General features: G+C 44.8%; 1 protein-coding gene and 1 long non-coding RNA gene across 4 annotated transcripts; both read left to right on the forward strand.

Moving 5' to 3' along the window:
• The first annotated feature begins 19022 nt into the window (after window positions 1-19022).
• Window positions 19023-210088, forward strand: PTPRJ (protein tyrosine phosphatase receptor type J). 3 transcript variants are annotated; one of them, XM_024347129.3, is made up of 25 exons: window positions 19056-19473; window positions 149406-149424; window positions 152088-152324; window positions 160309-160572; window positions 162924-163181; window positions 164278-164496; window positions 167079-167342; window positions 169758-170015; window positions 175324-175581; window positions 176287-176565; window positions 178771-179061; window positions 182204-182335; window positions 183954-184164; window positions 184279-184403; window positions 186159-186246; window positions 188738-188779; window positions 189273-189281; window positions 189378-189465; window positions 193078-193168; window positions 195083-195156; window positions 195267-195401; window positions 199195-199314; window positions 202727-202887; window positions 203646-203781; window positions 206482-210088. In XM_024347129.3, the coding sequence occupies exons 1-25, from the start codon at window positions 19213-19215 to the stop codon at window positions 206638-206640; spliced, it is 4179 nt and encodes a 1392-aa protein (XP_024202897.3). In that variant the 5' UTR covers window positions 19056-19212; the 3' UTR covers window positions 206641-210088. The 3 variants fall into 3 exon arrangements, with proteins under 3 accessions (XP_508422.6, XP_054518249.2, XP_024202897.3); XM_054662274.2 differs by lacking the exons at window positions 188738-188779; window positions 189273-189281; window positions 189378-189465; ... (4 more) ...; window positions 203646-203781; window positions 206482-210088 and having other exon boundaries at window positions 19047-19473; window positions 193078-193157; XM_508422.9 differs by lacking the exons at window positions 175324-175581; window positions 176287-176565; window positions 178771-179061; ... (12 more) ...; window positions 203646-203781; window positions 206482-210088 and adding an exon at window positions 170798-170919 and having other exon boundaries at window positions 19023-19473.
• LOC129136422 (uncharacterized) lies at window positions 122293-147558 on the forward strand. Its single transcript, XR_008538030.2, has 2 exons — window positions 122293-127094; window positions 131343-147558. It is a non-coding gene; the product is annotated as an uncharacterized LOC129136422 (long non-coding RNA).
• Window positions 210089-255353: the final 45265 nt, after the last annotated feature.

Genomic DNA, 255353 nt, shown 5'->3' on the forward strand with positions numbered 1-255353 from the left:
ATTTCATCAATACTCTCAGGAACCAATCAGGGAATCTTCCTTGATCTGCATAGGAGGAATAGCCACGGCTGAAATTTAATCTTAACCCTTGGCCCAGGTCCTTCTAGGGCTGCAGGAATATCCCTTGCATCTAAGGATTAATGTGGAGTGAGCAGGAATGCATTTGGATGGTGGGAACAGGGGGATCAGTGGTCCTATGGAAAGAGCATTCTGTTCTGAGAGTCTGGACACTGGGTTGGAGCCCTGATTCTGCATGCCCTGTGTGACCATAGTAGATAAACTTTGGGGCATCTGCTCAGCTCAATGCTACCTCCAACTGTGCATCTGCTTTCCAGTGGGGTGCTCTTTGGTAGCCTTTTTTTTGTTTTTGAGATGGAATCTTGCTCTGTCACCCAGGCTGTAGTGCAGTGGCGTGATCCCGGCTCACTGCAACCTCTGCCTCCTGGGTTCAAGCCATTCTCCTGCCTCAGCTTCCTGAGTAGCTGGGAATTACAGGTGCATGCCACCATGCCTGGCTAATTTTTGCATTTTTAGTAGAGATGGGATTTCAGCATGTTGGTCAGGTTGGTCTCGAACTCCTGACCTCGTGATCCACCTGCCTCGGCCTCCCAAAGTGCTGGGATTACAGGCGTGAGCTATCGCGCCTGACCTTGGTAGCCTTTTAACATTTTTATTTCATTTTTTTCCTGTAGCTCCAGCTTAAAGGAAGTAGGCACCTCCCCCCGCCCCACAACCTTTTTTTTTAAGAGACAGGGTCTTACTATGTTGCCTGGTCCGGTATCGAATTCCTGGCCTCAAGCAGTCCTCCCACCTCAGCCTTCTGAGTAGCAGGGACTGCAGGTGTGCATCACTACACCAGGTGACAGCCATTTTTACACCATATGACCCTGTCCCTTTAGCCACATTGATGGGACCAGGGGTGGACATGGGATCCAAGCTGGGCCAATCAGATTCCCTTTGAGAATTGGGATTTGGTTTTTGTTTTTGTTTTGTTTTGTTTTGTTTTTTTGAGACAGAGTGTTGCTCTGTTGCCCAGGCTGGAGTGCAGCGGCATGATCTCAGCTCACTGCAACCTCTACCTCCCAGGTTCAAGTGATTCTCCTGCCTCAGCCTCCTAAGTAGCTGGGATTACAGGCAGCCGCCACCACACCCAGCTAATTTTGTTGTGTTTTTAGTAGAGACCAGGTTTCACCATGTTGGCAAGGCTGGTCTTGAACTCCTGACCTCAAGTGATCCACCCGCCTCGGCCTCCCAAAGTGCTGGGATTACAGGTGTGAGCCACCACGCCCGGCTTGGGAATTGGGATTTGAAATGGACTAGGAGTCACTATAAGAACATGAAAGAGAGGTAAGGGAAACTGATGAGAAGGTCACGGAGATGCAGAGAAGGGTGGCCTGCTAGAGAGAACCAAGAAGCAGATGTGCAGACAGAAAGAGAAACAGCTGGTCTGGGCTCTTGGTGGTTTTCCAGTTCTTGGTACCAGGCCTTGGGGAGTCCCTGCTGTGTCCCTGCCCTGGGTACGGGAAGTCTATGAGACACTCCAGTGCCCTCATAATAAAGCCCTTCTTTGCTTAAGCTACTTCTGTAACCTGCACACAAGCAACACGAATCTTGTTTAAGGTGGTGAATAGGGCTAAATATTAATCTTTTTTTTTTTTTTGAGACGAGTCTCATTCTGTCTCCCAGGCTGGAGTACAAAGGCATGATCTTGGCTCACTGCAGCCTCCGCTTCCTGGGTTCAAGCAATTCTTGTGCCTCAGCCTCCCGAGTAGCTGGGATTACAGGCATGCACCACCACACCCGGATAATTTTTGTATTTTTTGGTAGAGGCAGGGTTTTACCATGTTGGCCAAGCTGGTCTTGAACTCCTGACCTCAGGTGATCTGCCCGTCTCGGCCTCCCAAAGTGCTGGGATTACAGGCATGAGCCACTGCTCCCAGCCTAAATATTAATCTTTCTGAGCCTCCACTTCTGTGTCTGTTAAGATGTTGTGTTAGGTCATTCTTGCACTGCTATAAAGGATTACCTGAGATGGGGTCATTTATAAAAAATGATATTTAATTGGCTGAGGGCTCTGCTGTCTATTCAGGAAGCATAGTGCCCAGCATCTGCTTGGCTTCTGGGGAGGCCTTGGGCTGCTTACAGTCATGATGGAAAGCAAATGGGGAGCCAGCATCTCATATGACGAGAGTGGGAGCAAGAGACAGGGAGAGGGCACTACACACCTTTTTTTTTTTTTTTTTTTTTTTTGAGACAGTCTCGCTCTGTTGCCCAGGCTGGAGTGCAGTGGTGTGATCTGGGCTCACTGCAACCTCCGCCTCCCGGGTTCAAGCGATTATCCTGCCTCAGCCTCCCAAGTAGCTGGGACTACAGACTCACGCCACCACACCCGGCTAATTTTTTTTTTTTTTTTTGAGACAGAGTCTCACTCCGTCACCCAGACTGGAGTGCAGTGGCACGATCTCAGCTCACTGCAACCTCCGTCTCCCGGGTTCAAGCAATTCTCCTGCCTCAGCCTCCCAAGTAGCTGGGATTATAGGCACCCACTACCATGCCCAGCTAATTTTTGTATTTTTAGTAGAGATGGGGTTTCACCATGTTGGCCAGGCTGGTCTCAAACTCCTGACCTCAAATGATCTGCCCACCTTGGCCTCCCAAAGTGCTTGGATTACAGGCGTGAGCCACCGTGCCTAGCACTACACACTTTTAAACAACCAGATCTCCCGAGAAATTATTCACTATCGTGAGGAAAGCCCTCAAAGATGGTGCTAAACCATTCATGAGAAATCCACCCTCATGATCCAACCAGCTGCTACCAGGCTCACCTCCAACACTGGGGATTACATTTCGAACATGAGATTTGGCAGGGACAAATATTCAAACAGTATCAGGTGGGAATAGAAACAATGCCCATTTGTCAGGGTTGGCGAAATGCCAAATGTATTAATATCTGTAGGGCTGCGAGCTGATGCTCATCCTGATTCATCAGAACCTGTGCCCGACTGGCTAAAATAGTTTGAGTATTACTCCTGATCATATGTGAAAGAACTTTGTAAACTTTAACATGGTATAAAATTGTGTGTGTTTGTGTGTGTGCATACATGTCTATACCTACATAGACAGCAGCCCCTGCTTATCCATGGGGGACATGTTCAAAGACCCCCAATGGATACCCGAAGCAGTGGATAGTACCAAACCCCATATACACTATGGTTTTTTTTTTTTGTTTGTTTTGAGACAGGGTCTTGCTCTGTCACCCAGGTTGGAGTGCAGTGTCTCGATCACTGCTCGTCCCACTGCAGCCTCAACCTCCTGGGTTCAGGTGATCCTCCCACCTCAGCCTCCCAAGTAGCTGGGACTACAGGTGTGTGCCACCACACCCAGCTAATTTTTTGTAGAAACAGGGTTTTGCCATGTTGCCCAGGCTGGTTTCAAACTCCCGGGCTCAAGCAATCCTCCCACCTTAGCCTCCCAAGGTGATGGGATTATAGGCATGAGCCACTGCGCCCAGCCTACACTCTATTTTTTCAATACATCCATACTTATGATAAAGTTTTAGTTATAAATTAGGCACAGTAAGAGATTAACAGCATTAACTAATAAAATAGTGCAATTATAACAATAAACTGTAATAAAAGTTACGTGAGTGTGGTCTATCTCTCTCAAAATAATCTTTTTTTTCTTTGAGACGGAGTCTTCCTTTTGTCACCCAGGCTGGAGTGCAATGGCGTGACCTCAGCTCACTGCAACCTCTGCCTCCCTGGTTCCAGCAATTCTCCTGCCATCCTCCCAAGTAGCTGGGATTACAGGCGCATACCACCACACCTGGTAAATTTTTGTAGTTTTAGTAGAGACGGGGTTTTGCCATGTTGGCCAGTCTGGTCTCGAACTCCTGACCTCAAGTGATGCGCCTGCCTTGGCCTTCCAAAGTGCTGGGATTACAGGCGTGAGCCACTGTGCCTGGCCCTCAAAATCTCTTATTGTACTGTACTCACCCTCCTTGTGATGAAGGGAGATGATGAGCTGCCTGTGTGATGAGATGAAGCGAAGAAAATGAGGCAGGCATTGTGTTGCAGCGTTCGGCTACTCTTGACCCTCTGAGAGCCAGAAGGAGGATCATTTGCTTCGGGTGATCCTGGAGCACTGAGCCATGACAATGTCCATGGTTGGATGTCAGGAACACAGGATGTGGATGACTGACGTTAGGTAGCGGTAGCGTATACAGCGTGTATATGCTCAACTCAGGCAGGACAGAGCGGTATGGCGAGAGATTTCTTCACACTGCTCAAAACAGTGCACAATTTAAAGCTCAGGAATAGTTTATTCCTAAATTATTCCTAAATTTATTCCTACATCATTCCTGTTTGAGGGTGACTGTGGGTAACTGAAACCATGAAAAGTGAAACCATGGATGAGGGGGGACTACTATATTCCACATCCCATCCCTGTCCTCATTCTGACTTTTCCTGTAAATATTCCCATGGCCTTACCCAAGTTGTTATCCTTCTCTGGGCCTTTATTTTATTTTTAATTTTATTTATTTATTTTGAGACGGAGTCTCACTCTGTCCCCCAGGCTGGAGTGCAGTGGTGCGATCTCGGCTCACTACAACCTCCGCCTCCCAGGTTCAAGTCATTCTCCTGCCTCAGGCTCCTGAGTCACTGGGATTACAGACACGTGCCACCACGCCTGGCTAATTTTTATATTTTTAGTAGAGATGGAGTTTCACCATGTTGGTCAGGCTAGTCTTGAACTCCTGACCTAATGATCTGACTACCTCGGCCTTCCAAAGTGCTGGAATTACAGGCGTGATCCACTAGGCCTGGCCTATCTGGGCCTTTTTTAATCATCAGTAAATCAGGGGTTGAATGCATGACTTCTAAACTCTCTTCCAGCTGACAGCCAAAAGTTGAGTTGGTTGGCTAACACCTGGATATGGCCCAGGCGTGCAGGAAGCATATCTACCTCTGGCTGGTGCTAAAGGCCCTAAGGCCGGGAAGCAGGGAGCCAGGGATCCTCCCAGATAACAAACTCCAGGGTGAGTTGGGGAGTAAGGCAGGATCCCTTCACTGCTCTCCTTTGTTTAGGTTTATAATTCTGCAATGTAGATGTTTTACCCCAGGCATAATGATCCTCCAGGTTGGGCAGGGCGTGGTGGCTTATGCCTGTAATCCCAGAACTTGTGAGGCCAAGATGGGTGGATTGCTTGAGCTCAGGAGTTCGAGACCAGCATGGGCAATATGGTGAGACCTCCATCTCTGCTAAAAATACAAACATTAGTCAGGCATGGTGGCACACACCTGTAGTCCCAGCTACTTGGGAGGCTGAGGTTAGAGAATTGCTTGAACCAGGAGATGGAGGTTGCAGTGAGCCAAAATAGTGCCATTGCACTCCAGAGCAAGACTCTGTCTCAAACCCCACTGCCCCGTAAAAAAAAAAAAAAAAAAAAAAAAAAAAAATTAAAATGATCCTCCAGGCTAGGCGCAGTGGCTCACGCCTGTACTCCCAGCACTTTGGGAGGCCGAGGCAGGTGGATCACCTGAGGTCAGGAGTTCAAGACCAGCCTGGCCAACATGATGAAACCCCGTCTCTACTAAAAATACAAAAAATTCGCCAGACATGGTGACAGGTGCCTGTAATTCCAGCTACTCAGGAGGCTAAGGCGGGAGAATTGCTTGAACCCGGGAGGTGGAGGTTACAGTAAACAGAGATCGCGCCACTGTACTCCAGCCTGGGCAACAAGAGCAAAACTCCATCTCAAAATAAAAAAAGTGATCCTCCAGGTTGTCATTGTGTCAGTGGGGACCAGATTAAGGCAAGTCTAACATTGCCAGGAAAGCCAGGACACCTGGGACGCCTGCTGTAGCCTCATCTACACCAGGATAGGCCCAGGATGAGCTAAGCCCAGCCTGATTCCCCAGGGTCCAAAAGCCCAAGGCAAAAAATGCTTAACATTCTCTACATCTTTGGTGACTACAAACTTCAAGACTTGGCTAAATCAAGCATTCAAGCTTATTGACATTTCTTTGTTTCTTCTTTTTCTTTTTTCTTTTTCTTTTTGAGACAAGGTCTGGCTTTGTCACCGAGGCTGGAGTGCAGTCGTGTGATCTCTGCTCACTGCAACTTCTACCTCCTGGCTTCAAGCCATCCTCCCATCTCAGTCTCCTAGGTAGGTGGGACTACAGGCACATGCCACCATGCCCGGCTAATTTTTGTATTTTTTGTAGACATGGGCGTTTTGCCTTGTTGCCCAGGCTAGTCTTGAACTCCTGAGCTCATGCAATCCACCCACCCACCCACCTCAGCCTCCCAAAGCGCTGGGACTACAGGCATGAGCCACAGAGCCTGGCCAACATTTCTTAACAGCCCAGAAATTAATGGAGGTCAATTCAGAAGGCTGGGGGCCCAGAATGAGGAAGATCTCATTTTCTTCCCTGACAGTCACACAAAGGAGAACGAGCCATGTCAAGGAAGATGACAGGACAGAAGCCTCATGGCTAAAGTGCTGCTGATTTCTAGATCAGCTGTTACCATTTGCAAGTTACTTAACCTCTCTGAGCCTCAATTTGTTCATCTGTAGAATGAGCAGGTTGGACTGGATTTCTCCAAGGTTCTTTGTCATGTGTTACATGTTACAACTCCCTGAACCTCGGAGCAATAAACTTCAAGAGCAGCGGCAGCAGCTTTTAGTAGAGTGGATGCAAGGCTAAGAAAAAAATGCCTGATGAAAATGTTAGCGGGGCGTGGTGGCTCACACCTGTAATCCCAGCACTTTGGGAGGCCAAGGGGGGCAGATAGCCTGAGGTCAGGAGTTTGAGCCTCACCAACATGGTGAAACCTCGTCTCTACTAAAAATATAAAAATTAACTGGGTGTGGTGGAGGGTGCCTGTAGTCCCAGCTACTTGGGAGGCTGAGGCAGGAGAATCACTTGAACCCAGGAGGTGGAGGGTGCAGTGAGCCGAGATCGTGTCAGCATGAGACTCCATCTCAAAAAATAAAAAATAAAAAAAGAGGTGGGGCATGGTGACTCACGCCTGTAATCCCAGCACTTCGGGAGGCCGAGGCGGGTGGATCACGACGTCAGGAGATTGAGACCATCCTGGCTAACACGATGAAACCCCGTCTCTACTAAAAATACAAAAAATTAGCTGGGTGTGGTGGCGGGCGCCTGTAGTCCCAGCTGCTCAGGAGGCTGAGGCAGGAGAATGGCGTGAACCCGGAAGGCGGAGCTTGCAGTGAGCAGAGATTGTGCCACTGCACTCTAGCCTGGGCAACAGAGCAAGATTCTGTCTCAAAAAAATAAATAAATGAATAAAAAATAAAAAAAGAAAATGTCAATGACAGAGGAAAATGAAGGCAGCTGATGAATAAGAATCAAGGGAGATGCCAGGCGCGGTGGCTCACGCCTGTAATCGCAGCACTTTGGGAGGCTGAGGCGGGCGGATCACGAGGTCAGGAGATCGAGACCATCCTGGCTAAAACGGTGAAACCCCGTCTCTACTAAAAATAGTAAAAAATTAGCCGGGCGTGGTGGCGGACGCCTGTAGTCCCAGCTACTCGGGAGGCTGAGGCAGGAGAATGATGTGAACCCGGGAGGCGGAGCTTGCAGTGATCCGAGATCACGCCACTGCACTCCAGCCTGGGCGACAGAGTGAGACTCCGTCTCAAAAACAAAAACAAAAACAAAACAAAACAAAACAAAAAAAGAATCAAGGGAGATGAAGAATTTCTATGTCTATGTTCTTGTCTTGAAATGGTTCATTTATGATGTGCATTCAGTGAAGTCAGGGGTATCTGTAACATGCTGCCCTTTCCAAGAAGCTGGAAGTTAAAGGACCATGTAGGAGACTGCCCAGGGCAGAGGAATTCTTCAGAACGCCCTCCTTAGGCTAGGGATATCTGTCCTGAAAAGCAGATCATGTAGCGGTTAACACAAGCTTGGGCTTGGCCTCCTGTGTGTCGTTGAGCAAGTTTCTTAAACTGCGCATGGTTTCCGTAGCCATAAAATGGAGATCATGCTAGTGCCTGTGGTACAGAGTGGTGGTAAGGATTAAATGAGATAAAGTGTATGTGATAGCTTGCCCAGACCCGGGTACATAGTTAGCTGCCCGTAATGGTTTTTGCCCTCTCCTTATCTTGGGTTATGGTTTCCAAGCAAGTAAAGGGAAACTCTCTACGCTCTTCTGCTTAGATGTGGTAGTCTAGGCCTTTTAACATTCTTTTTGCATCACAGAAAAATAAAAATCCAGATGGGGCATGGTGGCTCATGCCTATAATCCTAGCACTTTGAGTGGCCAAGGCTGGAGGATCACTTGAGCCCAGGGATTTGAGACTAGCCTGGGCAACAAAGCGAGACCGAGTCTCTACAAAAAATTAAGAAATAAACTTAGCCAGGTGTGGTGGCATGTACCTGTAGTCCCAGCTACTTGGGAGGCTGAGGCAGGAGGATCACTTAAGCCCAGGATTTCCAGGCCAGCCTGGGCAACATAGTGAGACCCTGTCTCTACAAAAAATTAAGAAATAGACTTAGCGAGGCGTGGTGGTGAACACTATAGTTCCAGCTACTTGGGAGGCTGAAGTGAGAAGATTGCTTGGGCCTGGGAGGTTGAGGCTGTGGTGAACTATGATTGCACCAGTGCACTCCAGCCTGGGTGACAGAGTGAGACCCTGTCTCTAATAAATAAATTAATTAGTTAAAATTAAAATAAATAAAAAGGAACAAAAAAAATTCAGAAAAAATTGAGGCTATTTTCTCAAGGTGGGGTTGGAGGAAGCTAACTGCATGTGAATTACCTGTGTGCCTCTTACTACAGATTCCTGAGCTCTCCCTCCAGACTCAGTTCACTGAGTCCCCTGAGGGTGGCCCAGGCATAAGCATGTTTCACCAATCAAGGCCGAGCTCCAAGCTCGTAGGCAGCATACTGCCCTGCCACCCAACAGACTAGGCTAGTGCTTCTCAAACCTTAATGTTCCTAGGAATCTAGATCGTTAAAATGTAGATTCTGGCCAGGTGCAGTGGCTCACGCCTGTAATCCCGGCACTTTGGGAGGCCAAGGCAGGTGGATCACAAGGTCAGGAGTTCAAGACCAGCCTGCCCAAGATGGTGAAACCCCGTCTCTACTAAAAATCCAAAAATTAGCCAGGCGCGGTGGCAAGCACCTGTAATCTCAGCTACTCAGGAGGCTGAGGCAGGAGAATCTCTTGAACCCGGGAGGCGGAGGTTGCAGTGAGCCGAGATCATGCCACTGCATTCCACCCTGGGCAACAGAGTGAGACTGTCTCAAAAAAAAAATGTAGATTCTGATCCAGCAGGTTTGGTATAGGGCCAGAAATTCTGCATTTTCAACCAGCTCCCAGGTGGTGGCCATGCTGCTGTCTGTGGACTCCATTTTTGTTATTATTTTTGTTGTTGTTGTTGTTTTTATTTTGAGATGGAGTCTCACTCTGTTGCCCAGACTAGAGAGCAGTGGCGCGATCTCGGCTCACTGCAACCTCTGCCTCCTGGGTTCAAGCCATTCTTGTGCCTTAGCCTCTTGAGAAGCTGGGATTACGGGCATGCACTGCCATGCATGGGGGTGGAGACAGGGTTTCACCATGTTGGCCAGGCTGGTCTTGAACTCCTGAGCTCAAGTGATCTACCCACCTCAGCCTCCCAAAGTGTTGGGATTACAGGCATGAGCCACTGTGCCTGGCCTGTAGATTACATTCTTTTTTTTTTTTTCTGAGACTGAGTCTTGCTCTGTTGCCCAAGCTGGAGTGCAGTGGCGCGATCTCGGCAACCTCCACCTCCCTGGTTCAAGCGATTCTCCTGTCTCACCCTCCTGAGTAGCTGGGACTACAGGCTCGTGCCACCACGCCCGGCTAATTTTTTTTTTATTTTTAGTAGAGACAGGGTTTCACTGTGTTAGCCAGGATGGTCTCAATCTCCTGACCTCGTGATCGGCCCGCCTCAGCCTCCCAAAGTGCTGGGATTACAGGCTTGAGCCACCCGCGCCTGGTGATTACATTCTTAATAGCAACATTTTAGAGACTCTCTGATTGTGGTGGTTATTAATGCTGTTCAGCAGCCATTTCTCACCCTGCTTTCTGACATATGATAGGATTATACTTCCCAGCTTGTGTGTTAGGTGGGGCCAAGTGACTTGTTCTGGCTAATGAGCTGTGAACAAGAGATGCGTGTCACTCCCAGGACTGGACAGTTAATTGCTGGTTCCAGACCCTTTCAAGGTCTCTTTCCCTTTGCCATGGCAACTGGCAGTGTTTCGGTGTCTGCTCTAGCAGACAGGCCCTGAAGTGAGGATGGCATGGAGCACAGCCCTGTGCTGACCTGTGATGGACATGCAGCGAGAAAAAGACATACAGTTTTGTTGTCTTAAGTCATGAGATTTGGAAGGGTTGTTTGTGACTCTAGCATAACCTAGCCCATTCTGACTGATACGCCAATCTAACCCACATTTTATAAAAGAAGAAACTAAGCCCAGGAGGAGTAACTTGTCTGTGCTCTGATACCTGCTTAATGAAGTCTCAGGGCTCTGACTTCCAATCTCCTTTCCATCAGTTGCTGTCTTTACCACTCGGGTCTCCTGGAAAATGTGCCAAGAACTTCGTATGTGTCATTTCCTTTTCTTTTTACAGCTCTTTGAGGTCAAAAATCATGGGCCAGGTGCGGTGGCTTATGCCTGTAATCCCAGCACTTTGGGAGGCCGAGGTAGGCAGATCACCTGAAGTCGGGAGTTCGAGACCAGCCTGACCAACATGGAGAAACCCTGCCTCTATTAAAAGTACAAAATTAGCCGGGCGTGGTGGCACATGCCTGTAATCCCAGCTACTTGGGAGGCTGAGGCAGGAGAATCCTTGAACCCGGGAGGTGGAGGTTGCGGTAAGCTGAGATCATGCCATTGCACTCCAGCCTGGGTGACAGAGCGAGACTCCGTCCCAAAAAAAAAAAAGAATGAGTTTATTTTTAATTTTTTTTTTTTTTTTTTTGAGATGGAGTCTCGCTCTGTCGCCCAGGCTGGAGTGCAGTGACGCGATCTTGGCTCACTGCAAGCTCCGCCTCCCGGGTTCACACCATTCTCCTGCCTCAGCCTCCGGAGTAGCTGGGACTACAGGCGCCTGCCACCATGCCTGGCTAATTTTTTTGTATTTTTAGTAGAGACGGGGTTTCACCATGTTAGCCAGGCTGGTCTTGAACTCCTGACCTCGTGATCCAACTGCCTCGGCCTCCCAAAGTGCTGGGATTACAGGCGTGAGCCACTGCACCCGGCTATTTTTAATTTTTATTTATTTATTTATTTTCAAATTTTTCTGAGAAGGAATCTCGCTCTGTCGCCTGGGCTGGAGTGCAATGGCGCGATGTCGGCTCACCGCACCCTCTGCCTCCTGGGGTTCAAGCGATTCTCCTGTCCCAGCCTCCTAAGTAGCTGAGATTACAGGCATGCACCACCACGCCTGGCTAATTTTTTTTTTTTTTGTATTTTTAGTAGAGATGGGTTTTTACCATGTTGGCAAGGCTGGTCTTGAACTCCTGACCTCAAGTGATCTGCCTGCCTCGATCTCCCAAAGTGCTGTGATTACAGGTGTGAGCCACCGTGCCTGGCTACCATATATAATTTTCATTTGCTTATTTAGATTGCAGGGTACTTTTCCACATGACACAAATGGTCCAAGTTAATTTAGAGACCGAGGTGTTCTATGCAGCCAGCACAATGTGATTAAGAATTTTTTTCAGCCTGAAAAAAAAAAGAACATTCTTTTCAAGTCTGGAAAAAAATAATTTATTTCTAACAAGCCTGGAGGACCCAGATGCAGAGAAGCCGTGGGCCTCTGGCCTTGCGCCCTTCTTGTCTTTGTACCTCTCAGTCCTTTCTTTGTTTGAGGTGATGGTTCTGCTGCAGGCTTGACTGCCTCCTGCCCACTGCTTGCCACTTCTGGGCTTTGATTTTTTTTGAAATGGAGTTTCACTCTTGTAGTCCAGGCTGGAGTGCAATGGTGTAATCTCAACTCACTGCAACCTCCGCCTCCTGGATTCAAGTGTTTTTCCAGCCTTGCCTCCTGAGTAGCTAGGATTACAGGGATGCACCACCATGCCTGGCTAATTTAGTATTTTTACTAGAGACGAGGGTCTCACCATGTTGGCCAGGCTAGTCTCGAACTCCTGACCTCAGGTGACCCATCTGCCTCAGACTCCCAAAGTGTTGGGATTACAGGCGTGAGCCACCATGCCCAGCTCACTTCTGGGCTTTGTATAGAAGTTGTTCTCAAGCCCTGGACAAAAGCTCCTTGCCCTCTAGGCCTCGACTCTCCTTGTCATACACTCCCTGTGTTTTCAGATATCCTGAAACCCTGTGTCCTGGGTCTGTCCTGCCAGACATGCAGGTACTGGGCTCACTGGGGGTTTGACTCAGATCCTAACAGCTCAGGAGGTGGGCTGGGGCACAGAGGCCAGTGGGTTTCTGACATGGGGACAGGGTGGGGACCCTTGACAGCAATAGCCCTGTTTCTGCTCTCCCAGACGTTACAGGCTTTTATTCCCCTGCATTGAAAATCTGGGGAAATTTATGGTTAAAATATGATTGTTGGGTTCTGACTGGGTTGCATTCTAGTCTCTTGCTTTTGGGGTTTGGCATGCAACTATCTCTTTGGAAGTCAAACTTTGTTTCTTATCTCAACACACACACACACACACACACACACACACGCACGCACACACTAGAAAAGAATTGGGAAAATGCTTAATGTTGCAAATGCTTGAAATGAGAAACAAGAACAGGACTGCCAAGGCACTCCCGAGCTCTGTGCATGGGCAGGTGACTAAGACAGTGTTTAGAGAGGAACTGAGGTCTGGTGGACAAACATGGAGTTCTAGCCACAGCCCAGTTATTAGTCCACAGGAAACATCCTGTTACTATTATAAAGATGAAGTGCTACTTTTTTTTTTTTTAAAGAATTTTCTAAAAGTCTTCCTTTCCATTCTGATTCAATTCAGTCTGTGAGGCAAGAAGGTCTCAGGGCAGCCATGCCTGCAACATTAGCTAATCAGACTCCCAAGAAACATTCCATTCCGCTTAGGAGGGCTTTGGAGAATGGTTTGCTCATGGTGGCTTTTAAAATACACTGAGGGTTGCCAGGCTGAATGGGATCCCTGCGGGGCTGGTGACCTGGTTCTAGGCTGGTGCTCAGCAGAGCTGCCTCCTGGTGGGTTAGTGGACTTGTTGTTAAACATAGTTGCCTCACCTATTCCCTGTTCTTGGGGGATGAAGAAGAAAGTCTTGTACTCTATCCCTTCCCATTCTAAAATTGGGGCAACGGAGGCCCAAGAGAGTAATAATATAAGAAATAAGAGCCAACACAGATCACTTTATGTTAACTTGTCTACAAATGTCAAGGGGAGGAACATCATGGCATAGTGGCAAGAAAGATATAGTTTTAGATCCTGGTTTTTGCCAGTCTGAAACTGTGTGACCTTGTGTAAGTAAGTAAGCCTGAGACTCAGTTTCCTTATTTGTAAAATACTGATGATGATGCCTATTATACAGCATTGTTGTAAGGAGTAGAAATAATGGATGTAAAGTACCTGGATGAGTGCTGGCATCCAGTGGGTACCTGATAAGTGGTCTGTATTTATTTATTTATTTATTTATTTTTGAGATGGAGTCTCACTCTGTAGCCAAGGCTGGAGTGCAATGGCACGATCTTGGCTCACTGCAACTTCTGCCTCCTGGGTTCAAGTGATTCTCCTGCCTTAGCCTCCTGAGTAGCTGGGATTACTGGCATGCACCACTACGCCCAGTGTGTTTTTGTATTTTCGGTAGAGACAGGGTTTTGCCATGTTGGCCAGGCTGGTCTCGAACTCCTCACCTCAGGTGATCTGCACCTGCCTTGGCCTCCCAAAGCGCTGGGATTACAGGCATGAGCCACCGTGCCCTGCCTTCTTTCCTTTTTTTGAGATAGGGTCTCACTCTGTCACCCAGGCTGGACTGCAGTGGTGCAATCTCGGCTCATTGCAACCTCTGCCTCCCGGGCTCAAGTGATCCTCCCACCTTAGCCCCCCAAGTAGCTGAGACCACAGGGATCCATCATTATGCCTGGCTAATTTTTGTATTGTTTTGTAGATGGGGTTTAGCCATATTGCCCAGGCTGGTCTCAAACTCCTGAGCTCAAGTGATCCGCCTGCCTCGGCCTCCTAAAGTGCTGGGATTACAGGCATGAGCCACCATGCCCAGCTGTAAAATTTTTCCTTTTAGAGAACAGGGTCTTGCTGCGTTTGCCAGACTGGAGTGCAGTGGCTATTCATAGGCAATGATCGTGGCATACTATAGCCTGGAACTCCTGGGCTAAGGTGATCCTCCTGCTTCAGCCTCCTGAGTTGCTGGGACTACAGGCACCCAGCAGATAAACAATGTTTTGTAATCATGCCTGACAGTAAGAATTTTCCAACGGCTAGTTAAAAATACAGATTCCCTGGCCAGGTGTGGTGGCTCACGCCTGTTATCCCAGCAGTTTGGGAGGCCGAGGCGGGCACAGATCACTTGAGGTCAGGAGTTCAATACCAGCCTGGACAACATGGAGAAACCCCATCTCTACTAAAAATACAAAAATTAGCCAGGCATGGTGGCGGGCACCTGTAATCCTGGCTACTAAGGCAGCAGAATCACTTGAACCTGGGAGGTAGAGGTTGCAGTGAGCCGAGATCGCGCCACTGTACTCCAGCCTGGGTGACAGAACAAGACTTTGTCTAAAAAAAAAAAAAAAAAATACAGATTCCCAGGCTTCACCCTCTACAGTCTATGGAAAGGCATGGGAATCTATATTATAACAAGCCATTGAGTTTCTTTTTCTTTTTTTGAGACAGAGTCTTGCTCTGTCACCTAGGCTGGAGTGCAATGGCGTGATCTCAGTTCACTGCAACCTCCGCCTCCTGGGTTCAAGTTATTCTTCTGCCTCAGCCTCCTGAGTAGCTGGGATTATAGGCATGTGCCACCACCCCCAGCTAATTTTTGTATTTTTTAGTAGAGACAGGGTTTCGCCATGTTGGTCAGGCTGGTCTCAGACTCCTGACCTCATGATCTGCCCACCCTGGCCTCCCAAAGTGCTGGGATTATAGGTGTGAGCTGCCACTGGGTGGCTTCTATGAGGAAGTTTTGGAATGCATCCAGGAGCCCTCCACTCCAGGTTCTTGGTTTATTAGCCTTTTGGTCCTCTATTTATCTGGCCCTCTGTTCAGTAAAGCTTTAGGTTTGTTTGAAGGAGACATGATTAGAAGGTCAAATATTGTATATTCTCAAGGCGAATGTGTCCTGAACTTTGCATAGTAGAATTTATTCCTGAAAAGTTGTTTGCAGATGGAATTTGTTTTGTGCCTGAGAGAACAGGCATATACATAATACCTTAGTTTGCTATTTAATTTAAATCAATATTATCTGAGTGACTGTCATTTGCTGAGGATACAATGATAAACAAGATGCAGACCCCATCTTCAAGGGTCTTAGAGTCCAGCGAGGAAGGTGGTCAAATAAACAGGCAATTACAAAATTGTGGTTAGATAAGGTTAAGCACAGGGAGCTATGGTGGATGGAGGAGGAAGTGCACCCAACTCAGTGTTGGGGCATCTTGGAATTTCTAGGTGAAGTGACATGTGATGGAGAAACCTATAGACTGGAATATAGTCTTAAATCCATTGCAAAGGGAATGATCCTTCCCTAACTTATCTTCGTGGAAAAATAAACTTTCTTTCTTTCTTTTTTTTTTATTGAGATGGAGTCTTGCTCTGTCGCCCAGGCTGGAGTGCAGTGGTGCGATCTCGGCTTACTGCAACCTCCGCCTCCCAGGTTCATGCCATTCTCCTGCCTCAGCCTCCCGAGTAGCTGGGACTAGAGGCACCTGCCACTGTGCCTGGCTAATTTTTTCTATTTTTAGTAGACGGGATTTCACTGTGTTAGCTAGGATGGTCTCCATCTCCTGACCTTGTGATCTGCCCACCTCGGCCTCCCAAAGTGCTGGGATTACAGGCGTGAGCCACCGCGCCCAGCTGAAAAACAAACTTTCACATCATGTTACCCCTGGATACATTTTTGTGGCCATGCATCTGCACAAATATTCAGTTCCTGCTACAGGCAAGACACTGAGTGGGACGTTGCAGGGCTACCAAGGTGAGGAGGGCCCAACCCCTGTCCTCAAGGAGTTGATGTAACACCTACCCAGGATTAATTTCATTTCTCTCAGAGGTCATTAATCCAGTGTGATCTGTTTATGGCTGAAGAGGTAGTTTATTATTCAGGTCTTCACTCCCTTTCCTGAAAAGGCTGTTTATTTTGTTTCATCACTGTGCAGTGGCGAAATCCAGTTCCAACCAATACTTAAGCTGGGCATACATTTTACCCAGGAGAAAACTGAAGGGCGTGCAGGAGTTCACAGAGCTGTTTGCTGACCCAAGCCATGAATCCGTGGAGACCTGGGTCGGTCTTCAGGGTTAGTAGGGTCTGTAGGGTCTGTGAGGATCCGAGGCAGCCTGCAGACCTACTAGCATCTTCTTTTTCTTTTTTATAATTGGCAATCATCCTTGGCTACCCAGTAGCATCTTTTTTTTTTTTTTTGAGATGGAGTTTCACTCTTGTTGCCCAGGCTGGAGTGCCATGGCGCGATCTCTGCTCACTGCAACCTCTGCCTCCTGGGTTCAAACGATTCTCCTGCCTCAGCCTCCCGAGTAGCTGGGATTACAGGCATGCGCCACTATACCCAGCTCATTTTGTATTTTTAGTAGAGACAGGGTTTTTCCATGTTGGTCAGGTGGTCTTGAACTCCCGACCTCAGGTGATCCGCCCACCTTAGCCTCCCAAAGTGCTGGGATTATAGGCGTGAGCCACTGTGCCCAGCCCCCTGGTAGCATCTTAAATCAAGCTTTCCTTCCCTCTGGGTATCATGGACATGAACACCTTTTATGTCTCTGCCTCAAGAGGGGAGGAGGCACAGAGGAACAAAAATCCTTGTGAATTATGATAATTACATAGTGTTTAAATGAAGGGTGGCAAGGTGTGTAAGTCCATAGGTAAGGTTTCTTTTTTCTTTTTCTTTTCTTTTTTTTGAGATGGAGTCTCACTCTGTCACCCAGGCTGGAGTGCAGTGGTGCAATCTTGGCTCACTGCAACCTCCGTCTCCCGGGTTCAAGCGATTCTCCTGCCCTCAGCCTCCGGAGTAGCTGAGATTACAGGCACGCCATCACGCCCAGCTAATTTTTGTATTTTTAGTAGAGATGGGTTTTCACCATGTTGGCCAAGCTGGTCTCGAACTCCTGACCTCAAGTGATCTGCCTGCCCCGGCCTCCTGAAGTGCTGGGGTTACAGGTGTGGTGTGAGCCACCACGCCCAGCCTCTTCTTTTTATTTTTTTTTTTTTGAGACAGGTTTTCATGTTATTCCCCAGGTTGGAGTGCAGTGTTGCCATCTTGGTTTACTGCAGCCTAGGTTCAAGCCATCCTTGTATCGGCCTCCCAGGTAGCTTAGTCTACAGCCGTGTGCCACCACACCCAGCTAATTTTTGTAGAAACTGGGTTTCACCCTGTTGCCCAGGCTGGTTTCGAACTCTTGAGCTTAAGTGATCTAGTCACCTTGGCCTCTGGAAGTGCTGGGATTACAGGCGTGAGCCATCGTGCGGCCCGGCAAAGTTTCTTTATCCTCAGTGCTTGTCTGGGTGTGTTGTCTGGTGGGAACCACTTAGACCCTGTAAGTGAATGTGTATTCCCATCTTGTAGATGGTAACCTGAGGCCCAAGGGGTGTCTGGAGGTAGTGTTGGACACCTCGTGGTCTGCATCTTGCTGCACATAGAATCCAGCCTGGACTCATTATCCTGGCCTTTGAAGTCTCCCCCAGTATGAATCCCCCAGCCTCCCATTCCTGTTTCTCCGAAGGCCAAGCTCGAAGCATCTGCTGCCTCGTTTCTGCCAAGTTGGCCCCACCTCCTGAGATACTTCTCCCCTCTACTGGCCTGGTGAAACTCAACCCATCCTTCAAAGCCCAGCTCAGGTGTCACCTCTCTCCTGGTTGGAATTAACCTCTTCCTCCTTAGCACTCTCTGGTTTGGCCCTTTCTCTTGCCGCTTCTCCTGGGCAAGTGGCATAGCCTCCCTGATCCTAGTGTCTTCCTCTGTGCATGGGCACAGGAGTAATATCTGCTGTGATCTTTAACTCCTGTCAGTTCATGGACCTCTTTAACAACGTGATGAAAGCTTCCAGAAGAGCTAATGTATGTGGAGTCCCACGATGTGTCAGGCTAGGTGTTTAGGACTTTACTAACTACTGTCTCGTTTAATCGCGAATGCAGTGGACCTCTCTCTCCACACGTCCTAGTACGATCTTTATTTCACACGGGAGGAGAGGAAGGTGGGTGGGGGGCGGCCAGAGAGGAGAAATGCGTCTCCAGAGTTCACAGGGCTGGTACTACCAGCAGAGCCCCGTCCACCATATGCCACCGCTGGGGTTCTAATCCCTGGACTGGCTTCTACTGGGCTCTCTGCCTCCCTGGCCGGCGCTCGGGGGCTGGGGGACAGAACACAATGTACAGCGTGCCTTCTACAATTTCGGGGTTCACGCACCCCCAAGCCCACCCAGGGCCAGGTCAAACGCGCCTTCGCCGGGTTGCTGTCTACAATCAGGCTTGGCTGCGCTCTCAGTAGGGGTCTCGGTCAACCTCTGCCCACCCGAACCCGGCGCCGTGGACCTGGTGTGAGGCTGGGGAGCCCGTCCTGAGGGGTGCCGGCTCGAGGCGCTAGAGCCACGGAGCCTGGTCCCGGGCTCCAAGTCCCAGGAATGTGGGAGGGCTGGGCGGAGGGGCGGGCGAGGCGGGAGCGCTTCCTCTGCCCGCGGGAGGGGAGCCGCGGCCGGCTCGGAGGGGGCGGGGGCAGCGGCGGGCGGCGGCGAGGGGCTGCGGAGCTCCGCAGCCGCCGGGCCGGCCGGGGCGGGAGGAAGCGATGAATATTCAGAGGGGGAGGGGAAGGGAGGGGGCCGAGCGCTCGCCGCGGCTCCCTGCAGCCCCAGCCGCATGACGCGCGGAGGAGGCAGCGGGAGCAGCCGCGGGAGCCGGGACAGGGGAGCCGCGCGCTGGGGGTGGGCGCCGCTCGCTCCGCCCCGCGAAGCCCCTGCGCGCTCAGGGACGCGGCCCCCCCGCGGCAGCCGCGCTAGGCTCCGGCGTGTGGCCGCGGCCGCCGCCGCCGCTGCCATGTCCCCGGGGAAGCCCGGGGCGGGCGGAGCGGGGACGAGGCGGACCGGCTGGCGGAGGAGGAGGCGAAGGAGACGGCAGGAGGCGGCGACGACGGTGCCCGGGCTCGGGCGCACGGCGGGGCCCGATTCGCGCGTCCGGGGCACGTTCCAGGGCGCGCGGGGCATGAAGCCGGCGGCGCGGGAGGCGCGGCTGCCTCCGCGCTCGCCCGGGCTGCGCTGGGCGCTGCCGCTGCTGCTGCTGCTGCTGCGCCTGGGCCAGGTAAGCGCCGGGTGGGCTCGGGCGGGGGGCAGGAGGCTGGGGCGGGACTGGCATTGACTGCACCTGCCCGAGCGTACCCCCCCGGGGGGTTCCGGGGAAGGGGGCGGGGGTCCCGATCCTCGGATCCCCGGATCCCCGGAAGGCGACTTGCGGGGACCCCGGCCGGCCTCGCACGCCGGCGATCGATCCCTTTTCCGGCTGCCCAGGATCGGGGGAGAGAGGCGGGATCCGGGTTCCGCGGTGCCCGAGCCTCCCGGGGAAAGCCTCCGCGCGGGCTCCAGGCCGTCCCTGGCCCGGCTCTTCCCGGCGCTGGGCACATCTGGCGGGCACGGGCCCGGCTTGCTAGCCGGAGGCGGCCGGAGGGGGCGTGTTTGCGGAGGTCTGGGGACGCAGAGCCGGGCGGCCTGGCTGAGCCTATGCCGACAGACCTCCGACCCGGCCTGCAGGGGCCCGAGGGGCGGCGGGGGCGACAGGGCAGGGCTAGGCGCTGGGCAGTGGGGCCCTGGGCGAGGCGCGGGACTCCGGGCCGAGGGCGCTGTTCCTGGGGAAAGTTCCCAGGCCGGGGAAAAGGTGGCCGCACTCTGGCTTTTCTCAAGGCAGCCGGCCCTCTTGGCGTCGTGCTTGATTTCATGGGTGTTTAATTCGTGCTTTGTGGGCGCTGGCTCCCCCTCCCCACCCCACCCTCACCCTCTTTTGTTGCTTCACTTTTCAGATAATGCTGTCCCTGGCGTTTTGGTGACCGACCTTTCCCCTTCCTGGCATTTCCATAGGGGCTGAGGCAGGGCAGCTGAAGGGGCATTCCCATTTCACAGATGGGGAACTGAGGGAGAGAAGTGAAAGAGCGGAGCACCCAGCCCGTGCCATGGGAGCTGAGCCAGCGGGCACGTCCTCTTAGCCTCTGGAGCCTGTTGGGGTTTGAACCCGCAGGGGAAGCGGTCTAGGGCTGCCTTGCTGTGCGTTTCTGCAAATGACCATCTTGCTTGTTTTATACAGACACCATCTCTGAGGAAATGAGTTATTGGCTGGGGATGGAACCTGGTTTCAGGGAAAACTTCTCCAGCGCGAATACAGGAGAGAGCAGAAGCATCACCCTGGGGCAGCAATGCCGCCCAGCAGGCTGTAGGAGAAGGGGGCTGGGGCCTGGGGGCTGCGTGACCCTCGGCACCCAAGGGTCTCTCCTCGCAGTTTCCCCAGCAGGTTCTGCACAGGCTCTCCTGGGGGCCAGAAGGCAATGTGACCTCCTGCAGAGAACCTTGGAGTAGATGTCAGGAGACTGGCTCCAGGGCCGGGCCACAGGGCTGGACTTGCTCTTCAGGCTCCTCTACCCTCAGTTAACCGCATCTGTAGAATGGGTATAGCACCCCCTGCCCAATGGAATTGTTTGAGGGGCTTCCACTGGCCAATGTCTAAAAGAACTTTGTAAATATTAAGGGTTTCCAGATGGGATTCTCATTATTAAGGTACAGTGCCTGTGGGGGCTGTCTTCTCCCTGTCCATGTAAGGAAATTCAGGGAAGCAGTGTCTGAAGTTAAAAAAGCCTTGTATTTGAAGATTTCTTGTATCAAAAGTTTATGCTAAAACAAAAACCACAAAAAACAGAAAACCCCCAAACTTAAAGCTTCATTTATTTTTAAATGTATAATATATGTAATTTATTTTTTTGCTTCAGCAAAAAAATTTTAAATTATATATATATAAAATTTATTTATTTTTGCTCCAGCCATAGTGGTTGCTAGCTGTGTTCTCAATCAGCAAAAGTTTCTTGGGTAAATTTATTGCTTGCTCAATCCTTCCTTGTATTTCATTAGCATATTGCCACTCTACACTTGTCCTGTATTTAGATATTTCCTTCCTCTATGGTTTGTTCTGTAGAACCTCAAAAGGACTCTCTTATTTCTTTTTTTTTTGGACACATTATGAAATAGGAAGTCTAAAAGGCTCTCAGAAGAAGCATCTTCAAAATCCACATTCAGCAGTTCATTTTGATAATGGATATTTCAGGGAATCAGTGCATTTTTGAGCTGGACCAGACTTTCAAGACAGCTGAAACCCCTCAGAGCTCTTAGATGAGGATATTGAGGTCCAGAGAAGACAGGGAGCAGGCTGAGGTCACCCAGCAAGGTATTAGAGAAGACAAGATGGGAACCTGGGTCACCTGCCTGGGCCTCATATTTTCAAAGTGCTATTTTTTTTTTCCCGTGTTTTCACTTTGATCTTACTTTTAATGATAGGGACGTATCACTGTGTCTTCTCAAAATGGTGGGTGTGAATGGAATTTTTCAAAGTCGAATCAATTTGAGATATTTCTGAAGTTTGTTTAGGAAACAAGTATGTGACTACCTTCCTAAGAGCTGACTGGTTTTTTGAGGCCTGGATTGTGTGTGTATGTGCTTACGTGTGTGTTATAAAATGGAATCAACTATACCAGGTTAAACAAATGGACAAGTAATGGAAAAGACACAGCTCTGTTTGGACATTAATAAGGGCGGGTGTGGAAGCTGGAAAGCTGAGATGCCGGAAGGCTCAGTGCTTAGTAGGCCCGGAAAAGCAATTTTTGAACTGGCATCTCATTCCCCTTTTCTAAGACAGGAAGGACGGTCGGAGATGATTCCAACATGAGGACTTTGCTAGTTGCAGTGTCTGACTCCTCCCATTCTCATAGCAGTTTTGCACAGTAGTTTTGGTTTGTGTGTATGTTTTAGGCAATGTGACAAAGCAGTTTTCCTCCTGCCTCCTTGAGAAATTTAATCCTGACAGGTTCTTTAAGAAATCAGCTTGATGTGGGCTGATTTTAAAAGAATAAATGAAAAAAAAAAGCTGGTGACTGATAGCTGTTTTATTGGTCTTGTAGTGTTTTGGTTTTGTTTTAGCTTCACTTTCTTGTTTCCTGGTGAATAATAACTGGGTTTATTATCTCTCATGGCTAATCCTTAAGCCTGATTCCTTACCTGTTCCATCCAGAGTACAAAGTATATTTTGACTCCTCTTTAAACTGCTTGTTAGATTCTCATATGAGTGACTTTAAATATTTTTGTTTTGCTTCAGGACAACGGGAAAACCAAATGATTATGTTTTGTTTGCAGACAGTTTACGAAAACAGCAAATTGGTTTATGGTTAGACCGTGACTTTGAGCTGACTTCAAGTTGGGCCCCACGATAAAGATAACCATGGAATGCCCAAGCTTTCCTAAGCAGAGAGGATCCTGGCTTCCAAATGAGCAATTTTGGTCAGCAAAGGGGTTATTTAGCTCCTAAAAGTAATTTTTGCTTGAGGTTGGGGCTGAGGCAGAGTGGCTGAACGACCGTAGGCCTGGGTGTAGCCAGAGGATCATCAGTAATTACTTCTCAGTTCATTCACTTCTTGGGCTAGGGAATTATTTTGAGTGCAGGATAAGAGGCAATTTTCTGTGTGTTTCCCTTCTAATGTAATGCCACTGATGATATTATAATTAATAGGTAACATTATGCATGACAGGCACTGTGTGCTAAGGGTTTTAATGCATTATCTCATTTGGCCATTTCAGAAATACCAAGAGGTAGGTGCTGTTCTTGTTTATTTGTTTGTTTTTTTTTTTGATAGGGAGTCCCACTCTGTCACCCAGGCTGGAGTGCAATGGCGCAATCTTGGCTCACCGCAACCTCCACCTCCTGGGTTCAAGTGATTCTCTTACCTCAGCCTCCCAAGTAGCTGGGATTACAGGCGTATGCCGCCATACCTGGCTACTTTTTGTATTTTTAGTAGAGATGGGGTTTCACCATGTTGGCCAGGCTGGTCTTGAACTCCTGACCGTAGGTGATCTGCCTGCCTTGGCCTCACAAAGTGCAGGGATTATAGGCGTGAGCCACTGTGCCCGGCCTTTTTTTTTTTTTTTTTTTTTTTGAGATGAAGTCTAGCTCTGTTGCCAGGCTGGAGTACGGTGGTGTGATCTTGGTTCACTGCAACCTCCGCCTCCTGGATTCCAGGGATTCTTCTGCCTCAGCCTCCCAAGTACCTGGGATTACAGGCACGTGCCGCCATGCCCAGTTAATTTTTGGATTTTTATTAGAGACAGGATTTCAGCATGTTGGCCAGGATGGTCTTGATCTCCTGACCTCATGATCTGCCCACCTCGGCCTCCCAAAGTGTTGGGATTACAGGCGTGAGCCACCGTGCCCGGCCTGTTTTTGTTTTTAAGAGACAGGGTCTTGCTTTGTCACCCAGGCTGGAGTGCAGTGGTACAAACGTAATTCACTGCAGTCTCAACCTCCTGGGCTCAAGGGCTCCTCTCGTTTTAGCCTCTCAAGTATCTGGGACTAAAGGTGTGTGCTACCATTCCTGGCTAATTTTTTTTTTTAATAGAGATGGTGTCTCGCTATGTTGCCCAGTCTGGTCTTGAACTCCTGGGCTCAAGTGATCTGCCCACCTTGGCTTCCCAAAGTGTTGGGATTACAGGCATGAGCCACTGCACCCAGCCATGTTTTTATTTTATCTGAGAGAAAACTGAGGTTCAGAACTTAACTGTATACTTCTGGAATCTTCACAGAGAAATTAAAAAAAAGAAAAATAATTTACTATAGATTCATTAACTACTACGTGGCGGAGCCAGGGCTGATGTCTCCACTGCCCCAATTTACCATCCTGTGCTGTAAAAAGTCATGGAGAAGGTTTTCTGTGTGCAGCTAAGAGAGGAGGTGGCAGACATTTATTTATTTATTTATTTATTTATTTATTTATTTATTGAGACGAAGTCTCACTCTGTTGCCTGGGCTGGAGTGCTGTGGCACGATCTCGGCTCACTGCAACCTCCACCTCCTGGGTTCAAGCGATTCTCCTGCCTCAGCCTGCTGAGTAGCTGGGATTACAGACGTGCGCTACCATGCGCAGCTAATTTTTGTATTTTTAGTAGAGATGAGGTTTCGCCATGTTGACCAGGCTGGTCTTGAACTCCCAACCTCAGGTGATCCGCCCACCTCGGCCTCCCAAAGTGCTGGGATTACAGGCCTGAGCCACCGCACCTGGCCCAGACATTTTTTAGACAGTCTTGCTGTGTTGCCCAGGCTGGACTCGAACTCCTGGGTCCAGTTGACATCCCTCTTCATCCTTCCAAGTAGCCAGGACTGCAGGGACATGCTACCTTTATTTTGGGTTCTTTGTGTCCTAAACCCTGTATGATCTGCTCCATTTGTAACACAGAGAACCCAGGTGCCCTCTTTCCTGCTTATATTTCTTTGGGGCCTCAGTTTACAAGGCAAGTCTGCCTTTGTGGAGATAGATTGGGGTCTGGGATGGAAAGACCTGGGTTTGGGTCTTTGCTCTGCCACTTAGCTGCATAAACTCAGCAAGTCACTTAACCTCTGTGACTTCTCATTTCCTTATCTGGAAAATGGGACTAACACTTCCTGCTTCACTGGGTGGTTGAGAGGATCAAATAAGATAGAAAAGGAATTGCTACGTAACATCTAAAGCAAGGCCCAACTGCTAGTTGTGGCTGCTGCTGTTACTTGGAGAGAAGAAATGAGGCCCCAGATCATTAGTTCATATGACAATTTTTTCTTTTTTTAAGACGGAGTCTCACTCTGTTGCTTAGGCTGGAGTGCAGTGGCGCGATCTCCGCTTACTGCAACCTCCGCCTCCTGGGTTCAAGCAATTCTACTGCCTTAGTCTCCTGAGTAGCTGGGACTACAGGCACGCTCCGTCATGTCTGGCTAGTTTTTGTATTTTAGTTGAGACGGGGTTTCACCACATTGGCCAGGCTGGTCTTTAACTCCTGACCTCAGGTGATCCACCCGCCTTGGCCTCCCAAAGTGCTGGGATTACAGTCTGAGCCACCACGCCTGGCCCATATGACAAATATTTATGAAGTGTTTTCCACAGAGTGGTATGGAATAACTCTGGGTGTGTGCAAGATGAACTGAGCTCAGTCACAATACTTTTTTTCCCCCTAATGTTAAGAATTATTGGCTGGGCAGGGTGACTCATTCCTTTAATCTCAGCACTTTGGAAGGCAGAGGTGGGAGGATCAGGTGAGCCCAGGAGTTTGAGACCAGCCTGGATGACAAAGTGAGACCTTGTCTATACAAAAAATTAGCTGGGCATGGTGGTGTGGACCTGTGGTCCCACCTACTTGAGAGGCTGAGTTGGGAGGATGGCTTGAGCCCTGGGAGGTTGAAGCTGCAGTGAACCTTGATAGCGCCACTGCACTCCAACCCAGGCAATAGAGTGAGACCCTGTCTCAAAAAGAAAAAAAATAAAAAATAATTTATTTTAGGGGGTCTTAGTAAAGAAAGACCCCCTAAAAGTCCATGATTTTATAGGTCGAATGAGGTGAAATGTGGTATCATGATAAATAAATTTGTTTAAATATCATAAAAAGTTGGTCTAAAGAAAAACATTGGGTAAATAATTATGTGAGTATGACGTGGTTATGACCAGATTGTAAAGATGATCAGTTTCTTAAGTCTGGGGGACAGGCACTGAGCAGAGGCCGTGGTGGGGAACAGGAGCCTGTCTTCATGGCTCTTACTGGCCACTGGGCAAGACTCAGATAGCACCAACCAACCAGTCACAGTTGTGATGTAGGATGTGACTGTGAATGACATCCCTGCTGCCCGCTTCAGAGAAGGGGCTGCCACTTGCCAGAGAAGGAATGGTGATAATGAGGGACAGCCAGTCCCTAAGTGGAGATCCCTGAAAGTGGTGAATATCTTAGACCAGAGAAGCCCAGAGCAGTTTTTTTACCACCTTGTATGGCTGGTTTTCCAGTGGCTTTACTGGTGCCCCCTCGGAGGACAGGGGCTGTAGGAAGTTTGTTATTACTTCCTTATTAGTGACAGCTGCAGTCATCCTATTGTCTCAGAATTTCCCTGGCATGTAAATGCTAGGATAAGGGGTGGTGGTAAGCAGATGGGGGGCATTTTGAAAACGAGGCAGTGTCAGCTCCCACAGAAGGTCTAATTTTAAACATGCAAATAATTTTCAGTTCCACTTTTCCTTCTTCCTGTTAGAGGGAAGCTGTCCCCTGTTGCCATTTCTGAAACTTGGGCGGACAATGTCGTTATTGTGTTACAAACGATTTGCGTCTCCAGGGCAGGAGTTGGGTGATATTTTTCTGGGAGCCTGTGCCAGGGCGTAGCCCAGTGTTATCTCATGGTTTCTGAGTGAATGAGTGAGTGAGTATTAAAACTTCATATCAACATGGAGCCTATAACACAGTGGTTCTGAATCTTTCTTGGGGGGGAAAAGAAGAGATACAAGACCCCTAGAGAGTATAGAGAGTATGTAAAAGGGAAGAATCCTTCCCCAAAAGGGAATGCACATATTTACAATATTGTATCCAATTTCAGAAGGTTTTTAAAAAATTTTTAATTTTATTGTTTTTTTTTTTTTGAGACACGGTCTCAGTTTGTACCCCAGCGTGGAGTGCAGTGGCATGATCTTGGATCTCGGCTCACTGCAGCCTCTGCCTCCTGGGCTCAAGTGATCCTCCCACCTCAGCCTTCCAAGTAGCTGGGACTACAGGCGTGAGCCACCATGCCCGGCTAATTTTTGTATTTTTTGTAGAGATGGGGTTTCACCATGTTGCGCAGGCTGGTCTCCAACTCCTGAGGTCAAGCAATCCATTCACCTTGGCCTCCTAATGTACTAGGATTACAGGTGTGAACCACTGTGCCCCACCTCATAGACTCTTTAAAACAGTCCATGAAGCCCAGGTTAAAAAAACCTCCGATCTAAAATTGTATAAGGTTAGAAAATTACCAGTCCTCTTCAAAGAACCACTGTGGTGTATCCTTGGTTTCTTTCCAGGAAAAAAAAAAAAGAAAATTTTTAGGTGATTAACACAAGTATCTATATTCACCTTTTTTTGTTACTTTAAAGGTAACATTATATATACATTGTTCTCTACGTGGTCTTTTAATTTACTCAGATATCTTGGAGAGTATTTCCCGCCTGCACCTATAGCTATAACTTATTCTTATAAATGACTGGCTAGTTTTTTTCTTTTTTTTGAGATGGAGTCTCACTCTGTCTCCCAGGCTGGAGTGCAGTGGCACGATCTTGGCTCACTGCAACCTCTGTCTCTCGGGTTCAAGGAATTCTCCTGCCTCAGCCTCCTGAGTAGCTGGGATTACAGGTACGTGTCACCACACCTGGCTAATTTTTGTATTTTTGGTGGAGACGGGCTTTCACCATGTTGGCCAGGTTGGTCTCAAACTCCTGACCTCAGGTGATCCACCCACCTCGGCCTCCCACAGTGCTGGGATTACAGGTGTGAGCCACCATGCCTGACCATAACTAGTGTTTTGATGTGTGGATTTACTACAATTTATTTGACCATTCTCCTATCAATGGACACTTTAGTTGTTTTAGTACACCTCCCTGTCCTGTCACAAATCATACTTTGTAATGTCTCTGGTGGATATTTCTTGTAACCTTCACAAGTTTATCTGTAGAGTAAATTTCTAGTTTCAGGATTACTGGATTGGAAGATGCATGCATTTAAAAGTGTGATTGCTGTTGTCAGGTTGTCCTCCAAAAGTGTCCCCTCAGTTTGTACCTGTATCCATAGGTTTGGAGAGTGTCTGTTTCTCCATACCATCTCATCTGAAATGAAAAATTTTACATGTTTGCTAGTCTGAAAGGTGAAAAATTGTATCTTGTTTTTTTTTTTTTTTTTTTTTGAGACGGAGTCTTGCTCTGTTGCCCAGGCTGGAGTGCAGTGGCGCTGGGCTCACTGCAAGCTCCGCCTCCCAGGTTCACGCCATTCTCCTGCCTCAGCCTTCTGAGTAGCTGGGACTACAGGCGCCCGCCACCAAGCCCAGCTAATTTTTTGTATTTTTAGTAGAGACGAGGTTTCACCGTGTTAGCCAGGATGGTCTCGATCTCCTGACCTTGTGATCCGCCTGCCTCGGCCTCCCAAAGTGCTGGGATTACAGGTGTGAGCCACCGCGCCTGGCCGTATCTTGTTATTTTTATTTATATCTTTAATTTTGAGTTAGTTGAGTTTTTTGGTCATTTGCCTCTGCTGCTTCTTCTTTTTTTGTTTTCTTTTTTTTTTTGAGACAGAGTTTTGCTCTTGTTGTTCAGGCTGGAGTGCAATGGCGTGATCTTGGCTCACTGCAACCTCCACCTCCCAGGTTCAAGTGATTCTCCTGCCTCAGCTTTCTGAGTAGCTGGGATTACAGGCGTGTGCCACCACGCCCAGCTAATTTTTTGTATTTTTAGTAGAGATGGGACTTGTTCCTTAGGAACCATGTTGGCCAGGCTGGTCTTGAACTCCTGATCTCAGGTGACCCACCTGCCTCGGCCTCCCAAAGTGCTGGGATTACAGGTGTGAGCCACCGCGCCTGGCCGTATCTTGTTATTTTTATTTATATCTTTAATTTTGAGTTAGTTGAGTTTTTTGGTCATTTGCCTCTGCTGCTGCTTCTTTTTTTGTTTTCTTTTTTTTTTGAGACAGAGTTTTGCTCTTGTTGTTCAGGCTGGAGTGCAATGGCGTGATCTTGGCTCACTGCAACCTCCACCTCCCAGGTTCAAGTGATTCTCCTGCCTCAGCTTTCTGAGTAGCTGGGATTACAGGCGTGTGCCACCACGCCCAGCTAATTTTTTGTATTTTTAGTAGAGATGGGACTTGTTCCTTAGGAACCATGTTGGCCAGGCTGGTCTTGAACTCCTGATCTCAGGTGACCCACCTGCCTCGGCCTCCCAAAGTGCTGAGATTACAGGCGTGAGCCACTGTGCCAGGCCCCATTTTTTGTTTTTTGGTTAACTCCCTGTTCATTTAAAAAAAAAAATCTGTATCTATAGATAGATAGATATAGATATAATCTTTGTTATCAATTTGTATAAGCTCTTTGGAAATTAGTCCTTTGATTGTCATTTGTATTGCAAACACATTCCCCCTCCCCCATGCCAATTATTTTAGATGTAGCACTTGTTCCTTAGGAACTCAGAGATAAATAAGACCCTAGGGTGGTGAAGAGAGCATAGAATTTGGAACAAGACTCCTTGGTTGGAGTCTTGGCTATACCACCTCATTAGCTGTGTGATCTTGGTCAGGTATCTTGACCTTTCTGATCCTTGCTCTTCATATTCCAAAAATGCTAATAATAGGAGTACCTCTGACACAGGGTAGTTGGAGAAGCTAAGTGTGATCATATTATGCTAAAATTCCTTGTAAATGGCTATGGAAACATAAACACAGCATTTTATAAAATACCACGAGGTATTCCATTTACTGAAGAGTTACATCAGAAGAGTATTTCTGATTGTGCCACTGCACTCCAGCCTGGGCGACAGACTGAGATTCCATCTCAAAAAACAAACAAACAAACAAACAAACAAAAAACTAGCCAGTCATTTATAAGAATGAGTTACAGCTATAGGTGCAGGCGGTAAATACTCTCCAAGATATCTAAATAAATTAAAAGGCTATGTAGAGAACAATGTATATATAATGTTACCTTTAAAGTGACAAAAAAAGGTGAATATAGATACTTGTGTATCAAAAGAGAGAGGTATTCCATTTACTGAAGAGTTAGGGCAAAGACCATAATATTGTAATTATCAATAATTATGAATTGTCAAAATTATGTCATGAAACCTCTTTTTTTCTTTTTTTTGAGAGGGAGTCTTGCTCTGTTGCCCAGGCTGGATTGCAGTGGTGTGATCTTGGTTCACTGCAACCTTTGCCTCTGAGGTTCAAGCGATTCTTCTGCCTCAGCCTGGGATTACAAGCATGCGCCACCATGCCTGGCTAATTTTTGTAGTTTTAGTAGTGACAGGGTTTCATCATGTTGGCCAGGCTGGTCTGGAACTGCTGACCTCAATGATCTGCCTGCCTTGGCCTCCCAAAGTGTTGGGATTTTTTTTTTTTTTTTTTGGAGACGGAGTCTCACCCAGTCACCCAGGCTGGAGTTCAGTGGCGCAATCTTGGCTCACTGCAAGCTCCACCTCCCGGGTTCACGCCATTCTCCTGCCTCAGCCTGGCTGGGACTATAGGCGCCCGCCACTGTGCCTGGCTAATTTTTTTGTATTTTTAGTAGAGACAGGGTTTCAGTGTGTTAGCCAGGATGGTCTCAATCTCCTGACCTCATGATCCGCCCGCCTCAGCCTCCCAAAGTGCTGGGATTACAGGCATGAGCCACCGTGACCGGCCAAAAGTGTTGGGATTACAGGTGTGAACCACCGCGCCCGGCCCCATGAAACCTCTTATATTGGGTTTGAGATTAAATCCACAATGGATTGTGTGTATTATATATACACACACAGACACACGCAAATGTATTAAAATGTATAATATGAAGCAGTGGAACTTCCCTGATAGCACAATTTAAATATTTCCTTTTTGACAAACGTGCATAGTTAAATAAATTAAGTGACCACCAGGTGTGACTGAAGAGTGGCCAGTGTCTATTCCTAGCCCCAAAGGAGCACAGGGATATTGACTGTGTCCCTTAAAAAAAACAAAACAAAACATAGGGCTTTCTTTGTATTGGTTTGAACATTTCTCTTTATCTTGTGACCTGGCCAACTCTGGCTATGGCTGCCTCCTGTCTCTCGGTACATTTTCTGTGGGGGTCAAGAGGAGTTATTTTAAGCCACCAATGGGAAAGTTTAAAGACATAATCCTTGGCTGTAATTGCGGGAGACGGGAGGCTGAGAGTCTGTGCTGACTTGCCACCTGTTTCCACGGCAGCAAGGTGATTGTGCATTTCCTGCTGCTGGCTGAGGGGCCAGCGCATTTTCATGTCATTGTGTCATGGGGAAGTTTTCCTGTCTCAATGAGAGCACACCGTGCTTGTGGTCTTGTTCCTGTGACCAGGACATGGAGAACTATGGGGAGATTGTTCTGGGTGTGAAGGGAAATTGCTGGCCAGTGCTTAGTGCATGGGCTTTGGAGTCAGACCCAACTTCTCCACCTCCTACCTGTGTGACCTTGGGCCTATCCTTCTAATGCTTGGAGTCTCTTCTGTTCTCATCTGTATAATGGGGATAACAAGAATACCTACTTTATAGGATTGCTGTGGAGGATGAAATGGATCTGCATGACAAATGCTTAGCATGAAAAAAACCCTCAACAGATATTGGCTGCTGTTTTATTATCTTATTTTGCTGAGACACTGGCATAATTTACAATTCAAAAATTAAATTTTTTAAATCTTATACCGTAGTTTACAAGGCCCTTTCACATATATGAGCTTGTTCAATCCTCACAGCGTCCTTGAGTTTGTCATTGTTATTGCCATTTAAAAAGGTATGACTCAGAGTGGCTGTAATTGACTTGTCCAATTCAGGTGTCATCTGTCTTTTGCACAATAATAATAGTGTACGTTCATAGTATAGGCCACCTCTTTTTTTTTTTTGTTTTTTAAGACATAGTCTCACCCTGTCACCCAGGCTGGAGTGCAGTGGTGCGATCTCAGCTCACTGCAACCTCCGCCTTCTGGGTTCAAGCGATTCTTGTGCCTCAGCCTCCTGAGTAGCTGGCATTACAGGAGCCCGCCCACCATGCCTGGCTAATTTTTGTATTTTTAGTAGAGACAGGGTTTCACCATGTTGGCCAGGCTGGTCTGGAACTCCTGCCCTTGTGATCTGCCTGCCTTGGGCTCCCAAAGTGCTGGAATTACAGGTGTGAGTCACCGTGCCCAAGTATAGGCCACTTTTAAGAATTACTCAGAGTTAGCTTATAAGAGGCGAATCAGTGGAGTCCTCCAGTTTGGTTCACACATAATTATTAGGTTGAACCATATAAAGTTACTGTTTTTGGTCCTGTGAATATTAGTATTTGTATATGGTTCCAATCTGATATGTTCCAGAAAATACACACTTAAGTAAAGTTTGGAAAACCAAATCATAGACTTACATACTGTAAGGCGGTGTATTTGAAACTGGGATGTAAAATCAATTTAGTGAGTTATGACCTGCATTAAAAAAATGGTAGAATATCAGAGTTTGCTGGTAAGTATTGTAAAAATACCAGAGTTTGCTGGTGAGTATTGTCCATTTCAGTTATATATGTGCGCACGTGTGTGTGGTGTGTATGTGTGTATACTAAATTGCATATAAAATGAATTTCTTATCATGGGTTCACCTGTTGCCAGAAAACACTGGAAGTCACTGTTCCAGGGAATGGAATGGTGGAAGATGCCTGGTGGGGGATGGAGGTGGATTCTGTTTCCAGACACAGTAAAAAAACCAGTATAAAGTCCACAATTATGCATTGTCAGTGTCTCTATGTGTAGCTGGAAACCATTCCTGCAGCAGGTAAGCAGGAAGAACCAAATTCTCGAGAGGCACTTCAGGAAGGGAAGTGGGCCGACTGAAAGCTTTGGAGGCCTGCCTTTAAGTAGCTGCTTTTCTGGAAACTTCAGGGTGACCAGCCTAGTGAACAAGCTGTGGGTCAGAGTTGTGTGTTCCTTTGGTAAATGGGTTTGGTAGAGAGCTAACACTACTGCATTTGTAGTTTATTTGTTTGTTTGTTTTCTTTTTGAGACGAGTCTCACTGTGTCACCCAGGCTGGAGTGCAGTGTTGCGATCTCGGCTCCCTGCAGCCTCCACCTCCTGGGTTCAAGTGATCCTCCTGCCTCGGCCTCCTGAGAAGCTGGGATTACAGATGTGCACCACCACACCCAGCTAGTTTTTGTATTTTTAGTAGAGACGGGGTTTCCTCATGTTGGCCAGGCTGGTGTTGAACTCCCGACCTCAAGTGATCCTCCCATCTTGGCCTCCCAAAGTGCTGGGGCTATAGGGGTGAGTCACTGTACCCAGCCTGCGTCTGTAGTTTAAATGATAACTTAATGACCACCATCCAGTAGCTGAGGCTCTAAGAGGGAGGTCTGAATAGTGGGTGACTCAGCTCATCCCTGCCTGACTTCTAGCTCTAGGCTGTGCTGTGTCTCTAGGCTCCGGCACTGATTTGCATGGGCCTGAATGAACCTTCTGGAGATTGTTAGCCCAACTGGCTGAAGGATCCTGATCCCCAGGTTAATTTGATTCCCATGAAACAGTTCATTTTTTTTTTTTTTTTTGAGAGGGAGTCTCGCTCTGTTGCCCAGGCTGGAGTGCAGTGGTGGGATCTTGGCCCACTGCAAGCTCTGCCTCCCGGGTTCAAGCAGTTCTCCTGCCTCTGCCTCCTGGGTTCAAGCAGTTCTCCTGCCTCAGCCTCCTGAGTAGCTGGGACTATAGGTGCAGGCCGCCACACCTGGCTAGTTTTTTGTATTTTAGTAGAGACAGGGTTTCACCATGTTTTCCAGGCTGGTCGTGAACTCCTGAATTCCGGCAATCCGCCCGCTGCAGTCTCCCAAAGTGCTGGGATTACAGTTGTGAGCCACTGTGCCTGGCCTTTTTTTTTTTTAAATATAAAAAAATTGAAAATACAGATAAAAGAAAGCAAAATTACCTGTAATCTCCACTCATCCAGGTTAACTCCTGGTACCTTTTTGATGTGATTTCTTTGTCTTTTTAAATGCATGTTCTGTCTATTTATACTACAATAGGATAACCTCCTACATGTGCTTTGTAACTTACATCTTTTATTTTTTAACAGTTGAGGTGGGCCGGGCACCGTGGCTCATACCTGTAATCTCAGCACCTTGGGAGGCCAAGGCAGGCGGATCGCCTGAGCTCAGGAGTTAGAGACCACCCTGAGCAACATGGTGAAACCCTGTCTCTACTAAAATACAAAAAATTAGTGGTGGTGCACGCTTGTAGTCCCAGCTGTTTGGGAGGCTGAGGCATGAGAATCACTTGAGCCCTGGAGGTGGAGGTTGCTTGAGTCCTGGAGGCGGAGTGAGCCAAGATTGCGCCACTGCACTTCAGCTTGGGCTGCAGGGTGAGATTCTGTCTCAAAAAAAAAAATAAATAAATAAAATAAAAAAACAATTGAGGTGGATGTCTCCCTTAGGGGTACCCCAGGAAGCCACAGGATAAAAAGCAGGCATCTTGCTGGAGGGTCACTGTTGCTCAGTAGAAATTATTTTGTAATGTTTTTTGAAAACCACAAACATGGACATATTATGGACTAGATACCATATTTGCATCAGGATTTTTTTTTCAACCAGTACAGTACATAACAAAGAAATCTCTACCCTGCAGACCCTCTGGGGGTGTGAGAGCGCTCCTTGCTATTCTCAGGGTCAATGTATGGCAATCTGTGAAGGACTGACAGTATATTGCAAACATTTCCCCCTGCCAGTAAATATTCTTCTTTTGTATAACTGTTAGCTCTTGCATCCATTCCATTATGTGGAGGTACCTTAATTTATCTAATAAGTCCTGTGATTAGTCTTATAGTTTGTTTTCAAAATTTTTTTTGTCACGATAGGCCCTATTCAGTTGACTTTGTGATTAGCTCTGAACATATAATCTGGTGGTTGCCTTAAGATAAATTGAATAATAAAAGTAACAATAGTAGCTACCATCGGTTGAATATTTATCATCAACTGTTGTCAGCACATTGTACATATTAACTCATTTAATCCTATGATGTAGGTATAGGGAAGGAAACCGAGGCTCAGAACCTCTGCCAGCTAGTTGTGGGCTTCCTTTGAGGCACAGGGGAGCTGGATGGGAGGGTCTACATAGGACAGGGCGTGTCTGAGTCCAGGAAGGACAGCTGGACTTGGGCCAGTCTCACAGGTGGGAAGGCTGTCTTTCTGTGAGGATGGGTGACTTGTTGACCTTTGATCCTCAGAGCCCTGATGCAGCAGGAGTGAAATGATTCCCAAAGCCACAGAAAACAAGAGTATCTTTGTCTTGGATTTTAGATCCTGGAGCTATCAGGTGGTAAGAAGGCTGTCTGACCCAGATTAAGTGATGTCATGGTATCATGTTGGGGTGTGGGCCTTCCTGTTGTAAATTATTTGGGATTTCATAGAGATCGAAGTCATGTGTGGATGACATGACTTCAGGATGTCCCATTAGAAGAGGAACATGGGGGTCAGGCGTGGTGGCTCACGCCAGTAGTCCCAGCACTTTGGGAGGCTGAGGCGGGCGGATCACGAGGTCAGGAGTTCAGGACCAGCCTGACCAACGTGGTGAAACCCCGTCTCTACTAAAAATACAAAAATTAACAGGATGTGGTGGCACACGCCTGTAATCCCAGCTACTCAGGAGGCTGAGGCAGGAGAAGTGCTTGAGCCCGGGAGGCACAGGTTGTGGTGACCTGAGATTGTGCCATTGCACTTCAGCCTGGGCAACAAGAATGAAACTCCATCTCCAAAAAAAAAAAAGGCTGGGCACGGTGGCTTACGCCTGTAATCCCAGCACTATGGGAGGCCAAGGCGGGTGGATCACAAGGTCAGGAGATCGAGACCATCCTGGCTAACACGGTGAAACCCCATCTCTACTAAAAATACAAAAAAAATTAGCTGGGCATGGTGGTGGGCGCCTGTAGTCCCAGCTACTCGGGAGGCTGAGGCAGGAGAATGGCGTGAACCCGGGAGGTGGAGCTTGCAGTGAGCCAAGATCGCACCACTGCACTCCAGCCTGGGGGACAGAGCGAGACTCTGTCTCAAAAAAAAAAAAAAAAAAAAAAAGAGGAACATGGGAAAGAGCATGGGCTTTGGTGTCAGCAGAAGCATGTGTCCAGTTCCATGCTCTTCCCTTATAGCTGTGTGACCCTGCTATCTGCACAGGGACTTGAGCCTCTCAGAATCTGTTACTGCATCTGGAAAATGGAAATCTGGAAATGTCACTGCATCTGTAGCAACAACCAGGCCATTTTGTTACTAGGTTTAAGTGAGGGAAGGCATGTAAGGCACTCAGTCCAGATCATGGCACTTAGTAGGCCTGAGCACATTTGCTCCCACCTCAGTGACCTCCTCGTTAACACGACATCTTCTGACTTTGGGGCTGCAGAGTGATGCAGAGCACTGGCCAGTGTTGCCATGCACCCAGGGTGCAGGGAGACCTGTCTTGCAGGTGTTCAAACAACTTTTGTCAGCCGCAGTGTCAGGGACTTCTGTTGCGTAGAGCAGTCACCGAATCCTATGGTGAGAAGAGAAGTCGTTGGAGATGGGGGTGCAGGAGTGGAAGCTCTTATTTCAGAAGACCTGTTGTGAGGTAAGACTCAGACCCTCAGCTTCTATCCAGCCACAGAGTTTGGGACCAGCCTTTCTATGTCTTTTGGAAGATGCACATGGAATGCTTAGCCTTTGCTCTTCCCTGGAACCTGGCTTAGGCTTTGCACCTATCCCACCATGTGGTTGGGGTGAGTGAGGACAACTTCTTTTCCTCCAGAACATGGTTTCTCCATCTCAGCCCTATTGACATTTTGGGCTGGATAACTCGCTGTTTTGGGAGGCTGTCCTGTGTGCCCCGTAGGATGTCCTGCAGCCTCCCTGGCCTCTGCCTGCTAGGAGCCAGTAGCTCCCCCTCCCCCACAGACAAAAATGTCTCCAGATATTGGCAGATGTCCCCTAAAGGGCAAACTACCCTTGGTGTAGGTAATACTTGCTTTGAAGTACTGGTGTGGATGACCTATGCCCTGGCAGTCTTACTAGGTGGGACTGGCTGTCCTCTCATTCTCATGGGATTGGCCTCATGCTGGTAGCTGACTTCCTCCCCGTGAGACCGTAGGTCTAAACTAACAAGGTTTACACATGTGAAAAACATCCAGGTTGCCAGGGCTCAAAAGAGGGTTCACATCGACTCCCTTCTCATTCACTGAGTCCTTTTTCGGGAGCTTTGGCCGAGTTTGTGCTGCGTCTGGGCATCTAGGTGTCGAGTTCCTCCCTAGTGTTTTCAGCCTCAGCTTCCTCCTCTGTAAAATGGGAGTAACTGATACTTTTCCTGTCTGGGTGGGAAAGGAACCCCGTGTTAATGTGATTGATGGTGTGGTGCTAAGCTCTGCTGCAAGGGATGTGAAGTTGAGGGAAAGGTTTACCATTTATTAGGAGCTTTGAGACCAAGTTCCTTCCACACAAGAGATATGCCCTGTCAAAGGGAGATCCCATTGCAAAGAGATTCACTGCCAAGTTCCCCCTCCCACTAGCTCCCTGGAGCAATTTTCAGCTTTTAGAGTGTTTAGAGGCCTCAGGGCGTAAAGCGAGAGAGAATGCCTTCCAGCCAGCGAGAGAGAATGCCTTCCAGCCGGTGACATTGAGAATAGCAGGAAAGAGGCAGAAGAAGAAACTGACTTGAAGGGTGATGCCAGCCAGGGGTGAGTGGAGTGAGGTAGGATTTGCTTCCTGAAAACTGGGATGTGCACACAACTTATCAAGAATACTTCACTTTGTGAGGCCCAAAAAGAGCTCCTAGCACAGTGTAGAGCAGACTTGGTCAGAACTTCAATCCTTGTTTTTTTTTTTTTTTAAACCCGAATTTCATGAGGTTTTTCTGAGACATCCACTGGACTGTCATATACCGTGTGCTGGGCTCTCATTTTATCCTTACAATTATTATGTTCATTTTAAAGACCTCATGTTAGCTAGATCAGTAGGGTGACTACAGTTTACAGTAATCTACTGTATATTTCAAAATAGCTAGAAGAGAACAATTTGGTTCTAGCATAAAGAAAAGACAAATATTTAAGGTGATACATATCCCAAGTACATTGATTTGATCTTTACAAATTGTGTGAATGTATTAAGTTACCACATGTGCTCCAAAACTGTGTTCTTGAAAAAATTATCACGCCCATTTTAGAGAGGAGGCACAGAGAGGTGGAGGGACTTGTCCAGATCCAGGTATGTGGCTCTCCTGTAATCTCACTTCTATTGCTTTGTGATCAGCAGCAACTTAGTAGCTTTCAAAGCTTCAATTTTCTTGTGTGCCAAATGGGGCTAATAAATACCTTAGAGGATTGTGATCAAGATTCCGTGAAAAAATGTATGCAGCGCCCCCGGCAAGGTGCCTGGCATACAGAAAGTGCTCTGTACGTACCAGCTGCTGTCATTATTATTGTTTCAACTACCAGTGATCATAAAGGATGCCTGCTTTGATGAGCTTTTCCAGGAATATGGACTGGTCTGCCCTGATCTACTTGAATAATCTGTCTCAGGCCCTATTCGGTAAATACATGTAGGAGGTGCAGCTGCCAGGGAAGGGAGGGATGTTACCTGGAGAGGACAGAGTCTGAAGTTCAGGAAATACAGCAAGAGCCTTCCTCAGGGATGAAACATGTGATCTTATGGTCTGACTAGCCTCAAGCCAGCTGAGCTCATTGCCATGCAACTTGGTAGTTAATGATTGCTAGTAAGAAGTTTAAAAGGATCATCCCCTCAAAGAATGTCAGAGTTGGAAAAGACCTTAGGGACATTAGGCTAGGAAAGACAAATGGGTTCCAGTTTGTGTCCATCTTCAGATGATTGATAGTGAGTGACTGCTTGGGCCCTGTATAGAAGGGATTCTCAGATCACTTGGGATGTCCTGGCTCAGCAGGAGGCTATGGTGGGATCAATTAGTGATGTCTGCCATGGCCACAAGAGAGGCAAGGAGTGGCACATATGCTGTTTATTTGCTGTCTTTGGCTACAGCTGAGGACACTGAGGCCCAAGACTTGCTTGCTTACTGGACGATCACCCAAGTTATTAAACCACAAAAATCTCTTTTGGAAGGAATCTGTTAAGAATGTCTGATTATAAGAGTTGCACCTTTGAGCAAGTAGTTTTTGCTTGATAGTCTTCAGTGAGGAGGAATTGTCTTCAAAGAGCACATTCTGTCTTTTGGCAATTTCCCAATTAGAACTTAGACCACTGAGGTAGAAAGGCCTTAGAAGCCCCTTTAAGTGGGCTCTTCTCAACTGGGGCTGCACCTGAGAAGCTTTTGGAAAATACCAGTTGGAGGCTCCCTCCCCAGACCAGTGGATTCTGGATATCTGGGTGTATGGACACCTCTTGCCCCCATTGGTGTTTTATTTTCCAAGCTCCTCATGTGTTGTTAATATGTAGCCAGGGTTGAGAACCACTGAGACCAAAACTCTTTGGAAACAGAGACCCAGAAAGGGAGAACATGATTGTCTATGGGTATGTAGGGCTAGTGGCACAAGGAGAAGGAAAACTAGGGGGGAAAAGGCCTTTATCAAATGCCACCCATATGCTAGTCTCTTTTACTTTCATGCCAAGATTCTTCTTTTTTTTTTTTTGAGTCGGAGTCTTGCTCTGTCACCCAGGCTGGAGTGCAGTGGTGCGATCTCGGCTCACTGCAACCTCCGCCTTCTGGGCTCAAGTGATTCTCTTGCCTCAGCCTCCTGAGTATCTGGGAGTACAGGCTTGTGCCACCACAGCTGGCTAAATTTTTTGTATTTTTAGTAGAGATGGGGTTTCACCATGTTGGCCAGGCTGGTCTTGCCCTCCTCACCTCAGGTGATCTGCCTGCCTTGGCCTCCCAAAGTGCTGGTATGCCTGGCCCTTTTTTTTTTTTTTTTTTTTTTGAGATAGGGTCTTGTTCTGTTGCCCAGGCTGGAGTGCAGTGGTGTGATCACAGCTCATTGCAGCCTCAACTTCCTGGGCTCAAGCGATCCTCCTACCTTACCTGCCTGAGTAGCTGGGACTACAGATGTGTGCCACCTCTCCTGGGTAATTTTTAAATTTTTTTTTTTGTAGAGATGGGGGTCTCACTATGTTGCCACAGCTGGCCTCCAAGTCCTGGGCTCAAGCGATCCTCCCGTCTTGGCCTCCCAAAGTGCTAAGATTATAGGTGCAAGCCACCTCTCCTGGCTTGCTTCTTTCCCGTAAATTGAGGTGTGTTATTCCACTGCTTAAAAGCCTACATGGCTTCATATCGCTCTTAGTATAAACCCAAACAGTGGTCTGCAAGACTCTGAACCTTAGATCAGGATGATCAGACCCCTCCCTCCCCTCCACCCTCCAACCTCATCCTGGCTACCCACTCCCTGTTCACAGACTGCAGTCACCTGGCTCTAGTACAACAAGACACTTGAACCTACCCCGCCCCTCTCCCTCAGGGCCTGGTACTATCCTCCTCGCTCCTTCTTATCACTCAGGCCCCTCTATCCCATCATCCTCCTTCATTTCCTCCCATCCTTATCACCTACTCATTTCTGTCTGTCTCCCCACCTCTTGGATTATGAGTTCAGGGGAGTGGGACCCCGTATGTCTGATTTCCTCATGTGTAGGACAGAGCGTGCCTCAAAAGCATGCTTGCTTGGTGAATGAATTGAAAGAACCACCCTGACATGGAGCTGGTATTATCCACAGGTTACAATGGACTGGACCTCCTCTTCCAGTCCCATATAACTTTTTTTTTTTTTAAGTTTTGAGACAGAGTCTCAGTCTGTCGCCCAGGCTCGAGTACAGTGGTGATCTTGGTTTACTGCAACCTCTGCCTCCCAGGTTCAAGCAATTCTCGGTCCTCAGCCTCCCCAGTAGTTGGGACTACAGGCATGTGCCATTACACCTAGCTAGTTTTTGTGTTTTTGTAGAAACAAGGTTTCACCATGTTTGCCAGGCTGGTCTTGAACTCCTGGACTTAAGTGATCTGCCTGCCTTGGCATCCCAAAGTGGTGAGATTACAGGCATGAGCCATTGTACCTGGCCCCATATCACTTCTTATTATCTCATAATATTCTTACCTTTTGCAGTGACAGCCCCAAAGTGTGTGTGTGTGTGTGTGTGTGTGTGTGTGTGTGTGTGTTTGGGGTGGGGATCATAATAATCCTGCAGGTGGGGTTTAGCTCGCTCTGGTGAAAAGAGCACAGATCCTTTGATTTGGGTTTGAATCCCAGCACTTCCTCTTACTAAGCTGTGTGATCTTGGGACATTACTAACCTCTGTGAGGTTCAGTTTTTCTTGGCTGCAAAATGTAAGCACAATACTAATAAGTAACTGACAGATGCTGTGCTTCGGCCAGACACTGTACCCAGTGCTTTGTGTGTATTGGCTGAGTGAATCCTCATGACACCCTAATGAGGTAGGTCTCTTCTCTTCTTGCTTTCATTTTACAGGAGAGGAAAATGAGATGCAGAGAAGCTAAGCAACCAGCCTGAGGCCACACAGCCAATCAGTTGAGAGTCAGAGTTCAAGCCTAGGCTGCTTGCTGCCAGAGTCAGAGTGTTAGGTAGGACTTTATGAAATCATGCCCACAGGCCCCGGAACAGGTAGTGGTGCAGACACTTGGTAAACCGTAGTTACCCCTCCCACTTTGACATTTACTCTCCTGGTGACATTTAAGTTTTCTGACTGTTTTGTTGTCAAGTTGGTGACAAAAGTACCAATTTCCTGCCTGCTCACTTCCAAACACAGCTTCTGTTGATGAGAACTAAGGGAGTACAACTTTTCAGGCCAGGGGTGTGCATGGTGTTTTGGGCCTTGGTGCTCAGGAAGTGTGGGCACTCCCTTAAATTTTTTAAATGGGCAAATGAGTGCATTTTCCTATTTAAATTTTTTTTTTTTTTTTTTTTTTTGAGACAGAGTCTCGCTCTGTCACCCAGGCTGGAGTGCGGTGGCGCCATCTCAGCTCACTGCACCCTCTGCTTCCCGGGTTCAAGTGATTCTTGTGCCTCAGCCTCCCGAGTAGCTGGGATTACAGGAGGCTGCCGCCACACCTGGCTAGTTTTTGTGTTTTTAGTAGAGACGGGGTTTCACCATGTTGGCCAGGATGGTCTGGAACTCCTGACCTCAACTGATCTGCCCACCTCGGCCTCCCAAAATGCTGAGATTACAGGCATGAGCCACCATGCCTAGCCTCACTCCCTTAAATTTTTAAAATGGGTAAATGAGTGCATTTTCCCATTTGAAACATTTTCTGCTTCAAATCCTTATTGAGCACTTACTTTGTGCTAGGCATTGTGACTATGATCAGTATAAAAACCCCAAGAAAACAAAAAAACAAAAACAGTAATTCACTGTCCTGTCACCCCCAACTCATCAATCCTTTGCTTTTCCATAACTGGTTACCTGGGTGCTTTTCTTCATTGTGATTATTTTTTATTGGAAATGCAGATTTGTGACTGTGATGGGCCTGAGGTCAGGTCACCTTGCTGAGGCGAGTTTCCTGGGCAGCTTTGCCCTGTTTTGATAAACAGAAGAATGAGCAGCTGGAGCTGCATTTCAAGTGGCTGCTTTAGTTGAGGCAGGCAGGCCTCAGTGTTTATGTGACACCGAGCAGCTTCAAAATGAGCTTGGTCATTTAAAAAAATTTATTTTTTCCTAGTTAGGTAACAGTGGTATAACAACATTAAAAGAAATGTAGAAACTAGAGAAAGGGAAAAAAAAAAGCCCTTTATCCCCCCCGTCACAAAACTATTATAATTTCAAAATAGTTACAAGTACAATGTATTCCAAGTGGCTTCTTATTTAAGATAATTATATTCACAGAGCAGGGACCGTTTCAGGTCCTTTAATGCTGAAAGGCTAAATAAAGAGAACTTTTAATTTTTTCCGTGTTAATACATGGATGATATTAACCATGATGTTTAATAGCTACAGAATACTGCATGAAATGGATGTACTATAATTCATTTAGCCTTTTTCGTATCTAGAGATTTAAGCAGTAGCCAATTTTTCACCATTACAAGTGGTGCAAGGACCAATATCTTCATGAATACAGCATTTTCTGTAAAGCAGAAATTCTTTCTTCAGGATTAATTTCCAGATATCTTTCTGGTATTAGACACATACCACTTGCCTAATAACGTTCCAAAAGGAATTCATTGTTTACATTGCTATTAGAACATATGAGATTGCCTGTTTCATTATGTCCGTCCCAGCACTGGGTATTATCATTAAAAAAAAAAAGATTTTAAATTTATTTATTGAGTTATTTACTTGAGACAGAGTTTTGCTTGTCTCCCAGGCTGGAGTGCTGTGGCATGATCTTGGTTCACTGCAACGTCCGCCTCCCAGGTTCAAACGATTCTCCTGCCTCAGCCTTCCAAATAGCTGGGATTATAGGCGCCCGCCACCATGCCCAGCTAATTTTTGTATTTGTAGTAAAGATGGGGTTTCATCATGATGGCCAGGCTGGTCTCGAACTCCTGACCACAGATGATCCGCCCACCTTGGCTCCTCAAAGTGTTGGGATTACAGGCGTGAGCCACCGTGCCCAGCCAATATTTTAAATTTAATGTTTGCATTTGCACACATGCCAACTGGGCTGCATAGTGGCTGCCTCACACCACTTTTTGTCCGTGTGTGAGACTCACATAGAGGCTGTTTTCTGTGATCCTTTTTTAAAAAATAATTACATTTTTTAAATGCTCAGGGAAAATGTCAAATAATTGTTTATCTTTTGTACTGAAATCTGCACTGGTCTGGTGGTACCCAGAAAAACTCTTAACTGTAGCCAGAAACCAGCTGAGCCTAGTTGTATACAACCTGACTGCAAAGGTCATCAGGTGCTCTCATTTTATTTTTAGAGCTATATTTTAGCTCTAACGTGATTGTTGGGTGAACACTTGCAGAATGAAATATGACTGACACCTACCAGCTGTCTACACATTCCTGGTTATATCTTAGGAAGGCAGTGTGTGCTAGCACCTTGGGAAGAGAATGTTGAGTTCAAATCCTAGTTTTGCCCCTTGCACCAATACCTTGATCAAATTCCTCCCCTGCTTCCTCCCTACCCTTTCTTCAACTTCACACCTTAGTTTCTTTACTTGTAAATTGGGTTGATAGTGGGCTGCTGTCAGAATTAAGGACATTGTTTTGTCAAGGATTTTGCATACAGGAAGTCATGGTGACAGCTGTTGTTACTGTTGTCCTGAGGAGTGGGGACAGGAGAGGAGGAAAACAGGCTGGTCCAGGTGTCTTTCCTTAAAGGAGGCTCCAGCTTAGTTGGGGAGATAGATGGGCTGGTCAGAGTTTCAAGTCATAGGCAGTGCAGGCCTCAAAGGAACAGCCAGGACTTGAGACAAGAATCAGGCCAAGTGAGTAACTGTTGCTGCTGTGGCGGTGAATGTTAGCAGCCCAGGCCTGCAGTGGGGAAGACTCATTTGGGGTACAGTGAGAGGTCTTGCTGGGCAAATGCAGGGTGTTTGCGGCAAGGTAGGCTGGGGCTGGACTTGGAGGATGCCTGCGTGATTTAGATTCTATCTTGTAGAGAATGAGGTATCATGGAAGGATTTTCTTTTCATGTTGTAAATATTAATCATTTTATTGTTTTGTATTTTTGATGGCAATATAAAAATACCAGCTTTGTTGAGATATAATTTACATACAGTAAAATTCATCCATTTAGAAAGTATACAGTTCAAAGCTGGGCGCAGTGGCTCATGCCTGTAATCTCAGCACTTTGGGAGGCTGAGGTGGGTGGATCACTTGAGGTCAGGAGTTCAAGATCAGCATGGCCAACATGATGAAACCCCGTCTCTACTAAAAATACAAAAATTAGCCAGGCATGGTGTTGGGTGCCTCTAATCCCACTTGCTTGCGAGGCTGAGGCTGGAGAATCACTTGAACCCGGGAGGTGGAGGTTGCAGTGAGCAGAGATCACGCCACTGCACTCCAGCCTGGACGACAGAGTGAGACTCTATCTTAAAAAAAAAAAAGCATACAGTTCAGTTGTTTTTAGTATATTCAGAATTGCGCAACCATCACTGCTGTCTAGTTCCAGAATATTTTCGTTACTCACAAAAGAAACCCCATGCCCACGAGTGCTCACTCCTGATTTCTCCCTCCCCCACCTCCTGGCAACCACTAATTTGCTTTCTGTTTCTGTGAATTTACCTGTTCTATGTATTTCATGTGAGTAGAATCATACACTGTGTGTCCTTTTGATTCTGGCTATTTCGTCTAGCATAGTGTTTTCAAGGTCCATCCATGTTGGAGCAGGTATCACTGCTTTGTTCTTTTTTTATGGCTGAATGATATTTCTTCACAGAGAGATACCATGTTTTGTTTATCCTTTTATGAGCTGATGGTCGTTTGGGTCATTTCTACTTTTTGGCTATTGTGAGTGACACTGCTATGAACGTTTGTCTACCAGTGTTTGTGTGGCCACGGGTTTTCAATGTGGGAGGATTTTGAACTGGGGAGTGGTGTTTGGAGCCTTTGGGTGGGGTGGGCTGTGAGGAGCCTGTGTGTGTGTCTGCCCTTACTGGGCTGGGTTTAGGGCAAGCTTCATGTGCTTCCTTTCTTTTAAGGGAATCTCTGAGACAGGGTTATTATCCCCTTTTTGCAGATGAGGACACTCAGGCTCAGTGAGGTTAAATAAGCTGCATGGCTAAACAATGGCAGATCGCAGCCCTGTCCGGCTCTTAGCCAGCTTGCAGCCACCTGCCCCTGCTGGGCCAGGCGATTGCAGTGGTCTTGGCTGGGAGGGGCCCAGAGGCTGTGTGGTGCTGGAGAGAGGCAGCAGGCTGGACCTGGTTGGGCAAGGCTGAGTGGTTGTGGGATAAGAGGAGATGTTTCAGAGGCAGCACCCACAGAACCGCTGTGATGGGAGAAACAAGACTTCGAGTTAGGAGAGTGGGTTGGACTCTTGGTGCAGCCTATGTGACCTTGGGCTGATCTTGTCTCTTTTGAGCATCACTTTCCTCATCTGGAACCTGGGGCTCTTGTGGCTTCCTGCCTCTCTCAAGGGTGATTCGGGAGGAAGAGTGGGAGAGAGAGAGAGAGGGAGAGGATGGAGGCGAGAGAGGTGGAGTGGGAAAGGAGGGCAGAATCTGCTAGAACCTGCAGAGCTCATAATCTAGGGGCGGGGAGGGACATGCAGCAGGTGCAGGCAGGTGTGGGAGGAAGTAGCCTGGTCATCTGGATGGACATCCCTGCCCATTCAGAGAAGCTCTGAACCCTGCAAAAGCTCCCACGTGGAGGCCAGTGAGCTGGTTATAATCCAGAGACTGTCAGTTTTTCCTAGTACATATTTGAACTTGAGCCTTTGTTTCTGCAAAGAGTCTGGTACTGACTCACACAGTGTCAGCAGCCCCCTTCCATCCCCTGGCACACCCCTCCCTCATTCCTACTGAGCATTACCTTAAAACCAGTGAGGTCTTTCTGGGTCTTAAAGGTCACCCAGTGTCCTTGCCTATCTGGGCCTGTCTCTGTTCAAGTGGCAAGGCGGACCATCCCCTTTATCACTGACTTGCAGCTTGCCTGGGTTTTGTAAAAAGCTTGTCATTGCCAGTTAGAAAATAAAGACAGAAACCTCCCCTTTGGCATTGGTATCGTGATGACTTGCTCTTGTTCTGACTCTATTTTGCTGGCTTGTTATGAGTCAGTCATTTTTTTTTAATGAAATGAATACCTTTGTCTTAATATGAAGCTAGGCATATATGATAAAGGTTAGATGATTTTTCAAATATGAAATCAGAATTCTACCCATACTCCCAAATTAGAGAGCAGTCTGATGTGTTCCCCTTTACTGTGACCAGTGGCTTCATAGGGGACCTAGGTATGAGTCCTGTTTCTTTCTTTTTCTTTTTTTATTTTGAGACTGAGTCTTGCTTTGTCTCCCAGGCTGGAGTGCAGTGGTGCAATCTCGGCACACTGCAAGCTCCGCCTCCCGGGTTCACGCCATTCTCCTGCCTCAGCCTCCCGAGTAGCTGGGACTACAGGTGCCTGCCACCACGCCCGGCTAATTTTTTGTATTTTTTTTTTTTTAGTAGAGATGGGTTTTCACCATGTTAGCCAGGTTGGTCTCGATCTCCTGACGTCGTGATCCGCCCACCTCGGCCTCCCAAAGTGCTGGGATTACAGGCATGAGCCACCACACGGGGCCAGGCCTTTTTCTTTTCTTTTTTTTTCCTCACTCTGTCACCCAGACTGTAGTGCAGTGGCGCAATCTTGGTGCAACCTCCGTCTCCCAGGTTCAAGCGATTCTTGTGCCTCAGCCTCCTGAGTAGCTGGGATTACAAGCATGTGCCACCACACCTGGCTAATTTTTCTATTTTTAGCAGAGATGGGGTTTTGCCATGTTGGCCAGGGTGATCTTGAACTCCAGACCTCAAGTGATCTGCCCGCCTCCCAGAATGCTGGGATTACAGGCATGAGCCACTGCACCCGGCTAAGGCCTTTTTCTTCTGTGCGTTCCTGCTGTCTTCCCTCCAGGCAGCAGCAAGCTGGTAGGAGCTGTACTTGTGAGTTGACATCATGATGTACAGTCACTGGTCACTTATAAAACTGGGCAGGCCCAGAGCAGGAAGGGTCATTGAGGGTCATCTAATGCAAACCGTTTACTTTAGAGATGTTGAAACCAAGGCGCAGAGAGGGGAAGTGACTTGCCCAAGACCACACAGCTAGTATCACTGTGAGCCCAGGTTCCTGGCTCCAGTTCCTGGTTCTTTCTGCCCCCTTCTTCCCGACACTAAAGATACAGTGGTGAGCACACAGGGTATTCAGTAACGTATCTATTTTTGACCTGTTTTTAATGGAGGCTGAATTGGGCTTTTAGGGTTGAGTTCTGACACGTGCCAGGTGATCTGCTGGAGGGAAATCTGTTACTTCTGGGGAAGAGTTGAAGGTGTCTTCTGAACTCTGGAATCTGTTTTGAGGGGAGGCTGAGCCCATGCGTGGACCCTTAGGCTGAGCCCATGCCTGCTTCAGATGTTCCACACCTTTCACCACAATTTATTTATTTATTTATTTTTTGAGACGGAGTCTCGCTCTGTGGCCCAGGCTGGAGTGCAGTGGCGTGATCTTGGCTCACTGCAACCTCCGCCTCCTGGGTTTAAGCAATTCTCTGCCTCATCCTCCCGAGTAGCAGGGATTACAGGCATGTGCCACCACGCCCAGCTAATTTTTGTATTTTTAGTAGAGACGGGGTTTCACCATCTTGGCCAGGCTGGTCTTGAACTCCTGACCTCGTGATCCAACTGCCTCGGCCTCCCAAAGTGCTGGGATTACAGGCGTGAGCCACCACGCCCGGCCTATTTATTTATTTTTTATTTTTTTGAGTTGAAGTTTTGCTCTTGTTGCCCAGGCTGGAGTGCAATGGTGTGGTCTTGGCTCACTGCAACCTCCGCCTCCCAGGTTCAAGCGATTCTTCTGCCTCAGTCTCCCAAGTAGCTGAGATTACAGGCATGCGCCACCACGCCCGGCTAATTTTTGTATTTTTCATAGAGGTGGGGTTTCACCATGTTGGCCAGGCTGATCTAGAACTCCTGATCTCAGGTGATCCACCCACCTCGGCTTCCCAAAGTGCTAGGATTACAGTCGTGAGCCACCACGCCTGGCCACACCCCAGTTTATTGCATTTGCGTCTAATAGAGAAATCAACCCAGTAACCAAATGAATTATTGTTAGCAAAACTGGGGGGTGGGTTGGGAAAGGAAAGTAGTTCCTTCTATAATAAAACTTGCTGATATTTCGTTGAAAGTCATTGTCTTACTCATCCTTGTATAAGATAAGTCACACAATGAGTGGTATCAGGGTTGCAGGGTTTCCCCCTGTGAGGACACAATGGGATGAACCGTGTGTGGGATGGTCTGTTAAAGAACAACAAGAAGCCATGTGTTGGAAACAACCTAAGTATTGAGCGGTGGAGGATTGCTGAAATTGTGGACTACTATGCAGTCATTACCAACGCACTGAAAAAATGTCCCATGATATGGCAGGATGTTTATGCTATAAGAAATTTAAAGACGCGAGCTTCAAAGTAAAGTATAAACCTAATTTGGTCAAACAGGCTGGGCGCAGTGGCTCACGCCTGTAATCCTAGCACTTTGGGAGGCCGAGGCAGGTGGGTCATTGGAGGTCAGGAGTTCGAGACCATCCTGGCCAGTATGGCGAGACCCCATCTCTACTAAAAATACAAAAACTAGCTGGGTATGGTGGCTCATGTCTGTAATCCCAGCTACTCAGGGGTCTGAGGCAGGAGGATCACTTGAACCTGGGAGGCGGAGGGTGTAGCGAGCCGAGATCGTGCCACTGCACTCCAGCCTGGGCAATAGAGCGAGACTCTGTCTCAAAAAAAAAAAATATTGGTTAAAGAAACAAACGTTAGACTTGAAGCTGTGCTTTATATGGATATGTGGTGCACTATAATGTGGTGCTTAAAAAGCAACTTAGGCAGACCTGGGCCAAGTCTGGGCTCTGCCACGTAACTGCTGTGTGCCCCTGGGCAAGTCACTGGATCTTTCCCAGTTCAGGCTTCTCAGCTGTTAAGTGGGACTAGTACCTTATCTCTTTGGGTTGTTGTGAGAATTAAATGAGCTATCTGGGCTTTCAGAGAAAGGGCTTCATGTGCCGTGGCTCTGATCAGACCAAACAAGTTATCTACTGCTCTAAGCCATCAAGGCCCCCCATGCCTGTTGGATACTGTTGAGTTATTTGGGTTGGCATGTAGTGCAGCGTTTCTGGACATACATACTCTGGGGACTCCCCATCCCAAATTTCTTACAGTCTCTCCAGTGTGCCACACGCTTTCTTGCCACTAGGTCCTTGCATGTGATGGAGTAACTCTTGTACCTCTGTCTCCCTAAATAGACGGGGTTCTCCAAGGACATCGTGCCACAGGGCCTGGCAACCCAGTAGGTGCTCAGTAATTTCTATTTTTTTTTTTTTTGAGACAGAGTCTAGCTCTGTCGCCCAGGCTGGAGTGCAGTGGCGTTATCGCGGCTCACTGCAACCTCCCACTCCCAGCTTCAAGCAGTCCTCCTGCCTCAGCCTCCTGAGTAGCTGGGATTACAGGCGGGCGCCACCACGCCTGGCTTATTTTTTATATTTTTAGTAGAGATAGGGTTTCGCCATGTTGGCCAGGCAGGTCTCAAACTCCTGACCTCAAGTGATCCGCCCGTCTCAGCCTCCCAAAGTGCTGGGATTACAGGGTGAACCACTGCGCGGCCCATTAGGTGCTCAGTAATTTGTTGAATGAATTGAAGACATGGGACTTGAGTTAGGCTTTTATTATTATTATTATTTTTTGAGACGGAGTCTCACTCTGTCACCCAGTCTGGGAGTGCAGTGGCGTGATCTTGGCTCACTGCAACCTCCGCCTCCTGGGTTCAAGTGATTCTCCTGTCTTAGCTTCTTGAGTAGCTGGGATTACAGGCATGCCACCACGCCCGGGTAATTTTTGTATTTTTAGTAGAGATGAGGTTTCATCATGTTGGCCAGGCTGGTCTCGAACTCCTGACCCCAGGTGATCCACCTGCCTTGGCCTCCTAAAGTGCTGGAAATATAGGTGTGAGCCACCATGCCTGGCCTATTATTATTATTATTATTATTATTTTGGAGATAGGGTTTTTCTGTGTGGCTCAGGCTGGACTTGAATTCCTGAGCCCAAGTCATCCTTCCGCTTCAGCCAATTGAGTAGCTGGGATTACAGGTGCACTGTCCCTCCCAGCAAGTTGGGTCTTTAAATAAAGAGTGGGGTTTGGTGAGCAGGGTGGGTGCACTGTTCTAGGAGGTGGGCAGGACAGAGGTCAGTGGTGGTCCCTACTGCCTATTCAGGGACCAGGGCCCCTGGGCAAAGGCAGAGATAACATTGGCACAATCTGCCTTTCAGCTTTCATTGTCATGCGGGAGTCACCATGCTTTGTAAGACATTTAATCTATAAGACTTGATTAGTTTTGCTACCTTTCATAGCTTGGGGCTGTGTATGCCTGTTTGTAAGAGAGATCCATCCAGATCAAGCCTGTGCAGCAATAATGTATGTGCACAAGGCCTCTTGTGTTGTGCTGATGGTAAGATAGGAGCTGGACTTGGAGGCAGGAGGTGGCCTGGGTTCTGTTTCTGGACTTACCACTTACTAGACGGGTACTCTTGAGTGGAGTCACTTAAGAAAGTAATGCCGATCAGGGGCTCAGAGTGTCCCAAGTGTTTTCTCTTGCCTTATTCTCATTAAACAGAGGTACAGCTCAGAATATGATGGGCCAGTCTTATGTGATTGGTGTTAATAAGGCAGTAGAGAGTTGGGGGTACTCTGGCAGACCATGAGAACCTGCCCTGTTTGAAGGAGAATGCTGCCTCCTCTTCCTCCTTTTAAAATTCACACATATGATGCTCACTAAGTGTCTGGCACCCTTTTTTCTTTTTCTTTTTGGGGCAGCGTCTTGCTCTGTTGCCCAGGCTGGAGTGCAGTAGCACAAACACACCTCACTCACTGCAGCCTCAAACTCCCTGGCTTTAAGTGATCCTCCCACCTCAGCCTTCCAAGTATCTGGGACCACAGGCACATGTCACCACACCTGGCTAATTAAAAACATTTTTTTGTAGAAATGAGGTCTTACCAGGTTGCCCAGGCTGATTGTGAACTCCTGGGCTCAGGTGATCCTCCTGTCTTGGCCTCCCAAAGTGCTGACATTATAGGTGTGAGCCACTGTGCCCCGCCTCAGTTTTTAAAAATACTTGCTTAAGGAGAGAGCACTGAAGGAAGATTTAGATCTGCTCTGTTGAAGTGACAGAGTACGGTGGTTTCCATTTATGCGTATTTTGTAGTTCGGATGGCTTCTTGTGGGGAGTCCTGTGAGTTCACACTTGGGGGCATGGTGTGGGGGACCTGTGAAGTGGGTGTTCTGGGGTGAGTGCGATGCTAGTCACTGTCCCAGTTTTCTTCTCATTTCTTTTTTTGTGAGTGCTTGGCTAGTGGCAGCCTTGCAGTTCAGCTAGTTTTGACCCACATCCTCCCTCTAAGTGGTGCTCATTGAATTGAGCCACAGCCCCAAGGTCATGTTTTCAAGGTTGGCATTTGGGAGGCCTTGTCAGAAGGTCTTATACCATATTCCAGTCACCCAAAGTGCTGCCCGCCATGCCTGTTCGTTCAGCAGGATTTCCCTGAGCACCTGCTCTGTGCCAAGCCCTATGCTAAGCACCAAGGGAGTAAATATGGAGGGCAGTGTCCCCAGAGTCCAGGAACTCGTGATCTAGTCGGGGAGGAGAGGGGTACCTACTCTGTCTTTTACACAGCAAGTGTAACCTTTGAAGAATGATGTTCCAGGAGGCAAGAGCAACCCTGGCGGACTGGTGGAGCTGGGAAGGGAAAGATGCTTCTGGAGGGGCCTTGGGAGAAGAGTCCTCCAGGGTGAGCCCCTTGAGAGAGGTTTCAGAGCTCTCATCCATCTTCATATCCTGGCACTTAGCCCAGGCACTAAAATTTGCTTATTTTTGATGGCAATTAAAAAAATACTAGCTTTACTGAGATATAATTCACATACAGTAAAATTCACCCATTTAAAAAGTATACAGTTCAAGGTTAGGCACGGTGGCTCATGCCTGTAATCCCAGCACTTTGGGAGGCTGAGGCAGGTGGATCACCTGAGGTCAGGAGCTTGAGACCAACCTGGCCAACATCGTGAAACCCCATCTCTACTAAAAATACAAAAATTAGCCGGGTGTGGTGGTGTGTGCCTGTAATTCTAGCTACTTGGGAGGTGGAGACAGTAGAATTTCTTGAACCGGGTGGGGGAAGTTGCAGTGGGCTGAGATTGTGCCACTGCACTCCAGCCTGGGCAACAGAGTGAGACTCTGTGTCAAAAAAAAAAAAAAAAAAAGATTCCATTCAAGATGTCAAGCCCCACGGGACTGAGGGTAACATGAGGGTAACAGACAGGTGATGTTAAATTCCATTTGGGCTCATGTTCACCCCCAGGCCCCTTATTTTCTTTCAAACACATGGAATGGGCATTTAGAACTAGGAAGATCATGAATCTGGTGGCTGTGTAGATGCCATACCAGGTATGGACCACAGGCTTGGAGCGCAGCAGCATACAGGGGTCAGAGGTCAAGGCCAGTGGTCTATCAGAACCCAGTTCCTGCAGGAGCCAGTGCCGGTACTAGGTAGACTCAGATGACTGAATGGTCCTCGGGATCTGAGGGCCAGTGGGGGAGATGAGGCCTGGCCTCCCGGAAGTGCTCAGTAAACATTGTTAATCATTTCCTGCCTAGGGAAGCTCTGTGGTATGCTCAGGAGAATCTTGCTTCTCATGGGGGAATGGGTGGTTGTCATTTGGGTGGCCTGACTGCCTGCCTGCTTGCTGGCTCTCTGGGAGTTGGGGTGGTGGCATCAACCTGCAGAGGCGGGGCAGTGGGGCAGCTCACGGCTGTGTGGGTAAATAAGCAGTGAGCACAGCGAGGGAGCTGTTGCCAGGAGCCTCTTGGCTTAGTGAGCCAAGCAGAACCATGTGATGCACCCTGTGGGTGGCCACCTGGGGACTCGGGACATGCACCCAGATCCCTCCTCCCCTACCCACTTCAAAGAAAGTGCTGCCCTCCCAGTGGTGATGAAGACCTTCCGCTGGCCCCAGCCTCTGGGATCTGGCCTTTACTTGGGTATTCATGTGGCCCTGGGAGTTGGCTTTGCTGAAGTTGGGCAGAGCAGGTGGGTTCTGGAATGTGCAGGGGCAACCAGAGTGTCCATCTGTTTGGGTGAAGCCAGCTGTTTAGGTCTGAAGGATCTGTTTGATTTTTAGAAACATGATGTGTTCCAGAGTTAGTAGGTGGTGGTGATGGAGGGTATTGGCGTGAAGAGTGTGGATGCTCTTCGTTCCTTTGCTGTTTTGGGACTATCTCTCTATGGGGTAGTGGCCCCTTTCCTTGTTAGGATCATTTAGAACCCCCTGGGATCATGAGAATGAATGTGGGTCTATCCTTCCTTCTGTGTGAGAAAAAGGGGAGGTATTGTGGTTAAGCAAGTTTGGAGAACTCTGGCCTGAACAAAATCAAACAGATGTCTTTCTTGCAGGACTTAGAAGAAACTTAAATCTGTTGGTAACTCTTTAAGAGGGAAGGGGATATAAAACCCTTGTTTTCCCTAGATTTTTGTTTTACTCTATAGCTGTCTCTTTTTAGAAGCATCTCATGAGACTAATGTTTTTAGGAACCTGCTGTAGGAAATTCATTTATTCAAAAAATATTTGTTGAGCATCTGTTATGTGCTAGTGACTGCTCCAGGTGCTTGGGATACAGCAGTGACCACCTCCAACCAAGATCCCGCTTTCAAGAACTTCCATTCTAGCAGAAGTGATGAACTCATTTTTATGGAGCACCTACTGTGTATTAGGCATGTGAGTTATCACACATTATCTGCTTTACCCCTCACAACAGCCTGGTGAGGTAGATGGACTATTTTATTTTATTTTATTTTATTTTATTTTATTTTATTTTATTTTATGACAGTGTTTCACTCTTGTTACCCAGGCTGGAGTACAGTGGCGCAATCTCGGCTCACTGCAACCTCCAGCCTCCACCAGGTTCAAGCGATTCTCCTGCCTCAGCCTCTCGAGTAGCTGGGATTACAGGCATGCGCCACCATGCCCGGCTAATTTTTTTGTAGTTTTTAGTACAAATGGGGTTTCACCATGTTGGCTAGGCTGGTCTCGAGCTCCTGACCTCAGGTGATCTGCCTGCCTTGGCCTCCCAAAGTGGTGGGATTACAGGTGTGAGCCACTGTCCCAGGCCAGATGGACCATTTTAAAGATTAGGTAACTGAGCTCTAGGGGTCAAGAGACTTGGCCACTTTGGCAGCTGCATTGTCATTTTTGGATTATGTCATCAAATTGCAAGGGGAGGTGGTGAAATAAGGAATTTCTGCAAGAGAAATTGGAGTCTGCGGTGGGGATGCTGCAGGCCTTAGCTGCTGTATCACTGTGTCCGTTTATGAAGGCCCGATGGAGAAGAGGCTCTGAATCAGGCCGGGAAAGAGGTATTTCTCTGGAACAACTGGTTTGTTTCTGTGTTATGGGCACTGAGAAGCGTGTGGCTCATCATGTTTTCCTTTGGCTTTGGTTACTAAGCACCTGAGAGCTAGATTTGTGGCCCATCTTGACAGTTCCGCAGGATGGGACCATATGGCACGCATTTCTATGTGCTGATCTTACCCCAACCTCCCGCCCTCCATCCCTCTTTATTATTTTCTCTATACTCATTTTTGCCTTGCCTGGTTCTCTTGTTTGTTTTATTCTTTTGTGTTATTTGTATTATTCTAAACCACCACATATACTTGGTGGGATGGAGCTGGGTATAGTTAAATTTTAAAAATAATGGTGAGGGCCAGGTGTGGTGGTTTATGCCTGTAATCCCAGCACTTTGGGAGGCTGAGGCAGGTGGATCACTTGAGGTCAGGAGTTCAAGACCAGTGTGGCCAGCATGGTGAAATTAGCCGAGTATGGTAGCGTGCACCTGTAATCCCAGCTACTCGGGAGGCTGAGGCAGGAGAATCCCTTGAACCTGGTGGAGGTCGGAGGTTGCAGTGAGCCAAGATCATGCCACTGCACTCCAGCCTGGGCAACAGAGTGAGACTCTGTCTCAAAAAAAAAAAAAAAAAAAGAAATAATACTAATGATGAGATGACTTGCATAAGATCCCCCAGCTACTCTGTGGGAAAGTCGGGCTCCAAGCCAGCTCTCCTGGCCCCACACTCTTTCCAACATACTCAGTGCCTTTCTGGATTAGGATCCACTGCAAGGTTCCTTTGCAGTAGGAGCCAGGTCTGTTTGGCTTTTGCAGCCATTGTGTTATGGGTTCCAGTGGAAGCTGGGCTGGCTGGATTGGAGGTGTTGAGGGGCTTGGATTGACCTAAGTGTCACCTGTGGCTCAAGCAAGGCTCTGGACTGTGGATTCCTTCTTGGTGAGGGCTGCTCAGCCTCACCCAGGAGAGAACCCATACCTCTGCTTCTTGCTTGTGAGGCATCAGGTTTCAAGCAGGGGTCAGACCAGATGAGCACTGTTATGTTCTTCACAGCTGCTTCCCACTCGTTATCCTCATAGTAGCCCAGGGTAGAAAAGGAGAGGATGAGTGGGTGGTATTGATGAAGAAACGGAGACCTACAGAGGTGAAATGACTTCACCCACCAGGTGATGGCTGAGTCTGCAACCCAACAAAAAACTCTGGCTTGCTGGCATTTCTCAGGCCAGACAGTTCCAATGTGAACCCACGGTACCTTCTGCAGGAGAGAAGGTGGCATGGGAAGCAGGAAGAGCCTAGGATTTGGGAGTTGGATGCCATGGACTTGAGTCCTGGCCACTACTATGTGCATATGGGGAAGTCACTTTTCTGAGCCTCAGCCACCTCATCTTTAAAATGTGGGCCCTAATTTCTGCCCTGCCAGCCTCACAGGATGGTCATGAGAAACTGAATGAGAAGATGAACATGGAAGCCTTTTGTCTGGCATTAACCACATGTGCCTGTGTGCTGGGTTCTGTCTGCATTGTGCTAATGATGGTGGTGATGGTATTAATAGTAATAATAGTGGTGAACATTTAAGGAACACTGCCTCCTATAATAGTCACCATGGTAAACTTTACATACATTATCTTAATGAATGCAGAAAACAAGCAGATGAGCAGGGACCGTCTATTATTTTCCCATTTATTTTTGTTTATTTTTAATTTTTTTTTTGTAGAGACAGGGTCTCATGTTGTGGCCCAGGTCTTGAGCTCCTGGGCTCAAGCAATCCTCCCACCTCGGTTCCCCAAAGTGCCAGGATCACAGGTGTAAGTCACCTCACCTGGCTGTATTTTCCCATTTTTACAAGTGGAAACAGGGGGTTCAAAAAAGTTTATGTAATTTGCTTAAGGTCGTAGAGATGTTACATAGTGGAGTCCAGATTTGATCCCAAGCAGGTGACCCTACTGTGGTATCACTGCTATCAGATTGGAAACAGCAGAAGTCTAGGACCTTTTTGGTTTGGTTGATGACATCTGTGCACATCATTCTGGTAGGTAGGGGCCATCTGGGGGCAGGAAGTTGGGTGTGGGTAGGGGTTGGCCCTGGAGAGGCAATAGAAGCTGGGGCTTGGCTGGATAACAAGCCTGGCACACTGAGTTTGTCTCTGAGGTTTAGTTTCTCGCCTGTAAGATGATGATATAATAATGTGCCTCATGGGATTAAAGAACATAAGAGATGCCTAGATACTTATACATTGCTATAAAAATGTCTGTGTTATAAGAGTGACATGGCATTCCACAAAATGCAGTGTAGATGTAAATTAGTTGGAATGGTGACCTCACCCCTGCTAGGTAGCACTGGCTTATGTCCCACCTGAGAGTAGTAGCATCTGAGGGCTAGCCACACTGAACAAGCCACACACCTGACCTCAGCATCCTCTTCTGTGAGGGGAATGCTCTCTGCTCTTCTACCTGCATGCACCGTGTTTGTGGAAGTGCTCTGTGTAGGACAGGGAAAGCACCTTGCAGAGAACAAGGGCCCACTGGCTGCAGAGAGCCTGGTGGGTGATGGACCAGAGATAAGGGTGAGGGACAGTTTAGAGTGTCGCAGTTTCTCATATAGCTTTGGGCAGTGACACCAGTATTAGTCTCAGGACCATCATTGACTCCTGGTTAGTTTTTCTGTTTTCAAAACACTTTATCAGCTGTAAAGCACTTAAAAATGTAAATTAGTTCCTGCAAAAACAAAATGCACAAAAAATGATGGCTCTGCCAGGCTGGGTTGGGAGATGAATGTGTATGCATGTGTGAATGGATTCATTTCTGATGATAAAAATACTTTATGCTTATTTATGTGAAACTTGGAAAATAGAGGAAAAGTATAAAATTGAAACTAAAAGTCATCCATAATCCTTCTAAGTAGCTTTATCATTTAATGTTTTAGTATATTTCCTTCCTGGTTTTTTTTTTTTTTTTCTTAATTCTGGGTGTATGCAAAGGATTTTGTAACCCTTTACATTCTGGAAACTGTTCAACATGACTTCTTTTTTTTTTCTTTCAACCAATTTGTGGAGAGTCCATTTTGCAAAGCCTTAGCACGGTGCCAAGCACAAGCTACACACCCGGGATGCTGCTGAATGCAGATGAGAGCATGCCAGCTCTGCTGAAGTTGGGGGCTGGGGGCAGTGGATGGCTGTGAGTGGTGTGAAGCTCCGGGCCACAGTGAAGACCCTGGAATGGCTGAGAGACTGGGATTCCAGGAGACCGAGGTTTGAGGGGAGGCTTTTCATTGTTTGATTAGCTCTTTTTTTCTTACCACATGTAAGTCATCATAATACTTAAAAAATTGCTGTAAAAAGCAGCTAATTAAAAATATAAATACAGTCTTTTTGGAGACTAGAAACAGTCACAAGAGAAGCAGGTTCAGTGAGAACCAGATCCTTTGTCAGTGTCAGCGAGGGGGAGGGGCGTCGGGGCCCAGCCAGCAAATCCCTCCCTCCGAACTGGGGGTGCGGAATGTGGCACTCCCTTTAGTTAGACTTGATGAGCTTTGGATTTGAGTAAGTGACAGCCCCTTTTATTTCCTGCTTTGTTCTCTCCCAGGTACCAGTTGACCACAGTTTTCATTCATGCAAATGGAAGCTGACGGCTGCCCAGGGAGGGTTAGATACCTGGGAGGATAGAGCAGAGGCCCTCCTTCTCCCCGACCCCTCGCCTCTGCAGGCTGGTGGGGAGGGGGGCAGGGGAGTTGAGTTACCCTCTCTCCACGCTTTCTTCTTGTGTATGTGTGTGTGTACACGCGCGTGCGCGCGCGTGTGTGTTGTGTGTGTGTGTCTTGGGGGATGGAGAACCCCTCTCAGGAGGGCCTGTGGAAAGGCTGGGGTAAGTGGAGTGAGCCCGTGGGTCCTGCCCTTCCAGGCTGCCAAGAGTTTAAGTTGCTGCCTCCCGGTCTCTGTGCCCTTTTCCTGCCTGTGGAAGGCCCTCTCTCTGTTTAGGAACGTGGATGTGGCAGGTGCTGGGCGGGCACTTGGCCTTTATAACAACAGAAGAGGATTTTCAGTGACGAGGAAGCATCCCGCCCTTCTGGTTCCCTGTCTTCCACCTGGCCCCACTGCGACAGCCTCTCCAGGCCTCTGACTTCACTAGAATCTGCCCCTCCACCCCACCTTCCCCCAAACCCCACCTCCTTTCTCTGAGCCTGAGAGGAGTTAATTGTGTTAGAGTGCACTGAGAAACCTCCAGGAAGGGGCCCTAGTCCCTGTGTTGCCTGTTCAGCAATCACATTTTCTCACGTCTAGAAAGTACAATATAATGACTCAGGTTAAGGGGTGAAAAAATGTGGTGGACATTTTGCCAGGGTACTGTGTTAACTGTTCCAAGGTATCACCCTGTGTGAGACTCAGGAACATTCAGTGTTTTGGTTTCCCCCCTATTGTACTGAATGCCGGCAGCTTTCCCCTTCTAATTATTTATCTTAATAATTTGAGGAAAGTTGATTTGCTTTTTAAAAACTGGCATCCAAGCGTACCCTATCGCACTGCACACAGCTGAGAGATTAAGGCAGTTCTTTAGAATTCCTAGTCCGTGTTGTGTACATAGCGATAGGCTGGGGTAGTGGTTCTGGGTGCAACTGGGGACAGGCGAGGAACCATAAATTTGGCAGGAAAGATTTGTGTTGGTACCCTGTTATATTTGCTTTGCATCACATATTGTTTAAAAAGAGCGATATTTTCGTTAAAGGAAAAGGAACTGTGTATTTGAGATAAGAAGTAGAATAAAATGAAATGAATAGTTGGGTTTCGTCCTGTGGCCTTCAAAATGGTGTTATTTCTGAGATCCCTGTTTCTATGCTGTTCCAGTATTTATACGGAACTTATAAAATACAAAGTATAGGCATGTCCCGAGATCCTGGCGAGGCTGTAATTTATAGTGTTGTTCTTTTTCTTTTGTTTTACAGAGCTGAGTTTGGTGAAACTTCAGGAGGTTTTAGCTAGTGGCGATCCAAAGACATTAAATATTGCTTTGTGGGTACGTCTCCACCTTGCGTCTTACTTGGTGACTGTTCAGTGGTAGGCAAATGTCAGAACCCAGTATGCAAATGTGGAAGTGGACAGATTTGAGTCAGTTATCTCAGCTGGTGTTATGAAATACAGAAATTTTTGGTGGTGGTGGTGGAGGGCGTTGGCATAGGAGGTGTGAATGCTCTTTGTTTCTTGCTGTTATGGGAGTATCTCTTGATTGCCCCATCATCTTGTTTGGTGTGGCCCCGTTTCCTTCTAGAAGTTGAGTTCCCTGGGCTTGTGAGAACCCTTGCACATCTGCCTCCATTAAACTCACATTTGGAGATCTCATAAATGAACGCAGTGCAGTCCGGGGGCAGAGTGAAGGCTCAGACTGCAGCCGGACATGGCTCAGTTACCCTAGGTGGGTTAGCAGCTGAGCAGGTACTGGTCTCAAAACCCTCTGAAGCGAAGCTGCCTGTCGATTCCACAGTTGCCAGCTTCCAGCATGGAGCTTCTGGAAGTATCACGGACTGAGTTGGGTCCCAATGCTTTATGTCCCTACTCTTCCTCCTGCCCCTCCCACGTTTGGATGGGCAAATGCACTAAGAACAGCCCGTGGGCAAGTGAATGAAACCAAAAAGCAGCAAGGGATTTGGACAGTCCACCTCAGAGTATCTGACTTTATTTTGAGGGGCATGTTTCAGAGTTGGGTGAAGAAAGAGATTCTCAGATGGAGATAGAGAAAGATCCCCAAAAGGGCAGGCTGGCTACCAGTGATTTATTTTTATTTTTCTTACTTTTTTAAGAGAATGCAGGGCATTTTACTCTTCTGTGGTAGGAGAGTAGACTGGCCACAGCCCAGCCCAGAACCCTTAACAAAAGGTTAAGCTGCTGGGCATGGTGGCTCACGCCTGTAATCTCAGCACTTTGGGAGGCAGAGATGGGTGGATCACCTGAGGTCAGGAGTTTGAGACCAGCCTGTCCAATATGGTGAAACCCTGTCTCTACTAAAAATACAAAAATTAGCCGGGCGTGTTGGCATGTGCCTGTAATCCCAGCTACTGGGGAGGCTGAGGCAGGAGAATCGCTTGAACCCAGGAGGCGGAGGTTGCAGTGAGCCGAGATCACGCCATTGCACTCCAGCCTGGGCGGCAAGAGCAAGACTCTGTCCCTAAAATAAATAAATAAATAAATAAAATAAAATAAATAAAGAGGTTAAGGTTTATACGCAGGCCATTTCTAATAGATGTTATGGAAGCCCCAGGGTTTGGGGCATCAGGGTTGGAAAGGAAGCCAGAAATGGGTGTGTCCAAAGGACAGATGCATTGAGAATGGGTTGTAAAATTTCAGCCATTGTGTAGATTAACCAGCACAGCACCCTGCCCCTCAGCCATTGTGTAGATTAACGAGCACTGCACCCTGCCCCTCCTCCCCCAAGCATGCAGCACCTGAGAAAGAAAGCTGACAAAGATGCTTTAATATGAGTCTAGCGCGTTGAGCCTTTCATTGTCATCTCCAGTGCAATTGTCTGTGGGTTTTGTTTTGTTTTGTTTTGTTTTTTCATTTTTATTGGAATTTGCTTTGCCTTTTAAGGGAAACTCTGGATGATATACTTCATTATTTCACTTGTCAGATGGTTAGTAATATGGTATTGCCATTCCTGACCTAAGGCAGCAAGTGATTCCTTCTGGCAAACTCTTTAAGAAACATGGGCATGGAGCCTGGCTGCCTGAGTTCAAACCCCTGCTCTGCTGCTTACCAGTTGGGTGACGTTGGTCAAGTTACTTAATCTCCGTGCCTCAATTTCCTACTCTGTAAAATGGAGAGAATAATAGAACCTGTGTCATTACATTATTGTGGGAATTAAATGTGTTAGTCTACGAAGAGGGGTGCCTCAGGCCCATGGTAAATTTTATGTAAGTGTTGGTTGTATATAAGATGATGAAGGCCGGGCGCGGTGGCTCATGCCTGTAATATTAGCACTTTGGGAGGCCGAGGCAGGCAGATCACCTGAGGTCAGGAGTTCGAGACCAGCCTGGCCAACATGGAGAAACCCCGTCTCTACTAAAAATACAAAATTAGCCAGGCTTGGTGGTGCATGCCTGTAATCCCAGTTACTCAGGAGGCTGAGGCAGGAGAATCGCTTGAACCTGGGAGGCAGAGGTTGCAGCGAGCCGAGATCGTGCCATTGCATTCCAGCCTGAGTAACACGAGCAAAACTCCATCTCAAGAAAAAAAAAAAAAAATTAAGATGATGAAGATGCAGCGTGGGGCCATGAGAAGAGTCCTGGTCTGGTGAGTTTGGAAACCTGGCTTCTGGCCTGTTTCTAACACTGTATGTCCTTGGGCCAGGCCCTTTCCCCTGGGGTGCTGATTTCACACCTGTAAAATGAAGAAGTTTGACTTGCACAGTGCTTTTCTTAGACTGTGGTAAGGGGTGGATGTGGGGGTAGTGCCAAGACCAAGTGAAAGAGGCTTCTGGACCTCCATCCTTGCTTCAGCCAGAGCAGCGTGGGTTCGTTTCATTTTTGGATTTTGGTTTGTGGGAAGAAAGGGTTCTCTTGCCGGTGTGTGTGTTTCTGATAAATAAAGAAGTGTGGAAGTGGCTGAATGAGATGACCCAAGGACTCTTTCTGGGAAGATGCAGGAGGAAGTAGGTGAGCTGAGGGGAAGCTGGTGGGGATAGGCCTGGTGGGGCCTGGGGAGAAGGATTTGAAGACTCAAGTCACACGGTGCAGGATGGGACTCAATATAGGGTGGGATAGGGCGGTGGGTAAAAGCCGTTACAATTTTGTCCAAATGGTATGGGCTGATTTACTTATTAGGGAGGTACAAATGGCTTCGTGTTATAAAGTGTCAAGATCCTTATTTGGATAAGCCAACCAGAGTGTAGACGAGAGAGTAAGAGTAAGAAAACAAGGAGAAAAATGAGTGTCTTAAGGATGTAGAAATTTAGTTTGCTGGAAGTCTCTGCAGTCTGAACAAAACAGCTGTTAGGTTTGCCAGAACTTAAACCAGAGGGTGCCTGCCAGTGGTTCATATTCTTGCTACCTCTTCCTCCTCTTGTCTTGTTTTTCCTTTCCATTCTAATAATCATGATGAGTTTCCCTGACATGCACGCCCCTTCATTCATTTGTATGATCACTTAGAGATGAGGAGCTGCCTTGCCAGGTAGAAAAACCATTCTCAGGATGAATCTTTGGCTTTCTGAGTCAGAGTTTTCTTTGGGTTTTAGAACTTCATTCTTATTAAAGTGGGAATTTACCGGCCGGGTGCGGTGGCTCACGCCTGTAATCCCAGCACTTTGGGAGGCCGAGGCAGGCCAATCATGAGGTCAGGGGTTCGAGACCACCCTGGCCAATATGGTGAAACACCGTCTCTACTAAAAATACAAAAATTAGCTGGGTGTGGTGGTGCGCGCCTGTAGTCCCAGCTACTTGTGAGGCTGAGGTAGGAGAATCACTTGAACCTGGAAGGCAAAGATTGCAGTGAGCCGAGATCACACCATTGCACTCCAGCCTAGGCGACAGAGTGAGACTCGGACTCAAAAATAAATAAATAAATAAATAAATAAATTGGAATTTAATATCTCTTATCATTTCTTCAATTCCAGTTTTTATTAGATCCACAACTTTTTTGGTCAAAACCAGAATTTTGATTGTGTGTGCCATCCTAGGCTACCTCACCATCCAAAAATCCTCTTGGAAAACCCCACGCTTATCTGGAAAAGGAGATGGAAGTGAAAAAATAAAAATATATATAAAAAAAGGAAAACCTAGTGTTAGCACCCCTTATCCAGCAGGCCCCCCACCCGGACCCCTACCTGTATTCACATTCCTCCCACACTTACAGTTAGTGGCTTCATTAATCTCTAAGGTTCCATGTTCTGCTCCCCAAATAGACTGTTTGCTCATTGAAGACAGGCACCACACTTACATTTTTTTTCTTTCTTTCTTTTTGTTTTGAGATGGAGTCTCACTCTGACGACCAGGCTGGAGTGTAATGGCGTGATCTTTGCTTATTTCAACCTCCGCCTCCTGTGTTCAAGGAATTCTCCTGTCTCAGCCTCCCGAGTAGCTGGGACTACAGACGCATGCCACCACAGCCGGCTAATTTTTGTATTTTTACTACAGGCAGGGTTTTACCATATTGGTCGGGCTGGTCTCGAACTCCTGACCTCAAGTGATCCACCTGCCTTGCCCTTCCAAAGTGCTGGGATTACAGGCGTGAGCCACTGTGCCTGGTCTTATATTTCTTTTCTATTTTTCTACCCTGATCAACCTTTTCTTTTCTATCTCTCTCACTGTTTCTACGATCAAAGTAGTGGAGTCAGTTTCCTTGCATCTGTCCCAAGCAGCCGTTGCTAATGGGAATGAGTGTCAGGCACTGTACATCAGCCCTGTTTTGAAACTCTGTGCCTGCTGCCTCATTGACTAGCTGGAGAGTGTTGAACATTTGGTTGTAGAATGTATGTGGATTGCTGAGTTTCACGCATGAGCTGTGTTGTCATTTCATTCATTCTGAGTGGCATCTGCGCCAGGGCTACCTGGAGTTTTTCCAGCTCCCCAGGCCTGGCAAAGGCAGGGATCCTGTCTCATTCAGCTGCATTTCTTGAGCTCTGCTTAGAAGGCCTGCCACACAGTAGGGAATCAGGAACAGTCGCGTTTACAGAGCTCTCGGGTGATAGAAGGGAAAGTAAAGGTATATTAAATTTCTTCTAGGCTTGCTGCCTAATCCCCTAAGGGGCCTTCTCATTTCTTTCAGCAGTGCCATCTGGCAGGCCTGAGAGTATATGGGAATAAGTGGGGTGCTGGATCTTGTGGGCAGGCTATGGGATCTGGGAAAGGGGTTAGCACCTGGGCCTGGAGGGACCTGGAATCTAGGGGGGCCATACATCTAAGCTAAATGTGGCTGTGGCTTGCAAACTCAGAGGCCTTTCGGGCAGCCTGGTGAAATGATAAATGGGCAGTTGCTGTTTATTCTCAGTCCTAGAGATTAAAAAGAGGTGCCCCCATTGGAAACTGGAGGTTACATGTTCTACCCGAAGGGAGCAGCTGCCAGTCGGCTTCTTGCGATGTGAAAGTACAGCCCCAGAAAACCCAGGTTAAGTGATGTCCCCTAATTTTTAAAAGTTGGCAACCAATTCAACTATAAAATCATGCCTGCTGGCCTCTGAGCAGTAGGCAGGGCTGGTGTATGCCGGAGGCCACCAGGGGACATAACACCTGCCATAGGGTCAGAATAGGTGGGTGTTAGTCACCATCCAGATGGTCAGATACCGGAATTGCCACAGAAATGAACATGACATGCAGGGCAGGCAGAGCAGGTGCCAAAAGTTGGTATCAAGGAGGCGAAGGTCAAGTTCTTTGCCCACCAGAAAGCCTTCTGTTCCTTGTCTCCTTCCCTTCCTGCACCTCCAAGGACTCTCCACTGCTCCCTACAGCTTAAGTCCAAATTTCCCTGTCTGGCATTCAAGGTCTTCCATACCTTCCTTACAAGTGCCCTTTAGGCGCTCTAAATGGCGCGTCAGCTCCTATGTGTGGCCTCTGCTTAGCAGTCCAGTGTTCCCTCCCCCTGAATCCCTCCAGACTGCCCAGGCTGCATCTGCCTCAGACAGCCGGGTGTTCCCAAGACATGCTGCACTTTCTTCCCTCTCTGATTTGCTCATGCTGCTCCTCTTCCTGGAATGCTCATCCCCCCAATTATGGAAATCCCACTCCCCACTCATCCTTCAAAAGGCTCTGGACAAAAGGCACATTCTCCCTGAAGTCGGCTACCCTCCCGACTCTGTAAATTTGGAATAAATCACATCTTTCTTTCAGCTTCTATAGCACTCACCCTGCATCTCCACCACAGCCCTTATGACATAGCTGTTGAGAAAGGTCTGTCTTCCTTGGTAGATGATGTGGTCATTGTGGAAGGTTCGAGTCTTACTTACTGTGTCCACAGCATTTGGCTCAGGGCAACAGTCAACAGAGGCTTAGTGACTGAGACACTTGATGGTAGAGTATGGAAAACTGATTCTCATGAGGAAGGTGCTTAAGGTCTTTGGTAAGCCTGGGAAAGGGGCAGTTGGCTGGAACAGAGGGTGTGAGAGGAGCAGGTAAAGCTGGATCCAGCTCTCTTTCAGCCCAAGGCAATACCTAAAACCCTATCTCTGACTTGGAAAGGCAGTATCCTGCTGTCTTCCTGCTGTGGCCATGAGCCTCACTGGGGCTTGACTTGAATGTTAGGACTTTTTTTTTTTTTTGAGACGGAGTTTCGCTCTTATTGCCCAGGCTGGAGTGCAATAGTGCGATCTTGGCTCACCGCAACCTCTGCCTCCCAAGTAGCTGGGATTACAGGCGCCCGCCACCATGCCCAGCTAATTTTTGTATTTTTAGTAGACATAGGGTTTCACTGTGTTAGCCAGGATGGTCTCCATCTCCTGACCTCGTGATCCGCCTGCCTTAGCCTCCCAAAGTGCTGGGATTACAGGTGTGAGCCACCGTGCCTGGCCATGAGTAGGTTCTTTAGTGGTGATTTGTGAGATTTTGGTGCACCCATCACCTGAGCAGTATACACTGAACCCAATTTGTGGCCTTTTATCCCTCACCTGCTTCCTACCCTTTCCCTCTGAGTCCCCGAAGTCCACTGTATCATTCTTAATGCCTTTGCATGAGAGGGAAGGCTTTTTAAAGGGCCCTTTTCAAGGTTTGAAATAAGGCTCCATGACAATGGCCTGATTTGGATGGGTCTTGGAATGCCCTTTTTTTTTTTTTTTTTTTTTGAGACGGAGTCTCGCTTTGTTGCCCAGGCTGGATTGCAGTGGCGCGATCTCAGCTCACTGCAAGCTCTGCCTCCCAGGTTCACGCCATTCTCCTGCCTCAGCCTCCAGGGTAGCTGGGACTGCAAGCACCTGCCACCGCGCCCAGCTAATTTTTTTTTGTATTTTTAATAGAGATGGGGTTTCACCGTGTTAGCCAGGATGGTCTTGATCTCCTGACCTTGTCATCCGCCTGCCTCGGCCTCCCAAAGTGCTGGGATTACAGGCGTGAGCCACCGCACCCGGCCCGGAATACCCTTAAAATATAGCCAGAAAGGGCTGAGGATGGGTAAGAACCCAGGATATAGAGTCTTCCCATAAAAGGGAGGGCCATCATGCAAGATGAACAACTTGGTCCTGATATGGATGGGGCTAGAATCTCCGTATTGTTGCTAATAAGGTGGAACTGAATCCCCTCCCTGTTCCCCAACACAATAAAACTTCAGTGTCGTCTGGGTGCGGTGGCTCATGCCTGTAATCCCAGCATTTTGGGAGGCTGAGGCAGGTGGATCACCTGAGGTCAGGAGTTCGAGACCAGCCTGGCCAGTATGATGAAACCCTGTCTCTACTAAAAATACAAAAAATTAGCTGGGCATGGTGGCACATGCCTGTAGTCCCAGCTGCTCAGGACGCTGAGGCGGGAGAATTGTTTGAACCTGGCAGGTGGAGGTGCAGTGAGCAGAGATCATGCCACTGCACTCTGGCCTGGGCAACAGAGCGAGACTCTGTCTCCAAAAAAAAAAAAAAAAAAAAAAAATCTTCAGCGCAGGGCCTGTCTGCTCTCCAGGGAAGGCTGCAGTATTGTCAGGTTTGTTTCTTTTTCCCCACAAAACTGCTTCGGAGAGCTCTTAGGTCCCAAGTTTGCCTGCATCCAGGGTCCAGATGCTTCCAGGGTCCAGGCAGTGAGTGGAAGTGAAGGAGGCTCCTCTAGTGAAAGAAAAAGGCATCCAGTGTTAATAGTATTTCTTCCCAGTTGCATGGGGCTTGCATATTAGATATAAAGGAAACATCTTTGCTACTACTGAGCCATAAGTGGTCTCACCTTTCTTGAAACATAAGGCCGTCTTGGTTTGTTGTTCTGTTTTGTGCTTTTCACAGAGGCATGGACACCGAAAGACGTTTCTCTGACAGTGGAGATATAGGACTGAAGAGTGACATGGCTTGCAGAGCACTACCTGTCCCCCTAATCCACACTGTCCTCTCTCCTCATGGGCAGCCTGAGAATGTGGACCCAATGTAGCCCATCATGCAGTTCTTCATGAAATCTGGAAATCTTGGCATTTCATGGGAAATCTCATCACTGCTAAAGTAGGCTTAGATTTGTTTTAAAACCTTGTGTGGGCTGGGTGCAGGGCATTTTACTCTTCTGTGGTAGGAGAGTAGATTGGCCACAGCCCAGCCCAGAATCTTTAACAAAAGGTTAAGCTGCTGGGCGTGGTGGCTCACACCTGTAATCCCAGCACTTTGGGAGGCTGAGGTGGGTGGCTCACCTGAGGTCAGGAGTTTGAGACCAGCCTGGCCAACGTGGTGAAACCCTGTCTCTACTAAAAATACAAAAATTAGCCAGGTGTGGTGGTGGGCACCCATAATCCCAGCTACTTAGGAGGCTGAGGCAGGAGAATTGCTTGAACCCAGGAGGCAGAGGTTGCAGTAAACAGAGATTGTGCCACTGCACTCCAGCCTGGGCAACAAGAGTGAAACTCCGTCTCAAAAGCAAACAAACAAACAAACAAACAAAAAACCTTGTGTGGGTGAATCAAACACATCTGCAAGCCTGATTCAGCCTGTAGCCCACCAGTTTGCAGCCTTTGTTTAGATCCGTAGTGGAGAAAGAGGTTAAAGCTACAAGTTAGGACCCCTGAAAATGAAAGATGGTTTGGAAGTGAATCTGAAGTAAATTGTCACTGTATGGTTTCAGACCGTTTTCTGGTAGTATGTGCTGTGTGACACAGGTTGTCCCTGTGTTGTGCAGTGGTTTTGAGCACAACATTGGCCCTAGGCCTGCAGTGTGGGGTGCAGGCCCTCTGCTGAGGGCTGCAGATGCTGCCGGGAGTGCAGTGGATGAGGTCCTGCCCGCACAGCCTCATTCGGCGTTGATACCCATGCCTGGAGGATGTGGGCTCATCTTCTTGGGTCAGGTGAGCCTCTTACACCTGTGTTCATTGCTTAGCTCTTTTGATGTCATTGCATATTGGTTCAATTACTTTTCCCTTTTCAGAGCCATGAATAATAACTATGATTTTGCTAGAGGGAAAAAATGAAATGATCAAGGTAATGCATGTACATGTTACACAAAATTCATATCATACAGAAAGGCAGAAGGAAAACAGGGAGAATTACTTGTTCCCTTTTCTCTCTTCCCCTCCCAATTCCTTTAACAGGAAGAATGTCTCACTAGTCATGTGATCTACAGCAAATCCTTTAACCTCTTCAAACCCACGTCTCTTATATGTTACAGGACAGTAATAAAACTTAACTCATATTATTGTTATTTTTTATTTAATGTGGATTAAGTTAGTTGGTATGAAATTCTCCAAATCCTATGCATATATAAAGGGTGCTCATAGAGCTTTTTTCTTCTTTTTTGTATATCCAGGATTTCTTTAGCGGTCTTTTGTAATTATAGTAAAAGCACTGAGGTTAGATTTATGGGTTTTTTTGAGGAGGATAGACTGAATCCCTTTCCCGCCTCAAGGCTATAGTGGGTCGGCACAGTTTGTGTTTGCTAAACATATCTTTAGCTGCGTAAGAGAAAGAAGGAAAATAGTAAAGATGAACAGTACTGTTTTCTACTTGAAGTTCTAGTTGGCCCCCCCTCCCTTCCATGTAGGAACCTTAGCTTGCTTTCCACACCCTCCCACCACTGGACTCACAAAGGCCCCTGATGAGTGCCTCCGGTAAGACAGGGGGAAATTTTTATCTTAATTAGAAAAAGGCATAGTATCTTGATTGTATGTTCTCTGGAGCCAGTGATAGAGATAGTATAAGAAATTCTGGACATTCAAATGTAAAACAGATTAATTTGTAGGAATGTTGGATTTTTATCTGGACAGATGTTTTGTCTTTTATGGAGTTGGTTGGGATTAAGAAGTGGGGGCAGGGTCATGTTGGTATTTTATTTTTGCTTTGGGCTTATGTTACTTAGGATTAACTTTAGCTGTGTATAACAACAGCAACAAATCAGATTTATAGTCAGTTAACGGAGGCTTAAGTGATGTAAAGTTTTATTTCTCTCTCACATAGAAATTAGTTAGAGGTAGTAGTTTAGGGCTCTTAGAGGCCCCAGGCTGTCATATTCTACCCGCTTACACATGGCTTTCAGGATCTAGGTCACCTCACAGTCCATGATGGCTGCTGGGGCTCCATCCCCCTTGTCTGAGTCATATGTTGGCAGAAGGAGGAAAGGCACAGATCAAGAGGAGGCCTTTCAGCTGGGTGCGGTGGGTCACCTGAGGTCAGGAGTTCGAGACCAGCCTGGCCAGCATGGTGAAACACCATCTCTACTAGAAATACGAAATTTAGCCGGGCGTGGTGGTGTGTGCCTGTAATCCCAGCTACTAGGGGAGCTGAGGCAGGAGGATCGCTTGAACCTGGGAGGTGGAGGTTGCAGTGAGCCGAGATTGTGCCACTGCACTGCAGCCTGGGCAACAGAGCGAGACTCTGTCTCAAAAATAAATAAATAAATAAATAAATAAAATAATAAAGAGGAGGTCTTTCCTGCTGCATCAGCTCTCTCTGAGCAGCGTTCCTGGGAAGTTCCATGGAACACTTCTGCTTATCTCATTGGTCATAACTTAGTCAGATGCACACACTGAGCTGCAAGGGAGGCTGAGAAGTATAGTCTCTTAGTCCCAGATACAATATGTATAAAATTCAGAACAAGGGTCCTTTTACTAAGGAGGAGGAAGAGACTGGATGTTATGGATATGGGCAGCAAGCAGTGTTTTCAAAGTACTGAAACAGATTGTAGAACTTTGTAAACTGGCTGCCTTTCTACTCCTCTGCTCACCTCTAACCAAAGAGCCACCTAATTGTTCTGCATGGTGACCATTGCCTGTTAGATTCTTGGTGAATAGATTCCTAGCCTCATCTTTTTTTATTTTTATTTTTTAAATAAATGGTAGAATGAGGATGCAGGAAACTTGGAAAAGCAGAGTCAAAGTTCAACTAGCACAGAGGTAAATTCTGTTGGCTTATAGAATGAGCCCAGACCCTGGTGTCAGAAGACCTGGGTCAATTCTGGTCTGTCCTCTCCTGGGACTCAGTAAAGTCTCTTGGCTCTCTGAGCTTTCCACATCAGTAAGATGGGGAATGACAACCCTTGTGGGACTGCAGTGAGGCTTAGCCAAGTTGGTGCTATGGAAGGCCCTACTGGATTCCAAAGCATGATACAGATGATGAATACTTTATGTGGCTGAGGTGCTTCCAGCAGGCACATGGGAAGCATCCATGTAAGATTGGGGTCATGCAAAATGGGGTGGGATCACATCGCGGGATGAAGCACTTGGATGCAAAGGCCTGTGTGGTCCAGCCTGAGTCTGGGGTCGGATCCTGGCTGCGCTCCTTACTGCTGTATGTACAGATTTGGCTCAGAGGGAATGCAGGATTGGCAACATGCATCTAGTCTTTCTTGTGGTCTCCTGGTGCCTCTCATGGTGTGCTTATTCTTATTCTGCTATGGAGAGTGTGACTTAAGCATGTAATTTCCATATAGCGTGGCTCCTGAATGCAAGCCACTAACCCATTATTTTACTTAGTAAGTTCCAGTGTTGGGGCTTGGGGGATGGTGTGTCCTTTGCCAATGAATGCTTATGTTGGTACATTTCAAGGGTTATTTTGCTTATGCACCCTCCCCACCCCCGTCAACGTTAGAGCTTAGCACCATATGAAAGGCAGATCCCTGTGACTGTATCATAGGGTTGATGAGGATGAAATGAAGTAACTGCAGGCAGTGTCCAGCCCAGTGCCCAGTGCTCTGTCCAGGCTCAGTGAGTGACCTTTGCTGCTGCTGCTGCTACTGCGTCCAGCTGGCTACATGGGGCTGGTGGCAGAGGGTGACTCAGTTCTCAGTGTGTCTTTTCCTGCCCTCTGCCAGGTTGCTTCCCCTAGCCTAGTTCCCTTTTTTTGTGAAATGCTCATCCCTCAGCTCTGGACTTCAATGTACTGTTGTTTCAAAACCTTATGAAACACAACATCAATGGGGGAAGGGAGAAGAGAGAAGCTGAGAAGCCTAACCCAACTCTGACAGCTGAGCGGCTACAGAGGACTTCTCAGTTGGGCTTCAATACTTCTTAAGAACTTTCAAGTTAGGCCTCAGATGTGATTTTGTTTGCTGACTTTCTCTTTGCTACCTTGGCTTCTATTTAGTTAACAAATCTAGGCCGGGTGCGGTGGCTCACGCCTATAATCCCAGCACTTTGGGAGGCGGAGGCAGAGGTGGGTGGATCGCCTGAGGTCAGGAGTTCAAGACCAGCCTGACCAACAAGGAGAAACCCCATCTCTACTAAAAATACAGAATTAGTCGGGCGTGGTGGCACATGCCTGTAATCCCAGCTACTCGGGAGGCTGAGGCAGGAGAATTGCTTGAATCTGGGAGGCGGAGGTTGCAGTGAGCCAAGATCATGCCATTGCACTCCATCCTGGGCAACAAGAGCAAAACTCCATCTCAAAAAACAAAACAAAAAACAACAAAAAACCCCAAATCTAATTCATTCATTCAGCGTGCACAATTTATTCAACACAGTTTGTTCCAAACACTGGGGATATGCCCCAAACAGACCAAGTTCCCTGTTTCATGGAGCTTACGTTTGGTGGAAGAGAGACAAATATAGAAACAAAAGTGTAGGCTGGGTGCAGTGGCTCACGCCTGTAATCTTAGCACTTTGGGAAGCCGAGGTGGGGAGATCACTTGAGCCCAGAAGTTCAAGATGGGCTTGGGCAACATAGTGAGACTCCATCTCTATTAAAAAAAAAAAAAACAAGTCTAACATCAGGTAGACTTCAGGGCTGTGAAAGAAGTGACATAGGGTAAGGGAATACAGCGTGTTGAGGGGATGGGTGCTATTTTCCAAGGAAAGCCCCTCCTGGTGGGGGGCCATAGGAAACAGCTGGTGCAAAGGCCTGGAAGACTCACTGGCATCTTTCTGGAATAACAAGGATCAGCTTGGTGGGAAGTGGAATGAGCTGGGGGTGGAGTGGGGTGGGGTGGATTTTGGAGTCTGAGCTTGAGATACCTGCTTGGAGATGCTGAGCAGTCTGCAGGAACCAGGAGCCCGGAGCTGAGGGAGGACATGAAGGCTGGAATTGTAAGTTTGAGAGAAATCAGCTTTTTGAAGCTGTGGGACGGGGTAAGATCACCGTCATGTGAGATGATGGGACTGGCCAGGTGGTGCATGTGTCCAGGCTCAGCGGATGTTCCTGGGATACAAGTACCTGTTCGTCTTGTTGACATCTAATCTGTATCTGTGCATAGTGACCAAGGATAAGCCACTGAGCTGCTCCAAACCTGTGCTATGGGATGGATTAACTGTGTGGGTGTGGAAATCCCTCAGAATGATGAGACAGGGAGCAGTGGAGAGGAAGACAGTCGATCACTGATCGGTGAGCCTGTACTTGAGATCTGGCCTAGATAGTTGTGATGGTAGGTGGTACCCACAATGATGGCCCTTCAGGGGATTTGAAGATTGTGAAGGAGGACCAAGAGGAGCTGTTTGGACCACCTGTGGTCCAAGGCGGGAACTAGGAAGACACCTACCGGAAGTCTTTATGGATCTTTTGGGATTGGATTGGATTAGCAGATACAGAGCGTTTGACCTGTAGTAACCAGCTGACTGTTCAGCAAACGCTTCACTTCCTAAAAGGCTTCTTCTTTCCAAGGCAAACTGGGGCATGTGAGGAAAAGGAACTTACAAGAGCTTCTAGTCTGAACTCCAGGTGCTGACACTGTTAACAGTTGCTGAGTGGAGTCCTTCTCACTTGGGTGGAAAGTAACCTGTAAACTTGGCCCAAGTCTCCCTTTTCCTGTCCTTTGGCCCATGCTGTTCTGGTGCTAGATGTTGGCTCTGGCCTTTGCACTGACCATCTTCTCGAGATGGCACGTGGGGAGGATGTGCTGTGTTGAGAAGAACTTGGCTAGATAGGCAAAGACTTGAGCTAGAAAAAGAACAAGTGGTTATTCATTTGGTGCTTCCCTTTAACTAGGGCCTTTTTTTTTTCTTTTATTTTAAAGGAAACCTTTAAGAAAGGAGGGCTCTCAGGCCTTTCTTAGAATTTAGGTCTCAGTTTTACATCATGGGATTCTGTTTTTCTTGGGTTTCCATTAGAAGATTAAATAACATAGTGGCTATGAAAGCATACTATAGATACTAGGAACTGTTGCTTTGATTGTGTTAAAGGATACCTCTATTCCCCAGGTCCTTCATTGATTCATCTTATTTTTATTTGTATAATAAATCATTAGAATAGTGCCTGGTGCTCTATTGCACTCACGTGCATATACTGTATAAAGCTTTGTACATATTACTTGTTTAGTCCTCACAGCAGCCCTAGGAGGTAGGTACTGTTATTTTGCTCATTTTGCAGGCAAGAAAACAGGCACAGACAGTTAAATAAGGTCACCCAACTAACAAGCAGTAGAGCTAGGATTTGAACTGGGGGAGCCTGGCTCCATGTTCTAGGTTCTTCACCATTATACTCCAAGGCCTGTCGGTTTTCCCATCAATCTCTACTGAAGAACAATGGCGATGGCCATAGTGGTAATTGTTGTGCTTTATATGCTGTGCACTGTGTTGTGTATTTCAGATGCACGAATGAGAATCTTCATCCCCGCAAGATATTAAGAGCCCATTTTACAGAGGAGGAAATGAAGGCTCAGAGAATTGAGTAACTTGCTTGAAGTCCAAAGCTGAGGAGTGGAGCCAGAATTCAAACTCGAGTTTGTCTGGCTTCCGAATCCTGCTATTTCCTCAGCACAGTGGCCGTCCTCCAAGGCTGTCACATGTTCCTTCCCTGGTGACTCACGGCACCTGGCTACCTCCTTTTAGACTCACTTTGTGGCCCATGGCACCCAGTTGTGTCATGACAGGACAGTGGCTCCCATTTCTCCGGGCCTGACTGTGAGGCCACATGAGCCACCCCAGGGAGGCCAGCAGAGTCAGAGCTTGGCTTTGAAAGCTGTTAATCGACCTGAGCCCCTCCATGTCCCTTGCTCCATTTTAAGCCTAGGGCTTTCCTAAAGCACCTCAGATCTCCTTTTCTTGTGAGAAGAGATTAGGCAGATGTATGCACACACGGTAATGTGCAAGTGTCTAATTTCTTGTCAGCATCGGGATGAGCTGTTTGTAGTGAAGAGCCTGGGCCTGGTGAGCCCCCGGAATGGGTGGGGACCATCTGTGCTCTCCTGGAAAGGAAATTGTGGTTTCTTTCTTTTCTTTTTTCTTTCTTCTTCTTCTTTTTTTTTTTTTTTTTTTTTTTTAGTTTATGGGAAAGGGAGACTTGCGTCTCAATTGAGTCTTTGTGGCGTTGTATTACAGAGAGTCACAGAAAATGTTCTATGTAAATGACTATGTGCTCTGATTAGAGCCTCAATAGGCACCATTGTGTCATATTGCTATTATTGGCGATTGCAGGATACTAAATGATATTCTCATCAGGCTGAAAAACTTCAGTGTTAGCAGTGAAACTCGGGGTTAATTATACTGCTCTGAATTAGAGCATGGAATTAAGTTGTAGGGAGAGTAAGCCTATTGCTTTCTTCCCCCTCTGTCTTCCTCTTCAGGATTCTTGCTGGGGGTTTGATCAGAATAGTTTTTAACCCATGTTCTATATCTGTACTACTGGCATTTTGTTCTCCATGAGTTACTACCCCATTTGGGGTTGGGAAACACAGGACCAATTTATAGGACAGTGGGAGAAGGGGAGACATGGTCTACTTAATAGTGCATTCTTCTCAGTCAATAGCTGGGTAAAAAATAGCATGAAGATTGAAGTCTTAGGGGAATGCTGGACTCTCTAGAGGGGCCTCTTTAATTTAGCTCTTGTCTCTTCTGCCTTTGAATTCTCATCTCTTCTGATCCTGACTCACCTCTTTGAAGAAATGACACACTGACCTACATCTTGGCTGAAACAGATAGAAGAGTCTATCTCTGTTCTGCCCCTTCTTGGCATTCCCAGCACAGCCTCCAAGGGAGTCTGTCCCAGAGCTGAGGCAGGCCCTCTTGGGTTGCATGCCATTGACTTCTCAGCTTTGTTTTAATTGCAGAGTTTCCAGTGCTCTGCTCTTCTTGAGTTGCTCCTGATTGTCACCTTCTTGCATTCCTTTCTCTCATTTCTTTTTCTGTAAATTTCATGTCACTGGTATCAGGTTTAAAGTCGTATTTTTTAAATCCCTTTCAATGTTACGTGGGTTGTAAATGTAATTGTTAATATTATTTAAAAATTTTTGAAAAGTGATTTTTAGTGGTGGCCTTATCATATCTACATATTATTACTTCATTTTGGGATGTTTAGGTCGAATCCTGGTTTTTTCTTCTTTTGCTGTTGTAAGTCATGTATATTGGCAATTAGCCTAGGAGAGATTCCTAGAAATGAGTTCACTGAGAATATGAGCTTAAGAGAAAGTGAGGATTTAAAGCCAGATCTGTCTGCTTTCAAATCCAGCGCTCTTTCTACTGATGTGAGTTCTCCTGTCTTTTTTACCTATCAGAATTCTAGAACTCTCCCAGAGAAACCAGGCAGATACTGCTCCACACCGGTGAGCTGCTTCTCACCTGGGTAGTCTAGGGTGGTTTGCTCCAGAATTGTATTTCTGCTTTTTCTTTTTTTAACTTGGCAGTGGTTAACCATTCCCTGGAGCAGCACCAGGTAAGTCAGCTTGTATCAGAGTCATCTGCTTTACCTGACATGAGCACACGTTGTCATATATTTGCACATGCAGATATCATATGTTAAACAATATCACATTGTTGAAGAAAATTACACTGGAAAGCGTAAAATATAGTTTGGATGCCATATTGAGTGTAACTTAATCCACCCGATTCAGAACTTTTGTAGAGTGCCTCAGAGTTCCTATTTGGAAATATCAGTTAGCAGTTTTAGTCAGTAGAGTAACATATTTTCTATATTTAGGATATATCAAAGAGACTTTCTGAAGCAGAACCCTGATTGACTCAAGAGTCTTTTCCAAATTCTGTATTCTCTCAGAACCAGGATTTAATAGGAGGTGGGTGGGGGGTGGTCCTTGGTCAAACTGGGGAAAAGCCTCATAATGAGATTGCCAAAGCGCTTACAGCATTTGAAGGCTCAGAGAGATGCCGTGGTCAGGAAGCTTGTTTGAGTCTGTCTGGAAGCCAGTAAGTCCCACAGAATACCTACTGATAATCCTGTGGAATAAGCAGCATATGGAATGTTGCTGAGCTAGAATTAAAGTCCACACACGGCCAGGCGCTGTGGCTCACGCTTGTAATCCCAGCATTTTGGGAGGCCGAGGTGGGCGGATCGCTTGAGGCCAGGAGTTCGAGACCAGCCTGGCCAACATGGTGAAACCTCATCTCTAATAAAAATACATAAAATTAGGTGGGCGTGGTGATGGGCATCTGTAATCCCAGCTACTCAGGAGGCTGAGGCAGGAGAATCGCTTGAACCCAGGAGGCAGAGGTTGCAGTGAGCCAAGATCGTGCCATTGCACTCCAGCCTGGGCAACAAGAGCAAAACTCTGCCTCAAAAAAAAGAAAAAAATATATTCCACACACCTAGTTTTTCAGCCCTATACAGGCTGACTCCATACCTGCCATCTCCTTTTCACTTCCTGTTCTTTCTGGCCTCCGTGAGTCCACGTGTGCCCTTGTCTCTGCTTGCTGTGCCTTTCTCTTTCCTCCACGTTGCTAAATTCCGTCCATTTTTCAAGGCTCAGTTCAGATCATCCTTCTTTGCTTTATCATTTTACATACTGTGTATGGTTTGGCCTCTTGGTCTGCTGCTCTCTGTGTCTGTTGTATGGAGTGCTTTTCTATCTGGTATTACGGTTATTTGTGTGCATGTCTTTTGATTCATCTACTTGAAGACAAGAGCTGGTCTTGGGCTGCCATTCCTGCAGTGTAGGCTCTCACATTGCCTTGCACGTAGTAAGTGCTCAGTAAATGCTTGGTGAACAAGTGTTCATGGCGTAACTTATTACTTCCAGTGGTGAGAGTTCCTGTCAAGAGTGTTGGCAGTGAAGTTGTTCCCCTTGGCAATTTCTATGCTGATCTCGGGTTACTGCATGAGACACAGAATCTGCGTTTCCCTCCATTCAGCATCACTGGGGAGGACAGCCTTACTTTGGAGTTTTTTTTCTGATCAGTTACATGATGGTTTCATCTTTAAGACTACTGATAACAGGCAGCTCTGCCTATGGAGTAGCCATTCTTTTTTTTTTTGAGATGGAGTCTCGCTCTGTCACCCAGGCTGGAGTGCAGTGGCATGATCTCAGCTCACTGCAACCTCCGCCTCCCGGATTCAAGTGAATCTTCTGCCTCAGCTTCCTGAGTAGCTGGGTCTACAGGCACACGCCACCATGCCTGGCTAATTTTTGTATTTTTAGTAGAGACGAGGTTTCACCATATTAGCCAGGCTGTTCTTGAACTCCTGACCTCGTGATCCACCCACCTTGGCCTCCCAAAGTGCTGGGATTACAGACATAAGCCATGGTGCCCGGTGGAGTAGCCATTCTTTATCCCTTTACTTTCCTAATAAACTTGCTATCACTTTACTCTAAAAAAAAAAAAAAAAAAGACTGACCAGGTGTGGTGACTCATGCCTGTAATCCCAGCACTTTGGGAGGCTGAGGCAAGTGGATCACTTGAGGTCAGGAGTTCGAGACCAGCCTGGCCAACATAGTGAAACCCCCGTCTCTACTAAAAATACAAAAATTAGCTGGATGTGGTGGCGGGTGCCTGTAGTCCCAGCTACTTGGGAGGCTGAGGCAGGAGAATCACCTGAACCTGGGAGGCAGAGGTTGTAGTGAGCTGAGATCATACCACTGCACTCCAGCCTGGGTGACAGAGCGAGAGTCTGTCTCAAAAAAAAAAAAAAGAAAAAGACTATTGATAACAGCCCTCATTTTTTTGAGCACTTGCTATGCTGCTAACTGCTTTATGCACACTATTTCTTTAATCCTTACATCTACCCATGAGATAGGGTTTTGTTATTCAGGCAGTGGCAAAACCTGCGGCTTAGAGAGGTTTAAAAAAAAAAAAAAAAACTGCCTCAAACAAAGTCATATAGTAAATGGCAGTGCTGGAGATTAAATTTAGGTCTGTCTTGTTCTGCAGTCCATATACCATATAACTTTGCCAAATACAACACTATGGTGTGTGTGTGTGTGTGTGTGTGTGTGTGTGTATGCACATGTGTGGCCTTTATTGAACACTGTGGTGTGTGTGTATGCACGTGTGTGGCCTTTATTGACTTATTGAATTGATCCTGAATCTTCCCTACTCCTTTCCTGTCTCTTTTCTCTTTCTGAATAACATCATTTCTTTTTCTCTACTGGACATGGTCTCTGTGGGTTTCACCCCTCACCCCTCTTATTTTTGAAGTTTTATTGAGGCACTGGTTGAGGCTTTAGGGCTCCCACTGTTAAGTTTGACAGTAATAGGTAAGTGTCCCCCCAGTCTCCCTTTTGCCCTTTCTTTTTTTTTTTTTGAGACAGAGTTTTGCTATTGTCATCCAGGCTGGGGTGCAGTAGTGTGATCTTGGCTCACTGCAGCCTCCGCTTCCCGGGTTCAAGCGATTCTTCTGCCTCAGCCTCCCCATTAGCTGGGAATACAGGCTCACACCACCATGCCCAGCTAATTTTTGCATTTTTATTAGAGACGTGGTTTCACCATGTTGGGCAGGCTTGTCTCGAACTCCTGACCTCAAGTGATCTGCCCGCTGCAGCTTCCCAGAGTGCTGGGATAACAGGCGTGAGCCACACCGCCTGGCCGCTTTTGCCTTTTCTTGACATCGCCAATGCATCCTGTCCCCGAGCGTCTCTGAGTTCTAAGTCTCAGATTTGTTTTCTTTGGAGACAAACTGCAGGTAGGTGTTACTTCTCACCGAAGTTCCCAGATAGCACAGGCTTTGCTAAACAACACAGCACCAGGAACTCCATCATAGAGACCGCAGGATGCTGTGTGCGCGCACATGCGTGTGCACCTAGTGAGATGTAAACATTTACCGGGAGTAAAAGAAATTCTTTCCCCAGAGCCCAAATTTGGCTAGTCTCCTTATGTACACAGCTTTGACAGGGATTCCATATGTTTTGCTCATCTTTGCTTTTCTGCAGCCTCCACAAATTTATTTTCCGTACCACTGCCACTAAACAGAGTTGTTTCTAAAGTGCAGATCTGGTTATGCCATTCCACCGTCAAAAATTATTTTTTGGCTCCTTGTTGCCTTCAGGGTGATAGGACAGGTGGCTGCTCACCTCTCCAGCTTCTCTTACTTTCTTTCTTCTTCTTTTTTTTTTTTTTTTTTTTTTGAGACGGAGTCTTTCCAGGCTGGAGTGCGAAGGTGCAGTCTCGGCTTACTGCAACCTCCGCCTCCTGGGTTCAAGCAATTCTGCTGCCTCAGCCTCCTAAGTAGCTGGGATTACAGGCACCTGTCACCATGCCCGGCTAATTTTTGTAATTTTAGTAGAGATGGAATTTCACCATATTGGCCAGGCTGGTCTCAAACTCTTGACCTCAAGTGATCCGCCCGCCTCAGCCTCCCAAAATGTTGAGATTACAGGCGTGAGCCACCATGCCCTCTTACGTTCTTTTCTTCTGTTCACTACAGCCGTGGAGAGCTCCGGGTTGTCCTGCACATGTGCACTGCCCTCTCTTTTATGGACCTTTTAGGCTGGCTGCACCCTCTGTCTGTGTCACCCTCCTGCTCCTCCTCCACCTGGCTAGTTCCTGTTGGCCACTTTTGGAAATTCATGCCAGTCCAGTCCACCCCGAGTACATCCTCTTTCTGTGTCACTGAGCTCACTATGCTGGGTTTTATCTATGTCTCCCTCGCAACTAGATCATTCACGTCTTGAAGTTAGGCATCATGTGTTCTTCATTTCTGTACCTCCCAACTCAGTGCTTAGCACCCAGCAGGGGCTCAAGACTGTGTGTGGAATGAAGGATTCGTGTGAAAATGCAGGGAGATGGAAGGCTGAGCGTTTCTGTTCCTTGACCATTCCCGGGTTTGACTAATAACTCTCATACACACTGCTACTCATTGAAGGCCTACTGTGTGCATGCATTCCATGTGTGCTATACAGTTTATTTATTGTTAACCCACGTAGAATTCCCAGACACATAGTGTTATTACAAACTTCATCACAAAAATAAAGAAACCAGGGCCCTGTTTCTCTTTGTTTCTCAGATGAGAAGTCTCACCAGAGTTGACTGTGGCTTCTGAGCATTATGAGGCACATGTAGGATTTAAAGCTGAAAGGCTTTATCCCTGAGACTCAGGGAAATATGACAATCTTTTATTTTGTTTTAATTAATATTTTTTGAGTCAGGGTCTTGCTTTGTCACCTAGGCTGGAGTGCAGTGGTGCAATCATGGCTCGCTGCAGCCTCAACCTCCTGGGTTCTAGCGATCCTCCCACCTTAGCCTCCTGAGTAGATGGGACCACAGGCACGTGCCACCATGCCTGGCTAATTTTTGTATTTTTTGTAGAGATGGGGTTTTGCTGTGGTCTCAAATTCCTGAGCTCAAGCAATTGGCCTGACTCAGCCTCCCAAAGTGTTGGGATTACAGGTATGAGCTACCGCACCCAGCCTGACAATTTTTTAAACAGAATTTTAGGTGCTTGGGCCCTGGAAGGTTCCCAGTTGTCCAACTCTTGAGGTGGGGGGTGGGTGGGGGGTGGAGAGAGAGAGAGAGAGAGAGAGGAAGGCTTTTCCTTCTCAAATAGTTTGCATTTACACGAAGGCCACGGTGTACTTGTTTATTGAATCAATAAAGATATAATCTCTTTGAATAGTTCAGAATCTGATATCCCTGTTAGACTGAGTTCACCTTTTGTGAAGGACACAGGACTGCTGGATAGGGTGTTGCAGCAATGAGGAGTTATGTTATAAGGGGTCTCTTCAGTGTCTTTTTGGTCATATGAATTTTATTTGCCCAGTAGAACATGACTGAGGCTCTGAATAGTCAAAGAAAACATCTCTCTTATGTTCTGCTCATGAATAGAACACTCTGTGTCCTGAATTGTTGCTCCACTGGGGCCAGCACGTGGTGTATTTTTCTAATGTTTGAACCAATGGGCTTTTTCATTTTGGGGCAATCCAGGTAAAGATTTTCTGGTGCTCCTGTGTGACAGGGAAAGCATGTCTTGTATTTTCTCTCTCTTTCCCTTCTGTCTTTTGAGTTTGGAAAATTATATTTTGAGTTACATGACTAATTACATGACTAATTTTAGCAAATTTACTAGAAATTGATGTTCTGTCAATGATTGGAAATCCCTTCCTCCCCTCCACTCTTCTAAACCAAAACAGTGCTGTGTCCTGAAGCTAGAGGGGTGGGTATTCAGTATTGGAGTACAGCGGTTTAGAACATTGGAGACATTTACAAGGATAAATCTATGGCCCTGGGTTCTGACTTTCTTTTGCCTGTGTGTGTGTGTAGGGGTGTGTGTGTGTGTGTTTGAGAGAGAGAGAGAGAGAGAGAGAAAGAGAGTAAGAGAGAGCGAGCTGGGTTTGGGGCTGGGAAGGAAGAATGATTGATTAGGAAGCTGTTGTGCAGAGTAGAACAGGACTTCCTGAAATGTAAGACCCAAAGAAACATAGATAGCCATATTTTCCAGTCCTGGAATCAGGCTCAAGTCTGATAAAAGGTTTTCTTTTGATTTGTGATTCTGATAATATGAAAAGTCTTACAAAAGTATAGAATTGTAGCTGGTAGGCTGCTTTATGAGAAAGAAAATAAACTCCCACAGAGTGGGCATTGACCTGGGAGATCTGGAGCCTGGTGCAAGTGCAGACCATGGTTTTCACAATCTTTGATCACTTTCCTTTTGTGTTGAACTTTCTCTTTTAGCTCCATATTTATAAATGGGGTCATATTTAGCCAGATATTTTATTTTTATTTTTATTTTTATTTTTAAAGAGAGGCAGGATCTTGCTGTGTTGCCCAGGCTGGAGTGCAGTGCCATGATCATAGCTCACTGCAGCTTCGAACAGGGCACAAGCCATCCTCCCATTTCAGCTTCCTGAGTAGCTGGGATTACAGGCAGGAGCCACCTTTCCTGGCTCCTAGTTGGGTCTTTTTTGTTTCTGGAAGAACAGAACCATACTCCTCAGGCCAGGAAGACCTAGGTAGAGCAAGACCAGCAACCTCTTGGCTAGAGGGCTGTGGGAGCTAAGCATCAGTGAGTGAGGGGAAAGCAGTGGTTTTTTGTCTTGAGAAGAAGTTCAGCGCTCAGTTAACCAGAACAAGTGCCACCTGTATAAGACAGCAGACGGTCAAAGCAGAAGAGGGAAGGAAATGGTTGAATAATTCTTTTTTTCCTTTTGTTCCTTCTCTGCCCTGAGTCTCCCCCACCCCCAAAGAGATATCTCAAAATGTCAAGGTCCAGTGAAATGGACGGTGGGATCCTTGAGGAGGGGTCTGTGGGGTGGGGGTCTCTGAAGGGGCTAAGCCATGGTGGGCTAATGGCTCTGTTTACCAAGTGCATGCCCTATGCCTGGCATTGTGCTTCTTTCTCGAAACCATCTTACAGGTGGAGGAAGCGGGGGTTTAAAGGGAGCCAGCAGCCAGCGACTCTCTATCTTACAGCTTCTAATTGGCTTTGAAACCACACAGGCTGCTGCTGGAGGAACCTTTGACATCCTCAGTGTGCAGCCCTCTCCCCTCCCTCTGAAGGGAGGCATACTCCTTCACTGTTGCTTTGACACTCTAGGATGTTCCAAAACTAGGTGGTCAGCTTACTCAGAAGGCTCTGGGCATTTTTCCTCCTGCAGGAGGGACTGCGCACATGCGAAAGACATGACGAACCTCTGATGCTCAGGGCTGTGGGGGCTTTGGCCTTGGCCCGCACAGCCTTCTCTGGGATAGTGAGGTCTCCTTTTGGGTTTTTCACTTGTGTTTGTTTTGAGGCGTATGTGCTTCATATGGTTGAACTCATTCCTCGCCCAGCTGGACATAGAGTTGACTGCCTCAGTGGGTCCCACCTCGGGGGTGGGAAATGTAACCTCATGAGGGCCACTGTATGGTTGGGCAGATTCACAGCTGCTCTGAGGTCAGGCCTGGCAGGTGGCGAGGGCCTAAGAGGAATTGGATCACCCTGGAACCTAGCTGGGGCTAGGATGGTTGTTGCATGTGATTTTCAGCAGGACTCTAAGGGATCTCCAAAGCTGGTTGGCTGGCTAGCGAGGTTGGGCAAGGGAATAACTCATTTGCTTAACTTTTCATATGTAACAACTGGGTTTTGGGTTTCACAAGAGACAAGGTAGGCAGGCAGGCTCAGGTGGTTCTGTATACCCCATTTCATACATGAGAAAATGGAGACTTGTTTCAGATCGTAAGGTAGTTGGACCGCAGCTACTCTTCCAAGACTGGTATTCGTTCCTCTACTCTGTTAAAGCCAGAGAGAGGATGCAGGCCAAGTCAAGTGACCAAAGCTAAAGGGGAAGGAAGGGCTGGCTGGACTTAGCAGTGACCACAGACAGAGTCGAAGCCTTCACGGTTGGCGTTGGTCTTGTTCACTGCTGTGTGCCAAGCTGCTGACAGCATCTGGCTATCGCAGGTTCTTAATAAGCGTTTGCTGAGTGAATGAAAGAATATTGGTGTTGGGGATGATCTCTTTTTCACTTGCTCAGCACCTTCCAGAATTTTGTTCTTCTCTTTGCCACTCCCTTTTTTCTCCTCCCTGGGTAATACCTCTTATTGCAGGAGTAGGATCAGGTTTTGAGTAGCACCTTTGGGGTACCCATTCAGTTCCTCTTTTCCCCCGTAATTATGGGATTTGGGACTGCCCTTTGGGAGAATTAGGTAACTTTAGGTTCTGTATGTTAATTTGAGGCCTGGATTTTGAACTTCCTTCTGATGCAGATAGACCTTGGAAGGGAGTCCTTACTTAGAACCTCTTTATTTTATCTCCTCACTGGGAGAGTAGATCCCAGACAGGTTTTGGGAACCACCTGGTGCCCCCAGGCGAGCAGAGGCAGAGTTGGGCTTGAATCTCCTCCATTGCAGTGCTTTCTCTGCCCTGATCCCATTGGGTGACCCTGGACTATGAATATGGATTATGAGTGGGCCCTGAGAGTGATCAGAGACATCCTTCAGGATTGAAGCTGCTTTGGTTCCTGCCACTTGGAACTGAGTGGGAGAACGTCTCAATTCAGGATGGTGGGAGTGTCTCTTTGTCCAAGTAATAAATGGAAACCGTTTGCTCCCGACTTTTGCAGATATCAAGGGCTTGTCTTTCCAGAGTTTGGTTTTCTTCCCTTCTTTCCGCCTCCCTTTTCTCTGCCTGCCTGTGGTTTTGAGCCCCTCATGGCTATCTGGGCAGTGATGGGTGGAAGGGAGCTGGTGCAGTATTCGAGTAGAGAAGTTCTGCTGCAGTGAGTGTGGGGCAAGCTTCCCAGACCCTTGTTGGGTCAGGGCAGGTGGTTGTGGCCCAGTTGTTTGGCCTTCTGCAGGCTGCAGCCCTGCCCTGCTGCCTGCCAGTGGGGTGAGGGCCTGGCCACCTGGTACTTAACAAGTTTGGTTCTACATGTGTTCCCGTGAGTGGAGGACAAAATGAAAATACCTCCTGATCGTGTTCAACCATTAATTGAACAACCATTTGAAATGGTTATTGCAACCATTTCAGAGTTTTCTTCCGTTTGTGATGTCATCTGTGCCTTATAAGGGGTGACTTGCTACCTTATGGAGCACCTAGGTTGAGGCCCGGGTTGAGCACAGTTCCATACGTTAGCTCATTTATTTATTTTGAGACAGGATCTCACTCCCGTGGCCCAGGGTGGAGTGCAGTGGTGCAATCACAGATCACTGTAGCCTTGACTTCCCAGGCTCAGGTGATTCTCCCACCTGAGCCTCCTGAGTAGCTGGGACTACAGCTGTGTACCACTATGTCTGGCTAATTTTTTGTATTTTTAGTAGAGATGGGGTTTTGCCATGTTGCCCATGCTGGTCTTGAACTCCCGGCCTCAAGAGATCCTCTTGTCTCCAAATCGCTTCGCAGAAGTGCTGGGATTACAGGTATGAGCCACCATGCCCAGCCAAGTTAGTTCATTTAATCTTCACAGTGGTACAATGGGGTAATATCTCTGTCTTATAGGTAAGGAAATGGAGACTAGGAGCTCTTTGCCAAGGGTTGCTGTCATCCATTTATTCATCAACAGATAGTTATTAGGTATCTACTCTGTGCTGGGCCCTGGCCTGAACTTGGCTTTGGTGGATGAGACTGACAAATTCCCTGTTCTCATAGAGCTGAGAGTCTGGGGATAAAGATCCCTTATTATGGTTTCTTTTGTGGTGTTGTGGGGAGAGGGTGATGATTAGGGTTTGGGTACTGGAGAGAGAATTAGGATTTTAGCTCATTTTACTCAAATGCTTTATATTGCACCATGTTACTACATTTTCCCCTGTGCTTCCCCCCTACCCTATGTGGATTATTACAGTTTACTTATGTGTAAACTTAGGTTCAGAGAGGCTGGGTAACTTATCCCAGCTTGCACAAAAGAGGACCTGAATTTGAGCAGACCGTAGGTTGAGTTCTGTCCTTCTATGCTGCCTTTCTATGAATAATATGTTTACATATATATATATATATATATATATATTTTTTTTTTTTTTTTTTTTTTTTTTTTTTTTTGAGATAGAGTCTTGTTCTGTCACCCAGGCTGGAGCGCAATGGCGTGATCTCAGCTCACTGCAACCTCTGCCTCCTGGGTTTAAGTGATTCTCTTGCCTCAGCCTCCTGCGTAGCTGGGATTACAGGTATGCACCACCACGCCTGGCTAATTTTTGTATTTTTACTAGAGATGGGGTTTCACCATGTTGGCCAGGCTGGTCTTGAACTCCTGACCTCAGGTGATCCACCTGCCTCGGCCTCCCAAAGCACTGGGATTACAGGCGTGAGCCACAGTGCCAGGCCTTACATAAAAATTGTTTAAAAAGCAGTTTGCAGAAGAATTATCAATCCTTTTGTTAACATTTTGGTGAACTCTTGAACACATTTTTTAAAAAGTTGAGAGTTGCTAACAAGTAAAGTGAAGTCCTGTGTCTGTTGTAATTTGGAGTGAGTGTGAGTTGTCTTGGTCTAAAGGTCAGAGTGAGGGTCTCTGCCTGCTGCAGGGGTCTCCCGGTTAGGGTTAGGGTGAAAAGCTTTTTAAAATAAACCTCTCAAATTTGTTGTCAACATTAACCTATGGTAGTTTTTTTCTTTTCTTTTTTTCTTTTTTTTGAGACAGGGTCTTACTCTGTTGCCCAGGCTGGAGTGCAGTGGTGGGATCTCAGCTCACTGCAACCTCTGCCTCCCGGTTCAAGCGATCTTCCTGCCTCAGCCCCCCAAGTAGCTGGGACGACAGGCGCGTGCCACCATGCCTGGCTAATTTTTGCACTTTTTTGGTAGAGACAGGGTTTTGCCATGTCACCCAGGCTAATCTCTGGTAATTTTTAAACTCTGCTCAAAGTTTTAGAAAACATAAGTCTGGAAATTCCAAGTTGAGCCACTGGTGACTTGTGAGCATGAGTATGGCATGGGATTGGGAGTGGGGTGGGGCTGACGTGGCCTAGGGCAGATGCCGGGTGGTTCTGTTTGGAAACAGAAGTTCCACTGCACATGCAGCCTTCACATCTTGTGGGGGCTTTTGTGGGGGCTGTGTACTTCCCAGTTTGGTTATTAGTAACTTTATTGGGTTCTGGTCATTAACAGCTTTTGGGGGCGTTTTGGGGGCCTGTTTGAGGCCCCTGAACATGCATTTTTCAGTTGTCGTTGTCCATGTTATTAAAAGGATATGTTGGAGGGGGTTGCAGTTTAGTCTGCTGCTGTTTCGAATCCTTTTCTTTGATAGTGTTTGCCTTCCTCCCCCTAAATGCTGCACTGAGAGTCTCTGGTACCTGGGTCCCTCCTTCCCTTGCCTTTGCTTGGGAGGTCAGTGCCTTCATCCAGGACATCTTTGGGCATACAGGTAATCCCAAGCAGCTCTGCTCAGTTGTTGATACCCCTTCTCACAGAACCTGATCTGCCTCAGCTCTCCTTGCCTCCTAAGTGGCAGTGCCCCGCTGCTGGGAAGACCCCTCTCTCTGCTGGATGCTTCTTCAGGCCTGCTGCTGCACAGCTTACGGCCATGACGACTGCTGCAGTGCAGAAGGCATTTCAGTTGGCTGTTTGTTTTTCATGCATTTTGTGTTTGCAGTATGCTGGCCACTGGAGCACTCTAAACACGTTATGGGCCGGGCGCAGTGGCTCCGGCCTGTAATCTCAGCACTTTGGGAGCCTGAGGCGGGCAGATCACTTGAGCCCAGGAGTTCGACACCAGCCTGGCCAACACGGCGAAACCGTGTCTCTACTAAAAATACAAAAATTAACCGGGTGTGATGGCGCGTGCCTGTATTCCCAGCTACTAGGGAGGCTGAGGCAGGAGAATCTCCTGAACCTGGGAGGCAGGGACTGCAGTGAGCCAAGATTGTGCCACTGCACTCCAGCCTGGGTGACAGAGCGAGACTCCATCTCAAGAATAAAAATAAAAACAAAAATAAACATAAAAATAAACACTTTATGTACACAATCTCACATCACTTTCACAGTCTTGGAAGGCAGATATTTCTGTTATCCTCATTTTACAGCTGATGCCTATCTAAGGCTTGTATAAAAGTCAGTCACTGTCCAGGCTCACACAGCCAATGCTGGAGGGCTGTGTGGCACCCAGAGAGCACAGTTGCTGCTTGGAATAAACCTTCACTTATAGTCCTGAGCAGGGTGGTTCTAAAGCTCCCTTAGCTTTCCCACTAGTAAGCTTCCAGGTTCTGGTACAGTTTCTCAGCCTTGGCACTACTGATGTTTGGAGTCTGATGAGTCTTTGTTGTGAGCGCTGTCCTGTGCATTGCAGGATGTTAGGAGCATACTTGGCCTCTATCCACTAGATGCCAGTAGCACCCCCCTCCCAACTCTGCCCAGTTGTGACAGCCAAAATGTCTGCAGACATTGCCAGATGTCCCCTGGGGGACAAAATCTTGCCTAATTGAGAACCACCGAGTCATGGCAACCATTTCAAACCCTAAGCCAGGATGTACGTGGAGACGGAGAAAGGTACAACATTTAGAATTGGTACTGTTGGCTGGGCACGGTGGCTCACACCTGTAATCCCAGCACTTTGGGAGGCCAAGATGGGCAGATCACCTGAGGTCAGGAGTTCGAGACCAGCCTGGCCAATGTGGTGAAACCCCGTCTCTACTAAAACAAAACAAAACAAAACAAAACAAAACAAAACAAAACAAACAGTCGGGTGTGGTGGCGCACTTTTGTAATTCCATGTACTCGGGAGGCTGAGGCAGGAGAATCGCTTGAACCTGGGAGGTGGAGATTGCAGCGAGCCGAGATCGCGCCATTGCACTCCAGCCTGGGCGACAATAGTGAAACTCTGTCTCAAAAAAAAAAAAAAAAAAAAAAAAGAATTGGTACTATCTTAGAAAACCTGGAGCACCCTGCTGCTTTAACTGCAGCCCTCTGTGTGGGCAGACAGATTGACAGTGGGCTTAATGTGGGGTAACCTTTCATCATGAAAATTAAATTACACTGCAGGCCTTTTGTAGCCCTCCTATATGAAACCCTCTTAAAATATTTTCTTTTGCAATGGAAGCTTGGGGGAAAAATCATAGTCTTAGATTTATTGAAGTTTTGTGGATAAAAGCATTTTTATTAAAAAGAACCAGGTGAAAACTAGAAGGGCCTCTTTTGAGTCTGCTGACAGACACGTGGAGAATATATAGTCAGCGGAACATTCCTGTGCTTTCCATAAAGCTGTGGATGAACCTGCCTTTCAGGTTTCATAGCCTCTTCAGTCAGATGGTTTGAGAATGCGTGTTTTGTGGTGTATGCACACAGACTGTATGAATTTGTTTTTATACACATGACTAGTAAACCTGTCACATTTTGTCAAATGTGATTTTTTTCTTTCTTTATTAAAATAGATTTTATTTTTAGAGTAGTTCTAGGTTCACAGCAAAATTGAGCAGAAGGTGCAGAGATATCCCATATACCCCTGGCCCCCACATATGCACGGCCTCCCCCGTTAGCAACACCCCCACCAGAGTGGGACAATCAATGAACGTACATTGACATATCACTATCACACAAAGTCCATAGTTTCTGTTAGAATTCATGCATAGCATTCTACATTCTGTGGGTTTGGACAAGGTATGATGACATGTAACTGTGATTTCCTCAATTCAATATGTATAGTTCCTGTTCACACATTTCTTCACACATTTGTTCCTCAGTGCTCAAATGCCTGCTGTATTCCAGGCTGTATTTGAAGCCCCTGAGCCTTTATTTGGAGAGTTCATTGAACATTAGAGCATGCAGTTTGCTGAGATGTCTTGTACTTAGAAAATCCAATTTATAAAAAACCTCAAATAGAACAGTAAATTTAGGGAATTTTTTTTTCTGATGATAAAATTAGATAACTCCATTGCATGGATTCTGTAAAACACAGCTCCCTCCTGTTACGCCATGAATTGGGTTCAATTTACAACACCCCTTTAGGCATACTTTTTCAGCAACACATGTCTGAGCCGAGGTGCACTGTGCCTCTTTCTGTAGCAGGCAGCTTTTAGGGGGTGTCTTAGTGGTCTTATGTTTTATACATCTCATGGGAGTGGCTTGTTTCTAGGAAATAGCTCACTTGCCAGTTTTGGTAACCCTAACAGAGCTGTTTTGCCAAGGCGTCTGGTGAATATTTCTGTCTTCTAGTCAGGACTAATATAGTACTTTTCAGAGGTGATAGCCAGTTAACTGATGACTTTTTTTTTTTTTTTTGAGATGGAGTCTCGCTCTGCCACCCAGGCTGGAGTGCAATGATGCGATCTTGGCTTACTGCAACCTCTGCCTCCCGGATTCAAGCGATTCTCCTGCCTTGCCTCCTGAGTAGCTGGGATTATAGGTGCGCGCCACCACGCCTGGCTAATTTTTGTATTTTTGGTAAAGTCAGGGTTTTGCCATGCTGCTCAGGCTGGTGTCGTACTCCTGGGCCCAAGTGATCTGCCCACCTCGGCCTGCCGAAGTGCTGGCATTACAGGCGTGAGCCATTGCACCTGGCCGTGTTTTCTGTTTTTTATTTAGAGGAAGTCACTTGATCATGCTTTCCCCCCCACCCATGGCATAGGAAAATGATTCTTTTGCTGATTATGCTGATTGTGCTGATTAAATGTGATGTGGAAAAACCTACTCCTGGTGTTCAGAGAGGTTTTCCAGGTCACAGTGGGGTGGGTCTCATCTGGACATCAGAATCATTATGTTAATGATAACTAAGAGCAGTTGACTGCTTACTGTAAGCCAGCCACTGACCTCAGGGCATTGCATAACTGGCTTCCTTTACTCTTCACATCAGCCCTGTGGGCTTGGGAGTGAGACCTCTACCTAGTTTTTAAACAAATTACATAAACTTTTTGGGGCTCAGCTCCCTCATCTGAAAATCAGAAAATGATACTTCTCTGGCATTTTGAGCATGAGTTCAGGAGTCAGACTTCCTGGGTTTGAATTCTAGCTTCTTCTATGACTTTGAGCAAATTACTTTAACTTTACTAAGCCTCAGCTTTCTCGTGTTGCATAGGCAGATGATAGTCATATCTGAATGTAACGAGAATCAAATGCAACCTGGGACACAGTGAACACTTGGTGAACGTTAGTGCCTTGGTAACAGTGATGATAGTGACAATAAAGATCGATGACGATGATGATGGCGATGGTGCTTAACCCAGTATGAAGGTGAAGTGTCTAAGCTTCTTGAGGGCAGAGTTTTGTCTTCTTCTGCGCTTTCTTTCTAGTGTCTAGAATTGCCTGTAGGTTTACCCCTGGATCCCGTCAGGATGGGGCTAAATTTAGAATTTTTGGAAAGATGTGAGCTAGCCCGTCTACAGTGACATCCAGCTCAGTGTGTATGTTTGGTCTGTGAACATAGTAGAGGCATGATTCAACTGTGAGTTTGTGCTGGGAGCATAGATGGATGCTTTTCAGGCTCTTGAAATGTGCAAGTGTGGTTCCCTTGCAGCAGGCATTGCCTCTCTCTCGTTAATCAAGATCTTTTCCTTGCCAGGACTTCAGGAGATCCTGGACATCCTCTGGACCCCAGGGGTGGCCTCACCCGCTCCTTGCTTTAGCCTGGAATGCAGGCCCTCAACATTCCAGCCTTGGGTTAGTGCCAGAGCTGTGAAAGCAGGGCAGGCATTTCCACCTTGCTTGACAAAGGCTTTTGCTCTCTGGGTGGTTGGGGGTGCCTCTGAAGCCAGGCGAGGCCAGAGATCTCATGGGTTTGTGTTTCTTCATTGATACTTTTAAGGGGAGCAACTTAATCAGTGGGAAACTAGATCTCAAAGGATGGGACAGATAAACCCAGGGTACAGAGAAGAGCTTGGGGGAGTGTCAAGCTTATTTGCCCAAAAGGGCTGACCCTACCTTACCGCCATTAATACATGTCCTTCATGCATCCCTGGGTAACAGGGAAGTAGTACCAAAAATCTTACAGTGCAATAAACACTTGGCAGAAATGGAGAAACTAGTAATGGCTGAGCAGCTGTGCCCTCTCCACCACCTCACTATGCAGTATGTGGGCCACCAGCCGCTAGGGGCCTGGCAGCCACAGAGATGAGGGAAGCATGCTGAGGACCCTGGTGTGGAGTTGGAGGGGTCATGTCCTCTGAAAGGTGGCCACCACTCATCGCCAGCCCTTACTGTCATGTGAGAATGTGGCTCTGTGTTTCCAGATATTGTTTTTTTTTTCCCCTCCAACAGAAGCAGGAAATATAAATATATATATAATATATATAAGTATATATAAAATATATTATATAATATATATATTATATAATATATTTATATATAATATAATATATATATTATATAATATATTTATATATAAATATATATTATATATAAATATAAAAATATATAAAATATATAAAAATAAATATATGTTATATATAAAAATATAAAAAATATAAAATATATAAATATATATAAATATATTATATATAAAAATATATAAATATATATAAATATATTATATATAAAAATATATAAATATATTATATATAAATATATATAAATATATAATATATATTATATTATATATTATATATAAATATATAATATATATTATATTATATATTATATATAAATATATAATATATATAAATATATATAAATATATAAAAATATATAAAATATATAAAAATATATAATATATATTATATATAAAATATATATGTATAAAATATGTATATTATATGTTATATACTATATACTATATATAATATATAAAAAATATAGAAAATATATATATAACTTCACAGAAACTATGAAGGAGAGGTCAAATATAATATTACATATTTTATATATATAATTTATATATATGTAAAACTATATATATATATTTTTGAGAGACAGTCTTGCTGTGTTGCCCAGGCTGGAGTGCAGTGGTGCAATCTTGGCTCATTGCAACCTCTGCCTCCCAGGTTCAAGCGCTTCTCCTGCCTCAGCCTCCCAAGCAGCTGGGATTACAGGTGTGTGCCACCATGCCTGGATAATTTTTGTACTTTTAGTAGAGGCAGGGTTTCACCATGTTGGCCAGGCTGGTGTCGAACTCCTGACCTCATGATCCGCCCACCTTGACCTCCCAAAGGGCTGGGATTACAGGCATGAGCCACCGTGCCTGGCCAGGAAATTATATTTTTATGGGAAATATTCTGTTGTTTAAATTCTGGCACCTTGTTCATTTTTTTTTTTTTTTTGAGACGAAGTTTCACTCTTGTCGCCCAGTCTGGAGTGCGGTGGCATGATCTCAGCTCACTGCAGCCTCTGCCTCCTGGGTTCAAGTAGTTCTCCTGGCTCAGCCTCCCGAGTAGCTGGGATTACAGGTGCCTGCCACCACGCCTGGCTAATTTTTGTATTTTTAGTTGAGATGGGGGTTTCACCATGTTGGCCAGGCTGGTCTTGAACACCTGACCTCAGGTGATTTGCCCGCCTTGGCCTCCCAAAGTGCTGGGATTACAGGCGTGAGCCATGGCGCCCGGCCCTACTTCACAAAATATATATGGCCAAACAAAACATGTCCGGGGCTAGACTTGGACAGGGGGCCCCATTGTGCAACCTCTTATATAGCAAATTAGAGTTTACCAGGAAGTTTCTGCTCTTCAGGCCCTCTGCTCTCACAGAAACTCTATGAAGGAGAGGTCATCTTGTCTATGTTTGTAAGAAGTCACATTGAGAGAAATGACATCTTAGCTTCTCTTATGTGCCAAATAGTTTGTCTGCTTTATCTTCTTTTAGATTGGCTCCATCTCTCAGGTGAGGAAACAGACTTGGAAAGGTTAAGTGACTTGCCCACCTAGTTAGAAGCACGTCATCTTCTGATTCCTGTCTCATTTCATTTCACCGCTTGTTTGCCCTCTCTGTGGTCTTGCCCACGGACTCGTAGTCCCTGATGTACGCCAGGCCTCTCACAGCGTGGCCCCCGGGATTCCCTTTTATGAAAAAAAGTTGAGCATGAGCTGTAAGTTAGAGTAGGTTTTAATTCTGTCCTACCACGGAGTCTGTTTTATATGAGAACAAGTTATTTAACTCCTCTGAGTGTTAATTTCCTCATTTTTTTCCTTTCTTTTTTTCTTTTTTTTTTTCTTTTTAAAGGGCCAGTCCCCATTCTCACAGGGTGTTTGGAAGGAGTAACTGAAGGGGGGTATATAAAGCTGCTGGCAGCCAGGCATGGTGGCTCACGCCTGTAATCCCAGCACTTTGGGAGCCTGAGGCAGGCAGATTGCTTGAGTCTAGGAGTTCAAGACCAGCCTGGGCAACATGGTGAAACCCTGTCTCTATAAAACATGCAAAAATTAGCCAGGCATAGTGGTGCATGCTTGTAATCCCAGCTACTTGGGTGGCTAAGGTGAGAGGATTGCTTGAGCCAGGGAGGTTGAGACTGCAATGAGCCGTGATTGCGCTACTGCACTCCAGTTTGGGTGATGCAGTGAGATCCCATCTCTAAAAAAAAAAAAAAAAAAAAAAAAAAATAAAGCCCCTAGCATGGTACCTGGCACATGGTAGGCCCTCAAAAGATGACCCTCCAAAGTGGCCAGGACTCACCATGCATTCAGGGAATATGGATTCTTTTGGTGGCAGCAGGCTGCATTTTTGCCTGGCTGAATGCTTGCAAGCATGGGAACTTTTGATGCAACAGTAATCCTTGGGGTCTGAAAGGCCCCAAATCTCCCGCCAGATCTCTGAGGTTAACATCCAGTCAACCTTCTGCTTTTCATTCTTGGCCTCTTTCCTCCTCACCCCCACCAGTGTGACAGTCACATCCTCTCTACGTTTCTGGTAAGTTCTGGCCTTGAGGGCTGGTCTTATGACTGACAAGTGAAGAGCAGTGCCACCCCCTACTCCACATTCTCAGAAGCGTCTCTAGGTTCCATACTTCAAGGCAGGCTAGCTTCCAAGGCATGCTGACAGACATCCCTGTGCAGTCCTGGGGGCACGAGGGTCCCATTCCACCCTGGGGCTTCAGGGTCAGGTGAGGAAGGTAGATCCCTGAAGTTGGGTCCAGAAAAGGCCACTGGGCTAGCCTGTCTCTCGTTCTGGTCACTGACCTCAGGATCCAGCAGGACGCTGCTAGCTTGCTTGGCTCAGCTCTGCGAGTGCTGGGAGCAATAAGCAGTGCTGAAAACGCGATGCATTTCAACCCAAAGCACTCTGATCCCTTTCCAGGCTTTGGGAGAATGTTTTTTCCAGCTCGGTTACTTGCTGGCATGCATAGGTCAATATACAAGGTGTTCTCAGAGAAGCCGGAGCTGAATGTTGACTTTTGTGCTCCCTGGGATGTGTTCTGGGGAGGAAGTGGGTTTTCAGGTTGTGGTGCGTATAGGATGTGGTCTGGGATGATTAGTATCACACACTGCGGATAAAGTTAACACGAATTGTGGAGCTTTTTTCTTCTTTTGTACTTTTGGGCGAAGGTGCCTCAAAAGCAGCTTTGTTTATCAAGGAGGTGCCCTTGATTCTGTATGCATTTTTAACATCTGAATAGAAGTTAGATGCACACATAATTGCTTTACTTGATGCAGTAAATACGTTTCAGCCAGATAATCCATAGGACCCTAGTTCAGATCCTGACTTTGATCCCTCTTAGTTGTGTGAGCTCTCACCAGTTTACTTGACCTCACTCTCTGAGCGTCAGATTCCTGAGTGTAAAATAGGTACAAAAACTCATATTGTTGTAAGGTTTCAGTGAGTTGTTGCGTGTAAAGCATTTAGTATACAGTTCTTGTCACAGTGTTTAGTAATGGCAGCTATTATCTTAACTATTAGAGCGGCAGTTTGGCATGGCACTAATAATGATGATGGTGACAGTTTCACTGAGTGCTTACTACCTCAGCTATTCTTCCAAGTACTTTGCATCACTTAGCTTATTTAACCCTCACAATAAAGCGATAAGGTAGGTGCTGTTCTAATCTCTGTTTTACAGATGATAAAACTCGGCAGCCAGGTGTGGTGGCTCATGCCCGTAATCCCAGCACTTTGGGAGGCCGAGGTAGGCGGATCATCTGAGGTCAGGAGTTCGAGACTAGCCTGGCCAAAATGGTGAAACCCCGTCTCTACTAAAATACAAAAGAATTAGCTGGGTGTAGTGGTGCATGCCTATAATCCCAGCTACTCAGGAGACGGAGGCAGGAGAATCGCTTGAATCCGGGAGGAGGAGGTTGCAGTGAGCCGAGATTGTGCTATAGCACTCCATTCTGGGCGACAAGAGCGAAACTCTGTCTCAAAACAAAACAAAACAAAACTCAGGCACAGAGAGGTTAAGTAACTTGCCCAAGGTAACCCAGCTCATAAACATGAAAAGAGCAGGGACTTTAGAGTCAGAAGACCTGGGTGGCACGCTTGCATGCCGTGTCCTGGTGGTGTGGCCTACCGCAGAGTGACTGACTCTGATTGCCTTCCCAACTGTAAAATGGTGCTAATGATACAGACCGCCCCCCATTGCCTGGTGTGGTGCACGGCTGTGAGTGCTTAATAATAGGTGCTTAGGCATCATTTGCTAATTAACTGACTGTGTTAGGTTATTAGGAAGTTCCAGTGAGCTAATAAAAGCTCTGGGTAAACGTTAGTTGTTCTTTTAAATGTCCTGAGGTGCTTATGATTGGAGTTTAAACAGCACACCTGTTTTTCAGATTTCGGAACCACTTAAGAGAGGCACAGTGTAAAGAAGGTGGAGATGAGAATATCACCTTTATTCCTGATACAGTCTTGGAGAATGCAGCTTAGTTGCGGGGCAGCATTAGCTTTCTGATATGAAGCTGAGATTAGGTGGATGTACCAGGCCAGTCACGGGCAGCCTTGGGTACCCAGAGGCCTTCTCACGTGGGTCGAGGCAGGTGGTGGAGGTGGTGGCAGCGGTAGCCCCCATAATACTTCTGGGTGGAAGAACAGACCACCTGAGTGAAAGAAATCACTCCTGAGCCCTGGGGGAGAACTGTGTGGAGGGGCAGATGGGAGCCTGGAGTTTTGAGGGAAAAAAAACTTTCCTTTTGGAAGCCAGACGTAGGGAAGAAGCATATTGATCACAATGACTATTAAAGAAAGCTCCCCAACACCCCAGCAAAACACCCACAAAACAAGAAACTACTTCTGCCAATGGTTCTAGCCAGTTTTCTTCACCACAGTTCATGACTGCTTCATCCTTTTAGGTGATCACACCCAAAACTTTTGGGTCTTCCTGCCTTTTTTTTTTCTTTTGAGACCAAGTCTTGCTCTGTCACCCAGGCTGGAGTGCAATGGCGCGATCTTGGCTCGCTGCAGCCTCCGCCTCCCGGGTTCAAGTGATTCTCCTGCCTCAGCCTCCCGAGTAGCTGGGATTACAGCCATGTGCCACCATGCCTGGCTAATTTTTGTATTTTTAGTAGAGATAGGCTTTCACCATGTTGACCAGGCTGGTCTTCAACTACTGGCCTCAAGTGATCCACCTGCCTCTGACTCCCAAAGTGCTAGGATTACAGGCATGAGCTACCACACCCAGCCTTTTTTAAAAACAAAACCAAAACCAAAAGAGACAGGGTCTCTGGTGTGCAGTGGTGTGATCATAGCTCACTGCACCTTGACCTCTTGGGCTCAAGCAATCCTCCTGCCTCCACCTCCTGAATAGCTGGGACTACAGATGTGTACCATCACACTCATCTAATTAAAACAATTTTTTTTTTGGTAGAGATGGGATCTCGCTATGTTGCCCAGGTTGGTCTTGAGAACTCCTGGCCTCAAGCGATCCTCCTGCCTTGGCCTGCTAAAGTGCTAGGATTACGGGTGTGAGCCACTTTACCCAGCCTTGGGTCTTCCTTTACTCCTGACTCTCAAACCTCATATTCAGTCCATCTGCCAGTCTGTGGGTTCAATCTTCAAAGCCAACCCAGAACCTTACTACTTCTCACCTCTCCCCAGCCACCGCTCTGGTCCAAGCCACCATCATCTCTCACCTGGATTAGTGCGGGGCTCTCTTCCTGGTCTCCCCACTTCTGCCCTTGTCCCTCTTCAGTCTATTTCTATGAGGCCACCAGAATTATCTTTTTTAAAAACTGAAGTCAGATCATGTTGCTCCTCTGCTCAAAGCCCCGCAGTGATTCCCTGGCACGCCGAGGGGAAAAGGCAAGATCCTCCCAAAGGCCTGTACGATCTGCCCCCGGCAGCTCCCTGGCCTCTTCATTTTGTGCCCCCTCTGCCCCCTCTGCAGAGCCACACTGGCCCTGGTAGTTTCTAGAACACGTCACGTTCATGCCTGCCTCTGGGCTTTGCATGGGCCTTCTTCCCAGGCACAACGTGGGGCTCTCCCCACTTCTTCCACCCTACAGAGAGGCCGGCCCTGATCAGCCGTTTTATAATAGCTCCTCCCGATCAGTACTCCTGATCGCTCCCTACTCTGCTGTGCTTTTTTTTTTTTTTTTTTTTTTTGAGGCAGAGTCTCACTCTGTCCATTGCCCAGGCTGTAGAGCAATGGTGTGATCTCAGCTCACTGCAACCTCCGCCTCCCAGGTTCAAGCAATTCTCCTGCCTCAGCCTCCCGAGTAGCTAGAACACAGGTGCCCGCCACCACATCCGGCTAATTTTTTGTATTTTTAGTAGAGGTGGGGTTTCATCATGTTGGCCAGGCTGGTCTGGAACTCCTGACCTCAGGTGATCCACCTGCCTTGGCCTCTCAAAGTGCTGGGATTACAGGCGTGAGCCACCGCGCCTGGCTGCTCTGCTTTTTACCCATAGCTCTGGCTCTAATATATGACACTGCCCCTCCCTGAATTAGAATGGAGGCTACAGGGGGATGCTGGTCTGTTAGTTGACTGATGCATCTTCAGCACTTAAGACAGTGTCTGGCACAGAGTAGGAACAGAATATGGTCCTGTAACAAATACTGAAGGTTGTGCTCTGTGCACCTGGGATAGAGCAGGAGCAAGACACATCATTCCTGCCCTCACAGGGTTATGGTCTCCTAGGTGACAAGGTAGTGCACACTTCCATAGCTCTTACTCTGGGACAAGTACTGTGCCAAATGCTTCCTCCCAGCCGCCTGATGAGGTAGCTACTGTTAGTTATCAAGTCTGATTTACAGGTGAGGCAAAGAAAGGATAAGTAATTGACCCAAGGTCACACCTAGCATGTGGTGAAGCTGAGCCATGGGTCTTGGCTTCAAGAATCTGTGCTCTTACCCACCATACCTGCTGCCGCCGGATTCAAACCCGAATTGCATTAAGGAATCATCATACCCTGTTTGATTGAAGCTATAAGGGAACTTTGAGCATGGTGAATGGGGCGCTCTATGGAAAAGGGGTTCTGGGAAGCCTCTGTGGAAGGGAGGTTTTGTTAAGTGAACTCCCCTGGTAAACGGAGTGATTGGCCCCCAATTAGCTTGCTGTTCAGATTAACTGTAATACATCACACTTTCGAAAGTGAAGATATGCCTATTTTTTCCCCTCTAGGTCTATAAAGTAGATTTTTGCCATTAGTAAAATTTAAAGTGATTGGGGGCTATGGTTACTGAGAATTCAAGAGGTAGATTAACGAAATAACATTTGAATGCAATTTTATTTTTTGAAAAATGTTTTCGAGATGTCCTGTTTTTAGCCGGGAAGCAAACTCCAGGAAAACTCTCTTTTCCATTAAAGTGTGGATGGTGTACTGTAAACGAAGACTTAGCTCTCTTGAGCTGCCACGTTTCTATAACTTATAGAAACAGAAGCTGTTTTTTTTTTCTAAAGATCCAAACTCATGTTGCCACACAAACAACAAAATAAACCAGTGTGTTCCAAAAACAAGCATTTGCTCTACCCACACGCACAGTTGGAAAGATGCAGGTTTGATTGAAGAAGTCGGAAGCCAGTGAGGTAATGGCAGATTCTTTTAGGGGCTCCTGTTAATTTTAGTAAGCTTGGAAGAAGCTTCTAGGTTGTTTAGTGTTTCTATTAGAACCATCACCTCAACGAATTTGTTATTGTAGAGATTGATTAGGGGATCTGCTTCCTTTGAGCAGCCAGGATCCCCCAGCTCCAGCTTCTAGCCTGCTTTTCTTCCTCATCTCTACTCTTTCAGAATAATGCATGGCTTTCAAGTCCTGTGTGATAGGTGGCTTCTTAGCGGGCCTCTGAAGGGGCTGAGATTTGTTCCTGGGGCTGAGACTTTGTTCCTCTGAGGGGGCAGAGGCTGCTACCTGCTCAGGCTGCCCCCAAATTGCTCTTGTGTGCAGTGTGCTGCTTGGGGACCAGTCCTGGCTCTGCCACCATGGCGGACGCTACTGGCTTCCTCTTAATCTCAATTTCTTCTTCCCCTTTCTTTCTTTTTTTTGGAGACGGAGTTTTGCTCTTGTTGCCCAGGCTGGAGTGCAATGGCGCTATCAATCGTTCAAGCGATTCTTCTGCCTCAGCCTCCCAAGTAGCTGGGATTACAGGCATGTACCACCACACCTGGCTAATTTTGTATTTTTAGTAGAGACAGGATTTCACTATGTTGGCCAGTCTGATCTCGAACTCCTGACCTCAGGTGATCCGCCTACCTCGGCCTCCCAAAATGCTGGGATTACAGGCATGAGCCACTGTGCCTGGCCCTCTTCTCCTAACACAAGCCTGCTTCTCAGTTTCACGCACACATAGGAGTGGCCACCTGACCCTGTGTTGGCAAATGATTGCAGGCTGTTGTCACCGGTGGGGCTCCTGGAAAAGCCCTCTATGGGGGATTGACTCTGGCATGACTGGGGTGTGGATGCCGTGCTCAGAGGTGCTGCAGTAATGGTTCTGCTGCTGCTGATAGTAACACAGGCAGTGCTGTGTCATGCACAGTAATCCTGTAAGGGAGATACTATCATGATCTCTGTTCGGTGGATGAGGAAACAGTCTGAGGAAAGGCACCTGACCCGTTCAGGCCACACACTAAGTACAGAGCTGGGATCCTGGCACCAGCATTTGCTCTCACCACCTCTCTGTTATGTACCTCTCACACAGGTGCGAGTCCCACCCCAGAGGGGCCTTGAGAGGCTGCAAGTGTCCTGGGTGGGCTGCCTGCTTCGGGAGGACTTATTATTGGGGAAAAATACCCCCCTTACTTATTACTAAGGGCCGAATGCTTTATGTTCACACAACAACTCCATGTTGTGTGACTTTGGACATGTTCCTTAACTTTCTTTATCTTGGTCTTCTCATCTCTGTAAAATTGGGATCATAATGGCACCGACTGATAGTTTTTTTTTTTTTTTTTTTTTTTTTTTATTTCTTTTGAGACAGGATCTCACCCTGTTGCCCAGACTGGAGTGCAGTGGTGTGATCTTGGCTCAGCCCTTGGGCTCAAACGATCCCCCCACCTCAGCCTCCTGAGTAGCTAGGACTACAGACATACACCACCATGCCTGGCTAATTTTTTTTTTTTTTTGGTGGGTTTTGCTATGTTTCCCAGGCTGGTTTCTAACTCCTGGACTCAAGTGATCTGCCTGCCTCGGCCTCACAAAGTGCTGGGACTACAGGCATGAACTACCATGCCCGGCCAAACTTCTAGGTTTCTTAAAAAAGTGCCTGGCAGGCCAGGCACGGTGGCTCATGCCTGTAATCCCAGCACTTTGGGAGGCCGAGGCGGGCGGATCATGAGGTCAGGAGATCGAGACCATCCTGGCTAACACGGTGAAACCCCGTCTCTACTAAAAATACAAATAATTAGCTGGGCGTAGTGGCGGGCGCCTGTAGTACCAGCTACTTGGGAGGCTGAGGCAGGAGAATGGCGTGAACCCAGGAGGCGGAGCTTGCAGTGAGCCGAGATCATGCCACTGCACTCCAGCCTGGGCAACAGAGCGAGACTCCATCTCAAAAAAAAAAAAAAAAAAACAGTGCTTGTTGTTCTTTTGTTGTTATTGTTAAAGGATCATTATCTCATTATCAACAACATTGGCAGGTAATTGAGCAACTGTTTGTCTCCTTGTCAATGTGGAGATAGAAAATTGCCTACGAGGTTGGACAAGGTGCTGGAGCAGCGTCAAGGAAGAGAGATCGAACAAGAAGACTGCTTTGCCCTTGGACAGCTTTGTTTCTGAAGCACTTTCTCATATATTCTCCCATTGAATCATCCCTTCCCTGCCAACTTTTCCAACAGGTGCATACTTAGGTAGAGCTATTCTTTATCAGCCTGGGGCTAAGATTTGTTCCTGGGCAGGTTATCTTTGTCTCTGCCTGGATAGAGGCAGGGGCAGTGGAGTTGTCATGCATTCCAGGCTACTAGCTATGCAGAAGCAGGAGCAAGGTAAGAGCAGATTTGTATGAATGAGGGTGTCAGGGAATGTCTTAGATGTCCATTTAGTTGTTAAAAAAGAGAACTGATGCCTATATTTCAAAACCCAACTTTGATCTGGATGCAGTGGCTCATGCCTGTAATCCCAGCACTTTGGGAGGCCGAGGTGGGTGGATCACCTGAGGTCGGGAGTTTGAGACCAGCCTGGCCAATGTGGTGAAACCTTGTCTCTATTAAAAATATAAAAATTAGCTGGGCGTGGTGGCACACGTCTGTAATCCCAGCTACTTGGGAGGCTGAGGCAGGAGAATCGCTTGAATTTGGGAGGCGGAAGTTGCAGTGAGCTGAGATTGCGCCAATGCACTCCAGGCTGGGCAACAGAGCAAGACTCCATCTCAAAAACAACAACAACAAGAACAACCAGAACAAAAGAAAAAACCCCTAACTTTGGAGAGGTTATCTCCTGAAAAGGAGGGTTTTGGTCTGTTTCTCGCACTGCTCTAAAATAGTGACTGGCACATAGTAGGTAGTCAGTAAATATTTGTTGAATGAATGAATGAATGAAAGGTAATTGGCCTTCCCTGCTCAGTTCTCATTAAAAATTCTGGTTTTCACATATATGGGGAGTGTCCCAACAGGCTGCTGGGGGGTGGCCGTTTGTGATGGCCTCACCAGTCTTTCCCAGAGAGGGAAGTGCACATTTTAAAGCTACTTTTGCTCTGACTGATACACTTGGCTGCCTAACAAAAAGCCAGAGAAGAACTAAGATTTTTAGCATCATTCAAAATGCTTGCCATTCCTTTTGCTTTGTGAAATCATGAGCTAGTTATTTTGAGTTCACATAAAGGTCAGAACTTGATCTGGGGAAGGAGGTTCCCCTTGGTTTATGTGAGGGGAACTTTTTCGCCCTTCTGTTTATTTTATCCAAAGGCTTCTGTTTTTCTCCCAAGCTAAAATCTGGCATTTGTTGTAGAAAGTTCTCAGCTTATGTGTGTGTGTGTGTTTTTTTTTTTAAAAAGAGCTCATATTTTGGCTTTAGTTTTGATTCTCAGTGATTTTTTTTTTTTTTCTGCCTGAGAGTTGATTTTCTGCTTCTTCAAAGTCCAGCTCTCAAGTGGGTGCCTAAAGTTGTTTCGTTTTAGAGGTGACTTAATCATTTTTTAGGCCTTTAAGTGCTGCTCCCAGCTTGTGTTTCCTTCTATTTTTAGTTTTTATGTGGGACAGGGCCTCCAAAGTACACGGGCTCTTTTCCCCACCCCTCTACCCTCATTTTAACTGTGCATCAAATGGGTCCTGTTTCTTCTTCATGTATAATTTTGTGAGTCAGGGAAGGTGGTGAAGGCCCTTGAACCCTGGCTTTGTCATGGCCCTTCCTTAAGGACCTGAAGGTCTCTTCTCCTAAGGGCTAGGTTGATTCAGAAAGTGAGAAGGGCTGGACCTTTTGTGGGGAGAGGATACAGCAGGGTCCGAACAGCTGGGCTGACACCGGGCAGCAGCCCAGCAGCAGTCGGAGCTGCAGGGTCAGCTCACCATGGGCTGAACTTGGGCATTGCCTGTTTAGGCAGAGTCTGCCCGAGCCTTTCCTGCTCCCTGAGGATCCTCAGCATGTTTTCCTGCTGAGCAAGGAGTGAGGAATGAAGCCCACTACGAAGCCCGAGCTGCAAATTTATTTATTTATTTATTTAGAGACAGAGTCTTACTCTGTCGCCCAGGCTAGAGTGCAGTGGTGAGATCTCAGTTCACTGCAACCACTGCCTCCTGGGTTCAAGCAATTCTCCTGCCTCAGCCTCCTGAGTAGCTGGGATTACAGGCGCCCACCACGGGCCCGAGAACTGAGTCTCGCCCATCTAATTTTTGTATTTTTAGTAGAGACAGGGTTTTGCCATGTTGGTCAGGATGGTCTCGAACTCCTGACCTCAGGTGATTCACCCACCTTGACCTTCCAAAGTGCTAGGATTACAGGCGTGAGCCACTGCGCCCGGCTCTGAGCTGCAAATTTAATAGGGAAACTGAAGGAAGAGGTTCTCCACAGCACCAGTGGGGCTGAGACCTGTTTTCCTCAACTACCTTTTTTTTTTTTTTTTTTTTTTTGAGACGGAGCTTCACTCTTGTTGCCCAGGCTGGAGTGCAATGGTGCGATCTCATCTTACCACAACCTCTTCTTCCCAGGTTCAAACGATTCTCCTGCCTCAGCCTCCCGAGTAGCTGGGACTACAGGCATGCACCACCATGCCTGGCTAATTTTGTATTTTTAGTGGAAAAGCGGTTTCTCCATGTTGGTCAGGCTGGTCTCGAACTCCCGACCTCAGGTGATCTGCCTGCCTCTGCCTCCCAAAGTGATGGGATTACAGACGTGAGTCACCGCGCCTGGCCAACTGCTTTGGTTTCTGAGTCCTCCCTCCTCCTCTAAGCCCGCTCAGTGTGTGTCATTCCTGGGAGGCGGTGGCTCTCCCAGGACCCCATGCCGAAATCTGCATTCTTCTTGTCTTCACTCCCCCACCTGGGGTACCCCTCAGTGTTTCCCCATTACACAGATTCACGTTTACATGTTCTAGAAACATCTGTAAGTCTTTTTCCTGTTTGTAAATTGTATATCCTCTGTTAGATTAAAAAACTTTTAAAAGTAAGTGTCTTTCTCTGTGGTGACCTATTTGTGTGGCATAGTATAGGTTACAAAGCCCTTTTCATGCATTGTTTTACTTATAAGTAATGTTTATAGATGATACCGAGGTAGACCCTATGGGGTGCTTACTATGCCAGGTCTGTTCTAAGAATGTTACACACATTACCTTACTAACCCACCCCAACCATCCATTGTGTTATTGTCACCCCTGTTACAGGGTGGAGAGAAGAAGGCAGAGAGAAGTGGAATGACACTCCTGAGGCTAGGCATTTGCCAAGTGAAGTCTGGGATTTGAACCCAGGCAGCTGAACTTCAGAATCCTGGTGTTTAACCACTATACCATGCTGGCCTTCATGTTATTGAGCAGGATAAGGAATTGTCACTCTTGACTTATTTTTGAAACATGAAAACCCTTCTCTTAAATTCAAAAGTAATACATAGCTGGGCACGGTGGTGTGCACCTGTAGTCCCAGCTACTTAGGAGGCTGGGGCAAGAGGATAGTTTGAGTCCAGAAATTTGAGACTGCAGTGAGCTCTATAGTCATGCCACTGCACTCTAGCCTGGGTGGCAGAGTGAGACCCTGTCAAAACAAAGCAATAACAAAAAAAACCAAAGTAATGCGTATTGCAGCAAGTACTTAAATAATGTAGATGCATAAAAGCAAAAAGTGAGAATCCCCACTCCTCCTCCAGTGCTCTGAGATAGACTGAAGAGTTAACAAGGGATGTCCTCGAAGACTTTCCACTTGGAAAGCTTGTGTATTTTATACATTAAGTATCATAAATATGTAGTTACCCTAATGGGTCCCCGCCATTGCTCTGCAGGCAGTGGGCTGAGGTTCAGGAGTTAAGTCAGCTCCAGGGCACAGGGTGGTGCAACAGAAGAGCCTGAGTCGAATCCAGATCTCCCCTCTCCACTGTGACTGTTTCCTGGGAAACTAGTCAGGGGCTGGTTTTATAGGAATTATCCAGTCGTATTATTATTATTATTATTGAGACTGAGTCTCGCTGTGTCGCCCAGGCTGGAGTGCGGTGGTGCCATCTTGGCTCACTGCAACCTCCGCCTCCCGGGTTCAAGCAATTCTCCTGCCTCAGCCTCCCAAGTAGCTAGGGTTACAGGCTTGAGCCACTATGTCCAACTAATTTTTTTATTTGTAGTAGAGATGGTGTTTCACCATGTTGGCCAGGCTCATCTGGAACTCCTGACCTCAGGTGATCCGCCTGCCTCGGCCTCCCAAAGTGCTGGGATTACAGGCGTGAGCCACCGCCCCCAGCCTTCCAGTCGTATTCTTGACAAATGGTTTTCCATGAAGTTGTGGACACCTTCCAGGGTCACAATTAAATGGTTAAATGAGTCACGATTAAATAATGATTGTGGGTACCTCCCAGAGTTTCAATGAAAAAGGGAATTAACTTTGGACAAAGACAGAATAATGCAAATCTTCAGTTTTGGTTTAGAAAATCTGAAACCTGCAGTGGGGAATACAGAAAAGAAGGAAGTAGAAGGAGTCTGTCCCCGACCCCGCCCCTTCCTTTTTTCTCTCCTCTGGAGAGAGAAGGGATTAGGAGGCCTCCTGGAAAGGAGTCCCTTTCCTGTGATCAAACTCGCCCCTTCCCTCCCCCAGAGCAATTACAGAGCCTCCGGCCTGGAACCTTCCTCACCGGCCTGGAGGAGACACCATTCTGCGGACAATGGGGGGAAGGAAAGGAAAGCAATGCCGCTGCCAATGGTGCGGATGACTTCCTCAATGCCAGACTTGCTTGCACTTTCAAAGTCCCTCCTCGGAGGTCCCCTGGTAGGACCTGGAGATAGGATGTGCTTTCACTCTTTACAGACTATTGTCCAGGAAAGAAAGTTTCAGACTTTCTTAGGCAGGGAAGGGCCCTCTGACTGTGAATTTATTTGGAAATTTGAAAGAGAAGAGAGTCTTATCCTAGGAAGTGTTCTTTTTCTTTCCCCCTGGATTTGACAGGCCAGGCAACAGCAATTATCCAAACCACTGCTCTGCACCAAGAGGCAAACCACAGGAAAAAGAAACCCGAACAAGCAAGGAGAATAGAAGTTCCCCAAAGCATGCCTTCTTGTTTTTCTCAGAGGACAGTCTTTTCATTCATGTTTTACAGATTGGTCCAACAAGTGCAGTTCTTCTAGTTTCCTATCTAGATAAGCAGGATATTAGAAGGAATAGGAGAGGCCTGCAAAAAGCTATGATAGGGTGGAAATAGGATAGGAGAAACTGAAAAAAGGGGAGGCATGCGCTCCAACACCTCCATAGCCCTTGGGGACGGGCTTAGTTTCTAATGAGAATACAGAAGGCCCATGTCTCAATAGGCCCGAAAAATATTAATCCAGCCCAATATGAACAGTCTGCTAATTATATGACTGGGCCTGCTTAGGAGATCAGGGCAATATTACATTCAGAGTACTCAGTTTAGGAAGATTACACAGTGTAATACATACAGATTTCCATCATTTCTTTTATTCCTCATTTGGAGAGGCAAGAGGGCTGAGATAGACATGTTAGCGATGGCTAGATTGATTGATTTATTGACTGAATGAATGGCCTGCTTTAGGCAGCGGGAACACTGAATGAACATTTTAAAATCAGCTGGTATAGGTCAGGAACTGCGCAGGTTGCTGGGAATGGGTAGATGAAAAGACATTGCTATGGTTTGGCTGTGTCCCCACCTAAATTTCACCTTGAATTGTAATAATCCCCATGTGTCAAGGGTGGGACCAGGTGGAGATAATTGAATGGGGGGGTGGTTTCTCCCATACTATTCTGGTGGTAGTGAATAAGTCTCATGAGAGCTAATGGTTTTATAAATGGGAGTTCCCCTGCACAAGCCCTCTTGGCTGCCACCGTGTAAGATGTGACTTTGCTCCTCCTTCCCCTTCCACCGTGATTGTGAGGCCTCGCCAGCCATGTGGAACTGTGAGTCAATTAAGCCTCTTTCCTTTATAAATTACCCAGTCTCAGGTATGTCTTCATTTGCAGCATGAGAACAGACTAATACAGACATGGACCTTGCCTGTAGGGAGTTTGCACTGTAGTGACAGCAAGAGCTCACGTGATCCACTTTAAGATAGAAGAGCGAGCTCAGGCAGAGGAACACAGAGCCAGGATGATCCATGCACGGAATCTGGCCCTGCCCTTACTTTCTCCAGGAGCATGGGCTGGGTCCCTCTCCTCCCTAATCCTCACTTTGCTCATGTGTGAAATGTAGATCAAGTAAGTTCTACACTCAGAGGTCTCTTGTGAAGATTAAATGAGAAAAGGCATGGAAACTGCCTTTGCACACAGCCTGGTATATCCTGATGTCTGCTGATACTCTTATTTTTATGTTCCTTGACATTCCAAATCTGCCCCAGGGAGAATTCCAGGACAGCTTTGGAGAGGAAGTAATCTTTGAATCCAACCTTGAAATCACCCTAGGAGGTGCAAAGAAGGTGACACCAGTTAAGAATAAGATGTGTACCCATTTTCAAATGTTCTTTTTTTTTTTTTCCAGATGGAGTCTCGCTCTGATGCCTAGGCTGGAGTGCAGTGGGGTGATCTCGGCTAATTGCAACCTCCGCCTCTCGGGATAAAGCGATTCTCCTGCCTCAGCCTCCCGAGTAGCTGGGATTACAGGCGCCTGCCACCATGCCCAGCTAATTTTTGTGTTTTTAGTAGAGATGGGATTTCACCATGTTGGCCAGACTGGTCTTGAACTCCTGACCTCAAGAATCCACCTGCCTTGGCCTCCCAAAGTGCTGAGATTACAGACATGAGGCACTGCACCTGGCCCAAATCTTCTCAGTTCTAAATGGCTGTGATAAAAACTACATTGACAATTTTTTTTTTTTTTTTTTTTTTTGGAGATGGAGTCTCGCTCTGGCGCCCAGGCTGAAGTGCAATGGCGCAATCTTGGCTCACTGAAAGCTCCGCCTCCTGGGTTCACGCCATTCTCCTGCCTCAGCCTCCCGAGTAGATGGGGCTACAGGCGCCTGCCACCACCCCCGGCTAATTTTTTTTGTATTTTTAGTAGAGATGGGGTTTCACCATGTTAGCCAGGATGGTCTTGATCTCCTGACCTCGTGATCCGCCCACCTCAGCCTCCCAAAGTGCTGGGATTACAGGCCTCTGCGCCTGGCCTTGCATTGACAATTAATTTGTTTATGGAAAGCCGGTTATCCAATGATGGTGAACAAATGCAACTTGACTGTATAATACTTATTTTGGTTTTGGACCAAAGTCACCATTAAATATGCCAAGTTCTTGTTCAAGGAAACAGCTAATGTCGTGGACTTGCATCTCATTTGTAGTTGGTTCTCCCTGAAAAGTCAGTGGTGTGGGAGAAATGATACTTAGTCAAAATCATCAGTGAAAATCATTGCTTGGATCATCCCAAAATATAATGAACAAAAGTGATATTTATCTGCCACATTGAGAAACATTCACCATATCTCAATAAGCTCTCCTCAGCCAGTTGGTCCTTTTGTGGTTGAAAAAAGTGCCATATCTTTGGTTGGGCATCCAATAAAATGTGGTATTTAGGGGCTACCTGTATGGAAAATCCATATCCTTAAAGGTTAGCTCACCAGGAGGATGTTGAGAAATGGCACAAGGGGCTGGGCGCGGTAGCTCACGCCTGTAATCCCAGCATTTTGGGGAGGCTGAGGTGGGTGGATCACTTGAGGTCACGAGTTCGAGACCAGCCTGGCCAACATGGTGAAAGCCCATGTCTACTAAAAATATAAAAATTAGCCAGGTGTGGTGGTGGGCGCCTGTAATCCCAGCTACTAGGGAGGCTGGGCAGGAGAACTGCTGGAACCCAGGAGGTGGAGGTTGCAGTGAGCTGAGATTGCACCACTGCATTCCAGCCTGGGTGACAGGCAAGACTCTGTCTCCAAAAAAAAAAAAAAAAAAAAAAGGCACACAGGAATTGGGTTGGGACTCAGTAGATTTAGATCTCCCAGCTTAGTCTCATCTCCATAGTGTGGGTGGAGTAGTACTCACACTATTTAAATTATTTTTATTTCACTACCTGAATCCCCTCAGCAAGTATAGTTTAATTCACCTGAGTAATACGCTTATGCGAGGGGATTTCTCCATGGGCCTTTTGTTTTTGCTCCTGCTGGTGATCTGATTTTAAATGTGAACGTGCCATTGCTAAGAGTTTTTGTTCTATGTATTATTCTGTGTGGAAAATTTCTTAAATGGGATTATTGAAGTATACTTCATTATTTATCTTCTGGCAATTTATCAACACAGCAAATATATTCATTATCGTTTGGAGGACAGAACTATTTTTATATTCTTTAATTAAAAATGGCTTTGACATTTTCAAATTCAGAGGGAAGTTGATAATTTAGTGCTGTATGATAGGACCTTTAGTTGGTCTGAATGTCACATAATTGTAGAAATTGCTGTTAAAGTATATTATTACTTATTTTCTGAGAGGTAGAGGGACTTGGTTTTCCTGGGATTGCATAATTATTGGTTCACTAGAACTACAGATGAGTGAAAAGAAGGGTTAGATACTCTCTAGTTCACTTTTCTTCCAGTGCAGGGAACATTCTATGGGGTTCCGAACAGATATAATAAGCTCATAATAACAGTGGCCATTGATTGAACTCTTTCTATCAAACAATGTGAAAAACATTAGTAGAGGTGATATCTTAGTCTGCTTTTGCTGCTGTAACAGAATACCTGAGACTGAGTAATTTTTTTTTTTGAGATGGAGTCTCACTCTTCTGCCCAGGCTGGAGTGCAGTGGCGCGATCTTGGCTCACTGCACCCTCCGCCTCCCGGGTTCACGCCATTCTCCTGTGTCAGCCTCCCGAGTAGCTGGGACTACAGGCTCCCGCCACCACGCCCGGCTAATTTTTTGTATTTTTAGTAGAGATGGGGTTTCACCGTGTTAGCCAGGATGGTCTCGACCTCGTGATCCTCCCGCCTCGGCCTCCCAAAGTGCTGGGATTACTGGTGTGAGCCACCGCACCCAGCCTTTTTTTTTTTTTTTTGAGATGGAGTCTCGCTCTGTTGTGCAGGCTGGAGTGCAGTGGCGCCATCTTGGCTCACTGCAACCTCCACCTCCCGGGTTCAAGCAATTCTCCTGCCTCAGCCTCTCCAGTAGCTGGGACTACAGATGCATCACGCCCAGCTAATTTTTGTATTTTCAGTAGAGACGGGGTTTCACCATGTTGTCCAGGATGGTCTCGATCTCTTGACCTCATGATCTACCTGCCTCAGCCTCCCAAAGTGCTGGGATTACAGGTGTGAGATACCACGCCTGGCCATTTTTTTTTTTTTTTTTTTTTTTTTGAGACAGAGTCTCACTCTGTCACCCAGGCTGGAGTGCAGTGGCATGATCTTGGCTCACTGCAACCTCCGTCTCCCGGGTTCAAGTGGTTCTTCTGCTTCAGCCTTTTGAGTACTTGGGATTACAGGCACCTGCCATCATGCCTGGCTAATTTTTGTATTTTTGTACAGACGGGGTTTCACCATGTAGGCCAGGCTGGTCTTGAGCTCCTGACCTCAGGTGATCCGCTCACCTCATCCTCCCAAACTGCTGGGATTACAGGTGTAAGCCACTGTGCCCAGCCCCAAGACTGAGTAAGGGGTGAGCAGAAATTCACTGGTTCACAGTTCTGGAGGCTGGGAAGTCTCGTATCAAGGTGCCAGCATCTGGCCAGGGCCTTCTTGCTGTGCTATCCCATGGCAGAAGTACGGAAGGGCAAAGAAAGAGGGCTGAACTTGCCCTTTTATAATGGCACCAACCCCACCCATGAAGGTGGTGTCCTAATGGCCTAATCAGCTCTCTGAGATCCCATCTGTTAATACTGTTACAATGGCAATTAAATTTCAACATGAGTTTTGGAGGGGACAGACATTCAAACCATGGCAGGTGGCAAGAAGTATCAAACTACTAGATCCTTGGGATTGTGCTTTGTACTGGGGTGTATTTTTTCCAACAATCCTAAAAATCATTTGAATAGAGACAGCAATATATATCTTACCCATTTGGAAATGCACAGAGATTCAGGAGTGTTCACATAGAAACAGAAGATCATTGGCTTTTGTCCATTCCCAACGCCAGTGATCTGTTTTTCTTGACTCTTTTTGATCTGTGTTTCTGAATGTGTTGATATACTGCGCTACTGGTGTGCAGGATGATTTTAAATGTTGCACAGATGAACATTAATAGTCATCTATTTTAATATGTATTAGGAAAAAGCCCATAAAACAATGAAGCCCATTAAAACCCCATGGTTTCTTGGATAGTATTACATAGGGTGGAGCTAATTTTATTTCAGTAAAAAATATGCAGGTCAATTTAAATAAGAATATTAAATAGATAATAGTATAAATGGCTTGTGGCTACAGTAAAAATGATGATGGTACTTGAATGTCCAAATTAATTTAAGTGATATATGTGTTCATAGATACCTTTTCATTTTAACGTGGTTCTGCTGGTCAGAACAATCTTACGATGGGGGTGGTCTCCAGGCTTCACCTTGTGCCCACTGGCTCTGTTTGGTTCCTCTGGGCTCACACACAGGGAGCTACGTATGTCTCTCTCATTTCCTTTGGTATGTTCTCTGGGTTAAATGTCCCCAGCTGTCTGATCTGTTCCCTGCGGGCCTTGGCCATTCCTGTCCTGGCCTTTCTTCACTGGCAGTCTCTATTCTAAAATGTGGGCATCCCACATGAGGTCCAGCTTCTCCTGAGATCCCCGGAGGTGCAGCTGCTGTGATGGTGACCTTGTTTAGCAGATGCTCCCTGCAGTCCAAACTCCCACCCATCGTCCTGCCCTTTGATCCATTTCCCATGAACTGCTTACCTCAGTTTTCTCATCTGTAAGATGGAGAGATAACTGTAAGTGCTTAGCACAGTGTTTACTAGCACAGACTACTGCTATTACTGTCAAGTCACTTTTCCTTTGCTGCCAATAGGTCATTTTCTGTTTATGGCTTCTTCAATATGAACTGATCAACTGTAACTTGAAAATTTCCAGACTTAGGACTTTTGGACTCATAGTGAAAGGATCCTTTCCCAATTCCCTTGATCGGTTTTTTCTTTAAAAAAAAAAAAAAGATATCTGACATCTTTTCACTTTCAAGTTCAGTTTCTCTTCTCCTTTTTTTCTGGGTGATGGTTTATTATTTAAAAAATTTCTATGTATATGTGATTTAAAAGTAAACCCACGTAGCTGAAAATGTCTCATAGGTTTTTCTTGCATTTTCAGTTGACCCATTCACTTTGCAAATCTTTAGAGTATTATATTTAAGACAGCTTGCAGCTGTTTTCTTATATATATTTTACATGACAAAATTATATTTAAAACATATTAAACTTTAAAAAACCATAGTTTATAATTTATAAGCCATGTAGCATATTTCTATTTTTGAGACAGGATCTTACTCTGTCACCCAGGCTGGAGTGCAGTGGCTCGATCATGGCTCACTGCAGCCTTGACCTCCTGGGCTCAAATAATCCTCCTGCCTCAGCCTCCCAAGTAGTTGGGACTACAGGCACATGCCACCATGCCCAGCTAATTTTTGTATTTTTTGTAGAGATGGGGTTTCACCACGTTGCTCAGGCTGTAATTTTTAAAAACTAAAAAAAGAAAAAAAAGTGTTTACAGGACTTTAAATTGAGAAACTTAAATATCTTTACATATTCTGTGTTCCTAATTTATTTTTGCAGCAGTAATTATTTCAGCTGTCTTTAGTATTGACATGTTGGAACCTTGGATTAATTTGTGCATGGATATATTTAGAGCCTTTTACTTGACAAGAATCATGTATATCATGACTGAATTTGTAATTTCCCAGCATGAGACCCAAATTAATAGACAGTATTTAGATTCTAGGCAACGATGCATTATATAAACCAGCATCATTTAGGGAGTGGCAAAGACTCTCTCCCCACCAGTTCTGTGAACTTGGGCAAGGTGTGTAATCTTTCTGAGCCTTAATCTAATTAGACCCTTTCTCCTGTAACCCAGAGGGGGTGTTAGTAAAGTTGGTGTGAAAAAAGTCAATTATTGTACTGATGCAATTTGGGTGAAACTGTGAAGTTCAGTGTTCACATGATGGTTGTGGAGACACTGAACCTTAATCCTTAGGCCAGGGATTCAGAGTTTTTTTTGACTCTCACGTTGAACGTTGTCTAAAGTGCAGTGTGCCCTAGTTTTTAGGTAATTCTGAGAATTCTAAGGCCGTTGCTGGAATAATTAATGAGAATATGAGATTTCAGCAAATTAGGGCCAGGAGTCAGTGCTCTCAGCATGGAAGAATCTCACCTCCAAAAATTTTATGTGGGTTTTACACATTAAGCAAGCATAGGTGAGGTGCAGTGAAGGGGAAGTGATGGCTGTCAGTCGTTTGGCCAGGTTCCTTTGCATACAGGGGAGCTAGTGGGTGTATACCAGCTGAGACAGCTGAAGGAGGAGAGCATGAAGAATAGTTGGAAACTATTGAACCTCCAAGATTTTTCTTTGTTAACAACTAGCAGTTACATGCTAGCATTATTTATTTATTTATTTAGTTAGTTAGTTCTTGAGATGGAGTCTCACTCTGTCACCCACGCTGGAGTGCAGTGGCACGATCTCAGCTCACTGCAACCTCTGCCTCCTGGGTTCAGGTGATTTTCCTGCCTCAGCCTCCTGAGTAGCTGGGATTACAGGGGCCCGCTACCACGCCCAGCTAATTTTTGTATTTTGAGCATGTTGGGCAGGCTGGTCTTGAACTCCTGACCTTGTGATCCCCCTGCCTCGGCCTCCCAAAGTGCTGGGATTACAGGTGTGAGCCACTGTGCCTGGCCTTATTTATTTATTTTTGAGACAGGGTCTCACTCTATCACCCAGGCTGGAGTGCAGTGGTGCAGTCATAGCTCACTGCAGCTTGGAACTCTTGGGCTGAAGTGATTCTTCTTCCTTAGCCTCCCCAGTATCTAGGACTATAGTGCCACCATGCCTGGCTAATTTAAAATTTTTTTTTGTGTGTGTGTGTCGTGGAGATGGGTTCTCACTGTGTTGCTCAGGCTGGTCTTGAACTCTTGGGCTCAAGCGATCTTCCCATCTTGGCCTCCCAGAGTGCTGCGATTACAGGCGTGGGCCACCACACCTGTCCTGTGCTAGGCTCTTAACGTCCTTCCCAGATGTTATGTCCCTTCCCTTGGTGGCTGCTGCTTTCTGCCACATTTTACCTTGCCGTTCCGCACCTTCTATCATGTCTCCTTTTCCAGCCTCATTCCCTGAGATGTAGCCGGAGTTCCAGTTCAGCCAACCTGCCCGTTGTTTTCTCTCCTGGAACTGGGTGTTTGAGTCTCCTGCATGGAGTGTTCTTCCTTCCCAGCTAAAGTCCTGGTCATCCCATTTCCATCTGAAAGGCCCCCTTGTTCATGAAGCCTCTCATGGTCCTTCCCCCTACCCCAACCAGGTATACTTTCTCTCCTCTTGGAATTACCCTATAGGAAGAACATGGTGGCTTGACCTGGGTTCCAGTCTCACCCATCTGTTTACCTGGGGAGTGATCTTGAGTGGGTCAATTTATGTTCTCAGTGCCTTACAAAATGGGGCAGAGGATACCTAACCCCCAGGAGCTGGTGCGGCTGGGGTACCTTACACAGGGCCTGACTGTAGTAGCTTCTCTCCAAGCATTGGTGTCTTACCTCTTCTGTTTCTCTAATGGTGTTTTGCACATTCATTGTTGTATTAGAGTTTGTTTTTTTGTCTTACCTTGTTTTAATAAATTATAATCTTATGGGAGATGACACTGTCGTTTCTTTGTTTCATATATAAAAAGTGTTTTGCTGATATACGTAGAATCAAGTCGGTCTGGAGTTACTCTGGATAAGGGATGAAATCAGGGAGCTCTTGTGTTCAAAGGGGCCTTCTTCCCTTTTTTGGTTCTTTCTCCTCATTTTTTAGCTTCCATTTTTACTTCCTTTAGTATTGAGAAAGTACCAGGCTCACTTCAAAGAGTTGACTTCAAAGCTCCCACCAGCTCAGAAATACTTGCCACTGAAGCCTGTAGGAATTGGCATCAATGGAAGACCCTGTGGCGGTTGCATTTAAGATTTTTTTGGGGACTTCTATTTTTATAATTCTTTTAAATGGTAAAGGGGGAGGGTTACAAAATATCTGCGCCTTTAAGATATCAAACATAAGCCAGTGAAGTTCCAAAAAAAAAAAAAAAAAGATGTCTTAGAGAAATGAAAAGGATTTTACAATTGGTAGAAAAGAACAACTCTTTTTTCTTTTTCTTTTTCTTTTTTTGTTTTTGAGATGGAGTTTCGCTCTTGTTGTACAGGCTGGAGTGCAATGGCGCCATCTCAGCTCACCGCAACCTCCACCTCCCCAGTTCAAGTGATTCTCCTGCCTCAGCCTCCCGAGTAGCTGGGATTACAGGCACGGGCCACTATGCCCGGCTAATTTTGTATTTTAGTAGAGACGGGGTTTCTCCATGTTGGTCAGGCTGGTCTTGAACTCCCGACCTCAGGTGATCCACCTGGCTTGGCCTCCCAAAGTGGTAGGATTATAGGCATGAACCACTGTGCCTGGCCAAGTCTTTTTTCTTAAAAAAAAAAAAAAAAAAAAGTTACTTTTACTGTTTTGTCCTAGTTACAAGATCTTAGGACAGAAATAAAGCCTTAACTTGTATGTAACATTTTCCAAGATGGCTAAGTGGGGTTGCAGGTTACATAGCAGAAAACAGAGGCTTGGGCCTGTTGAGACCTCACACCCAGTTCTTCTTGGAGCTGTGGGTGTGGGCTGAAAGAGAAGACAGGGAGATTAAAGACCAGTGATTTCCCTCCATGGACCCTTTGATGCTCTTGTTTGTTGATTTTTTGAGGCTTGGAGTGACCGACTCTTCCAGGAATGAGAAATGGAATCCCTCTCAGTTTTGATGGTAGTCCCAAAATATATTTCCTGAAGGCCTACTCTGTGTCTCAGCACCATGCCAGGACTCCCCCCGACAGCCTTACGGAGCGTGCTACAGTCTTCCTCATCCAATATCCTGCCACCTGCCCACTCATTCACCCTCGGCCCTACCCCATGCCTTTGCACGAATCTTTCCAGCCTGAGCAGCCTGAGATGGGTCTTTTTCCCTGCTCCGAAATCCTGACCTCATAATGGCTCATGAATCCCTATTCAACCTTCAAGACCTGGTTCAAGGGTTAAATCCTTTAAGAAGACTTCTTCTGATTTTTCCCCAGCTGGTTGCTTTGTTCTCCAGCGATTTGTAACCTTGTGAACAAATATTCTACTCATTTTATTCTACTGAAATGATCTGTTTACACTTATCTCCCTGCAAATTGTATCCTGCCCTTCAATGGCTAAGTGAATGGCATAAACAGATGCTATAGGAATTGAGACTAAGTTGGAGCTGGGTGATCAGGGAAGGTTTTAAGGAAGAGATCTGGGACAAATAGCTAAAGATGGATTCAGTGTTTTTTTTTTTTTCTTTTTCTTTGTTTTTTTTTGAGGTGGAGTCTTGCTCTGTTGCCCAGTCTGGAGTGCAATGGTGCGATCTTGGCTCACTGCAACCTCTGCCGCCCAGATTCAAGCAATTTTCCTGCCTCAGCCTCCCAAGTAGCTGGGATGACAGGAGCCCACCACCACGCTTGGCTAATTTTGTGTTTTTAGTAGAGACAGGTTTTCACCATGTTGGCCAGGCTGGTCTTGAACTCCTGACCTCAGGTGATCCACCCACCATGGCCTCCCAAAGGGCTGAGATTACAGGCATGAGCCACCGTGCCCGGCCTGATGGATTCAGTTTATGTGCAAAATTTAAGAGGATGGGTTTCGGCAGTTCAGGTTGTTAGGAGACAAGGGTGGAAAGGTGTCCTGGAGCCCTACAGAGATGGGCTTCAAGTGCCAGCCAAGGTGTTTGACCATTTTTAGAAGAGGAATGAGATGATTAAAGTGGAACTTTTAGGAAGAGTAGGAGTGAGCGGGATGGATTTAAAAGGCGGAGTGAGAGGCATCAGGAAGGCTGGGTAGGAGAGCATTGCTACAGTCTAGGAAGGAGGTGGCAGGGGTGTAGACCAGGGATCACAAAGCAATGGCTTGCCATCTGTTTCTGTATACCCAGAGAGCTAAGAATGGTTTGTACCTTATTAAATGGTTGAAAAAAATCAAAAGAATATATGCTGTGATATGTGGAAATTCTGTGAAATTCAAATGTCAGTGTCTGTAAATAGTTTTTTTTTTTTTTTTTTTTTTTTTTTTGTGGAACACAGCCATACTTTTCATTTATGCATTGTTTGTGGTTGCTTTCACACAATCATGCCAGCCCTGAGTAGTTGCTGCAGAGACCATATGGCCTGCAAAGACTAAAATATGTACTTATGTACTATCTGGCTCTTTCCAGAAAAAATTAGCAGACCCCAGGTGTAGACCAACCAGGGTGAATGAGTGTATGACTGGAAATGCAAAGACGGGCAGGATCAAGGGACAGTTTAGAGCAGGGGTGTCCAATCTTTTGGTTTCCCTGGGCCACACTGGAAGAAGAATTGTCTTGGGCCCCACATAAAATACACCAACACTAACAATAGCTGATGAGCTAAAAAAAAAAAAAAAAATCACAAAAAAATCTCAAAATGTTTTAAGAAAGTTTATGAATTTGTGTTGGTCTGCATTCAAAGCCATGGTGGGCTGCATGCGGGCCATGGGTTGGCCAAGCTTGGTTTAGAGGAGGACGCAGTACGGGAGAGTTTTCCCTTCTCTTCTGATGTAACTCCATGTCTTGGTGGCGGTGTTCTAGATGTAGGCATCTTTAGGCAGGGGAGTGTGCGTGGAAGGGTGAAAGGGTTGTGCCTTCATGACGCTCGTGTGTGTGTGTGTGTTTGTGTGTGTGAGTGATGCTGAGCTAGTCTTAAGAGTAAACGCAGACACTGGATGGTAGCGAGTTTAGTGCAGTTTTTATGGAGGGACAGCTTGCTGCCTGCTGATGAAGCCGGACAAGACTGGGTAGTGAAGTCAAAGGCCCACACCTAACTCTGAGGCTCTTGGGGGCAACTGTGTTGTGCAGAGAAGGTAGGAGGGCAGAGGAAGAGGAGGAGCGGCCCCTGGGAGAATGCCTTCTACCCAGCTGCAGCTTCTCAAGGGTGTGTTTGCGTCTGACCTAAGGTGTTGGAGCTCTTTGTTTCTGGCTGTGTTCAGGCTTTCCCCCGCTTGCCTTTAGGGGAAGCTGATGACTGCTTTAGAGTAAAGAGAGGGCCAGGAGGTCAACTTCCCTACAGTCCCGTGCCTGCTTCTGGGTTGGGGCTGGGGAGAGTGCTGCCCACTGAACTCTCTAAATGTTAAAAGATACAAAGAGGAAGCACAGAGTGAAAAGGGAGACCCCAGAGGACAGCAGAACATCCCGAAGCATATCCCCCATCAGAGAAGAGGCATGATTTTCACCTGGCTTGCAGGTGCAGGATGGGCATCTCAGATGCTGTGAGTCTGAGGGCAGATGCCCATCAGTCCAGGACAGTTCCTGGGGACAAAAGCCTCTTCCCACCTTTAGAGAAATTGAGTCTTATTGCTAGAAAATATTTTAGAGAGGTTCTGGTCTAAGCCTCTCATTTTGCAGATGAGAAGCCACCCAAGGCCCAAGATGGATGGATTTATCAAAGCCGGTTGGTGCTGGAACTTGGATTTAATTTCAGGTCTTTTATTATTACTATGGAACAAATCTTAACTTTTTCAAGTGCATACCATGTGCCCGGCTATGTGCTGGATGTAGATGCTTTATCTGCAGGTTTAATCTTCACTACAACTATGGGAAGTAGCTATTGTCTCTCTTTTGCAAGTGTGAAGAGTGAGGCTTAGAAAGGCCAACTTGCCTGTGATCGGGTAACTCAAGAGGGAAATTGGATCAGAGTCCATCTGAGACTGACTCCAGAGCCAATGTTCTTAGCCAATAGGGGCACATAAAACTGTTCTGAGTGGCTTCCTAGCTCCTGTTTCCAGTGTCCAATCCATTCTCGGTTTCTGTTCATTCATCAGATGTGCACTGAGTACCTGCAAGAAGTCAGAAGGGTGTTGGGTTGGTGAGGACAGATTGTATACCATCTTGGCTTTGGCCGAGCCAAACAAAAGCCAAAGATCGGCAAAGATAGGGAATGATTGTTCTTGGCCTCAGCTCCACGCTTCCCTCCTCTGTAAAACTGCCCCTGACACCCCGGCAGGATTGAATTCCTCCACCTTTAAGCTCCCAGAGTAACTCAGCTGTGTCTTTAGCACTTCACACTGTGTCATGCCTCCCCTTGGGCCCTAAGGCCAAGAGCATGTGCCATTTATTTTTGTATTCCTACTTCTATAGCCCAGTGCCTATTAGCCCAGTGCATATTGGGGGCACTCAGGAATTGTTGAGTGAATAAAAGAATGAATGAATACAGACCCAGATTGTCAACGATTCTCAAACCTTATTTTACAAAAGAATCACTTGAAAAGCTGGTTAAAGATCAAACTCCTGAGCCCTACTCCTGGTGATTGACTCCTAGGTTTGGGGTGGGACCCCAGAATCTGAATTTCCCGGAAGCGCCCAGGTGTTTCTGATGCGGGTGGTCTGCAAACCACACTTGCAGCAACCCTGGCACAGGTGCCCAGCCTTCTGGAATAAAGACAGGAACTAAGCATTAAAAATAGCACGCCATTCATTTGCTTGTGCCGAGCCGCCAAGTGCCCCCTCCTGCCGGCGACAGGTCCGGATGTGGGCCAGTTCTCAGCCCAGGGAAAATGAACAGTGTCTTCTCCGTGGTGCCCAGAACAGTCTGAGTCAGTGGAATGTGCTGGCCAGTCAGGCAGAAGGGAACTTCCACTTCTTTTTTAAAACCTTGGTGGGAACTGTGCTGGCAAGGCAAACAGGGAGGAGAGGAAGCTCCATGTGGGGCTTGGGCTTGGCGGACGACTTGGGGCTGGCCGGACTTTGGGTGGCCGCCGAGGACCATTGCTAAATATGCCCCTTTCGTCCTGAAATAGTCACTTCCCCGGCTGGCTTTTGTGTTGGTCGGTCGCCACAAATGCGTGGCTGTTGTTCAAGGAGGCCTCCTGGGATATAAAAAGAGAGAATGGGGCCAGGCTGCAGCCAGGGCTGTGCAGGAAGACAGGAGAGCTGCCTTTTCTCCTGTGCCACCACGGACTCATTGTAAGAGTGGCTTCTGGGCCCTGGGCTTACTTTTCCATCTGTAAAATGGGTGGGGGGAAGGGGCAGCATCATAAAGCTTCTTTCTTCTCCTGAAAGGGATGTTTTAAGGCCCATGTCAAGATTGAACACAGGTCTCTGTTGTTGGGCTGATGCTACTGATGAAGTCTCAGGAAGCTCGAATTTTGTAGTTAACTCTTTCAGGGTAGATGTGGTGAATAGTCTCTTGGTATTGTGTTGATGGTGGCCCACTAGAACAGAAGGTCCCAGAGGGCAGGGGCTTGGTCTTTCTTCTTCCTCTCTGTATCCCCACTGTTTAGAACTGGGCTGGGTTCAGAGTAGTCTCCATAAATGTTTATGGGGCCAATATCTCCAAATATTGGCACCTACTAAGCGTCAGTCCCATCTCTCTTTTGTCTTCTTCACAGGTTTAACTTGCTGTTTGAGAAGAGGCGATATGAGGAGCAGGGCATTTTTGGAGGAAGAAACTTTACCTCTGTTTTCAACGTTTCATCCAGTTTCTCTTCTTTTTATTTATTTTTTGAGACATGGACTTACTTTGTTGTCCAGGCTGGAGGCTGAAGTGCAGTGGCACAATTATAGCTCACTGCAGCCTCAAAACATCTGGCCTCAAGTGATCCTCCTGCTTTAGCCTCCTGAGTAGCTGGGACCACAGGCTTACACCACCATACCTGGCAAATTTTTTTTTGGAGAGGCAGAGTCTTGCTCTGTTGTCCAGGCTGGAGTGCAGTGGTGTAGTCATGGCTCGCTGCAGCCTCTATCTCCTGGGCTTAAGCCATTCTCCTGCCTCACCCTTTGAGCCTCCTTAATTTTTTTTTTTTTTTTTTTTTTTTTTTTTGTAGAGACAGGGTCTCATTGTGTTGTCCAGCCTGATAGGCTATTTTTTTTTTTTTTTTTAATGGCGATGTAGTAATCTTGCTTTGTTGCCCAGGCTGTTCTGGAACTCCTGGCTTCAGGTGTGTGCCACTGTGCCTGGCCCAGTTGCTCTTTACATGGCGGAATATCAGAGGTTAAAGACTTGGTAAAAATTCATGCGGTGCAATAAACCATGTATTACATAATAGGGGTGACACTTGTTAACTTCTCCCAGGCTCAGTTTCCTCATGTGTAAAATAGGTGAATAGTATCTACCCTCCAGGAGTTGTACAAGGCTCATGTATACATAGTGTATGTGAATGTGCTGTATGGGTGCAAGGGGTTGCAGAAGTGATAATGTGTGTAAACAGATGGTGTGGTTGGCTCATTGGAGGGGTGGAGGCCCTAAGTGAGATGACCTCTGAGGTTTACTCTTCCTAGAGTAGTTGGAAAGCAATTCAGCCTCAGTGGTAAGCTCTCAGCTCTTCTAGGGCAGGTCCCTCTTCCACCACCCTGTGTCTGCAAGCATTTTGGTATTAAGTTGTTTTTCTAAGGCTGGGTGCGGTGGCTCACGCCTGTAATCCCAGCACTTTTGGAGGCCGAGGTGGGTGGATCACCTGAGATCAGGAGTTCGAGACCAGCCTGACCAACATGGTGAAACCATATCTCTACTAAAAATAAAAAATTAGCTGAGTGTGGTGGTGTGCGCCTGTAATCCCAGCCAGCTACTTGGCAGGCTGAGGCTGGAGAATCGCTTGAACCCGGGAGGCGAAGGTTGCAGTGAGCTGACATCATGTCATTGCACTCCAGCCTGGGCAACAAGAGTGAAACTCTGTCTCAAATAAAAAATATTATTTTTCTAAAAAGCTCTTATTTTATTGTGAAACACTTAAATTAGCAAATCTCAGGCTTGCTGAATAAGGCTTCCCAGGCAAACCACATCCCGCATGTGCAAATGTCTGGTGACACAGTGCTTCATTTTTTTCCACTAGTACTTACTACTACCTGACATTATAGTGTAAGTTTACTTGTCTATTTGTGTATGGTCTGCCTCTCCTATGAGAATGTGAGCTGCATGAGGTCAGGACATTGTTTTGTTCACTCATGAATTCCCAGCACCCAGGACAGTGTCTGGCATGTAGTGAGTACCCAGTAAATATTTGTGGAATGAATGAATGAATACTTAAGTGGGTGGGAAGTTCTTGGACCTTAGTCTAGACCCATGGTTCTCAAAGAGTGGTCCTGGGACTCTTGGGGATTCCTGAGATCCTTTTAGGGATCTGTGAGGTCAAAGTATTTTTATAATAATAGTAAACTATTTGTCCTTTCACTCTCATTCCCTCATGTATGCAAATCTGAGTGAACTGATATTTTCCAAATAACGAATGCATAAGGCCACAAAGCCATGCAGGGTAAAAAGAGCTACGAACAAAAGTTTTCTAGAGAAGAATTTGGAGGAAAGAGAGTTTATTCTAGTGAACAGATCGCAAACTGGGAGATGCTGCGTTGGTGTAAAATGAAGGTGCATTCCAGAGAGCAAAGAGAGAATCTAGTTTTTTTTGTTGTTGTTGTTTTGTTTTTTAAATTTTGAGACGGAGTCTTGCTCTGTTTCCCAGGCTGGAGTGCAGTGGAGCGGCGTGATCTTGGCTTATTGCAACCTCTGCCTCCGGGTTCAAGCGATTCTCCTGCTTCAGCATCCCGAGTAGCTGGGACTACAGGCACTTGCCACCACGCCCACACACCCTACTAATTTTTGTATTTTTAGTAGAGACGGGGTTTTACCATGCTGGCCAGGCTTGTCTTGAACTCCTGACCTCAAGTGATCTACCCGCCTCAGCCTCCCAAAGTGCTGGGATTACAGGCATGGCGGAATCTAGGTTGTTATAGCAAAATTTTTGGCCCATGTCCCCAATCAGGTTTGATTATGCAAATGAAGGGGGGGGGGGTCAAACTTGCTTAGTTCTGATTGGCTGACACAGCTGAGTTCTGATTGGTGATACAGCTGAGCCCTGATTGGTTGATACAGCTGAGCTCTGATTGGCTGAAGCAGACGGGCTCTGACTGCTTGTTTCATGTGAGCTCTGAAAGTCCCAAAGTCAGAAGGGTGTGGGGTTTTGGGAAACTCGGAGTATGTAGTGTGACCTCTAGTCAGCAAATGGCCACTTGGCTGTATTTTAAATTTAGGTACACTTTGCCGCTTGGGGTCCATCTTGAGGGGATTGCCTTTTTCAGGTTCATGTTTGTTCACAGAGCCATTCAAAGTGCAGTGGATACATTATAAATTGTACAATTATTTGTAATTAAAAAAAGAACAACAGCAAAAAAACCAAAGTGCAATGGATGCAAAGACCAATGGATTTTCATGTAACAGAATATGAAAAGTTCACCGACACAGTTTCACATTCCACGATGCAGAGAAGTTTTTAATAACTGCCATCCACATGTTGAGTTTTGGTGTAACAGCAAAGAAAAATATCCACAACTACTGAAAAGGCTGAGAAAATACTCCCTTTCTCAACTGCATGTTTTTGTGTGAGTCCAGAATTTCTTTATATTATTGTAACAGAGTGAACGCAGAAGCAAATATGAGAATCCAGCTGTTTCTTACTAAGCAGACATTAAAGAGATTTGCAAATATCTAAAATAATGCTATCTCTCTCACTTTTTTTTTTTTTGTATTGGAAACATCATTTTCCATACAATGTCATTTATGTTAACAGGTGACAGATTTATTTATTTTTATTTTTTATTTTTTTGAAACGGAGTTTCACTGTGTCACCCAGCCACCCAGGCTGGAGTGCAATGGTACAATCTTGGCTCACTGCAACCTCCGCCTCCCGGGTTCAAAGGATTCTCCTGCCTCAGCCTCCTGAGTAGCTGGGATTACAGGCGCCCGCCACCACACTTGGCTAATTTTTGTATTTTTAGTAGAGACGGGGTTTCACCATGTTGGCCAGGCTGGTCTCGAACTCCTGACCTCAGGTGATCCACCCGTCTCAGCCTCCCAAAGTGCTGGGATTGCGGGCATGAGCCACCATGCCCAACAACAGATTTATTATAAGCAAAAGCTCTTTGGGGTCCTCAATAATTTTAAGAGCATAAAGGAGACCAAAAAGTTTAAGATGTGCTGGTCAAGACAGAGCCCTGTGGACTATGGAAGGGATTGAAGCCATTCTGTGGATCCTATAGGCTTCTTTTCTAAGCGAATGATTAGTGTTTATTCAGTAGCCCTGTGTCAGGTGGTTTCTGTATGAATGAGAGGTTTGCCTTTCCAGCTGCGGCGGGGCTTTGGGCAAGTTGCTGTCTCTGTGCTCCTTCGTTTGCTCATGTGTTAAAAACTGGCCCAGGGGTCGGGGGGTGGGGTGGTAAGAAAATGGGTTGAGTCTCCTTCATCTCTAACATTTTCATATTTAATTCTTGGAACCTCCACGTGTTAGCTCTGTTCACTCCTCTGAAAGAGATTGGTGAGAATTGAAACAGTGAAAGAAGATTTTAGAGAAAAGGTGACATGTAAAGCTGAACAAGGGTTGCCTGTGAGGCAGGCAAAAAGGACATTTATTATATTTAAAAAAAAATTTTTTTTTGAGACGGAGTCTCTGTCGCCCAGGCTGGAGTGCAGTGGCATGATCTCGGCTCATTGCAACCTCTGCCTCCTGGTTTAGCGATTCTCCTGCCTCAGCTTCCCGAGTAGCTGGGATTATAGGCACACACCACCATGCCTGGTTAATTTTTGTAGTTTTAGTAGAGACGGGGTTTCACCATGTTGACCAGGCTGGTCTGGAACTCCTGGCCTCAGGTGATCCACTCGCTTCGGCCTCCCAAAGTGTTGGGATTACAGGCGTGAGCCACCGTGCCCAGCCCAGAAAGGACACTTATATGTGGGGACCACTGCATCTTGCAGATGGGTAAACTGAGGTAGCGACAGGTGAAGGCTCAGTTACATTCATCCTGGGTCCCAGACTGTCTCCAACCTGTAGCCTGAAGCTTTGTTTCCTTCCTCCCTAGCCCAGGATGACAGCAGTGACCTTCCATGGGATCTTTTCCTGGGATTTATTGAGCCACTGAGGTCATTGGCCTCAGGCCACCTGCGTCTCTCGACTGACCAGTTATTCTTCAAGGAAGACACTGTGTGTGTGTGTGTTTTAGTTGCTCTTCTATAACTTCCGGGTGCTCTTCTCAGAGCAGCAGTGCTTTAAAAAATGTCTGTGTGTGTGTTTCCCCACTTTGAGCCATGAAATATGTTCAGTCTGTTTTTTTTCTAGTCCAAAGTATTTCCATATCATTGTGCACCTGGGGAAATGCATACTTTGATAGAAAATGGACAAAAAAGTTGTATTGGTAGAATTAAATGAACTAATGCATGTCAAGCACTGAGCACTTTGACTCAATAGTAATAATAATAATAATAATAACACAATGTATCATTATGATAGTGTTATATCTCTTTAGCAATCTTGATAGTTGACTTGTATAATTCACAGTACAGAAGCTTATTCTAAAACTAAAATGCTTTGGTTCTCCTGTGTGCCAGGAACAGCAGTAAACTTTATGTCCTAAGATTAGTATGGTTGGAAATGCATGTGGCAGTGGTTCCCAAACACTGGTGTGCAGATGGAACACAGCCCGTGAAGTTTTCAGCGGTCCTTGTTAAAAAGAGATAAAGGAAAGAGATAAAGGATAAAGTGCTGAGATTCTCGTGAAGCTAAATGAAGCTAAATAAACATCCTTCAATGAGAATATGTCCTTCCTATAGTTTTTGGAGGAAAATATTTCCTTTTGTGAGACAAAAGTGTTAGTAGGTGGTAAGTACTTTTTATTTGGCAAAGTAAAAAGTTGTGGCCCTCTGTCAACCCTTCACATTTTGGTGTGTGTAATGTTTGAAACTGCATTGGTCTGTAAAATCCCAAACCCAGGTAGATAAAACCAAGAAGTGACAGGGCTGGAAGGGATCTTAGGAATTAGTTCATAAAGAACTTCAGGCTCAGAGAAGGCATGTGAGTTGCCTAAGGTCACACAGCAAATCTGAAGCAAATCAGGGCTAGAAACCCATAGACGATGGTCATGAGCACTGGTTTTGAGTCATCCATTTGAACACACCTGTGTTCAGATTCTACCTCTGTTACTTATGAGCTGATTTCTTACCTGTGAAAGTGGGATACCTACCCAAGGGGTTCACGGGAGGATTTAATAAGATGATTTGGATTAGGAAAAACTGACAAATTTCCCCTTCCTTCTTCTCCCTGCCTTCCCCTCACCTGTTAATAAATAGATCCTTGTGAAAGGTCAGTGAGCAGCATCAGCCAGAAGGGCTTTGTTTTCAGCAAGGTCCCTGCATGTATGATTACAATCCTAAGTAATATCAGCATTGCTTGCGTTGGTTTCTCAGCTCTCTCTTGGTGATCTCTCTCTTTAGCTGTTGAATGAGTTCAAAGATCTAGGAAGAGCTTTGAAACCCCTCTAGCAGCATTTCTGTCTCCAGTCCCAGCATAGGTCTTTGGAGGATGAGATAAAAAGGGTTTTGCCCAGGGTCAAATGCTGTGTACACGCTTGGTCACTCTTCCCTTTCTTGAGATGACATGTCCCCTTCTTGGAGACCCAAGATGATTGACAACAATAACATTCCTTTACAACGTTTTCTTCTCATCTAGAGCACTGGGAGGCTGCCTTTTAACAGAGATATCACAGAGTAGCAAGCATGCAGACATTCTCATGACATCCTGGCAGATATCAAGACCAAAGAACATCCCATGTTCCCTCTTGAAGGCTTGTAATAACTGCCATAAATTATCTTGTGGGAATGGAGTGGCCCTGGCCTAAGCTGTGCTGTACCAGGCTCTCCTGGTGACAGTTTTAGTGGCTGCATATGTTTGCAGAAGAAGGAAGCGTGGTAACTTGGCAAACAGCTCCAAACGCTCCTGGCTTGCTGCCACAGGATTGTCCTTGAGACTTGGGCACAGTGATGTGTGAAAAATGCCCACCTTTGCTCTTGGTGTCCAGTGGGCCTTCTATGGGCCCTCTATAGAGATCATCACCTGGGGATTCCTGACTCTGGCCAGGTCCTGAGGTCTTTCCATGTTACTCTCCATGTTACTTGAGTAACATAAGAGCTTCTTATGGCTCTTATGTTCTGCAGGACGGATGAACTAGGTACCCAGGACAGGTCTGTTTGTGCACAAGGCTGTCTCCTTCTCCCCCTCCTTGGTTTCTCTACTGAGGCTTTGTTGTGCTTGGCTCAGGGTGATGTTAGCAAATGCACTCTCCACCCTGCTGTGCCACATTAAGGAAACGCATGTTGTATTGGCTTCTGCCAAGTCAGCTCACATGCTTTGTTTTAGTGACTCTGTGAAGAGTTCATCATCTATTATTTATTCAGGTAACACACTTCTATCTCCTAATTTCGGTGCTACTCCCATTTTTCATCCCTGGTTAGCGTGCTGTGCGGCCAGGAGGGCTGCCTATTGTCTTTAAGAACCACTTTGAGCATTTTTGCTTTGGTTATTTATTCATACCAACATGTTGTTGTTAAATGACGTGAAATAAAACCCCATTTTAAAAAGAAATTGTAAAAGGAAGCTATGTCCTGTGTGGAAATCATGACAAGCCCAGAAACATGTTACAGAAACATTAGCCAGGAGCGGTGGCTCACGCCTATAATCCCAGAACTTTGGGAGGCCAAGGTGGGCAGATCACTTGAGACCAAGAGTTTGAGACCAGCCCGGGGAACATGGTGAAGCCCATCTCAACTAAAAATACGAAAACTATCCAGGCATAATGGTGCAGGCCTGTGATTCCAGCTACTCAGGAGGCTGAGGCAGGAAAATTGCTTGAACCCGGGAGGCAGAGGTTACAGTGAGCCGATATTGTGCCACTGTACTCTAGCCTGGGCAACGGAGCGAGACTCCATCTCAAAAAAAAAAAAAAAAAAAACCCACACACAACAAAAAATAAATATTGCCTGTACCTATCACCTGAGGAGCCCATTGTTAATGGTTGTGTGTCTTTTTAGTCTTTTAAAAAATGTGTTAAAAAATGCAGTTGTCATAATGTCCGTATATAAATTTTTAAGTGGAGTTGATAGATTTCATTTGAAGGGCTGCTGTGTCATAAATGTAAAATGCTTAGCAAGGTGCTTGGCACCTGGAGCTGTTCACAGTAAATGGAAGGAATTTTTATGGAAGTTGTAAGGTAGAGTGGGCTCCTGAGCCAGACTGCCTTGTTCCAGGCCTGGCTCTGCTATATCTGGCTGCTAGAGCCTCGAGCCAGCCATTGAAGTGCAGTGCCTTCATTTCCCCACCTGTAAAATGGGGGTAATTATCATATACCCCAAAGTGCTGTCATAAGGATTTAATGAAATATCCCATGTAAGATTCTTAGAGCACTGCTGCCGGATGGTCATCTCATAGTAGGTATTGGTTGTTATTATTCAGGAAAATGTTGGAAAACACATTTTTAAACAAAGCTGGTGTTCAGTCCCCTCCCTCCCCCCAACCAAGGAAACTCTCTTTAATTCCCAGTCTGCTGTGTGATTCAGTGCTGGCCTGGGAGCAGCCCTCGAGGGCAGACACAGCACTTGTCCCCTACCCAGCACAGCACCTGCCTGTGCATCCTTAGCTGATGAATGAGGCTCACAGCCCCAGGCGCCCTGCATCCTTCCCTTCTTTCTGGTACCCTCTTTTGTCTCCTCCAAACACTTGCTACTCAGGCTTCAGGGAGGAAGTAGGAAGTAGGAGGTGGTTTCTCCCTCCCAGACCCCCAGCTCACACTGGTCCTGAAGGGCCTGGCATCTGACAGAGCCCGGTGGCTGGTTTTCACGTGTCTCCTGAAGCCACCCCTAAGGAGAAGTCTTCGATGTCATCTTCTGGTCAGAGCCGAGCACAGTGGCCCTCTTCAGAGACAGATCCGTGCAGCAGGATGGCACCTCTGTTGTCCTCCCAGACTAGCAGTAGGTACACGTGGGCTTCGCAGGCTGTTTTCTGCCCTGGAATGCTGCTGTTTTTTAGACCCAGCATACGTCAGTGTCAGAGAAGGCTGGTTTGTTTGAAACGGTCAGAATGTCATAAATACCTTATGATGAACATTTTCCCAATTCGCTTAAATTCGAGAGGCCAGGAGTGTACCTTTCCCTTTCCTGAGAAGAGCATGGGCCACTGGCTTTTCCATCTTTGGTTCTCTTGGGTGCCTGTGCCCTGGAGCTGTCCGTCCCCTGGTCCTGCCCGCCTGGTCCTGTGGCCAGCACTCTCCACTGTGAGTCATTCAGGCCCAGTCCTTGTCCTGGTGGTGCATCTGCCTCATGATGTCAAGCATTGTGGGAAAGGCACCCAGCCTGCCCCACTCCAAAGGATGAGTATGGGGAGGTGGTGGTGCTTCTCAAACCCAAGGCTGTTTGTCATACCACATTCCGAAGACTTCAGATGAGGGCATTTACCTGTTTGCCTAGGAGGGGTTCTTCAATCTGCAATCCAGCAAACCCCTCCTTGATGAAAGGTGGAGGGTGTGTGGGCTTTTAGGGAACAGTTGTGCCCTGAGGAGGAAGGCGGGGCAATGTTAGGAGCCTCTGTGCCTTGGAGCTGCAGGCGAGTTGTCTGGTCTTGGGTGATTCCCTTCCTATGTTTGCATCTCAATTTTCCCTCTTGTAAAATGGAGCTGAGAGCATCCCTTATATCACAGGAATGTCATTAGGATTACTTAAGGTGTTGGAATGTTTCCTGGCCTAGGGGAAGAGCTCAGTAGAAGCTTGCTATTGCCCTAATATCATTACTATCCCAGATATGCATTTTCTTGTTATTTCCCTGTTAGGCGTTAAGTGTGTGAAAGTGTGTGTGTATATTTAAAAGATCAAAGTAAAATTCTTTAGAACCTTAGGGCAGGATAGCTCTTGTTTAGTTAGGGGTGTTTGGTGACTGCTGGAGAAGTCACCTACCCAGCTGATCTTACAATTACTGTTTGCTTAAAGGCAGCTCTTGACTTGGCCTTCTCTAGGGGAAAAACATGTAGTTTACGCAACTTTTCTTTTCCCTTTCTGCTCTGGATTTGACCTTTTGTTCCTTCAGGTGATTGAAAAAATTCGGAAAGTCACCTGTTTCCTCAGAATTGCTTTACGACAAGACTAAGTGAACCAACAAGAATGAAGTCAGCTTTTTGGAAATACCTCCCAAGAGGCCTTGCTCTTTATGCAGGACTGTTATTTCAAAGGATGGTGTCCCCTCCCCAACCATAAGAACAATCCAAACCTGTTTTCTGGGGCCCAGAGTTTGCTGAGGATAGGACTGGGCTGAAGCTTTCATTGCTGGTCTGTGGGGTAGAGGTAAGCCTCCCTGTGAAGCTGGTAGGTTACATGCTTTGGCAGCATGAATTGTTATTTCTGGAGTCCCCTGGGTGCTGTTTAGAAATGCAGGTAGGTGGCTGGGTGCGGTGGCTCATGCCTGTAATCCCAGCATTTTGGGAGGCCAAGGCAGGCAGATTACTTGAGCTCAGGAGTTCGAGACCAGCCTGGGCAATATAGTGAAACCCCAACTCTACAAAAATACAAAAATTAGCCAGGCATAGTGGTGCATGCCTGTAATCCCAGCTACTCAGTAGGCTGAGGCAAAAGAATTGCTTGAACCTGGGAGGCGGGGGTTGCAGTGAGCCGACATCGCACCACTGCACTCCAGCCTGGGCCACAGAGCAAGATTTCATCTCAAAAAAAAAAAAAAAAAAAAAGAAAAAGAAAAAAAGAAATGTAGGTAGGTGCTTCTAGCTACTGCTGTGGGATAGCAAGGTAGTTACCAAACTGATAAGGGTAGCATCTTACTTACTGCTGAAAAATTCAGTGTCTTTTTTCTTTTTTTTTGAGACAGAGTCTTGCTCTGTTGCCCAGGCTGGATTGCAGTGGCGAGATCTTGGCTCACTGCAACTTCTGCCTCTTGGGCTCAAGATATTCTCTTGCCTCAGCCTCCCAAGGAGCTGGGATTATAGGCACTTGCTACCACACCCGGCTAATTTTTGTATTTTTAGTAGAGACAGGGTTTCACCATGTTGGCTAGGCTGGTCTCAAACTCCTGACCTCAGGTGATCCACCCACCTCAGCCTCCCAAAGTGCTGGGATTACAGGCGTGAACTACTGCGCCGGGCTTGAGTTTGACTTTTTGAAAATATTCCACCTATAAGTGAAGTTGTGCAGTGTTTGTCTTTATGTGTTTAGCATATTTCACTCAGCATAATGTCCTCCAGGCTCTGATGGGCACTTGGCTTGTTTCCATGTCTTGGCTATTGTGAATAGTGCCTCAATGAACATGGGCAAATTGCCGTGTTGAGTTAAGGAAGCTCTTTTCCAGTCTGAGTTTGCAAATAGCTTTTCATATATGAGCGTTGAATATTATCAAATGCTTTTCTGCATTCACTGAGATGACTTTATGTATTTAAAAAAATCTGATGGCCTATATTTTCTATTTTTAAACTACTCGTGTATTCCTGGTATAAATCAACTCACTGTGTTACTCTCGTTTTTATACATAGCTGGATTCGTTTTCACTAATATTTTGTTTGAGATTTTTGCCTCAGTGATCATGTATGTGATTGCTCTGTAACTTTTCATTCACATTTTGTCCTTGTCTGTCCTGGTATCAAAGTTATATTGGCTTCATAGAATGAGGGAAATGTTTATCCTTCTAAAAATATTTAGTAGAGTGGTCTAAGATGAGAGTGTAAGTGAGTAAACTTTCTCAATCAAATATTTTGTGATATGTTTCAGGAATTTCATTAGATGTTTGGTTCAATTTTTAAAACATTTCTTTTTATTATTTAAAACTTTTAGCATTGGTGACCATCCATGTGCTGCTTTTATTGCCAGCTTAACTTGTTTTTATGACATCTTCAGGAAGAAAACCTCTGCTGTCTATTTAATGGAGATGAATTGTTAAACTTTTACCATTTGCAACTATACGTCTCTATGAGTCAGACTTTTATTGATCGTGTACAACTAAATGAAACCCGGAAATGAAGGAAATGTAACAAGCGATTTTATGTATTTTTTGTTTGCTCAAATTGCCTTTATAAAATAGATTGATACTCTATAATAAGTAAATGTTGTGAATTTGGAATTTTCAAATTGAGGCTTACTAATAATGTTATCTATTTTATCCGAGTTTATTTCATTTCTTATAAAATGTAATTTCTCAAGAAGATTTTGCTGCCCTAAAAAAAAAAAAAAGAAAAAGAAAAAGACAAAAAGGGAAGCCACTGGTTGCTAATGGCTCCTGCGGCTCTGACGATCCTCGATGAAGTGTTCTTTGATTAAGTGTCAAGATGAGTGGTGCAGACCTTTGACAGACACATGATTGTGGTTGGAGAAAGCCCAGCATTAACTGCTGACCTTGCCATCTGTGAGCAGGTGTTGAATGAGCTCAGTTCCCTCCCAGCCCTTCTTTTTCCCTGGTGGGTCATTGGCTCCTGAGTAAGATAGATGCATGCAATAGAAGAGCTGTTAATAGCATTTACTCTTTCTTAATCCTTATTAATCCCATTCATATTTCAGTGTCTGAAGCTTGGCAGGATGTCAAGAAGCCACAGTGCAAGTAGGGAAATTGAACAGCAAGGACCAAGTACAATGTTCCCCTGATATTTAATTTGCTAAAACATGTAAGAAGAAGAAAGTTCTTACATTGTTAGGTCCCAAAGAGAGTGCCACCAAGCAACCTTGCCAAAACCACCTTGCTGGAGCTTCTTATTATCTTTTTTTAGCGAATGGCAATAAAGTCATTTTGTCAAGCTAACCAAGTACCATAATGAGATCTTTGTGGCATAAATTAACCGAGTGGGGAAATAACTTTGACAGGGGTTGATGTCCGAAATGAAGTGTTGTTTGTCTGATGTCAAGCCTGTGGGGAATTTGAACCTTGCACTCTTTCCTGATAAGACATTAACCTCTGCATGGGCTTGCTGGCCCAACCTTTTGATTAACTGGACCTATTTTCTTGTAGATCTAATACAAGGATTTGGAGAACCCCAGTAAAATGCTGGAGGGACTTAGACTCTGATCTCTATTGGGATGTGTCAAATTGGAGATTTGGTGGGCTTTTCTGCCGTGTTTACTGCGATGGGTGTGTGTATTTGAAGTCTGTATGTGGCCTTTAAGGATGTGTTTGGGGCGCAGAAGTTCTGGGTAACGTTTGAGAGAGGCTCTCAAACGTTAGATTTTGGATTAGACTTTGGGTCAACTTCAGGGTAGCAAGAGGATGGATACCCGAGAACATGTTTTCTCCGACTTCCTGGCCCCTGTCTTCTAAGTTCTGGGTAGTGATGGGTCTTTGGAGGGGCAGCCCTTTCTGCCATGTGAATCTTTGCCCAGCCCTGAGGGGGTGAGGGCTGGCCAAGGGAGCCGGGCCATGGTCGGAGAGAAGGCTGAGCCTCCTTGAGAAGCATTTGGAGTTTGAGTCAGTTGTGTCTTTTAAAAAAATTACCCATTTTGGACTTGTCTGTGGAAGCAATTAGAGAGATCACAGGACCGTTTCTGATTCCCAATTCTGTCCAGTGTCTATTCAGAAAAATAGAAAACAGTCAACTGGAACAGGGGATTATTTGAGCACACACAGAGTCCTGTTGTCTCAGCAGCGTGCCCTCAGACAATTTGCCTTTTAGTGAAGTTTAAGCCCATGAAAGGAAATAAAAAGTGTTTTATTAGATGGCAAAGAAAGATGGACTGGACTTATGAGACTTTGAGAATTTTTGCTTTTTCTTTGTTAATGCAAACTTTGGAAGAGAGCAACTCTTTCTGTAATGCAATTTATTTGTACAATGTGGTAGTTATTGTTAATAGCTAATAATGATCTTCAACTGGGTAAAATACCATTGTGTGTTTGAGAGGGAGAGAGAGAGAGAAGGGTAGGAGGAGAGGGAGAATATCTTCTGTTCAAAGCCAAATGTTGCTACTACTGAAGACGAGTGCACCTTATGGGTATAACCAGCTATAATGTTTATCAAACATATACTTTTTTTTTTTTTTTTTTGAGATGGAGTTTTTGCTCTGTCACCCAGGCTGGAGTGCAGTGGCATGATCTCAGCTCACTGCAACCTCCACCTCCCAGGTTCAAGTGATTTCTCCTGCCTCAGCCTCCCTCGTAGCTGGGATTGCAGGTGCACGCCACCACACCCAGCTAATTTTTGTATTTTTAGTAGAGACAGGGTTTTGCCATGTTGGCCAGGCTGGTCTTGAACTCCTGACCTCAGGTGATCCACCCACCTCAGCCTCTGAAAGTGCTGGGATTATAGGCATGAGCCACCATGCCCTGCCTCAAGCATCTATTTTGTGCAGAAGTTCTTTCCTGCCACAGCCGTGGTTGGCCACATTGCTCCCCCATGAATATGTGGAAACTGACACTTCAGGAGAATTGGTGGCTCACCCATGGCATTCAGCTAGTGGGTTATGGGGCAGAGACTCAAACTCAGCCCTGACTCCCACAGCATTGTTCTTTTTCTGTAAATTGCTGACTTACTCAGTTGATCACAGTTCATTGCCGTTTACAGAATTTGTCTGCACCCATTGTGCCTTTTAAGTGTCGATATTCTTTCCTGAAAGCACACAAAGCAAAGCACGGCTCTGCAGTGTGACCCACCGTGTGCTGTGTGGACAGATGATGCTGGTCAGCAGGCAGGAAAACGATCTGCCAGGCGCTGGGGGTGGGGCAGAGGATTGTTCTTCCTGACCTTGGTATGAAAACCGTGTGGAGTTCTTAGTGAGGAAAATCACTCTTAGCCCAAATTCCTGCGAAGGCCGATGGGATTGTTTTTAAGATTTGTTGGATTGCTGGATTTGTTGAAGGGAGAACTGGAAGAAGCTATCAGAAGTTTACAGGGCATCGGAGGGAGACACTCCCTTTGGCCACTTTCTCCACCAAAACTATCCTGGTTTTAGCCCAACAGTTTCCCACCCCCGCCCCCACCCCCACAACCTTGTTTGTTTAAAGACCATTAAAGAACGTCTTCAATTTATTCTGGATTGAGTTTTCCTCAAACCAAACCACCCCTCAGTTCACCCCCCAGAGCTGTTCAGGCCCTTCCTGGGGGCTTGTGGCTGTGGCTGCCTCAGATCAGAGCAGACCCTGGGCTGCATCATCCTTCCACATTGTCTCTCTAAAGTACCTGAAGCCAGTAGTTCTCAAACTTTGGAGAGGGTTTTGAGTCACCTCGAGAGCTGATAAAGAACAGAGGCCCAGACTGAAGTTGAATAGTGCTGGGCCTTTGTTTTTACCAAGTTCCCTGGATGGTTCTGCTACCTCCTAGCCTGTGAGAACTACTCCTTTGTGATTTCTTGCCATTGAAATTTTTTCTCACCTTCTTCTTGGCTTGATTGCTCTTCTGTGTTCCTTCCGGCTGTCCAAATCAAATTTAATTTTCACACCCAGACCTTGTCCCTGCTCTCATCCTTCAGCCCACCCTCCTGTTCCCCATCCAGCCAGACCCCCTGCCAGTCAGTTCAAGTGCTAGGCATGGGGTATCGAGTCTCAGGCCAGTCCACAGACATTCCAGCACCTGGTGGTAAGAGGTGAGTGCTGCGTGGACCCACTGAGGAAGGCTCTGGCTGTGCTGGGGGAGGGGAGTTTATGCTCGTTCTCATAGAAGGATGAGCAGGAATTAAGTGGGCAAAGGAGGGAGTGAGGAAGCTCTCACTTTCTAGGTAGTAGGACCAGCATGAACCAAGGTAGGGGATGACAGCATGGCTCATTCAGGGAATTTGAGGTATGTTGATACATGGAAAAATGTACCTGAAATGTGAGTCCTGCTTTTGTGACTCACCCTTTCCTTTACATAAGCATTGATTTACATCTGTTGTTTTTTATAATAGTGTGTAAGTTGAAAAGTTCAGAACAAGATCAAGTGGAGACATAAAATGGTAAGATGTGAAAAGTTGTTCTTGCCAGATTAAATGGTTCCACCTGAAGAAATTTTTTTTTTTTTTTTTTGAGATGGAGTCTCACTTTGTTGCATGGGCTGGAGTGTAGTGGCGTGATCTCAGCTCACTGCAACCTCCGCCTCCCGGGTTCAAGCAATTCTCCTGCCTCAGCCTCCCGAGTAGCTGGGACTACAGGTATACACTGCCATGCCCGGCTAAGTTTTTGTATTTTAGTAGAGACGGGGTTTCACCGTGTTGCCCCAGGCTAGTCTCAAACTCCTGAGCTCAGGCAATCCCCAGCCTCAGCCCCCCAAAGTGCTAGGATTACAGGCATGAGCCACCGCACCCGGCCTGAATTTTTTTTTGTTTTGTTTATTTATTTCTTGGTTTTGCTAGCCTTTAAGCAACCCAAGACTAGGGGGCTTTCACTCCGTCCCTAGAGAGCTCAAAGGGCCTGACTTAGGGGACACAGTCAGTGAAGGGGATGAATGAATGAGTTTCAGACCCAGGTGTTCTGGATAAGTCACTTTACCTTTCTGGGCCTTTTTCCTCAACTCCAAACAGAGGATGTCGGTATAGACAATCCCTAGGATCTTGTGCCCTTTATGACTGATCACACAGTTCCACTGCTTGCCCTTGAGGCTTTGGTGTCCACGCATGCCTATTCAGCCTGACCCACAAGAGGCCAGGCCAGCTCTGTTCCAGGCCCTGAAAATCCCATTAAAACTCCACTCACTAGCCAGTTCCCCGGGGGTGCTGAATCAGCATTTAATGGGGAAGGCCACGAGCTAGGCTCTGGTGGGTAGGAAGTGTGTGACTTCTCTTACCTCAACAGTTTCTACTGTAACTAGCGGGATAAGGTAAATCTATGGAAATGCAAGGCTTATGCTGAGGCTCACAGAGTGGGCCAGGCTGCATATGTCCTGGACACCACGGGGCCTGCTTTGAGAAGGCAGCTGTGGTCCCACAGCCTTGACCACCAGGCACCATCCTCTGTTGCCAGTGGACCCACATTTCAAATCATTTTATCTCTTAAATAACCTGTATTCATTTGTTCCTTCCCATGTCTTATCCACCAAAAATCTCCAATTGGAAATTCAGACAAGGATTGAGACCCTGTGTTCTTAAATTGGGTTGATTGAAATCTAGAAACAATGATAGTAATAACAGAGTTATCTTCTCTCGAACATCTGCCTCATGCCTGATGTTATTTCGCTTAATTCTCTCAAGGGCTCGAGGAGAGTCCTGCCATAATCCTTCCTTTCAGAGAGGAAGATCGAAATTTAGCTCAGATCTCAAGCTAGTAATCATCAGAACCAGGATATAGAATCAGGACTAGACCACATGGTCCCTGCTCTGAGCTGCTGCGGGTCCATCCCTGTGGCTCTGTCCAGGGTAAATGGATGATTCAGGGGAAGGGTCAGCAAACTATAGCCCATGGGCCAAATGCAGCCACTGCTTGTTTTTGGGTGGCCCAAGAGCCAAGAATAGTTTCCACATTTTTAAATGGGTGGAGAAAACAAAATCTACAAAGAATAATGTTTCATGACACATGAAAATTATGTAAAATATACATTTAATGCTTGTAAGTAAAGTTCTGTTGGAACTCAGCTACAGTCGTTAGTTTACATCATCGATGGCTGGTTTCACAGTACAAGGGCACAGTTTAAAGCCTGCCAGGCCTAAAATGTTTACTGTCTGGCCTATTACAGAAGATGTTTGCTGACCCCTGATTTAGGGCATTCATGAGGCTTGATGAGATGTTGAAAATCAGCTGTCTCCTCCCGTCACTCTCTTCTGATTGTGGGTAGGCTCTGGTGCACCAGCTCTCCAGTGATCTCCTATCTGACGCTCAGAGTTCTTTTTCCATTGCATGGATGTCAAATAAAAGTGTCTGCTTTGTGGCATTTCTGGCTTGAGAGTACCTGCCCAATGTGATTGGCCAAGGTGCCATTTTATCAAAAGTCTTAGGATGACTGGATGGGTTTGCCTTGAATTTGTTTTGCCTTTGCTGATGGTTGTATTTAGGTTATCATTGAAAGAGGATTGCAGAACAGCGGCAGTTTCCTGTGCTGTCTGGATTGAAGTTGAATAATGCCCTAACTTTTAATTGAAAGGGACTGTTGTAGGCAGGAGACTGTCTAGGAGCTGACCTATCACCACCACCTGAGATGTCTGAGCCCACCCTTGGACTTTCTTGGCACGTGGGGAAGAGGGGGCCTGGGTCCTGGGGTCCCAGCTAAACTCAGCAGACCCCACTGGCAGGTGTATGTTGTGGGGGTGATGGAGGCTTTTTGGAGGGCATTGAGCTCCTTGGGTGGAGGTGGGGTGGCTGCCTTGGGGGCTCAGTGCAGCTCTGGCCATGATGGACAGAAGGAGACAAGAATGTAGCTTCTTGTTCTGAGAACTTCAGCCCAAGTTCCTCCTTTCTTGCAGCAGAATCCAAGACACTGACTTGCCCCTCTCTGCTGTTGAGGCTTCTGTGTTGCAGAGATACCTTCTGGCCCTGCTTTATCCTAGTGAGGCAGCTCACCTCTCCCGTGTTTCACTGCTCGAACTCTCCTTCCCAAGGCTGTGCTAGTGGTAGTGATGACAATAATAGCTACTATTTATTGTGTGCCCCTCGTATGCTAAGTGCTTCACGTAGATTATATAATTTAATACTTGTCACAACAGTCTTATGAGGTAAATACTGTATATATATTTAAAAAGACTATTTTTAGAGCAGTTTTAGGTTCACAGCAAAATGTAGAGGAAGTTTCACAGAGATATCCCAAGCACCCCTTGCCATTTTCTCTTAGTTATGAAAATGATCAAATGGGCTGAGTGTGGTCCCAGCACTTTGGGAGGCCAAGGCGGGTGGATCACCAGAGGTCAGGAGTTTGAGACCAGCCTAGCCAAGATGGTGAAACCCTGTCTCTACTAAATACAAAAAATTAGCTGGGTGTAGTGGCACATGCCTATAATCCCAGCTATTTGGGAGGCTGAGGCAGGAGAATTGTTTGAACCTGGGAGGTGGAGGTTGCAGTGAGCCGAGATTGCGCCATTGCACTATAGCCTAGGCAACAAGAGCAAAACTCTGTCTCAAAAAGAAAAAAAAAAAAAAAGATCAAATAGACTTCCAAGTGCCCATGTCTCAGGTTCAGTACTGATCAGCATTTTACCCACCTTTGCTTCAGCTCCCTCCTGTCATTGCTCATTGCTGAGAGTGGGTAAGGTGCTTTCTCAGGTTCCTGTAGCTGGTAGGATCCCGCTGTCCTCAAAGTTCCTGCACTCAGTGACTGACGGTGCCAGGTGACTCCCCCTTTTGGGGTCCATGACATTTGCTGCTGTTTCTAAAGCCCCTACTGTGTGCTGCTAATCCCCTCACCAAGCTTGCAGAGCGGATGGTAACTGACAGGTGAAAAAATGCAAGAAGTGAGGTCACGGGTCCGGGGACATCCTGCTAATAGGTGGTGGTGCCAGGCTTCAAACTCAGGCCTGACTTCAAGTCCCGCAGCTTCTCTGCCCCACCCTGTCTCTGTCCTCCTCACCTCTGTAGTGTGGTGGGACTCGGTGGGGTGGTCGTTTGACTGTGGGAACTTCTGTTTGCAAAGCCTTGGAAGGACCCAGGTGACTGCAGATAGTTCCGTGAGAAGCATCTGGGACTGTTGACCTCACTGCTGATCTTCCTTGTGGGCCTGTGATAGGGCTAACCCTTGGCTTTCTGGCCAGAGTGTAGACAGAGACCCGATTAGCATTTTGTGGTCAGTCAGAGGCAGTTTGTGAACCTGGAACTTGGAAGCTGGTGTCCTCCTCTGGGAGGGATGTGGAGCCTGGGGAGCCAGGAAGGCATGGACTGAATATACACCCAGCTGGGCAGTGGGGAAGGGAGGATTCCGTGGGGAGCTAGCCCTGAACACAGCAAGCATTTGGTAAATGGTGCCTGTTAGCTGTTTTTATCCGTATTCTAAGGTGGACGAGCGGCGCAGGAGAGAACTGGTAGGATTAATGGAGTGGTTTCATTATTCAGATTTAAGTGCATGCAGCCAGAAGTCTTCAACTGAAGAATTGAAACTCTCTGCTCTTTTTTGGGGGTCATGGTGGTGGCAGTGTGAGGGGCTGGTTCATGAGTGAGGAGAAAAGGTAGTGGCAGGCAGAATGGTACATTTTATATTCATATTGTGCACATTATTCACACCTGACATGGGCCAGAAATCCTCTCCTAAGAGAGACACTTAGAAAGTAAACAGTTTGTTAATCATTTCAACCCGTGGACTTTGGTTGCAAGGTGCATTTTGATCAAGGGTTACAAACACCAATGTCTTCAGGGACATTTGGGGACATAAATAAATGGAATGGACAAAAAGATGGAAAAGCATACTGCCTCTCAGTCTTTCGCATGCTCATGTTTGATAGAGAAAATCAACATCGTGGGGGCAGTGTTGCTTGGCAACTGCCATTTGTCCTCAGCGTTGGGGTGACATTACTAGGGAATGGCTGTGAACTCCAAGCACTTCCCCCCGGGAAGCGAGGCTGACACTCAGATCCAATTCATGTCTTTAATGTGGCCAAATGAGAAAGCCAGATGTATTTCTGAGAAGCCAAAAAACAAGATTTAAAAAATGCTATCTCCCTAATTTTTTTTTTTGAGACAGAGTTTTGCTCTTGTTGCCCAGGCTGGAGGACAGTGGTGCGATCTTGGCTCACTGCAACCTCTGCCTCCCAGGTTCAAGCGATTCTCCTGTGTCAGCCTCCCGAGTAGCTAGGATTACAGGCCACCGTGCCCAGCTAATTTTTGTATATATATATTTTTCAGTAGAGACGGGGTTTCACCATGTTACAGGCCAGGCTGGTCTTGAACTCCCTTGAACTCAGGTGATCCACCTGCCTCAGCCTCTAAAAGTGCTGGGATTACAAGTGTGAGCCACTGCACCTGGCTTCTATCTCCCTAATTTTTAAATACTTAAGATTTTAAGAAACATCACAGGTCAAGCAATGCATGGCAGTGGGCTAGATTCAGACAGGGGAGCCTCAATTTAGGACCCCCAGATTTATCATACAAGGTGGAGGAAGGGTTCAGATAGGGACTTGGGGATTGCCAACTCTGACCCTCTCTTCAGATGAAGAGATTAGCCCTGTGGAGGAGTCCAGGATTTGTATTTTAGTCTTGGTACTAGGTGTTCTGGGTTGAGTCGCTAGACCATTCTGGGACAAGTTGCTAGACCATTCTGGGACTTACTTTCTTCCTCCATAAAGTCAAAGGGTAGGTAGATCACACATTTTTCAAGTGTGCTCCTTGAGGTGTGTCAGGGGTTCCATAAGCATTTGCTTTCAGTTTTATTAAAAGCAACCTGTACTCTCAAATTTGAGTATATTTGAAATTGTAATGAGAGCAGTTGCTCAGGATGGAGTGTGGTGGCTCATGCCTGCCCCGCACTTTGGAAACCTGAGGTGGAGGAAACCTTCAGGCCAGGAGTTTGAGACCAGCCTGGGAAGTATAGGGAGACCCCATTTCTACAAAAAACAAAAATATTAGCTGGGTATAGTGGGACACGTGTAGTTTGAACTACTCGGAAGGCTGAGGCTGGGGGATCGCTTGAGCCCAGGAGTTTAAGGCTGCAGTGAGCTATGATTGTGCCATTGTACCCTGGCCTGGACCACAGAGTGAGATCCTGTCTCAAAAAAACAAAAAACAAAACAAAAACAAATTAAAAAACAAAACAAACCAAAAAAACCAACCAACACATTTGCCCAAATAGTGAATCACATCAAATTTTAAAATTCGCTGGAAACTATCTGCTTCTTAATTTGATTATACATCAATTATGTTCAAAGTAAAAAACAAGATAATTTGAAACAGCTGCTTTTATCCAGGTGTATACACGGTGTATACATACACAGATATGTATGAAATGTGGAACTCTATACCCGTATGTATGGAGTTCCTCATAAGAGTCTTTTTGAGAAAATAGTTCCATTGCTAAAAATACCCAATGGAAACTTCTGGCCTGGGATTTCCAAGTTCACCCTCGGCTGTGCGTCTCAAAGTCCACACAGCCTCACCAAAATAGCCCTTCTGGGTACTTTTTTCTGTGTGCTCTTGGAAGAGGCCATCGTGCCTCCAGCTCCCTAAGGCGGAAGATGAGCCAGGGGGATCTTGGCAGGGTGGTTGGTTCTCGTTCCTTCCACCGAAGCCTTCCATGGCAGTTTTGGGACCTGGAATTGTGAATTATTCTGCCTCTTCCCCACAGTCCCTGATGACAGCACGAAGTTCAGAGAGTTTATTTGCAGATGAGGCAGGGAAGCCGGCCTGTTCTCATCTTGCTGTGCCTGATGCCTTGTGCTTGGGGCACTGTTCACTGTGCTGCCTGCTGGCCTGCTTGTCTCTGCCTTTTGGACGGGAGATAGGCCACCCCACAGTGCCACACCTGCCTTCAGGGAAGCTTTTGGGTGTTCCTTGTCTGGCTTCTGGGTTCAGTGGGAGGGCCCACCCAGCCTGTCATTTTAATGATTTACCTTAGAGGAACCAGTTTTATAGGGAGTTGTTGGATAATCTTCACAAGGCAGATAAATGGGAGAGCAGGAAGAATGATGGCCTTTCAGAGTTGAAATCTGTGCTGCTCCAAATCCCATAAACTGCTATTTGATTTTAAACATTGCTTGAAGCAGTTCACATTTTGGTTAATTACGTCAGTGGGTAAAAATAACTATTGTCATATGGTGTGTGGGCTTGGCTTTAGAAGGATAAAGAGTCTATTGTTACCCATTGTGCTATTCAGTCACTTATTACCCATCCTTAAAAGCCCAACGTGGATAACAGAAAACCTGGAGAGCTTTGTCACTTGCTGAAATCCAGGCTGCCCTGTGAATTTACCTCCAAACACTGCTCCTTTTGAGAAACTTGTACAAGCTGCCTTAATTCAGTCAATTCAAATGGGTTGATGGGGGCTGTTCCCAAGGCCCAGGACAGGCAGGGGTTTGTGACCTGCAGCCCTGGAACTGCCTTTGGGTTTCATGGTCTCAGTTGAGACCTGCCCAGGGTTGAACCAGCTTAGTGCTCCCTGGGGGTGGTTAAGGTCAAGGACTTCAGGGTCCGATTGACCTGGGGCTGAATCTTGACCTGGGGCTGTAAGATGCTCGGTCAGGACCTTAACTTTTCCAAGGCTCGGTGTCTACATCTGGAAAATGGGGATAAACACAGTTCCTCCCTGCTGGGATTATTGTAAGGCTTGAATGAGATGATAAATACAACATCTGACTTGCGACTGGACAGTAGTAAAGGGTTTAGTTAATATTATAATAAGTAGAATGGAACAGCATTAGATTCTCACACAGGGTCACTATGTTGTTTTCTCCCATTCTACCCCTGCATATTACCCTGAAGCACCCCCAAGCCTCTCCCTCCCCATCCCTCAAGCCCCTCCCTCCCCATCCCCCAAGCTCACCAGGTCCTGGCGCACCCAGATCTTTCACTGCTTTTCTTGCCTGTGAGCTCTTGGGGAGTCAGGACCACCTTAAGCACCCTCTGCATCTTTGGCACCTAACCTGGGGCCTGGGGCCCTGCAGGGCCACAATTAGCAGCATGGACAACAGCATGGACGGAGAGGGTCTCAGAGCCTGGAGAGCTCCTAGGGGCTGGAGCAGTCACAGGAAGTCACCAAGTGAATTGAAGGATGGTGGCTTTGGAGGTTCAGTGAGGCAAGAAGAAGGCTGTTAGGCTGGGAATTAAGGAACCTTGTGTTGTTCGAGTCTCAGGACAACTCAGATATGGGGTCTGTATTGCAAATGCCCCTGCGTCATTTTACAACTGATGAAAACAATGGCTCCACGAGACCCTCAAGTGCCAGAGCTCATGAGTGACAGTGGAAGTTGAGCTAACCTTTTAACCACCCTAGTCCACACCTGTCAGGCTGACGGGCTTTCAGTGGTGATGTGTTGGGAGCTCTGTGCCGCAGATCTCTGTGTGCTCCTGAGACTCTGCCCGCCTGTCTCCACCCTGCTCTGCCCACTAGGAGGAGGCTGACCTTTATGTTCTACACCAGTGGGTGCCCTTGGCCTCCAGCTTCCAGTGGGCCAGTCTGGCGAGAGACCCTAGCTGGAGATGAGGGGAGGCAGCCTTGGCCTCTCTCCTTGCCCTTCCTCGCTGCTGCTACCCCAGGATTCTTGCCCATCCCTTACTGGTTTTACTTAACCCCACCCTCACCCTTGAAAACAGACTCTTTAAAACTCTCCTCACTCACCCTTATTGAGTGTGTCATCTGCTCCAGCTAGGATATTGGCTAATACCGCATGTTTCAGAAAGAAAAATTCGCAGTTCTATTTATTTTTTTACTGTGGATTGAAGGGAGAGGCAACCAGGTATATGGATGAAGGAGTAGGGCCTGGCCGTCACCACTGGTGTTCACAAAAGGCTCCCGTTTAAGGCCTCTTATATTCCAAATGAGGGGTTATAGGTCGAGTCAGGGCGTTGCTCTAACAGAAGCAAAACCAAAAATACACGGCCGTAGATACAACCCTGTTCTGGTACTTCCTAATTTTGTGTGTACATGTGTGCACCTGGAGCTTCAAGAAATGAAAATGGAAATGGCCTGAGTGTTTCTCAGCCCTAGGATGAGGCTGTTTCTGTGATTTAGGGCTGGAGATTATGAGGACTTGGTTTACAATATGCACAGTACAGAAGCGGGGAAGTCAAGGTGTGCTGGGCAAGGAAACATCTTTATGTGACCCACAAAGAATGAAGCAGAGGGAAGAACCAGAAGTTATTCTGGTTTGCAGACTGGGAGACAGGTTTAATGACACAGTCATGTCAGAGAGAGGGGAAGAGGAGAATACGTAGGGGGTCTGTTTTGATGTGTATGTACATGTAGGATTTTCATGTAGAGGAGTTGGGGAAAATTTTAGAAGTTTTAGGTGTAAATGCAGCTGGTAAGATCCTTGTGACTTAGTTTCTTTTTTTTCTTCTTTTCTTTCTTTCTTTTTTTTTTTTAAGACAGAGTCTCACTCTGTTGCCCAGGCTGGAGTGCAGTGGCGCGATCTCAGCTCACTGCAACCTCCGTCTCCCCAGTTCAAGCAATTCTCCTGCCTCAGCCTCCCAGACTGCTGGGATTACAGGTGCATGCAACCACACCTGGCTAATTTTTGTATTTTTAGTAGAGTTGGGGTTTCACCGTGTTGGCCAGGCTGGTCTGGAACTCCTGACCTCAGGTGATCCACCTGCCTTGGCCTCACAAAGTGCTGGGATTACAAGTGTGAGCCACTGCTCCCGGCCTTAGTTTTTGAGTGGGAAGAATCTAGTGTTCAGAGTGGACCACTGATGTCATAGCTGCAGGTTTGGCTGAATTGGGATGGTGCAGAAAGCCGTGTTAACCATTTCTTTTTCTCTGAGGCCTGGAGGAGGATCCTTGTGACTGGAACCACAGTTGGGACTGGCAGTGGTTTTTCCTGCTGGCAAGGAAAAAAAAAAAAAAGAGAAAAGAAAGAGTTCGACTTATCAGCACAAACAAAGCAGGATGTGAAACTAGAACCATCTCTAGGGCAGTTCTAGCAATGAACAAGGCTGGAAGGCTCACCGGCGAGGGGTTTCCCCTCAGGAAAGGGGACAGAGAAACTTCCACCTCCTGGGTAGCATTGGGTGTTCCTGGGCACATCTGGGTGACTAACGGGTTTTCTGCCACACAACTGGGGTATATAGGGAAGTCTTTGGCCAGAACTGTGGGCCGTACTGCATTCTTCCCGTGTCTGTCACTGCTGAGTCGTGAGCTTGATCTCTTTTCTTAGTGTTTGCTCCTTTTGTCCAGCTATGGGGGCCAGCAGAAGCATTGGGTCATCTGTACCAGTGACTTTGCTGTGAAGATGTAAGGGAGAGTGGTTGAGGTCAAGATCTGGGTTCTGGTTCTTGTGCCTCCTCTCTGGCTGTGTGTCCTTCAACAAGCCGCTTACTGTCTCTGGGCCTCCGTGCCCTCTGCAACTGGGTTGTTGGTCTATTTAAATACTTGGAGAAAAAAGCTGGGCATGGTGGCTCATGCCTGTAATCCCAGCACTTTGGGAAGCCAAGGTGGGAGGATTGCTTGAGCCCAGGAGCTTCTGACCAATCTGGGCAACAAAGTGAGATGCTGTCCCCGTACAGAAATAAAAAAATTAGCTGGGCATGGTGGTGCATGCCTGTAGTCCCAGCTACTTGGGAGGCTTAGGTGAGAGGATCGCTTGAGCATGTGGGATCAAGGATGCAGTGAGCTGTGATTGCACCACTGCACTCCAGCCTGTGACAGAGTGAGACCTTGTCTCTTAAGAAAAAAGTTATTCAAAAAATACTTTGGAAAACAATGCTGGGGAGAGTATGAGCTTCAGATTGCACATTGGTTTCTATCAGGAGGATCTGAGCCTCGGTGGTGTTACCTGTAAAATGGGGATAAAAATACCTCACAGGGTTGCAGTGAAGATGTAAGGATGATGATGATGACAACAGCAGCTCAAATAGATCATTTAACTTAATTCTCGCCAAAGCAAGGCAGATACAAAGATCATCCTGTTGGCAGATACAGACAGGGAGGGACAGAGAGGTTAATTAAGCAAGCTACCTGCCCGCAGTTACATGGCCAGAAGCAGTGGCACTGAACGACTTCCTTCAGGCGGTCTGAGTCCAGGTCCCAGCTCTTAGCCATTACTCCATGGTTCTGTGCTGAGACAAGGGATGTAGAAAGCCCAGCACAGTGTCTGTTACATAGTAGGTGCTTAGTAAGTTAGAGTTCCTTTTTATCCTCAGAATGCGTTTGCAAGTATAGCCTCCCACAGTGCTTTTACTTTAATCTTTCCCCTTACTGGGCAAAAAAATGTTTGCTGCCCTGTGCGACTTGCCTAGCTATTGACTTCTCTTTTTTCTGCCTCTCTCCTATGATCCATCCTAGACTGTGGATTGAGGCTCAGCCTAGATTAAAGGGCAGGGGCTGGAGGAGGAAGATGAGCTGAAAAAGGGTAGGCCTGAGACGCGAAGGAGTTGATGGTAGGGTGGAAGGTGGGAATGGGAACTTTGAGAGTTGGAGGACCTGGGGGCAAGACTTTCCCCCTCTGGGCTCGTTCTTTCCTTCCTGTGCCGTTTATTGAGTGCCTACTGGGTCCACCATTCTAGGCATGGGGCACAGACAAGATCTCTGTTCTCATGGAGCACACAGTGTGGTTGGAGGAGCCAGTGATGGACAGAGAGTGAGGGGTGTTGGTTTCCATGGCTGCTCGGAGAAGGACTTGCTGAGGAGGTGGCGTTTTGGGCAGGCCATGAAAAGGTCTGGGCAGAGTGTGTTTGTGGGAGGGAATAAATATGTAAAGGCTCTAGGGGAGAATCAGTTTCGAGAATGTGAGGGGGCAGTGAGACCAGAGGGGCTGGTGGGCTGTGGCTGAGTTTGAATTTTATTCTAAGTGTCATGGAAAGTAGGAGGACGGTTTTTTCCACCAGGGTCCTTTTTGATTATTTTATTCTTCGTGACGATCCTACTTAAAAAAAAAAAAATCTTATTCACCAAAAAGGTGTGTTTGTGAAACAATAGAGTGTACAACCTTGAATCACTTTAGATTTTTAAAGTATAGGGAAACAATTATGGATCACAATGAATATCCTTGAGGGCTGCTCCCCTCCCCAGCTGACACTGTCAGCTAAACCTTTAAGGCCTCTTGTGTGTCAAGCATTAATTCTTCCCAAAGCTGCTTGACATGTGATTAAAAATTTTTACTGCCACCTACTGATGGAAAGAAGAAGATGAATTTTTGTACAATGAAAATCCCAAACACAGTGGATTTCTGGTTTCCACTGTGCTGTCAGGACTGGGAAATGGGTCTGGGGAAGGGGTGTGCTGGGCTTGGTATCCCCCCCACCCAACCCCCTTTTTTTGGCCCTGACAATCTGGTCTCTGCTTCTGTGTCCTTCTGCTTCAGCTCATTGCACAGTGGGTGGAGGGAGGTGCTGACCTGGGGAGTTGCTCCGGGGAGAGGGCTGGAGGTGGGGGGATGTGTCTGGGGAGAAACACTGGGCACTGGGAGTCAGCAGCCGCCAGCCCCCACATAACCCAGTTAATCCTTTGTAATTGACCCCGAGGTTGCAATGATTCCCTGTGTTTAATGTCCCAAGACGGCCTAACCCTGACCAGCAGACCTTTGCTTAATGTGCTTCTTACCACCCCACCCCCATTATTAAATCCTCAACTGCTTTATTTCTGATTTGCATTTTCCATGGCTGAATGAATCTGCTGACTTCCGTTTTCTTTTTCTGTTTCAGATCCTGTGCGCAGGTGGCAGTGAGTACCCTTTTCCTCTCTATTCTTGTGTTGTTCGCTACTTCCCCCTAATGGACACACAGCAACATTAACAGCAATGTGAAATGCTAATTTATTAAAACCTGCTCGGTTTCCAATTTTTCTTTTTCTTTTTCTTTTCTTTTTTTTTGAGTTGGAGCCTCGCTCTGTAGCCCAGGCTGGAGTGCAGTGGTGCCATCTCGGCTCACTGCAACCTCCGCCTCCCGGGTTCAAGTGATTCTCCTGCCTCAGCCTAGCAAGTAGCTGGGATTACAGGCACGTGCCACCATGTCCGGCTAATTTTTTGTATTTTTAGTAGAGACGGGGCTTCCCCATGTTGGTCTTGAACTCCTGACCTCAGGTGATCCGCCCGCCTTGGCCTCCCAAAGCGCTGGGATTACAGGCGCGAGCCACCACGCCCGGCCCCAATTTTTCTTTAGAAGTAGGAGTGAGGGTGGAAACAACAAATGAAAGAAAAAATTTTAATTAATTGTGCAATCATGATGAAAATTTATATTTTCTGTAATTTTTTTCTAGCCTCATCTGTGGGCGATTTAACTTAGTTGAAATTGTAATACATTATTTGTATATTGTTTATGTGCTGTTATCCTTTAAGTATTTTCTTGTGTTGCTACATTGCCCTTTTGTTGCTACATTGCTACATTTAAAGAATGAGGTGGAAGGTCGTCATAACCTTTGGAAAATGAGACCTGGACTCCCGCATGTTTTGCTTTCATGCACAGGGCTGAGTCCCAACTGCTGACAGTGCTGCTTCATTCCCTGGTAATAAAATGAGAAAAATAAGGATATGACTAGAAGTTTTTTAAGGAAGCTTAAATATATTCAGTTGAAAGCACCATCCATCCCGGGATTATGTCCTTACTAATTTTTTGGTCATAAAACATTTCTATAAGAATTGAAGGCCGGGCCTGGTGGCTCATGCCTGTAATCCCAGCACTTTGGGAGGCTGAGGCAGGTGGATCACCTGAATTCAGGAGTTCGAGACCAGCTTGGCCAACATGGTGAAACACCATCTGTACTAAAAATACCAAAAAATTAGCCAGGTGTGGTGGCGTGCACCTGTAATCCCAGCTACTTGGGAGGCTGAGGCAGGAGAATCGCTTGAGCCTGGGAGGTGGAGGCTGCAGTGAGCCGAGATCACTCCATTGCACTCCAGCCTGGGCAACAAGAGTGAAACTCCATCTCAAAAAAAAAAAAAAAAAATTAAAAATAATAGTAGTTGGTAGTTTTACAAAAAATGTAGCTTTTAGGAAAAAAAAAAAAAACTATGGTTTTTGTTTCTCCCCAAAATTTGGGAACTTTTTTTTTCCTGATTGGTAAAATCTCAGTTTGTGAGATAAAATAATTAGATTGTACTCATGGAAGCATACATGGGCAGATCTTGCTGAAATCTTCTAATAAAGCAAATCTCAATTAATAATGGTAATTAGAGCCTGTGCAAACAATGGGAAGAGTACTGCCGTTGGTTTTTCTTCCTGTTAATTAGTTTAATAAATAAACTGGTGGGTACCTTGTACAGGCTTGAATCACTGCTGCAGAAGAACACTTCTATGCAAACATCTATCGTAGATAGTAGAATTGCGGGAAACAGAAATCATGAGCTATTTTAACTGAAAGGATTTACCCTGGGAAGTGAAAGTTTACAGAGTCATTGGAAGGGCCGCTGTATTAGTTTGCCAGGGCTGCTGTAATAAGATCAAGGTCTTGGGGGTTAGGACTTCAACATATGAATTTGGGGGTGGCGGAGCACAAGTCAGCTCATAACAGCTGGGGAGGAGGCTTTAGGCCTGGCCCTGAGAAATGACTCCCAGACTAAGGCTGCAGAACTGACCCCCTAGAGAGTCACCACCTTGGTCACAGACAGCAAGCAGAGAGGGAGGAATCAGGAAGTCCCTGCTGTAGTTGCTGGATCCAGCGGTGAATGTTCTGAGCTGTGATCCTGGGATCAGGAAGCTGCAGCCACTGCCACAGTGTTGGTTCTAGAGCCAGGCAGCATGAGATCCAGTCATCGCATCCACACTACAGCTGTAAGAAGGAGGAAGGGCAGAAGGTTGTGCTCCACCCTTTAAGGACACTTGCTAGAAGTCAGACAGAACGTCTGGTCACACTCTGTTTGACAGAAGTTAGTCACATGCAACATCTAGCTGCATGGGAGGCTGGGAAATGTGGTCTTTGTTCCCAACAGCCATGCATATACAGGGCCAAAAATCTCCAGGAGTATGATGAAGGGAAAATGGGGGAATGGAGTTTGGGGGTCAAGAGTGGTCTTTGCTGCACCTCCCTGAACAGAGACTCTAGGAGACTAGTAATGAATTCAAGATAAAGCAGCCCGTGTGGCCAAGGTTCTCCTTCAGTGCCTGAGCTCTTGGCCATAGGAGCTCACGCCTCCTCTCCTTTCCTGTGAATGACTGTGTGCAGTGTAAGCATGGAGCTTCTGCACTCTCGTGGCCAGGTACTCTCCATGTGGCCAGAAACGGCAGTTTCTGAGGGGCTCATGTTGTAGGTGATGATACAAAGAAGAGAAAGAGAGGGATCAGTTTTTCCAAGTGTGCATTTCATTTCAGTGTAAATATTTTGTGAGGTGGGGCGTCCCTGTCTCCTGGAGAAATATATTTTTAATCTAATTGTTTACTTTCTTTGCATAGCCCCTAGTCCAATTCCTGACCCTTCAGTAGCAACTGTTGCCACAGGGGAAAATGGCATAACACAGATCAGCAGTACAGCAGAATCCTTTCATAAACAGAATGGAACTGGAACAACTCAGGTGGAAACAAACACCAGTGAGGATGGTGAAAGCTCTGGAGCCAACGATAGTTTAAGAACACCTGAACAAGGATCTAATGGGACTGATGGGGCATCTCAAAAAACTCCCAGTAGCACTGGTAAGCATAGGCTTCTCTGCCAGTCATGTTTCTTAAAGGAAATTGGTAGAATTTATAAATGTCATGTTTTCCAAATACTGTTCTTCTTTTAATTACCTAAGAAAATCTTTTAAAAAATTTTTATAATGATAGTAATGCATATTCATTATATAAAACATAGACAAGAAAAGAATAACAAGTAAATCATTAACTGGAGATAACCACTGATCACTTGATATACGAGTTTTATAATTTTAAGATATATGCATGCCTGTGTGCATATGTATATACATATATATGTTTTATTTTGTTTTACAAATATCAAGGTCATCCTTTACATGTAGCTTCTCACCAATATATTACAAATATTCTTCCCTGTTAGTATATACATTTCTACAGGACAGTTTTAATACCTGCCTGGCATTCTATTGTCTAAATCAGGGTTGGCAGATAATAATGGTCCTTGGGCCAAATATAGATCACTTTCTGTTTTTGTAAGTAAAGTTTTATTGAGCCTGCCTATGGCTGCTTTCATGCTAGAATTGAGTAGTGGCAATGGAGAATTTGTGGCTTGTAAAGCCTGAAATATTTATTCTGTGGCCCTTACAGAAAAACATTGCTGATACCTGGGTTAGATCATTGATTCTAAAACTGTGGTTCAGAGATCTCTAGGGGTCTCCTAGATTCTTTCAAGGTATTTCTGGGTATTGTTTTCATACTACTACTAACATGTTATTTGGCTTCTTTACTCTCATTTTATCATGAGTGTACAGTGGAGTCTTCCAGATTCTATATGATTTGGGATGACACTGTCACTCTTACAGCTAATGGAATGTATGCTTTCATATTGTTTAAAAAACTTTATCTTTTTTATTTCTAATACAGTATGGTAAATATTAATCAATATAACCCATATAAACAAAAATTCTCCGGGAGCCTTAATAATTTTTAAGAAGTTAAAAGGGCCCTGAGACCACAGTGTTTAAGAATTACTTGTCTAAAAGCATTGTAAATTATTTAACTACTCCCCTGTTGTTGGGAAGGTAGATTATGTATTTATAATTTTTCATAAAAAACATTGTGATACAATAGTTTTGTTAGTTCTAGAAGTATTGATAAAATCACATACACAGTTAAAATAAGTCATTGAGTTATTTCTAGGGTAATATGAGAAACTTTTAGAAATTCCTAAGGGGCTGGGCACAGTGGCTCATGCCTGTAATCACAGCACTTTGGGAGGCTAAGGTGGGTGATCACCTGAGGTCAGGAGTTCAAGGCCAGCCTGGCCAACATGGCAAAACCCCGTCTCTGTTAAAAATACAAAAATTAGCCGGGTGTGGTCATGCATGCCTGTAATCCCAGCTACTCGGGAGGCTGAGGCAGGAGAATTGCTTGAATCCAGGAGGCAGAGGTTGCAGTGAGTGGAGATGGTGCCACTGCACTCCCGACAGAGTGAGACTCTGTCTCAAAAAAAAAAAAAAAAAAAAAAAAAGAAAAATTCCTAGCAAGCTTATGTTAATTATTGTTACAAAAATTTGGGCTTAGAGGTTGGGACCATACCAGATGGTCTTCCCAGAAATCTCTGGACAGGCTTACTGTTGAAGGAAATTTCCAGAGGAAGCCAATCTACAATGATTGGAATAAGAACCTACTTCTTCAAATATACAGACATCAACACAGAGTCACAAGGATCAAGAATAATCAGGGAAACGTGATATTACCAGAGAAACAAAATAAAGTGCAAGGGGTTGACCATTAAGAGATGGGAGATGTATGAACTGTCTGACAGAGAATTCAAAATACATGTTTTAAGGAAGCCTAGCAAACTTTAAGAAAATACAGATAAAGAATTCAAAGAAATGAGGAAAACAATAAGTGACTAGATTGAGATATTTAACAGAGAAGCGAACAGAAATTCTGAAGCTAAAAAATACTTTGAACAAAATGAAAAATGTAATAGAGAGCACCAAGAGCAGAACTGATCAAGTAGAAGAAATAATCCTTGAACTTGAAGACAGATTATTTGAAAATATACAGAGGAGGAAAAATAAAAACGTGGATAAGAAGGAATGAAGAATGCCTATAGGATTTATGGAACAGCATCAAAAGACGTAGTATTTGAATTGGAGTTCATCTAGGGGAAGAGAAAGATAAAGAGGTAGAAAGCTTATTTAAAGAAATAGTAGCAGAAAACTCTCCAAACCTGGAGAAAGATATAAATATCCAGGTACAGGAAGGACAAATGACTCCAATCAGAGTCAATTCAAACAAGACTACTCCAGAACATAATCACACTGTCAAACATCACAGACAATGGGGATTTGGAAAGCAAAAAGAGAAAAGAAGCAAATAACATGTAAGGGAGCTCCACTTCAGCTAGCAGCAGACTTCTCAGCAGAAACTTACAGGCCAGGAGAGAGTGGGATGATATATTCACCATACTGAGGGAAAACAACCTGCCAACCAAGATTACTATACCCAGCAGAACTGGCCATCAAAAATGAAGGCAAGATAAAAGACTTTACCAGAGAAACAAAAGCTGAGGGAGTTCATCACCACTAGGCATGTCTTATAAGAAATGCTAAAGAGAGTTTTTAAGCTGAAAGAAAAGGACACTAGTGATTAATTGAAAACATATGAAAGGATAAGACTAGTAAAATAAATACACAGTCAAATTCAGAATACATGAATACTGTAATGGTCATACATATCTTTAATATGAAAGTTAAAAGATAATACTTAAAAAATAATAACTGCAATAACTTGCAGGGGGGATATGCAATATAAAAAGATGTAAATGGTGACATAAACAATTCATAATATGCGCGGGGAATGGACCAGAAGTGTAGAGGTCAATTTGTGTGTGTGATCAAAGTTGTCATCAGCATAAAATAACCTGTTATAACTATAAGATTCTTTTTATAAGCCTCATGGTAACCACAAAGAAGAACCTTTAGTAGATACACAAAAAATAAAAAGCAAGGAATCAAAACATACTACTAGAGAATATCACTTAACCTCAAAGGAAGATAGTAAGAGAGGACGGAAGGAACAAAGAGTCTATAAAACAACCAAATGGCAGTAGTAAGTTCTTACCTATCAATAATAACCTTGAAAGTAAAGGGTTTAAATTCTCCAATCAAAAGACATAGAGTGTGTGAATGGGTTAAAAAAAAAACCGATCTCAATAATATGCTGTCTACAAGAGACTCACCTCACCTGCAAGGACATGCCTAGACTGAAAGTGAAGGGATGGAAAAAGATACTCCATGCTAATGGAAATCTAAAGAGTGCCAGGAGTAGCTATACTTATGTCAGATAAAATAGACTTTAAGTTCAAAACTTTTAATGGAGACAACAAACATCATTTTATAATGATAAAGGGATCAATTCATCAAGAGGTCTTAACAATTATAAATATATATGCACCCAGCATTGGAATGCCTAAATATATAAAGCAAATATTAATGGATCTGAATGGACAGATTGACTGCAATGCATTCATAGTAGAGGACTTCCACCACCTTACTTCCAGCAATGGATGATGATCCAGACAGGAAATCAATAAGGAAGCATCAGACTTAAACTACAGTTTAAACCAAATGGATGTATCAGACATATACAGAACATTCCATCCAACAGCTGTAGAATACACACTTTTCAACTGCACCTGGAACATTCTCCAGGTAGATCATATGTTAGACCACAAAACAAGTCTTAACAGATTTAAGAAGTGTGAAATCATATCAAGTATCTTTTCTGATGATGGCATCAAACTAGAAATAAGTAACAGGAGGAACTTCAGAAAATTCACAGATATATGGAAATTAAACAACATGCTCCTGAATAACTAATGGGTTGATGATGAAATTAAAAGGGAAACTAAAAAATATCTTCACTTCTTAAGCAATTTTGTTAACATATTTCTTTTTCTTTTTTAAAATGGTGCCATAACCTCCTTCATGAAATTGCTGTGAGACATAAATTAGAAAATGCTTGTACAGCCCCTGGTATAGGATCTGGGACATGGTCAGGTCCCCAGCAGGGGTCATGCTGATCTTGCCATCTCCCACAGTAACTATTGTTAATTGTTTTGTCACAGATGTCCCTGAACAATCAATGGGTCAGTGAAGAAATTAAAAGGGACATTTAAAAATTTCTTGAAGCAAATGAAAATGGAAACACAATATACTAAAGCCTATGGGATACACCAAAAGCAGCCCTTCCAAGAAAGTTGACAGCAATAAACTCCTACATCAAAAAAGAAAGCTCCCTGGGCACAGTGGCTCGTGCCTGTAATCCCAGAACTTTGGGAGGCCGAGATGGGCGGATCACTTGAGGTCAGGAGTTCGAGACCAGCCTGGCCAACATGGTGAAACCCCGTCTCTACTAAAAATACAAAAATTAGCTGGGTGTAGTGACACACACCTGTAATCCCAGCTACTAGGAAGGCTAAGGCAGGAGAATTGCTTGAACCCAGAGGGCAGAGATTGCAGTGAGCCGAGATCGCACCACTGCACTCCAGCCTGGGCAACAGAGCAAGATTCTGTCTCAAAAAAAAAAAAAAAAAAAAAAAGCAAGCTCATACCTCCAGCCTGGGTTTTGAGAGCCTGTCTGAAAAAAACAGAAAACAAAACCCTCAAGTAAACAACCTGATGTAGCACGTTAAGGAACTAGAAAAATAAGAACAAACTAATCTTCAAATTAGTAAAAGGAACAAAATAATAAAGGTCAAAGCTGAAATAAATGAAATAGGCACTAGAAAAACAATAGAAAAGATCAACAAACTAAATTGTTTTTTTGAAAACAAAGAACATTGACAAAGCTTTAGCTAGACTAAGAAAAAAGAGACACTACTCAAATAAGAAAATCAGAAATGAGAGACATTATAAACTGATACCACAGAAATACAAAGGAACAATTATGAACAATTATATGCCAACAAATTGGATAACCTAGAAGAAATGGATAAATTCCTTGCCATATACCATTTACTATGATTGAATTATGAAGAAATAGAAAATCTGAATAATCCAATAATGAGTTAGGAGATTGAATCAGTAATAGACCATCTCCCATTTCTATTTATTACTGTTGTTATTCTAAGAGACAGTGACTCCCTCTGTCACCCTGGCTGGAGTACACTGGTGTGATCATAGATCACTGTAAGTTGAACTCCTGGGCTGAAATGATCCTTCTGCCTTAGCCTCTCAAGTAGCTGTGGCTATTGGTGTGCACCACTACATCCAGCTAACTTTTAAAATTTTTTTGTAGAGATGGGGTCTCACTGTGTTGCCCAGGCTGCTCTTGAACTCCCAGCCTCAAGTGACCCCCACCACCTTGGCCTCCCAAAGTGCTGAGATTACAGGTGTGAGCCACCCAGTCCTCTGCCAAACCTTTAAAGAAGATCTAATGACAGTTCTTCTCAATTGCTTCCAAAAATTGAGGAGGAGAGAATACTTCCAAACTCATTTAACAAGACCAGTATTACCTTGATATGAAAACCAGACAAGGATACAACCCAAAACACTATAGGCCAAGATGCAAAAATCTTTAACCAAATACTAGCAAACCTAATTTAACAGCATATTAAAGAGATCATTCACCATGATCAAGTGGGATTCTTCCTAGAAATACAAAAAGGGTTCAACCTGTGCAAAACAATAAATGTGCTACACCATATTAACAGAATGAAGGACAGAAACCATACAATCATTTCAGTAGATGCAGAAAAAACATTTGACCAAAAAATATTGTTAACTGTGCTTTCTTTTCTGAACTTAAGAACTTGCTTTTCCAAAACCTTCCCAGAATCCCTGTATGAATCAACAAAATTTAGTTCTTAACACATTTCTCCTTCTTTAAAATGGTGACATTAGCTGGGTATGATGGTGTGTGCCTTTAATCCCAGCTACTTGGGAGGCTGAGGCAGGAGAATCGCCTGAACCCGGGAGGCAGAGGTTGCAGTGAGCCGAGATCATGCCACTACACTCCAGTCTGGGTGATGAGCAAGACTTCGTCTCAAAAAAAAAAAAAAAAAAAAAGAAATAATGGTGCCATACCTTTCTCATGAAGTTGTTGTGAGGCATAAATGAGAAAATACTTGTACAGCATCTGGGACATGGGCGGCCTCTCAAAAGGAGTGCTGCTGTTCTTGCTACCTACACCACTGTAACTGATGTTGTTTCATCATCCTCGTCACCATCATTGTTATTGATTGTAAATGGAAGCACAGTGGTCATCTTCCAAATATGCCACTCTAACTCTGTGAACTTGTCACTTTATAAAGAGGAAATTCAAGCTTGGAGGGGCCTTCTGGCATGGCGTTTATTGAATTGTGGGGCACAAGATACTTCCCTGCTTGTTCCATTTTCCTTTCTCTTGTTTCTTCTCCTGCCTTATTTATTTATTTTTTCTTTTGAGACAGAGTCTTGCTCTGTTGCCCAGGCTGGAGTGCAGTGGTGTGATCTTGGCTCACTGCAAACTCTGCCTCCTGGGTTCAAGTGATTCTCCTGCCTCAGCTTCCCGAGTAGCTGGGATCACAGGTGGCTGCCACCATGCCCAATTAATTTTTGTATTTTTAGTAGAGACGGGGTTTCACCATGTTGGCCAGGCTGGTGTCGAACTCCTGACCTCAAGTGATCTGATCTGCCTGCCTCAGCCTCCCAAAGTGCTGGGATTACAGGCATGAGCCAGTGTGCCTGGCTTCCTGCAGTTTTTTTATTGATTGGATGAATGTTTGTATATCCCATGAGCCAGATGAGGCACACTGTCCATGCACATAGCAAGATGGTAACACCTACGCCATCTTTACTCTTTTGGGATTAGTCCCAAGCTCCTTGAGAATGACTGCCGTATCACCTGGGTTTTACTCTTCAGTTTCTGGTTGTTACTCCTCAGTCTTCAGCTCAATTAGGATGCATCCATTTGGTAGTTTTACAGTTAGTAACCCTGATGGCTTCCACTGGTTTACGATCTTGTACGTCTAAGATAATGAAACTAAGGTTCAGAGAGGTGAGATGACTTTGAGTAAAATTGCATGGTGAGCAACTAGCAGAATTGGACCCTGAAGCCAGATTTCTAATGTCCGAATCTTGTCCCTTGTTTATCATATCATGGTGGTTCAATAATAATTCTTCGTGTTTAGTGTGGTGTGCTAGAGCTATCAACAGAGAAACTTGAGACTGAGAGATTTGAAGGGACTAATTCTAGGTCACACAGCTAATGGATGGAGCAGGTCTTTAATCCCAGATCTGGGTTCCAAGACCAGTCCTTTTCTCTTTACGCTGCTCTGCCCCTGCTATCTTTATGTCAGAAAACCACTGAGCTTCCTTCTAGATGTCAGGGTTTGGCAAAAAAGTTATCATGTGCTTCTGCGTCATGCAGCGTTTTCTGAGAATGGGGAGATGGACTCATTTTGCATCTTTGATCTCTCTTTTTTATTTTGAGATGGAGTCTCGGTCTTGTCACCCAGGCTGGAGTGCAGTGGCGTGATCTCGGCTCACTGCAACCTCCACCTCCCGGGTTCAAGTGATTCTACTGCCTCAGCCTCCCGAGTAGCTAGAATTACAGGTGACTGCCACCACACCCAGCTAATTTTTTTTTTTTTTTTTTTTTTAGTAGAGGTGGGGTTTCACCATGTTGGCCAGGCTGGTCTCGAACTCCTGACCTCAGGTGATCCACCCACCTCGACCTCCTAAAGTTTGGTCTCTTTTTGTATCAGCTTCTATACAGACTTAACCCCATTTTTAAGTCACAGCCAACATGGTCAACTTCTGTCAGTTTTGCTTCTGTTCCAAAGGCTTCTGTTTTACTAACATACACACATACATGTATGCATATGGATTTAAATAAATTCTGGTGCAGGGAAGTCTAGGAGGCAAAGAGAGATAAAACTCTGTGATTGGAAAGTCACTTCTGGAAACTAGACATATAGAGCAGACCTCACTCTTACATTTCTTTTTGAAGTGCAATAATTTTTTTTTTTTTTTTTTTAACAATATAGGGCCCAGTCCTGTGTTTGACATTAAAGCTGTTTCCATCAGTCCGACCAATGTGATCTTAACTTGGAAAAGTAATGACACAGCTGCTTCTGAGTACAAGTATGTAGTAAAGAATAAGATGGAAAATGAGAAGACAGTTACTGTTGTGCATCAACCATGGTGTAACATCACAGGCTTACGTCCAGCGACTTCATATGTATTCTCCATCACTCCAGGAATAGGCAATGAGACTTGGGGAGATCCCAGAGTCATAAAAGTCATCACAGGTAAGATGACTGGCTCCCAGGGATGATGACAAACCATTTCTTATTATGGTGTATTCTAGGGCCTTGTCCGTTCAAGTTGCCTGTTGGAAAGAGAATGGTTTTCATAAACTAGAAGAGGAGAAAAGGTGCTATGTTCTTTCAAGCCTGGGATTTCTGGTGGCCACATCATTCAGTATTAAGGCCCTATGTGTTTTGGGAAGTTCTAACTACTTCTGTTTGGTTTTTAAAATCTTTTGTTATTGTTGGTTAACACCTACCTTTCTGTTAAGACTCAGGAGTAGAGACTTCCTTAAAAATGCGTGTCTTCATGGTAATTACCAGCCTTTTAAGCTCCCAGGAAATTGATGCTGTGTTTATATTCCCAGGAGTTTCTGTTGGGCAGGGAAGTTTGGTGTATTTTATAGGGGAGTGTGTGTTTCAAATGAAATAAGAGTTTGATGATATTTAAATTTTAATTCAGATTTGACAGTTTAGATTTTGATTTATCTTAGATGTCAATACCGAAGCCATCTATTATAGCTGCAAACTTAGCTCTTTTTTTTAAGCTGAAAAGAACCAAACATTTTAAAAAACAGGTGGAGAAACTTTTTTAAGGTGAGGAGAACCAAAAATTGAAAAAAGTGGTCCTCTGTTAGTTTTCTGATCTAGGGGGCTGGGGAGTGTGATCTCAGGGGCTGGAGTCGGCCATGGGCGCCTGAGCTCTTGGAGCCCACGGCTGGAGGTGAACGAGGTCCAGCGTGGAGCAGCAAATATGAAACCAGTGGCTTCCGACATTTTAAGTCAGGAAACTATTTCTTTAAACAAAACCTTGCCCAGGAGCCCAAAAAGTAAAAATAAAAAGAACTGGAGAGAAAAGAGCCAAAGAAATGGGAGTCACGGGCACCCTGACAAAACTCCTGGAGCTCCTCAGAGCACTATTTTAGGGGGGAAAACCTGCCATAAAGGTTTGCTCTGTTACATTGTGAAAGAGAGGGAAAGAAGAGCACAGAGAGATGACAGAAGAGAAGAGAATGAGAGAAAAGAGCATAGAACTTGGAAATGGTCATGAGGACAAGGTGACCCCGAGGGGGTGGCTGTGGGAAAGGGGATGCGGAGGTGCAGGAAGCACCGGTAGAGGGGCTGAGTGTCCTTATCTACCTTAAAGCCCTGAGCACAGGGCTGCATGGGAGCAGGTCCATCAGCTGCTGCGTATTGAGCACGGCCCATGTGCCTCTCTGTCCTTAATGTTATTTTGTCCTCACAGTAACCCTGGGGGCTGCAGCAGAAGACATTGTAATGTGGAGAAGTTAAGTTTCTTCCAGTGTCTCAGAGTTACTGAGTATCATCAAGTGGTGGGGCTGGAACCCGGAGTCTAACTCTAGACCACTGTGGTGCAGTGATGTTCATAACAGCTATCCACAGTCACCGAGCTGGGAATTTATTGGTTCTGCATTACTTAATAAAACAAAAAGACACATGACTGACCTGATTTAGAAATCTTTGCATGAGTGACATGTGCTGTGAGGAATCATCTTACCGTTTCGGAGCTGGACGGTGCCTTAGGATCATCTAGGCCAATGTCTTTACCTTCAGGCCCCTGCAGCCCTCAGGAGGGGTTTTGCTCTATCTGCAGCACTACCTGTGCTTTTCTGTACACAAAGCTGCAGCCCTGGGTTCTCCTGTCCCCACTGCTACCAGGAGTGTGTGTTCTTGAGCAAGCCGCCCTGCCTCTCTGGGTCTTCGTGTTCTTATTGGAAAAGTGAGGGGAGTGCATGTCATTTTGGGTGAAGTGGTTTGACTTATGTCACCATCAACCAAATAAGGCGATGGGAGGAAGGTCCAGGATATAGTGGAGATGGAATGTCTTCTGAAAAATCCCCTTGGTGCTGGGATATTGAATGTGCTGCTTACTTGAAATGTCTTGGTAATTTAAAATGATATTGTTTGCATTATCTTGAATTGAGACCTTTAGATTAGTAAACAGTCACTTTATTTGAGGCTTTGTTCCTGATATCTAAAACACATACAATTAAATGCTACCATTTAAAAGGGACAGTTTAGAAGAGTGTCCAGTCACTATTGGGGTTAATCTTGGAGAACAGTGTGGATCCTAAACAATTTCAGTTTTAAGGTTTTTTCTTCTCTTCCGTGTTATTATTTTCTCCCCCAGCCCTGCTGTGAAATGATGGAAATGCATTGGGCTCTGATAGAAAGGAAGTATTTTTAGTGAGTCACATTGGGACATCAGTGACCTCAGTCATTCTTTCTTTTTTTCTTTTAAAACCCGCTCCCAGCACTGAACCCCAGTCATTCTTAATGAAGGTGACTGCATATATCTTGTTCCATTAATGCATGTTGTATTTTTAAAATAGTGCCGATCCCAGTTTCTGATCTCCGTGTTGCCCTCACGGGTGTGAGGAAGGCTGCTCTCTCCTGGAGCAATGGCAATGGCACTGCCTCCTGCCGGGTTCTTCTTGAAAGCATTGGAAGCCATGAGGAGTTGACTCAAGACTCAAGACTTCAGGTCAATATCTCGGGCCTGAAGCCAGGGGTTCAATACAACATCAACCCGTATCTTCTACAATCAAATAAGACAAAGGGAGACCCCTTGGGCACAGAAGGTGGCTTGGGTGAGTTACAAAGGGTACCTTCCGTCTCCCTTACTGGTTCTTACTTTCAGTAACTAAATGTTTTAAAAAATAAATTGCTCTTCCATGTGTATGGAGATTTAGAATTTATAAAGGGCTTTTCCTCCACATTTTAGTTTGATCCCCCACTTGCATGAGGAAGGAAGGAAACGTGTTCTGATTTTACAGGGGAACACATTGGGGCTGAGAACAGCAATAGGAATTGAAACTTTTTAGAGTCTGGCACCCAGGAAAGTAGAGGCCCCTTTAGCTTTCTATCTAACAGCTGTGTCAACCCAAGTTGGGCCTTCAGAGGAACTTATCACGTCTGCTGGTTGATGTTGGCATTGTCATTTGCAGGTTTCATAGCATTTGCAGAGGATCCCCAGGATAACTCCATGAGGAGGACAGGCACTTAATCTGCATTTTGTACTTAAGAAAACAGAGCTACAGAGTGGGTGTCAGGATCCTTGCTTGCGAGTGACAGAAACCAGACTTTGGATAGCTCAGACAGAAGGAACAATTTATTGGCTCATGTGGATTTTCCTGCTAGCGGGAGGCCTTAGAGAAAGAGATGAGGCAATTCTCATCCCTCCTTCTTGCTTCTTTCTGTTCATCAGCTTCATTCTCAGAGCAGCTCCCTCTGCACACTTAAGGAGCCCAGCTGCTCCCGTTTCACACCCTGCAGCTGCCCCACCAGCCAGCTGCCCCACCAACCAGGGTCTGGTCCAGGGAAACGTGTCTTGAGTGGGGTCTGATTAGCAAAGTCTGCTTCACAGAGCTGTCCCTGGAAATCCATGCTGGGACAGGAGAAGATAACATCCCAAAGAAGGGAGAATGACCTGAAATAAGCAGAGTTTGAAAGAGAAGCACCAGATATCTGTGGTGCTACTGGAGTAACAGTACAAATGGAGATGGAGCTATCAGGCCTTTTTATGGGGCTGCCTCTCTCTCTGGAGGAGGAAGGGAGCAGATATTGATGGAGCACCAACTGTGGCCACTGTCTGATGGCCATCTGATGGGGTTGGGGCTCCGAAGGAAAATGGGGGATGTGTCCCTCTTGTGGTTGATGTCTTTTTGTCTCCTGTGCTTGAAACAGATGCCAGCAATACAGAGAGAAGCCGGGCAGGGAGCCCCACCGCCCCTGTGCATGATGAGTCCCTCCTGGGACCTGTGGACCCATCCTCCGGCCAGCAGTCCCAAGACACGGAAGTCCTCCTTGTCGGGTTAAGGCCTGGCACCCGATACAATGCCACCGTTTATTCCCAAGCAGCGAATGGCACAGAAGGACAGCCCCAGGCCATAGAGTTCAGGACAAGTAGGTTGAACTTTGTAAAATGGTGGCAGCCAGAGTTTCCTAGCACAATGTTCTGTCTCCTGTGATTCTGATTCTGAGTGATTTCTTGCATAACAGCTAGTTTTGATGTCAGAGGGAGCTTCCTGGAGGAGATTTTGGACAGAGCAGATCTGCTCAGTTTCTTCTTAACTCCATGGGCAGTGCACATCTCTCATTAAGTGAAATCAAATACATGGAGCAGCCCCTGTGTGCGGGCACCAGGCACTGCCTCACGCCATCTTTCACAGCTTTGCATGGTGGCTGATGAGACAAACTGGCATCATACTTTCCTCTTAAAAACAGATAATCATTGCTTGTTTTTCCCTTGCTTTGAGTTAAGAAAGTTATGAAAGTGAGTTTCATTTTTTCACCCGCCTTGTAATTCATACCGATCTTTCTGTTGAAATGCTTGTTGACATGCACATTGCTGCTTCCTCGCTATAATTTATCAGCACTTTCACTCTGTAAGTTCACCAATATTTGGAGGCTTTGGTGAAAAGAGCGGGAGGTGAACACGTTTGGGAATACTTAGAGGTAGTTACTGGCCAGGCTGTGTTACTTGTACAGGGCTAGAAGTTTTGGCAAGACATTGGTGAGAAGCCATTCTGTAAGGAATGACAGTTTTTCCTGGTATCCATGTTGAAGGAGGGTCCATTTGTGTCCTTCCTTCCCTTTGTACTTGTTTTGCTAATGTGGGAGTGGGTGGGGAGGATGCGGCCGTAGGACAGGCCGCCTGACCTCATGGGGCCTGCAGTGACCTGGCAGGAGTGGCAGGTGGGAGGCTCTCGGGTGAGGAGGGCTTGGATTCCAGAGGGTGGGTTAGTTGGAGGAGGAGGAAGGGGCTCCTATGTGGGTGCGGTTGGCAGTGGTGGGGTGTCCTGCACACGGTAAGCTTGCGTGAGAGAGTGAAAGGGGCTGAAATCTGGTCTGTGTGCCCTGCATCAAGCCATGCATCCAGGGCTGGGTCCAGCCAGGGGAAGGTCCCTTTGACTTATTTGCTAAAAGGACTCATGGATTTGTGTGGGCCTGGGGTCCCTGCTTTTTAAAGCAGTTTGAGCAAAAGCAAAGTAGTAGTGATTACATCTCAGGCTCTTGGTGGTGTGAATTCACACACATCCTGCTTTGGGTTGAACTGTCTTCATGCTTGGTAAATAATCATTATAGTAGCCTTTCCCTCTCTATAAGGGGCGAGTGTGTGTGTATAGATAAGTCTTAGTCAGTTTGGGCTGCTGTAACAAATGGCCATGCACTAGATGGCGTAAACAATGAACATTTATTTCTCAGGGTTCTGGAGGCTGGAAGTCTGAGACTGGGGTGCACCATGCCTGGGCTCCGGGTGAAACACCCTCTTCCTCTTCCGGGTTGCAGACTCCCTGGGTCTTCACGTGGTTGAAGGGGTGAGGGCGTGGTTTCTCTCCAGCCTTTTTGATAAGGGCACTAATACCATTCAGGAGGGAGGTAATTCATGATCTAATTACCTCCCAAAAGCCCCGCCTCCTAAAAGCATCACATCAGGGGTTACGATTTCAACATAGGAATTTTATGGGGACAGAAACATTCAGTCTGTTGCAACACACACACACACACACACACACACACACAGATAAACAAACACACATTTCCACCCACCCCAGAGCACCCTGCACTTTTCAAGTGACTAGTTAGGTGGGGCAGGGTTAAGGAAACCATCAGAGGACATTGTTGAGGCACCCAAGACATGACAGAAAGCCACTTCTAGGGCTGAAGGGCTAGAGGAGGACAGGGTGTTTCTGGAGCCCAGTGAGAGCTGGAGCAGTGGTGGACACAGCTATGTCAGGACAGGAGGCCCAGAGCAGGAGGCGATGGAGGAAGGCACTGACTCCTTTCTCCTGTGGCCCTTCAGGGGCCTGCCCATTGGCTCATGGTGGAACCCGGTCACAGCCCATGTGGCAAGACCCCCCATGATGCCTTGCACAAGGTCAGCCTCCTGGGCCCAGAGCAGGTGAGGGAAGGGCAGTGGATACGTCGGGAGGGTGGAGTGGGCAGGTGGTGAATAACTGGCACTCGGGTTATCTTTTCTTGAGGTTAGGATTGCTCTCCAGTTTTATAGGTGAGGAAGCTGAGCTCAAGTGGTTTTCCTGTGGCCCACCTGGGTGTCATAGCAGAGTGAGCCCTGGAACCCAGGCCTGCCTCATCCTGACTTCTGTGATCTCAGGCGATCACATAGATCGCAGTGTTCACTCTTGCATCATGTGTGTTTGACAACTTTTCTGGGTGCCCCTGGCCCTAGGGTAAGACATGCATAGAGTCCAAGTCATCATTTAGGTCAAATCTCTAAAGTCAACTTACAAAAAGGAACAAAGAATAACCCTGCAGGTGCCATTGGCCAGGTTGTTTCTTCACCGCCCAATGATGCCTGACTTTGGCTGGGACCGTCATGCTTTCCTAGCCATGGTTGATGGTGCAGAGGAGGAAGGAACACTCCCTAGGAGAGTTTGCTGGGCTTGACAGCATGCCCTGATGACCTCTCCCTCCCTCTGCCTTGGCCGTTCTGGTTATTTTGAACTCCTCTTGTGTTCTCACAGATACTATTCAGGTTTTTGACGTCACCGCTGTGAACATCAGTGCCACAAGCCTGACCCTGATCTGGAAAGTCAGCGATAACGAGTCGTCATCTAACTATACCTACAAGATACATGTGGCGGGGGAGACAGATTCTTCCAATCTCAACGTCAGTGAGCCTCGCGCTGTCATCCCCGGACTCCGCTCCAGCACCTTCTACAACATCACAGTGTGTCCTGTCCTAGGTGACATCGAGGGCACGCCGGGCTTCCTCCAAGTGCACACCCGTGAGTTCATGCCTGGCTCTCGCCACCCTTTCCTGCCGTCCTGCTCCGTGCCAGGCCCAGACACAGGATGCATGATGTAGTAATGGTGACTGTCGGCTGACCACACGCCAAGCTTCGTGTGACATGCTTTCCTTGCACTGGCACATTGTATGCTCACAACAGCCCTGTGATGTGGTTGGAAGTAGCCTTATTTTATAGATAGGAAGCCAAGGCTGAGAGAGATGCTAGACAGGTGTCACAGCTGGAAAGTGGCAGAGGTGAGATTAAGCCTCTGGTATTTCTCACCTGGAGCCTGCGCTTGTAACTCTCTTTCCAGTGTGGAGGAGACCTAGAGTGAATTGATACAGGGAGACAAAAATGACCTGGTATTCATATCCCCTTGTGTCTTGGGTGCTGACATTATAACGAATCACTGGCACAGCTGTATCTCATCTTTGTTTGTTTAAATGTCCCTTAAAAATAAGATTTTATGCAGCAAATAAAAAGCTTTAGGTTTCAAAGAAGGTCCGATAATGTAAAATAAAACAGTAATGGTGCACTAGTAGTACAGTGGTATAATATTGATTATATACTATTAAACAATAGTAGTGACACCAGCACTGCATTTTGCACTGTGCCATGAGATTTATAGACACTGCAGTGGCCTCCGAGGTAGGTATTGGGGTCCCCTTTTACAGATGAGGAAACGACACCCTGATGGCTGAACAGTTTGCCCAAAGCCACAGAGCTAGTGAGTAGCAGAGCAGGACTTGAACTCAGGGGTATGTGGCTCTGGACCCAGGCTTATCCCACAAGAATGTCCATTCCTTCGCAGGAAGCACACCTTAGCATTCTTATAGATGTATTTTGGACTGGATCTTTGGGAAAATGAAATATGCTTGCATTTCTTTACCTTTTACTCTTTTACTATTTATTAGTTAGGATTAGGTTCAGCCACGAATAACACCACCAAAAACAACAACAACAAAACCCAAGTATCCGTGGCTTAAACAAGACAGGGGTTTATTTCTCTCTCCTGTAACAGAAGCCCAGTGCTAGGCAGGATGGGGATGATAGAGGTTATCCAAGGCTCAGTTGTATGAAACAGAAACTGTGAGCTATTTTAACCAAAAGGGATTTATCCTGGGAATTGAGGTTTTGCAGAATCACTGGAAGAGCTGGTGTATTAGTTTGCTAGGGCTACCAGAACAAATACCAAAGGCTGTGTGGCTTGAACAGAAATAGACTTTCTCATAGTTCTGGAGGCTGAAGGTCAAAGATTAAGGCAACGGCAGGTTTGATTTCTTCTGAGGCCTCCCTCTTGGCTTATAGATGACTGTCTTCTCCCTCACATGGTTGTCCTTAGTCTGCGTGTGCCTATGCCCTCATCTCCCTTTATAAGGACACCAGTCTTGCTGGATTAGGGCCTACCTTCATGACCTCACATTAACTTAATTACCTCTTTAAAGACCCTGTCTCCAAAGACAGCCACGTTCTGAGGTCTTGGGGGTTAGGACATAAACATACACATTTGGGGGTGAGGGAGCACAAGTCAGCTCATAACAGTTGAGGAGCAGGCTTTAGGTCTGGCCCCAAGAAATGACTCCTGGACTAAGTCTGCAGAACTGACCCCCTGGAGAGTCACCACCTTGGTCACAGACAGCAGAGGGAGGAATCAGGAAGTCTCTGCTGTAGTTGCGGGATCCAGGGGTGTATGTTCTGAGCTGTGATCCTGGGATCAGGAAGCTGCAGCCACCGCTGAGGTTTTGGTTCTAGAGCCAGGCAGCGTGAGCTCCAGTCATTGCATCCACACTACAGGTATAAGAAGGAGGAAGGGCAGAAGGTTGTGCCCCACCCTTAAAGGACACTTCCTAGAAGTCACCCAGTACCTCTGCTCATGCTTCGTTGAGCAAAACTTAGTCACATTGCAACATCTAGCTCCATGGGAGCTGGGAAATGTGGTCTTTGTTTCCAACAGGCATGCACACACAGGGCTAAAAATCTGGGTGGGTATGATGAAGGGAAAATGGGGGAATGGATTTTGGGGGTCAAGACTGGTCTCTCTCTGCTGTCCCTCCCTGAACAGAGGCTCTGGGAGGCTAGTAATGCATTCGAGATAAAGCAGCCAGTGTGGCCAAGGTTCTCCTCCAGAGCGTGAGCCCTTGACCACAGGAGCTCACGCCTCCTCTCATTTCCTGTGAATGATTGTGTGCAATGTAAGCACAGAGCTTCTGCACTCTCATGATCAAGTGCTCTCTCCATGGCCAGAAACAGCAGTTTCTGAGGGGCTCATGTTGTAGATGATGATACAAAGAAGACAGAGAGAGGGATCAGGTGTCCTAAGTGTACATTTCATCTCAGTATTTTCTGAGGTGGGGCATCCCTGTCTCCTGGAGAAGTATATTTTTAATCTAGTTGTTTACTTTCTTTGCATAGCCCCTGTTCCAGTTTCTGACTTCCGAGTGACAGTGGTCAGCACGACGGAGATCGGCTTAGCATGGAGCAGCCATGATGCAGAATCATTTCAGATGCATATCACACAGGAGGGAGCTGGCAATTCTCGGGTAGAAATAACCACCAACCAAAGTATTATCATTGGTGGCTTGTTCCCTGGAACCAAGTATTGCTTTGAAATAGTTCCAAAAGGACCAAATGGGACTGAAGGGGCATCTCGGACAGTTTGCAATAGAACTGGTAAGCAAATAGGCTTTTCTGTTAAACCATCATGTTTCTTAAAGGAAATCAGTATAATTAATAAACATAATGTTTCCAAATATTGTTTTTCTTTTAATTATCTAAGAAAAAACTTTAAAAATTTTCATAACACTAATGCTTATTTATTATATGAAATACAGACAAGTAAGTAGAAAAAACTTACATGGAAACCATCAAGCAGAGATAATCACTTTTGATGTATGACATTTTACAATTTTTAAACATATACATATAGATACACAAATATATGTGTGAGTATACATATATTTAATACATATATATTTAATATTTAATACACACACACACACACATATATATATATATATTTTTTTTTTTTTTTTTTTTTTTGAGACAGTCTTACCCTGTCACCCAGGCTGGAGTGCAGTGGCATGATCTTGGCTCACTGCAACCTCCACCTCCTGGGTTCAAGTGAAGCGATTCTTGTGCCTCAGCCTCCTGAGTAATTGGAATTACAGGTGTGCACCACCATGCCTGGCTAATTTTTATAGTTTTAGTAGAGGCAGGGTTTCGCCATATTGGCCAGGCTGGTCTTGATCTCCTGATCTCAAATGATCTGCCCACCTCAGCCTCCCAAAGTGCTGGGATTACAGGTGTGCGCCACTGCACCCAGCCCACAAATATATATTTATTTCTTTCACAAACATTGAGGCCATCTGTACATGTGGTTTTGTAATCTGCCTTTTCCCCAACTTGCCAATTAATTATGAATATTCTTTCCTCTTAATAAAATATTTCTACAGGATGATTTGAACACCTGCCTGGAATTCCATCATTGGAAACAGAGTTGGCAGATAAGAATGGCCCCTATGCCAAATTTGGCTCATTGTCTGTTTTTGTAAATAAAGTTTTATTGGATCACAGCCATGTTCATTTGCTTATGTACTGTCTATGGCTACTTTGGTGCTAGAATTGAGTAGTGGCAGCAGAGAACGTGTGGCTTGTGAAGCCTGAGGTATTTATTTTCTGGCCATTACAGAGAATGTTTGCTGACCTCTGGGCTAGATCAGTGGTTTTCAAATTGTGGTCCAGGGCTCTCTAGGGATCCCTAGGTTCTTTCAAGGGGTCTCCAAGGTAGTATTATCATAACAATACTAAAATGTTATTTGGCTTTTTCATTCTCATTCTCTTTTGGAGTTTTCCAACTTTGACCCGATATGGGATGACATTGTCTCTCAGGTCTAATGGAATATATGCTGTGGATTCTTACATTTTAAAAATTTCTTCATTTTAAATCCCTGATATAGTAAATATTAATAAATATAACCTATGTAAATACAAATTCTCTGAGAGCCTTAATAACTTTTAAGATGGTAAAGAAGTCCTGAGAGCAAAAAGTTTAAGAACCTCTGGTCAAGATGTGTTAGAAATTAACTACTGTGCTGTGTTGGGCAGGTGGACTGTTCACAGTCTTTCCTAAACAACACTGTGATGCGATACTTTGTTAGTTCTAGAAGGCTAATTGAAATTGATAAAATCATTTTATAGTCAGCTACGGTGGCCTGCACCCATCGTCCCAGCTACTTGAGAGGCTGCGGCAGGAGGATTGCTTGGCCCAACAGTTGCAGACTAGCACCAGCCTGGGAGACTCTGTCTCAAAAAAAAATTTTTTTTTTATAGAAACAGTTTAAATTATTAAATTGTTTCTAGGCCTAGAGGAGAAACTTCTGGGAAATCCTAGAGAGTAATGTTCATTATTGTTGTTTTAAAATTTTGAAATAATTGTTTTTTGGAAAGGTTGAAAAACATACAGTCTTCCTTGATCTAAGATTCAAGACAGTTGAAATCTTTTATACAGAGGGTAGAATAAAGATATACCTAATGTAAATGATGAGTTAATGGGTGCAGCACACCAACATGGCACATGTATACATATGTAACAAACCTGCACGTTGTGCACATGTACCCTAGAACTTAAAGTATAATAAAAAATATATATATATAAAAAAGAAATGGGACAGATTCCTTGAAACACACATGAAATGAGTTACGCTTTTGAGATTCTCCTTGAAGAAGCTTCTTCAACTGTGCTGGTTGGGTTAAGCACCGATAGTCACTCAGAGGATCTGCTTCTGAAATAAGGGATCTACTAAAATGCATCCCTCAGATGAAATGCAGTATTCCCTTTGCAAATCTGCATTTCAGACTGTTGACATGACGTCTTAACGTCAACATGTTTCTTCTGTCTTTTAAGGATGTGGATAATGGTAAGAGGATCACCACTGAGGGAGATGCATGATATTGTGCTACTTGCTATTGCCCAGAACTTACTGTAACAATAATATAATATGCTGGGGGTCTGCGAAGTGCTGAGTGCTCTCATACTGCATTTTACATTTTTAACACAACTTCATGGAGCAGGTATTATTATCATTTCTGTCTTACAGAGTAAGAAATGGGGGCTCTGCAAACTTAAGTAACTGGCCCAGAGTGACAAGGTGGCAAACTGACCTGTGTCTGCTGTCTAAGACCAAGTGCTTAACCACCATGTAGATTGACACTTTGATGTGGTACAGCAGTAAAGTTTAGTATTAGTGAGGAGAGGGCATCTCTTTTACTATAGTTTATTATGAATATTCTTTCCTCTTAATATCAGTATTTCTACAGGGTAGTTTTAACACCCGCCTGGAATTGCATTGTCTCAAAGGACCCGTTTCATTCAATGGTCCCATTGAATGAAAGTCAAGAAGGCTTGCTATAAGATCTAAACTCTTAGGGGGGTTACCTTTCTATTATCAAATAACCTTTATTGTTATTGGAAAAAGTCAGCTTAACAGCATTAAAAGCAATTTCGAAAAAAGGAAACGAATACCATATGATCCAGTAATTCCAGTCCTATGTATATCTCCAAAAGAATTGAAAACAGGGCCCTGGACAGTTATTTGTACATCAGTGTTCATAGTAGTAGCATTGTTCACAGTAGCCAAAGATGGACCCAAGATCCCATCAACAAATGAATGGATAGATAAAATGTGGTTCAGCCATACAACAAAATACTATTCAGCCATAAAAAAGAAAGAAATTCTGATTTATGGTACAACATGGATGGATCTTGAGGACATTATGCTAAGTGAAGCCAGACACAGAAGGACAAATACTGGATGATTCCACTTACATGAGTACCTAGATTAGGCAACTTAATATTCTACAGAAATTAGAATAGAGGTTACCAGGGGCTGTTCAGAGGAGGGAGTGGGCATTATTGTTTAATGGCTACAGTTTATGCTGGGGATAATGACAGTGTTTTGGGTACAGGTAGTGGTGATAGTTACACAACATTGTGAATATTGATGATACTGAATTGTACACTGACAAATGGTTAAGATGATAAATATTATGGTATGTATGTTTTACCACAATAAAAATGAAAAGGAACAAATATCTCTATTTTTCTAACCCAACCGAATTCCTTTTCTCTCTGTGTCCACAGTCATACATTTTGCTTGTATACTGTAATTATTATACAAATACTTTTATTTTGTATTTAAATTTTTTTTTACTCAGTCTATACCACAACTTTCCCCTATAGTTAGCATGGCCTTCATATTTTTAGTGGCTAAAGAGTATTTCATCATGCAGCCAGATCACAGTGCCCACAGCCCTCCCCATGTTATTGAATATTTAGGTTGTTTCTAGGTTTTTATGTTTATAGACAAAGGCTGCCTTTCATGGGCTTTTGTCTGTGGAATCCCTTTGACATCAGGAATCTGCTGGTAGGAAACAAAGGCTCCTCCCAGTGGCTTCTCTGTAAGGAGAATCCACTTAAAATTAAAAAAAAAATTAATTTTGGAGTAGATAGTACGTAAACATGGCACAATTTTTTTTTGTTTTTTGGACAAGGTGTTTGCAGTGAAAGCATTTCCCTTTTTTGTCCCCTACCTGCCCATTTCCTCTCCCTGGAGGTGACGTTTGTTGCCAGGTAAAGAGAGACAGGGTTGAAAGCCGCGGTAGAAAATAGGCCCAGCCTCCGCGGTTACTTCCGGGCCTCGATGTAGGCATCCCTGGTGCAGGTGGCTGAGTGGGCAGCGGGAGATGATCGGAGGATGGGCTCCTGTGGGAGATTCCACTTCTGACTCTGCTCTGAAGGTGCAGGGTGTGCCTGTTTTCTTCCCTTCCTCATCCGTCCTCAAATGCTGCAACTTAGTAAAGGTCAGCTCTCCATTTCAGTTTTCCTCTTTGGTATGTAAGGCTGTGTCACGGGAAGATGTTTCCTTCTGAGTGACTGATTTAAAAAACACAACAAAACAAAAAAACCTCTTTATTGAGATATAATATACATACCGAAAAGGGATGTATCCTCAGCACATAGCTTCATGAACTTTTACAAACTGAACACATCTTGTTACCAGCACCCATATAAAAAAACTGAATGTGATTTCCACTTCAGATGACCCCTTGAAGGGCTTTTTTTTTTTTTTTTGAGATGGAGTTTCGCTCTTGTTGCCCAGGCTGGAGTGCGATAGCGCGATCTTGGCTCACTGCAACCTCTGCCTTCCGGGTTCAAGTGATTCTCCTGCCTCAGCCTCCCAAGTAGCTGGGACTACAGGCATGCACCACCACGCCCGGCTAATTTTGTACTTTTTTTGGTAGAGACGGGGTTTCTCCATGCTGGTCAGGCTGGTCTCAAACTCCCGACTTCAGGTGATCCGCCTGCCTTGGCCGCCCAACGTGCTGGGATTACAGGCGTGATCCACCGCGCCTGGCCTTTTTAAAATTTTTTTATTTTTTTTGAGACAGAGCCTCATTCTGTCGCCCAGGCTGGAGTGCAGTGGTGTGATATCGGCTCACTGCAACCTCTGCCTTCTGGGTTCAAGTGACTCTCGTGCCCCAGCCTCCCGAGTAGCTGGGATTACAGGCGTGTACCACCACACCCAACTAATTTTTGTATTTTTAGTAGAGATGGGTTTTCACCATGTTGGCCAGGCTGGTCTCGAACCTCTGACCTCAAGTGGTCCATCTCGGCTCCCCAAAATGTTGGGATTACAGGCATGAGCCATTGCACCCAGCCTAAGGGCTCATTTTTAAGACAACAACAAAAAACTGGAGAACTGGTAAGATAAACTGGGAAGTTCATGTGCGTCGCAGAAGAGCTGAAATTCTTGAGAGCACTGAGTGTGTGCATTTCTCAGCTCGATTTTGGAGTGTGCCTTTTATGAACTCATTAGAAAGCGTAATGGCAAAAGAGCAGGTCCTCTCGACAGCACTTGGAGAGGAAGCTGGGCGTCATGATAGTAACAGTTTTCCCTTCTCCTTCCTTTCTTCTGAGCAGTTCCCAGTGCAGTGTTTGACATCCACGTGGTCTACGTCACCACCACGGAGATGTGGCTGGACTGGAAGAGCCCTGACGGTGCTTCCGAGTATGTCTACCATTTAGTCATAGAGTCCAAGCATGGCTCTAACCACACAAGCACGTATGACAAAGCGATCACTCTCCAGGGCCTGATTCCGGGCACCTTATATAACATCACCATCTCTCCAGAAGTGGACCACGTCTGGGGGGACCCCAACTCCACTGCACAGTACACACGTAAGTCTCTTAGGATGCCCTTCTAAGGAACAGCCTCTCTAACTGTCTGTTGGAGGAGGCACTGGTTAAATGATGGCCAGTGTGCTTCTGGGATCCAGGTTGACTCTGAAACTGCTGAAGTTGAAAACATTGGTCTCAGCAACGGTTCTGCTGTCACCATGGGGCACTGTTCTTCAAGCTATGTGAACTTAGAATTGTCATTAGAAGGAAGAAATGAGTCCTTGGGAATGGCGACTGAAATGGTTCTAGTCATTCCTTGAGAATACAGAGTAGAGAAGGGTCACCTTGTCATGTTGGTATTGGAAGATACTGCCCAGATGAGGAGCTTCGCCTGCAACAGTTAGGGAGGTGTTTTGCGAATATTTGAATTAAATACATGGTAAAGATGTTTGTTTGTAATATGTTTTTAGTATATTTTTCTCCATCTATTAGATTTAAAAAACAGATTAGAAATTAAATGTTAAAAATATATTTGAAATAAACTTGAAGTATTAAAAGAAGCCTAAATTAAACTTCTTTTGAGATTTAATCTGTATAATTATTTTCTTGATGTGTTTTTGGGAAGTTTTCCATCTTTTGAGCCAGCAAATACTAGCTTTATTCATTCTTTCTAAAACGAGCCAGGCTATTTTTGGATATAGTAAATAGTCCTGGAATTCTACTTAATCTGTGCTTTTACATGAATTGCCTTTTTTTAAAATCAAGGGCCCAGCAATGTGTCCAACATTGATGTAAGTACCAACACCACAGCAGCAACTTTAAGTTGGCAGAACTTTGATGACGCCTCTCCCACGTACTCCTACTGCCTTCTTATTGAGAAGGTTGGAAATTCCAGCAACGCAACCCAAGTAGTCACAGACATTGGAATTACTGACGCTACAGTCACTGAATTAATACCTGGCTCATCATACACAGTGGAGATCTTTGCACAAGTAGGGGATGGGATCAAGTCACTGGAACCTGGCCGGAAGTCATTCTGTACAGGTGAGTGTAGCCCCAACTGCCTCTTGGACTCCTCCCTGAGTGGTGCTGACCTTGCAGGTCAGTCCTCCCAAGTCTGTAGTTTGTCTGGTTTTGTGTGATGTGCAGTGATGGACATTGAGCTTTCCGAGGCATCCTGTTAGCTTATCGGTGCTGTCTCGATGCCCTCATCATTTCTGCATTCAATAAATATTTATTGAGCATATACCATATGCCAGTCAAGTCCTTGCCTTCTTGGAACTTTTCGAAGGAGGAAGTGGGATGTTTACCTAGAGTGCTCAGGAAAGGCCTCAATGACAAGGTGACTTTTGAGCAAAGATCTGAATGAAGGGAAGGAGCCAGCCATGTGGATATCAGGGCATGAGAGCATTACAGGCAGAGGCCTGTGCAGAGGGGCCTGTGCAGCATCACCACCGTATCTGGAGGCTGGAGGAAGAGCAGGAGGCAAGGGTGGGAGGAGTGGACCCGCAGGAACAGGAGGATATAGGTGGGAGGTGAGGCCTGAGTGGGGCTGAGCCAGGATGTGGATGATATCTGGCATTGGTTTGTCTTTTGTGCTGGAGAAGATGGAAAGTTTATTGAAATGATGCCCAGCCTTTGCATCCTTCTTGATCCTCACCTATCTCACAACTGAAAATGTGTGATAAAGAGAAGAGCCCTCTGTGTAATTGAGGATGCTTTCAGGGCAGCCCAGGAAAGGCTTTGCAGACAGTGGTGGGCACTTCTGCTCACAGTGCTGACTGTGGCACCTTTATCACTCAGCACCCGTGCACTACTCATTTTCTGCCCTTCTCGCTCCTACCTCTTCCCTTTTTAGCCCAGGCCATTCAGATATGTTCAGGCTGATTTGGAAGTGATGGTCTCATGGGATCAGCCTCCCTGGTAGTATAGGAGCTCCAGCCTTGATGGCCTCTGGATTTTCAGTGGTGAGTGGGGTGGCCACAGAAATCCCTGCAGCTTTGGGTCACTTCTGCTCCATCCCACCTGGTCTAGACACCCATCTTTGATATTTGGGTGCCTTTCATTGCTGATATTTATCTTAGCTATAGTTATTTGTAGCCTATAGCAAGAGAAAAACTCTATCTGAGCATTTATGACTGGGTGTGGGTGGAACAGGAGCTGTAAAAGTGGGTGCAGTGTTCAGGTTACCTTTCCAGGCCCTGGGTGGCAAATGTGGGTGTTGCACTAGGTGCCTTGGTAGAGCTTCTCCTGCTCTAAAATTCTGTGACATTCAATTAATGATAATACTGTCCTCCAGTTGTAATATGGAGTTTTCTATTTACATCAGTTTGATGTTAGTCCTCAGTAAAAATCTAATGGCCCTCAGATAGAGACAAATAACACTCTATTTTGAAGATGAGGAAACTGATGCATCATCAATGGATGATGCAGTATGTTATGTGAGTAGAGAGTGTCTTGAACTTAGACTTAGAAAACCTGGGATCTAGTTTTGGCTTCACCACCTGCCATGTCATCATCAGCCAATTACTTAACCTCTCTGAGCCTCTGTGGATTTATCTGCAGATGGGACAGTATAGGCCTCACCTGTCTCAGAAGTATCATCAAGAGGCCCTTGGCTGGGCCTGGTGGCTCACACCTGTAATCCCAGCACTTTGGGAGGCCAAGGTGGGTGGATCAGGAGGTCAAAAGATCGAGACCATCCTGGCTAACATGGTGAAACCCCATGTCTACTAAAAATACAAAAATCAACTGGGTATGGTGGTGCATGCCTGTAGTCCCAGCGACTTGGGAGGCTGACACAGGAGAACTGTTTGAACCCGGGAGGTGGACGTTGTGGTGAGCCGAGATTGCGCCATTGCACTCCAGCCTGGTCGACAGAGCGAGACTCCATCTCAGAAAAAAAAGGGGGTCCTCATGATGAGATGGTGCAAGTGAGGAGGTTGCTACTTCTCACAGGATGATACAGCTGACTCTCATGGAGCCCTGGTCTCTTCCAGGCGTCTTTCTTGGTGCCTGACATCATTGTTCAATTTACTCTTCAAAGAGTCCTGCAGCTGAGGCTCAGAGCAGTTGGGTGACTGACCCAAGGTCACACAGTTTGGTGTTGCCCAATTCAGGGTCAGCCCCTGCCTCTTCCACCACGTCACCCACCCACCTTCTCATCCCCAGGATTCTGCTACTCCCTATTTCCATGTTTGCAAAGGCAAAAGTCCCGGAATCTCATGCTGTGCTGTACTTGCTTTGCAGATCCTGCGTCCATGGCCTCCTTCGACTGCGAAGTGGTCCCCAAAGAGCCAGCCTTGGTTCTCAAATGGACCTGCCCTCCTGGCGCCAATGCAGGCTTTGAGCTGGAGGTCAGCAGTGGAGCCTGGAACAATGCGACCCACCTGGAGAGCTGCTCCTCTGAGAATGGCACTGAGTATAGAACGGAAGTCACGTATTTGAATTTTTCTACCTCGTACAACATCAGCATCACCACTGTGTCCTGTGGAAAGATGGCAGCCCCCACCCGGAACACCTGCACTACTGGCATCACAGGTGGGCTACAAGGCAGGGGCTGGTCAGTTGGCACTGTGATCACTCCTGGAGCGGCTGACCCACAGTGGGTCTGCACGTGTGGACTAGAAATCTGTTTTTGTTTTTTTATTTCCCCTAAAATATTTGCTTTTACTGACATAGACTGGTTTCTCATTCTATAGAAATCAATCTAAAAAAGCAGAGTAAGAGGGGCTCATTTTTTACATTCTAAAAGATTCCTTTTCTTTACAGCATAACTCATTGCCTCATTGCCATGTTTTCTTTTATATTTTTTTGAGATGGAGTCTTGCTCTTGTCACCCAGGCTGGAATGCAGTGACGCAATCTCAGCTCACTGCAACCTCTGCTTCCTGGGTTCAAGTGATTTTGGTGCCTCAGCCTCCTGAGTAGCTGGGACTACAGACACATGTCACCACGCCTGGCTAATTTTTGTATTTAGAGATGGGGTTTCACCATGTTGGCCAGGCTGGTCTTGAACTCCTGACCTCAAGTGATCCACCCGCCTTGGCCTCCTAAAGTGTTGGGATTACCCACGTGAGCCACTGCGCCTGGTCGTCTTTTAGCCCACATCTGTTGGTGGCTTACTGTGTGCTATGGTGAGGGATACTATGGTGAGTAGGGGCGACAGGGCCCCTGGAGCATAGGACTGAGAAGAGCATTGAGAGGGAGAGGATTTCCAGGTCTGGTGGTGGGTGAGCTAGCATGCTGCTGCCAGTTTTGCAGCAAGGACCTGGGGATGGACCTTCTCTGGCCAGCTACAGGGTATAGAGCTGGTGGGAAATGCAGGAGCCTGTGCTAGCAGTTGACCATTAACATGGGAATGCCACCTCCCAGCGGGCACTGCTGCCGCATACTTGCGAGGTTGCTGAAGCTTGTAGTTTAGAGCAGGACCATCCCACTAGATGTGCAATGTGAGCCTCAGGTATAATTTAAAGTTTTCTAGAAGCCACACTGAAAAAAAAGTAAAAAGGAATAGCTGAAATTGGTATTAATAGCATTTTACTTAACTTAGTATATTAAAAGTATTATTTCAACATGTAATTTCTGTGAAGTATTAATGAGTTATTTTATGTCTTCTTTTGTACTAAGTCTTTGATATCTAGTCTGTATTGTGTGCTTGTAGCACATCTGAATGCAAACTGGTCACCTCTCAGGGGCTTGGCAGCCGCATGTGGCAAGAGGGCTGCTGTATCAGCACAGGTTTAGACAATTATGTTGTGGTTGTTTTGGAGTTCAGATTTCTGTCTCCTTGAATCTTGAATATATATAATAATGAGAACAGGCTGGGCGTGGTGGCTTATGCCTGTAATCCCAGCACTTTGGGAGGCTGAGGTGGGAGGATTGCTTGAGCCAGGAGTTTGAAACCAGCCTGGGCAACATAGCGAGATCCCATCTCATTTATTTTTTAAAAATATATTAAAAAAATGGGAATAACCCAAACTGTATGTGTGAGATGAATTTAGGTAGAGAGAGTGTGTGGAGTGAATCATCTTTAATTCAGTGTGTTCTTTCTTTTGTGTTAGTTCAGAGAGTGGCTCCATACCCTGGCTTGGAAAGGGGGGGTGTGCACAATCATGGAGGCCATCCATGGAGGGTCCTGTGGGGGCTTTTCTGGTTTCTGGGAAGAGGATCTGTTTGGTTTCTCTAGGTGGTATTTTAGACCAACTCTGGGAAAAATGTGGGGACTGTTTATGAAGAACACAGAGAAGTGCTGTGCCCAGGTCTCAGCAGAAAGTGTGTTCTCTCCCACCTCATCTGTGATTCTTCTCCTTGGACATTTGCTCCGTCTTTGCTCTCAGCTGACCAGCTGATCCTGGGGCCAAGCCAAGTCCATGTGGTGTCATTGTGCAGCTCCCAAGGCCACACCTTAGAGTTCCACCACAGTCTCTTTCTCACTCTCCTTCTTCCACCCCAGATCTCAGGATAATGAACCCGGCTCATCTTGAGTCATATGGGACTGGGGGAGAGGACAAGGGCAGGTTAGCTTCCTCATGCAAGGATACTAGCTTCTTACTCTAATGATGGTTTCTTTTACTGTGCAAAACCTTTTCAGTTTGATTTAATCTTGCTTGTCAATTTTTGCTTTTGTTGCTGTGCTTTTTGTGTGGTATCCAAGCAACCATTGTAAATACTATGTCAAGAAGCTCTTCCCCAATGTTTTTTTTTTGTTTTTTTAAACAAATTTTACAGTGTACAGCTTTAGGTCTAATGTTTAAGGCTTGAATCTATTCAGAGTTTATTTTTGTGTCTGGTGTAAGATAGAGGTCCAGTTTTATTATTTTGCTCACGGATACACAGTTTTCCCAGCACCATTTGTTGAAGAGGCTGTCTTTTCCCCATTGTGTCTTCTTGACATCCTTGTTGAAGATAAGTTGACTGTATATGTGAGAGTTTAATTCTGGGCTCAGTATTCTGTTCTATGGGTTGATGTCTGTCTTTATGCCTTTAATATACTGTTTTAATTACTGTAGCTTTGAATAAATATATCTTGAAATCAGGAAGTGTGAGGCCTCCAGCTTTATTCTTTCTCAACGCTACTTTGGCTATTCCTGGTCTTTGATTGTTCCATGTGAACTTTAGGATTTTTTTTTTATATTCTGTAAAAATTGCCATTGGGATTTTGATGGAGCATTGAATTTATAGATCGCTTTGAGTAGTGTCAAGTCTTCCAACAATGTGAAGTCTTCCAATCCATGAGCATGGGATGTCTTTGCATGTATTTGTGTATTTGTGTCTTCTTTATTTTATCGATGTTTTGTGGTTTTCACTCTACAAGTCTTTCATCTCCTTGATTGTATTCTAATTATATTTCAATCAATCTGTTAAAAAATAAAATAAAAGCATGTACTGTTCAAAACAACAATAGCAAAACCAAACAAGGCTGCTGGGTGCCTGCCCTGGGGATTTGGCTGGATGCCCTGAAGGGGTCATTGTGAGCTAGGTGGGTTTCCCAGGATCTGCTGTCTCTGCTCCTCACCAGTTTCCTTCCCTGCCTTTTGCTTCTGGATTTGCTGCTTTGCACGAGCCCAGCATGTAGCTTCCAGAGTAAGATCTTGAGGAGGTTGCTGAAGCATGTTCTCTACCTAATGTGTTGCTTTGGTTTTCAATATTGGGTGATCATGTTTTGTTTTGTTTTGTTTTAGATCCCCCTCCTCCAGATGGATCCCCTAATATTACATCTGTCAGTCACAATTCAGTAAAGGTCAAGTTCAGTGGATTTGAAGCCAGCCACGGACCCATCAAAGCCTATGCTGTCATTCTCACCACCGGGGAAGGTAAGGAGAGGCCTCCGTGGGTTAAACAGCCCATGAGTGATGCAGTGACCAGAGCTTTCTCTGTGCCCACTGAGGCATGTGAGTAATGCAGACACACACCTGTCTTCTCACTGCAGCCCATGCTGTGTACTCAGACAGAGAAGGAGGGTGAGGTATTTGCCTGATGGTTGACAAACTTTCTGGAAAGGGCCAGATTGCCAGTATTTTAAGCTTTGCAGGTGGTATAGAGTCTGTTGCAAGCATTCGACTCTGCCATTGTAGTGTGCAAGCAGTCACAGAAGATACAGAAGGAATGAGTGGGACCATTCCCACTAGATGTTATTTACCATGGCAGGTGGATTTGGTTTGTGGCCCATAACTTGCTGATCTGTGATCTAGGTTTTTCTTCTCTTTTACCTCACTGGGCCTTTTAGGTGGTAGAATATTAGTTTTAACCAACTCTGTCTCTCTCTCTCACTCTACACACGTACACACATGCCATCCTCAGAGGATGACTTTCCTTTGAAAGAAAATAGAAAAAGATTTGCATTTGCTAGTGGGAATTTGCAGAGTATCTCCTTAGCTGAGAGAAGAGGTGGATTAAAAGCTGCTTTTCCTTAAAGGGCTCTGTTACATTCTTTTGTGGTAGGAAAGGAATCATTCGAGAGTCTCTTCGGTAGCTGTGTTTGAGTGCTTGCATAAGGCCTAGATTTAAAAGCCCAAGTTTTGTTGTGGGGGTTCCCTCCTCCTCCTCCCCTCCTCCCCCTCCCCTCTCCTCCTTCTCCCCTTCTCCTCCCCCTCCCCTCTCCTCCTCCTCCCCTTCTCCCCTTCTCCTTCCCTTCCCCTTCCCTCTTTCTTTCTTTTAGAGACAAGATCTCACCATGTTGCCCGGGCTGGTCTTGAACTCCTGGACTCAAGTAATCCTCCCACCTTGGCCTTCCAAAGTGCTGGGACTAGACTACAGGCATGAGCCTCTGTGCCTGGTCTGGGAGATTCTTTATGCATGAATAATGCAGTGTTTCCTCTGCCCACTCTCTCCTACTGTGGTGCTGTCCTCATGTCCTTGAGGAGGATAGAGACCAAACACACTGTCGGGGTTGGGGATCTGGGAGGATAGAAATTTGCTGGTGCCATAACCTGTGGCAAAATTTCAAAAAGTGAGGTTGAAACCTCTATCTTTTAATTTTGGGTCTGTTTCCAGCTCTTAGTCATTTTGCTGTGATGCTTGTCAGCAAGTCCCATTGAGGAAGGCCATGTTGCATAGCAGCCAGACTGACCAGTGCTGGCCTGTGATTAGATGAAACCTTGGGCTCTGAGCCTGATGCCCTGGATTGGGAACCCAACTCTACCTCATAGGCAGTGTGACCTTGTGCCTGGTCCTGTTAGCCTTTCGTACCTTCGTTTTCTTGTCTGTAAAATGTAGACAGTAAGCTTATGTGATGGGATTCATGGGGATGAAGTGAGTTACTGTAGGTGAAACCCTTAGAATTCAATGTAAGTCAAACCTGGCACAGAGAGATACTTGAGAGATGGTTGCTGGTATCACTATCACCCAGCATCACCACCATGTAGATATGCAGGAGAAGAAATCTCTCTGCCATCACTTTCTTATGATTCTCCTTCTGTGTACCTTTCTTAGCTGGTCACCCTTCTGCAGATGTCCTGAAATACACGTATGAGGATTTCAAAAAGGGAGCCTCAGATACTTATGTGACATACCTCATAAGAACAGAAGAAAAGGGACGTTCTCAGAGCTTGTCTGAAGTTTTGAAATATGAAATTGACGTTGGGAATGAGTCAACCACACTTGGTTATTACAATGGGAAGCTGGAACCTCTGGGCTCCTACCGGTAATGTCTTCTGGTTCTTACTCTTTGGGGGCTGAGCCTCATGAGCATAAAGCTCTACATGCCTGCGGTCAGACACGTCTCAGGGACCTCTTTTTGCTCTTTGTTATCCCACAGGGCTTGTGTGGCTGGCTTCACCAACATTACCTTCCACCCTCAAAACAAGGGGCTCATCGATGGGGCTGAGAGCTATGTGTCCTTCAGTCGCTACTCAGATGCTGTTTCCTTGCCCCAGGATCCAGGTAGGGAGAAGACAACAGTCCTGGCACTGGTTCAGTGGCATTTTGCTCCACGTGTCCATAGAAGGCCAGCTGTGTACATGCCTCCCTCAGACCTTCAGGAGGGTTGGTGTGCCCAGCTCTCCCCTCCCAGAGGTTGAGATGTCACTGGGTCACTGGGCTTACTGGGCTTCCTCCTCTGAGGTCCCACAGCCTGGACCCCACACTCTCCCTTCTCTAAGTGCCAGTTGTTCTTCCAATCTGCAAAGCTTATTGACTCCCCTTATCTATGTGTGGTCACTTGTGGGCCCATATGCCAGGTGCACAGTTTGACACATTGCATTGAATCCTTAAATAGTAGAATCAGAGGAAGCCACATAAATTGTCTTGTTCAATCCTCTGTTTATTTTTCTTCATAATTTTAATTATGTTTATTGATTTGTTTATTTTATTTTATGTTTTTTTTTTTTTTTTTTTTTAGACAGAGTCTTGCTCTGTCACCCAGGCTGGAGTGCAGTGGCACGATATCTGCTCACTGCAACCTCTGCCTTCTGGGTTCAAGCAATTCTTCTGCCTCAGCCTCCTGAGTAGCTGGGATTACAGGTGCCTGCTACCATGCCCAGCTAATTTTTGTATTTTTAGTGGCGACAGGGTTTTGCTCTGTTGGCCAGGCTGGTCTCGAACTCCTGACCTCAGGTGATCTGCCCACCTCGGCTTCCCAAAGTGCTGGGATTATAGGCGTGAGCCACCATATCCAGCCTATTTATTTTATTTTTGAGACAGAGTGTTGCTCTGTTGCCCAGGAGTACAGTGGCATGATCATAGCTCACTGTAACTTTGAATTCCTGGGCTCAAGGGATTCTCCTGCCTCAGCCTCCCAGGTGGGACCACAGGTGCTTACCACCATGCCTGGCTAATTTTTTGTAGAGATGGGGTCTTGCTATGTTGCCCAGGCTGGTCCTGAACTCCTGGCCTCAAGCCTCCTTCCACCTTCTTCCAAAGCTCTGGGGTTACAGGTGTGAGCCACTGTGCTCTGCCTGCTTTTTGGAAGTGAGACTTTTAAGGCCTAGAGAGGGGAAGTAACTTGCCCAGGGTTACACGATGGCTTTAGAGGCAGGCCTGAAATTCTGGTCTTGGACCCTTGTTAAGTGCTTCTACCCTTTATCACATAGACCTAAGTGATACAGGAGCTTCAGGGATCCAAGAGGGGTGCATCCCCTACCTTCAAGCCAGAGGCTAATGGACTGGCTGGTTTGTTAGTTTGTCTGCTTTTCTTTCCTAGTTGGTGGTTGTTGGGCGCAGGAAAGAATGCCTGCCCCAGAAGCAAAGTTTAGGGAGTCCCCACATCCTTCCCCAGTAAACAAATGGGTTTCCTGTCACCTGAGCATGGATGCTGCTGTAGGTACCTCTGCTCATATGTGGGTGCTAGTCTCAAAATGTCAGAGGTGGCAGGAAAAATATCTGAAAATCCAGCCCAGTTCCCTAAATTTGCAGTTGAGGAGACTGAGACCTGGAGAGGAACAGTAACTTTCTCAAGACCATCCAGGTAGTAGTGGATTGGGAACAGGAACCTGGCTTCTGCATGCATAGACTAGTTTTAGGTCCAAAGCTATTTAACTCCCTTGTGTGTGTGTGCGCCTGTGTGTGTGTGTGCATGCATGTGTGTGTATGGTATACACACTTTAACTCTCTGGTGTTAGGGTCCCAGGCCAGTTTTTAGCACATTGTGTGGTCTGCATGAACACCTCTTGAAGTGTCTCCCATTTGGACTTTTCTCAGGTGTCATCTGTGGAGCGGTTTTTGGCTGTATCTTTGGTGCCCTGGTTATTGTGACTGTGGGAGGCTTCATCTTCTGGAGAAAGAAGAGGTGATATTGCTTATGCTAATAATAATACTCTGGTATTTAAGGAAGCTTTCTATTAAGGAACATTTCAAACATTGACAGATTCAGAAGGAATGATATGATGAGCGCCATGTTCCCTTCACCCATAGTGTTCTGCATTTGGCCAGTCCTATTTCCTCTGCGCCCCCAGCTGGGCGATGTTAATGTGCTCCCAGCTGTCACATCAGGCCACTGATAGACGCCACAGTGTGGGATGCTACTTTCAAATGATATGTTCTTGTTTACAAGTCAGTTTCATAGTATTATGATGTTAAGAGATTTCATTTCAGAGGTAGCTAAGTTTGAACACCAGCTCTGTCTTTGACCAGCTGTTTAGGAAGCTTAGCCTTAATGTCCTCATCTATGATAGGAGGATAATCATTGTGCCTAACTTGTGAAGCTGAGGAGGATTGAATAAATAAGGCACTTCTCAGTGTCTTGTGCCTTGTATGCTATTACTATTATTTTATCTGTACAACTACCCTGTGAGGTCATTAAATGGTAAAAGTAGTAGCCCTGTTTTGAGTGCTCACCGTGTGCCTGCATCTGTGCTTTCTGTGAATTATCTCATGCATGAGGCTCTGCGAGGCAGGTCCAGTAAGTCCCTTCCAAGGATGCAGAAGCTGAGTCAGGAAGTGTGGAAATAGAACTTGAACCTGGTCCTTGCACTTCATGGCACGCCCTCTTGTCTGTGTAGTGTGTGAAGCCTGTGTGTGTTAGTTGGGATTTCTTTGCTGTAAGGTGCTGCCAACCAGGGAATCTCCATCCTGCCCTAGGGGTCCTCATGCGGCCCAGGCCGGTTCCTTGTGCTGCCACCCTGCCCTGTTGGAGTGACAGGCAGAGCTCATGCTCCAGCTTTTAGGTTAGGTTCTGTTTTTTTTTTTTTTTTGAGATGGAGTCTGGCTCTGTCCCCTAGGCTGGGGTACAGTGGCATGATCTCAGCTCACTGCAACCTCTGCCTCCTGGTTCAAGTGATTCTGCTGCCTCAGCCTCTTGAGTAGCTGGGATTACAGGCACCACCACCACACCCAGCTAATTTTTGTATTTTTAGTAGAGACGGAGTTTCACCATGTTGGCCAGGCTGGTCTCGAACTCCTGACCTCAAGGGATCTGCCCGCCTCAGCCTCCTGAAGTGTTGGGATCACAGGCGTGAGCCCCTGTGCCTGGCCAGATTAGGTTCTGATTTTGGGGGAGGAAATGGATCAGTCAGTGGCTGGATAAAACAGTTTTATTGTTTCTTGTTAAAAATAAGAGTAATACATGCTTATGGCAAAAAATATAGAAAAGAAGAGCAAAAATAAATAGGAAATCTGCAATCGCAGAACCCACACAAAACTACTCTTAGCATTTTGATGTGACCAAACTCACACACAAATGTGTGCACACACATGGAATCATGTTACATGTTAGAATCTAGCCTGCTTTATTCAGCTTAGACATTGTTGGCAGCTTCATTTCATCACAATTTTTTTTTTTTTTTTTTGAGACAGAGTTTCGTTCTTGTTGTCCAGGCTGGAGTGCAATGGCGTGGTCTTGGCTCACAGCAACCTCTGCCTCCTGGGTTCAAGCGATTCTCCTGCCTCAGCCTCCCAAGTAGCTGGGATTACAGGTGCCCGCCACCATGCCTGGCTATTTTTTTTGTATTTTTAGTAGAGATGGAGTTTTGCCATGTTGGCTGGTCTTAAACTCCTGACCTCAGGTGATCCACCCGCCTCGGCCTCTTAAAGTGCTGGGATTACAGGCATCAGCCACCGTGCCTGGCTCATTTCATCATCATTTTAAGTGGCTACAGAGTATTCAACTGTATGGCAGTACCATGATCTAGTTAACCAGTTTCCTAGGTGTTTCCAAGTTTTTTTTTCTTGGCCACAGTTACTTATCCTTGTGCCTAAATCTTTGGGCACATTCACGATTATTTCCTTAGGCTAAATTCCAAGCTAGGCAAGTGCTGGGTCAGTGGGTATGCATGCTTTCAGTTTTGATACATACTGCCAAATTACCTTCCAGAAAGTTTTTCTTAAATACCAATGCAGAGTTGAGTCAACAGTGCAGGAGTGTGCAGATGCCTCACCAACTTGCCAGTTCCGGATCTGATATGTTTTTTGGTTTATTGCATTCATTTATCAGAAAAGCTTTCTCAAAAACAAAGTATGAAATAACAAGTCTTGCTTTACATTAAAGTAATGCCACTGCTATATATTTGCAAGGAAGTTCTTAAAAGTGACTTGGATATGATTTTTTTCATTCTTTTAGATAGTACAAAAGAAAATAACTTCACAAATTTGTAATTAGCATTTGCAGCTTGGGTCATTAAGTTTAGTATTAGGGTGCAGGATTTGGTGTCAGCTGTGAACTAATGCCTGAGGAAAAGGTGTAACACCTTTATTTCATAGATGACATCAACTCCAGATACACAAGGGAAAAGCACAGGAAGGAATCCTTTTTTGTCTAATGGGTCTCTTTTCTCTTAAAACAGGAAAGATGCAAAGAATAATGAAGTGTCCTTTTCTCAAATTAAGTAAGTCTCTCAAATTATGAGCTTTATTTTAAATCCTCCAATCTGTTCAGTGACTATCTGTAAATAATTTTTGATGGAACTTGCTGTCATTTTTCCTGATTGGCACATTTTGACCATGACCATCTGGAAGTTTTTGCTAGCTCTGTTTTCTGCAAGGAATCTATGTTTTATTAGTCTCCTGAAGCTGGCTTCCTTGTCATGTTCTACTCTTCTACCAATAAATACGGATTTCTTGATTAAAAAATAGGTTATCAAGATCCAGGGGAGAGAAGAACTTACTTAAAGTCACAAAACCAATTAGTTACAAAGTAGGGTCTAGAAATCAGATTTCCTGAATCATATTTTAGTGTTTTGTGAATAATAGTACTCTGAACCCCTCTTGCCAAATTATACCCTGGGTTTTGTTGTTTTGGGAAGATTGTTTACTGTCATCTCTAGAGTATGAATGAGTCTTTCTAATTGCATATTTTTTCTTTCCCTTTCTATCATGAAGACCTAAAAAGTGAGTAATCTCTTTTTTTTTTTAATAACTTGTACTTTTCTATTGAATATGGACTTCACTGAATGTAAAAAATCCTGATAAGTTTTGTTTTCTTAGATCTAAGTTAATCAGAGTGGAGAATTTTGAGGCCTACTTCAAGAAGCAGCAAGCTGACTCCAACTGTGGGTTCGCAGAGGAATACGAAGTACGTTGCTGTAAATGCTGTGTTTTTAATTGTGTCAGGTTCGAACCCAAGCTGGGATCCGAGGGGAGTTGGTGGACGGGTGGCAGGTAGCTGAAAGAACACTCGAGGGACTGTAGGCAGTTGGGACATGGCTTTATTCTCTCTCCTACAGAGTCAGCAGTGCAGTTATATTACTCACAGACAATAGTGGCTCAAAGCCAGGTATGAACTCACACAAACAGGTTACATTAAATGGCTATATAACGCACGGGGTTGTTGCGCTCCAAACCCTTTGCGTCATACTGTCCTGGATGTCTACCTCGGACTACTCCTGACTGAAGCACAGCCACTTTCCTTAGAAATTGGCTTGTTTTTCCTGAAAGTTAGAAAACTGTTAACAGAAACTAGGAATTCAAGTCAGGGAACTGTTAGCCACAATACTTAGGAAGCTATATGAGCTGGAAAGAAACCAAATGGGCATGTAGTGGTCTGGGGCTTGATGGCAGTGTGGCCTAGGATGGCTTGTGAGGCTCACTTCTGAAGCGCTGCACAAGGACTTTCTTGGCCAGTGTCTGCCTTTCAGTTCCCCATGCTGTGCTCCAACCAGCCCAGGAACCAGCCCTGCTCAGAGTGACCATGCACACTCGTCCTCCTGTGCTGCCCTGTCCAGCATCTCTGCCTTTGCTCTCTTGAAATCCTGCTCAGCACTCAGCACAGTGCACATGCTGCTTCCTCCATGGGCATTCTGGGATCCCATTAGGAGGACTTGAGTTCTGTGTGCTCAGACTGCCTTGTTTCCCCTGTTGCTTGTTACCAATATTCAGCATTTCTTTAATTCTGCCTTTTTGTAATGTTAGTTTTTTCTGTGTACAGTACACCTCTCCTCCAGGTTGCAACTGCTTGAAGGCAAGGGTTATCCTTTTTCCTATATTCTAACCTTTGTATTAGTTCTCTAGGCTGCCATAAAAAAGCACCACAAACTGGGAGGCTGAAAACAACAGAAATTTACTGTCTAGAGGCCACAAGTCCCAAATTAAGGTGTGGGCAGGGTCACACTCCCTTCTAAACCTCTGGGCAGCGCCCTTCCTTGCCTCCGCAGCTTCTGGGAGCCCCAGGCGTCCCTTGGTTTTGTGGCAGCAACACTCTGATGTCTGCCTCTGTGTTCACATGGCCATCTCCCCTCATGTGTCTATGTCTCTTTGTCTCTTTTCCTCCTATAAGGACACTAGTCATATGGGATTCAGGGCCCACTCTAATCTAGTATGATCTCATTTTAATTTGTTTACATTTGTAAAGAGCCTTTTTTTTTTTATATACTTTAAGTTCTAGGATACATGAGCACAACATGCAGGTTTGTTACATATGTGTACATGTGCCATGTTGGTGTGCTGCACCCATTAACTCATCATTTACATTAGGTATATCTCCTAATGCTATCCCTCCCCCAACCCCACGACAGGCCCCGGTGTGTGATGTTCCCCTCCCTGTGTCCAAGTGTTCTCATTGTTCAGTTCCCACCTATGAGTAAGAACATGCGGTGTTTGGTTTTCTGTCCTTGCGATCGTTTGCTGAGAATGATGGTTTCCAGCTTCATCCATGTCCCTACAAAGGACCTGAACTCATCCTTTTATGGCTGCATAGTATTCCATGGTGAATGTGTGCCACATTTTTCTTAGTCCAGTCTATCATTGATGGGCATTTCGGTTGGTTCCAAGTCTTTGCTATTGTGAATAGTGCTGCAATAAACATACGTGTGCATGTGTCTTTATAGCAGCATGATTTATAATCCTTTGGGTATATACCCAGTAATGGGATGGCTGGGTCAAATGGTATTTCTAGTTTCAGATCCTTGAGGAATCACCATATTGTCTTCCACAATGGTTGAACTAGTTTACAGTCCCAACAACAGTGTAAAAGTGTTCCTATTTCTCCACATCCTCTCCAGCACCTGTTGTTTCCTGACTTTTTAATGATTGCCATTCTAACTGGTGTGAGATGCTATCTCATTGTGGTTTTGATTTGCATTTCTCTGATGGCCAGTGATGATGAGCATTTTTTCATGTGTCTTTTGGCTGCATAAATGTCTTCTTTTGAGAAATGTCTGTTCATATCCTTCGCCCACTTTTTGATGGGGTTGTTTGATTTTTTCTTGTAAATTTGTTTAAGTTCTTTGTAGTTTCTGGATATTAGCCCTTTGTCAGGTGGGTAGATTGCAAAAATTTTCTCCCATTCTGTAGGTTGCCTGTTCACTCTGATGGTAGTTTCTTTTGCTGTGCAGAAGCTCTTTAGTTTAATTAGATCCCATTTGTCAATTTTGGCTTTTGTTGCCATTGCTTTTGGTGTTTTAGACGTAAAGTCCTTGCCCATGCCTATGTCCTGAATAGTATTGCCTAGGTTTTCTTCTAGGGTTTTTATGGTTTTAGGTCTGACATTTAAGTCTTTAATCCATCTTGAATTAATTTTTGTCAGTTTCAGCTTTCTACATATGGCTAGCCAGTTTTCCCAACACCATTTATTAAATTGGGAATCCTTTCCCCATTGCTTGTTTTTGTCAGGTTTGTCAAAGATCAGATGGTTGTAGATGTGTGGTATTATTTCTGAGGGCTCTGTTCTGTTCCATTGGTCTATATCTCTGTTTTGGTACCAGTGCCATGCTCTTTTGGTTACTGTAGCCTTGTAGTATAGTTTGACGTCAGGTAGCGTGATGCCTCCAGCTTTGTTCTTTTGGCTTAGGATTGTCTTGGCAGTGCAGGCTTGTAAAGAGCCTATTTCTAAATAAGATCCCACTCATAGGTATTGGGGGTGAGAAATCCAACATATCTTTTTGGGGCACAGTTTAACCCATATCACCTCTACATTTCCACTTTGTTCTTTTGCTACCAAAACACCACGGGTTTGGTCTAGGTCCTGCTCCTCACCTTTACAGAAAGCCAATCACTGAGATGACAAATATTGCCGGGGAAGAAAGCTTTAATCGGGTGCTGCAGCCAAGGAGATGGGAGCTGAATCTCAAATCCATCTCCCTGACTGACTAAAACCAGGGGTTTATACAGCAGGAAAGAAATGTAACAATGTGTAAGAAAACAGGAACTAGGGGCTGGGCATGGTGGCTCACGCCTGTAATCCCAGCACTTTGGGAGGCCGAGGTGGGTGGATCGTGAGGTCAGGAGATCGAGACCATCCTGGCTAACATGGTGAAACCCCGTCTCTACTAAAAATACAAAAAATTAGCCAGGCATGGTGGTGGGCGCCTGTAGTCCCAGCTACTTGGGAGGCTGAGGCAGGAGACCGCACCACTGCACTCCAGCCTGGGCGACAGAGCGAGACTCTGTCTCAAAAAAAAAAAAAAAAAAAAAGAAAACAGGAAGTAGGGAGGGGCAAGGAGGCATCTGGTGCAGTGATCTGACTAGTTTCAGTTCTTTGTTACTCCCTGAAGGTCCTTTCCTGAGAAAGGAACTCAGATAAAACAAATACAAGTTTCAGGCTTTAACAGCAGAAGGGTAAATTTCTATGTTTATTCAAAAACAACTTGTCTGTGGGACTGTTGGGCTGGTTTCACTGTAATATGCTATGCTAAATATGAATAATATTTGAAGACTAAATAAATGAACACCTCATTTGTTTTGTTTTCAGGATCTGAAGCTTGTTGGAATTAGTCAACCGAAATATGCAGCAGAACTGGCTGAGAATAGAGGAAAGAATCGCTATAATAATGTTCTGCCCTGTAAGTTATTTTATCTACAGCATCTTCTCTGTTTTCCATCAGTGGCCATCACATCTCTAAGTGTAGAGGGGAGGGAATCAGTGATCCTAAGTAACCACTTCCACAACCATTCATTAGTCACCTACTTCCACAACCATCCATTATTCACCTACTATGTGCTAAGCACTATATTTAGGTGCATTCTGTTTAATCCTCACAACAGCCTTATGAAGTAGGTAGTAGAATATTTGTTTTGCAGATGAGGAAAATGCACAGAGTGGTTAGGTGATCTTTCCAAGGTTACACAGGTAGTGATGGGAAAACTCAGCTTTGTACTAGGTCTGTCTGTCTCAGTAAGGGAAAAGACCAGAGTCTGTGTTCTTAACCCCTCTGTCTCACAACTATTTATTTCAATTCTATAATTCTGGAATGAAAGCGAGCAGAGGGAGACGGGGAGTCACACTCTCTGTGTTCAGACACATGGGCTGAGTGAATTCCACAGCTAAGTATGACTTATATTTAGCTCATTTCCTGTTTTTGAGAGTTAACAATGTCTGCATCTTAGTCAACAGGATAACAGCAAATTGAGTTTAAAATAAGAATTATTTATTACATCAAACCATTAGATGAAATGTAAATAATTCTCCATTGAAAGTTCCTTGTAATCTCTCTTTTGGGTGGGGATTAGGGCACAGAGAGGAGCATAAGTAGATTGTAGCCATGTTCTGATGGAGCTGAAATTGATAGACTTTGCAGATAATTTTTACATCAGGACGTCATCATCTTTATTCGAAGCCGTGTTTTTCATTCCTGGACTAAAACATTAAGTTATTTTTAAATTCAGCATTTCCTAGTTCTTGGGTTCTTTCTCTCCATTTATTTCCTTGTACTTGACAAGGAATATTGGCCCATGTTCTGAGGGAAATGCTTTTAAAACTAGGCTGGGGGTATTGCCCTTGTAAGGGTAATTTGGGATTATCGGCCCCTTTTTGTGAATGTCTGTGGAGATTCTCAGATCTGGAGTGGGAGCTGGGAAGTGGGTGTTTGGGTATTGTTCTTATTGGGAAGCCTTTAGGCTGAGACTCAGGTCAGTACTAGACTTAGCATTGTTATGTTATTTTGTCCAGAGGAGGGTGAGGTAGTACAATCAGAGACAGGGAAACTGAGGTGGTGCTGCTTCTGGCTCAGCCTGACACTTGCAGTTCTAAGGTTATTATTTCATCTCTTAAGTTGGGCAAGTTTGTGTGTATGCTTTTGAGATGACAATAATATTTATAAAACATAATTCTGTGTTTTAGACCCTCCTACTCATAGTAGTCTTATACATTCAATTTATACTTGAACTTGGTACTCTGTTTTTATAACAACTTGTTTATATGAGAATAGAGGCAGAGTAGAATGGTTAACCTAGGGACCTACCCCGTCCTAGTGGAAGGGGCACTAGATTTGAATTTTGACTGCCCCTCACCAGATATATGAACTTGGAGAAGTCACTTAATCTCTGTAACCCTCAGTTTCCTCATCTGTGAAACAGGGCAGTGGCTTATAGGGTGGTTTTGAGGAGTAAATAAAATTGTTTAGCATATTCCCTCATGGTAGACACCTGAGGATGCTAATAGTAACAGGTTCATTTTATGTGAGAAGGCATCTGGTGTGGTTAAGATCTTGGGTCCTGGTGTCAGGCTGCAGGTTCAAATCCTGGCCCTGCCACTCATTAGCTCTGCTCTGGTGATCATGTGACTTCTCTGTGCCACGGTCATATAGAGTGACCATGAGGATTAAATGAGGTGGTCTATATGAAATGCCACACTGTGCATCTTCAAAGACACAAGTCCCAGTTTTGCCATTTTGAATTTCATTTTTTTTTCTGTTTTGTGTCCAACTTTACTAAAACATTTGCTTATAATGGGGACCTTTTTTCTTTTAATGTCACAGATGATATTTCCCGTGTCAAACTTTCGGTCCAGACCCATTCAACGGATGACTACATCAATGCCAACTACATGCCTGTAAGTTGGGGGACGGTCTCACAGCACTGGACTGTTTCGATGAAATCTTCAGTATGCTTTGCTTCTTTCTGTTTCTTTGAGGTTGACTATGTGCTGTTTCCCATTTTTAGGGCTACCACTCCAAGAAAGATTTTATTGCCACACAAGGACCTTTACCGAACACTTTGAAAGATTTTTGGCGTATGGTTTGGGAGAAAAATGTATATGCCATCATTATGTTGACTAAATGTGTTGAACAGGGAAGAGTAAGTATCTTTTTTAGTTTTTAAAATTTAAAATTACATTAATTGCTTTTTATTGTGGCAGAAGGGTATCTTAAAAACCATTTGTTTCTTTAAAAAAAACTCAAACATTAGCACTTTATTCTTATAAACTTGTTTTCTGTCTTTTTTTCCCCTTAAGAGAAATGTTTAAAAACATTCTTTAAACAATTCTATTTTGTCATTATCTTTTTTTTGGACAAATATCAGTGTCTTCTGTTTATTACGTCACTGCTGGAGTTAGTAAATAGCAAAATCTCCCAGGCCTAGTGCAAGATGCTGTTCACGGTGTGGCTCTGTTCTTCATTGGCCCCATGAACACGGACAAGCCCATCATGTCTCTAAGCAACCGGTATCTTCATCTGTGAGATGAGGGTTTTCATCAGCTCCATGATTTTCAAATTTAGGTTGAGCACTGAACCCCTCCTGCCTCCACCCCAGGTTTTTTTTTTTTTTTTTTTTTTTTTTGAGACAGGGTCTCCTCTGTCAGCCAGCCTGGAGTGCAGTGGTGCGATCATGGCTCACTACAGCTTTGAATTCCTGGGCTCCCTCCCACTTCAGCCTCCTGTGTAGCTGGGACTACAGGCGTGCACCACATGCCTGGATAATTTTTTTTATTTTTAGTGGAGGCAAGGTCTCACTGTGTTGCCCAGGCTGGTGTCAAACTCCTGACCTCAAGTGATCCTGCTTCCTTGGCCTCCCAAAGTGTTGGGATTACAGGCGTGAGCCATCACACCTGGCCTGGAACCATTTCTTTAAGCAAAATCTCAGACTTATCCCTGGATAAGCCTCAGCAGCCTCCTCTCTCCTGCAACGTCCTGAAATCCCTCTTCTGCTTCCATCAAAGATAAGATTTTTTTTTTTTTTTTTTTAGATGGAGTCTCACTCTGTCGCCAGGCTGGAGTGCCATGGTGTGATCTTGGCTTTTGCAACCTCCGACTCCCTGGTTCAAGCGATTCTCCTGCCTCAGCCTCCCAAGTAGCTGGGATTACAGGCAGGCGCCACCATGCCCAGCTACTTTTTGTATTTTTAGTAGAGACAGGGTTTCACTATGTTGGCCAGGATGGTCTCAATCTCCTGACCTTGTGGTCCACCTGCCTTGGCCTCCCAAAGTGCTGGATTGCAGATGTGAGCCACCGCCCCTGGCCAATATTTTTTATAGTAATAAAATTCTGCATTTCCATGAATTGATGTGAAGAGAACTGAAAAACACATGCTAATCTAAAAAAATGCTGTGCCTTAGGAATGGGACTTAATGTTGCTTTATGAGTTGTTTTTAAGTGTAGGTTCATTGCTTGAGGAATAGGATTCGATTCCTTAAGCCAGTGGATCTCAAACTTTAGCATCCATCAGCATCACCAGGAGGGTGGTTCTACCCTCAGAGTTTCTAATTCGGAATTGCGTTTCTGCCAGTTTCCGGGTGATCCTACTGCTGTGGCGCCAGGGTGCACACTTGGAGTGGTACTGCCCCCAGGATAGTGGGAGCCCATCAGGCATCATTTCTTTTAATGTTCTTTAATTCATGGTAAGCTAGCAGATGTTTATCCAGCCCCTGGTATATGTAAGATCCTGTGCTAGGGGCTGAGGATGGAGGAGGGAAAGATAACAGAGCAGTAAGAGATGACGCCCATCCTCATGTTGCTTGTGATAGAGGGTGGGCTCCTTACCCTCTTGTTGAATCAGGAGAATAGGCTGTAATAGAAATAAAAGCGTTTTTAAAATGAATGCTGATAGGCCGGGTGCAGTGGCTCACAGCTGCAATCCCAGCACTTTGGAAGGCCATGGTGGGCAGACCACCTGAGGTCAGGAGTTTGAGACCAGCCTGGCCAACGTGGCGAAACCCATCTCTACTAAAAACACAAAAATTAGCCAGGCGTGGTGGTGCATGCCTGTAATCCCAGCTACTTGGGAGGCTGAGGCAGGAGAATGGCCTGAACCCAGGAGGCGGAGGTTGCAGTGAGCCAAGATTGCACCACTGCACTCCAGCCTAGGCAACAGAGCAAGACTCTGTCTCAAAACAAACAAAACAAAAAAAGAATGCAAATAAGCTTTTTAATACTGTTGAGCCCAGGGCCTTATACATGAAACATTCTTATAAATCTATCTGTTAGACAAACAAAAATGACATAATTACATTAATGGAGAACATGAAGATGAATTTAAATGGTCTTTTGTTCATCTAAAATCAAGATTGAAGTTAGTCTTAGTGACCCTGGGTGAATGGGGAAGGGAGTGTATTTTCTGCACTAGATTCTCCATATATGTTATTTTTTTCCTGTAACAACCCTGTGAGGTATTATGATTTCATAGATGAGGGAACTGAGGCTTGGGGAGTTTAAGAACTTGCCCACAAGGTAGGAACAAAAATATACCTGGTAAGAGGCTGAGCTGGGAATCAACTCCATGTCAGTGTGTATCCAGATCCTGGGTTGTTTCTTTGGAACCTGGGTCTTTAAAGAAATACAGATCCCGCAGCCAGAGTCAGAATCTCTGGAGGTAGAACCCAGGCATCTCTTTTTAAACAAAACAAGGCCAGGCACAGAGGTTCAGGCATGTAATCTCAGCACTTTGGGAGGCCAAGGTGAGAGGATCACTTGAGGCCAGGAGTTCAAGAACAGCCTGGGCAACATAGTGAGACCCCCATCTCTACAAAAATACAAAATAGCTGGGTGTGGTGGCACATCTCTGTAGTCCAAGCTCCTCTGGAAGCTGAGGTGGGAGGATCACTTGAGCCTGAGAGGTTGAGGCTGCAGTGAGCCGTGATCGTGCCATTGTACCCCAGCTTGTATGACAGAGTGAGACTGTCTCAAACAAACACACAAACAAAAAACAGAAAACAAAACCCAAAACAACTCAAACTTCTCAGGTGAGTCAGATAATCAATTAGCTTTGAAAACTACCAGCAGTAGAGCACACCTTAGAATACTGAGTGTGTGTGCATGTGTGTGTATGTGGGGGGTGTGTGTGTGTGTATGTGGGGGGTGTGTGTCTGTGTGTGTGTGTGTGTGTAGTCATTTGCCAAATGGGTATTCAGATATTCTTGGAGAGCAGGTGTTTCCTGGTTATTTCTGTTCACATCTGCCCACCAACTTTATAGAAATCAAAGACCCCAGAATGATTTAATTTGATTTTCTTTATTGGTGTGTGTATTTGTATTGCAACCGATGTATATCTGAAAGCCTTGGGAAAAAGTCCTCATTTCTTCCAGCTGTCTGGGGTTATGGGAGAAGATGAGGTCAGTGAACAGTTGTGGTGGCTACTCTAGGGGCAAAGGGAGCTGGATGGGGACTGTGTCCTAGGTCAAGGGACAGCTGCTGCTCTGCTCTAAATCAATTTTCATGCTGAAAGCAGGGCCTAGTGTAGGCAGATCTGATTTTTAAAGAGAAAATAAGTCTGGATTTTTATGAGAAATTTTAAGAGTTGGCAAGAATTGTAAATTAAAAAAAGAAAAAACAATTCCAACAGGTGCTGTGGTGTGCCCATAGACCCAGCTACTTGGGAGGCTGAGGCATGAGGATTGCTTGAGTGCAGGAATTGGAGGTGGTAGTGTGCTATGATCTCATTTGTGAATAGCCACCACACTCCAGCCTGGGCAGCATAGTGAGACCCTGTCTCTATAAAATAAAATAAAAAAATTTGAAGGGTCAAACAAAACCCAACTAGAAGGTCTGATTCCATCTCTGATGCCAGTTTTCAATAGCTAGTCTCCCTTGTGAGGTTTTAGTGATGGCAGATGGCATGATCTGAGTCTTCTTATAAAAATGCAATTTTGTTCTAGACCAAATGTGAAGAGTATTGGCCCTCCAAGCAGGCTCAGGACTATGGAGACATAACTGTGGCAATGACATCAGAAATTGTTCTTCCGGAATGGACCATCAGAGATTTCACAGTGAAAAATGTAAGTAAGAAGTCAGGATCAATTGAGCTCATGTAATTACCATATGTTAATTTGGGGGTGATATGTTTTAGGTTGATATTAACTAATATGTTTTCCTATGCAGTGAGAAATGTTTTGCTTCTTTCCTTTCAGAACAGAACAATCCATATGCATGTATACTCCAAGGCAACCCCTTGACTTTTCTGGGAAATTTACTTTCTTGGGAATAACCTAAGTTATTTCTGAATAAAATGAATCTTAAGAGCATGGCTCTACATCAGGAACTCTTTCCTTTCTTTCCACTTCCAGGTGACTTGCTCATAGATTTTACAGAACAAACTGTAGCCTTTTGGATTATTTGGTTAGAAATATGGCATCAGGAGCGGCCACTTGCTGTTAGGAGTAATTGATAACAGTTACATTAATAGGATTCCAGGGCATATGCACATGGCCTCCCTTCCCCTCAAAATTTACAAAAGCAAATCCAATTAAATTGTGCAGGCATTCTAGGAAGTCAAGTTTATGTGCCTTTTTTCTTTTTCAAGGATGCTTTGAAAATAGAGGCAGTGCCATGAAGCAGCATTGGTATCTGTTGATGGGTGTGTGCATTGGCATAACTCTTTGCTGTTTATATCACAGGCCTAAAAATTAGGCATGTGCTGGCTTGAAGTCTGAGACTATCCTAAGGAAATAATCTGAAATGCAACCAAAGGCTTATTCAGAAAGACGAGTCTCAGCATTATTTATAATAGAGGAAAACTTTGGAAACCATGCAGACATGGTTTTGTAGCTTTTGCAGAATGGATAACTTAACTATGACTCGTCTGCTTATAATATCATTATTCAGCTATTAGAAATGATGGCCCAGGTGCGGTGATTCTAACCTGTGAGGCTAAGGTGGGAGGATCGCTTGAGCTCAGGTTTGAGACCAGCTTGGGCAACATGCTGAAACTCCATCTCTACAAAAACAAAACCAAACCAAACCCAAACATTAGCCAGGCATGCTGGCATACACCTGTAGTCCCAGCTACTTGGAAGGCTGAGGTAGGAGGATGGCTTGAGCCCAGGAGGTCGAGGCTGCAGTGAACCGAGATTGTGCCACTGCTGCACTCCAGCCTGGGTGACAAAGCAAGACCTGGTCTCAAAAAAAAAAAAAAAAAAAAAAAAAGATAAATAAGGGATGGGTAGACTATATAATTACCATGGGGACATGGTAGGATGTAATGTAAGAGAAACATTCTAGGAGATGAAAATGTATGCATATTATGAATAGTGCATAAAAGGAAAGCCGGGAAGTAGATTCACTGGAGTTGAATCTTGAATCTTTTGGGTGGGTTTTGGGGGTTGATGGGTTAGGGTCTAGTTTATGAGATTATCCTTGAAGATTCCATAAGTCATGGATAAAGTATAGTATATTAAGTAGTAATTCTTTACTAATTGCTGTGTCTCAAAGGGTCTGGCCTCAATATTTCAGTTCCTCCTCTGGAGATGCCATCAAAGCTGTTACCATGATCTGGCCACCTAAATAATGCAGCTCACAGTAGTAGAAAAATGTAATGCTTATTTCTTTCCTTTTCTTTTTTTTCTTTTTTTGAGATGGAGTCTCTCTCTGTCATCCAGGCTGGAGTGCAGTAGCACGATCTCGGCTCACTGCAACCTCTGCCTCTCGGGTCCAAGTGATTCTCCTGCCTCAGCCTCCTGAGTAGCTGGGACTACAGGCACCTGCCACCATGCCCAGCTAATTTTTTTTGTATTTTTAGTAGAGATGGGGTGTCACCATATTGGCCAGGCTGGTCTTGAACACCTGACCTTGTGATCCACCTGCTCGGCCTCCAAAAGTGTTAGGATTACAGGTGGGAGTCACTGTGCCTGGCCTGTCATGCTTATTTCTATAGATTTTGCTCATTTGAACCGACTGGCTTCTCCTTGGTTGCCTCCACTGCTTGGGACTTACTTTGTGGAGGGGAATTTAGGATGGAGTTGTCCACATCATTTTTAAAAATTGCTGTTACTATGATTATTATTTTTTATTAACTAAACTCCAGACTTTATTCAGATTTCATGTTTTTCCACTAAAGCCTTGTTTTGTTCCTGGCTCTGATCCAGGACACCACATGGCATTTAGTACCATGTTATTTTTTAATTATACAAAATGCCTGAATACATTTTCCTTTAGAAAATCGAGAAATTACAAACAGAGCTAAAGATTTCCTTTGACTACCACCCCTAACCTGAGCCCCTTTGCCCCTCCACGAAGATAATACTAAGTATAACCCTCCTCACTTCTCCCTCTTCCTCTCCCCCTCCTTCTCCCCTTGCCCGCTCCCACTCCCTTTCCTCTCCCCTCTCCTTCTCCCTCCTCCCTCTCCCTCCTCCCTCTCCCTCCCTTTTTCTTCCTCTTCCCCCACCTCCATCTCTCACAGCTGGTTTCTGTCTTTGGATCAGTACTTCTGGTTAAATGTGTGAATGTTAACTTTATCTGTGATGAGGTCTTCTAGCACCTCTCCCTTCACTCTGTCTTTTTTTCCTGTTTTCCAAATTTTGAATACTGCACATTCTTATCATGAATATACATTTCAAAAAATGAGTGTCAAAGGGCAGCTGTCATAATGGAGATGGAAATGCCTGCAGTGCGGATGTAGGTCACATGGGTACGGATGTAGGTCACATGGGTACGGTCATTCCCTGGTATGGGCATAACGAGTACAGCTGAGTCAGGGACAGGACTCGCCCCAGCTGGGGTGGGCTTCTGGTGCTTCAAGGTATATGCTTTGGTATGAGGTAGGGAACCAGTCTGTGTAATAATGAGCTCTATTGTCTTTCAGATGTTGAAATGGATGGTTTTTTGGGGGAGTCCTTTCTCAGCTCTCTCCAATTCTAAATATTTGCATGGTGCTTGCTAGTGGCCTGTCACTTTATTCACTTCTCTAGGGGACATAGTGAATTATGAGGCCATTCTTGCCTAGAAGGCACTGATTATCATGGTGTATTTGAGTAAATTATTTTTGGTTTTATTGTCAGTGACATTCCCAGGGGGGCTCGGGGATGGGGCTCATGCAGCTCTAAGGAGGTGCAGGTGTAAGAATGTGAGTTCATTATTGATAGGCAGCTGTGGCAGGAAGGGAAGGATCTGAATGCAGAATTGGAGGATGAGGGACTTCTGTTGCATCTGAAATCAGTGTTGGGGAAATGACTTCACTTCTGTGAATCTCTGCTGCCTCATCTTTAAAGGGGGATAATAAACTCTCCTTCTTGAGCATATTGTGAGGGTTTGATGAGCAAGCACTTTATCAGCTGCTGTGCAAATGTAAAGTTTAATTTTTAGTCATTACAACTCCTGGTTAGTACTCAGGCTCTGCTTGATTTCCCCTGCCTTTTTGATGTTGTTAGGCAGCCTTTCTGTCTGGATCTAAATCATTTTCTGGGCTTTTAGATCCAGACAAGTGAGAGTCACCCTCTGAGACAGTTCCATTTCACCTCCTGGCCAGACCACGGTGTTCCCGACACCACTGACCTGCTCATCAACTTCCGGTACCTCGTTCGTGACTACATGAAGCAGAGTCCTCCCGAATCACCGATTCTGGTGCATTGCAGGTACGCAGATGGCACATCACGTGTGACAGATTTCAAATGTCATTATATATTTATGAGCACTTTACAAAAGCAAAGCCTAAGAGGGAATGTAATAGGCATTTACGAATTCAGGAAAGGTTTGGATAAGGAACCATGGACTTACTCCCTAAGCCCTGAGCTTCCAAAACAGCGGTTGGCAAACTGTAACCCATGGATCAAATCTGGTCAGCTGCTGTTTTTGTAAATAACATTTTCTAGGAACACAGCATGCCCATTTATTTATATATTGTTTATGGTTGCTTTTCTGCTACAGTGACAGAAAGAGACCATATGGTTTGCAAAGCTTAAGATGTTAACTATCTGGCCCTTTACTGAAAAAGTTTGCCAACCCCTAACAATAAGAAGTTAGCTTTGAAGCTAAAGGAATTAATTTAGGACAGAAGACAGGAGGGGCTCTGTTGCCCAGTGGGGAAAAAATGGCTAAAATGTGCCATCCTGGGTTATGGGCAACTTGAATGGGACTGAGATTGAAGAAGCTTGAGCAAAGGGTTATATGTGTGGCATCTGACTCAAATGTGAGTTTGGGACTTAGGCCCCAGTCCCAAGCTAGTGCTGTCTGACTTGCTGAGGCTTCAATTGAGCAAATGTGTACTGATCCTGTGCATTGCCCTCAAAGTGTGACAGTGAAGGAAAGCAAGATATATGTACAAATGAGGAACTCTAAGAGGGTTGCAGTCGAGGGAACCCACTGTAATAGGCTTATTTCTCTTTTCTCTCAGTGCTGGGGTCGGAAGGACGGGCACTTTCATTGCCATTGATCGTCTCATCTACCAGATAGAGAATGAGAACACCGTGGATGTGTATGGGATTGTGTATGACCTTCGAATGCATAGGCCTTTAATGGTGCAGACAGAGGTGAGGCCAAGATCTGTATTTGACATTCCACCCTTCCCCTCCATTTTTTTTTTTTTTTGAGACGGAGTCTTGCTCTGTTGCCCAGGCTGGAGTGCAGTGGCATGATCTTGGCTCACTGCAACCTCTGCCTCCTGGGTTCAAGTGATTCTCCTGCCTCTGCCTCCCAAGTAGCTGCGATTACAGGCACGCACACCATGCCCAGCTAATTTTTGTAATTTTAGTAGAGACGGTGTTTCTCCATGTTGGCCAGGCTGGTCTCGAACTCCTGACCTCAAGTGATCTGCCTGCCTCAGCGTCCCGAAGTGCTGGGATTACAGGCATGAGCCACTTTGCCTGGCCCTTCCCCTCCATTTTTAAAAGGTTGCATTGTGTCATGCACTTGTGTTAAAATATGTCACCCTTCCAGATCTTTCCAGCTCTTGGCTGTGAACTAACACTGGATTTCTTTGCAGACTTTAAGCTGACTTGGAATTAAATTACCCAATACAAGTGACATAGTAGTACTGATGTCAGTAATGGAACTACTACTGAGATAGTGTCAGGATTCTTTACCTTGCTGCCTCTGACTCATTTAATAATCTTAGGACATCTTTGAACTTTGGCTTCCAGGTTTTAAACTCATAAAACTGGTATTTTCCAGTCTTTGTTTCTAAGAAGGTCTGACCATCTTTAAAATAAGCTAATGAAACAAACTCATCAAACATTAATGATGTGACATATCATAATGCTGCTTAAATGTTAATACAGCAATTTATCCTCACCCAGACTTGTACATTTTAAAGACTATCAATTATCATAGCTACAGAAGGGTGGCTGACCAGCGGAGAAAAGGAACACTTAATATCTATGGTATAGTTTCTGTACTACTGCTGGATTTGGTTTTACCCAAAATGTTACTGAGAAGAAGTGTTTTTGAGGCATGTTTTCAACAGAACATATTGCAAAGTTGCTTTCCTCAAAGGGGTGAATGTTCCTTGACCAGGATGAGAGCAGAATATTAATTTTGTATCAGGCTATCGTCCTGTACCGATTTAGAACTCTATGAATATGTGCTGTGTTTTTGAGTCTAGCAGGGAATGTTCTAGATGCCTGGGTACATTGCGTGCTCTGGGGTGAGCTTGGTGGTTGTTGTGGAAAGAGTGAAATTCACCTCCTGTGTTGGTCAAAAGAGAGATTTTCTTTTTTCTGCTATAATTATATAAAGTAGTATTTCTCAATCTTTTATCCTTTTTTGAGAAACATAGAACTCTTATCCCTGCTACTAGAGTCTAATCTCTTTTTTATATTTTGAAAACAATACTTATTCGTATGAAAGCATTTGACAATATATTTTTCTCTTCTCTTTTTTTTTTTTTTGAGACGGAGACTTGCTCTGTCACCGGGCTGGATTGCAGTGGTGCGATCTCGGCTCACTGCAAACTCTGCCTCCTGGGTTCAAGCGATTCCCCTGCCTCAGCCTCCCAAGTAGCTGGGACTACAGGCGTGTGCCACCACGCCCAGCTAATTTTTTTTTTGTATTTTAGTAGAGATGGGGTTTCACCATGTTGGCCAGGATGGTCTCGATCTCCTGACCTCATGATCTGCCCGCCTCGGCCTCCCAAAGTGCTGGGATTACAGGTGTGAGCCACCGTGCCTGGCCTCAATATATTTTTCTCTTACTCTTCCTTCCCCAATCCTGCTTCCTGGAGGTAGCCAATGTTTATAGTTTGGTGTACATCTTTATAAGACTCTTTATGTACATCTGTAAACACACACACACACACACACACACACACACACACACACGCACACACAGTACTTTGAAAAAATTGGATGCTGTTTTTTTTTTGAGATGGAGTCTTGCTCTGTTGCCCAGGCTGGAGTGCAGTGGTGCCATCTCAGCTCACTGAAACCTCAACCTCCTGGGTTCCAGCGATTCTCCTGCCTCAGCCTCCTGAGTAGCTGGGATTACAGGTGTGTGCCACCACGCCCAGCAAATTTTTGTATTTTTAGTAGAGACGGGGTTTCACCATGTTGGCCAGGCTGATCTCGCACTCCTAACCTGAGCCGATCTACCTGTCTTGGCCTCCCCAAAGTGCTGGGATTACAGACATGAGCCACCACGCCTGGCCAGATCCTGTTTTATGTATGTTGCTTCTCTGTGATTTTTTTTCTCCTCTTATAATATCATGGATATTTTTCTGTGTCAGCTTATACCCTTGTTTCCTCTTTTTTTCATCACTACCCACAGATTCTGATATAGCTACCTGAAGGATAGTCCTCATCCAACTCCACCTGATCATCTCCTTTTAACCTCGCTCCTCGGTTGAGCATTACAGTTGATTCTTACTCTGTACAGTCTCACTAGCCAAGGCAATCTTGTTGGACATTTGATTGTTCGAATGTGTGTGTGCATTTTTTCCTCTACATTTCCTCCTTCCTTTGCCCTTCCCTGAGACTGTGGCATTTTTCCTTGGGGAGGGGAGGTGTGGAGTGTGCTCTTCTGGTTGAGAATCATTGAGGAAGGACATCTTGCTTCTGTGATTTCAGATTTCACTGCAGTGTTGTTACCTCTTGAAACATGTTCGCTTGAACCGTTTGCTGTTGGGTGGATGGGGTTTGGGAGTTGGGCGGGGGAATGACCTGTTTGAAAATAATTTTGGGTGCTAATTTCTGGGACCCATGTTCATTTTCTGTCTCTCTCTTTCCTTTTTCTATCAGGACCAGTATGTTTTCCTCAATCAGTGTGTTTTGGATATTGTCAGATCCCAGAAAGACTCAAAAGTAGATCTTATCTACCAGAACACAACTGCAATGACAATCTATGAAAACCTTGCGCCCGTGACCACATTTGGAAAGACCAATGGTTACATCGCCTAATTCCAAAGGAATAACCTTTCTGGAGTGAACCAGACCGTCGCACCCACAGCGAAGGCACATGCCCCGATGTCGACATGTTTTTATATGTCCAATATCTTAATTCTTTGTTCTGTTTTGTGAGAACTAATTTTGAGGGCATGAAGCTGCATATGATAGATGACAAATTGGGGCTGTCGGGGGCTGTGGATGGGTGGGGAGCAAATCATCTGCATTCCTGATGACCAATGGGATGAGGTCACTTTTTTTTTTTTCCCCCCTTGAGGATTGTGGAAAACCAGGAAAAGGGAGCTATGATTTTTTTTTCCAAAACAATTTCTTTTTTAAAAAAGACTATTTTATATGATTCACATGCTAAAGCCAGGATTGTGTTGGGTTGAATATATTTTAAGTATCAGAGGTCTATTTTTACCTACTGTGTCTTGGAATCTAGCCGATGGAAAATACCTAATTGTGGATGATGATTGCGCAGGGAGGGGTACGTGGCACCTCTTCCGAATGGGTTTTCTATTTGAACATGTGCCTTTTCTGAATTATGCTTCCACAGGCAAAACTCAGTAGAGATCTATATTTTTGTACTGAATCTCATAATTGGAATATACGGAATATTTAAACAGTAGCTTAGCATCAGAGGTTTGCCTCCTCAGTAACATTTCTGTTCTCATTTGATCAGGGGAGGCCTCTTTGCCCCGACCCCGCTTCCCCTGCCCCCTGTACATTTGTGCTCCATTTTTTCTTCCCTTTTCCCTCCCAGTTTTCTCCAAAGACACTTCTGTTGGCAACATTTTCAACCCATTGGTTGGGTGAGAATGGCGACTCAAATATCACCTTGAGAATTTCTGTGGGTGGGAATGGGAGAAGCAGAGGAATCCTACAGTGGCAGAAATCCTTTTCTTGTCCCTGTATTATCCTTTTTCTCATGTCTGTATTTGGTATGAAGGATTTTATTTAAAGGTGCAATATGTGACTTAGTGATTCATGATGATCTAGGTTTTTAGTAACGTTTTACTCAGGTTGGCATTTTATGTGTCTGTATGTGTGTGTGTATGTTCAGAAGCGTGGCAATCTGTGAACACTTCAGCGTGAATTCAGTGTCAGATTAATCCCTCCTTCCCCAAAGTCCACTGGCTTTCGTCTCTCTCTGCCATGACACATATCGGAATCTACTGTATATATATATATATATATATACTAAGCTCTCAAAAACAGTCATTCCTATGAATTGAGGTGTACAAAGTTTGAATTTGTATCAAAGATGTAATTATTATTTTTAAAACCTCTTTTCACTATACTGCTGCTGTAATTACTTTGATTTTTAAAATGTAGATTAATTTTTTTTTTTTTTGCTTCAGGTGTGTATCCACCAAGAATTTCAAATTTATGTGGATTTATTTTATTGGTACATAATCTGTAAACTTCTTAAGGCATTAACATGAAAAGTTTTTTTCTTCTTTTTATTTTATATTGTGGCTCAGGTTATATTTTGAAGATGTTTTGAGTTTATCCTCCAATAGGCAATGAAGTTGACAAGGTTTTATGAAGGAATAACCAAGTCCCTGGAGTCCTGTGGCTGTTGCCACAGTAATGCGTCCTGCTGTAAACAGGACAGGTGTGTCCTGTTGAGAATGGGAGCGGGCTCTTCCAGCCTCCTGGTCCCTCCTGACTCTGCCACGCCCCTCACCTCACTGGCACTTTGATAACTGACTGGACGTGTTAGTGGGTCTTTTAGGGTTCTAAAGGGTGAACCACACTTTTAAAGCCCCGGCTGTGGTTCGGAGGGTTAGTGCTGTATGCCTTTTATTTCCCTTTCCCTTTGAGGTACTGAAAGGATGAAAAGGTGGTGTCATGTTTTGGGGAGAATCTTACTTCTCAAATGGAAATTGCACTTTTTGCTGAATCCTTTGCATTTTTTTTGGTAGTAAGCAGTTCATTGAGTATCAGGTCCTCAAAGGAATGAGTTGGCCCGGCTAGGGTGGGCCCTCTTGACCTAACTTCAGAGGGGGCCTTGGCTCAGTAGGTGTGAATCAGGGAAGCCACATTGTCCTCAGGGTGCTGTATGAAGCTGGGTGTGGGCGGATTCCTCCCACACCTTCACACTGGCCTGCCTCCAACTCATACAGATCTCGGAGCGGTCGGTACTTCATTCATAGGTCCCTGTTCAGGCAGCAGTTCTGTGGGCTGTGGCCCTCTCCCCTCCAATGTGTCCGAAACCATTGTGATGAGTGGCAAATCCCAGGGAGCTCCTAAGCCCTGCTCTGCCCACATCACTGCCACAGAGAAGTCAGAGGAAGGGACTTGTTGCTAAAAAATCCTTTAAAAGATTAAATACTTTAAAAGATTAAAGCAACATAACTGTAAACATATTGTATAAAAATGAAAAACACAGGAACCTTCTTCCCTTCCGCCTGGTGTGGGCTTGGGAAATGGGCAAGCGGCCCCAGCAATCATGGGAGGAACTCTTGCGGGGGAGCGGTCTGGGATTCCAAATGGGCAGGTCACACGAAGGTCACGATGCTTCTCTGCATCCTGAAAAGGGCTGGGGACAAGGCCAGTGGGGGTGGTAAGGGTATTTATAGCACAGTGCTTGAAAAGGGAAGATTAATGTGTAAATATAAAGGACACACAGGCTGGGGGTTGGTCAGAGGCAAGAGGAGGGTGCCTCTGAGCTTCAACCCCTCCCAGGAACAATGAGCTCAAATTGGAAGAGTCCAATGGAATCGGGGGGATGGTGTGAGCGCCCCTGTTCAGTCTTTGACAATTGCATACAGAAAAGCAGCTGGTATGGGTTTGGGTGTCAATGAAAGGGCCAAAGACTGGTGGCCAGCTGGTTTGGGGGATTTGGGCCATTGATAGCATCTCCCAGGAACAACGACTTTTTGCCTCCAAAGTTGGATCTAGTGATGATCGGCACCAGCAGGAAATGACATTTGGTGTCTGCCCACTGCAGCCATACTGTGACCTCCAGCCAGACTTCCGCCTAATTGACTCCACTGGATTTGTGCTCTGTTGAGTCAGAGGCTCCCGGGGGTTGGGGATCGAGGGGCGGGGGTCAGCTATGCAGCCCATCACGTGTGTTTTTCATCTGGGATGAAAAACCTGGTTCTCTTTTGAAATGCTTGATTGTACTTATTGAGCTAAACAAGTCTTGGTGACTGTTGTTGATTTGCCTCAAAAGTTTTAAGTCCTGGGTTTTCAGACTACTGTGTAGCAGCTGTGTGTTTAACATACTGTAGCTTTTTCTCCCTTGGGGGCACATACGAATAGGATGTGTTGATGTGGACTCTAAACTGTAATTTTCCTGTAACTATTTTGGAATGATGCATATTTCTAATGTTTGTTATACTTGTACAGAGTATTGCTGTTGGTTGCTTTTTTTTTTTTAAGGAAAAAATGGCCTGAAAACATTTTTTTAAAGACTTACAAATACCAAATATAAAAAAATGTCAATGCATTATGCCTTTGCTTCTTTCTTTCTTCTTTTTTCCTTCTTACAATGTGCCAAGCAGTTTACTGGCCTGCATTTTACTTGGGCATCCTTAACAAAAACACATTTCTCTTTGGGATTTCCGGATTGTTTTAGTTTTCTAGGGCTGTTGTAACAAGTACCACCAACTGGTGGTTTAAACAGAAGAGATTTACTTCCTACAATTTTGGTGGCTGAAATCCAGGTGTGGGCAGGGTTGGTTTCCTGTGAGGCCTTTTTTTTTTTTCTTTTTTTGAGACAGAGTCTCACTCTGTTGCTCAGAGTGGAGTGCAGAGGCGTGATCTCAGCTCACTGCAACCTCTGCCTCCTGGGTTCAAGCAGTTCTCCTGCCCCAGCCTCCAGGCGCCTCTCTTCGTAGCTTGCAGATGGCTGTCTTCTCCCCATGCCTCCACATGGTCTTCCTTCTGCTTGTCTGTGTCCTAATCTCCTTCTTTTTTTTTTTGAGATGGAGTCTTGTTCTGTCGCCCAGGCTGGAGTGCAGTGGCACGATCTTGGCTCACTGCAACCTCTGCTTCTCGGGCTCAAGCGATTCTCCTGCCTCAACCTCCCGAGTAGTTGGGACTACAGGTGCCTGCCACCACACCCAGCTAATTTTTTTGTATTTTTAATAGAGACAGGGTTTCACCATGTTGGTCAGGCTGGTGTCGAACTCCTGACCTCGTGATCCACCCGCCTTGTCCTCCCAAAGTGCTGGGATTACAGGCGTGAGCCACCGCTCCCGGCTAATCTTACAAGGACACGAGTCATACTGGATCAGGGCCCACCCTATTGACCTAATTTTACCTTAATTACCTCTTCAAAGACACTCCAAATGTAGTCAAATTCTGTTTTAGTGGGGGTTAGGACGTGACCATATGAGTTTTGGAAGGGACCCAGTTCAGCCTGTAACACATATTCAGGGCAATTTAGTGAAGAGGAGGCTTGGAAGAAGTGGCTGTATGTCTTAAGATTGTGTGTGTTCCCAGAAGGTTGGAGGTATGAGCCTGCAGGTGGATGGATACCCAGTTGGTTGGGGGTGTGTTATGATATAGTTAGCTCTCCTGGGCTTTCTGCTTAGGGACAGCGCTTGGGCTGCGGATAAAGTATCCATCATCTTCCTGTTTTGATTCAGGCCAAAGTTGTCCCAGAACTTTTCTGCCCACAGTGTTGGTTTAGAGGAGGCAGGGAGACACTGTATTGCTGACCTGTTATCTGCATACTTAAAAAAAAAAAAACCAAACTAGGCTACCCTGCAAAATAGCACAGCATTCTCTGCTCCTAGCACTTAGTTTGATAAAAACTACCTTACCCAGGTATAGCCTAGGAATTGAGATATTGTGGGAAAGAAAAACCGAATGATCACCTGTGGTCTTATAAAATGTAAAGCTTAAGTGAGAAAACAAATTCATAGAACTATAAACAGAGAACAATCCCAATAAGAATTAAATAAGTGCATAGAAGAAAAGAAACACAACTCTAGAAGAATATAATAGTGGGATTAGGAGTGGATTTTATTTTTATATTCACCTGTTTATAGTTTCTAACTTCTCCCAATGAATATGGAGTACTTAAGAGTAACTAGTTTAAAACTTAGCACTTTTCCCTCCTTGCCTCAAAAAAGTGAAGCTACAGTATAGTTTTAAATTTACTAGTCAAGTTACAAAATTCTTTTTTTTTTTTTTTTTTTTGAGACAGAGTCTCGCTCTGTCACCCAGGCTGGAGTGCAGTGGCACGATCTTGGCTCACTGCAAGCTCCGCCTCCCAGGTTCACGCCATTCTCCTGCCTCAGCCTCCCTAGTAACTGGGATTACAGGCGCCCGCCACCATGCCTGGCTAATTTTTTTGTATTTTTAGTAGAGATGGGGTTTCACCGTGTTAGCCAGGATGGTCTCCATCTCCTGACCTTGTGATCCGCCCGCCTCGGCCTCCCAAAGTGCTGGGATTACAGGCGTGAGCCACGACGCCTGGCCAAGCTTCCAAGTTCTGATAGCCATCCCATCCCTTCTGGGGTTTCACAGCTCTATTTGGGGCGGAACGTGGCAGATCTCTGGGGCCTCCAACATGAGAGCCTGGGCTTTACATTCCTGCAGGCAGGTGAAGCCTCCTGACCCAAAAGGTGAGTTAGTGGGCCCCTGTTGGGGCCAGCAGTTTTGGATGATGCCACTAGATGGCGGCAGAGAACTGGGCTGTGGAAGCAATCCTTGGCTAGGCTGTGGCAGGGCAGTGGAGCACGTAGGATTGGAAAAGGAACCAGGAGGTCCGTAAGGCAAGGCTAAAAACCAGCAACAGGGCGAAGGAAGCGCCCTTGCCAGCAGCTGGCAGCTTTCCGTATAATTTGTTAGATAATATGTTCATGGTAAAAAAATTTAGGAAAAGAAGGAAAATAAAAAAATCCTATGTTGTCACCATTCAACAAGATGTCCCCCAATAATCCTCCCGCCTGGTATTCACACTTTTGTGTAGCCCCTCCTCCACTGTAGCAGGGTTGGTCTGTGTGACTGGTAGATTGCAGAGAGGTGATGGCATCCCACTTCTGAGATAAAACTGTGCAGTTTCTCTCTCGCTGTCTCTCTCCCTCCAGCCCCCCTCCCACGGCACTCTCTCCAAAACCAGCTGGCATGTTCTGAGCAGCCTTGAGAGAGGCCCAACAGAACCTCCTGCCAACAGCTACATGAGTGGGCCTGGAAGCAGATTCTCAGGTTAGCCTTTGGATGACAGTAGCCCTGGCCGACAGCTTGACTGCAGCCTCCTGGGAGACCCCAAGCCAGAACCTACCCAGACTCCCTGACTTGCAGAAAGCATCTGAGATGATAAATGTTTACTGTTTCAAACTGCTCTGTTTTGGGATAATTTGTTACACAGCAAGAGATAACTAATATGGGCTAATATATCCCACCACATAGGAAATACCACTGTTAACATTTTACTGTAAGTAATTCTGTAACCTTTAGAATTCTCACAAACACCACACACACACACACCCCATATGTGCACACATGCATACATCTTCATCTTCATGTATTTGCTTTCATCTTTTTGCAAAACTGGAATCAAACATGTTCATATTTCTTTTTAAGATTAACATATTTCTTTGAGTAATATTTCTACTGAAGCGTAATACAGACAGAAAAATGCACTAATCATAGGTTGGCAGTTTGAAGAATTGTCCAAAAATGAACACACCCATATAACCGGCATCCAAATTAAAAAGTATATACGACCAGCATGCCATAAGCCACCTTGGTGCCCCCTTTCAGCCACACCCTGGCAAAGCTAACCACTATCCTGGCTGCTAACCTTTTAAGTTGGTTCTGTGCTCAATTTTTTGAAACTTGCTTCTTTTTTAAAATTAAAAATTTTTATTTTTAGAGACGAGGTCTCACTCTGTCATGCAGGCTGCAGTGCAGTGGCACCGTAATGGCTCACTGTAGCCTCAGACTCCTGGACTCAAGTGATCCTCTCACCTCAGCCTCCTGAGTAGCTGGGACTACAGGTGCGTGCCACCACACCTGGCTAATGAAACTTGCTTTTTTTTTTTTTGAGACAGAGTTTCGCTCTTGTCACCCAGGCTGGAGTGCGATGGTATGATCTTGGCTCACTGCAACCTCTGCCTTCTGGGTTCAAGCAATTCTTCTGTCTCAGCCTCCCAAGTACCTGGGACTATAGGCATGTGCCACCATGCCTGGCTAATTTTTTTGTATTTTTAGCAAAGACAGCGTTTCACTGTGTTGGCCATGCTGGTCTTGAACTCTTGACCTCAGGTGATCCGCCCACCTCAGCCTCCCAAAGTGTTGGGATTACAGGCCTGAGCCACCGTGCCTGGCTGAAACTTGCTTTTTATACTTGACATATTGTGAACTCTTTCTGTGTTATTAGGTATTCATCCTGTTCACCATTTTAAGAGCTGCATAATACTCCATAGTATGGACACATACCACTCTCGAGTTAACTACTCTTTTATTGATTGCCATTAGATTATTTCTGATTTTACTCTCCTGTGAATAAGGATGTGGCATCTATGACAGTAGCCAGATCTTTGCAGACATCACAATTAATTTCTTAGTAAACTTTTCTATAAAATTAATGAATCGAAATATATGTAAAAAGGTAGGGCTTTAGGCTGGTCGTGGTGGCTGATGCCTGTAATTCCAGCACTTTGGGAGGCCAAGGCAGGTGGATTGCCTGAGCTCAGGAGTTTGAGACCAGCCTGGGCAACATGGCAAAATGTCATCTCTACCAAAAAATACAAAAAATTAGCCGAGTGTGGTGGCACATGCATGTTGTCCCAGTTGCTTGGGAGGCTGAAGTGGGGGGGATCACTTGAGCCTGGGAGGCAGGTTGTGCCAAGATTGTGTCACTGCACTCTAACTTGGGTGACAGAGTGAGATCCTATCTCAAAAAAGAAAAAAAGGTAACGCTTAGATGAAATTCTGCTAAATTTTTCTCTAGATAGCAATTTACACTCTCATTATAGTGTGTGAGAATGCCTGTTTCTTTACAGCTTCATCCACAATGAACATTATAATAATGAACACCCCGCCCCCCTCCCTTTTGTAACTTGAATAGGCAAATGAAAAAGAAGCAAACTGTGCTAGGCCTTTCTTGGATTGCTGTAAAGAAACACCACCTGAGACTGTTTAATTGATAAAGAAAAGAGGTTTTAGTTTGGCTCATGGCTCTGCAGGCTATACAGGAAGTGTGGTGCTGGCATCTGCTTCTAGTGAGGGCCTCAGGAAGCTACAATCACGGAGGAGGGTGACCGGGAGCCAGCATGTCACATGGCAAGGGCAGGAGCAAGAAAGAGAGGGTGACAGATGGGGGGACGTTTCACATGCTATTAAACAACCAGATCTTGCGTGAACTTGGAGGGAAAACTCGCACTTCACCAAGGGGATGGCTGTGAGCCATTCACAAGGGATTCGTCCCTATGATTGGAGCACTTCCCACCAGGCCCCATCTCCAACACTGGGAATTATATTTCTTCCTTTTTTTTTTTCTTTGAGGCGGAGTCTCCCTCTTTTGCCCAGCTTGGAGTGCTGTGGCGCGATCTCGGCTCATCACAACCTCCGCCTCCTGGGTTCAAGTGATTCTCTTGCCTCAGCCTCCTGAGTAGCTGGGATTACAGGCTCCCACTACCATGCCCAGCTAATTTTTGTATTTTTAGTAGAGATGGGGTTTTACCGTGTTGGCCAGGCTGGCCTCAAACTCCCGACCTCAAGTCATCTGCCCATCTTGGCCTCTCAAAGTTCTGTGATTACAGGTGTGAGCCACCATGCCCAGGAGGAATTACATTTCAACGTGAGGTTTGGAAGGGACAAACATCCAAACAATATCACAAACTCAAAACTTCTGGGAGCCTTTATATGGAGTTGGGAGCACCGGTTCAAGTCTCCCACTTAGTGAGGGCCACACATCCAGGATCTAAGGAATTCTGTCCTGTGTTTCCACAGCTGCAGTCTTGGGTGTGAGACCAGGTGTCATATCAGGAGACCAATTTTGTTATGTCAAAATTGCATGCTCAGGGGTCATGGTTGTGTCTTGGACAACCTGATCCAGACTCATAGGCCCTGATGCTGCAGCCTTGGCAGTGTGAGGGTCCTTCTGAGGCATTTCATGTTCCCTGACATGGGCCATAGACTCCCTAGATGGGAAGAATCCGTGAAGGCCCTTTCAACAAATCCGCTGGTCCTATCCACTCCACCTAGCCTGGAGGCTTAATTACTTCCAGAACCTTTAGAGGGAGGGAGATGGCATGGCTCTTTCTTGGAAAGTCTGGAAGGACACCATGGGCAAGAGGGGACAGACACATGCCTCATGTGGCCTCACAGGTCAGCCTAGGACCTGTGACAGTGACAGGGAGACAGGTTTGGCTTAACACAAGGAAGGGCCTTTTGAGGAGCAAACTCCCCTGAGGGGTCAGCCCTCCCATGGGAGCAGCTCAGGGGAGAAGGCTCAGCCTTGGCTGCTGGGAAGGCCTCTTTCCTGGAGCGTGACTGATGACTTTGTGCCTCCCTCCGCTCTACCTCCTGGTGTAATGTTGTTGGTCCTGGGGGCAGTGAGATGGAAAGAAGGCATCAGGGAACAAGATGGACCTGCCCTTTGCATTTGCTTCTGATGGGGGGGGGGTCATCTCAGTCACTTCATGGTAACCAGCTGAAGCAGGAGGGTACCTGGGGTTGTGGATGGGACATGGCTGTGTCCCAACCACCAACCTGCCTCCACTACATTCTGCTCAGAATCCACCCTCCAGCCATAATAAACCACTTACACATGATTTCTACACATGAGATTGTTGGATATAAAATGCTCCAGGAATAAATGCTCGGTGCAGCGAAGTAAAATCAGCACTCAGGCAAAAGTTTAATTCTCTCAGCAAGGCAATTTACTTCTGTAGAAGGGTGTCACTTGCATCAATCAAAATCACAAGAGCACAGAGAACAAAGGAGACCAGGGAGTTTTTATCCTTAACGCAGTCCCTATCTCTGTGTCACTCCCCCATGGGCTGGGGTCAGACTGCAAAATCTGAGCTGACCCAGTTGGCTACTTGTACATATTTTCCTAAATATAGAAGGGGAGGGGGACGTGAGGTACAGAGGTGGAGCGTGTGAGACGTGCAGTTTCGGGGGAACAATGGGTAGAGGTCACCAAGGGAACAGATTTATGGATTAGAGCTAACGGACATGGGGTAGGCTGTTTATGCTAACTAGGGGCAAGGAAGAACAAGAAAGTTGAGTTTGCGAACGAGGGATAAGGAAGTTAACGGCTAAATCCTTTGAAGAGAAACTCAGAAAGATTTATTGTATCTTACAAGATATCTTCTTTTTGCTCAAATTCTTGTATGCTTCCCCCTTTCCTTGGCCAAACTCAGCTTTAGGCATTCCTCACTCTAGAAAGCCTTCTCTTACTCCTTTCTATTTAGACTGTGCTACCATAGAATCTCACACATGACCTTGGGGCCCAGCTGGCTCTCCCGCATAGAGCTGTTGTCAACGTTAAGCGAAAAGATAGTGCCTGGAACATAGTAAGTAATAAGTAAATGTCTGCTACTATTTTTATCATAGCATTTGGAACACAGGATTGTAATTGTGGCTTCACAATTCTGTGGGGCAGGAGCTATTTCTCATTTATCCCTGGATACCCGGAGGCCAGCACATGGCCTGGCATCTGGATACACAGTGTGTTTGCTGAATGCATGCACGCCTGAGTACATGACTGCATGGAAGGAGCAGGCCTTCTCCACCATAGTACAGTTACAGGGTGTCAGGAAGAGCCTTCCACCCAAACACTTGTATTGCATGAAATCCCAACCTTGGAGGAGGAGAACAAGCTGATGTTCATGGAGTGCCTGCTCTGGGTGGGGCTTGACACTGCCGAGCACTTGACATATGTTCTATTAATCCTAGGAGATGAGTTTGCTGAGGGTTCCAAAATGTGCCCTGCAGCTCAGGTGAGTACCTGCAGAACAGCACCCCGGATCGTTTAGAGCTGATCTCACCTTGCTGTCAAGCCCCGTCCTGCTGATGGCGAAGGGCTGCGGAAAGCATGGACTTGTCAGTTAAAGGTGGTTCAGTGTCTTCTGGTTAAAAGCTTTTTTACACAGGAACAGAAAACCAAAGACTGCACGTTCTCACTTATAAGTAGGAGCTAAATGTTGAGAACACATGGATACGTAAAGGGGAACAACACATGCGGGGGCCTGCTTGAGGGTGGAGGGTAGGAGGAGGGAGAGGATCAGGAAAAATAACTAGTGGATACGAGGCTTAATACTCACCTGGGTAATGAAATAATCTGTACAACACACCCCCGTGACACGTTTACCTGTACAACAAAACTGCACATGGATCTCTGAACTTAAAAGTTAAAAAAGAAAAACAACCAAATTGTTTTTTAGGTAAACTCAGGTTCTCTTTGATAAATGCTCAGTCTTGAAAGTTTTCTCCATCCACTCTCCTCCTTTGATTTTTTTCAACTTTTTAAATTTTTTTGAGATGGGGTCTTGCAATATTGCCCACGCTGGTCTTGAACTCCTGGGCTCAAGCGATCCTCCCACCTCGGCCTCCTGAGTAGCTAGGATGACAAGCGTTGGCCATCAAGCCGGCTTCCTTTTTTTTTTTTTTTAAGATGGAGGCTAGAGGAGGGGGAAGCCTGTGTCTTCTCACGGCGGTGGGGCGGAAACCCTTCTGGTCTTCAGGCCATCCTGTGGCCTTCACTGGCTCTTGCTGATATGTCTTACCCTGTGTATCTCCAGGCATTGCCTGTTATTGTTGAATCGGATGGAGATGAAATTGGTCTCCCTCTCCCCTTGGCCATGTTTGTTGCTCCTGGCCATGGACTCTGTCATTACAGAGGATTAATTAATCATTAATTAATGATTCTCCTTAATCCATTATTGAGGACAAGGCTGCCTCCTTGTCCGGACCTCAGATCTCGTGGTCTGTGCGGCTTCAAAGCATCCCTGGGATAGGGTGCATGGGAAGTTCTCGTTCTCTTGCACATGCACACTGCAGCTCTGCTTTCACCCATGCAGCTCTGCTGCTCCTTTGCTGTGCTGGAAGTGGGGGTGAAGCTCATATGCGAATGTTCTCAAAATCTTTTTCAGCCTTATCTGGAATTTCTTCCTGACTTTTTGTTGCCTTGAGTCCCAATTCCCCTGCAAGAGGGCGGGATGCTGGCATCTTTGTTGGGGGCCCAGGTGGTGTCCTCAGGGACTCTAGTCTCATCCCTTCTGAATGCCTCTTTCCACTGCACCTTCAGCCAGAGCCTCTTCAGGCCCTCCCTGTTTTATCCTCAGTTTTCTCTCCCCATGGTTAGAATAAAATTGTTTGCTCAGATTCTGAGCTTTCCTCTTAAAAATTTTTTTTTTTATAAGACAAGGTCTCACTGTGTTCCCAGGCTGGAGTGCAGTGGTGCAAACATGGCTCACTGCAGCCTTGACCTCCTGGGCTCAGGGCTCAAGCAATCCTCCTACCTCAGCCTCTCCTGGGTACCTGGGACCACAGGTGTGCACCACCATGCCTGGCTTTTTTTTTTTTTTTTTTGTAGAGACGGGTTCTCGCCATGTTGCCCATGCCAGTCTCAAATTCCTGGGCTCAAACGATCCTCCTGCCTTGGCCTCCTAAAGTGCTGGGATTACAGGTGTTAGCCACCATGCCCAATGAGATCCTGTCGTTTGCTCTCTGAGATTTGCAATTAAAGAAACCTATTTTTATGGTTCAGGATGATCATATTGACCATGATCCATCTGCATAGAAGAATATTAGAAGCCCCTAAGGAATCCTACCATGAGGGAAAGGGGTACCTGTGTTGATGCTGTAGCCTCAGCACTGGGGTTTGCGTGGGAGTTTTGATTTGATGCAGCATGTGCTGGGGCTGGAAGCTTCTCTGGATCCAACCATCCTAGACCACTGTGTTTTGGGGATCAAGAGCTGAGCATGTGAGAATGAACAAAGAGAACAATGACCTTGGAGCACAAGTAGGGAAGCTAACCTTGGCATGGCAGAAGTCAGACCTGCAGCAGCATCACTGCAGCAGTGGGCGGAAGACACATGCCCACCAGATTATATGGGACCAACTGCATGGTAATGACCGAAAACAAGGATTAGTCAGATTTTTAATTTTCTCTCTTCACACATGGCTTTTTGGAAGCAGGAGTCCTTTTGACTGAGTTTTCCTGGGAAGTTCTTGGAAAATTTGGGATGGAGATGGGGTCTGGCATTGTGTGAGAGAGAATGAACTTCCTACTAATAAGACAGGTGAGGCCTTGAGCCATTAGTTGGATTAAAAAAAAGATGTGATTTAATTTTTATTTTCCAGGAGTTGAGATAGATTGTAGGAAATGGAGTAAATTAATGGCTGCCATAACAAACAACCCCTTGATCTCAACGGCCTATTCTCATACCCCAGTTTCATGCGGTTGGCAGCCACTCAAGAACCTAGGCTGGTAGGGGTTGTACGACCTTTAACCCAAACCTCTCAAGGTCACCCAAAGTGTCATTCAGCTGGTAGACGAAGAGAAGGCCAAAGACAATGTGTGGGAGGTTTTTATGGCCAAGTTGGGAAGTGACATACAGTCGATTCTCTGTATTCATGGGTTCTGCATTCACAGATTCAACCAGTTGCAGATTGAAAATATTTGGAGAAAAAACCCATCAATAAAACCCACAAACATTTAAAATAAAAATAAAAGTATAGCAATATAATAATAAAACATAAAATAAAAGATACAATGTAACAACCATTTAGATAGCATTTGCACTGTATTAGGTATTATAAGTAATCTAGATGATTTAAAGTGCAGAGGAGGATGTGCGTAGTTTATATGACAATGCGACACCACTTTTTATAAAGGATTTGACCACCCATAGATTTTGGTGTCCACCAGGGTCCTAGAACCAATCCCCTGTGAATACCAAGGGACATCTGTGTATGACTGTCATCCACATTCCATTGATAGGGAAATGGCATTTAGCTGCATGCCCAGGAAGAAGATAACTGGATGTTCGTGAGTATTGGCATTCTCTGCCACATTTGTCAGGAGGTTGAATATAGTGCTTGGCCCAGTGTCCAGTGCACAGCAGGGATTCCATAAATGGCAGTGTCCTCTCCCCTTCCAGAGCAACCTGTGTGGGGAAGGGGTAGAGGAGAAATGAATGACCTCTGTTTTTCTGCATTGGCACAGTGGCCCAGCTGCTTCCAAATGTGTTGTTATGGACCTTAAAGGGCAGTTACTGGTTAAAGATTATGTCTTAATTTTGGCCCACAATATGTTTACAGGAGGAATCTGGAACCGTAAGTCCTGGCTTATCAGTGACCTGAACATTTAATGAGGATGTTTTTTCCCAACCTCCAATCATGCCTTTAATTATGTAGCTGGAGCTGCTGAGAATCTCAGGGAGGTAAAAGAAGTTCTCAGGTAGCTCTGAAGAACCCTCAGGGGATGACATTAATTTACTTCTTTGACAACTTTTCCTAACTCTCTGCCTCAACTCCTTAGGGTGTAGTTAGTTGCCAAAGGCTGTCACCATGCCATAAAACCTGGGTGTGGGCCCAGAGGGCAGAGGGCTGAATGATCATCAAAACTTACAGAAAGAAGAACTAATTGGCCCTTTTTCTCCCCTTGATGATCCCTGTAGCAGCAGAGAACATTTTCCACTAAATTCAAAAAGGTCAATATCTGAGTTGTGGAGGGTTAATGGAAACAACTGAATATGTGGATTCAATCTACAAGTTTTTTTTTCACTTACAGTATTATGTTTTGCAACTTGCTTTTTTGATTAACTAACAATATATTTTGGAGCTTTTTCAATGTCAGTATATGTAGATGTATCCATTCTTTTAACTTTTTCATAGTATTTTATTTTACACATGCACCAAAATGTGTGTGTGTATGTATCAATCTCAAGATTGAGCTAATTATACTCTTTGTTTCATCACTGATCCATGTACAGTCTCATTTATTTATTTATTTTGTCTTTCTTCTTCTTTTTTTTTTTGAGATGGAGTCTCACTCTGTTGCCCAGGCTGGAGTTGAGTGGCACAATCTTGGCTCACTGCAACCTCTGCCTCCTGGGTTAAAGCGATCCTCCTGCCTCAGCCTCCTGGGTAGCTGCGATTACAAGAATGTGCCACCAAGCCCAGCTAATTTTTGTAGTTTTAGTAGAGACAGGGTTTCACCATATTGGCCAGGCTGGTCTTACACCTGGCGGATCAAGAGATCCGCCAACCTCGGCCTCTCAAAATGCTGGGATTACCGGTGTGAGCTACCGTGCCTGGCCTGTCTTCATTCTTCTCTCATCTCCTATATCTTCCAAATAAGCAATATTCTACTGTGTTTAGGTAGACCTTTTTTGGGTACATTGCAAATAATGTTTTATATGATAAGCAATGCTACAGCGTCTTTGTATACATCACTCTTGGGCCATTTGCAATATTACTTTAGGAGAGGTAACCGGGACAATTGCTGGCTCACTGGAATGCACATTACATTTTCAAGAAGGAGGCCAAGTTGTCCTGCTAGAAAGCTAAACAACTCAGTTTTTTACATTAGGATAGGTCATGGCAGCAGATGGTCCAGAAAACTCCAAGGGCTTAATCAACATCAGGTGGCAGTGCTGAGTAGTGTCAGGTTGGTGGGTGGCTCTTCTCTTGTCATTCAGGAATATCAACTAAGGCCTCTGCATTATCTGTACCCAGGCAGTGGAAGAGGAAGGGCTTGGAGTGTGTGCACATAAGGCTTTTATGGTCAGGCCTGCATGTGGCTCACATCACTTCTTATGTTCTACTGGAGAGAACTTATTTACCTGCACTCCTGACTGCATTAGTGGCCAGCAATGTTGTCTAGCTGCGTGCCTAAATGAGGGGGATAGTGACCTTTGGTGGACAATTAGTGGTCTCTGCCCCAGTTATTAACTTACAGGCTGTCTTAGACCATTTTTGTTACTATAAAGAAATACCTGTGGCTGAATAATGTGGACTAAACTCTGATTTTTTTTTTTTTATCTCGCCCAAATTCCTTTCTAAGGGGTCTGGGGAGTGATGCCCTACAAACCACAAATTCTCATCAGACGGATTTTATTTAACCCTATAGATCATGACTTACTTCCCAATTTGACTCTGGCATAACATTACGTGACAAAGAACAAAGCCAAAATATTTTCCAAAACATGTTTCTTTGGCTTGTTTTGAAATGGTCCTGCGAAGCTGTCCTTTGTGGGGGAAAATGTGCATCTATAAAGAATCTCTAATAACATAGCTAGATCTTTTTCTTCCATGCCCTCCCAATTCTGAATAGATTAAGTAAGAGTTTATCACCTTTTTTTCTTTTTTTAAATTTTATTATTATTATACTTTAAGTTTTATGGTACATGTGCACAATGTGCAGGTTTGTTACTTATGTATACATGTGCCATACTGGTGTGCTGCACCCATCAACTCGTCATTTAGCATTAGGTATATCTCCTAATGCTATCCCTTCCCCTTCTCCCCACCCCACAACAGTCCCCGGTGTGTGATGTTCCCCTTCCTGTGTCCATGTGTTCTTATTGTTCAATTCCCACCTATGAGTGAGAACATGTGGTGTTTGGTTTTCTGTCCTTGCGATAGTTTGCTGAGAATGATGGTTTCCAGCTTCATCCATGTCACTACAAAGGACATGAACATCATCATTTTTTTTTTTTTGCTTTGTGATATATTTTCTTTCTTTTTTTTTTTCAGTGTTTCCATTTCTTTTTATTTATTTATTTATTATTATTGTACTTTAAGTTTTAGGGTACATGTGCACAATGTGCAGGTTAGTTACATATGTATACATGTGCCATGCTGGTGCGCTGCACCCACTAACTCGTCATCTGGCATTAGGTATATCTCCCAGTGCTATCCCTCCCCCCTACCCCCACCCCACCACAGTCCCCAGAGTGTGAAGTTCCCCTTCCTGTGTCCATGTGTTCTCATTGTTCAATTCCCACCTATGAGTGAGAATATGCGGTGTTTGGTTTTTTGTTCTTGCGATAGTTTACTGAGAATGATGATTTCCAATTTCATCCATGTCCCTACAAAGGTCATGAACTCATCAATTTTTATGGCTGCATCGTATTCCATGGTGTATATGTGCCACATTTTCTTAATCCAGTCTATCATTGTTGGACATTTGGGTTGGTTCCAAGTCTTTGCTATTGTGAATAATGCCACAATAAACATACGGGTGCATGTGTCTTTATAGCAGCGTGATTTATAGTCCTTTGGGTATATACCCAGTAATGGGATGGCTGGGTCAAATGGTATTTCTAGTTCTAGATCCCTGAGGAATCACCACACTGACTTCCACAATGGTTGAACTAGTTTACAGTCCCACCAACAATGTAAAAGTGTTCCTATTTCTCCACATCCTCTCCAGCACCTGTTCTTTCCTGACTTTTTAACGATCGCCATTCTAACTGGTGTGAGATGGTATCTCATTGTGGTTTTGATTAGCATTTCTCTGATGGCCAGTGATGATGAGCATTTTTTCATGTGTCTTTTGGCTGCATAAATGTCTTCTTTTGAGAAGTGTCTGTTCATATCCTTCACCCAATTTTGATGGGGTTGTTTGTTTTTTTCTTGTAAATTTGTTTGAGTTCATTGTAGATTCTGGATATTAGCCCTTTGTCAGATGAGTAGGTTGCAAAAATTTTCTCCCATTCTGTAGGTTGCCTGTTCACTCTGACAGTAGTTTCTTTTGCTGTGCAGAAGCTCTTTAGTTTAATTAGATCCCATTTGTCAATTTTGTCTTTTGTTGCCATTGCTTTTGGTGTTTTAGACATGAAGTCCTTGCCCATGCCTATGTCTTGAATGGTAATGCCTAGGTTTTCTTCTAGGGTTTTTATGGTTTTAGGTCTAACCTGTAAGTCTTTAATCCATCTTGAATTAATTATTGTATAAGGTGTAAGGGAGGGATCCAGTTTCAGCTTTCTACATATGGCTAGCCAGTTTTCCCAACACCATTTATTAAATAGGGAATCCTTTCCCCATTGCTTGTTTTTCTCAGGTTTGTCAAAGATCAGATGGTTGTAGATAAGCAGCATTATTTCTGAGGGCTCTGTTCTGTTCCATTGATCTATATCTCTGTTTTGGTACCAGTACCATGCTGTTTTGGTTACTGTAGCCTTGTAGTATAGTTTGAAGTCAGGTAGCGTGATGCCTCCAGCTTTGTTCTTTTGGTTTAGGATTGACTTGGCTGTTTTTTGGTTCCATATGAACTTTAAAGTAGTTTTTTCCAATTCTGTGAAGAAAGTCATTGTAACTTGATGGGGATGGCACTGAATCTGTAAATTACCTTAGGCAGTATGGCCATTTTCACGATATTGATTCTTCCTACCCATGAGCATGGAATGTTCTTCCATTTGTTTCTATCCTCTTTTATTTCCTTGAGCAGTGGTTTGTAGTTCTCCTTGAAGAGGTCCTTCACATCCCTTGTAAGTTGGATTCCTAGGTATTTTATTCTCTTTGAAGCAATTGTGAATGGGAGTTCACTCATGATTTGGCTCTCTGTTTGTCGGTTATTGGTGTATAAAAATGCTTGTGATTTTTGTACATTGATTTTGTATCCTGAGACTTTGCTGAAGTTGCTTATCAGCTTAAGGAGATTTTGGGCTGAGACAATGGGGTTTTCTAGATATATAATCAAGTCATCTGCAAACAGGGACAATTTGACTTCCTCTTTTCCTAATTGAATACCCTTTATTTCCTTCTCCTGCCTGATTGCCTTGGCCAGAACTTCCAACACTATGTTGAATAGGAGTGGTGAGAGAGGGCATCCCTGTCTTGTTCCAGTTTTCAAAGGGAATGCTTCCAGTTTTTGCCCATTCAGTATGATATTGGCTGTGGGTTTGTTATAGATAGCTCTTATTATTTTGAGATACGCCCCATCAATGCCTAATTTATTGAGAGTTTTTACCATGAAGGTTGTTGAATTTTGTCAAAGGCCTTTTCTGCATCTATTGAGATAATCATGTGGTTTTTGTCTTTGGTTCTGTTTATATGCTGGATTATATTTATTGATTTTCATATGTTGAACCAGCCTTGCATCCCAGGGATGAAGCCCACTTGATCGTGGTGGATAGGCTTTTTGATGTGCTGCTGGATTCGGTTTGCCAGTATTTTATTGAGGATTTTTGCATCAATGTTCATCAAGGATATTGGTCTAAAATTCTCTTTTTTGGTTGTGTCTCTGCCCGGCTATGGTATCAGGATGATCCTGGCCTCATAAAATGAGTTGGGGAAGATTCCCTCTTTTTCTATTGATTGGAATAGTTTCGGAAGGAAAGGTACCAGCTCCTCCTTGTACCTCTGGTAGAATTCGGCTGTGAATCCATCTGGTCCTGGACTTTTTTTGGTTGGTAAGCTATTATTGCCTCAATTTCAGAGTCTGTTATTGGTCTATTCAGAGATTCAACTTCTTCCTGGTTTAGTCTTGGGAGGGTGTATGTGTCAAGGAATTGATCCATTTCTTCTAGATTTTCTAGTTTATTTGCATAGAGGTGTTTATAGTATTCTCTGATGGTAGTTTTTATTTCTGTGGGATCAGTGGTGATATCCCCTTTATCATTTTTTATTGCATCTATTTGATTCTTCTCTCTTTTCTTCTTTATTAGTCTTGCTAGCGGTCTATCAATTTTGTTGATCTTTTCAAAAAACCAGCTGCTGGATTCATTAATTTTTTGAAGGGTTTTTTGTGTCTCTATTTCCTTCAGTCCTGCTCTGATCTTAGTTATGTCTTGCCTTCTGCTAGCTTTTGAATGTGTTTGCTCTTGCTTTTCTAGTTCTTTTAATTGTGATGTTAGGGTGCCAATTTTAGATCTTTCCTGCTTCCTCTTGTGGGCATTTAGTGCTATAAATTTCCCTCTACACACTGCTTTGAATATGTCCCAGAGATTCTGATATGTTGTGTCTTTTGTCTCATTGGTTTCAAAGAACATCTTTATTTCTGTCTTCATTTTGTTATGTACCCAGTAGTCATTCAGGAGCAGGTTGTTCAGTTTCCATGTAGTTGAGCAGTTTTGAGTGAGCTTCTTAATCCTGAGTTCTAGTTTGATTGCACTGTGGTCTGAGAGATAGTTTATTATAATTTCTGTTCTTTTACATTTGCTGAGGAGTGCTTTACTTCCACCTATGTGGTCAATTTTGGAATAAGTGTGATGTGGTGCTGAAAAGAATGTATATTCTGTTGATTTGGGGTGGAGAGTTCTGTAGATGTCTATTAGGTCTGCTTGGTGCAGGGCTGAGTTCAATTCCTGGGTATCCTTGTTAACTTTCTGTCTCATTGATCTGTCTAATGTTGACTGGGGTGTTAAAGTCTCCCATTATTAATGTGTAGCAGTCTAAGTCTCTTTGTATGTCACTAAGAACTTGCTTTATGAATCTGGGTGCTCCTGTATTGGGTGCATATATATTTAGGATAGTTAGCTCTTCTTGTTGAATTGATCCCTTTACCATTATGTAATGGCCTTCTTTGTCTCTTTTGATCTTTGTTTGTTTAAAGTCTGTTTTATCAAAGGCTAGGATTGCAACCCCTGCCTTTCTCTGTTTTCCATTTGCTTGGTAGATCTTCCTCCATCCCTTTATTTTGAGCCTATGTGTGTCTCTGCACATGAGACGGGTTTCGTGAATGCAGCACACTGATGGGTCTTGATTCTTTATCCAATTTCCCAGTCTGTGTCTTTTAATGGAGCATTTAGCCCATTTACATTCAAAGTTAATATCATTATGTGTTAATTGGATCCTGTCATTATGATATTAGCTGGCTATTTTGCTCGTTAGTTGATGCAGTTTCTTCCTAGCTGTGATGATCTTTACAATTTGGCATGTTTTTGCAGTGGCTGGTACTGGTTGTTCCTTTCCATGTTTCGTGCTTCCTTCAGGAGCTCTTTTAGGGCAGGCCTGGTGGTGACAAAGTCTCTCAGCATTTGCTTGTCTTTAAAGTATTTTATTTCTCCTTCACTTATGAAGCTTAGTTTGGCTGGATATGAAATTCTGGGTTGAAAATTCTTTTCTTTAAGAATGTTGGATATTGTCCCCCACTCTCTTCTGGCTTGTAGAGTTTCTGCCGAGAGATCAGCTGTTAGTCTGATGGGCTTCCCTTTGAGGGTAACCCGACCTTTCTCTCTGGCTGCTCTTAACATTTTTTCCTTCATTTCAAGTTTGTTGAATCTGACAATTATGTGTCTTGGAGTTGCTCTTCTCGAGGAGTACCTTTGTGGCATTCTCTGTATTTCCTGAATCTGAATGTTGGCCTGCATTACTAGATTGGGGAAGTTCTCCTGGATAATATCCTGCAGAGTGTTTTCCAATTTGGTTCCATTCTCCCCGTCACTTTCAGGTACACCAATCAGACGTAGATTTGGTCTTTTCACATAGTCCCATATTTCTTGGAGGCTTTGTTCATTTCTTTTTATTCTTTTTTCTCTAAACTTCTCTTCTTGCTTCATTTCATTCATTTCATCTTCCATTGGTGATACCCTTTCTTCCAGTTGATTGCATCAGCTCCTGAGGCTTCTGCATTCATCACATAGTTCTCGTGCCTTGGTTTTCAGCTCCATCAGGTCCTTTAAGGACTTCTCTGCATTGGTTATTCTAGTTATCCATTCATCCAATTTTTTCTCAAAGTTTTTAACTTCTTTGCCATTGGTTGGAATTTCCTCCTGTAGCTCAGACTAGTTTGATCGTCTGAAGCCTTCTTCTCTCAACTCATCAAAGTCATTCTCCATCCAGCTTTGTTCCATTGCTGGTGAGGAGCTGCGTTCCTTTGGAGGAGGAGAGGCACTCTGATTTTTAGAGTTCCAGTTTTTCTGCTCTGTTTTTTCCCTATCTTTGTGGTTTTATCTACCTTTGGTCTTTGATGTTGGTGACGTACAGATGGGTTTTTGGTGTGGATGTCCTTCCTGTTTGTTAGTTTTCCTTCTAACAGACAGGACCCTCAGCTGCAGGTCTGTTGGAGTTTGCTAGAGGTCCTCTCCACACCCTGTTTGCCTGGGTATCAGGAGCGGTGGCTGCAGAACAGCGGATATTGGTGAACTGCAAATGCTGCTGCCTGATCCTTCCTCTGGATGTTTTGTCTCAGAGGAGTACCCGGCTGTGTGAAGTGTCAGTCCACCCCTACTGGGGGGTGCCTCCCAGTTAGGCTACTTGGGGGTCAGGGACCCACTTGAGGAGGCAGTCTGCCCGTTCTCAGATCTCAAGCTGCATGCTGAGAGAACAACTACTCTCTTCAAAGCTGTCAGACAGGGACATTTAAGTCTGCAGAGGTTACTGCTGTCTTTTTGTTTGTCTGTGCCCTGCCCCCAGAGGTGGAGCCTACAGAGGCAGGCAGGCCTCCTTGAGCTGTGGTGGGCTCCACCCAGTTCGAGCTTCCAGGCCACTTTGTTTACCTAATTAAGTCTCGGCAATGGCGGGTGCCCCTCCCCCAGCCTCGCTGCTAACTTGCAGTTTGATCTCAGACTGCTGTACTAGCAATGAGTGAGACTCTGTTGGTATAGGACCCTCTGAGCCAGGTGCGGGATATTATCTCTTGGTGTGCCATTTTTTTAAGCCCGTTGGGAAAGCACAGTATTAGGGTGGGAATGACCTGATTTTCCAAGTGCCATCTGTCACCCCTTTCTTTGACTAGGAAAGGAAATTCCCGTACCCCTTGCACTTCCTGGGTGAGGTGATGCCTCACCCTGCTTCAGCTCATGCACAGTGCACTGCACCCATTGTCCTGCACCCACTGTCTGGCACACCCCAGTGAGATGAACCCGGTACCTCAGTTGGAAATGCAGAAATCACCCGTCTTCTGTGTCACTCATGCTGGGAGCTGTAGACCAGAGCTTTTCCTATTCGATCATCTTGGCTCTTATCCCGGAAATCAAGTCTATCACCTTTTAAATGTCTGAATAGGAAACATTTGTCATTTATTCTCTCTAAGGACAGCCACTATGAGATTTCAAAAGAACCTTGGTCTCTGCAATCTTTTATCTTAATGGCAACATTTCCTTTCTGTTGATCCCATGTCTTTAGACAAATTCAACCAATTGTCAATCAGAAAATGTTTAAATTTACGTATAGCTTGGAATCCCCCTGTCCCCCCACCCCGACTTTGAGTTGCATACCTTTCTGAACCAAACCAATGTATTTCTTAAATGTATTTGATTGATGTTTTATGCCTCCCTAAAATGTATAAAACCAAACTGAACCCTGACCAGCTAGGACACGTGTTCTCAGGACCTCCTGAGGGCTGTGTCATGGGCCATGGTCACTCATATTTGACTCAGAATAAATATCTTCAAATATTTTACAGAGTTTGATTCTTTTTGTTGACAGTAATTTATATATATATATATATATGAAAACAGGTTTATTTGGGTTATGGTTCTGCAGGGTGTACAGGAAGCATGGCACCAGCATCTGCTTCTGTTGAGGGCTCCTGGCTGCTTCCACCATGGCCAAAGGGAAAGGGGAGCCAGCATGTATGGAGGTCACATGGCAAGGGAATGGAAGCAAGAGATACAGGGGAGGAGGTGCCACGCTCTTTTCAATAACCAGTTCTCACAGAAACTAAGACAGAACTCACTCACTCTATGGGAATGGCACCAAGCCATTCATTAGAAATCTGCCCCATGACCCAGACGCCTCTTACCAAACCCCAGCTCCAACACTGGGAATCAAATTTCAACATGGGACTTGATGGGGTCTAGCAAATCATATCCAAATCATAGTACAGGTTCCCCCAGTAATATCTGAGGGTACCATCATTCCCTGCTGTACCAACAATGGATATTATCAACTTTTATATTTTTGTCAAACTAATAAAGATAGTAAAAATAAAGATGTATTTTAAAGCAATTTATTTTACCTGACTATGAGTTGAGAATTTTTTCATATTTTATTGGCCATATATTTTCTTCTTTGAATTATCTTTTCATAAGCTTTGGTTGTTGACCTTTTCCTTGTTGATTTATAGAAGATAATATACAGTATGGGTTATGATTCCTCATTCTCCTTTGTTGATTTGGGCCCATATTGGCTATACAACCCTCGGAGTCTCAGTCATGTTCTCCATATGGCCCTTGGTTTAAAGTGTTGGTCTCTCAGTGCCTGTGGTAGGGTATTCTCACCATTGTTGCCCTCCTGGAAGATTCCCTGACTCTCAACTTAGCCACCCTTCACTTTCCTGACAAGGGATAACAAGAATTCATGGATACTTGCATGTCACACGGATGTGCTATACATTTTACTTACTATTTTACTATATTTTGTATCTATCACTGTACCAATACTTCCCTTATTTCATTATTATAATTTTTAATATGTTTTGATATTTACTTCTTATCTTTTTCCATTAAAAAGAAAGTTTGTGAAGGCAGAACTACCAGAAAAGCTGTGTGAGGAACTCATAAGGTTTATCTCCAGGAAATAACAAAGAAACCTGGATAAAATTATTGAAAGTAATGATTAAAAGACTGGATATTGAGTAAAAACATACAACAAATTTGGAAGTGCTTATTCAAGAAAATTTACCCAACCTTGGAAAGAAGAGTGGGAGCCTCTGGCATTTTATAGTGAGGCTGCCCCCAGCCCCTCACTCCCCAGCTCCTTGGTGCAGAAGTTCTATTAGGGCAGAGCAGCAGGCTGTAAGGAGAGTAAGCTCCACTGCTGGAGGGAGCTGACTTTATTTGGAGCAGATTAAGGAAAATTTCATGCCTGGGACATTGTCAAAAACAATAGTGATCTCAGTGGCAAGCAATCAGACAAGTGCAACATTTCAGTAGCCTGAAACCTTGAGTCTTGTGGGGCAAACAACAATCTGGTAGACAAGCCAGGAATGTAACAGGAGGATCCAGGGAATGAGAAAGCCAAAGAGGGCCTTGATAAGATCCTTTTTATCTCTTGTGGTCTGGAATACTGTGTTTATGTGAAGGCTGCACGTATGGTCATGAGAGACCAGAGAGAACCCTAATAACTACTTGTCTCTAGCTGAATGTGAGACCTCATGAATGCAGAAAGTAAAAGCTAGGGCAGACTTATAAATGGTCTGAAGCCATCTGAGTCATACACAGATCCACTGGCAAGGGGCAGAAGCCTTACTGCCTCGAGATGTTTAAATTCTTCCTCTGATCAATCATTGACTCACCACAAAGCTACACTGACCTAGAAATGACCTATAGTAAGTCAGGCTTAAAATGTAAAGCAAGAATAAAAAGAAAACTGGAAGAAACATCAGTAGTTGTACACTTTTGGAGGAGCAGACTCCACAAAATTAGTTCAGGCATCACTAAACAAAAAAATAAATGAAAGATAGTAACAACCTTATCCCTACATACCCAAAATGTTCAACACACTCCCAGTAAGAAATGCAGAGATTTACATCTATACACAATGTAGTCAAACCCTTGAAAGTCAAAGACAAAAATCTCAAAAGCAGTACAAAAAAACCTTAACTCATTATTTACAAGGGAACCACAATGAGATTAATAGCTGGCTTCTCATCAGAAACTATGTAGGCCAGAAGGCAATGGGATTGCATATTCAAACTGCTGAAAAATAATTATCAATGAAAACTCCTATATCCAGAAAAACTATTCTTAAAAAAGAAGACAAGGCTGGGTGTGGTGACTCACACCTGTAATCCCAGCACTTTGGGAGGCCTAGGTGTGTGGATCACCTGAGGTCAGGAGTTTGAGACCAGCCTGGTCAACATGGTGAAACCCTGTCTCTATGAAAAATACAAAAAATAATTAGCCTGGCATGGTGGCAGGTGCTGTAATCCCAGCTACTTGGGAGGCTGAGGCAGGAGAATCACTTGAACCCAGGAGGCGGAGGTTGCAGTGAGCTGAGATTGTGCCATTGCACTCCAGCCTAGGGGACAAGAGTGAGAGATAATTTTATTGCTAATAGATCTGCTTTACAAGAAATATTAAAGGAAGCTTTTTAGGATCTGACATCAGGTGGTAACATAAATGCATATGAAAAAATTTAAGAACATCAGTAAAAGTAATTATGTAGGACATTATAAAAGATAGTATGAATGTTTATATATCTTTTTTCTCCTAACTCACTTAAAAGACATTAGATAATTAATAATTATAAAATTATATTGTTGGGCTTATAACTTTTAAAGATGTAATATATTTTAAAATATACAAAGAAAGGGAGAGAAAATGGGCCTATATATTAGCACAGGAAAATGACACCAGATGATAACATAAATCCATAAGAAGAGATGTATGATACAGGAATTGATAAATATATAGCTTAATATAGAGGACTTATTTTTGCCTTTTTTCTCTTAGCTTCTTTGAAAGATACAAAATTGCATAAAACAATAATTGTAACACTGTGTTGTTGAATTTATAACATATGTACTAACACACATATGTACTAGAATATGTATTATAATTCCTAGAAAATAGAAACTGAATGTTCCTGTCCCTTTTCTGCACAACTTCTTGGGGATGTAGAGGTTGGAAGTGTTTGCAGTTTGCATGCCCCTTTAAACACTTAAGTTGAAGTAGATTGTGAAAAGTTAAGATACATGTTATAATTCCTAGAGTAATGTCTAATCCCATCCTCCACCAAAACATTAAAAAAAAAACAAAGGGATTAAATAGTACACTAGAAAATATCTATTTAATAAAAAAGAAGGTGATAAAGGGGAAACAAGAAAAAAGGACATACGACATATGGAAAACATAGCAAAATGTCAGACATAAACCCAACTGTATCAATACTACCATTAAATGTAAATGGAGTAAACACAGCAATCAGAGGCACAGATTGTCAGACTAGATGGAAAAACAAGATCCAATTACATGCTTTCTACAAGAGACACACTTTAGATTCAAGAACACAAACAGATTGAAAGTAAAAGGTTGAGAAAAGATCTAAGAGAGGAGCACCTATATCAGACAAAAAAAAACCTTTAAGAAAAAATTATACTACTAGAGACAGAGAATATTTTATAATAACAAAAAGGCAGCTAATCAGGGAGATGTAACAATTATAAACATCAATTACAAACTTTTTTCCCTGGATTTTGAATATATCAACCCATTCCCTTCCAGCTTGTAAGGTTTCTGCTAAAAAAAATTTGCTGATAATCTGATGGAGATACCCTTGTATGTAACAATTTACTTTTCCCTTGCTGCTTTCAAAACTCTTTAAATTTGACAATTTGATTATGTTGTGTCTTCATGTGGATCTTTTTATATTCCTCTTGTTTGGTGTCCTTTGGGTTTCCTGGATCTGGATTTCTATTTCCTTCCAAGGCTACTTTTTGCCATTATGTTTTTGAAAGTTTTCTGTCCCTTTCTCTCTCTTTCCTTCTGGTACATCAATAATATGTGATATGGTTTGGCTGTGTGTTCTCATCCAAATCTCATGTTGAATTGTAATCCCCAATGTTGAGGAAGGAACCTGGTGGGAGGTGATTGGATCATGGGGGTGGATTTTTCCTTTGCTGTTCTTATGATCATGAGTGAGTTCTCATGAGATCTGGTGGTTCAAAAGTGTGTAGCACTTTCCCCTTCATTCTCTCTCTTTCTCCTGCTGACCTGTGAAGATGTGCTTGCTTCCTCTTCACTTTTCCACCATGATTGTAAGTTTCCTGAGGCCTGTACAGCTTATGGAACTGTGAGTCAATTAAACGTCTTTTCTTTATAAATTATGCAGTCTCAGGTAATTCTTTATAGCACTGTGAGAATGAACTAATACAACACGTATGTTGTTATGTTTGATGGTGTCCCATAAATCCCTTAAACTATCCTCACTCTTTTTCATTTTTTTTCTGCTCAGATGGTATGATTTCCATTGACCTATTTTTGAGTTTACCGATCTTTTCTTTTGCCTGATGTAGTTTGCTGTTGAACCTCTCTATTGAATCTCTACGTTCAATGATAATATTCTTCAGCTCTATGATTCTGTGTGTTACTTTAAAAATACTTCCAATCTTTTTGTTAAAATCTTAATTTTGTTCTTGAATTGCTTTTCTGACCTCGGTCAGCATCTTTATGATTATTTTGAATTTGCTGTCAGGCAAATCACGTATCTCCACTTCACATGGTTGGTTTCTGGAGTTCTGTTTTTTTTTGCTTGAAATATATTCCCCTGTTTCTTCATTTTCCTTGACTCTTTGTATTGGTTCCTGTGCATTAGAGAAGACAACTACCTCTCCCAGTCTTGTCAGACTAGCCTTATGTGGGAGAAGAATCTCATCAATCTGTTGGACTAGAAATCTTGAGATGACACTCAAATCTTTGTGTTTGTCTGGTAGAATGTGCCATGTTGTGTCAGTACCCCAACACTGGTAAGGTAGGAGCCAGACTTTCTAGATATAGCCACAAAGATTAGGCTGTTGGATGCATGTTCAAGTTTATTTTGTCTTCATGGTGAAGCTGAACATGGGCATTTATCTCCTATTCTCTCTGCACTAAGCTGAGGAGGGGATTTGTACCAAAAGCCTGTGCTCATGTCCAGGCTGCACTCTCTAATCCTGGGGAGATAGCTGCTACAAGTGAGCTAATTGCATGTCTACCTGTTTGTTTTCTGTCATCTAGGACCATTCAGAAATGCAAAGCCTCATCAAGTCTGAGATCCATGGTCATTAAGGAGACAGTCCCTTGGGTGGGAGCTATAGAAATTGTGGCGCTTGGCCGGGTGCAGTGGCTCATGCTTGTAATCCCAACACTTTAGGAGGCTGAGGTGGGTGGATCACCAGGTCAGGAGATTGAGACCATCCTGGCTAACACGCTGAAATGCTGTCTCTACTAAAAATACAGAAAATTAGCTGGGCATGGTGGCAGGCACCTGTAGTCCCAGCTACTCGGGAAGCTGAGGCAGGAGAGTGGTGTGAACCCAGGAGGTGGAGGTTGAAGTGAGCCGAGATCATGCCACTGCACTCCAGCCTGGGTGACAGAGCGAGACTCAGTCTCAAAAAAAAAAAAAAATTTGTTTGAGTTCATTGTAGATTCTGGATATTAGCCCTTTGTCAGATGAGTAGGTTGCGAAAATTTTCTCCCATGTTGTAGGTTGCCTGTTCACTCTGATGGTAGTTTCTTTTGCTGTGCAGAAGCTCTTTAGTTTAATTAGATCCCATTTGTCAATTTTGGCTTTTGTTGCCATTGCTTTTGGTGTTTTGGACATGAAGTCCTTGCCCACGCCTATGTCCTGAATGGTAATGCCTAGGTTTTCTTCTAGGGTTTTTATGGTTTTAGGTCTAACGTTTAAATCTTTAATCCATCTTGAATTGATTTTTGTATAAGGTGTAAGGAAGGGATCCAGTTTCAGCTTTCTACATATGGCTAGCCAGTTTTCCCAGCACCATTTATTAAATAGGGAATCCTTTCCCCATTTCTTCTTTTTCTCAGGTTTGTCAAAGATCAGATAGTTGTAGGTAAGTGGCGTTATTTCTGAGGACTCTGTTCTGTTCCATTGATCTATATCTCTGTTTTGGTACCAGTACCATGCTGTTTTGGTTACTGTAGCCTTGTAGTATAGTTTGAAGTCAGGTAGTGTGATGCCTCCAGCTTTGTTCTTTTGGCTTAGGATTGACTTGGCGATGCGGCAAACAACCCCATCAAAAAGTGGGCGAGGGACATGAACAGACACTTCTCAAAAGAAGACATTTATGCAGCCAAAAAACACATGAAAAAATGCTCATCATCACTGGCCATCAGAGAAATGCAAATCAAAACCACTATGAGATATCATCTCACACCAGTTAGAATGGCAATCATTCAAAAGTCAGGAAACAACAGGTGCTGGAGAGGATGTGGAGAAATAGGAACACTTTTACGCTGTTGGTGGGACTGTAAACTAGTTCAACCATTGTGGAAGTCAGTGTGGTGATTCCTCAGGGATCTAGAACTAGAAATACCATTTGACCCAGCCATCCCATTACTGGGTATATACGCAAATGACTATAAATCATGCTGCTATAAAGACACATGCACACGTATGTTTATTGCGGCATTATTCACAATAGCAAAGACTTGGAACCAACCCAAATGTCCAACAATGATAGACTGGATTAAGAAAATGTGGCACATATACACCATGGAATACTATGCAGCCATAAAAAATGATGAGTTCATGTCCTTTGTAGGGACATGGATGAAACTGGAAACCATCATTCTCAGTAAACTATCACAAGAACAAAAAACCAAACACCGCATATTCTCACTCATAGGTGGGAATTGAACAATGAGATCACATGGACACAGGAAGGGGAATATCACACTCTGGGGACTGTGGTGGGGAGGGGGGAGGGGGGAGGGATAGCATTGGGAGATATACCTAATGCTAGATGACGAGTTAGTGGGTGCAGCGCACTAGCATGGCACATGTATACATATGTAACTAACCTGCACAATGTGCACATGTACCCTAAAACTTAAAGTATAATTAAAAAAAAAAAAAAAAAGAAATTGTGGCACTCAGTAGATGGCCAAACTCCTTCCAGGAAGAATGGATAGGACTAGATACATCACTGGAGTGAGTTGGAGGGAAGGCTCATAAAGTGAGCTCTGGCTCCAGCTGCTCTACGGCTATTGTTTGTTTGCCCCTTTAGCACCCTGCTGCAAATACCTACCTTAGAAGCCAGGCTGTCAAGTTGCCATTGGAAGTGTATGCTGTAAGCACTTTCCAGAGAGAAAATAGAAACTGAATGTTCCTGTCCCTTTTCTGCACAACTTCTTGGGGATGTAGAGGTTGGAAGTGTTTGCATGCCCCTTTAAAACTGCCTCTCCTGGCTAGGCACAGTGGCTCACACCTGTAATCTCAGCACTTTGGGAGGCTGAGGCAGGGGGATCGCTTGAGCCCAGGAGTTTGAGACCAGCCTGGGTCTCAAAGTAGAACCTCATCTCAAATAAATAAAACTGCCTATTTGGTCTGTGATTTAGGGAGACTTGTGTATGCTCTGTTCCCAGAGCTGAGAGGTTTAGGTTAGAGTCCTTTAGGAGGTAGCTATAAAAGTTGGGGAACTTGATGTATGGCATAAACCCCTTCCAGAGAGAAACAGGACCTACTTAATTTTTTTTAAGATCCTTTGCTTTATGTTCATTATGTACATTCTTTTAAAAAAATATTCACAACATTTTTTTATTTCAATAGTTTTGGGGGAACAGGTGGTTTTTGTTTACATGAATAAGTTCTTTAGTGGTGATTTCTGAGATTTTGGTGCACCCATCACTTCAGCAGTGTACTCTCTATCCAACGTATAGTCTTTTATCCCTTACCCCCTTCCATCCTTCCCCTTGGGTCATCAGATGCCATTATATCATTCTTATGCCTTTACATCCTCACAACTGAGCTCTCACTTATAAATGAAAGCATACAATGTTTGATTTTCCATTCCTGAGTTACTTCATTTAGAATAATGCTCTCCAACTCTATCCAGGTTGCTGCAAATGCCATTATTTTATTCCTTTTTATGGCTGAGTAGTATTCAGTGATGTATATCCTATTTATTATATATAGCCAGTTCTTTATCCAGTCGTTGGTTGATGGGCATTTAGGTCGGTTCCATATGTGTGTGTGTGTATATATATATATCCCACTTATTATATATATCCCATTCTTTATCCAGTCATTGGTTGATGGGCATATAGGCTGGTTCCACATATATATATATGTGTGTGTGTGTGTGTGTGTGTATACATATATATACACACATACGTGTATATATACGTACATATATACACACATACGTGTATATATACGTACATATATACACACATATATACACGTACATATACACACACATATATACACGTACATATACACACACATATATACACGTACATATATACACGTACATATATACACATATACACGTACATATATACACATATATACACGTATGTATATACACATATATTACACATACGTATATACACATATATGTACATATATACACATATATACACGTATGTATATACACATATATACACACGTACATATATACACATATATATACACATACGTATATACACATATATATACACATATATGTGTGTGTGTGTTATATGTATATACCTCCCATTCTTTATCCATTTGTTGGTTGATGGGCATATAGACTGGCTCCATATATATATATGTGTGTGTGTGTGTGTGTGTGTCTTTGTATGTTATATATGTATATATCTCCCATTCTTTATCCATTCGTTGGTTGATGGGCATTTAGGCTGGTTCCATATTTTTGCAATTGTGAATTATGCTGTTACAAACATGTGTGTGCAAGTGTCTTTGTCTTTTTCATATAACGGCTTTTTCCTCCAGGTAGATACCCAGTGGTGGGGTTGCTAAATCAAATGGTAGTTCTACTTTTAGTTCTTTAAAACATTTTCATACTGTTTTCCATAGTGGTTGTACTAGGTTACATTCCCATCAACAGTGTAAAGTTGTTCCCTTTTCACCACATGTGTGCTAACATCTATTGTTTTTTAATTTTTAAACTTTGGCCATTCTCCACCCAACACAAAACTAGTGCAATACAACAAGGACTACAATAAAGGACCCTCACAGAGTCCTCTTCATTCCCCTGTTACCTCCACTGGAGCAGGTGCTGGTATTCATGGCAGAGAGACCTGAAGACAGTTCACATCACAGAAGTATGTGCAGACACTCCCTAGTACCAATCTGGAGCCCAGTAGCTCTAATGAGTGGCTAGATCCAGAAGAGAAATAAAAATCACTACAATTTGGCTCTCAGGAAGCCACATCCCTAGGGGAATGGAGAGAGCACCATATCAAGGGAGCACCCCATGAGACAAAATAATCTGAACACCAGTCCTTGAGCCCTAGATCTTCCCTCTGAAATAATCTACCAAAACGAAAAGTAGCCAGAAAAACAATTTTGGTAATATGACAAAAAAGGTTCTTTAACACACCCAGAAGATTACACTAGCTCACCAGCAATGAATCCAAACCAAGAAGAAATCTTTGAATTGCCAGAAAAAGAATTCACAAAGGTGATTATGAAGCTAATCAAGGAGGCACCAGAGAAAGGTGAAGTCCAACTTAAAGAAATAAAAAAAATTATACAAGATATGAAGGGAAAAATCTTCAGTGAAATGGATATAATAAATAAGAAACAATCACAGCTCCTGGAAGTGAAGGACACACTTAGAAAAATGCAAAATACACTGGAAAATCTCAGCAATAGAATTGAACAAAGTAGAAGAAAGAACTTCAGAACTCAAAGATAAGGCTTTCAAGTTAACCCAAGAAAAACAATAACAACAACAATAAAGAATTTAAAAAATGGACAAAGTCTCCAAGAAGTTTGGGATTATGTTAAATGACCAAACCTAACAATAACTGGTGTTCCCAAGGAAGAAGAGAAATTTAAAAGTTTGGAAAACATATTTGAGGAAATAATCAAAGAAAACCTTCCCAGTCTTGCTAGAGATCTAGACTTCCAAATACAAGAAGCTCAAACATCAACTGGGAAATTCATCACAAAAAATCATTGCCTAGGGACATAGTCATCAGGTTATCTAAAGTCAAGATGAAGGAAAGAATCTTAAGAGCCGTGAGGCAAAAGCATCAGGTAACCTGTAAAGGAAAACCTATCAGATTAACTGATTTCTGCAGAAATCCTACAAGTGAGAAAAGATTGGGATCCTATATTCAGCCTCCTTAAACAAAATAATTATCAACCAAGAATTTTGTATCCAGTAAAACTCAGCTTCATAAATGAAGGAAAGATACAGTCTTTTTCAGACAACCAAATGCTGAGAGAATTTGCCACTACCAATCCAGCACTACAAGAACTGCTAAAAGGAACTCTAAATCTTAGAAAAAAATCCTTGAAATACACCAAAATAGAACCTCCTTAATGCATAAACTTCACAAGACCTATAAAACAAAAACACAGTGAAAAAAACCCACAATGTATTCAGGCAACAAATAGCCCAAGGAATATAATAGTACCTCACATCTCAATAATGATGTTGAAAGTAAATGGCCTAAATACTCCGCTTAAAAGACACAGAATGGTGGAATGGATAACAATTCACTAACCAAGTATCTGCTGTCTTCAAGAGACTAACCTAACACGTAAGGACTGTGATATGGTTTGGCTGTGCCTCTACCAAAATCTCATCTTGAATTGTAGCTCCCATAATTCCCATGTGTTGTGGGAGGGACCCAGTGGAGATAATTGAATCATGGGGGTGGTTTCCCCCACACTGTTCTCATGGTAGTGAATAAGTCTCATGAGGTCTGATGGTTTTATAAATGGGAGTTCCCCTGCACAAGGTTTTTGCCTATTGTCAGGTGAGACATGACTTCATTCCTCCTTTGCCTTCTGCCATGATTGTGAGGCCTTCCCAGCCATGTGGAACTGTGTCAATTAAACCTCTTTTCTTTATAAATTACCCAGTCTTGGATATGTCTTTATTAGCAGCTTGAGAACAGACTAATACAGACTCACATAAACTTAAGGTAAAGGGGTGGAAAAAGATATTCCATGCAACTGGACACTGAAAGCAATCACAAGTAGCTATTCTTATACCAGACAAAATGAACTTTAAAGCAATAACAATTTAAAAAGACAAAGAGGAACATTATATGATAATAAAAGGCCTTGTCCAAAAGGAAAATATCATAATCCTAAATATATATGCACCTAACACTGGAGCTCCCAAATTTATAGAACAATTATTACTAGATCTAGGAAATGAGATAGACAGCAACACAATAATAGTGGGGGCTTCCTTACTCTACTGACAGCAGTAGACAGGTCATCAAGACAGAAAGCCAACAGAGAAACAATGGATTTAAACTATACCTTAGAACAAATTGTCTTAACAGATATCTACAGAACATTCTACCCAACAACTGCAAAATATACAGTCTATTCAGTAGCACATGGCACATTCTCCAAGAAATAACATATAATAGGCCACATAACAAGTCTCAATAAATTTAAGAAAATTGAAATTATATCAAGTATTCTCTGAGACCACAGTAGAATAAAATTGGAAATCAACTCCAAAAGGAGTGTTCAAAACAATGCAAATTCATGGAAATTAAATAATCTGCTCCTGAATGACTGTTGGGTCAGCCATGAAATCAAGATGAAAATGAAAAATTCTTTGAACTCAATGATAATAGTGACACAACCTATCAAAACCTCTGGGATACAGCAAAAGCAGTGCTAAGAGGAAAGATCATAGCCTTAAATGCCTACATCAAAAAGTCTGAGAAAGCCCATATAGACAATCTAAGGCTACACCTCAAGGAACTAGAGAAACAAGAACAAGCCAAACTTAAACCCAGCAGAAGAAAAGAAATAACAAAGATCAGAGCAGAACTAAATGAAATTGAAACAAAAATAATACAAAAGATAAATGAAACATAAAGCTGGTTCTGTGAAAATATAAATAAAATTCATAGACCATTAGTGAGATTAACAAAGAGAAGAAGAGAGAAGATCCAAATAATCTCAATTAGAAACAAAGCAGGAGATATTACAACCAATATCACATGAACACCTTAATGCACATAAACTAGAAAACCTAGAGGAGATGGATAAATTCCTGGAAATATACAACCCTCCTACATTAAACCAGAAAGAAATAGAAACCAGTACAGACCAATAACAAGCAGAAAGACTGAAATGGTAATTAAAAAATTGTCAACAAAAAAGAAGTCCAGGATCAAATGGATTCATAGCTGAATTCTATCAGGCATTCAAAGAAGAATTGGTACCAATCTTATTGACACTATTCTACAAGATAGAGAAAGAGGGAATCATCTCTAAGTCATTCTATAAAGCCAGTATCACCCTAATACCAAAACCAGGAAATGATATAACAAAAAAAGAAATGTGCAGACCAATATATCTGATGAATATAGATGCAAAAATCCTCAACAAAATACTAGCTAACTGAATCCAACAGAATATCAAAAAGATAATTTGCCATGATCAAGTGAGTTTCATACCAGGGATTCAGGGATGGTTTAACATATGCAAGCCAAGTAAGTGTTTGGCTTCATTTCTGGGTTTTCTATTCTGTTCCATTAGGTTATGTGCCTATTTTTATACCAGTACCATGCTGTTTTGGTAACTATAGCCTGTGGTACAGTTTGAAGCTGAGTAATGTGATGCCTCTAGATTTGTTTTTTTGCTTAGTCTTGCTTTGGATATGTGGGCTCTTTTTGGATTTCATATGAATTTTAGGATTGTTTTTTCTAGTTCTGTGAAGAATGATGGTGGTGTTTTGATAGGAATTTTATTGAATTTTTAGATTGCTTTTGGAAGTATGGTAATTTTCACAATATTGATTCTATCCATCCATGAGCATGGGATGTGTTTCCATTTGTTTGTGTTGTCAATGATTTCAGCAGTGTTTTGTAGTTTTCCTTGCAGCGGTCTTTCACTTCCTTGGTTAGGTATATTTATAAGTATTTTATTTTATTTTTTTGCAGCTATTGTAAAGGGGTTGAATTCTTCACTTGGGTCTCAGCTTGGCCATTGTTTTATAGCAGCCTACTGATTTGTGTACAAATTCATTTTGTATCCTGAAACTTTGCTGAATTCATTTATTGGATTCAGGAGCTTTTTGGTGAAATCTTTAGGACTCTTTTCTTTTCTTTCTCAGAGTCTTGCTCTGTCACCCAGGCTGGAGTGCAGTGGTGAAATCTAGGCTCACTACAATTTCCACCTCCTGGGTTTGAGCAATTCTCTTGTATCAGCCTCCTGAGTAGCTAGGACTACAGGCACCTGCCACCATGCCTGGCTAATTTTTGTATTTTTAGTAGAGACGGGGTTTCACCATGTTGGCCAGGCTCGTCTCGACCTCCTGAATGCAAGTCATCTGCCTGTCTCAGCCTCCCAAAGTGCTGGGATTACAGGCATGAGCCTGACTGACCATTTTCAGGGTTTTCTAGGTATACAATTATTTCACTGGTGAACAGCAACAGTTTGGCTTTCTCTTTACTGGTTTGAATACCCTTTATTTCTTCCTCTTGTTTGATTGCTGTGGCTAGGGCTTCCAGTACTATGTTGAATAGTAGTGAAAGTTGGCATCCTTGTCTTGTTCCAGTTCTCAGGGGGAATGCTTTCAACTTTTCCTCATTCAATATAATGCTGGTTGTGGGTTTGTCATAGATGGCTTTTATTACTTTGAGGTCTGTCCTTTCTATGCCAATTTCGCTGAGGGTTTTAATCATAAAGCGATGCTGGATGTTGTCAAATGCTTTTTCTTCATCAATTGAGATGATCATATGATTTTTGCTTTTAATTCTGTTTATGTGATGCATCACATTTATTGACTTGTGTATGTAAACTAACCCTGCATTCTTGGTGTGAAACCCACTTGATCATGGTGAGTTATCTTTTTGATATGATGTTGGATTTGGTTAGCTAGTATTTTGTTGAGGATTTTTGCATTTATGTTAATCAAAAATATTGGTCTGTAGTTTTCTTTTTTTGTTATGTCCTTTCCTGGTTTTGGTATTAGGGTGATATTGGCTTCATAGGATGATTTAGGGAGGGTTCCCTCTTTCTCTATCTTGTGGAATAGTGTCAATAGGATTGGTACAAGTTCTTCTTTAAATATCTGATAGAATTCAGCTGTGAATCCATCTGCTCCTGGACTTTTCTTTTATTGGCAATTTTTAAATTACTGTTTCAATCTCACTACTTGTTATTGATCTGTTTAGAGTTTCTATTTCCTTCTGGTTTAGTCTAGGAGGATTGTATGTTTCCAGGAATTTCTCCATCTCTTTTAAGTTTTCTAGTTTGTCCATGTAAGGGTGTTCATAGTGGCCTTGAATAATCTTTTGTGTTGCTGTGGTACTGGATGTTATGGCTCTTGTTTCATTTCTAATTGAACTTACCTGGATCTTCTCTTTTCTTTTCTTGGTTAATCTCACTAACGGTCTATGAATTTTATTTATCTTTTTTTGTTTAAATTTCATTTATTTTTGCTCTGATCTTTGTTATTTCTTTTTTTTTTTCCTACTAGATTTGGGTTTGGTTTGTTCTTGTTCCTCTAGTTCCTTGAGATGTGATCTTAGATTGTCTATTTGTGCTCTTTCAGACTTTTTGATGTAGGCATTTAAGGCTATGAACTTTCCTTTTAGCACTGGTTTTGCTGTATCCTAGAGATTTTGATAGGTGTGCCACTATTATCATTCAGTTCAAAGAATTTTAAAATTTTCTTCTTGAGTTCATGGCTGACCCAACAGTCATTCAGGAGCAGATTATTTAATTTCCATTTATTTGTATAATTTTGAGGTTTCCTTTTGGAGTTGATTTCCAATTTTATTCCACTGTGGTCTGAGAGAGTACTTGATATAATTTCAATTTCCTTAAATTTATTTAGACTTGTGTTGTGGCCTATTGTGTAGTCTGTCTTGGACAATGTGCTGTGCACTGATGAAAAGAATGTATATTTTGCAGTTGTGGGCTGGAAGCATCACATTACCTAACTTCAAACTATATTATAATGCTATAGTAACCAAAACAGCATTATGCTGGTATGAAAACAGATGTACAGACCAATGGAACACAATAGAGAACACAGAAATAAAGCTGCACACCTACAACCATTTGCTGTTTGACAAAGTCAACAAAAATAAGCAATGGGGAAAGGACTCCCTATTCAATAAATGGTGCTGGGATAACTGGCTAACCATACGCAGAAGAATGAAACAGGATTCCTATGTTTCACCATATATAAAAATTAACTCAAGATGAGTTAAAGACTTAAATACAAGACCTAAAACTATAACTATAATAGAAGAAAGCCTAGAAAATACCATTCTGGACATAGGCCCTGGCAAAGATTTCACATTGAAGATGCCAAAAGCAATTGTAACAAAACAAAAATTGACAAATGAGACCTAATTAATTAAAGAGTATTCTGCACAACCAAGAAACTATCAACAGAGTAAATGGAAAACCTATGGGATAGGAGGAAATATTTGCAAACTCTGCATCTGACGAAGTTGTAATATCCAGAATCTATAAGAAAATTAAACAATTCAACAAACAAAAAACAAATAACCTGATTAAAAAGTAGGCAAAGGACATGAACAGACACTTCTCAAAAGAAGACATGCAAGCAGCCAACAAACATGAAAAGATGCTGAACATCATGAATCATCAAAGAAATGCACATCAAAAGCACAATGAGATATTATCTCATGCCAGTGAGAATGGCTATTATTAAAAAGTCAAAAAATAGCAGATGTTGGCAAAGCTGCAGTGAAAAGGGAACACTTGTACAGTCTTGGTGGGAATGTACATTAGCTCAACCACTGTGAAAAGCAGTTTGGAAATTTCTCAAAGAACTAAGACTTGAACTACCATTTGACTCAGCAATTCCATTACCAGGTACATATCCAAAGGAAAATAAGTTGTTCTACCAGAAAGACATATGCACTCGTATGTTCATTGCAGCAGTATTCACAATAGCAAAAACATGGAATCAACCTAGGTGTCCATCAATGGTGGAATGGATAAAGACAATGTGATGCCTATATACCATGGAATACCATGCAGCCATAATACTCATGCTCTTTGCAGCAATGAAATCATGCCCTTTGCAGCAACATGGATGCAGGTGGAGTCCATTATCCTAAGTGAATTAATGCAGGACCAGAAAATCAAATACTGCATATTCTCACTTACAAGTGGGAGCTAAACATTGGATACACATGGACATAAAGATGGGAACAATAGACACTGGGGCTACTAGGTGGTAGAGAGAGAAAGGGGAACAAGGCCAAAAAGCTACCTATTGGGTACTATGATTACTATCTGGGTAACAGGATCATTTATTCCCTAAACCGCAGCGTCATGCAATATATCTATGTAAGAAACCTGCACATGTATCCACTGAATCTAAAATAAAAGTTAAAATAAAAAAACACTTTATTTCCTTTGGTTGATTTTCTGTTTTACTTTTTTACTCTTTATTATATTTTAATTTGAATATTCTCCATTTGGTACCTTAACCTTTATTATTGATATAATTTTCCTTTTTGTTCTATATTTTCCTGAATTCAATCAAGTCTCATTTCATCTCTTTGTGATCTTAAAATTCCATTTCTGTTCTTAATTTTTATGTTCCTCAAAGTGTTATTTTTATATACAAATTTTTGTTTGAGGATATTTAATTCAGTTTTGAGTACTGTGTTGCAGATTTCTTCAGCTTTGCGGTTGCATTTAAAAAAAGAATTTACATCGCTTTATTAGCTGAGTGCTTTTATTCACATTTTCATGTCTTTTCACAAGACTTTTGTTTGGATATAGTTTTCCTCCTTTTTTTCCTATGGGCATGATTTTGATTTTATTTATTTATGTATTTATATATTTATTTATTTATTTACTTTGCAAGAGTGATACAGCTCCTGCTCCTCTAGTGTCCCATCCTTACTGTCAGCAGGAAGAAGAAGGAAGGCAGAAAAGTCAAGGATGAAGAGCAAAGTGCTGACTAAACAAACCAATTAAGTCTGAACTCTTTAGAAAGTTTCCAGATGCTTATCAAGTGACCTTTGCTTACGTTTTATTGGCCGGACTTGGATCACATTGCCACATCTAGCTTCAAGGGAGTCTGGAAAGGTGACTATTTTCCTCTGGGCAGGATTAGAAAAGAATAAATCCAGTAAAGGCATTAGCAGTATTTGCCATAGAAGAGGAGGAAAAATGTTTTTATTAGACACTTCCTTGTTCATGGAAGAAATATTAGTAATTATTTTTGGTGCTCCTAATTTGATTTTTAATTTATTGCCTTTTTGCTATGAAATGTGATGCAAAGACCTACATATTAAACTGGATAATAGTCCAACTGCATAAATTTAAAATCCAAATAAACACTTTTGGAACCTCTACTATGTATGAAGCATTGTGTTAGATAACCATTTAACATAGGTTATTTCATCTCCCATCTAACAATCCTGAAGGTATGCGTTATCATGGCCATTTAACAGATGAGAAAGGTGAGACTAAAAGCTGCTAACTAAATTTGCTTTCTTTTAAAATTTTTTAAAAATTATACTTTAAGTTCTGGGGTACATGTGCAGAATGTGCAGTTTTGTTACATAGGTATACACATGCCATGGTTGTTTGCTGCACCCATGAACCCATCATCTACATTAGGCATGTCTCCTAATGCTACCCCTCCCCTAGTCCCCCACCCCCTGACAGGCTCCGGTGTGTGATGTTCCTCTCCCTGTGTCCATGTATTCTCATTGTTCAACTCCCACTTATGAGTGAGAACATGCAGTGTTTGGTTTTCTGTTCTTGTGTTGCTGACTTAATTTTCTAGAGTTACCAAGCTAGTAAGTGGTGAAAACAATCTGACATGCGTTTTTCCTGATGCAGCCTTTCCACAATGCAGTTTTTTTCAAAACTGAACATTTTTTAAAGATCACTTTTAGTCAGGTGGTATATCTTCACTAGTATATAAATGCTAGTAATTTGTTCCAAAAGTTCCCTTTCCTCATAGGTACAAAAGACATCCCACATGACGTTTGCAATATTTCCCTAAGAATTGGCATCTACTCCTCAATGTGTAATTAAAGGTAGAGAATGATGCAGCTCAGAGAATTCAGGAGATTATTTTTTGTTATTGTTATTTATTTATTTTTTTGAGACAGAGCCTCACTGTTGCCCAGCCTGGAGTGCAATGGCACGATCTTGGCTCAGTACAACCTCTGCCTCCCAGGTTCAAGTGATTCTCCTGCCTCAGCCTCCCAGGTAGCTGGAATTTCAAGCACACCACCATGCCGGACTAATTTTTGTATTTTTAGTAGAGATGGTGTTTCACCATGTTGGCCAGGCTGGTCTCAAACTCCTGACCTCAGGTGATCCACCTGCCTCGGCCCCCCAAAATGTTGGGATTACAGGCATGAGCCACCACACCAGGCTGCAGTTTTCTTGACACTCTTCTCTTTATGGTGCTTGCTGCTCTTCTAGGTCTCACTTGGCGGCCCTCTGGAAGCTCATGATTCCTCTTTGTAACAAAGTGGCTGCAGCAGTTCTAGACCTTCGCTCAACACTATTCAGAGCAAATATTTCTGTCTTTTCTGGTATCTTCTGTTTAAGAGAATAAAGATAGAATAAGCTTTTTGTTTTTTTTTTTCTGTAAATACCTCAAATGCCTTGCTGTCTCCCTGACTAGGTTACTTTCCATCCCTGAACCAAAGGGGTGGTTTTTGTAGATCTGCTTAAGCCAATTAAAGTCCATTTCTAGGTGACCAACATTATGCAAAATACATGGCTGGGGCTGGGGTGGTGTGCTTTCACCAAAGCAAAATCTGGGTAGTTTTGACAGCAATAGAAGAAAATAGTATCGACAGAAGAATAAAAATGCTCAAGAAGCAAATTGCAGAGTTGCTGTCAACATTAAAGACAATGTTTGGGATAGTGTCTAGCACATAGTAGGTACCCAATAAATAGCAGCTATTATTATTATTGGGGCCATCATCAATATCTTCATCACTTATGGGGCGCTTAGGACATCAGAGTCTAAGTGATCTTGAAGTGTAGAATGTTAGAACAAGAAGGGATGTGAAAGATAATTGAGACCAATTCTGTCATTTCATGGCTGTGAAACTACAAACCATGGAGGTGATGGAACTTGCCTAAAGTCCCCCTGCTGGCGGCCGGTCACCCTGACCTATCCTCTCTTTTCTTCTCCCTTCAGTTGCATATTTCCGTGGTTAACTCAGAAAACTCTCCTAATGTCTCTAGCTGCCTTCTCTCAGAGTGTAACTACCAGATGGTTGGGACTTCATAAACGTCTGTCAATGAATTAGTTGAAACACATTTTGGAACTTTTCCTAACTTGCAGTTTATTGGCAAAGTTTCACACTAGAGACAAGAAATTCCATTGGGAAATTTAGTTCCCTGATTACAGCTTGTGGGTCAATTTATTTCAAATAGTTCAAAGCATCTCAATGTTGAAAAACAATCATTGGTCTTCTAGTGAGTGGCTGGGTTTTCTAAACTAAAAACCAGAATTAAAAAATCATTATTTAGTTGCTTCCTGTAGTTTAGTTTTTTCTGTTTCTCAATAGTTGATCCAAAGATTGGCCAGGGGATTGGTTTCCTGAATCCTTCCTTTTGTAATTTATCCACATCAACATAGGCTGTTCATTTTATGAAAGATCACAGGACCCAGGGAATTTTGTTGTGTGGAAGCAAGATTTACTTGTTCATTGGCAACAAAAATCATAAAATCAAGATCACTAGAAAGGAATCCCAGGGTCATGGAAAGAGCACTTATTTGTACCTCAGCAACTTGATTAATAAATAATGAGCTGTGTAACTTTGAAAGGTCAATTAAATTCTCTGGCCCTTTATTGCATCATCTGAAAACTAAGGATAGTGAATTGATGGTCTACAAATTTATTCAGCTCTAAAATTTCTTTGATTTCACCTGATGCCTTAGCTAAGATGAAGTGGTTTAATCTACTGGGGTGCTTTCAGTGCAGATGCAGAAGCTGAGTGGAAGATTCTTGTTCTGAAGAGGGGCCTCCTGTGTTGCAAGTCACACTCCTTCAGTCCCGTCAGCCCTGGACACCCCTCTGAATGATGAGCACTTGCCACCGAGGAAGAAAATTTTCCTCAGCCTAGGGAGAAGGAGCCTCCCATTCCATTCCCTGTTCTAAGGCTGAATATTACCCAAGGAAGGTACGTAATGCCCTATCCAGAAAGAGTTCTCAGGTTCACTGAGCATGAGTTAGAGGTGCCAAATCTCTGTGTGATCTAGGGTGAGTCACTTTCCCTCTCTTAGGCTCAGTTTCTGACTGTAGAAAGGAGAGGGCTGGACAGGATGTGTCTTAAAGTTCTGTCCGGCTTTCACTTTCTGGGATTCCATGCAGTACCACTTGGGGGTCCAAAGGGGCGGTGGGAAGGAGACCTTGTGATGTGGCTTTGAGCTCATAGCAATGGGTCTTCCAGGCTCTCTCTCACTTACTGCTTTGTTCCTTTTGTACTTCTCTCACTGGGGCTTCACGTTAGAGGATACGATTCTACCTAGTTAGCGTTTAGATGATAATTTTCCTACCTAAGCTTTTACATGTAATCCATGACCCCATGGTGAGGGATTTATTTGGGAAAGTGCTGGAAGAAAGAGGTGGTAATTTGTTATCAAATAGCTGCTTTTCTCTTGGGGAAGGTGGAAAGAGAAAGCAGAAAGAAATGTAAATAAATACCAGAAAATCTGAGCTAAGAAAAGCTACTATTTATGGAAAGTTTTGTATTTGCTGGGCAACCCTGTGAAGTACTTTATATATTTTATCTCACATCTAATTCTTGCAACAACTATGCCAAATATAAATTGCTACTCTATTGAAAAAAAAAAAACTGTTAATAAGGGCACATGATAGGTGAGTGGTAGAGCTAAGAGTTGGCTCCCAATTTCAACACCCACCCTCTTTACCACTGCTTTAGACCAATTCCTGAGAAGAGTGAAAGGCAGCTTAGCCAGGGGTCCTTGCTTTGTTTTCATCTGTCCTTTAGAGGACCCTGAACCTCGAACTATTTCCTCCACTAAAAGGCAGGTCACTTGCCCTTCTGGATTCATCACCTCTGTGCTCTCACGATGACTTCATTAAGCCATCTGACATAATTGTATTAAATTCCCCTAACAGGCTTTTTTGTTTGTTTTAAAAATATATATCATGTGGCCCATTATGGTAACCTTCTCAGCATAAGGACTTATGATGTGTGCGTGTGTGTGTGTAAGAGATTTAGCACTTTAAGTGAGAACTGGGCAATTCATGTCCAAGTAACACTGGACAAAACAAAGAACAAAAAATGTCTTCTGGAAAACATAATGATGTTAGGGTCCTCCCCACTCAGCTCATAGAAGATAATCTAGAAGTAGATAAAGTAACTCAATTGCAAAATTGCAGCATGTGTGACTTTGACCCAGTGCAGTTAAATGCTTATTTCTGAAATAAAAATGATCTACATTGTTCATAATTTTATATATTTGGTGAGAAAGAGTCTCAGGTAGGTTATAAGAGGTCAACAGACTTAAAAGAAAATGTAGAGAGATAGCATTAAAGAATCTAGTTTTTTTCTTATCAATCTACTGGTTAATCAGTTTATCATCAACCAAGGGTCTACATATATACTGTGTACCATCTGTGAGGTTGACATTTAGGTGCTGTGTGGGTTCAAGGCATAACAAACTTCAACTCTTTTTCTAACGACAAACAGATGACTGTAATGCCACAATGAGAGAGAGAAAAAAAGAGACTGTATAAAGATAAAGTGTGATGCATTTTGTGCTTTCAACTGTAGGTGGTAGAATAACTTCATTTATGTATTTAAAAATTCAATTAAATGAACATTTGCCGAGAAGTTATTTGGAGGATTCAGAGATGAATAAAGTCAGCAAAGAAGACAGATACAGAAACAAAAATTACAATAAAATATGCTAACTACTTCAGTAGAAATATGTAAAAAACATGGAAGAAGGCTGGGCATGGTGGCTCCCACCTGTAATCCTAGAGCATTGGGAGGATCACTTGAAACCAGGAGTCTGAGGCTAGCCTGGGCAACATTGTGAGATGCCATCTCTACAAAAAAATTAAAAAATTACCTGGGCCTGGTAGCATGCACTTATAGTCCTAGCTACTGAGGAGGCCAAGGCAGAAGGATCCCTAAAGCCTAGGAGTTCAAGATTACAGTGAGCTATGATCATGCCGCTGCACTCCAGCCTGGTTGAAACAGTGATACCTTGTCTCAAAAAAGTAAAACAACAACAAAAGCAGGCAAGAGGTGTTTCCTGGCAGTGCAGCGACGGGTGGTGTTTGACCTGAGTATTAAAACAAGAAGAAAAGTTAGAGACTCAAGACAAGCGCACCAACCAAGCAGAGGGATTAGTTTATGCAAAGAGACAGTTTTTTAGAATGATATATCATTCAGAATGGCTGGAGTACAAGCTCCAGTTGAGAGTGATGGCAACTGAATATAGAAAGATGAACAAGCTCCAGTTCTGGAGAGTCTTAATGTCATGCTGATGGTATTGGACTTAATCTCGTAGTCAGTGGAAAACCATTGCTAGATTTCAAGTCAATGCATGACTTGATCAGATTTGCATTTTAGAAGTATAACAATCATAATAACTTACATTCTTTGAGGGCTTGCTATGAAATGAATACTGTGTGCCTTCTTGCATTTAGCAGAAGGATGACTTACACTGATTTCTAGAGTTGAGAGCAGAGATAAATAGTAACCAGAGAAAGCTTCCTAGACAGCGGACCTTGTAGACTAGCTGGCACTTGGAGAGGGAAGCAAAAAGGGGTGATACATCAGGTAATGTGAAAAGTAGGAAAGATTCACCTGTGTTGGGGATCAACTTGTATTTATGAGAAGGTGAGGAGACCTCTGAATAGAACTGAGTTTGTGTGCGGCTTAGTGCCCCGTAAAGTGGGTTCGAAGGGGGCTGTGGAAGTCCTGTAGAGGTTTCTAAAAGTCAGATGGAAGAATTTAGGATGGATTACCAGCCAACAGGGAGACAATGGCAATTTCTGAATGACTTGGAACTGAGGGAAGAGGAAGAATTTCTAACGTGAGTATGTAGAATAGACTGGGGATGAAGACTGGGGATGTCTGGGGACAGATGAAGTATGTAGGTGTCTGCAGTCATCCTCATGTGAGTTTATGTCCTACTTGAAGATGGCAGCTGCAGGAAGACAGAGGAGGAAACTGGTGAAATCAACAGGACATAAAGATTGTGTAAATATGACAGGTGGAGGAGGCATGAATTAGATGTGACTCCATGGTTTCAATCCTGAGGGACAGGGAAAATGATGGTGCTGCTATAAGGCCCAGTGTGAGAGGGGTTTCTTCAGCTCACCTGCGCTGGAAGAGAATGACAGATTCCATAGCTTGGTCTCACCAGCTGCAGTTCTGCCTCCCACCAAAATCCTTGCCTTTGGGTAAAGTAGGAGAGGGGAATCCCTGAGTCTCACACTCTGCGCAGGATCCTACATGGTTTCTTGGTCTTGCATGATCCAGAAATGGTGGAAATGGAACATTCCCAATAACGTAGAGTTTCTAATGATGCTCCTGCTATTCACAGGGTGGGATTAGTAAATGAATTTGGCCAAGTTTTGTATTGACCATAGGTCTTGATGCTATTTCTCCAAGGCCCTGGGGTGGCTAACCCCTTTCTCCTCCAGCTGAGGTGTGGTGGCTCTCCACTACCCTTGTTTACATAGGCTCGGTTTCAGCCATGGCTCAAACACTCGCAAGCTATGTTTCTTTGGACAAGTTACTAAACTTCTGTAAGCCTCATTTCTCTCATCTAATAATTAGCTACCTCAAAGAGGTACAGGAAGAATTAAATGAGGGGATGACTGTAAGGTGCTTATCACAGTCTAGCACACAGTAGACCCGGAATACACGGCAGCAGCACCTGCAGTTGTTGTAGTTGTTAGGAAGACAATGACAATGAAGATGGTAAACATCTGGTAACCACCACGTTCACCATCTTCATCATCATCCTAACAACCACATGATGGCAAACATGAGCTAACAAGATGCTCTAGTTCCTCCAGGCCACCAGACCCCTTGGCAGCCTTCTTGTGTTGTTTTTGAAGCTTCCCTTATTTCTATTCCTCTACACCGGTAAGAGGGTCCCATCTTGCTTTCTCTTTCCCTTTCAGTTGTTTTCTTGGGTACCTCTTTTTTTTTTCTTCACCAATTAATACTCCACTTCATCTCCAGTTTTAGCCAAGCTCCTTACTGAGCATCTTTCAGCAGATTTTTACCTTGTGTTTCTCTTCAAATTTTCACTATGAGAGAAATTGGGGAGGAAAAAGTATTGAATATTTTCAAATGGAAGCACAAGTGGAAGAAGGAAAAGTAAGGTGAATAAGAGATACTTCAAAATAATTTTATTTTATTTAATATTTTTTGAGACGGAGTTTTGCTCTTGTCACCCAGGCTGGAGTGCAATGGTGAGATCTTGGCTCACTGCAACCTCCACCTCCCGGGTTCAAGTGATTATCCTGTCTCAGCCTCCTGAGTAGGTGGGATTACAGGTGGCCACCAGCATGCCCGGTTAATTTTTGTATTTTTAGTAGAGATGGGGTTTCACCATGTTGGCCAGGCCGATCTTGAACTCCTGACCTCAGTTGATCCACCCACCTCGGCCTCCTAAAGTGCTGGGATTACAGGCCTGAGCCACTGCGCCCGGCCCGAGATACTTCAACATAGTTTTGAAAGCAGAGAAAATCTTGAAGTTTTTCTCTCCTTCTTTTCATAAGTGTGTTGTTTAATCATTTGAAGTTACAAGCCTCTTGAGGCTAGAACCATTCTCCTTTCCTATGTCCTGAGTTGCCTAGGCCTGTGGTAGGTACTTAATAAAATCTTTGGTTTAAAGAGTTATTTTTAAAGAAATCCTGCACCTTCTGCTGACAAAAATGTTTGCTAATGGCAAGCAAACTGGAAGACAGAAACAAGCAAAGTGGTGTTGTCCATATGTTATATTCAAACTATTGTTCGATAGGGAGCTATTCTCCAAACAACTTCTGGATGTTCACTTAGCTCTCAGCTGCCAACATTTTCTCAAAATGGTTGTAAAATTCATGAAGCTATAGGACTGGGCAAAAACCATAGGGTCTGAAAGAATTCAGAAACTTACATAGTTCATGTAATGAAAACATCAAAGATATTCCCTAAAATGGAGATGTTTCACTTAGATTGGCATTTCTGGGGAATAAATAAATGGAGGAAACAAAAGAGTCAGGAGCAGAAGGTCACTATA

The sequence above is a fragment of the Pan troglodytes genome, chromosome 9, assembly GCF_028858775.2.
Source record: "Pan troglodytes isolate AG18354 chromosome 9, NHGRI_mPanTro3-v2.0_pri, whole genome shotgun sequence".
Lineage (NCBI taxonomy): Eukaryota > Metazoa > Chordata > Mammalia > Primates > Hominidae > Pan > Pan troglodytes.

Excerpts from the sequence above, each read along its gene's own strand:
- PTPRJ (XM_024347129.3), top strand. The coding sequence starts at position 19,213 with ATGTCCCCGGGGAAGCCCGGGGCGGGCGGAGCGGGGACGAGGCGGACC. Across the intron at positions 179,062-182,203 it reads CTGCACTACTGGCATCACAG|ATCCCCCTCCTCCAGATGGA; the intron begins GTGGGCTACAAG and ends GTTTTGTTTTAG. Across the intron at positions 186,247-188,737 it reads ATCTTCTGGAGAAAGAAGAG|GAAAGATGCAAAGAATAATG; the intron begins GTGATATTGCTT and ends CTCTTAAAACAG.